Source organism: Myiozetetes cayanensis, unplaced genomic scaffold (genome assembly GCF_022539395.1).
Source record: "Myiozetetes cayanensis isolate MyiCay16 unplaced genomic scaffold, myiCay2020 scf5-8, whole genome shotgun sequence".
Taxonomy (NCBI): Eukaryota; Metazoa; Chordata; class Aves; order Passeriformes; family Tyrannidae; genus Myiozetetes; species Myiozetetes cayanensis.
In genome coordinates, this window is record NW_026087742.1 from 19,497,476 (window position 1) to 19,741,545 (window position 244,070).

The 244,070-nt window shown below is 37.2% G+C and overlaps 2 protein-coding genes across 16 annotated transcripts; one reads left to right on the plus strand and one right to left on the minus strand.

Moving 5' to 3' along the window:
* The first annotated feature begins 78,601 nt into the window (after positions 1–78,601).
* ABI3BP (ABI family member 3 binding protein) lies at positions 78,602–217,056 on the plus strand. 11 transcript variants are annotated; one of them, XM_050332356.1, is made up of 59 exons: positions 78,602–78,768; positions 100,767–100,946; positions 107,198–107,266; positions 108,724–108,856; positions 118,035–118,216; positions 121,462–121,523; positions 126,428–126,479; positions 126,829–126,891; positions 127,936–128,031; positions 130,463–130,540; positions 135,177–135,257; positions 136,563–136,637; positions 139,775–139,840; positions 143,088–143,156; positions 143,743–143,802; positions 144,177–144,242; positions 144,814–144,870; positions 145,882–145,956; positions 147,884–147,949; positions 148,472–148,546; positions 153,494–153,559; positions 153,973–154,035; positions 155,068–155,127; positions 155,501–155,566; positions 156,599–156,673; positions 157,693–157,767; positions 158,714–158,788; positions 159,615–159,692; positions 160,243–160,317; positions 161,555–161,620; positions 162,811–162,888; positions 165,997–166,065; positions 166,717–166,764; positions 167,254–167,328; positions 168,919–168,966; positions 169,465–169,539; positions 170,862–170,909; positions 171,749–171,823; positions 172,649–172,723; positions 173,981–174,055; positions 174,696–174,770; positions 176,997–177,071; positions 177,736–177,810; positions 178,285–178,359; positions 179,988–180,062; positions 180,591–180,665; positions 181,772–181,837; positions 182,139–182,213; positions 186,052–186,147; positions 187,921–188,031; positions 190,698–190,781; positions 192,174–192,242; positions 193,382–193,594; positions 196,943–197,054; positions 207,165–207,244; positions 208,714–208,743; positions 209,731–209,892; positions 213,664–213,777; positions 215,803–217,056. In XM_050332356.1, the coding sequence occupies exons 1-59, from the start codon at positions 78,690–78,692 to the stop codon at positions 215,916–215,918; spliced, it is 4,827 nt and encodes a 1,608-aa protein (XP_050188313.1). In that variant the 5' UTR covers positions 78,602–78,689; the 3' UTR covers positions 215,919–217,056. The 11 variants fall into 11 exon arrangements, with proteins under 11 accessions (XP_050188313.1, XP_050188314.1, XP_050188318.1 ...); XM_050332357.1 differs by lacking the exons at positions 144,814–144,870; positions 147,884–147,949; positions 148,472–148,546; XM_050332361.1 differs by lacking the exons at positions 144,814–144,870; positions 147,884–147,949; positions 148,472–148,546; ... (3 more) ...; positions 155,501–155,566; positions 156,599–156,673.
* Positions 217,057–218,036: 980 nt separating this feature from the next.
* Positions 218,037–241,228, minus strand: TFG (trafficking from ER to golgi regulator). Of its 5 annotated transcripts, none has more exons than XM_050332368.1 (9): positions 241,063–241,228; positions 238,341–238,444; positions 236,508–236,716; positions 229,514–229,597; positions 228,471–228,617; positions 226,806–226,973; positions 225,116–225,256; positions 221,261–221,350; positions 218,037–218,812 (listed from the first exon to the last, which is right to left on the minus strand). In XM_050332368.1, the coding sequence occupies exons 3-9, from the start codon at positions 236,689–236,691 to the stop codon at positions 218,457–218,459; spliced, it is 1,170 nt and encodes a 389-aa protein (XP_050188325.1). In that variant the 5' UTR covers positions 236,692–236,716; positions 238,341–238,444; positions 241,063–241,228; the 3' UTR covers positions 218,037–218,456. The 5 variants fall into 5 exon arrangements, with proteins under 5 accessions (XP_050188325.1, XP_050188327.1, XP_050188326.1 ...); XM_050332370.1 differs by having other exon boundaries at positions 218,037–218,809; positions 241,063–241,202; XM_050332369.1 differs by lacking the exon at positions 241,063–241,228 and adding an exon at positions 239,508–239,650.
* Between the last annotated feature and the right edge of the window lie 2,842 nt (positions 241,229–244,070).

The following is a 244,070-nucleotide window of genomic DNA, read 5'->3' on the forward strand; positions in this document are numbered from 1 at the left end:
TTTCCCAAAAGGCAGAGAAATGCTCTTACAGCTCACTGAGAACTCATCACTGGTCCATCTGCACATTGCAAAGACTGTAAACTCTTAGAAGCCTTGTGGTCCACGTAGGAGCATATATCACCACAACCATCATCATAACCATGGCTGCAGGAACATTATTCTGGGCAAAGCCTAAACCCAGATTTCAGACCTAGGTGCTAATCAGTTGATTTACTTTTGTAGTAACATACAAGGAAAACTGCCTCTAATTGTGTAACCAGCAAGCTTCCTTACTGTCGGGGAAAGACTCTGAGCCTCTGGAACTACCCATGCAACAAAAGAGCCCTCATCAAAGCTCAGGTGGAGCCTACAGGCAAACCAGGTCACTCAGGTGTTCAGTACCGGCCACCCTAAAAACTGTGGGTAACACAGGTGCCATTGCAGAGGCTCATGAACCTGCATACTTTGCACCTTCTCCCTGTACCCACCTGGGCACTTCTGCTGCCAGGGTGTCGTGGTTAGAGGCCACACAGCTTTGTGCTCAGCTGAAGCAGGGAGCCCAAGCCAGCAGAAAGCCCCAGTCATAACAAGCATTTGGGCTATATCATATGAACTGGCTGCCCACCTGGCTTCATCAGTGCCAGTGCTGGCACAGGGGCAAGGAATACAGTCTGAGTACAAGGGATGGTGGGACTCCTGTGTTTGGCAGCAATCTATGTGTTTATGTTTCATAGTCAACATAAGTCATAGTGAGTACTTTGTACCCCACCAACAGACTACACAGCTTTTTGTAGGAACACTACTACTCTCTAGCCATTGGCTTCCTCAGTATTTTACAATATTCCCTTTCAGCCCTCTCAGTGGGATTCCTTCTAATACCTCAAACTATCAGAATATCTGAGGAAAACAGACTCCCAAATCCAGCATTCTCTTCTTCAATAGAGAGAAAGGAAAGTGCAAGGGAGAGAATACTTTCTCATACCCACGTTCACATACAGTTTGAAGCTGGGATGTCCTCTTTCTTAGTTATTTAAGAAAAAGCTGGAAGGACTGCAAAATCTTTTTGTTCATTAATGACTCAAAAATAAGGATACAAGTGTGTCTAGACTTCACATGTCTAGACACAGACATCTCTTACATGTCCAGTTAACTCCCCAGGTGTGGAGGGGAGAATAAAAAAAATAAGTAAAATAAAACACTAAATTAATTTTTTTTTAAATGACACACAACTATTGCAACAGACTGCAGTGCTGTTAGATGCACCAGAATACACTCGGAATAAAAAGGCGTGTGTGCTAAGAGTGTATTCTCTATATCTCATCATTTTCCCTCCCCCAGTATCTCATTTAGTCTCCAATTCTTTGTACTCTCCTTTAATTATCTCAAGTTCTCCCACTCCTTAGCTGCATTTCTTATAGTTTGAGGTCAAATCTTTCATTTTCTCCTTTCATAAAGTGTAACATGAGTCTTGCACACTGAATGTCACCTGATTTTCTCATGTCCTATCTCAGGTGTCTCAACTTTAAACAACACTTTCAACATCATGAGCTCATAATTGAAAAGAAGGATTAAAATGTGTTTGTCTTGCTATTCACCTGTAATAAGAGAAGCTGCCTGAAACTGCATCTTCTTCTGAAGGAGGCATCTTCACCTTGCATACAAAGACACTTAACAAGATCCACTGATCTGATAATGAACTTAGAAAAGCTGGACAACAAATGAGAAGCTGTATTCCTGCATTTAATCGCACAGTGGCTCTGGAGGGGTTGCTCAGATTTCGGACTCACTCCCACCTGGAGTCCTCAAACCCAGCTTTCTAAAATGGGACACCTTAATTTAACTTCCACAGAGAGAAATGTGATGGCCATTCTTGAAGGCACCTGACAGCAATACCTGTTGACAGGAACATGTATGTGTACTTCATCCTTGTCCTCATCTGCACCCCTGATTCAGCTGACCACACAAAACTAGCATATTGCTTCAGCCTTCACCATCTGTCCTCATCCTCTTTTGGCAATTCTGGCTTACCTTCTGTACATGACTACCATGATATAGATAAGCCTCACTTACACGAAACCGGGTTTACAAAGCATAGTGTACCTGTGTAATACGCATACAAAACCATAACTTTGTACACACAGCAAGTTTGCATTGCCCTTTTCTCTGAAACAGAGACAAAAATCAGGACCAAAGGGAATAATGTTTTTGAGACTTAATGCACACACACACATATGATGCTGGAATTTTCCTCAGTAGCTCACATTCTTGATTCTATTGGGTCCAAAAGGGCCTTCTTCCCTCAAAAGTCGTATCTACACACATTACTCAAATACGATATTCACAAACTGTTCACAGAGGGAATAATTAGGTTTTGATTAATCTTTTGTCAACTTCTGTATCCTGACCTGAGTTTCATCCTTTTTCCAGACCGTTCTGTCATGGTCTTAAATACAACACAGTTTAAAATAATCTAGTATTCTTCTGTAGAGATACCATACTTGTAACACTGACCCCAGTATGTTTGTCTGTCTGTCTCTCTCCTCTCTGGCCTGTGCCCACTATTTCTTTCCTTGGAATACCTATTAAATCCGATCTCCCTCATCAGTTTGATTCTTTTTTCCAGCCCCATCACCACTGGCTTTCTATACTCACACATTTCTTTAGAGCTATTCAGTGTAGTAATATTTAGGTAGTTACCCTAACTAGTAGCTTCAGTGACACTTCACTGATCTGCCACCCTCATAAGTTTGAGAGCTCTATCAGGACTCATCCTCTGCCTCCAGGAACATACTAACCTCCTCTTCCATTATGCTGCCTCACCGTACTGCCACCCCACCCACTTTGTGCCACCATCCCTTGCTGTCCCATTGTCTGCACTGCCTCCAGTGGAAAGCTATTCTTCACAACTATCTGTAGAGATTTCCCTGTCTTTGAAACACTTTGAAACACTTAATCATGATTTGCCACCCCAACTCCACAGACACGCTTCTCCAGTAGGAAATCTGCCCAACAGATGTATCCAATTAGTGCTGCTAATTTACAAAACCCCACCAACCCAAACTTAGCAAGAACTAATAAAAGGAAATAACACAGAGAAATATATCCCATTCCCAGTTTTTTATACAGCTATAAACACACCATTCTCATACTCTGAAATTATGTCTGGCCTCATACATTTAGTTTGCAGAATCATGTTAATTCTCCTCAGCTCTGGGCCACAGTGCTCACTGTCACAGGCTTTCTATGTTATGTTGTGTTACGTTATGTTATGTTATGTTATGTTATGTTAAGTTACTAAATATCTGGAAGTCTGGAGCACCTGGTTCAGCTTGCTTAGATGCTTGGTAGAAAACCAATTCTAATCTGTGCACCTGTTTCCCAATCTATTAATTGTTGTCCTCTAATAATTAGACAGGGATAATGTTAGTGCATCATGTGGGTGCTGAAGAAGGCAAGTAAGCCCTCGAGAAGGGTTCACATAGAAGTTGTACAAATGTATTGCAGTAAAAGAGCAAAATTAAAACCCAGCCAGAGCCATAAATCTGCCCAACAATAAACATAAAAGCAAAGCAGTGAAACACCTCAAACTATAATTGTGGAGAACAAATAAAGAAAGATGAAAGATCCTACCAGCTACTAAACATGTATTACCTATCCTTCAAGTTACATCTAGAAAATGTGCTTATATTGTTCACCTTGTGTCTCATTAACCTCAATGTCAGGGTCTAGCAAGCTGTCAGGTGGCATAACTAATAATTGTTGTTTTAAATTAAAACTGTATGCTGAACTACCAGCACCAAGGGCTCATTAGAAACAATAAAGGAGAAAACCTGGCCAAACTTCTCTTCAATTTTCATTTATCCTTTAAGGACAATCAATAGAGCAGATGGTCTATCATTCCTGAACAGCTTCTGACTAAAGAGAGCTGATCCATTTATTTAAGAGTCTTATCTCCTGTCAGTTCTGTCTTTGGCAAATAATAAGGTTTCCCCTTATTACAAGAATGCTTTCCCGATAGGCCTGGAAAAATTTAAGCTTTCCTGTCAGTCAGATGAGCCCCTTTATCCCATTTGGCAACAAACCAAAACGTCTGTAAAAATAGGCTGCCATCTGACTAAGCAACTGGGAGACTGAAAGACACATGCTGGAATGCAACCAACCTGAATATTAGTTAATCAGCTGATGCTTTTCCAGCAACATATTCTGGCTGCTCGTAAAGCATAGGAGACTTCTTTCGATAGTGTACTTAGAAACAATCAAAAAAAAAAAAAAGAGTGAGCATTTGCTTTGTTTTCTTTGGTGTGGGTTTTATGAGTTCTCTGTCAAAAGTTTGTGCTATTTTCTTTTCACCTTTTGTACTTCTCTCACCCCTTTCACTTTTTGGGGCAGAAGGGAAAGATAGCTGACTCAAAAGCAAACATAGTTCAGAAGGCCTAAAAGACTTCTATGCAAAGATTATTTGATGTAACACATAGCAGTCTGACAGTTTGGCATAGAGGAGTGAGCATTTTTGGCTATTTGGAAGGCAACGGACCAATATGGATTTGTGAGAGTGAAGTATTTCATGGTACTGTGATAGTATATTACTAGATTGTCTGGAAGACATTCCATGGAACACTAGAAGACTAGGTGAGCAATTAATTCAACTCATCTCCAGAAAACTACCATGTTTTTATAGTATCCCAGAGAAATGTGAATTCTAGTGGAAAACATAATGCGTCTCAGTCCTCTGCTGAAGTTTTTGAGGAGAGAAAGGCATATCAAAGATGTAACTACAATTAGTTTAGGGAAAGTTCCCGCTTTCTACTAAACTCCACAACAGAAAATATTCTGACTGGAATTGCACATCACTGACTGATCCTTTGAATGCTTCTGGAAGGCATTTTGCAATAGAGAAAAGCTAAATTACTTGGCACAAGCTATTTGCCACCATGCAGGAGTTTTGTTTTCATGGTCACTTTTTAAAAACCAACAATAAAATCCTTTTGCAAACGAAACGGTAGCAAACAGCTTGATGCAAACAAAATGATAGCAAACAGCTTAATACAAACAATAAATGTAAATTCTCCCTATTCTGCCTGGTCTGCATGTAATTTTAGTGGATAGTGAATGCTTCACATCTTGCAGAGAATATGTCCTTAGATCCCAGAGCAGACAGGCAAATTTCAAACTTTGGATCCTTTTAAATATGGTAATTAGTTCTTGATCTTGAATTTTTTAAATTTGGTACCAAAAAAGGAGTCTTCTGAGAATCAAATTTTGCTACTGGAAAGCCTGTAAAGAGAAAATTTTATATATTATATGTATAAATATAAATGTACATATTAAAAAGGAAGAGATGTTTAGATCACAGCAAAAACGGGAGCTCCTCATTTCTTCAAATGATACTGCAATCTGTCAGGAGGAAGGTCAATGTAGGATTATTGTAGTATATACTTTCTATTAGCTGGGGGCCTCCTGCTCACCCATATGCTGTCTTTTTTTTTAAGTGCAGAAAGGACTATTCATCCCAGTCAGGGAGCTGCATGCAGTCAAACTAAATTACTGCCTTTGTGCTGACAGGGATCAAATGAACATTTGGGGTCAAAAAAACCTGCAGCCACTAAGCTAATTACACCAGTGGGTGAGTGTGCGGGGGAGGAGAGATGGGAGTTGGCTTGCTGGACTTGAACAAGTGATGTGAGGAAACCTGCACAAGTGGTGCAGAGTTTATTGTGATGGCAAGAGTTTATTGTAATGTAAATGCTGGCATCAGAACTTGAGTCATAACTTTCTCCTAGCCCAGAAAAATAAGAAATGTGAGCTGTTGACTGTAACATGTTCTCAGCTCTCAGCAGCATGAGTAAAAAGAGCATGCTCTATTGCCAATTTTTCTTCCTTTTTCTTTTAGCACTTATTTCTGGGGTGTGTGGTTTCCAGTACCTGTTTTTGGGTATTTTTTTTCCATCAGCTATCAAAGCTGCACTCATCAGTATGCTTTGAGAGGCAGCTGAGAGGGGAGAGGAAAGTGGGTGTCTGATGGCCATACAAGTAATAACCATTTAGAGTGTTTTATCCCGTTCAAGCAAATCCAAGCTTCTAGTCCAGACTGGTCCCCAGCCTTTTACCTCTCAGTCTGAGTGACCATCAGTGACTGGACAAAAAGGTGTATTGCAAGGAACTCTCCCTGTAGTCAGACTGAGTTGTTTTGTGATGTGCTACAGATTTTCATAAACGAAACTGAAGTTCAGTAATGTCCTCTACAGTAGCAATGTATAAGCTTCTGATTAATTAATATCCAGCTTAAAAAAATACATCCATTGGTAAACTTGCCATTATTTCAGAAGGATGTGTTTGAAGCAATCAGTACTTGAAGTAATGCCTTATTGACCCATAGATCTGCTTCCCATGACAATTGAAAGGCTTATTTACTTTCCATGAAGTTCTACCTGGCTGTTGGTCATGTTGGGCCAACATCACAACAGAAATAGGATTTAGTTCCTACATCATTACATAGAAATGAACTCACTGCTCCACATTCTCATTCTGGTAACAATTATGATTTTTCTGGCAGCCAAATTGTTCATGTAACTGGTGAACACACACAAATAACAATAATAATAAAACAAAAAAAAATTCTAAACAAACGAAACCAAACAAAACCCCAAAACAAAACCAAAAGCCCCAAAACATAAAAACAAGCAACCAAGAAATCTTGCTCTCACATTCCTCTTAAAAGAATAAGAAATCTTATTTTGGCAAAGGATTCCATTACAGACTTTTTTGTCCCTTAGAGATGACTCCCTCCTTTAAGCTTCCCCACTTCTATTGATCCAAGACATTTTTATGAGTCTCAAATTGTATTTTTACATATTCAACCCTGAGAAAATAATTTCTGTTCACTGGACTATTCACTATGCCTGTACTGCACAACAAATCCCAATGCAGAAACACCTCATCTGGCCCTTCTGGACAAAGAGGGGTTGTATCATGACAGCTCCTACTCAAGTGCAGAGACAGTACAGAGCTGCAGACCAGCAAGCTGTACCACCTTGGGTTTGCTAACAGTGTACTGACACAGTGATAATGCATCCAGCTCCAAAATGGGTGCATTCCTTGCCAGGAAGGCACACTGTGCCCCCATAGCACAGTACTCAAGCACTCAAAACCTCTGGCTCAACTTGCTGAGTTATCTGTTGTACCCACAGCTAAAAGCCAGTGGCAACACAGCACTGGAAAGAACAGAAACCTCCTGGTTCAGGCCTAAATCTAATCCCAGGATTAGGGATTAAAAGCACAGGCTTTAAGGGCAAAAGCAAAACAATCTGTTTCAGTGAGTGAAAACCTCATGTGAAGAACAGACAAACCAATGCTGGTTGTTGCCACCTGAAGGTAGTACAGTACTGGGAAATTTCTTCGGACAGTATCCAGTTCCATACAGGGACTAAGACTTCAGAAATACTTGTCACACAGCATATGTAAGAGAGAGATGAAGTCCCACTGCTCCTACCTCTCAAAGACTCATCTCTTTTTGCTTGAAGTAAAATCAAAAAAACACCACTACTCTCACTATCTTCTCTCTGTTTCCAAGACTAAGTGGGTTAAAAGCCTTTTCTGCAAATTCTTTTCCAGCCTTTACTGATTCAGCTTTTGTCTTTGCAAGCTCAGAGTTCTAACATCTCCCACAATAAGATGAAGAACATTTTCTTCATTCTCACTGAGTTTAATTTTGCTATAGTAGTTAAAATAAAAAAAAAAAAATTCAGCACATACTTCAGCATGCAGTACCTTTTCTTTCTACAGTTTCTTGAAGAGAATTAAGCCCAACTAAATGTAGCATTTTTGACAGCCTATAAAACATGTTACCACAAACATGTTCTCCCCATAAAAGAAAGCATCTTTACCATCTCCCGTTTTTGCCCCTTAAAATAAGCTGACTTACCAATCACTCACTTTGCCTGCATTCAAGAAAATGTTCTCCGTGTGTTGGTACAGACACTGCACGAATCAAACTTCTTTTGGTAAAATAACCAAAAATCACAAGAACACCCAACAAATCCAAATCCAACAAACAGAATTTCAGGGAATCCTTGCTTTGATTTCAGTGAAGTTTTTCAGTGAGTAAGACTCAACTTAACTGCAAGCTAGTTAAGGACAATGTTGGACAACTTGCAAGTACAGAATCAAGAAACACTTTTCACATTACTGTATGAAAGTCAGTTGTGCATCCTATATATTTCAAAAGAGAGATTCAGGCAACATGTAAACAGAACAGGAGCACAAACCACTAACTTTAATGTAAGTCAAAAGGTTTACAGTGTTGCTTTACCACAGTATTATCAGATAGATGTGGTGCTAATGCAACATGCTTTAGAAGTTTTGAGCTGACAAAATCCTAAATGAACTGTGACTATTCAGTAGTAGTCCCTCACCCAGCAGTGACATTTCTAGTGAGCGATATCATTAGAAAATCTTGAGCAGGAAACCCCTGCATTACTCTTTATAGCCTGACAACTCAAGACAAGTCTTTTAAACTTGGGTTTTCTCTCCTAATTAAAGATTAAAAGAAGAAAGCCTGGAGTGAGAAGCAATTCGGGATTATGATAATAATGTATGCATGAATTGCTGCCCTGCTATTGTATCACTGGCTATGAGTTTGCTCCTGGCACAATTTCTGTTCCCTTACTGCTTGCCTTCTCATCATGTTGTCTATGGAGCAGCAGCACACGTGCAAAAAATATTTGCCTTTTGGTTTACCTGGTCCTCTCTACTAATTTATGGTCACAAAAGTCACATCCAATACTGGAACTTTCTGTAAATTATCTCTGCTAGGTTTGTGATTGTGCTCGTTTTCATTCTGCTGTAGAAGAGTCACACCTTTGATTTGAGCTAGGAATAGAATCATGGAATATCTTAGGTTGGAAGGAATGCATTAGGATCGTTGAGTCCAACTCGCTCCTCCTCACAGGACTACCTAAAACTAAACCATATGACTAAAAGCTCCAGCCAGGCACTCCTTGAACTCTGACAGGCTTGGTGTCCGTGACCTCTTCCCTGGGGAGCCCGTTCCAGCGACTGGCCACCCTCTCCACGAGGAACCTTTTCCTAATGCCCAGTCCAGCCTGTGTGCTGGAGACGCTTAAACCCATACCCCATTACTGCTGGTTCACTTATTTCTCCAGCAGAATCATTATGCACTCAAAGCTGGGTCACCAGCGCGGTGCCCTCGGAATCAGAGGCATAGACACAGGTGTGCCTGGAATGGTGCCCGCGAGGGGAGCCAAGCAGCTGCCACATCCCCCATCCAAGCGCTGGAATGGGCCGCCCACCGGGATACGCCGTCCCGGGAGCTCGGGGCCGCCCGGTGCTGCCGCGCTGAGGCCGCCAGAGGGAGCCAGAGGCTCAGGCGTCGGGTCCGGGCTGGGCACCACGGCCAGGCCCGCACCTCCTGCGCGATGTAGGTGATACTGGCGATAATCACACCTTAACTGCCTGTTAACACACCTTTTAATAAGTCTTCCTACATGATTGTATGTAAATGCTATTTCTGCGCCCGGGATGGGGCAACCCCGCATGTTCGTACAGACTGGAGAATGAGACCCTGGAAAGGGACCTGGGAGTCCAGGTCAACAGCAAGCTGAATATGAGTCAGCAGTGCCCTGGCAGCCAGGAGGGCCAACTATGTCCTGGGGGGCATCAGGCAAAGCATCACCAGCCAGCCAATGGAGGGAGGGGATTGTCCCACTCTGCTCGAGTCCTGAGTGCAGTTTTGGGCACCACAATATAAGAAAGATATTAAGCCACTAGAGAGTGTCCAAAGGAGGGCAGTGAAGATGGTGAAGGGCCTTGAGGGGAAGCCGTGTGAGGAGCAGCTGAGGCCAGTTGGTCTGTTCAGCCTGGAGGAGAGGGTACTGAGGGGAGACCTCACTGCAGTTACAACTTCCTCGTGAGGGGAGGAGGAGAGGCAGGCACTGATCTCTTCTCTCTGGTGACCACTGACAGGACCAGAAGGAACAGCCCGAAACTGTGTCAGAAGAGGTTTAGGGTTGGATTTATCTTCTTTAGAAAGAGGTTCTTCGCCAAGAGGGTGGTTGGGTGCTGGAAGAGGCTCCCCAGAGAAACGGTCAGAGCACCAGGCCTGATGGAGTTCAAGAAGCATTTGGATGATATTCTTGGGCACATGATGTGACTCTTGGGAATGGGTGCAGAGCCAGGAGTTGTGTTCGATGATCTTTGTGGGTCCCTTCCAACTCAACACGTTCTGTGATTCTGCGATTTGACTGGTATTTATTTAATTTCCTATGAAATCAGGCTTCCATAGGAATTCAAGAATCAACACATTGAACTCCCTAATGCCTAAGGTGTAGCATTGGACTCACAGCAGCAAAATCTCAGCCCTCACTGCACTGCTCCTTGAGAAGGAGAGAACAACTGCTCTCTGCAGTAAAATACCCTGCATTCATAAGCTCTTTTGGTTAAAATAAAACTTAAGTTCATAAAATATCCCATTCTCAGACCCATGTAATGGTCATATCCTCATAACACAAGAGGTAAAGGTTTAACATGAAATTGAATTCATCTTCATGTCACTCAGTTTTATAAATATTTTCTACATTCCATCTCAGTTGTATCCTGTGAATGTATCATCCAAGCTGTCAGAGCAAAGAGAAGCAGTAACACCAGTAAAGGAAAGTTATATCTTTGTATCAACTAATCTGATCCTGCTTAAGCTCTCGTATTTAAGATACTATTTTTCAGTCCAGTTTTAAGAACTTTTCTTACAAACAGGTGAACCAGAAGTAATAACTGACATGTGCTGGAAAAAAAAAAAGGATGACTCAGAACCACACAAATGTCAGAAAACCATCAGGCAGTTCTGATCCCACCAAGAGTCTTTTGTGACTTTACTTGAAGAAACAGCTGCATTATGATGGCTGGATACAACTCCACACAATGCTATGGGTCTAGATCTTTTAGTAGTTCTTTGCACTATGTCTGTTTTGGAAATGCTGTCACTTAAGGGTATGTCTTCCATACTTAACACTCATTTTGTGTGTTAAAGATGTGTATAAAAACCCTAACCATATCAGTTCAGTGCCACTTAACCAGGAATTTATAATAGGGAGGGAAGGGTGCTCCAAGATTAACATCTATTGAAACTGAAGGAGGCAGAGCAGAAATTTGCCTTGCATATACTAGGAAGAGGAGTTATTTAAGTTCAAACCTTGGACTTTATGTCCAGCAAATCATGCATTTGTAGGCGTGTGCTGTAAGCCAGCATCACCCCAGAGTGGCTGTGTGTCCCGAGATACTGTGCCCTGCTTCTCAGAAGAGTGTGCTAGCTGAGGCTCATCTCTGCATTGCATGGTTTCAGCCCAGGGCTGGCCAGCAGCCACCTGGCAGCAGGCACAGGCGAGAGCACGCTTGTGTCTGCCTGCTAAATACCATGCAAATGACCCCTTACTTTACGGTTCTGGTATGAAAGGGAATACACTGTCCAAGAACACACAGTGAAAAGAATATGGCTACACAGTAAAAATAAAAAGAAGATAGGAAGAGGATTCAAGAGAGCCAATGCACATCAGCTGAACTGCATTCGTGCTGGTGGACTGAAGGGAATATAGATCAGAGTACATTTTATCCTACTTTTACGTTGCCTAATATTAGGAAAAACTCATTGATTTTTTATAAAATTGCTATCAGAATGAGACCTAACCTCTATATAAACTGCAACTAATTGCCTGTAGCACCTGTACTTGACCAGAATTTAGAGCCTTAGATACCTAAACTGTGAGTGATGGTGTTTGAGAGCTCACTAAAGCCATGCACATGCCTAGCATGCTGGCAGGTCGCTAGAATATGATTGGTATTCTGTACTCCATGGAAAATATCAACTCCATTAGCATGCATACAGCTCAGCTTCAGATGTAAACACACTTGCATTTCATTAGCTGTTCACTAGCTAAGAGTAAGGCAAAAGCCAAACTGCCATGGATTGTGTTTAACACTTTATTTCATTAGTCTGTGTTACTAACCACTCATACTTTCCACAGGTATGAAGAATGTAAATGGCAACTGCGTTAAAAACTGTGCAGAGTCAGCTTGCAGCAATTAGTAATATTATCTCATTTTGAAAATACAAGCAGTTTAGTCTTTGGCTTTTCATCGTCAGAAAGTTTGCTTCAGGTCTTAAGAACCTTGAAAGCCTCCAACTTTCTCTTCCCCTCTGCAACACCTCCCCACCACTTTCCTTTAACACCCAAATCAGATCCAGCCAAGCCCCCACCCCCACACACACACAAAATAAGAGTTTCTTTTCTGAACAGGAAACTGATGGTATTTTCCAGATTTTACAAGACTAGTTGTATTTTTCAGACTGGTCAGGGATAGGGAAGAAAGCCAAGTGAACAATAAGGAGATGACAATACAGCTTTTCTTTCCTTGGTTGAGGATTTTATATGAGAGATATTCCTCTTTTCCTCCATGAGAAAAAAGTTACGAACACATTTTAATTTCACTCAGGCACAGATATTCTCATAGAGAAATGCTCTAACTGATGTTGTGAATTACCAGTCAGGGATTACCTCACGTGTTTGGCCAACGAGGACAGTTTACTAAATTGCCAGTCCTCTGTCCAACAGTTATTCCCTTGCCTAGTTCAGGCTACAGCCTTGAGATCCCTATTGCATATTCCCTCCTTACTCTGAAGAGTCTGTGCTGGCTCTTTAGAGACACCCTGGATGCCTTGAGTCAAGGTTGCCATCCTTACTGAAAGTACTGCCACAGTTACTGCGGGGACTGTTCGGCTTTCCTGGCTGCAGCTGCCAATCACCCCAGGAGAAGGGACTTATTACAACATTGCTTGTTTCTCTTCTTCTGCAAAGATAAAGCAGTAGGATACACATCACTGTGTTGTAACTATCCCAGTGCTGGACTGAGGGAGGTCTGTACCACCCAAAATTATTCAACAAAAGAGGAACAAACTTACGTATGTTGACAAGGGCCAAGTCAGATACAAAAACCAAGAACCAGCCAACTGTTGTGAAAAAAGAAATAATCCAATATGCAGATAAAACCTCTCAACAAATAGCTCACTTTCATAGGAACTGCTGGTGAGGCAGGTGAGCAGAGGGCCGTCTTACACTCCCTAACATAATACAACTGTCTCAGAGTTTGAGTGTATTGCCTGTATCGAAGAGTAGAAAGACTGAGGAATTAGGCTCTTTGAATAATATGGTATTTCTCTTCATCTCATGTCTAGCTATTGTATATTGGCTGAGACAGCAGTTTTGCATGACTGTATTTACTGGTTTTCGGAATATTTTAAGATTTATGGGCTAACAGTATATTCTCTACATTCCAAAACAAGTATATCAAAGCAACACAGGTAAGGTCAAGTAGCAACTATTTCTTGCTATTCTAAAGACACTAGCTTGTTCAAACAGCACAGATAAGTTTATTAAACGTGTACTTTAGTATACTAACTCAACATTATGTCCAACTGCTGTGGATAAAGTGTTCCTGTATGAATAGTTATAAACCTCTTCCAGTGCAACACATTCAGCCTGGCAAGATGCAGTGGGCATCAGTGTACATATGAACTGGAAAATTTCCACCTATTTTATAGCAGCAGCCAGGCTCTTTCTCAGAAATTGATTTTTTTCTATGTCGTTTGCTCAGGAGGAATGGGACTTACTAAACACAGAACTCACTGTTCAAAACTGATAAATTCAACAACTAAAACATCTAAAACTCTGTTGTCAGTTTGGTCCTCATGCTTCTGTACAATAATAGCATTTGGACAAATCTGGGAAGGGTAAGTGAGGACACATTCTATTTTGATTAAAACTGTGAAAAGGTACTATACTGTTTATAATGCACCTATCACAGTGGTATCTGAATACTAAGAACTTTAGCAGGCAGACTTTAAAAGCAAATAAACAGAAAGGATAATTTACATTCCTTTCTTAGGTATGCCCTTTGGATGTATTACTTTTTTCCCCTCTCCTACAGATGTTAAGAAAGCAACTGCAGAGAAATCTCAATTATTGCAATACTCCAGGATAATAAGCTTTCTGTGAGGTTTCTTCTGCTCAAATGCAGTTCTCACTGATCATAGTGGTTTATGTGTAATGAGCTCCAGATCTTTCACCCCCACATTGGGAAACAGAGAAAGATAGCAATTTCTGATCTCAGTATTTAGGTCATTCTCTTCCTTGTTGATAGGAAATGAAATGTGAACTACAGAATTTAAATTTAGTTTACATTAAAGTTCTTGGGGTTGTGGCTTTGAGAGGGAAGAACTATTGTTTAATAAGTGATGTAGCCAATCAAACCAAAAAAACTATATTATATTTTGGTTGGTGTTTTAAAAAATTAATAAAATCCTGTCTGGTCTGAACAGGATCCTTTTCTTTTCTAAGCTATAATAGCATTTTGGAAGTCAAACTGCTTTCTGATCAACATACCACACCAACTGGAGCCAAAGAAGTACAGAGATGGGCTATTTAATCTGGAATCTTTGCCATCAATGGCTAGCACGAAGAAATCACCAGAAGATGTTGGGGGTGGACCAGAAGAGGCCTACAGAGAGTGGAGAGAGATGCAAAAGAGCTACAAAGAAGGCTCAGAAGAAGAGATCTCTATCGAAGTCTCCTAGTAACTGTAGCTGCGCAGAACTGCTTGGGACCCAGCTACAAGGCCACAGCCTTGCAGCTTCTGCAGATCCCCATGTCTCTGCCCCCAGGACAATCCTTCCATTCTTCCCTAAGCTCTCCCTTCCTCCTGCGTGACCAGACATATTCCACGCAGCCTATCCCTCCAAGTTCACTTATCACTGGCTCTCGGGATTCGAGGTTCCCCAGCAAGAAACCCCCCTCTGTTCCTGAACCTTCTGTATCCCCCTGTATATAAACTGCCTTCTGGTTTTAATAAACACCATTTTGTGGGTCACAACTCCGTGTGTCCCATCTCCCATATAAGATGTGCCACTGGGTCTGTTGTGGGACCAAACCCCACCCGCGATAAGAAGACAATAGAAATCTCACATTTCAGAGATCAAATCTGGGCAATATTCCAGCAAAATTTGGACCTAACAGTAAAAATCAGCAAACCCCTCGTAAATGTAGACACAGACCTCTGGTTACTCTTTGTCCTAAACAGATCATCACTATGTCAAAAAAATTAAAAATGTAGCTTCAGAAGTACATTCACAGCTGTACAAGTATAAGGCAGCTGCTATGTAGAGTAAGGATATACTTTATTTATTTCTGCCTGATAAAAGGGAAGGACTACTGAGAACAACCTTCTATTATATCATTCCATAAGTCTGACAGCAAACATGATTATTGTCCCCAAAGTAATATATTGCTGTAATAACTTCCCCTTAGTTTCTGTGAGCACACTTAAAGAAAACCCATCTCCATCTACATAGCTGTGTTACACTCAATGTTAAGATGGCTAATATCTTAGCACGACTAGTTTTGGTTTTATTAGTTGGAAGTGTCAAACAGTGTGTCTGTCTTAGGAAATTACACAAGGGATAACATCTGCTAGTATTGCTGTTCCAGTAAGAGTCATGGCGAGTCCAGCTCAGATGTATAAAAAAGTAACTCAGGACCAAGTTCATGCTTTGCACTAAAGCTTACTGGAATCCTTAAGGCAATACTCAAAATTGTGAAAACTAAGTTATGGCTAGAAAATTTTTCTGTTGGAATTGTATCAATCACCAATGCAACAACAACTGAATACACACTTTTGTTTCACAAAGGTCCAAAACTCAACCATGTGCATACTTAAAAGTCTCTATGGTGAAGCTGAAACCCAGTCCACAAACAGTAACAGCAAGACTTAGAAGGTGTCTGGCACTCCAAGTCAAACAGCTAATAAGCTGAGTTCATGCTTATCAGTGTTGCCTACTTTGCTGCTCTCTGATTTCCCTCCAGCATTGCAAACTCACACTGTCCTAAGCCTAGTCTACTTTTAAAAGTTTCACTAGCATAGCTATTAGGTGCACTTTCTACAGTAGAAATATAACCATGTTTATATCACTGTATTTTTATGATAGTTCATCTCTGATAAGAGGAAGCAGAAACTTAAAAAAAAATAAATTAAACACAAGAAGCAGCTAGAAAGTGCTATGAAAACAAAGACAAGCAACCTGGGTATGATTATAGAATGGGAGCAAGCAGAAGGACACTAATAAAAGGCTGATGACGTCAAACAGGTCCCCAGAAATTGTTTTTAAAGCTACGTATTTCAGTAATATAAGCATAAAAAGACTCACATCTCTCAGAGTCTGCAAAATGGGTGTTCTAATAACTAGGACAAAATAACAAAAACCTGGAGAAAATAGTCTGTGCTGCTGAAATAGTAAGGCTGTATCAGAACAGAAAGGACTGACAGTGTTTAAATGTCAATTAGACAAAATTTTGGCTTTCAATCCAAATTAATTAAGTAATCGCTCCCCCCTCACAAAGAAAAGAGATGTCACAACCAGTGGGACTAGGTATTTAAAAGGATAAATATGTGACAAATTTCTGCAGGCCAGACACTATTGGTTTAGATATCCAGTAGCCAGCTATGAGGACGAAAAAAAAGTAATTCTTAGATGAGGTCGTGGGGAAAGGCTTTTACTAAAGAAAAATACCTTGACTGTGAAGGTGAATGACAGGTAGAATGACAGCATAGATTCTCAACAGTAATCGGAGAGGTTGCGGATGAAAGACCTCAGGTTTTACACGTCTCTGCAGCCCGTGCATGAGGTGCTAACAAAGTAATGGGGTATGATTTCAGTAGTGACAAGGACAGTCTCTAGTCTAAAGGTATATCTATGAATTGTCAACAGAGGAGAAAGCTAAATTTGTACTGGAAAGTGAGACTAATTGGAGAAAAATACTCCGATGGAAGAGTAATAAGATACGCAGAAATTCATACAGCACAGTCACGTAAGCCAAGAGAATGACTTGTGACATTTCAGGAACACTATGCTGACAGTATTAAAAATAAAAGGTAGAGCAAGGAGAAGAGTCAAGCACCACTTTTTAATTTTGACTTGAGAAACACCATAGGAAAGTTTCCAAGATTTGTTTCAGGAACACTAAGGGAAGACAACACCTTGGCACAAGCAGTCACAACCAGTGGTGCTGGATACACAAAAAGACAGAAGATAAATTACTGCAGGCCAGATGACATAGCCCTATAGAGCCAACCATGGCATTCAGAAATAGCTGGTTCATAGGAGGATATTCCATATTCAGTTTCCTATCCAAAGAGACTTCATGCACAAGTCACTGTTTATATCTGAGTGAAAAGGCATTTGCTGTCTTGAAAAATATTCATCAACTCTGCATATTCTCGAGAAGGCAAACTTTTGATAAGCACATATTGGCAGACCTCAAAAGAATTCAAGTTGTTTTGAAGGGAATGCAAGGAAGGAAAACAAAGAACTAATTCCTGTTAAAGTAGTGAGAAAAGAAAACAGAAAATATTCTGCAAGAGCCACAAAGGACAGAGAGCAGTCAAGAGGCAGACTTTCAGAACACAGAAAAGTACCAAAAAGAAGAGGTGCAGATAGCACAAGAAAGATTCAAGAGTAAGTGAACAAAATCAGCCATGTGTCAAAACTGGGGATGAACAATGGATCCAATGATAGAAGAGATTCCATAGTAGCTTTTTGGGGTATAAAGCACTATGTAAACAGACAGCAGAAATCAGACATGAAGTCATCAGGAATTTGATACTATAAACTGCAAATAATCCTGTCATTCTATTCACCAACTTCTTCGACAAAAAAAACCAAAAAAGGCAAAATCCCCCAAAATGTCTGCCTCAAAATGAACTCACAAGTTGGCTGAGGATCCAGAAGGAAATATGGACATGAGAGAATTTAAGTGAAAACCTCACAAAGTAGATGACCATTTACACTACAAGGTTTATTGTCAAAAGACAAATACCATTGGATCAGACACTTTCAAAACAATTTTTCTTTCTGAGAAGTTTTTAGTTTGACAAAACAAAATAATAATCACACTGTCCAACATTTTGTCATTTGAGAAAACTGATTTTCCACTAAAAGAGGTTTAGCATTTTTTACTCAGCAGCAATAAAAATTTAAGCCTCCTTTTTTTGTAAAACCAGAAGATCTGCTTCAGTCTAATGGCAATATTAACCCAATTATTTGTTGTGTTTTTTTCACTCAACATCTCATATTAACATTGCTGTATAAAAACAGATACCTAGGCCAAAAGAAGTAACAAAAGACACCTACAGGAAACAGATGGCAACAGGAACAAATACACATGAAACCCAATAAATTTGTTAATTCTTATAGAACAATTCAGGACCAGAAAGAAATCTGAAAATTGAAAATGTGTAAGTTATAAACAAAAATCAGACATACCCCAAAGAGTTGGAATACATCTTTACCACATTGAAAAAGAAGTTGTATTTAGTATAATTATTATGAATTGAAATGTATGAACCTAAAAAATTACATACCACAAGCTGTTTAGCAGGTTAATAATCCTAAATTTGAGGCAAAAAACCCACTCCATATTTAAGTTTCACCAAAATGCAACCATAGTTTTCTTCTAAGGAAGCCCTGATACTCTTTGAAGAGGTAAAATAAACCCCTTGTTAGGAGGAGATACTGAAATAAAATTCTCAACACTAAAAAGTAACCCTTAAACTGGGAAAACAAAAGCAACAACAAAATATCTGAATAAGTATAAAGCTTAAAATGATCATGTTTATAAATTATCTGGCTGTTCAAATTCAGAACACAGTATCAATGCATTTCACAGACTCATTCACATGAAGCCTTGATGGCTTTCTATGTGCTGTTTAATGCTTTGTTTTACATCCAACTAAGTGCTGTGCACTGTATTTATAGAGACACATTAGGAGTGATTTGTGTAGGGCAGCACCTACTCACTCAGGACAGATGGGAAAGAGCAGGGAAGATGGAGATACCTGTGAGATGTGTATGATGCATTTGATAGAATGAGTTAACAGCATCAAGCGGTGCTTGCTCTTTTGTTACTCATACAGAACCCATTGTGAAGAATCATTTGTATAGTATTTCTCTGTACTACTGCTGGTTCTATAAACTCAATACAGATTTAGTAGCAAGCATCACAGGCGTGCTGAAAAGTATATCCATGTTGTTTTAATTTATTTTGCACTTTCTTTGAGGTAACAAGTGAACACTCACTGGATTGGAAAGGAAAATTAAGAGACATGTGAAAGGAAATTCCAAGTTGCCCATTGCAACCAATCTCACCACACACACACTTCAGAGAAGCTGCTATGAAGAGCAGAGCCCTGAATCCTCTCATCCAAGCAAAGGTTTTAAAAATCTTAGGGTCTCATCTTTGTCTTACACATTTTTAGAGAACCTACTAAGGAATTAACCACTAAAGCGCTAAACCACATGGCTAAGGGAGTAAAGAAGATTCTGGTCTTTCAGTCTACCAAAAAGTTGTACACTTGCCTTCCTCCTGTACTGCTAATAAGATTGAGGGAAAAACTTTGTTTGTATTTAGGTTCTATCTGTGTCAGAAAGAAAACAAATATCAGGCCCCAATTAGTTCTCCATCTTCCAGTCTCCTCATAGCCCTGACAATGCCAGGAAGATACTGCCTTCATGCAGCTGCCAGAGACTTTCTCAAGAAATAGATAAAAGCTGTCTGCTGACCTCATTGGAAGTCCACAGCCAACTGCAGTTGCCACTGGCTTAGGATCAATCCTAAACTGCATGCTGCCTCTGAAACAGTTTGCCACCAGACTGGTAACAGAAGCTCCCAACCAGGAGGAAGGTGAGACCACCTTCCAGAGCTGCCTTTCAATCTGCCCACCACAATACTGATTTTCTTTCACCATGATACTATCAGACTTAGTCCAACGGGATTTATTCAACTTGTCATTAGTTACGGAAATGAAGCTCCACAGCTCACACTGCACAGCACCTGTGAAAAGAAGAGATCTCCGTACTGAAACACAGTCCCTCTGTACAGTCTATATCCACTTCTCAAAGTTTCCACTTGCTTGTTTGACAACCTCCGGAGCTTATGAATGCATAATTTAATGGCTACAGTTACAGATGAAACAATTCATTGTTTGTGAGGACAATTGGGTGTTTTAGGAAGATAAGGGCTGGTATTAGTCAGAGCTGGCATCGCCTGCGAATGTTTGGCAACCCATCTGCTATTTCTTGCTTCCTTCTCCCCAAGTAAAACATTGAGGGGGTTTTGCTAAGATGGTTGGAACAATATTCTGGAATGCATTACTCTTCCCTGCTTAATGGCTTTTTTTTTTTTTTTTTTTAACTGGAACAGTTTACAAGTGGATATATATTATTTTGTAACTCTCAGGCCTAGAATTGCAGCAAAGGACCTTGAAAGTCAAACTGTGATCCTTTTTAGTAGTTTCACAGAAAGAAATCTGCAACTTGAACTTACCTAACAATAATAAAAGTGGAAACACATGCCCACAGTCTCCAGTAAGAAATTACTAAGAGAAACACCTTTGTCAGGAAAACTATGACTCCACCCCACATGCATATCAAGCCTTTGCACGTCCAATATGAATGCTAATTGTCATTCACCTGGCTGTGCACACATGCAAATACTCTGTCAACATACATGATTTTACAGCTTATCTGGCTTTGAAATCCAACTCAGTTTAATACATAAAAATGCAAGCCTGTTACACTCTATTACCTGGTAAGTAAAATTGCAGCATGTATCAGGACTAATTCTGGAGCGCTTTGATCATCCACAAGGCAAAAAAGGTTATTCCTTAAAGAGCACTACTTGCTATTTCTGAAATAAATTTTTGATTTATTAAACAATTAGTTTAAACTCTGTGCACCTACACTGATCCCAAACACCTCTGTAATACCTGAAGCTGTTATTCCTGGTCAATTTTAAAGGAACCAAAAGGAAATACCATAGATTCCTAAAGGTACTAATGACCGAGTATCTGATAGTATTGAGTTTCAAAGTCAATTAAGACACCATTATGTCCTTTCCGTAGAATTATTCTTAAGAACAGGTGCAGAAAGTTACAATGTAGACTTTAGAGGTATGCACCACAAGCAGTTAATATCAAGTTGTATAAGAAAACCCTTGCAATAGAGGTTATGTAATTCCTTTCAAACAGGCAGATATCAAGTGAAACCAATTTTCTTCCATGAGACAAAGGAGGAAATGACTGTGGCTTCTAATATTGGATAAAGCTGTCCTGAACACATCAGAAAAATCCCTTGGTATCAGTAGATCACATCATATTTTTTTTCTCTATTCAGCACCATTCCTGTGCACAGCCATACATTTTTCTGTTACCCTCTCATGGAAATGGGACCAAGGGTCTACAGGCTGGTGTCTGTTCCTGGCCAACTCAAGATATTTTGGATGCTTAAGCATCCTCTTGAGGACATTTTAGTTTGCAAACAGCTTTTCCATAGCTATATTTTCACTGAAGAAAGTAAACAGACGGCCTCCGCAAAGGTTTCAAATAACAACTCCAATACTGAGGTTTTGTTTCAGAATCTTAGATTTTTCAGCACGATGACTTTGGTAAGATGCGTCAACTTACAACTGGTCTCAACAGTCAGCCCAGAGAAATGGGGCATTGCTCTCCTTATTCAGGGAGTCCAGAATGGACTCAATGGATTCAGGATTCTACTCTCAGTCTTCTGTACAATTCCAAGTCTAGATGTAAGAGAGTGTCGGTGTTTACCTGACTTCAGGCTTGAAATAGTTTTTCAAGTAAGCCTGAAGAGAACTAAGTTACAGTATTACTCATATACATAAGTATGCCTCAAATAAATTTTCTAATTAATTTCCTATGTGGCTGTTAGACTGATTAGTAGAAACTTTTTATTGAAACCATGTTTCTAAGCCTACGCTTGAGAGTATTTTTTTCTGCTGCAAGAGATAAAAGTCTTATAGATGCTAATATAAATGCTGAAACTGAAACTGGCTTTTAAATGTGTCAGCTGGCTTTCCAGATTGAATTCCAAGCAGCCAACGCTTTCACAAGAACAGCCTTTTCTGTCAACAAAGCTATTTCCATAAAATTGCTTTTAATAAGTAAGAAAAAGACAATCAAAATCCCCTCTGAATTAGGCTGACCCAGTTTACACATGTTGAATGATTTGGTCTTTGCTCTATGTAGCCAGAAATAATTTTTTCATTCAGGGTCATCTCTGCATAGTTCATCACCTAACAAACTGCAACATCCCTCTGCTCACATCCTACAACCTTTTTGCAAAGACAATTATACTGAAATAACACTTTTTATAACATTTTTAAGCTTACATTACATACTTTTAAATGCTGCCAGAAAGTTGTTAAGCAGAGAAAGATTATTAACAGAAAAATTAATATATTAACAATTTCTGCAAATCTTTGCAAAACATTCACAACATATTGGCTGAGATATGTCACTGGATAGCCCAAGTACTATCAGTTGGAAAGAATACTTAGTTGTCATAAAGAGTGACTGAACCATCCTTTACTCTTAACTATGAACGTAAAATAAAATACTTTCACTGAATTACTAGGTTTTCAGATAACATTTGACTGAATAACAAAGGGCAGTGCTAAGCCTTCTACACCTCACATGTGTTGTAGGCACATGTTTGTTGGCTGAGATGCATTAAGACATATATTACCAACCCCAGCTCCTCGTTATTAGACTCCCACTCCATTTCACTACCCTCTCAAATCTGCTGAGTGAACGACTTGTCAGATGTCTCTTTAACTCATCATGGGCAAACCAAATTCTTCAGCCAATGTAGAAAGAATGAATTAGGATATCTGTCCACAGCCTGAAACTTCAAACAGACTCCCAGCAACAGAAGAAAACCAAATGTCTGAAGCTGCCATTGTCCCTGAGCATCAGCCTTAACAGGTTAATGGTGGGTCATAGATCTGCTGCTAAATTGTCACAGTTTTCAGCCTAACACAGGAAGATAAACTATTCACATCTGGCAGTGATTGCTAGAGCAAGCATTTCAGAGCCAGCCATCTTTCAGCTGTCTGATTTTAACTCACTTCTGACAGTCTGTCTGATCCTGAGTCATATAATGATGGTATTATCATAATATAAAATGAACTTTCCTAAATCGTATAGTTAAAACACATGTATTGGATACCAGTCTTTGTAACTAGACCTACATTTGACAATATATTTGGTTTGGGCACAAAAATTTCACTGGCTTAAAACAAGGACTTAAAACATCCTAATTATGATGGCTTTCTCAGACACTGGGGAGAACTTAAATCAGCACTAAGGCAAATACTTAGTCTTCCAAATTTATCGCCATCATCCTGTCTTCTAATGAAAGTACTTTCTGCCACTTTCTGTGAACAACTTGTCAGGGCAAACGAACACAAGGGGCTGTAGCAGAGGAAACTGAAGTTGAAAGGACAACACAAATGCAGTGTACAAACTCTCAATGGGTTCAATAAATCCTGCAGATGTTGGAATCACCATTACTTCCAAAATCCTGCCAGTACGGCATTTGCTTGCTTCCTTTCCTGTTGTGCCTGCCACTGAGTACAAGAGTACAGCTGCTCAGAAGACACAGGGTTTGCTTTTCTTTAAAGCTGTACCAGATGGGATGCTCATTTACCAGTGTTGTCCAAAATAATAAGGTTCAGTGCAAGATGGTTTTCCAGATATGTGCATGGCCAAATCTTCTTTTCCTTCCTCTACTCTTCTGTTGTAACTAAGCTAAATTTTACAAAAACCACTGATTAGTACACTATTTTTGAATAGATTTCTGAAGGTCAACTAATTGCAGGTTCTGATTTTATTTTCTTTATGAACTAGTGAACTGTCACCATAGAGAAATCTACAGTATTTAAATACATTTTTATTACAAAAAGTGTTTGGCCTTTATGGTTCCACTAAAAATTTATTTAAAGAGTGTCTACCAGGGTCAGTAGATGTAAAAATGTTGCTAAAAAGTTTTCCCTTCTGGTATTCACAACATTTTTTGCTGTATATCCAAAAAGCCCTCCAATTTATTAATTAAAGTGTTGAGTAGATGGAATCAGATTAATCTTGTGTAAATAATCTTTCCATAAACAAACATTAGCACTGCCAGTTGCATTTTTCAGATTGTTGTGGATATCAGAACCGAAAATACTTCCATAAACAGATGCAAACTATTTATTAGTTATTTGCCCTAGGATTTATAGTTTGCTATGGAAGAGCTAACCATAAATATGTAAGCAGTCCTGACTGATACTTGTAGAGAGTAGTACTGTGTATAAATACACTGACAGAGAAAAGAAGTAAATCAGAGAGACATTGTTAAAAAAATTGCAATCCATGCCAGCAATGGTTTCTAATTATAATAGAATAGATAGTTAAACAAACCTTTTCTTGACCCTATATTAATTCAGCACTTACTCACTAGTTGTAAATCATACAAACTAAAAAATAATTTTCCCATTCTGGCCCAGGTACAAGGAAGGTCTCCCTGGTATCAAAAGTACTACGTGGTAAACTCACAATGCAGCTTGGCAAGCACTTTGGGAGTACCCAATTAACTATCATCCATCTTGTCATGGTCTGACAGGTAGTAGCATGCTGTGAAAAGCTTAGGTCATTCTGCAGATTTCAATTCCTTGACTTGCTATGGGATTTAAAATCAGCTGCATCAAACATTGCCATGATAACTGATTTATATATTTTAGATGAAGTAATAATTGAATGACTTTCCAAGTATAGGTCTCTAAACCTGGAATTGGGGAAAGTGACTCAAAGCTTCTCTTATAGGCTGAGGCAGACAGAAGTAGAACATATCAGAACTAGATGTGTTATGGAAGTATATGAGGCAAAAGTCAAAGGGATTCAAAAGCAGAGATGTTCCCCGTTGTGTCACTTCCTCCCTCACTATCCATCTACCAAAGTAGATATGCATAAGTATTAGTTTTTCAAATGATTCTCTGGATTTATCTGCTCAGAAGGAGTCTTGAAGATTGTTTTAGCTGCTGAATAGGGAGTCATTACCACTGCTGCTCTTGCAACCTCCAAACGTGTTCCAGCAGCCTGTGCTCTAGAGCACACAGCCTCTGGTATCTACTGCCCCTGTGCAACACTCATGTACTACTTATTATCTGGCTACAGATATTGTAACCTGCAAAATCTAAGAGTTAACAAAATGTATTTCTCTAATTCCCAAGTTCTCATTATTAGCACAAAACCTAAATTAGGTAATATTCTAATACAAGCTCCATTAACTACAGTTTGCCACTCATAGAGCAACAGTCATTTTCCTTCTTAGTTCCTCCCTTTAAAATTCTCCTTCCCTCTTAACAGAGCATGTTCTCTGTTCATAACTGAATGCAATAGATGGATGTCCAATAGACAGAAAAGATAATTTCTATTGTCGAGCATAGAAGAAACAAAACAAAAAAACCTACAAAAATGGTCTGTGGACAGATTGAAACCATCTTTGCAGAATTCTGGAAAAAACACACACATGTTAAATGGATATTGAGAAGTAGTTACTACATTTAATATAAACAGTAGTATTGCTTTCATGCACTTTTTTTTTAAAAAAAAGTACATTAGCTCATATATTGGAATTGACTGAGATTTTTTATAAGCACTGTGCTGTCTGGTGCTTCTCTGACAAATAGGGCATATGTCTTTAATTTGCCTGTTTTGCTGTTCAGCTGTGATATAAGTATATGGAACTCGGGTTGCACAAAGTAGTTTGACAGTCCAAATATCTGGAACACAATCTGATTATTTTTCTTTTTATAGAAAAGTGCTTTATTCTTTTACAGCCTGACGGTGTGCTTTGCCCAAGCATTCCTGGGGTCAAAGGATCATTTTTAGGTATACACATTATTGCCTTTTTTTTTATTTTTTTTTTTTACTAATTTTTCTTGCTCTTTCATTTGCCATGAGTTTCTTTCTCAACCCATTTTGTAGCAGGTTCAGTGATTCCTTGTTTTTGCATCCTCATTTGTTTCTCATCATTTCCATTTCTTTCTAACAGCTGTTTTTTCCTCTGAATCAGACTGAGAGTCCACGTCACAGTGGCGTGATGCAGAGACACCCTATGAAAGCTCTCTGGGTGGCTGACATATCTGAAAATCTTGTTTTGGTACTACACAGCAAATGATTATGACCTTATAAGAGAGGAGTACAAGTACTTTTGTTTTCATATGCACTCTGAGCTTCTATTTTAGAGATCTAAAGATTTAGTGAAGGATTAAAACTGTGTACACAATCTCTGTAGTTCCGTGGATGTCTGAGCAATGTTTTAAAGCCAGAGAGTACCATATTCTTGATTCTGTCAGATGGCCTTAAAAGACAAGTCCCCCCACCTCTAACTCAAATTCCTTATCATTAAAATCATACTTACAGAAGCACCTACCCCCGTGCTATTGAAAATATTTATCTTGTACCAATATTTTATCTTAAGACCTTGCAGTAAATAAGTCTTTACACTGTGGACTGATACACGAATTTAAATTTCTGGAAGTTACTATTTGGCTTGGAAATATGATCAGTTTGTATACAGTTAACATGTTCTTTGTATTTCCAGCTGCTATAAGAATCTAAATGAGCCTTCACAGATATTAGCTTGGAATCTTAAACGATATACTCAGTTAGTTAAAACTGAAAATTGGCTTTGCACACAACATATTTCAGTTTTTGGAAAGCTCCTACTTTCTCCTTATTCCCAAAAGGAGAAAGCTATTTTATAAGAGAGCATGAGGAGAGAGCGGTATAAATTATTTTCTAATTTCTTCTGTCAAACTACTCACAGTGACCATGTGGAAAAGCTATTTAAGAAAAAATTGCACCGCAACTAAAATGTGAGAAAAATTTGTTGTGAACTAAACAACACGGTACAAGAATTCAAAGCACATGTGTATATATGTATAGTAAGTATATTAACATTTTCTTAGGTCAGTATGGTTTAGTTTCTTTCCATCTGACTGTGGTTCCTTTGTGCTTGCCATGTTTTACTTGCATATTTACAGGGCTGTCAAAGAAACTGAGAAAAAGTTTACTCAGCTATTAGACAAGCCTGCAAAACCCAAGTTCTATGGCACATCAAGCTGCAAGCCATGTACACTGAAGTGTGATGAATACACATCATAGCATTTCCCACCTTCTCTAAAAATCACAGGTGTGTCTGACCAGCCCATTTCAAACATGGCAAGGAATTAAGACAGTTATATTTCATTATCTCTTTCATTAAAGGAAGTGCATAAAGTAAAAGCACACTCAAATTATTGGCAACACTGAAGGCGAGGGAAACGACACCAAAGTGGTAACAAGAATTTTATTACTCTCTCTGACAACTAGAATATGTTGATATCCAGCATGTGAAGACTAAAAGATACCCAAGATAAATACTTAGCTGATGTAATTTATATTTAGCTTAGCTGAGATATCTCATAGCTTTAGCTCAAGAAAATTGACATAAACCTAAATAAACTTTGAACTCAACTGTAAACTAAGAATTACATCACTTTAGGTGATTGGGAATTTAACTAATAATCCAGTGCCAATCTGAAAAGGAAGCAAATCTTAATTTCAAGAATGATTTGATTTCAGTAATTCTGAACAGATTTTATATTAATTTATCTAATTTCTAAACCAGACATTTATGAGAATTATTTTCAGTTGACTTAAGAATACTTATTCCTGGGAGATGACTTTGTTACATACAACTAGATTTCTTGAAGCTTTATAACTCTTTTTTATTTTCAAAATTAAAGCTCTAAAAGAGTAATAGTGATGTCTAACACCACTTTAGTTTTTCTTTCTTATTTTAGGTAAGGATATAGATCCAAAAATAATGAGAGATACTAAAGATAATCACCTGAAGCAGTCATTGCACCAACTGTATGTGTAGTTCCCTCAAAACAAGGTAAATCTTTACATGCATGGTCTTCACCTTATGATATCCTAAATACCAAGACCTGCATTCTGACTCTTGGACCTTAAGCTGACAGAGTAAGAGCTTAAGATGACAAAAGATATAAAAAAGCCCTAGACCTAAGTATTTTTATTTTTTTAAATAAATTTAATATCAACATGCAAGTTTTCAAGGAAAATTTTTAACCATAATTGTCCTTATAAGTCTTTAAAGATAGCTGCCTGTCTCCAATGATACCAAATGAGCTTTTGTCTTTTATCATTTTGGACTGAGTTTTCAAGCATTCTCATTATATAGCACAGGGATATGTTGCCAGAATATTTGAAACTGGTTTTCTTAGAATTCCAGAGAAGGTCATTCATTGCTGGACTAGTTAAGCCACTTAAGCTATTTTTTATTTGTGGCATATTTTAATTGCTTGCCTCCATTTGGAGATTCATTTTAGTATGCACAGGAAAAAGTTTAGAGAAATACCAAATTGGTTATTTGAGGTCATATACAATGAACCAGTCTTTGCAGACATCTGCAAGCTCCCCATGGTGTTGGTGTGTAGTTTTGATTCACAGCTGAAAAACTTTATAACAATAATTCAAACAAACTGACTACAGCTCCCTCATAATAAAACTAAAATGTATTTCATTAACCATAAATAATCTGCAATTTGCAAATTTGTATGTTCCTTCCTCCTCTAAGTCTAAGTATTAAGATTTGGGCAATCTATAGCAGGTTTTGAAGCCTCCAATGGCCTCCAGGGCTGGGCCTACCCCCTCCTGGGTTAAAACCGAAGGCTGAGGGTTACCCAGGTCCTGAAGGGTTTCCTTCCATAGGCTTGCAGGGGACACTTGCACTATGGATCTTCTTCCACAGGGTTACAGGGGATAATGGTTTAAGAGTTCACCCCTGTTTCCCTATGGAGGTCCCTCCCCATGGGAGAACAGTCCTTGATTGACTTCTCGGCATGGGTCCAGTCTGGATCCCTTACTCGGATCCCAATATCCCACCTGAGCCATTTTCTGCTCCAGCGTAGAGTTCTCTCTAGCACCAGCAGCACGGATCCCACACATGGATCCCAACATCCCTACCTGAACCGTTTTTGTGTTCCAGCGTAGGTTCTAATACCACGTCAGGGTCATAAATCTTCAACAGCAGCAGCATGGATCTCTCACTGAGATCCCAAGCTTATCTGAGCCGTCTCGCTCCAGCATAAGCATCGATCCCTTCGAGGGTCACAAAGTCTTTAACAGGACTCTGCCTCATCTGAGCCGCTTTTACTCCAGCATAAGGCTTTCTCTCTGTTAAAGTCACAAATCTCTGGTGCATTCACAAGCTCCTCTGTGAGCCGCACGGGGGGTCTCTTCACCCCAACAAATTTTACAGGTGGCAGGGTTTTATTTTTCAGTCTTTACCCTGCTGAAGGGAGGGAGAGCGAAAGGGAGAAAAAGCAGCTCTCCCCCTTCGAACTTTTCTTCTCTCTCCTGTTGCAGCTTCAGCTGCCAGCTTTGACCTTGAAAATTCTGTTATCTCATGGCTGGAATTCTTCTGCAGCGGTTTCTCGTCTAAGCAGTTCATCTTTTAAACTTTTTTTTCTTCACTCTCTCACAAGAGAGAAGAGAGGCTTCAGTACTGCACCTGCCCCCTGGCCCAAGCCGGGAGGAGAGGACCTTGGCCCTCCTCGGGCCCACTACGCCTCTCCTACATGGCTGCTGCTCCTAATTTCAACTGCGCCACAACCTTCTCTTCCGTTTTCTTAAAGATGTAATTAGCAAAGGCGTCACTGAACTTTTTGATTGGTTTTTTGTCCGGAAATCACCTGGACAAAACCATCCTCAGCCCCAGGGACGGGCTGGTGGGCAAAACCACGACAGTGAGTTTGGCTTGGAAGTGTACTAGGAGTCTAAAAACTAATGAAGTCAGGAAGAATTGAAAATAATTTATTTCCTAATTATATTGGGAATTTAAATAATAACCTAGTGCCAATCTTAAAAGGAAGCAAATCTTAATTTCATGAACGATTTGATTTCAGTAATTCTGAACAGATTTTATATTAATTTATCTAATTTCTAAACCAGACATTTATGAGAATTATTTTCAGTTGACTAAGAATACTTATTCCTGGGAGATGACTTTGTTACATACAACTAGATTTCTTGAAGCTTTATAACTCTTTTTTATTTTCAAAATTAAAGCTCTAACAGAGTAATAGTGATGTCTAACACCAGTTTAGTTTTTCTTTCTTATTTTAGGTAAGGATATAGATCCAAAAATAATGAGAGATACTAAAGATAATCATCTGAAGCAGTCATTGCACCAACTGTATGTGTAGTTCCCTCAAAACAAGGTAAATCTTTACATGCATGGTCTTCACCTTATGATATCCGAAATACCAAGACCTGCATTCTGACTCTTGGACCTTAAGCTGACAGAGTAAGAGCTTAAGATGACAAAAGATATAAAAAAGCCCTAAACCTAAGTAGTTTTATTTTTTAAATAAATTTACTATCAACATGCAAGTTTTCAAGGAAAATTTTTAACCATAATTGTCCTTATAAGTCTTTAAAGATAGCTGCCTGTCTCCAATGATACCAAATGAGCTTTTGTCTTTTATCATTTTGGACTGAGTTTTCAAGCATTCTCATTATATAGCACAGGGATATGTTGCCAGAATATTTGAAACTGGTTTTCTTAGAATCCCAGAGAAGGTCATTCATTGCTGGACTAGTTAAGCCACTTAAGCTATTTTTTATTTGTGGCATATTTTAATTGCTTGCATCCATTTGAAGATTCATTTTAGTATGCACAGGAAAAAGTTTAGAGAAATACCAAATTGGTTATTTGAGGTCATATACAATGAATCAGTCTTTGCACACATCTGCAAGCTCCCCATGGTGTTGGTGTGTAGTTTTGATTCACAGCTGAAAAACTTTATAATAATAATTCAAACAAACTGACTACAGCTCCCTCATAATAAAACTAAAATGTAAATTTCATTACCTTTTCTGCCCTAAAATGTATTTCATTAACCATAAATAATCTGCAATTTGCAAATTTGTATGTTCCTTCCTCCTCTAAGTCTAAGTATTAAGATTTGGGCAATCTATAGCAGGTTTTGAAGCCTCCAATAAAGCTTGGGTTTTTTGACTATTAATACTAAATCTCATTTAAAGGTTGCAGTGATATTATGGTACTGTAGTAAACTCCAACTTAGTTGTTAAAATACCATGCATATGCAAAATTTAACACTTGGCAGGTAAGTAGTATTTAAGGAGTATTCCTTCTATTCTGAAGATCACCAACGACATTCAGTTCTGTACTTCTGTGGACAAAAATATGTATATTAAGCACAATGAGGCTAATTATAGTTGATATTCTATAGGCAGAAAAGTTATCAAGTTTGCATCATAAAAGTTTGGGCCTTCAAAGAGCTGCAAAATCAGAATGTAACTTAATACATGCAACAGTGAAGGCTTCTGCTCTTACACTGGACCAGACACCAAGCCAGTTGGGAACAAATATAGCTGAAACAGATAGTAATAAGAAACCCCACACATTCAAGAATATAAGTGATCTACAGCTCAGGTAGGATAGCAATATTAGAAAGTAAAACTGAAAAAAGTGTTCTGATTTTTAAAAGTGCCAATGTGCTATTCACTTCTACTTTAACTTCTTGGAAAGCGTGGCTGGCTTTCAAGAATTCTGGCTGGACCTTTTCCTGAGTGTAGTGCTAATCTCAGCATGGCAACTCTCCTGTGCATTCCTTTTTCATGGGTCAGAAGCATCTTGTTACTATATAATAGGATAGCAACATAAAGCCAGGAAATTCATAACTTTTTACTGGGTAAGGTAATAATTCCGAGCAAAGCACTGATACAGTAATCTGGGGGCATGGAAATACCAAACTGATCCTAGAAAATAATCATTGATTTGTGCCTGGAGTTTGTTTGGCAGAGACTCATACCACGTGGGATGCTGAATAGAATTTCCTGTAGTTTACAGCCTCTCAGTGGTAATTAGATCAAACTATCTTTAGACACTGCCAGTGGAGCTTTTAAATGCACTGGGAAGAATTTCTATAGAACACCACAAGCCTTTCACCTTACTTCTCCAGTACCCAAATAAAATCTTGATTACTTCCATATGATCCTATTTTTCATTACAGAAATCTTACTTAAAATGATTTTACATATTGTGAATTGTCATAAAGTTTTGTTGGAGAGACCATTAAACCACTGCAGAAGCTGCTAGAATAAAACAGATTTTAACATAAAACTTAGATATCTATTATCCGAATATACTTCCAGCAAAATTATTTTTTAGACATTTATTTTTTAAATACATAGAATATTCTAAGAAATATGAAGAGGAATAAAACACACTATATTAATATATAGAGCCAGAACAACATGCTCTTTACTCTCTAGATTTTGTAAAGAATATACTGCTCATTCCTAAACCTCCCCAATTACACTTAAAACCTTATAGCTCTAGAATAAATAAAAAGGTAAAAACTACTTCAGGCATGCTGGTGACCTGCATGAAAATTGAAAGTTAGATTCTCTAAACACTGTCTATATCAATAAATTCAACTTTTTAAAATACCACCTTTTTAGGCATTCAAGCAAAGATCTTGCCTTCCAATTAAGATTTATAATCTATTATCATTCAGTAATAACTTATTTTAAAAGACTTTTGTAAAAGTTTCAATTGAACATGAATTTTATAAAATGAATAAATATTTTACAGGCAGGCTTTAGAAAACCAGCATTCAGGAAAAAAAAAGTTTTAAAAAAAATACAGGTTTTTTTCTTCGGATGTATAATGGGAATATGCCTTTACATTTCAACCACCAAAGCACATACATGCATTCAAATTTAAAATACAGCCTGAAACACCTTAAAAAGAAAATATATTTCTCAAGTAGGTTATGACAAAGGAACTCTCCTATCGTATGGCACAGAGGACTCATCTTCCAAAATCTTACTCTTCACAATGCTTAGTGACCTCTCCTGAACTCATTTTTCTTTCTCCTTTCTCCAACCATACTCTAACAGTACAATAAGCCTCCCTCTATCCCTACCTGTTTTTACTTCTTTTTAATCTTCTTTCTTCCTTCACCTCTCATACAGAGTGGTTGGGTTTTCCAAATCCCCTAGGCTCTGCTCCAGCCTGAGCAGCAGCAGATCTCAAACCCAGACTGGTTTCCATTCACAAGGAACATAATGGAAATTAACTTTGCTCCTAAAATATGCAGAGAGCAGCAACTACTGGGATTAAGAGCAGTTTAGCTTCAGTACCGTTGAAAGCAGAAAAAAAAAAGCATTTCACAGTAAAGGAATTTCAGAAAGTTACACATAAATGACACTTAGCTATATGGAACAAAAACAAGCAGGTTCAGAATTTCTCAAGCATACTGTAAGTACTTGCAATTTTTGAAAACATTTTTCTATTAGAGTTATTAAATGAACAAAAAATTACACCTCTAGCTATATATTATAACATACAGAACATAAAAAAACAAAACCACCCCACCATTTCCCAAGCTGAGTGCTGAGTCTATTCTCACCTTCTCCTACAAAAGAAACAAACACTTGGAAACCCTCAGATAATCCTGAAAACAGTGAAACATTGTATTACACAATGGAAAAAGCAAGATTACTCACCTAAAGACAAACAACCAGCACCTACGTTCCCTATGCAGCCACCAGTGCTCCATGGCCTCGTTCTTCCCACAATGCTGTAGCACAGCCACCCTGCAACACTACAATCCCTGCTTCCTGCCTCCTGGGAAGCAAGTCCTTCTCATTTTCAGTTCCCTTCCCTCTCCACACGGTGCCTAAAGAATACCAGTGACAATAGTTGCAGCTTGACACAGTCATACACATCTCAAACCAAACACAGTCTGTCACAGTAATTAAACTGGGCAGTCTCTTCCTATGCTTGACAATGATTTCCATGAAAGAATTTTTCCCGATATCTAATCTGTAACCTCCCTTGGGGAAACTTGAGGTCATTTCCTCTTGTCCTGTCTCTTGTTACCTGGGAGAAGAGATTGACCCCCACCTCACTAGAACCTCCTTTCAGGTGGGGATAATCTCTGGCCTCTCCCCCATCAAGGGTGTGAGAGGAGCCACTGCCATCGTGGCTCCCAATTGACATATGTTGACATACCAGTATATGAAGCATGACAATGCTGGTTTATGTGAAATTGTCTTTAATCTTGGTAGAGAGTTGTTTTGAAGAAAAGACAAGCTGGTGCTGTAATTTTTTATTTAAATTTTTTTTTTTTTTAAATGGCCAAACAAAGTCAGCCAGAGTGACTGCAAACTTCTGTGTTCAGATACTCTGGGAAGAAACAAAGCCCTAGAAGGTCACTGAATGGATGGTTTTTCTTGTAGGTTCTGAGTAAACTTCACTGGAAAAAGCAGGGGGACTGTGCCTGAACCTCTGGTACAGAGTTGAATAATGCTTCACAGGGGTTTGGCTCAGGTCCTGTGAGAGCATCCAGACTTCATGTGTGTTGCCCTAATAAAGAAAGCACATTTATGTTATTCAGTTTGCACTAGAAATCCTATTTAAAATAAGGTCACTGGCATACTAGCAGTCCCAGTGTGCTTATGGACCAGGGGAGAGGGGTGAAAGAGTTATAGGATCCTCCTTTTCAGTCTGTGTGAGGCTAAACCCTCAAGATCTGTGAAGATTTACTGTAAAAAAATTACAAAGTTAAAAATTGAATAGACTGAAGTCTTTTATTCATTTCCTAAATGTTATAAACTTCTAGGTGACGTGAAACTAGTGGATAAAATACAGGGTTTGAAAGGTATCTAAAACCTCTCTACATTAGTGATTGAATTTAGGGAGAAATTGGTTCAGTGTCTATGTTCCATAATGCCATGAAATTCCATAGCTTTTTGTCACCTTTGGATTGCAAAAGTTCCTAATCCTTAGCAGGGAAGGAGTGGATTTTGTGGAGAGATGATAAATTACAGAGCACAGTAAAACTTCTTTTTTCTTTAGTGTAAATAAGAGAAACTGGCATAAGGCTTAACTCAGAAGTGTAGACTGACTTTCTATACATAATTACATAATTACATAAAGAAATTCTAGAGTGTAGAAATCTCTCTATCTTTTCCCTTTAACAGGCTGCATAGGCATATATCTCATATTATTACCCAAATGTCCATAGCTGGTGCCAGGTAACAGCCCTAAAAAGATGCTGATAAAGGCACAGTTGTAGCATAGCTGTGATGACTTTTTAATGCTACCATTTAGTGTGGCTTTCTGTGTGAGGCAGATTTTCAAAAGTAACACTGCTATTGGTGCAATTGATTTAAATCAACTCAGAATGAGAAGTGTCAACTAATAGTAGTTTCAGGACCTGACTGAATCTGTTATACCTTTTTGAAAATGTTAAGCCTTGAACTTGGCTTTTGACTTGTACTACCAGTCACTGATTTTGACAAGAATATTTGTATGTGGATAAAGCTTCTCTTTATTCTCAACAATGTTGAAAAAGCCTTGTTGAGAACTGCTTCAGAGTTTTTTCTCTTTTTCCAGAGTATTTTATGTCGTGCCTCTGCATCACACTCAGCAATGACATAAACAAAAGATGCCTATATGATGTCTCATTATTAATTGTTGGTAAAGGTTATTTCCAAGTGTATTTTATGAAGTTAGTTATGAAGGCAATGTTTACTGGAACATGCTGGACTTTGCTTCTTAAAACTGCAAAGATAATAAATTGGAGGGAGTGACCAGAAGAGCATCAGTGCAGAACTGCATACTTCTAAAGGGGCTTCTGCAAGAGAGATTGATCTGGTTAGAAGGTTCATCAGCTGTCATAATTTTAATGAACAGTAGAAAAAATTGTTAAAATATTTAAGATTATTTTCTACAGTGTTTAGCTGGTTGCCTCACTATGCTCTGAGTTTTCACAGTGCTTCTGACATAAGCCTGTATGATTTTGCTGTTTTCTTCCTCATGCCAGTTCTGTATGACCTGGCTTACATTTCTATTACAAATTATTTGCTTCAAAGCCACTAAGCACAGTACAGAATGTGAAATCTTAAGTTGCTTTTCTTATGCATGTCCCAATAAACTATTTTCTTCATAAGCATAGTGAATACTAATAATATATAGCTATTTAGGGGGCTGGGGTGAGACCAAAATAGCAGTGTTCTTCATAAAGTTTCTTGCTTGAATCCTTTTTAGACAAAGAGTTATCTGTGTGTGCCTGTTGGTAATTCTAACATAGACATACATCCGTGCTTCAGGTTACAATTTTTTCTGATGAGAATAAAATTAATTAATGACTGCATGTGGGGATTGCAATGTTTATAAAGAGTCTATAAAAATCTCTATTATATTAGTGGTTTAGTATATCATATCAGTATAGAAATCTGTATTTGCTTGGCCTCAAAAACGTTGTCTGGGAAAAACTGTAAAATTAAACTGTAAATACAAAATTTGATTTTTCTATACTGTGTTTCCTGGAATATGGGATGAAAGAAATATCATAGAAAAGAAAAGCAAAAATATAAACTGAATGTATGATGAAACTTAAAAGAATTCAAAGGCTTTGGCAGGAAAAGCAAGAGAGATTCTGGGTTCTGCTATTCTGACTAGCAAAGGGAATAAATCTGCAGAATGTGCTGTCCTTTCATATTTGCATACAGTTCTTTTAAGGAAACTTGATAGAACTACTGCACTCAGTGGTATGTGTCGTCTGTATGGTAGAGTATGACAGAAGTTTATTCAGCTTATCTTGATAATGTGTTGTCTCAAATATATCATATCACTAAGCTGTTTTGTGCCTCCTTCTTCACAGGACATTTGAGTTACGGTTTCCAAAGCTGACCATTTCACCAGTTTTGTTTATAGGGTTGTATTTCTCTTCTCATTTAATCCTACTTCAAAGACACCTCTGTTTTTCTTAGTATCATACAGGCTTGTGATTCTATATCTAGGAATATCAGCTTGCAAAGCAGTTTTGTTTGGGTTTGTTGAATCATTGAATGACGTCATCTAGGATTATGTGTTTTTGTTAGTTTTCCATGGTTTCTATTAAAGAACAGCATGAACAGCTGAAGGGGTCACCGCCCTGCCCATTTTCTGGAAAATGTTCTTTATGTAGAAAGGATGACTAATGGGGGTAAGAGCCATGCCTGAACTGCTGCAATTTAGTTTTAGGTGTGTGAAAATTTTGCTTTACTGCAAAACAGCTGCTGTTTGTTGGTTTAGGCATTGCTATGTGTTCTACCCATCTCTTCCTCCATTTATGACTCTACACTGGACTCAACGTCCTCAGAGATGTTGAGTTTTCCCAATATGCTGTTGAGTCTAAAAAGGGGTACTGAATGACCACGATCTACAGTGTTCTCACTTAGAATTATGTATTTATTTATAAAGGTGCACATACCACTTTTGTTAAGAAGAAATTTTGTGTTTGTTTATTTTCCCTCTTGGTTTGTGTTTAGCCTTTTTGCGACACTCTTGGGAATTTATTTTGTCATGTGGAAAACAGAGTGTTCCTGAGTAACAAGTGAGCTCACTGTTAGAACAGCCTTGAGTACCTAATAAAGTTGACAACTGTGATGAAAGTTTTGCAGTACATACAATAATTCTGTAAAACAACTCTGTTTAAATAAAATACTTACTCAAAAGTTGATTAACAAATAAACCTGGACTCATGCAATTAAATCTAGGTTGCTCTTTACTTTCAGAGTTGTTCTGTGTGATGGCTTCTGGCCAGTGTTAGTGCAACCATAATGAATACAAAGTGTGCAATTGGATTTGAGGAGACATATTTCCTAAATTAGAAAAAAAGAGGTATTTTTATATCAAATTGCTTATAAATACACACTGAGGACTATCAATTACCGAAGAAGTCATAGTGGATACAATTGTTAATTTTAATTTGTAAATAGGCTAAACCCTCAAGCCTCTAGCTTGGAATATTTCAAAAGACTGTTTAAAGCAAACACTATAAATGCATTTTACTTTGGTAGTTTGGGTAGTTGAGCTATTAAATACATTGATGCAATAGCTAGTTTTTAACAAAATATCACTGATCAAATGTTTGAAATAATGAGCACTTAATTCTGAGTCCTATCTGCCATTTCCACATTGGAATATTAGAAGCACTGGATCAAATGTTGTCTATTGATAGTTGTTAGCTTTTGTTCATGGAGATTAGCATTGGTAACTGTAGGTAAAAATCTGTGGGACCACTAAACCATTTGATAAATTCCATTCAACTTCCAGTAAATAGTGATAAATTTCACTTTTGTCTCAAGTTGCATTTAATCTGCTTATCAGGAAAAAAAAATACAGTAACTTAAGTGCACTTTCTTGTTCCAGAAAGATGACAGTCCAGATATTTCATTACTGTTCGCAGTTGTGAAAATGGGCTGAAAGTTAATGAATAAACTTCCAAGGCTTTGTTTTCCTATTTATTGGCAAAATATAACCTAAGACCAGCTATGTAATCTGTGGGAAATAGACCATTCTGCCAGAGACATGCAAGTGATAAATGATAGCTTGGACATGGCTTTACTTTAACAGCTTGTTTTGTGTTAATACCACTTATTACTATTATTTGTACTCTGTAAAATTGGGCCACTTCTGCCCCTCAACCCTTTTGCATATAGATGCTGAATTATATAGTAGTTTATGCTAGAAGTGGCCTTAGTGAAGCCATCTGATTCAACCTCTCATTCAAACCATGGTCAATTTAGTTTGTTCAGGATTGTATCTAGTGGCATGATATGACAGATTGTCTGGTAGCTTCCTCTACAGAAATACTATAAAATGTTGCTGGGGCAGTTAAATAATATTGCAAGAATTTTCTATATGGATCAGAGCTTGTGTAAGTATAGAAACAGATCTTCTAGAAGCTCCTCTAAATAATTCTTCACATTCTATATTTTAATATTGTTGTCTTCCAGAGACAGAATTCAGGGCAGGAAGGAGTCTAGTGTCCCAGGCCTCTGGCCACTATCAACTTTCTAATGCCTCTGGTATTTTAATGGTGCTCAGTAGCTATATAGGACCTACTAATACAGGACCACATGTTTGATGAGAGAGAAAGGAGAGAAAGTGCAACATACACACACACACATATATAACAAGTTTCATATTTGTTAGGAAACGCTTGAAAATTGTTTTTCTTTCTCAGTCTAGGGACCGTCTAATTCAACTCCACTTGCAAGCTCAAACTAAGATCTTGCTATTTTCACTCTCCTTGAAAAGAACTTTTGACTAGGGGATAGGGGGAGAGAATGACTCTGGAGAAAAGGGTGGGGCTTTCTGTTTCACACAGAGAACAAGAGAGAAGTGGTATGTCCTTGTATTTCCCCTGAAAATAATCAAAGCTGGGTCCTCTTCTGGGCTGTTTATGTGTTAGAGTAAGAAAAAGAACAATGGGTCTCTTCTGGGAAAGGAATTGTCTTCCTTCCAGAATATTAGGTTTGCTAAAGGAGTGAAGGGTCTAATTCATATCTTTTAACTTGATCTAAGGAACTTCAGGCTAGAGCAATTGCTCCTAACATCTAGGGGAAGTCCTTCCTTTAATTTTTGGATTTGTTCTGGTTTTGTTTCGCTTTTGCCCCATCCCTTCCAAATTTCAGAATGTAATGTGAATAAAACCTTCCATGCAAGTCAGGGATAGAGTTGTGGAATAGAAAGGGCTTTTAATATTTGTAAGAAAAAAAAACCCTAGAAGTGTAGGAAGGAGCTATATGCTGCTGAATATAGAATTCCATGTGTTCTTTACATTTTTGTTGGAACTGTAAGGTACCTGGTGATAGTTTGTTTTTAGGTGACAAACACAACTGGAACATTTCAGGATTGAAAGTAAAGATAAAATTATGTGTGTGAAATATACATACTCAGTATACACTGATATTCATTACTCAGCATATACAGGCTGTTGCCTGGTTTTATGTTCTGAGAATATACTAATTACATGAAATCTTAGTTTTAATAAATACCTATTTTAAACATTTATTTTCTTCCTTCCATTTTGTCTCAGGCAACTATGACATTCGTTACATACCAATATCTTTATCCATCTTTACATAAGCAATCTATTTCTTGCTCGGCTCACTAAGGAAAAAAAGGTAACTGTTAATAAAATCTCTACAGCACAGGTGAAGAGGGTGAATACAGAAGCCAAAAATAGGAAATATGGCTGGAATAGCTTTAATGTACATCCTGAATCATAAGTAGTAATGATTCTGCAAGAAGGAAAATTTCTTGAATTTATATACTGTGGTTTGAAATGGGAGTATTGATGTTTCAAATATCATTAGACAGAATTAAACCTAAAGTCTGAGAAACACACCTTTAGATCCAAGATCAATGATGTTTTCTCATTGTCATATATTGCACGAGCTGTGGCTGCCAAGAGTTCCATCTATTTTAAAAAGTTAAGCTGAAATGAGATTGGATACTAGGAAAAATTGCTTCAGAGGGAGTGTTACCAAGCACTGGAACAGGCTGCCCGGGAACATGATGGAGTCACCAACCTGGAGGCATTTAAAAGATGTAGATGTGGCACTTGGGGACATGGTTTAGTGGTGGAATTGGCAGTGTTCAATTAATGGTTGAACTCAAAGGTGTTTTCTGTAAGTGACTCTGTAATCCTCTGAATACTCTACTGTAATTGCAGGACTGTTTTGCAGCTGGATAAAGTACGACACTGGGGCTTCATAAGTCATGGTTCCCTTAATGTGATCAGCTGTTGAAGGGCTGCTTCTAAACATACAGTATAGACTGATTCTTGCAGTTTCTGCAGCCAGTGTTTCAGCAAGTTTTCTATATGAAAAATTCTGAAGTCTATACTAAATATATATTTTCCCAGTGTAGAGGATGTGAGAGCTATTTCTACAGATCTTTGTTCTTAGTATAGAGGAACATTAAGGGCTCTGAGGTGATTAAAACTAAATTCAATCTCTGTTTATAGTACAGATCTCCTGAACTAATAGAAATCTTGTCAAATTGAGCCTTTTGTACTTATGTGTGCTGGGTTTGAAGCCAAGCAAAACTCATCAAGCCTGGTGTGTTCTTCTGACCTCCTCAGGTCATAGAAAATTACTGTATAGTACTTGTTAGTGACAGTATAATAAGTCTGAGGATGAATATGGTGGAAAAAAAACCTTACTGTTTGTAAAATTATATGGTTACAGAGCATTTAGCATCTCTAACTGGTAGAATGTCTCTTTATAGAAACTTGCTGCTCCAGGAAACTTAGCAAAGGGAAATAATTTTTATAAAGAATAGGGAAAATTAATTTTTTAATTGGGCAACAACTCAAGTTTTGCTGCAATTTTTTTTTTTTTTAAGTGACTGGAATGTGGGAGAGTGCTGGCCTTGTTTTTCAGTTGGCAAGAGTCACTGAAGACTGTTGTGTGTTAAGCCAGGATTTGACTGATATTCAGTGAAAGGAGGTGGCTTCTTGATTGACAGTTTTCATATTTAATTTTGTAGTTATTGTTGTTTACTTGTAATTTTTGTCTATCCTATATCCTCTACTGTCAGTTTTCAGCCTCAGTACTTCACTGTCATAACTGCTTTGCATTTAGTTCTTCCTCTCCAACTAACAGCATTTACTTTCTTTACTCCCAACTTACTAAATAGCCCTCTATTAGGAAACGCTTGACTATGTGCCTTCAAAAATAAGATTTGCCTTTTATTTTAAAAGATTATTATTAATACATTCCACCCCTGTGTTGTAGGTTAATCTCTGGTTAACAGAAGAAAAATAAAACGTCAGTTACCTTAGGTAAAGATATACTTGTATATTTTCAAGTGTTCTTGCAATGGTTAGCAGTTCAGTGTATAGCGAAGAAATATTTCCTATAAAATTAAATATAATAGATGAAAGTGACTACATAAAGTTGTATACATTGTTTAAATACTGGATATGTAGCGTGGGGACCAAGAAGCAGGAGCAACATTGTGTGGATTGGTAACTGGAGGATGTGCTGGCTTTTCAGAGTGGATCACTGCTCAGATGTTTTTCATCTGTGAGACTGATTTTCAAACCCTTAGCCCATTTTTCCATCCTTAATTGGCTTGACTGGCCTTAAATCATTTGGGCAGCTGATGAAAATGTACCATCAGAAAGAGTCAGCATGAACTCACAGTGAAAGTTATAGATTATGGTTATTACATTTAGCGTGCTGAGACATTCAGCAACTGTGCCCCAAAGAACTAAACTGAATGTTGTCAGTGATGTAGGACTGCATAGTTAAGTAATTGCTGTAACTGGAACTGACTCACTTGGGCTAGAACTCACAGATTTTAGCCTTGTAAAAGTCCTGTCTTTTACAGATTAAAACCTGTAGTAGAAATTTTGATATTATGATCATTAGCATGGAGGAAAAAACACAAAAAACAATAAACCAAACCAGGCAAGTCTGCTACATGAAATGCCTTTTGGCTAGTAAAGCTCTCTGGTGTGGGCTCTCATCTTTCCATCATTTGTGATAGTTTTCAGGTGAAGAGCAAGTGCATATCTTGTTATTGTGTCATGAAGCTGATGATTTACTCAGTTTCTTGGGGCACCAGAATAGGAATTGCAATGTCTCAACCAGCTTCCCACTTAACCCTTTTGCTTGTTCAAACTGAAAATTTTTAATGGGCTTGTCAGAGGAGAAAATTTGTTCTTGGCCTTTTTACACTGTCTCTGCCAAGAGGGGAAAACATTATTCAGTGGGGAATGGAAGAGCTCTGACCTACTTAGCCTCTTCCTTTGGATGGTTTTGCTTACCCTTTCATGTGTTTTGATCTTGGAGCTTGAATCTTCTCTATTGTATTATTCTTCAGCCTGAAACTCAGAAGAAGAACTTTATTATTAACAAGATAACACTGTGGGTCCTCTTCTCTTAGTACATTAAGTTATCTGAAGGTATGTGACCTAGAGGGAAGGTCTCTGAGGGTGAGTAAAATGTTGTTTCTTTTACCTGTTTAGTCCTTAATTTTTCTGGGACCAGCAAGTTAGGAAATGTTGTACCATCTTGGGAGCAATCCGCAGAAATTTGTTATGTTCACTGAAACTTACTGTAATACTGTATTTGTTCATGGTAGGATTTGAAGGTGCACTGGTGCAAAACTAACTTTGACAGAGATAGCTGAGGATGCTGAAGGCAGTAATTTGTTAATGTTCCTATTATGTCTGCTGCAACATAAATTCTAGTCATAAACTATTCACAGAAGTATTCAGTGATGAATAGAAAACAAGTAATCATTATGTGCGAGGAGTTGTGTTATAAGAGATAATTACTTATGTTCATCCCATTATTGCAGACATGGACAAGAGATGAGATGAATAATTTGCATATGTGTGTCCATTTTCATCCTCTTTAAAAGGGAGTAGACATAACTAGCCAGAAACCAGCTGGACAGACTCTATTCTCATGTTTGAGATGTCTGATCTAGATTTTCTTATTGTTATAAAGAAACATCTTTGTCCTGTATCTTTTGGTTACTTAAGTAAGTATTCCATTTGGATGTTGGAAGAAGGAAAAAAGAATAAGCTCATTTACTAGAAAATCTGAATTTCCCATAAGAAGACAGACAATAGCCTGAATTTGTGCTGAATATCAGAATTATTAGTTGAATCTCAGCTGCTATGCCCAGTTTTATGTCTATGCATAAACACAGAAAATCTCCTTTTATATGCTATGTGGTCTCTGCTCAGAGTATTGCACTGCATTTATTTTGGTGATCTGAAACAGCCAACTGAATCTAATATTGTTATCAATATGGTGACTGATTAGTTTAAAAAGTTCTAGGAATGAAAGGTTTCCCAGAGAAAGCTGCAACTTTTTTTTATTGAAGTTGGCTGTGGAATTCAGGGGTACAGCTCTGACTAATTGATTGCTTGCAAATTTTTAATTTCTTTTTCTTTAGATATGTCTTATAAAAATAAACAGAGTAGTGAGAATGTTTAGAACAGAGTCATAGAAACATATAATAGTTTGGGTTGGAAGGGACCTTTAAAGGTCAACTGGTCTGACCCCCCTGCAATGAGCAATAGCAACAGTTTGTTTTTTCCTTTCTTAATGGGACACAGTTTGGAGTACTTGGGCTCAGGATTTTAAAAATGAAATAATTTTTGGCAGAGCTAAAAAATGTCAGTCATTTGTGTACGAATTAGACTTAGGAGTGTCTGCTCTTTGATGATGGCAGATGGCCCCTCTGCTTTCCTGTCCTATTAAGACCAATAAATGCATCATTTTTGCATTGTGTGTCTATATACTCCCCAAGTTGTTTGTTTTCAACTCAATAATTGCTCAGAAGTACATGTCTTGGCATCCTGAATGATACATGGAACTTTCAATGGATAATCATTTACTCTTTGCTGTAGTTCCTGGCAATTAAAAGAAAGGGATTTTGATTGTTTGTTAGGAATGTGTTATTCTAAATCTGACATGTAGTTTAAACTGGTATGGTATAAACGTGCTTAAGCTTTGGCCTTTGTCTGGTTTTAGGATTTTGAGGTGTTTTTTTGTTTGTTTGTTTGTTTTCTTTTGCAGTCCCTCTTTTTTTCTCTGTACTCCCCATCTCTACCCTCTCCCCATCCCTACTGTCTCCCCACCAGGTTTGTAATTTGAGCAGATATTTCTTCACCAGTCTCACAGCTATGTCTATAGAGGCAGTTGTTCTCTACAGAGAAAAAGACCAGTCAAATTTAATGGAAAATTTTATAAATTTATTAACTCATCTCACAATGTATCTTGAAAATTAATTTTAGGAAACATCTCCAGAATGCTTCAAAAAGTTTCCAAATTGAAGCAAACAAAATCAGAGTTTAGAGACTTTTGGGGTACTTTTGAAAAGAGTAGGAGTTTTTTTACTTCTAACAGGCTTCAGAATTGCTACCATGCAGCTGTGAAACCAAGTGTGTTTATGCTGTCTAGTGACACATGAGGGAAGCAGGTGTGATCTCCAACGCAATAACCATTTTTGATCAGTGGCTACTATGGTTCCAGCATAAAATCACTGTGCAGTGTGATAGACTACAGTGCTTTCTCTAGAACTTTAAGAATTCTATAACATTTTTCTTCTTTCCCCCACCCCCCCTTTTTGTAGTGTGTAAAAAGTTGTATATTTAGCCACTCTTAGACCCATTCCTACCCCTCTACTGTACTTTCTCTACTGGTCCATCAAGAAATTAATTAAAAATGCTAGCAAGAAGCCAAGATAAAGGCTTAACCTCTAGCTTCTAGCCTATATTCAAGCAGAACACAGTGATATTTGAGACTGGCATGGCATAAGGTTACGTTGCTGGTGTAGTTGTCTCCTCAGTTATTCATCAGGGAGAAATTGGAGACTGCTAGATGTCATTGCTGAAAACCAATCAGTGATGTTTCAGGATGATTTTTGGTATGCTTTCTTGGGTGAAATTTGAAAGATGATCACTTACATTTATTAGTAGCAACGTGATAAGGTCAGTGAAGGCAATTACAAGGAACTAAAAACTATCAATCACAGAACTGTCTGAATGCCTTCTTTAAATAATACTTCAGACAACACTACAATACATTAATTTAAAGTGCTAAAGGTGGTATATAATAGTTCACAGATGACTCTGAAAATGGAAGAATTGATCCAGCATGGCTTGCAGGAAGGTTTTTTAAGGGCAGCATTACAATATTTTCAGTGCTGTCTAGGACGCTTCCCACATTTGGCACTTAGCTATGAGGCAGAGCCAGCAGCAGCGATTCAACTGATGGAAATCTTTGAAAAGATGATCACGATTCTACTTTTTCTGTCATCCTGCTTCATTAACTGAATTAACACAGAAACAATTGTGCAAATGCAGCTGTTGCTACACTTAAGATGATGTAACATGCTTTCTTCAAGAGTATGGCACAATGGCAGACCACAGCAAGAGCTCTCTGGCTACCTTGGATACATTTTCAATGTCTGCAGCATGTTTCCAGAACCTTTAAATGACAAGTAGTGCCTGAAAAAATCACTTCAACAGAAATCTAACATATTGACATACTTAGGACATTATGAATTTTTGATGTGGATATGTGCATGATGATGGGAGGATCCGGTTCTGTTGTTCTAGTGATTATTTAGAGTTTAGATTTATATTTTGCTTTGTAACATCTGTAGAAATGGTAAAACTAACGTTGTGAGCTGCTGAGAAAACAAATCTTGCCCTGATAACTTGTTGAGTTTTCTATTTTTATTTTTAAAATACAATATGCTAAAAAAAAAAAAAAAGCTGTAAGGGTTAGTAACAGGAGAGATTAGGAACACCAAGGCACCCTACTTGTTTCTATGCTGTTCTAAAAGCTCCTTCAGCTTATCTGTTGACATATGATGTGGCCAATTCAGATGAGAAAATTTGTGCCAAATACAGAGAACATCTGTTCTCTGGGAAGTAATTTTTGTACAAATATAGTAGAGTTGATTAATATAATGTTTTTGGCATGTCCCAGTTGTTGATTGGGAAGATAGTAAAAGAGCCAAGTCATCTTAAAATTCTTCTTAATGCTTTTGCTCATCATCATTGTTTCTGAGAATATCCTGCCTATTGGCATCCTCATGCTTTTAACACGCTCGAGCTGAATTTACCAGCTGCTATCTCCTGTGAAAAGGGATTTGAACATCAAAAACCTAACAGCATTGATACCTTTCACCTAAAGATAGTGTATGATGTCTGGGGCAAAATATAAACTGTGGTGAGAAAGGACTCAGTGTTCTTCGTCCTTTCCTTATTTAATAATCATTAGTTAAATTTACTGCAAATTTACTCTATGCCAACATTTGGATTCCCTTTTAACCAAACAAAAAAGGCTGTAAAGCAATATATTGCTGTCATCTGAGTTACATGGCGACAAAGCTGCAAGTAAAGAAAGTTCATTTTCTTAATGACTTCTGTCCAGGATTTAGAAGTACCAAAAGAATGAAGGAGGAAAAAATGGTAGGAGCAAAAATTAGCTTTTGCCTCTTCCAGTTGAGAGTTGGTGCCTTTGGCTGGATTCAAGTAGTAAAGTTGAACTCAGAGAAAAGTTATTCTTTTATAGAGTCTGCATGTTATTTCAGTCTGGTTTTTTGAGGGTGAATTTTGGAATGCTTTACTTTACCTCAAGAAGCCCTAATCATTGATCCATGGCTGTCCTTTAATATTTTTGGCTGTAATATACGAAGAATAGAATTGGGACCATACTGTGGCAAAGAAAATTATGGATGTTGACACTAAAAAAAAGCCACATGAAAATGATACATTTGTCATCCTTTGCAGATTGCAGTTTTTAATGTGCTGCTCCAGAAGGAGTAAGCGGTGACATATTTTTTTAATTTCCCAACTTGCTTTCAAATCGTTTCAAAACCATCATGCTTTTAGGTAATAACTCAATTTTGAGTGAAATTATAGTGTGGTGATATACAGTGATTTGGAAATACTGTGACAGGAGAAAGATTTGGTGGCAGTGGGATTTATGCATATAGATAATATTTTTCTATTTTTGGATAATACCATTGTCACCACAGCCACTTCCTTTAAGAACTGATTGAACTGATGAAGTTTTTCCTTTTATGTTTGTTTTTCCTCTTTTAATTTTAAGATATGTCTTTGAGATTTGTTTCAAAGCTACAAGATCATGTGATTATAAAAGTGATCCTAAAATAACTTAGAGGTCTTATTTCTTTTGGGAATGTCTCAAGGTTCCAAGGTTTGAAGGCTGATTCTTACTGCTGTAAGCTTCGTTCTCTTGACATGCTGAACTGATAGAAAAAAGTCCTGAAGGAATCAGTTGTGGCCTTAAGAAAGATGAGAGATAGCCTAAAGTGGAATGTCTGACTGCTGACTTACTGGCTCACCACCTAATGGCAAGCTTTTCCTCTGCTTCTCTCATGTGTTGTTCTCTTCTAAGCTGTTTTTATAGTAGCTGGTTTACTCCCCAGATAGGACTGTCCTAGTTAACTCCTCTGACACAGTCTGGTATGATGCCAGCAATGGTCAAAACTTCTAGAGCCTTTAAGACCTCAAGGACTTTACCCTCTGAGAGACTTACAGGCTAATCTTACTAATGTAGTAATCCTTTTTTTCCTCTTTGACATGTTGGATTGTATATTGTCTTTGTGTGCAAATGTTTGTGCCCTGGTTTTTAGACAATATTAAAATAACTTAATCAACAGTTTATTCACACATTACTAACTACATTTTAATGAGAGAAAATCAGTTGTGATGAATAGATACAGAGAGTGCATTAATTGAAGAGTACAGAAACGTGCATAGAAGCAACATCTGTAAATGAAAGACTGGACTAAATTAATATCCTGGCTTATATATGGTGAATTTTCATAAATTATTAACATTTGCTTTACTACATCAGGCTGAAATCCCATTTGGCTTTGTAATAGCACTTAACATACATGTAACCCTCTGCAAATACCAATTCATATATAAAACTGCCTTCTTATGCTTTTTTCATAGTCTGTGTCATGTCTGCTTCCATCAGTTCCATTCCCAGTGGGCAGCTGTCCAAACTGCAGAAATAAGTACTGCTAATGGTGTTGATATTTTTGTTGGCAGCTTTTGCTAAATAATCAAGAGCTGAATTGGTTCAGCATTAAACTTGGCATTAAACAGGTAGTACTGTAATCAGACATTCTGGAAGAGCTTGTATGAAACTCTGAATGTGTTCTTTCCGTATCAACTTCTCTGCTGTACCTTCTCATGTGTAGCTTCATGCACATCTATCTTGCAAATGCCATATTCAGCAAAACATATTAATGGAAAAAGAAGCTAATCCATGTCCTCTGACAGATTCCACCGGTAATCTAAAAGTCCTGCATTGTGAAAAAGTCAATAGACCTTTTAAAAGAAGCATGTGGCCAAGGATTGAAACATGGCAGTGCTTGATCTAACTGTAGGTTAGTTATTTAAGTATATTGCTTATTGTTTTATATCTGCCATCAAGTCGATCAAACCACACTTTTTTTGTATTCTGGGAATTATTTTAATCCTGAATAGGGGAACATGAAGAAATTGTGATTATTTTTGTGGGAAATTGTGAAAACAAACAAACGAACTCCTTTGGAAAGTCGTGAAACTCTCTTTTGGCACAGTGGCGTGTTTTGATTTTTAGTTTGTTGTGTTTTTCTGGGTTTTGGTTTTTTGGTTTGGTTTGGATAGGTTTTGTTAAGTCTGGATTGCTGGTTAAAAACTCATGTTTAAATGCTTTCCTTCTGCTCATTTTCCTGCAGGGTGATATGAGTCAAGCAAGGTATTTCACCTCTCTGATTCTATGATAAGTGAAATCTCCAATATAAAACTGTAAAGTGTATTTGACTGTGTCTACAGACTTACAGTTTATTACTTGTAGAAAAAATATGTAGCTAGCATTTGTAAGTTCCTCTATAGGAAGTGAAATAACCAGTTTGTGTAACAAATAATTTAAAATTTAGAAGTGAACTGAATTATGAGTACTGGCAGATTGTGATAGGTGACACAGACCATCTTTTTCTCTCCTCTTTGATAATTATTTTGTTTACTTGCATACTGATCAGGGTAGCTTATGTAGCTACAGTGCTGCTGAACAGATGAATCTCAGTCACAAGATGAGTAGACTGTGTATTGTTTTCCCTTTGCACCGCCCCAGATTTTGAGGAGGGTGCCAACAAGCTGTTACAGATTTTGGTGTGTAGACCAATTGGTTTTAGTACTTAGATTGGAGCAGCAAGTCATTTTGGGATATGCTTATAGTGTTAATTAATAAACATGGCCTATAAGAATAAAAGTTCTGTAAAATACTATGAAAAAAAAATGTATTGCTCCCTTAGCTTTGTTCTTTCTTACAGATCATGTCATGCAAAACCACATAATAATGAGAACAATAATATGCTTTTAATTCCAGACTAGGTTAAGGTGATTGTTGTTCATATCTATATTCATATCTATCATATTTTACCAGTCATTGTATTGATGCATGACAGACCCTAATGCAAAAGAAAGGTTAATTAAATTTTTCTCATGGAATTTCTACTGAGCTGATTTGTTGTTTGACTAAGTAAAGTTTTTATCTTAATTCCAAAAAGGGAGATGGATGTATGTCTTCTCTTTAATTGATTCAAACAACAGATGATATAATTCTGTTTTGATATAATGTTGAGTTTCACATTTGCATTGCTTATCAGTCTGAAACTTCTGTGATCCTCATTTTTATCAGTATCTGGTTTTGTTGAGATTAGTCTGTTTTTTCTTTCTGCTTAATTTGACTTTGGGGCGAGCCTGCCTTTTGATCTGCTTTGCTGTTATTTCATGCACCAGTTCTAACTTTTGGGGTTTTTGGACAGTGCTGTCCACTGTAGTAAGGCTTCACGTTATGATTATAAACACCATTTGTTAATGACAAAGCCATTTTGTGTAATAAGCTTAAATGTTCTGAAATGAAACCTGGTGTTGATTCATCTGCTTAGATTGCATGTATACTGGTCCATTTGTTGAGGAAAAAATGTAGTGGTTATTTGTAGCACTAGTAGACATTCTTTGCAATTAGAGGACTATACATTTTTTTTAATTCTTATTTTTATTTAATTTTATGCTCTAGGTCTTCAATAATTCATTTCCTTTAAAAATGTTGTGGATATAAACCACAGCTATTGTCACTCTGACTAACACAGCTTTCTCTATTTTACTACTTTGATGTCCTGCAACAACTTGTCTTTTGTGTCTTCCTTCTTAGTGTCAGACTACTACTTCAATAATGGATGCTTCATTAAAACAGATGTCTCTCAGTGTAAAATGACTTGCACTGGTTTCTTGTCCACATTCATCTCTGAGTTTAGCATCTGGTTTGCAGTTGCTGAGAAAGAACCAGGAGCCACAGATTACATTTTGTTCTGGGTATCAACCACCTTTTACATTAGAAGTAATATGGCCTTTAGGTTATTAGGCTTAGTTACCTGGAAGATTGAGTCTATAAAAACATCACTGTTCAGTAGATCATTACTGTTCTATATTCCTTTTGTCACAGTCTCTTAGTAGATCTTTACTATTCCCCTTGTCACAGTGTAATATGTTGCTTCTTAGAAACTTACAGCTAGAACTTCTTCAGCAAGGAGTGGAGAACTTTTATAATAATCTGAAAATTATGATGTTTCTTGATGTCTAGGTTCTTCCAGACACTGCGTAAAGCCAGGGTTCCCCAGTAAGCAATACCAGATACCACTGCCATAACCCCTCAACTGTACTAATTCAGTCTAAAATGTGTGTAAAAATGCAAATATTTCAACTGAATGTATCAGGAAATTAGAAATATCAATAATCTTGACACTTATGATGCTCAATAAGAAGGAAAGTTCATAAAATTTAAGAGAATTCAAAATTTGAGGGTGACATTTTCATGATTTCCTGTAACTGTTTTTTCCAACTGTATAGGAAGCCTGCTTATGTGAGTATTTGCTGCCAGAATAATTAGCTGTCATGAAATAGATGGTCTATAAAATGTAAGGTATGTAAACAATATTTAGCAGTAATTTATATACAGAATTGACTTGTCATCGGTAGTTTGATCAGTTTAAGATTATGCATGTGAAATCTGTACTGATTCACTATGTATTCTCTTGAATCAAATCTCCTTTAGGCAATTAAGAGGACTTTCATATAAAATTTCAGATAGGGTATAGTGTAAGATGATGGTAGGCATCTTTGAGATTTACTTTACTCTTGTATCTGATTGCTGTATAGATGAGCAGTTTTCAAATGCTATCTTCATGATTCATGAATGAGTTAAAGTACGATCATAAAGTGAGATATTTTTGATGAGCTCATAGTCTCAACCCAATTCAAAATTGCTTCCATTTGTGATCTACTTTTGGCAAGCGTTCTTGTCACTACCCCCAAGTGCTCTCATCCCTAGCCCTAAGTAACATTTTCTCTGCATATAAATAATAAATTGTGATGTCTTTAGAAAGTTCTCTGCCATTTATATCAAGCATGTTTTATTCAAAAGCCAAAACCGAGTATAGTGTGGTCTTTTTGTTACTCATACTAGTTGCTAGCCTGGTTATTCTTCTTCATTTGGGGATCAAAGAATTTGTTCCTTTTATGTTTTCCTTCTCTAAAGACTTTCACATGCAGATAACAGTAGACAACAGTAGGCTCTGTATTCTATTTAAGTTTCCATCACTGCTTTTTTGTGAGTGTCTCATAGAAAATACTGCTACTATTAAAGCTACTTTCTGCTATCTCTTCTCTGATATGTAGTACTCTAGTTTTGTTATGCAGAATTTCTCAGGAATATTTAAAATTTGCTTTTCTATTAAGAATGTGCATTTTTTTAAAATTGAAATTACTTCCGAGAAAGGATGGCATAGATAAATTAATTAACTTCAAAAATGTAAGGAATAATTTATAGCTATGCATGTTTATATTCCACAAATAACTGTGAATGCTTTTTTAGTTTTCTAATGAAAATTTATCAGTATAATTTTTGCTTTAAATTGTTGCTTTTGTTGTTTTCTAGTTTAGGTAACTGATACACTCAAAGATTTCTTTAAAGCTTTCTTTGGATTAGATGTTGCTTCCCAAACCCAAAAAAACAAAAGTAAAACCCCCACTTTATGTAGCATTACAGGGTATGAAAACAGTCATCATCTTTTTGTTTGTGTCCCCTAAACTCACAGCTTTGAGTCTCACAATCATATTTTTATTTCTAGATGTTGGCTGCATTTTTCATCTGAACCTTTCCTACTGTATTTGATACTAATGGTGTTCAGCTTTACCTTATGTATTTAAATTTGTAATCACGGTAGTGTAACTCCTGTTTTTCATGCTTCTTGCATTCTGGTTTAATTCAGTATTTTTTCAGTCATTAGAAATAGGCAAGACAAAAAAACTTCTTAGTAAATGTGCTCTTTTAAAAAAGATGGTTTAGAAGTTCACGTGGGTGTTGGCTTTTCTGGGATTAGTATTTTGGCGTGCTCTGAGGGGAAATGGTGTTTGAGGAAGTTGTGAGCCTTTGAACGCAGTGTACTCTGTCAGCAGGGGTGTGGTCTGTGAGACACACATTGCACGTGCCTCTGGGAATTTGTGGTTTCTCCATTTGTAGTAATAGTTCTTTGTTCAATTGCACATTCTCCTAACTGTGAACCAAAGTGGTGCTGGCTGAAGAGTAATGAATGGAGAGTTAGTGTAGGGCTTGGCCAGCAGAGATGGTTGGGATCCTGTTCTCAGCTGGGTTTGTGTGGTCTGATTTAAGGAAAAACTGTGAATGGCATTTTTCAAAATATGTTCAAATTGATTTTAGAAGAGCTGACACACTGTGTTGTGGTTGGGAGTTGCAAAGAAGCTCAGGTTAGTACCAAGACTTTAATTACTCTGTGTCCAATTGAGTGTTGTGTTGGATGATATGCCCTCTCCTTGTCCTCCTAGGCAGGTATTGTCTAGGTCATCTTTCTGACTTCTTTCTGAAATAACCTTTTCAGCACATATTTGCAGATTGATCAAAAACATAATACTTCATATTGTCAGGGGATGATAGCAAGGAAATGATGTTATGACTTGAATAAACAATTTTTTTTTTAAATTTGTGGTTTCTTCATTGCCATCACCCTGTTTTTCACAACAGAAGGACAGAAAAAGGCTATTCAAAAACACTGCAGCTGAGGACAACATGTCTAAGAATAGAAGGTCTATGTTTTTGTTAATAGGCCCTTACTACACTTTCAGTCACCAGACATTTCTGCCACTGGCATGGTTAACACTTTGCCTGGTTTGGTAACCTCGAAGTGGCTTAACTCAAGACAGTTTCACCTGCTTTGTGAATACCAGAGGTTTTCATTCCCAAGCCTATTATGTTACTACCAGCAAATCATCTTACAATTCAGTTTATTCTTTTGGTTCCTAGGTTTGTAATTTGTTCTTGTGTTAGCCTGAATGTACTACATGCTGAAGGGTGCCTATTTCATATTTTGCCTGTATCCTCCTCTTACCCTAATAAATAGATTAAATAATCCTTAAGAATGTTCAGAACTGACATATAATATTGTTTATGATTCTTTCATTGTCTCAGGACTGCACCAGTTCTACTTCACTGATGTGTGGCTAGAAGATTTCACTCTAGTTGATAGAAAAATTAAAGAGATTGTGTCTACCAAAAATCGACCACTTGCAAAGCTGTCAGTTGCTTTTCCTTGTTGTGAACAACTTAAACATCTTATCAACTTAGAAAGAGAAGTATGTAAATGTACTGAGTACTCAGTAGTTTTAAGTGGAAGACTAGTTTCTGAAAGAGTCCTCTCTACATTACAGAGACCAACACAAGTCCACCCTTTGCCACCCCAGAGACACCCTTAAATGAAATCCCTTTTGTTTGTCTGGCTCTGTGGTTTTTCTTGTAACGCACCTGTCCATGTTCTAGACAGTGCCACAGCCAGGCAAAAATGTAAACTATTTATAGGAATTCAGGATGCTGCTGACACTCACTACCATTTTATTTAAAGGCAAAAAACTATCAACATCCTTGAAAAATATGATGGGAGAAGTTGGGGGGAAGCATTTTGTTTCTTTTGGATTTTGGCAGCACTCATCCACTTAAAATATTCAGGTCAGAAGTTACAAGTAATATGTTTCTAATGAGGAAACATTTTCTTTATAAGAGGAAATCATTACTGCATGTGACCAAAATAAAGAAATTCTAACAGAAAACTTGAAAGCAGAAATAGAGATACAGATATATTCTGTTAACTAAGCACCTTGTTTTGTCCTGCCATCTCTTTAGGAAGTGACTTCAAATATTGTAAATTTTACCCTGGATCTGGGCCTGACTTTGGATTTGTTTTTTTGTTGCTGAGGAGCATATTTATTCAAAGAACAGTTGGGTTAGGAAAATTGTTGGACTTCTGAAACCTTGTAAAAATGGAAAAAGTATAAATAACTGAAAAACTGCTCAGTCTAATTCAGCAAAATGTGACATTAACCAGTATTCTTTTGCCAGTAAAAGCTATGTCCACATTAGGACATTTTGGAACTATATCTAGGCTAAATAATGTGCCTCTGAGTCTCTACCACTGCAGAAAGAACAGCTTTTGTATTTTCTCCTTTAGTTGTGCTGCTGGAGGAAGACAGTGAAAAAGATTAAGTATAAAATCTAAAAAATTCAGCTGAAGAAACAGTCAGTTGTGCTTTATGTAGAAAATACACTGTGGTATCACAAATGGATCTGGATGAGCTTTCTAGCACCTCCTGTTTGCCTCAGGCTGATTAAACGACCAGGCAATTGTCCAAGCATAGCAGGCTTGGTAACTCTGCCTAGAGTTGAACGGGGAGAGGTAAACAATGAAATTTTTACTCTGGAAAGTGCTTGGTCTCTGCCAAAAGGTTCTTTCCTTCCCCATGTGGAAGTTGTGTAGCAATGGAATTACATTGTCAGGGTTTTAATCTCTGAATTGGAGGATTATTCTAGCAATTGAACCTTCTGGGTTCAGGACTGAAGCTGTGGGTACTGTAAGGAAATGTTATTGGAGTTTATAGCTTTCTGCTAACAGCACTGGTGTGAAAAGCTTTTTGCACAATCCACTGTGATTTGTAGGACATGCTAGCAGCCACAGTGTGATGAGGAAAATTACCTGTGATCATGCTACCTGTATTTAAAGAGAGAATAACCATGTGCAACTAGATACAATTAGCATTAATAATTCAAACTAAATAAGAAAAAAAAATCAAACAATATCCTTGTCATCAAATTGTTGTCATATATATATCTATATCTATGTGGTTAAGTGCACATCGATACTGTGGACAAAACTGTGGAAGCTAAGAAAAACTAAAGGAAGGGAAACCCTACTGATGCAAACCTGCAGCTGGAGGGAAATAAGTTTTCCCCAGGAAAGTAGTTATTAGTGCACCTATTTTTTACATGTATAGTTATGCTTGGATAAATTATTATATTTATTTAGGATTTTTAAACATGCATCATCATTCTTGTACATAGTATCTTTCCAGAATAATGTAATTTTCTGAATAAGCATGTAAACTATGCATATTAAAGTAGTAGCCAATTTTTTTGCCAAATGTGGTTCCCCTGTGGTTTAACTTCTGCCTGAACATTTTGACTTTGACAGAGTACCGGGACTAAAGAGCTTCCCACTTAATTTTAGTTGCTCAGGGTGTTTCTACAGACATCTTCATGTGAAAACTTTCTCTAGGTCGGTTTGGATATGTAGCTCCCCCTCAAAAGAGCTGAATCCAGCACTCTTCAGGATGTGAATGTTACAGCATGGAAATGGCACTGATTTACAGAACTGCTACTACCTGTGCAGAGAGCAGAATAGAAGTTGTGGTGCTTTGAATTAATGATGCATTTGGCTCAGCTGCCGCAGACTTTTAATGCAATATTTCTAATATCAAGCCCTCTATATCACATGAACCATACCAGTAATATTTCAAAAGCAAAATACATTTTCCCTGTACAAAAAAAGATGTAAATAGATGGCGATAATGCTGAATATATGATAAGCTATTTTGCTTCTGTCATATGTGTTACTCTAGAAATATGAAAGCCAAGGAATTGCTGGGGTTTGTGATTAAACAATCATCATAAAAACAAACCAACAGATCCCTAAACTGGTGGACAGAAGGAGACAAACTGGCTTCTGTGAACCTGCTTTACTCAGAGATCAGAAAAATTTACTCACCACAGAGTTTCCCAAATTTGTCATGCAAGTTTATTAAAACAAAATCAATTAACATCTTCTCCATATTATTTGAAGACTTTGGGTTCCTATCGTACTTTTTTTGTAAATACTTGTAGTTAGCCACCTTAGAAGTAAATTCTGAAGGAAAAAAACTCTTTCATATCTCTACTTCCTCAAAAGAACCCCAATATTCCAAGACAGATTCACTAGCCTTCGTGCCCACTTTTTTTCAAGTTCTTTATCATCAACTTCCCTTTTTTACTGTCTTTTTCTTTGTTCTCTGTGCAAATCTTTGCATGGGCTAAAGTCTTGTAGCACATCAGAGTTGCAGTCCATAAAACACAGTGAAAATGTGGTACCTTGTCAATGACCAGCTCATTTTCAGCATTTTCTTTAAGAATTGAAGATTTCTGTAGCTTTGACGAAGTTTTATTCAATATGTGGGAAACTATTTGAATGTTATTCAGATATGAGTCTTTGTGATGTTAATTTATTCTCCCTTTCACCATATTTTTTCTCTCTGAGTTTTAAGTCTGATAGAGAATACAATTTTTAGATTGAATCTCAGTAAACTGCTTGGGTCTTACTCAATGGCAAGAAGAAGTTTGATGTTAGACTAAAGAGGATTTGGTTGTAACAGTCAGATAAGCATGCAACAATGTCAGCAAAACAAAGCGAATTTTCTTTTCTCACCCTCCTCTTTCCTGTCAGGCTTCATCAGTGTTATTTTAGTCTGTGTAATGAAGATCGTTTTGGTCTTTGAACTTTAAAAGTGAATTGCCTGAACCTTTCAAGTAAACCAGCATGGCCAGACTTTCCAACTACTTTTGTTGACTCTTTCAGGATTCATTAGGAATGACATTATCCAGTGTTCTTCCCCTGATTTTCATCTGTCTTCCTTTACTTGCCAAAGTGGAGGGAGTATCAGAGTTATCTGCTAGGAAAAAAAAAAGTCTATTTGAGCACAATATACAGGGTTTTTTTCCAATTCTCATCTTCTAGGCAGTGGAGCTTTAAGTCATTCCTTTGAGTCAAGAAGATACACAGATTGTCCAAAATGTATTTCTCTTGCTTTTGACATCTCTCTTGGCACTTAATGATGATGTTGATTCTAACTGTTGGGTATTATCATAGTGCATGAGTAAGTCGCAGGTTAAAGGATTGTGCAAGTAAATAAAAGTCTGATGTTTAGCCCTAAGTATGTTCATAAAAAATAGAATTGCTAAAATAATTTCCAGTAAGCTAAAATTGCCTGACTTTTACTGTTGCAATGCCAAATTAATTCAGCCTAAAATAAGAAAAAAGACCACATGTAAAGACATGACCATCTGAAAAAAATTCTTGTGGCCTAATCCTCTATGATCATAACTAAGACAATGATATCTACTAGTAGACTGACAAAATAATTCTCTTGTGATAATAGAGCACTCATTGGAAGTTAAAGAAAATGTAAAATTTATTTTAAAATATAATTTATATAACATAATACCAAAATAAATGTTCTTGAGCTTGTTTGGGGATCACTTTACTTTGTGACCGTGTAACAAAAAGTTTTTGTGGGTGGTGCTACTTATTGAACCTGTTTTTATGTATGGAGGACTGACTGCTATTCTTGTATTCTGTTAGAAGAGGAGAGAATCTTTCTGTAATTCCAACCTAGGAAAACACTCCTTCCTTTCCTTCTATATATGTGGCATATTTAAAACTGGTTAGAAAATAGATCTCTTATTAGAAATTTATCTATTTAATGAGGAGGAGAAGGGACTTATAAGAGGAGAAGGGACTGATGAAGCTGGAATGAACAATTAAAACCACAGCATTTCTGTGTAGTTTTCAGAAAAAGATCTCTAAATATTTTAAATGTTTTTTTAATTATTATTATTGTTTTGGCAGTCTGTGGGGCAAGGCTTAAAATGGTAAGAACCATCTAGTCTCTTTTCTTCTTTTTGGTATTCTGCCACCAGAGAGATGGGCAGTGAGAGTGATATTATGGACTGGTGACAGTTTCTGATGCGAAATGTATCAGCAAATCAGTTGGAGAATTCTTAACCAACTGTTAATACTGTGTCTCAGAGAAATGGGATCATGCTAGTGTGTCTAGCACAGTGTTTTAACAGGACAAATTCTCCCTTTGGCAACTGGGAGAATCTAGTGCTGATGGTTCAGCAGAGGCTCTGTTGAAAATATGTGGGAATCCCTGCACGTGTCCTACACTATCCAGGGAGTTATTAGCAGGCAGTTTCTTCCTCTTGAGCTTGTAAAATGTACAGATTGGTTTTTTTGGTCAGGGGAGGGTACTGCCAAGAAGTTTCTTTTGACTAATCCCTAGTCATTTAGCCAAAAATACGGTAAGCATTATTCAGTTTCAAAATCCACTGTATTTCACGTTAACAAAACAATGTGTTTAAGATGATGAATGAACTTGTTCTAACAGCCTCACCATGGGTATTTTCTTAGACTAAGCAAGAAATGGATGAAAGGATATGTAGCCAAGAGATGTCTTTCTCTTTATCCACAGATTGTTTCTGTCTGCAAGTGAAGGCAACTGTTTCAGGGAGCAGGAAAGAGTGTGGGAATATATTGAAGCTTCCCTGCATTTTTCAAATCCACTGTATTATTCAAATATTGCCTCAAAGTTCACATCAGCTCGTGTTTATACTACCATATCAAAAATACTTATTTTCTCAGTTCTTTTGGAGTTTTTTCTTAGTTCTCCTGTTACTTTTAGGTTCTTGTGTCTTGGGTTTTTCAGTGTTCATTGGCATATGTTCTATTTTCCTGCCATTGAGTCTGTATTTGCTCCCTTCAGAGAGCAAGCCATGCAGGACAATTTAGCTTTTTTGTAATAAAGTCCCTATTTAGTTACCTGTCCATTTACCTAAGTAAAGAGATGTATTATCCTATCATCTCTGTGTACACAGGAAATTGCACTCTACATATATGCATTCTTTTGTTAATGTGCAAAAATATTTTCATTTATATTGGGTATTGTCAATCGCTTTCCAAATTTAAATTTCACTTGCTCATAATGTTGTGCTATCCTCTTACTATGCTTCAAAATTTCTTGTTGAGAAGCATGCATTTCATCTAAGGCCACAGATTAGATGTGATTTCCCATATTTTATAATTATTATTATTGTTATTTTGTCATGATTGCATGGCCTCAGGGTGAATAAAACTGTTAGTCAAAAATCCTAGTCAGGCATGTATTTAATGAAGTATAAAAAATAAATTATGTGTTCTGTGAAGGGAAAGTTTGTAGTTTTTGTAAACATTCAGTAATGTGTTAGAAAAAATGAAAATATAGCAGTAATATTTGCAAATAATAATATGAAAACCGGTATTCACCTCTGGTTAGGCTATCTTGTGTGTTATATAAACCATACTCAATGATGTAGCTAGTTTGGGAGTCTTGCAAAATATAGTGGACCATCTTAAACACAAGTCATATGCTGATTCTTTTGGCTGATTCTGCTCAAAAAACTTTTTTTTTTTTTTTTTTCCTCTTCTTCTTCTGATAATTAGTTTAAGAAACTATTGGGTGTGGGGGTTCATCACACAAGTCTGCTGAATGACGCTAGAAAAGCTTGAAAAGCTGAGTTGAGCCTATCCCTGGGGATGCATAAGCCTTTTGCCTTCCTCATTTTTGCTTCTGCTTGTCACAGGCACAACCTTTTCTAAAGAAAAGATTCAGAGGCATGATTAACATTGCAATGTTTTCTGCAGAAGCAACCATAGCATATGATCTGATGTCTCACAAGGTACTGGAAAAGATTGAAGGGGAAGCATAAACTGCTTGGATCTGCATGTGTCAAATTAATCTGTGTTTATTAAATAAAAAATGTTATTTTTCTGAATTAGGTTTTGGTTTTGACCTGTACTAAGCATTTAAGAAGGACAAAATATCCCTGTCCCCAGTGTGATTTTATTTCTGGGTTAAAAGTGATTTATTTACTTACAAGGCAAACCCACACTGAAGGGTGAAATTAGCTTAGTTGAAGTTCATTCAAGAGGCATTTTGGTCATATACATTTCATATATATAACTTGAAGTTATTGTATGCTAATAAAAATGGATTTTACTTCTGAATAAGTGGCATTAGTTTTACTGTCACTAGAAAGACTTCTTCCCAACCTTGCATTTTATATGTGGATTTTTCTTCTATTAAATATAGGTGGTTCTTGCTGGTGTTTTGAAACAAAGCAATGATGATAGCACTTTATTTTCAGAGAACTTAGTTGTCTGTCTTCACTTTAGTAAGTACCCAGGTCTTATAAAAGTCTTCAATATTTGCCATTTGTTCTTCTCCATATTCAGATGTAAAGTTCCCTACAAAAAAAACCTGACAGCCACAGCTGCTATGTACCTATACCTTAGTTTTCCTACTAAGCAACTGCTTTCTGTTGGTTTTGACGCCAAGAAACATGAGTTATTTTTCTACTGATGTTACATTTCTTACTGCTAGATAGGTTTGTCCAAGGAGTTGGTTGTTGCTGTACAACTGCATAATAGACTGGTGGTGTTGCTGTTCCCATAAGGTTTCTAGCAATAGTTTTTACTGAACTCAAAGTACCCAGGTTCAGAGCATATTTGACTAATTCACATAGGTTACTTGCACTTAAGTATCCCAAGGCTTTTAAAAATTGTTAGATAACAGATTACTTTCATAATTCCTTTTAAAGATACCTGCATTGAATAATACTTTGCAACAAAGAGGTCGTGTCCTAATCTTTGCTTGCTTCCTGGAATTCTTCACAAAGCCTTAATTTTTTATGTCTTGGGCTCTGTTGATTCTCTACTCCCCATGGAATTTTTGTGGGTCTCATTTTTTTGCCTTGCAAAGGTTCACTACTCTTGTTGATAAAAGTATCACCATTTCTTTTACTCTCTGAAGCTTGTTTTTTGTGTTGTGGACACACAAATTTGATATATGATTTTTATTTTGGAGGCTTCAAGAACTAAAAGGATAAAGTAGTTGTGTTTAAATGTAAATCTCACTTCTGATCATTTCCAGGGAGTTGTTGTTCAAAATAAGGAAGATCTTGTTCCTTGATAAGTGATAGATTCATTTATGAGTTATTGGTAGCTATCATATTTTTTTCTTCCTTTTCAGACTTGGTAATTCTTCTTTGAGTGTAATTTTTATATGGGATTTTGCAAAATTTGCAAGATGTATAGTATTTGAGAAGGTTTGGTGAAGCTGTCCAGTAATTTTCCCTCTTCCCTCTACTTTAGCACTTTTTCAGCCCATATGAACTGCTAATATCCATGACGTTCCCTGACAGGCAGTTCCAGAGATCAAACACACGCTGCATAAAAAGCTATGGCGCTATTTTGGAAAAAAAGACAGCAAAGGTCGTCTTGTTGTCATGTAACATGTTACATGTCAATGTAGCTGTTTGGAAAGAAGCAGTAAGAATGCTTACAAGTAGAAGATTTAAGATAGTCATTCTAGCTCATGAATGAAGTATCCAAGACCTTTCAAAGTGGTGTTCTATTCTTAAAAGCCAGGAGTTCTTTCAGCTGATGATCCTTCTGTTGCTGTGTGTCCCCTTGGCCATTACCCAGTTCTTCAGTCCTTCAGATTCAGCTGGTTTTGATTCATGTGGGAAAGATATGGCCATTCAAAAAGAGGCTTTTTAGAGTCTCCTCTTTGATTCTTGTCACTTAAATATCCATTCAAGGACGGCCTATCTTACACCAGTGTTTCAAGTTCCTTGACAGCCGTAATGAAGGAACTGTTGAAAGGTGTCTGGAAATAAAAGTATTCATTAACCACATCTCCATTACCCACAACTCATCTTCTTCAAAGCCTTCTGATCTCATAGTAATGCATTGTCTGTGCCTTATTACTGTCCCTTATGATTTTTCATTACAGAATCCAGGCTTGTAGTTTCATTACAGAACTACAGACTTGTAGTTCCCTGGAGGTTTTCTGAGTTCAGATACTCCGGCAGTTTTGGCTACATACCATAAATAATAGTTCAGCCTTTTCATCCTTAGATCATTTTAGAGCTCTTGGGTGAATACGGTCCTCTTTTACTGATTTCTTATATTTCATTTTGTTACATTCTTTAATGAGCCCCTACTAAAAGGGCTGCTGTTTGGGAGTCTCCAGTGAAAACCAATTCAAAGACATCATTCATCTTTGCTGTATCTTCTCTAAGTGTACCTTGTGTTTTTATCATCAGTTGGCCCCACCATACTCTTCTGGCAGGCTTCCTACTCTTCATGAGTTTGAAGAAATCTATTACAAGTTCTGCCTTCACTTTTAATCTGGTCTTCAAAATCTTTATTGGCCTGTCCCACTGTGGGGTTTTTTATAGCTGAATCTGATAGATTTTTGTACTTTCAGAGTTTTTTGTTGTTGTTTTGGTGTTTGATTTTTTTTTCTTGTTTGGTTGCTTGTTTTTTGTTTGATGTGTGTGTTTCTGTTTGGTTGTTTTGGGGTGTTTTTTTTCCCTTTGGGACATGATCTGAATGTTTTGCAATATGTCCCCTTGTTTCTAATACTTTATTTACTGTATGGTTTACGAATGTAGCTTTCTTTTGCGAGGCAGTATACATGGATCCCATACTTCTCAGTACAGTATGCTTAAATAGCTATCACTTTGCATATACATCTCTCAGCCTGCATCAGTGCTGTAGGAGTGCTGAACAAGGTATGTCATTGCTGCTGTTACACAGAAGCTGCTCACCTGTAAGTTTTAAAATAACCTTATCTGAGACCTTGAAATTGGTGTTCTGATTTTAAATGTTCCTTACTTTAGTAACATGTCACTAGCTTGTGACGTGAGATTATACTGGTCTTATTATCTCTGGAATAGTTTAACATGGACACAGAAGGCTTCTTTCTGGTTTCAGAACTCTCAGGATTCTTTTAAGTCCCAATCTGAATTTGCTGAGATATTTCTTTTTCATATATTTTTTTCTTAGAGCAGCTTGTAGTCTTCTTCTGCAGTACCAAATTGCTGACTAGAAGCAAGTGTTAATACTTAAAATGTTTGCATTATAAAATTATGGATTGTTGGGCAGTAAATTGCTTAAAGTTCCACATGATTATCCCCCATGACTTACTATTGATGGGGTTCTTATGCATGGATTTTGGAGATACTGAGCATCAGTTTTGAAATTAGGAAGCCCTTATGAAGCTTGAAATTGTCTCAGTCAAAGAAAAAAACACTGTTCTCAAAACTTATTAATAGTGACTTGCAGCGCAACAGCTGATGTCATAATGGGTGTGTATAAACAAATTGCTCGTTTCCTGGCAAATATTCTGATATCACTGTCTTGCCTTCTTTGCTGTCAGATTTCCTCAAGACGGTTACAGATTTTTATTCTTTTTGTTTTAAAAATTCTCCTTCCATTTTGATTCCTGTAAGGAGCCTCCTGTAAGAGTCATGTGCCTGTATAATCTCATACAAGTGTTTCTGGCAATTGTCTAGCCTAGTCATAATATGTATTGGATTTCAGGACTGGTGTGCAGAAAGTCTATAAACAAAATCACTGTTGTTATGGGTAATCGTATGGTCTCTAAGACAACAAGAGACTATTTTGTCCTGTAGTCTTACCTCTTGCCTATCGCAAATCATTTTCAGTTTTCAGTAAAAGCACAAAAAGGCAATGGTACAGCTTGTGTGTGACCTTTCTTGTCTGGATACAAATGCTGCAGTAATTATATAAAAATTTAAATTTTTTTAGATTGCCTTTAGTGCAAGTTTTTCAGTGGCAGGGTCTTGTCCAGGTACTGTTTGAATCCCAAATGGTGGTCTTTTTTCTTCCTTTTTTTTTTTTTTTTTTTTTCCTCTTTCTTTGCACCAAAGAGCAGAGTGTAGGTGTAGGTTGATCTGGACACCAAGGAGAACTCCACTGCTTCCACTTTCCTTCATATGGTACTTGTTCAAGATATTTGATCCAGAAGTGGTCTGGTTTTTTTCCCTGACATGATGGATTTCGTCTATGTGCACAGTAAGACTGTGTATAAGCCCTGCACCATCAAAAACAGGTTCTGGAAATACTCTGTGGCTAGCAGACCCATTCACACAGTCCTCTTTGGTTACCTGAGCCTGTGTGCAGCGTCAGTCTGTAAATTAGACTGGGCCCAGTCCTGCTCTTGGTCACTACTTTTTCATTAGTATCTCCCTTTGGTGTGAGAATGGTTTTTGATCAGCTGTAAAACTTGTCCATCTCTTGGGAGCTATGGTTACTGCTTGATGAGTTCATTAGCTTGGACTTGGAAGAGGCTGTGCACAAGGGAGCCTGAGCTGGTGAGCTGTCCTGACAGGTAGCCAACAGCCTGTGATTGATCATGTCTCCCTGAAACTCTACATGTGGCTAGGCAGCACTTGAGGCAAACTGTTCCTGCCTCCCATTGGAATCCCAGACCATCCTGTTTCTTAATTAATGTTTGCAGCCTGCTCTGAATAGCAAAAAGGAGTTAGAAGTAACATCTCAGATAATAAAGACAGACTCTATTGATCTCTGGTGTGTATCCTGTTCCCTCTTTCTTGATACCTGTGACTACAGTGTGATGTTTCTCCTATATTGGTTTTTGTGAGACTTGCGCTATTTTTTTTTATTGCAAACATACATTTTCTTTCTAGTTGTCTCAATATGCTTCCATTAGGAACTTATAAAGAAAATCTTAAGATAAAGCTAATAAGGATTTGACCAAAACATTATCATGATATTCTTTATTACAGTAGTGTCTTTCTCCATATCTGGAGCTTTTCTGTGTAACTAATTCTAATAACATTTTAATAACATTAATACTATTAAATGCTTCTGAAAATGAGGTTTAAGCTATCTTTTAAGTTAAGATCTTTGATAAGAGAGCAGAAGAGGCTGGAAGAGGTTGCTGGATTCTCATGACTTCATGTATCTGTGTATTTATACATAAAGAGGACAGGGGTAATGCTGATAACATAATGGCCAGGAACACAATGAAACCAATGATACAATCATGCCCAGATTGAAAGGAGAGCGGGAGCAAACAAGTCTTAACCTCAGTGGAAGAAAATTGGGTTAAGGAACACTGAAACTGAGTGTATGCAAGTCCGTGGAGCCTTACAGAAGGAATCCATGAATGCTGAGCAAGCTGGCTGATGAAGATGCAAGACAGTTCCTGAATATAATTGAAAGGTCCTGGTGACTAGGAGTGATTCACACTGATCAGAAGAGAGCAAGTGTCACTTTTTCGAGAAAGGCAAAAGGAAGATCTGGAGGCCAGTCAGCTTCCTCTAAGTCCTCAAGAAGGTGCTGGAGGAACTGATCTTGGAAACAATTTCCAAATGCATGACTATTGTTAAGAGTAGTCAGCATGGATTTATGACAGGGAAATCATGCTTAACCAGCCTGATGGTCTTCTACAATGATCTGACCAACTTGGTAGAGGAGGGAAGAGTCGTAGATGTTTACCTCAACTTTAGTAAGGCTTTGGGCACTGTCTCCAGTGAAATTCTAATAGGCAGACTTGACAAATTGAGGGTTAGATAAGTGGATAGTGAGGTGGATTGAGAACTGGCTGAACATCTGTGAATTTACAGCATCTGGCCTTGAGTGTCTTAAATAATGTGCTTTCCCTATATTGTATTAGAGACAAGAATGAAAAGGAGTGTATTCAGAGGGGAATAGTTCCTTTGCAAAAGCCTTAGTTGTTTCAAAGCCAGAACTGCATGTATTTTGACAGTTCTTCACTGGATGAGGGCAGAAGGAATTAAATGTTATATTCTAAACCAGGGAAATCTTGGTTGCAATTTGTTTGGGTCATTTTGACTTTTTGCAAACTACAAGGTCAATGTTCAAAAATGTTTAGTTTGATGATTTTAAGTATTATTTTACAGAAATCCAGCTACTGTATTAAATTTCTTCATCATAGTGTTAAAAGGAAGATAACAAAAGTTTCACAATGGGACAGAAAGGTGATTGCCCTAATGTCAAAAAAGCAGAGCAAGCATAAAATTTATGCTGCAAATAGAGCATGTAAGGGACACACTTGTGACTAAACGGAATTTTCCTGTATTTTAGAAGAGAAAAAGGTAAGATGAATGAAAAAGAAAGATTGACTTAGGGCTCACATAACCAGGTGGATATATTTATAATCATCACTTGAAAGATTGTGTTATGAAGATCTCAAGGCGATTGTTTCATGCACATTTTTGTGTACTGATTACAATATTTATCCAGCTATGTACTGTCCTGCAGGAGAGAACCCTGGCCTATGTCTGAAGTTACTTTTGACTTCACTCTTTCAGTCAGCGTTATAGAAGATAAAAGCTTTCTCTTTTTCTGTCTCCCCAGCCCCAACCCCTTCCCCCCATGAGCCTGATGATGCATTGAGTAACAGTTGGCAGCTTTGTTAGTTGTTTTGAAAGCTAGAAAAACCCTTGTTGTACCTCAGAGACTAAATGCTGTTTGTGAAATAAGTGATGTTGTATGATTTGTCAGATTATTGGCTGCTTTCTCACATGCTCTTTTGGAAAATCCCTATAGTCCTCATGCATTTCTTCCCTTCCCCCACCTTCAGACTACAAAAGATACCTCCAGTTTTTCAATTGTCATGTTGCTTGAAGAGGTTTTGTCTTTTAGCATCCAAATACTGTTCCCAGAGGACCATCTAGAAATTGTTCACCCTGACTCATGTGAAACTGAGCTAAATCTCTTCTGATCAAAAGAGTTTAAAACTGTTTTTCTGAGAAAATAATGTCTGACACTGTAATTTCCATTTGAAAACAGCTAACATCTGTGGAAAGTGCATAACCAATGCCTGAGGAATTTCTTCGAATTAAGTCCACGTCGTGTTTGACTTTTTTCACTTCTCCTATAGAAGAGGAGGGAAGGCAGGGAGTGAGGGGGGAGAAACCCCTGACCTAAGGCTGAGCTGATTTTGGTTTCTGCATACCCTGATAGTATCGAGAATTTGTCTTTCTCCCTTTCTGCTGTTTTTCTCTATTTTTGGGGCCACTCTACACTTGCAGCACTTGTTCCCTTGTCACTGGTTCACTGTGGGTGAGCCAACATCTTGAATACTGAGTTAAGAATTAGTCTGTTCAGTAACTCCATGTTTGTACTGCTCACATGATACAATTCACACTGCGGGATTTTCCCCTTAGCTGCTTTTACTGGTAATTGCCAGCTGTATTTTCAGGGAGGTGGCAGAACAGAACATTTTGCTGTTACAGAAAAAGGCTTGTTACAAGATGTATACCTGTGTGTAATAAATCAAAAGATTTATCTCCATCTACTCAATGATTCCAGTAGTCAGGACCGGGCTGTAATTTGGTACAGTAGCAAAACTGATGTGCATTATGTTATTCCGTAATATGCGTATACCATTCCTGGAGTTCTGTTTGCTTACTTCTGAGAGCCTTTGATGCCCTTTTATGCTCCAAATTTTCTAAACCAAATCTCCTGGTATTATCAGGGTTGTTATAAATTATACAGGGGAATGCAAGCTATTTAGCTGTTCTGATACTATCCAAAGGCTAGACACATCCCACTAGGAATTTGAAGTTTTGAGTACTTTCCTCAGTTGGCTAGGGAAACCTTCACCCACAGGGAAGCACATACACTGTTTTATTGATTAGTGATTTCAGTATGTAATGAGAATGGGATCCATTCTGTTTGGCCAAACCATAACTTCCTTGAATACCTCTTAGTTTGCACATCTGTTTTTTCTTTTTCTCATCAAATTAAGCTAATAAAAGGTACTGTAATTCTTTTCTGCCTTTAAAGTCTTAAGATTTTTCTTCCCAAGTGGTATTCTTTTCTTTCTAAGTTTTGATGGTTCATTTTATGTCAGACTCAAAGGAGAAAATATCCTCTGTTTCTTAATTTATTTATTTTCTTAAAGCTCCCCTTTGCAAAAACATGTTTAACATCTGCTTAAGAATGGCATATGAGATACCTATGAAATTAGAAATATATTCTGATATGTTGCTATGAACGAAAGGAGGTTTAGATCCATTTGAGGACCATTACTGCTCCTGATCTGGAACAAGCAGCTTCTTAGCTAAGATTGAGAGATTCATTTTCTCACAGTACGCCAGTAAGTATCTTTTATCTAAAATAAAAAGGGAAATTTTTTTTCCTGTCCAGTGGAGAGGGTATAGCAAGGTATTAGCAATGCTAAACGGAAGGAAAAGAAAGCACTTGAATTAATCTAACCCCCAAATTAGCTCCATGTTTTCCCTTCCTTTTAATTATGAGATTAAAATTGAAAATCAATGCAATAGTGAGTAGACATATGTTAATATTTTTTACATATGTCTTCCACTAGTATTCCTTGTCGTTGCATACTTTATGTGCTCTTTCATTGGTGTAGCATATACAGAGCTTACTTAAAGGCTTGTATTTTTTATATTAGCTGATGTAAATGTATTAATATTTTTATTTGGAACAAACACAATTGGGCATCTATGAAGGTTCCAAATTTCTCATTCTTTTGCTAGGGGATAATCGTATATGCAGTTGTTATGGGACTTCTTGTACCTTGGCAATGAGGACTTTATGCTGTTGTGTACTAGTCATCCGGAACACTTGGGTTTACAGTGTTCTGTATTTTTTTTTAATTTGAGAGCAGTTCAGGGTCCTTAGCAAACACCTCTGTGGTGAACTGATAGTGACTGCAGACAGGTGTCAACACAGTAAAATGTACACAATGCTCAGAGCTTTCATTTATCTGCAGTGATACCAGGGATGAATGGCTTGAAAGAGGAAGTCTCTTCTCTTGGAGAGTATCCTTAAGACTGATGAAAACTGGCAAAATACTGTTACTGAACTTGTAAAGTACTTCTCTAGTGAATAAACAGGAATTCATAGTTGAGGGTCATCTGGCACTTTGGGCTTAATTCAGGAATGCTTCAAAACTGTTTTACTCTGTCCTGACAACCTCTCTCATATGAAACTACAGAAACAGTGATTTTGAGAGAAAAGGTTTTGAAATGAGCCCTAAGTCTGGGTGTGTATTTCTGTGTGTTTACTTCTGTTTGGCATAACAGAAACACAGTTGCTGATATTTGCTAAATAGTAGTATCAACTGTTACAAAAATGCCCCATCTTTGCGCAAAAAGACATTTCCAAAATGTACTATTACAACCCGCTCTACTCCAGACAGCGTCCACATCTTTGTAGCAGTTCAGAGCTCTTACAGACTCTCTGAGCTCTTCAAAACTTGCACTTTGGATACTTTATCTATATTCCTTGAAAGTTTTTCAAGATGCTGAGGCACAAGCAGGTTCAAGGTGTTGTACATATCTTCACAAAACAAAATACATTTTTATATGAAAAAAAAGTCTTGCAAGCTTTTAAACAAGCAAACAATTCAGAATACAGTTTCCATGCAATTCATATTAGGAGACAGTTCCCATACTCTAGGTCTCCCAAATACTACAGATTTTTAAAGGAAAATTGTTAAAATTGGGTTTCTTCGAGGCTTTTGATGTTATAACATTCTTGCATTGTACAATCTAATGTGGTACCATTTCATTTAGGGTACCAGAGGCTGCTGAATTTCTTTAACTGTGAAATAGTATTTTAAATTTAGGAATTAAAGAAAAGATCGTGTTCTCCAAAGCAATATTTATTTTCATTTTAGGAATTACACTGGTGTCCTTTTTGCATATATATATTCATACTTCACTTGAGATCATGAGAATGCCTTGAAAGAGAACCTCCTGATCATCCCCCCCCTTAATTTTGCTGATGTCATGAGGATGTTTTGGATAGCACAAACTGGACTATTTTCAGACGGAACTGAATTAGAAGGTAAGGTCCACATGTGCATGTAGCCCCCTGGTAGCCACTGCTGGCCATTTGGTCCATGGGACCAGGTTAAGACAACAGTCAACAGACATTTGAGAGCTACCTGGTGGAAATGTACGGTTGCTGTTCATTTTTGAAGTGAAACATAACGCCTTTCCTCTGCACATAATGTGGTTTGTTATTACGTAGATTTTAATATTTCAGAGTTGTTTTGATTAGATTTACAGTTGTTAAATACTTGCTTCAAGAATGTCACACAAATAATTTTGTTCTAAAGGCAGAACATCTGCCTTTAGAGTTTTTTATTTAAGCCTGGGTTTAGTTTGCTTCAAATAAATTTCACACGCACTGTTACTTTCATTTTCATATAATGTAATTTCCTTTTTTCTGTCACTGGATACAGAGGATAATTACAACAACTAAACATGAATTATACATTAAGATGTACATTACAAATTCTTTTTAACAATTATGCTGTGTATTTTGGAATCATGTGGTTCTGTTTATCATTAGCTGCCTTTTTCAACTTGGAATGAAGTGTATAGTTTATAGTGTTTTTTATGTGTTCAAATTCTGTGCACAGTAGTGACAAGCAATGACACTTGAACGTTATTCACAGTATTCAGAGTTAGATAAGTCTGCCGATGTCAATTGTAAACTAATATAGCCAAATTCAGCCAAAAAGTTTCTGGAAGATGTGTTTTAGGCCAAAATGACTCATAAGGAGAGAGGAACAAACATGAATTATTTCCCTCCTGTCTTTGCAGGCATTCATCAAATCTCTGCATCCTAGCCAGAGAAATAATTTTCTTATGCCAAGAAAATAATATCTTTTAATAAAACTAAGAATCTGGTTGTCTTTCTCCATGTAACTTTGAGATTACTTTCCTGCTCTTCCTAAAAGTTGACAGTGTTTTGCTTTTATTATTTGCTCTAGTTCTTGTAGGGCTTCCCCTGGCTTTCTGTCAGAACGTTTGAATGATTGCCTTAGAGAAAGGGAGGAGAGAGGGAAATAAGCACAGCTTAAGGCTGCACCTGCTGTCCCTGGAGTGGGCCAGATTCGGTGGTGAGTTGCATTTAATTCAGTGCCCCAATGAGGCAAAACTTAATCTTTACTTTTTAATTTTTTTTTTTTTTTCTGTGATGAATTGAGCTGACAGCCATGGAGTGAATAGATTTTTCTATTTTAAGCAAAAGAGCACAGGCAATAGCCTCATACTCTTTTGTGCATTGCCTTGATAGAAGGCAGTTTGGTCTCCATCTCCGTTCTGTCCTTGGAGCTTATGCTGGGAGCAAAAAAAACCCCACGAATAGAACTTGTAGATTTTGGTATTTTATCTGCTTGCAGCGTGTGGACACACCGGCTGTTGCACACCGCCCGGAGGAGCAGTTTGATTAGCAGCAGCGTGTCCCAGCTAGTTTGCCTCTTTGAAACTCGCGGGTTACTTCGTGTAGGGCAGCATCTCGTCCTCCTCCCGATGCTCCGGTGTGCCTGCCGGCCTCCACAGCTGCTCCGCGGGCCTTCGCTGGCCGGCACCTTGGTGCCGAACGTGGCAGATCCGTGAGCTGTGCAGCAGAGCGGCGTTTGTCGCTGTCCCCATCCCCGCTCCCGGCTGTCCCCATCCCCGCTCCCGGCTGTCCCCATCCCTGCTCCCGGCTCTCCCGCGCCGTCCCTGTCGCTCCGCCGGGCCGAGCCGCCCGCGGTCGTGTCGCGGCCGCGCCCTGGCGGCGGGAGGTGGGATCGCAGGCAGGGAGTCCACGGGGGAACGGGAAAACTGATTCGGGACCAGCTCAGGAACGAGCCAGAGCTGGGGGCCTAAGGCACAGAAAAGTCGTGGGCGTATTGAGAAATGAAGAAGCATATTGTACCTCTTTGAGGAGGAAGTCATAAGTGCTTGCCTAGGATGTGACTGAGCAATGACAAAGCAGCAGCATTCTTTAGGGCATAGCAGTTTGTCCTGTGGCAATAATCGGAAATAAACTAAATCTGTGTCAGATGTATGATATGACATGTGATATGTGGTATTTATTCCTGTACAAACCCACTATAGTATAACTTGGCAAACATCAGAGCAGTCAATCATTAGCTCTGTAAATCATTATTATGATATAAATGCGACATAATAGATTGTATATGTATATAAATATAATTTCATAAGTATATTTATGCATTATCTATTATAATATACATAAATGCATATATTTAAAATACAAATATATAAATAAATCAATATTAACTTCAGAGGAAGGTGCTTCTGCTGGTCTGAGATGGACAGACATCTCTTCTTCAGTGCAGAATAACCAATGGCATCAACATTCGTATTCTAGACTTCAAAAGAGATGTTTTGTATCCTATCCTAGTGTATTGTTGTAGACTCCAGGCTTCACGTCTGAGTTCTCTAATCTGGACTGTGATCTTACATTATCTTCACAAATCCAAACATACTGTGGAGAGAGAACGGAAGAGACAAGGAAGGGCTGATTTCTGCAGTGGAAGATTGTAATGTAGTATGGAAAGATGGAGACTAGGTACTACGTGGATAGGAAACCCTTCTCTCAAAGGAATCTAAGAGAACTGGTGCTTAAAGTATTTGTTCACATTTTATGCATACTTAAAATAATTAAATTATAGCTGAGAATACTTTAGGCTATACAAAATTCATTCTAGTCCCATGAAAATGAATATATATTAAGATATTCTTGATTCATGTAATTACTCTGTTGGGGACTCAATATTGTCAAATGCCCTTCTGTATTTTCCTCTTTGCTTCTGCCTGAATTTCAGCTGAGTCAGATTCTGTTAAAGCAGACAGTGTTGAGTATTTAGAGATATGCTGGCAGGAAAGGCATAGACAGGACATGTTTGAAAGGAATGTTTTAGAGTAATCCAGTAATAGAGAGGCTGTATTTGTGTTAATTATCTGAAGTGGCACAAATGCATTGATAATAGAGAAGATGAAGGTAGTTTTCTTCACGGACAGCAGGCAGATTTACTTCTGTTAAGATGTAACAGCGAAGGAGAATCCTTCAGGTGATGAACTGTTCAAATAAATATTAAATGCATTGAGTATTTGCTCAAGGAAGCTCCATTTCTTGAGAGTGGTTTCAAATAGAAATTATATTGAGATTGGGGCTGGCATTCAGAGGGACCTAGTCAGAATCTAGGAATGGGCTGACAGGAACCTCATGAAATTTAACAACTGCAAAGTACTCAATCTGGATGAGAGTAACCAGGCTGCAATGATACAGCCTGGGGAGGAGGCCTGATGAAAAGGACTTAGGGATCTTGGTGGGGAGAAAGCTGCACAGGAGACAGCAGTGGGTCCTGGTAGCAAGGCAGGTCAACAGTATCCTGGGCTGTATGAACAGGAACATGGCCCAGGAGACTGAGGGAAGTAACTGCCCCCCACTAATCACCACTTCTCTGGTGGTGGTAATTCTCTAGTGGTTCTCTAGATACCATCCAGTGTTGGCCTCTCACTCCACCCCAAAATATGGGACAGACTTCAATAATCTAGACCAAGTCTAGTGAAGGTCAAGCAATATGGTCAGGGTCTGGAGCACAAACTGAGGAAATGGGACTTGCTCAGTCAGGAGAAGAGAACCTAACAGCTTGAGGGACCCCAACAGCAGCCCTTACAGTGCTTCTCAGGACGTTGCCAAAAAGATGTAGCTAGGCTCCTCACACTGCTGCATAGTGGGAGTGTGGGAGAAAATGGGCACAAGCTGAAAAAAGGGAGGTTTAGACTGGTTATAAGAGGAAAAATTTTTTTCCCCATGAGGATGAGCAGGCATCATAACGGGAGCCTATGCAGACTGAGCAGATTCCTTCCCTGGAGTCATTAAAAACCTGTTAAGAAATTTTAAAAGGTAAAGTAAACCCCAAATAACATCATACCAAATCTTGAGATCGGGCAGGAGTGGCTGAGCTGAAAACCTTAAATCACATAAGTTCTCCATATGGCAGGTCATGATGTTGTCGAAACTGCGGGAGTGTACTGGGTTATTTTCATCACAAAGGGAACAATAAGTCAATAATTAATAGAGAAGTTAAATAAATGCTTTTCTTACTTCACTCCATGTCATGCAGAACTTTGGTGAAATACAATGCCTGTTAGTAAAGATGAGTCACTGTTAGAAATTACAAGTATCAAACAGTTGAGTGCTTAAACAGTTTGATAAACTATGCAAAAAATGTCACAAGAACCAGCTGTTTTGTCCATCCCTTTTCACTGAATTTCTTCCTTTTTCTGTCTCTGATCCCATTAATTTGGAGATCTGGAACTCAGTTTGGGATAGGGATGGCTAGAATGCCCTGACCTTGTAATTTTTATGCTATTAAATGGATATATCTTACCTTTGAATAATAGATTAACATGTGACCCTGTATTTTTGATGGCATAAGCATTCAACTGTTTGCTCATCAAAATGACATTGGGGTATTAGGAAAGAAGTAATTACAGACTCTCAGAAAGTAGATGCAGGATTTTCTTTTTCCTTCTTTTTCTTTTTTAAGCAACACATCTGAAAGAATGTTCTTTGGCATCTCTTTTTTCCTGAAGGCCTTTAGAGGAGTTCCCATGACATTTACAAGAAAAAGAGTCCAATAACTGAGTCACACACAGGAGAATGAAAATTGTAATTAATATTTATATAGCATATTTTATGACACTTCTCAAATAATTGACAAGAACTGGTAAAATGTATAGCATCAACCAGCAATGCTGTGGAAAAAAAAAAACCTGCCCAAGTGAACTGCAAGTCCTTACTCCTGGAGAGCTCCACACAACATTATTACGCTTTTCAAAGGGAAGATAGGATTTGGTTTTTTAAGGTTATGCTTTGCACACTCTGCTTTAAATTAGAACAGCAAGGAGTTGAGTCACCTTGGCTTTTGCTTGTGAAAATAATCAGGAATGATAGGTGAATTGGGACTAAGCCCAAATCTCAACAAAAACATATTCATATTTGGAATCAAAATGCAAAATCCCGTCTCCTGCTCTTCCTTTCTCCTTCCCCACAACTTTTTCTTTTTATTCCCTTGCTCTTGCTTTCACTGTACTTTCTGGCCTGGGAACTATTAAAATAGAACTAGAAAAGCTCTGTTCTGCTCCCAGACTAGCTGTGGTACTATATTGTTGAAATCTTCAGTTTTGAGACGTACCCCAGAGAGAATCAGTTGAAGTTGAGGTAAGCAAGTAAACTTTTTGAGTACTTGACTTTGTTACCTAACCATTAATTTGGTGCTGAAGAGGAGTCACTGGGAGATCAGGTGTTTTGTCTTTCCCTGAACAAATTTGATCTGTTTGAGACTTGTCATTACTGCATTTGGCTCATTCTTTCCGCCTTCTGTGCTAAAGGGATAACACAAAACTGTCATTAACTGAATCTTTGTTTAATATTTTCCTTCTGAGGGGCCAAAGAGTGGGTAATGTAGTTCCAGGTTTGTATGGATGAGAGGAATCTGAGGAACATACTGGTATGGATAACTTCTGTGAACTGAAATGAAATTCTGTCTCTGTTTAAATGGATACTGTCAACCAACCCTCTAACAAGAGGAGAAATTGGGTACTTGAACAGCATTCTGGATACATCCAGTAGTGCAGGATAGTGTTTGAAGTTCCAGGAGCTCCCTTTTTCCGTGTTTCAGTTTGCACAGCAGTACTCAACATCCATCGAATGGCAAGAGAATTTAGGAAAAAGGAAAGCAGAGGCTGATGTGTTTATTCATTTCCCATGTAACAGAGGTTTCCTAGCGAAAGGTTAGTCCTGTAAGAAAGGAAGTGGACAAAATCACTGATCGTCTATGGATCTTCTATGGATGATGCAGATGCAGGGAGTATATTGGAAAACTGTAGGAGAATATTATATTACTGAATTTTGGACTCTTGGCATATATTTAACTGAAAGTTACACTTTCATCTGCTTATCAAACCATAATTGTCCTTGGTGAAGTGTGTCCTTGGTAAGACTGATGGAAATTCATCTTGATGTGTTTTTGAACTCTGGGTTGAGAAGAACTATGGTCTACCAGAATTATCAGAGGAATAGGGATGTGGATAGCCTGCCAGGGTTTCAAGGAGAAGGTTAAATGTCTATACAGAGTACCTAAGCAGGGCAGACATGGTCAGATAATGCACAGGAGCAGAGAAGCAAGTGGTTGTGAAAGCAGGGACGGCAGCATATTTGTCTATGAGAGACATTGTTAGGTAGCCAAATGACTCATAGGTTTCACAGAGATTTTTCTGAATAGAAGTTGGCCTTTGTGTGTCTTGTTGAAAGGTGTCGTGTGATCTTTTAAAGGAAAGGGAATTTGCCATAAGATAAACCAGGAGAGTCCAGTTTACATTAATACAAAAGACAGCTCTGTGTGACCAAGGAGGAATTTTTCCTATTACTTCTCCTGAGAGACTACTCCATCAAATGCTTGATTCCTTGTTTTTAATTTTGAAGAGAAAAAATAGAATATGACTTCTGGGGTTTCTTTAGAAAACAGTATTTCAACTGGAAAAAAAAGAAGAATGGCACATTTTCTCTCTGCATCGATTTTTCTGTCATTTGAAGCTCTTTTGGTGTGGTGTTTTGGAAGATTCCTGTCCAACTGCATGGCTTTTAGACATCTTTTCATGTCATCTAAGTGGTACTTCTTTCATTTACCTGTTCAGAGTGTTCACAATCAGGATCTGAGTCGTCCCAAAGATCTTTGAGGTAATAGTGTTTAGGGATTTTTTGGGGATCCGTCTATAATACTGACTTTCAAATTGTTATTCCCAGATTTGAGCTGGTGAATAATAATAATAATAAAAGGTTTCCCTATGTCAGAATTGAGAGGGTGTGATGAGGCTGGGACACATTTCCATTGTCAAACTGTTTTTATTATAACCGTGTGCTGTCCGTATTGATTAGAAGAGCTTGAAACTCCTCGGGTTTGTCTCTAAGACCATTACTGTTACTTCTGCTGTGAAGTTCTTCCTGAATTATGGCATATGTGGGGTCTTTTTAAATGCAGGATTAATCTGTTTTTTAAGAAATGCTCCTGTATGCTTTAATATATTATATTTTTATTTTAAACTACTCTGTTTCTACCCAGCCCAGGTATGAATGCTGTGATTTACCCTGTTTATAGAATACTATGAAAGTAGAATGACATCAGGTCCAGACAACTGGGGAGTGGGAACAGACCAAGCTTACTGAAGAACTTTACATATTGTAAAGTTCTAGGTATGTTTGATTTTGGTTGTTGACTAGTTTTTTTATTTTGTTGGTTTTTTTTTGTTAGGGTTTTTTTTATTTTATTTTGGGTTTTGGGGGGGCTTTTCTGTGTTTGTTTAGGGTTTTTCTTGTTCGGTTTTTGGGTGTTTTTGTTTGTTTGTTTGTTTTTTTTTTTTTTAGGGAGAGAGATGTATCACTACTTACTTGAATAGATTTTATCTCTTTGGGAAGTTTTGCAGATATTGGGACTAAATTCTTCCCTATTCAGTTGTGACCATTTTTTTTTCTGTTTCACCCTTTCTTTCCCATCTTCTCACTTGTGAGTGGAAACAAATGCTGTGCTTAGTTGGCTTATTATAAACATGGAATGAAATAACTTTTAATAGAAAAATGGAATTTCTTTTTCGTTTAAAGTTATGTAACTGTTGAGAGGATCTAGCCCCTGGAAAGAGATGCATAGCCTGATTATTTTCAATGTGCATTGTGTCCATTGACTCACCAGACATGTATGGAAGGGGAAATTATAAAGTATTTTTAGATTGCCAAAGCCAGATACAAGTGAAAAAAATGACATTTAGATTTTTCAAATCCAGTTCTTTTGTTGAATAAATATTTACCCTACCTGTTTATAATGCCATGTCAAATTAAACTAGTATTTATTTTGCCTGGATGAATGCCATATCTAGCTTGAATTAACCTGAAGCAAAATGTTGACATTGCAAAAACACTGAGTTCAATAAAGCAAACAGTTTTCTGAGTACTGCAAATGCTATTTTTGCAGTTTAAGTCCAGGTTTCTTGGATAAAACAGTGAAAACATATCTCAGATCAGTTTTCCATTAATAGAAAGTTTGATATTCCTGGTTTTATTTGCATGGAATGTAAGTAATAAAATGGTAATTTCTTGCTCTTAGTGGTGGAAAAGACCTTGTAACAAACCCCAGAAGACTATTGTAGAGGGAGCCTGGTAATATTTTTATTTTTTTTAACACTGATTCTCCTTTTGCAGTGGGAGTGAATGATGTCATCCTGTCTCCTCCCACTGTGTAAACTAAGCTTGTGTCAAAGTGTTGCTGCCTCTTGTCACAGAGAGAACAGTTCACTTAAATGCAGCTGCAGTATTTTTGTGTGATACCTGTCAGAATCATTCCCAGTGCGAGGTTGGGTTTGTGACCATGATGTCAAGATTTGTCTGTCTTCTTTTCTGTGGATATATTGCACTAAACCTGGGAAATGCTCAGAAATTGCCAAGAGGCAAGTAGCTATGACAACTTTCTGGGGTTTTGTTTGTTTTTTTGTTGTGGGGCTTTGGGGTTTTTGGTGCTTGTGTTTTGCTATGGAAATTCACTTTCAACATGTCAGGAATGATTAAAAATAATGGAAGAGATAAAAGAAGGTCAGTCAAAAGGGCAAAGTCCAGGTACAAGAGAGCAACTTTAAAGCTCTTGAATAAAATAAGCTCAAAAGTTTTCATGGTATCTTGTGACTCTGGTGAGAAGTACAATGAAACAAATTTACTGTATTTAATGATTTTGTAATTATTTAGACAGCATTGTGCAGGTCTGCTGTTTAAGATTTTAAAGAAAATGTTACTTAGAAGCACCCTGTGTCGCTGGCTGAAGATTTCAATTCGGTCTTTGAAAGAACTTGTATACTTTCCCTTTATATCCATCTTTAGCAATTCAGCAGGACTTGACTGCAGTAGGTCAGATTGTATGCATTTTGAAGGAGAGAAATATGACTGATTAGAATTTCTACAAGAAGCAAAAGCCCTCCAGACCTGTGTGAATATTTGTTTAACTTTCCCTTTCTCCTGGAGTCTGGAAGTACAGTAGATTTGCAAAGCTGGCAGCGATCTCTTCTCTTCCTTGCTAACGTGACACATGTAACACTGGCATTTTACTAGTATTTTATTACTTACTGCATGAATAACAGTCCCAGCATAAAATTAAGGGAATATTTCTATCTGGATTGTAAATCACTTTGTAGTACCTTGGCATGGAAGCAGCAATTTCACAACTGTTTCTGTACTGCACGTATTGCTCTCACTTTGTGGAAGTGCTTGTCTGAGTCCACCGTGCTTTGTAATGCATTTTACATCTGCATTCTCCTGCAGCCAGTGACATTTAGATAGGAAGCTGTGATTTAGTTCCCTAGGAGAATGTTTATCAAAGAATAAGCACTTTGGGAGCTTCCTAGAAGATTCCCTTTCATAGATGGGGAACTTAAAAGTCTTTCGGGGAGTAGAGTTGATTTTTCACCCCCCATCCCTCCTCAAGAGATTTTTTTTTTTTTCCCCTGTTTTTTTTTTTCCCCTTGTGATGATGTTCTTTTGGAAGTAACTTTCTTGTAAACTCATCTTCCAGAGTCAGTGTGGTGTTTTCTGCATAATGCTAATAGTGGGGCTGTGAGTAAGGTAGATGTGCAGTTCAAGTCAAGCAGACCGTAAGACTTAAATTTTATCAAAAAAATGACCTTTTAGTAAACTACTGTAGTGGTTTTCATAAGAGAGAAAAATTAAATTGAGCAGAGTTGAATCTTGTATGTATTGCTTACATTGAGGGAGGGAACTTTTCCAGTCCTTGTCTTTTTTTAAATGGTTTCCCTGGACTTTCTGCTCACTACTGTAGAATAGTGGACTCTAAGTTTATGTTAACTGTGAAATTCAGACAAGGCTTCTAATCCACTGCAAGATTAACTGTGGCATGCATTTTTTTCTGTCCTAAAATAACATTGCAGAAGTGAAGTTCTGTTTGCCAAATGCGTAAAGCTGCAGGTGGAAAGTTCATTTCTTTTCAATGAAACAGCTTTTTTAGGATTCTTCCATTGCAGTATTAATACATCAGTCTAATTCTTTTGTTTGTAGCTGTCTCTCTGGTTGCTATTTAATAGGACTGCATAGAAAAAGTCCTATATAGAAAGAGTGTATTAGTACTTAGCTGTTATCTGGAAATGGTCAAAGGATTGTCTTCTACAACACTGTCTTGTTTGATAGGGAGTACAGACTTTTTTCATAAGCAAAGTGTACATTTGGATTTTAAAGCATTTTAAAAAGGAAGATATGTAGTGGTAGTATTCTTTTAAGAGGGCTACTCTGCATTGCTAAGCAAGCTTAAATTCCAGTGAACTGTGCTCTTTAAGTCACCAAGGATGTGACTGAGGCTTTCAGATCACTCTTGCTCTCTGGGGAACAGTGGAATCAATTTTGTAGCTTGGGGAAAAAAATCTAGCCAAACTCACCTTCTGGTGGTGCAGATACTCACGTGAACAGCTTATCAAAGTAAATCTTGCCCCTCTTACTTGAGCTTTGGAATTCTGGAGCTCAAGTCTTCTTTCCATGGGAGGTGAAACACACTGACCCCTGGTCTCACGGGCTGGGATTTCCATTCAGTGATACAAGGTGGAAGGAACATCTTGCCTCCTGCAGCTGCAGAGGAACAGAGCCAGTACACCCTTTGGATGTCAGTGACTTCCAGAGCTGTCTGAGAGATTGTGTGCAAATATGCTGTTCAGGAGGTGAATACAAATCACTCCATTTTCTCATATATTTTTATACTTTTACATCCACAAATTTGTGTTTAACTGGGGTGAAAAAGAAAATGTTATTGCTCTTCTCAAAAGAGTATTCTTGATTAAGAAATTTTTTCTTTAATTATTTTGACTTAAAAAATTAAGGCACTGTTGGAGAAGTAATTTGGAAGCATTACAATCATGACTCAAGGAGTCAACATCAGCAAAAGACCAGTTAAATTTTCCAGTGGAAACTTTGCACTGCTTCTGTGTATCCTGTATTATGATAATTTTGTCTTTCTAGAAAATAAGGCCTCTACTTGCATCTGGTCCTAGCATAGTTCCCTACGTGCAGGTGAACACCCTTTCTGTTGCTGTTCCTTGTCACATTTACTGCAGCAAATGACATGTGACGAGGCAGTTATAAGCTGTGTCATAATTCAGACTCTTTCTACATTAAGATTTTGCAGACGTAAGTACAGGCAACATAATTGGAAAGGGAAGGTTGGTGGGTATTGTGTTTTAATGTGGAGGCAATGCTTGCTTTTTTTACAATTATGTTGGTGTTTCATATGAGGGATCAGCTGCTGAGAAAATTCTGTAGTCCATGCCTGTGAATAGTGTGTGAGGGGTCACAGACGCAGCAGAGATGATGGCACAGTTAGGGTTAGTCTTTCATGCAGTATTTGAGCCACTGTCCCTTCCACTTTGTCTAGCTTCTAAAGTTTTCTATTTCATCAGAAAGAACGATTGGATATTTTTCACTTATTTTGGTCTCTTCCCTTATGCCACTATGTCAGTGCCATCCAACATATAATTCTTCAGTTCAACACTGTTGTACTTGAAATATTTTTAATGATGGGTGGAAACAGTTGCAATGCATAGGTGTAAGAGTTATAACTTGTCCTACTTTCTCTAATTCTTACAGTTCTCCAGCCCATTCTTAAAGAAAGCAGAGTTGTCTCTCTAGACAGGAATTTCATACAGACGAAAAGTTTTGTCTTTAGAGTTCTAGTAATCCTGAATCTGAGAGAGAGATGAGAAAGCAAAGCCTCAGAACCAAGAATAAACAAGTTACAGGATACAGTCCACAAGATTATACAGCCTTGTAAACCGTGTTTTACTGGCATCTTTCCAGCTGGAGCTGATACAAATGTTGAAGGCAACAGTTGTGGAACAAATTCCTAGTGTTTGGTAAAAACGCATTTCATGTTTTTGATTTTGTCACTTGACTTTCCAGCTACAACACAGATGTGAATGGAAATGTGCTTTTCCACTATACCCTTTGTTTCCAATAGCTTTGTGTATCTTCATGTTCTCTCTTGCTTTGTTAGAGCTGAAAAGAATTTGGGGTCAATCCCTCCTTATAAACTTACGGTTTTATAAAATTTTTAAAAGGAAGATTCTGAATGTTTTTCTGGTTTGTTTTGGTTTTGGGGTTTTTAATCCATGTTTCTGACCACTGTGGTTTTCCTACTATTTGAATTAGTCATCAGGTACAGTGGAATTTAGGTCCATCCTTGTTGTACTCTCCAGGACTCAGGCTTGGCCTGTTCTGCTTTCCAGGAAGGTGCCTGGAAACCTTAATTCACCTTCCTTCTGGTTGCTATCTTCTTAGGGAAAGGAGTAAAGACTTGACATTCCTTAGGGCACCATGTAGAAAAGTCTGATTTACAGACTCACGTAGGGAAAACCAGATCCAAAACTTTCTTGGATCTGCAGTTGTCAACTATGGGGGTAGGCAGGAAAAGTAATAGTTTTACTTTGAGGATTTGTTTCTCTGTTTGGTAAGTATTGAATATGTTTGATCTAATATTGTAGATAGCTACTAGCTAATATTTGTATTTAAAGTTATTATAACTGACACCCCTCAGAGAGTGAGTGCTGTATTTACAGTATAGTTCCAAACTAACTGTTGACATTTGTGAGAGGAAAGGGCTCATTTTATTCATAGCTGAATCTGCTGGCTGTGCTATGTTACGTAATACATCTTACTAACCAGAGGATAAACTCAGCAGGTGTTTTTGTTTACTGCTGTCAAGAAGTTAAAACAATGCTGAGTTGTTTCATTGTACCACAGTTACTATACTGCAACAGCCAAACCTAAAATTTTTGCGCTGCCCTCTCCCCTCCCCACATCAGCACCCCTTTTGGTAGCTGTAGGATGGCAGGGCAGAAACTGCAGGACAGGGATAAGTCTCCTGAAGCTTGAGGTTTTTTTAAACATGCAATGAAGCTGGTATATCAAAATATCACAAAAGGAGTGCTATGACATGTGGTTTATATGTTTGTTTTTCCCCATGGTTTATAAAATGTCTTTCTGGGAACTATTTTTCAAAATGCACAGGGCATTAACCTTTAAGGAACATTCTTAGGAAGGAGGGTCAGTTTGAACTAAACTATTGAGCTTCATTTTTTTTAGTGTCTGGAAAAGAGAAGTGAAAGATTAATGTGTTTTTTGTTAAATACTTTTCTTATGTTTAATGGCACATAAGTGACAAGATCTATGAGAATTTTAAAGGAATCCTTCATCTGTTGTAGTAGAGTGGCTAAGGTTTTCAGTCAGCAGATATGGATATGTCATGGCAACTTTGGCTCATTCTTCACTGAAAATGAAAACAGCCCATCAGACTGTTGCTATTATAGCAGTTCATTTAATCAAATTTATCTTATCATGCAGACAGTTGCTTCCTAGGCTTGCACAAAAACATATCAAAACCCAATATTGAGTGTCAGCCTTCCAAGTTCAAAGATAATCTGTAACACCAGAATTCCATTTTTATATTGGCACAGGCAGTGGTGCAACACTGTGATGATACATATTGGGTGGATTCTGTCAGGATTAAATTCCATAGCATATGATCGCCTCCAAAATGATCTCATTGCTGGGTAATCTGTATAACCTTCCTCCTCTTCATTTTAATTTTAATGTTCCCAACTATCTCTCTCTGAATATTTTTTCATCCCTGCTTTATATAATCTTTTGTATCTAGATATTCCAGCAGGACAAGATACATAATTCACCTGAGGGGAGAGACTAAATCCTGCTGCTGTTCTTTGGCCAGACCTACAGTATATGGATAGTACAGTCTGTGTATCTATTGACTGATGACACAGTGAATGGACAATGGGTTTAAGGCTTCTTTGGTGTATTTGGACTTACTAGGTGTGTACTACACATTGCATGTGCAAACAGAAAGCTCTGTCTGCTCCAGGGGGAAAAAATGGCTAGCAGTGACCTGCCGTAGTCAGAAGTGTTCATACAGCTCCTAGTGGATTTCTTTTCCTTGGGGAAATTCAAGTGCAGACTTGAAATTGTTTGTAAGCAAGATAAATTTGTTGCTGTGCAGCACTTTTGACTACTGCTTTTCACAGGAGATGGTTGGAATCTTACTTGCTAGCATGGTAAATTTTGGTGAGAAGAGAAGCAGATATTAGTGTTTTGGAAAGGCTACAGCCTAAAATAGGTGACATTAACAAAACAGCCCCCTCTGTAGTATCTTCCCAAGTGGAAGAGGACAGCTGGAAATAGGTCAGATACCACTCAGACTTGCCTGACAGGCCTTAATTCAAATGCCCTTATTTAAATATTGGGTTTTCTACAATACAGGACAACATGTATGTAATGCAAGTTTGCTTTACGAAATATGTATTTGTCTTATTTTGCTGTGAGAATAGTGGTCATGAAGATGACTACTGGCAGCATCATGAATCAAACCTTGTGTGTGGGCAAGGCCTGAGCCAACTTTCCCAGCACAGCCATCCCTCAAAACACACCAATCATATGCCATTATACTCTGGCTCTAATTAACTCTAAGTCTCTCACTGGAGTAAACTTGCGTGTGTGATACCAAGGTGAAGAAAGAACAGGTCAAGTTTTGAACCACCAACTGAATTTCTACTGTTGATGAAGTTACAATTAGAACCATGGTCACCAGAATTGAATATTTTTGCGTTCATCACTCAATCGAAGTGATGTCATCAAAGTGTGCAGATATCCAGGCAAGGTTACGTAAGGATGGTCCCATCAAGAATATCAGCACAGAGTTTTCACCACTTCAGAGTTGCTGAATAAAATGCTGCTAAAGAGTTGAGGCACTAGCTATGTTGATTCTAGACATAAAGGCAAGGAGGTAGGGAATACTTTCTTATTAGAGGAAAGGTGCTCTTCTCCCAGTCTGGAGGGGAGCATTTGCTGCACTTGTTCAGACGCTGGTAGACAAAATCTAACCCCTGTTTTGCAAAATCCTTTAGAGTTGTTGTTGAGGTCCATCACTCTGTAGTAATTTAATATTATTTGGAGTGTTTTCTGGAAGAAAAATACAGGAGGCAAGTGAACCCAACATTTTTTCTTTGGGTAATTGTAGCCATGGCTTTTATGTAAATCCTGTTTACCTTGAACATGTATGTCAAGACATTAGGGCTCCATGTGAATAAATCCACTTTGATAAAATTCAGCTTAATTAAGTGACTAAACCTCTGTATGTGATCTTATTTTTATTTTTGTGTGTATGTGTGTGTGTGTGTGTGGTGTACTAACACTAGGGTGTCACTGTACTTAATAAGAAATTGTAATTCTGTACTCCTATTCAAGCTGAAGAGTCAGTGGCAAAAGAGAGTCTCAAAGTATCAGGGAATTTCTTTTGTAGGGTTCTTTCTGCATTTTTACATAGTTCTAAGCTTTCTCATTATTCTTGAAATCTGCTCAGGAAAAGCACAATTCAACAGAATGGTAAAGGATCGTAATATTCTTTCCTATCACCAGCAGTTGTGGCATTAGTTTATGAATCTATAAATGGCCACAGAGTGCTTGATATGAGTTTACATAATTAATACCTTGGGAACCTGGCCAATTTTAGAGGTCTAACAGGGATGAGGGATAACATTATTTTTAAACTTGCATTTGGAAAAATCTCTTCTTCTTTTGTCATCTGCTTGCAATATCTGCTTTATATTAATTATTCACTTTAATTTTTCTTTCTATGATGTAAAAGTCTGGAGTAATTTTAGAACACATAAAATTGTCAAAAATATGTAAGCTTGAAATATCCCAAAGGTTGTTTTCTGACTCTGAAGTGAAAACATTTTTTGGCAGTTTAGATTCCCTCATTACCATGGTTCAAGCCTATACATGAACAAGAAAAATGCAAAACTTTCAGACCTTATCACTTTTGTTTTTAAATCCCAGTATGTCTGTACAACATGCACAAGCATATGCTGAAAATAAAGGAATGGATGTAATACTCTGAAAGTTGTAAGGAATTGAGCTTTGGGTTACAAATAATAGGAAGAAAGCTCTACTGTCTGACCTGAACATTTTGGCAGAGTTCCATTACCTCTGGCTCACACAAACACTGAAGTAGCTGGATTAAATGGCAGGCAGAGTTTTTATTTATAGCACAGTGTACACTGGAGCAGAGCTTGTTAGGGGAATAGCTGCAGTCAGGCTTAAGAACCATTAATTCTCTTAGTTTGATGAAGGGCTGACTCAGGTAAAAGTGATGGGGTTGCATGTTCAGCTCAAATCAGTAGGCCTTCCTCCTTTGTCACAAAGCTTATTAACAGCTTTTTACTGTTGTGAACACTACCATGAAATTGCTCCACCGTGGTAGCTCATTATTAGTTACCTTACTGAGGAGCACCAGCTTTTAGGTGTGATGTGACAAGCACAAATGCTACATCTCTTCAGCATGTCTTCCTATTTTTTGTTTTAGTTCTGAGGAACACAAAATCTGGCAATTCTAGTAAAATTCTAATAAAACTGTCTCCTTGCATGTGTTGACTATTCAGTGCTCCTTAGCTGATAAATCTGTTCTGACTTGGTACTGATGTTTATCAAGTCTGTATAACCATAATAAATTGGATATTTTTAAAGAAGTTAAACACTAATTATGTATTTTTTGAGCTAAAGAACTTCTGAATTGTTGACACATCTGGGGATTTTTGCTCCAGTTGAAGATCTCTGCTTAGACTAAACTTGCATACAAGTAAGCAGGTCATGAGTGTGATTTCACATGGACTCCCTAGCATGCTGAGGCATGCTCATCCACACAAACAAAATCATTTGGGGATTGCATAAAAATTTTTTGTTTTAATCTTCCAGGCTTTTTCAATTCCCTGTACTCTCACAATTTTAGTAACATGGTCTAACAGCAGTTGATAAAGGCATTAGTATACATTGTTTATATGCAGCAATGAATTCTTAGAAAGCAAAGTTTTTCAGTAATGCAACAGATGTTTATTGTGTTCCCTTTCCACTAAGAGATACTTGCAGAAATTAGCAAGGGACATCATATGCTATTAGTATATTTATTTGAAGGCAATGTCAGGTTGTTCTTAGCATGAAGGATGAAGAAAAATTACAGCTGCTGCAGGGAATAGATACTCTTATTTATGCCCTGTTTCAGTGTTGAAACTTCAGGCACTGTGAATAATTTTTTACCATGACCTGCCCTTTTTGGATTTTTTTCCAGTAATTTATTTTGTAGTATTGAAACACTTGTCAGTTGTCAAACAATTCTGGCACAGGAAAGACCACCTCATTTTAAAACTCTGAAGTCGTGGAGCAATATTTATGTACTTAATATATTCTTAAGTCAGAGAACATTCCTTGGGAATTAATGTAATTTACTGCACACTGAGTTACAAGATCAGTAATGAGAGAGACATAACTTCCTACATACTGTAAATTCTCCATGAGGAATTGGATATGTGCCTGAGTGAAGTACAAGTAAAAATGCAAAGTCAGACATACAAAGATTACTTAGCTGATGGTTTTGTGCATAGAAGTACATGCCCCTAACCTACCCCAAAATTATCATAAGCTTTCCTTTCGTGTATCCTTTATTGGCATCTTTTTTCAATAAAACACAAGTTGGAAAATTTATATTAAAAAAAAAGTAAATTTGGACATAAATGTGTTGGAAATAGAGATTACTCCCCGCTGTTTTCTTTCATCCATGTAGATGGAAGGAAAAGGGGTGAATACAGAGTAGGTGATGTAATGAATAAAGAATTTGGAAATATAGTCAGAGAACATAAACTCTATTTTGTCTGCCATATCCTGGGTAGGAAGGGAAATAAGAGGGAGAAAAGATGAAATATCTTTTTAGTAGCAAAAATAAGTGTTTATCTTATCTTAATACTCCCTTAATCATACACATAGCTTTATTTTACCTGTTGTATAGTTGCTATGTTTGTTTTCAATTTTTTTCCTCTAATCCATTGGTTTGCAACCATTTACTTTGCACTTTAGTTTTTCTAAGATGAGTCACATGCTCACAGGTTGTTCATATTGCTGAAAAAGAATTTCTATCAAATTTTCGAATTTGATAATACATTCTAAAATCCTGACATTTATTTTACTAGTACTTTTTTTAATTAAAGATATACTGGGAATCTGTTGTTTCTTTCTTCAGCTATGTTTCAACTGCAGAATCTTTCCTTTGATCTCAGCAAACTCAGAATGTGGAACAATATAGAAGATAAAAAGGATCACCTCTGATTTTTTTTAATAAGAAACCAGGTCATCAGTCTTGAGATCCGTCTCATTTAATGGTGCAAGATGAGAAACATTTTCCAGCTGGAAAAACTATGTGCAGTTGGAATCAATCCTTATAGGACTGGGCTGTATCCAGCAAGTGTCATAGACATGTGTGAGAGTGTTCAGTTTTGAGATCAGGAACAGAAGTGAAACCACTTTATTGTTCTTTTGGAAACATAGAGCAATTTTTTTTTAATTTAAATGTTGGGGGTTTTTTTGTGTCTATAACTTTCTGAACTGTAAGAGAATAACCAGCTAAGAGCTTTGCTGATAGACTTGTATGCATTGACAAGCCACAACTGCAGTTCTCAAAGCACAACATAATGTCTCATTTCACTACTGCTTTTGTTAACTGATGAAGTTTGCTTACGCTTTCTGAATTGAGAATTTTTTATACAACAGCACCTAAGAATTCTTATGTATGCTTCAGATATTTAATTGCTTTATCAACTGTCTGCCTCTGAAGAGTGGGAAATTTACTCCAAAGTTGACACACAGAATGTTGCAAGCACCATTGCCAAATGCCAATCCACAGCTATTAATCTTTGCACTGTTTGAAGTCCTGTATGTCTTGGGTGTTATTTTGAGCATAGAACTCAAATACTTTGTGTGTTCATGTGATGGTTGCACAACTGGGAGTGGAAAACCATTGTGACATCAGAGAAAGGATAATACCATTCCATTTACATCTTTTAATGCAAATTATTTTAAAGGTTTCTGTTTCAACTATACACAGGGTAATGGGGGATTTAGAAATAGAATTTTAACTATTTCTGAATGAGTGCCTCTATCTAGTTTTTCTTCCTTCAGATTGAAAGCAGATCATTATGGACAACTCACCTGCTTCTGTTTGCTCAACCCAAGTTCTTTCCCAAAGCACAAAGCATTTTCCTGCATTAAAATGAGTTTAGGAATTACACTGTATATTGCTAAAGAACCAGAAAGAGTATCAAAGAGGACTCTGGACTTTTAACCACCACTTCTTTGAGCCAAGTTTTCCATCTACCCTGTAATGTATGTCTCCAGTGTACATTTCTCCAGTTTGACAAGAAGAATACCTGTAGAAATTATGTCAAAGTTGAAGTAAATTGCACTCACCCTTTTCCCCTGGTATGCAATGCCAGTAATCAGATACTGTCTTCATATCCTATTTTTCTCTAAGCTGGATGACTCCTACTTATTCAGGCTTTTTTCCTGGGAAACATGCTCTGTGCCTCTAGTCATTAAGTCTGGTTTTTTTCTAGGTTTTTATCAAGTTGGACTATTTTATAGTGCTCTCTGCACTGGCTTATGAGATAAGAGACTAGACACTCAGGTTTCAAATTTATTCTGTTAGTATAGCCTGTGAAGCTGTCTAAATACTACTATCTTTAAGCAGTTTTGTCCTTAAAAATAATAACAGTTTCTGAATCAGAGAAGTAGTTAAAACAATCTTAGCTATGAAAATGTCTAAGCCAACTTTACAGGATACTGAGCTCAAGACTTCTAATTGCTTGGAGTATGGCAAGTAAGGTAATACTTGTCAGAGAAGGAGGATTTCAGTATTACCTATTTTGTTCTACAAATACAGATATACATGGAAACATCAACTTATTATTGCTTGGGTTTTTAAAATATTAATTCAAAGCTGCCTTATTCTAAACCAGTAGAAAGGATACTTTTTTACCATCGGTTATTTCATATTCTTCCTTTAAATCCAACTCCTCCCAAGTATTTCAAAAGACCTGCAGATGAGTAAGTCACACAGAGAAATAAAAAATTAAATTATTTATTACGATGTAATAGATAGTGATCTCATGTAAGGAACAGACTTCAAAATGGCTGTTGCAGTATTAGTACCTCACTTCAGTCTGGGTACACATTAACCCATGTAGCAGATTCTCTGTGAATGTTAAAGAATGTTATGAATGTTAACATCCTGGATTATAAAGTATAGTATCTTCACTCCTCTCACAGAAGCAAATGCAGTTGCAGTTCCAGGTAGTGTCTTTCATTATGCCTTTGATTTTTGATTCTTCAAAAACTGCATTGATATTTGTAGATGAAAAGTGGATTAAGGAAGTGGTGGTGCAAAACACTGCCTGTCATTGAACAGGTAATGGCAGTAATAATGCCCTGCCTGCCCATGAATGTGTTTTTAAGAAACTTGTTGCATTAAGGTCTGTGGCCTTAAGTAATGATCACTTCAATCTAATTTGTGGGCAGAACTCAACCAACAGCATATGAATTCCTCATCTCCTCAAGTTCTTAGTTTTTTTTTTTGAGCTCTCCCTATTGAGGAGCTGATGTTAAAAAAATTCCATGGTTTTATTCAACTGATCAGCTCTAAAATATGACTGCCTTATATGCATCCATGTCCAAATATCACATTTGTCGCTTATTGTCTGCATCGGCTGATGCTCTTTGAAGGCTTATAGAAGTCAGACCTAGAAAACTTGGGAGACTCTTCTTGCTCACCACAGTCTTCTGCATGCCTTTGTTGAATACCTCTATGCAGAATCTGTCAGGTTCTTTGGCCAGGACACAGTTTTTTTCATAGCCCAGCCTGGGTGGAGTTGCCTTGGACTTGTTTCCTTGGACAGGAGAAGGAGCCAGCATTGGAAAGACCAGTCACTGTCTCATCAGCTCTGTCCAGGTGAAGTTACATCAGCCCAGAAAAATACATGCCAGGCCAGTCTGGAAAAAACAACAACAAACAATTAGCTCTAAGAGAAAGGCCAGGGCACAAGGCCCTGGGGGACTTAATGACATCAGAACCAAATTAAATTTTATCTTACTGCAAATAAGTGATCCATAGTCTAAACTGAAATAAGTGTTTCAGGTTGTTTCACTAACAAGGAGTTTTCTTCTGGACAAATAATGTCCTTTTAAGTTAGTGTGCTGTTTATTTGAAAAGTAATACCTGTCAAAAATTATTCAGTTTGAAGGAGTTTCAGAAGGAATTATGCATTGAAAATAACACATGGTCTTTATTCTCTCCCTATCCTTCAACACGTTGAATTGTTCAATGTTGAAATTTATTTAAACTAAATTTTTGCCTTTAAACACAGATGAGTTTACAGACTGGGCACACAAAGGAGCTGAACTTCCTAAGATTTTCTCACAGGGGGAGCCAGGGTCAGGTTGTTTGAAGTCACTCCAGAGAAGTTTTCGGAAGTTTGACTCCTGTTCCATTTTCCATCAGAGTTGCAAGCTTTATTTTCAAACAACAGTTTTCTTGCTTGTTTTCAATTCTGTTTGCTAATTTAACAAATAATAGAAAATGAGATGCAGAGTGAAAGCTGGGATTGGGGGTTGGACTGCAGTGGGATCACAAGTTCAAATCCAGGCTCCTTTAAACTTTGCACCCTAATAATAAGTATAGTTACTCTAATAAGTCCAGTAAAACCTAATTTTAAACCAACATGTTTAAGGAGACTTGTGAGGGAGATAGTGATAAAGGTAGAAGTGGAACTTCAAAGAAGTACTTGAATGACCTGAGAACAAGTGAAAAAGATGGCAGCATATGAGTAACAAATTTCTTTTGGTACATTGATTTATGTAGACATGTGGAAGCTGGAACTGATGATAACTACACCTTTACTTCTGCATTGGTCTAACTTTTCCTTAGGTAATAATGAGATACAAGCTTATTAACTCAATTCTGAGCTGTAGTAATCACTGGAGAGGAATTGGCAGAGGAAGTTTTAAAATCAGTGTAGCTTTGTAATACAAACACTCTAACCATTTTCTCTGAGAAGTATCTATTTTGTTTATATCATTTAAGAGCAGCATATTTCTGATTAGCATTAATAAAACTAAATATGCATTGCAAATAAAAGAAAATGTGTCAGTAATTTTGAAAGAGTGCTGTGAGAAAGGGCACAGGAAGGGAAGGGGTTGATCCTGAGCCCTCACAGGACATCTCTTCCTATGGATGTCTTGGTGAGTCACTGCCTTCAGCTGAACACCTGTATTGAGTGATTTCCCTACTGGACATTTCAGATCCTTTAGTAGTGAATTTCTACCATAATTTAATTACAATTTATGCTATTTTATTTGCTGTGCGCATTCTGGTGAGAATGTTGATGCACCTAAAAAAGGTACCATAGTTGAAATAAAAGTATTTTGAAGGTGTAGACAAGAAGGAATTTATTTTAATATCTCTTGAATGCATCTTTATTCTGAGCTGGGCAAGTAGTGAAGTCAGAATTCCAAGAGATTGCTCTTGAAGCACAAGACAACTGATGGCAAAATTTCCAGCTGGCAGCTCCAGGTCATTAAATGTAATATCTGTAAAGAATAACTGGACCAAGTGTTTGCATTGTGGTTGTACTGTCTGAAAAGATTTCTTTCAGCATCAAGAGAAGCTGCTGAGGGTTATATGAAAGTAAGATTTTTTTTTTTTTTTTTAAATTTTCTATTTTGGCCTTGAATTTAGCTTGCTACAACTTGTTCTAGTGTATTTTCCAGTGAGACTTGATGGAAATTCTGTATTCTCTGTTAGCTGACATAAGGTGTCTTCCTCTTTAACATATAGATTCTCATCAGAGGCATCCAACTTGTACTACACATCAGAAATTAGATGGAATTTAGGTTGTCTGGGTCTTTCTTTGGTGATGCCTTTTCTTCTCTTTTAAATTACTGCTACTTATAGGACAGGTTCTTCTTACCATGCTATCGCATCTACTCTCAGTTACACTGGGAGTGGAAAAGAGATGCTAACTTCACAACTTTAATAAGGTGGAATCAATTCCTAGTTTTTGGTTATAATAAGTATCCCCCTTCATAATAACAAGTTTTATTAACCCAATCTATCAAGCACCATATTCAAAATAAGGAAAATCTACCATTTCTGTACTAAACAGTGTCATTTAGGTGAAAAAAATTAGCATTTGAATTGATAGTTTGGGGGCAGAGAAACTCAGGTTAAGAAGTGTGCTAAGACTTGAGCAGGAATTGTACTGCTGAAACTTTTCTGGCTGCTCATCCCTAGATATGTGCCAATGGATCTCGGTGTAATAAATGTTGGTCCATAGGTAAGAGTAAGCATGCTTTTGTTCATCTTTTTTTTTGGAAGCTGCCTGAGCAAAGACATCCTGCAAGCTGAAAGCTTATGAATTAGGTCTTTGCAGATAGACATGCATGTTTGTGTTTTGCAAGTTGACTGTATGTTTGTATGTTGGCAGCCTATTTTTCTATTTATATATCCATTATTTGAAATAATATTAGGCTTATGTACAGAGTGTAGGCATAATAATACTTAGAAAAAATATTTATTTGAGGAACTTCCCATGCAAATGACAAAACCATATGCAATGTTTTTAGCTCATCCTCCCTTAATTAAGTATCCTTTGTTGCCCTTTTTAAATGGCACCTCTTTTCATCATTGAGAGTATTCATTAATGGGAATTTTTTAGCTAAGAGAGTTGGTGTTTTATGTAATCTGTGATGAGAAACATGATCTGACATCGTCCTACCTGACTGGAGGATTCAAAGACAGATTTTCTGCAGAAGTGCACAGTAATATGATAAGAGGCACTGGGCACAAATTGAAACATGGGAAATTCCAGTTGGATATTAGGATTTTTTTTTTTTTTTTTTTAAACAAAAGTATGCGAAATACTGGAACAGGTTATCCCAGAGATATTATGGAATCTATGTCCTCAGAGATGCTCAAGACTCAGCTGGATGCAGCCTTGAGCAACCTGATCTGATGAGGTCTGCTTTGAGCAGGGGTTGAACTAGATGACTTAAAGAGGTCCCTTCCACCCTAAATTATTCCATGCTTTTGTGGCTGTGGCTGTCTTCGAAGTGTGTCTTGTTTATTCTACTACATAGAAACGGAACTATTTTTGAATGTTTCCCATTTTAAGCTGTATTTGGTTTTGAGCCAACCAACCAATATTTCTCCACGTTTTGGAGCCAAAATAAACACAAAAATGTAAAATAGAAGACAATAAAAGTTACACAGTGTTAGATTATCATTGAAACCTTGCCTGGTGGTACTATGGCACCAGATTTGGAAAAGTCAAAGCACTGCTGTGAGTGATTTGGATAAGTGAAGTGGTGCTTACAAATAGATGGTGTTAATATATTTTCATAAGGCACGCTTCATTTGTCTAGCACTCTGGGAGGCAGTGCTGGGTCTTGCTTTCATGCCCTCTAAAATCTTTGAAACGGTGAAAAACAAACTCAATGTAAGGCCAAAGGAATTCTGGCGACAAAGCCAAATTTGCTGTAATACAATACAGCTGTATTCACCCTCTAGTTTTGTAGGGCAGAGTTCGAGGGTTGTCACTCCACGCATAAAAAAAAATAAAAATGGGGCTGTATTTGATCACAAGAGACTGTACACACTGAAAGTGCAGCAGACTGGCAGTGTGAGTGAAAGTAACATTTCACCCCAGCGTTGCTTTTGCTGAGCCTTCAGTGAGAGTTCAAAATGTAAGATACCAAAGTGAATTTATTTCAAAATGAAAAAATTTCAAAACAAAAACCGGTTACTTTATTTAATTTATATTTCATTCTTGAAGTTTCTTATATCAACACCCCAGGATTAGTTCTAGATGTGTTAATTACTAATTAATAATCTATCAGCTAGCTACTGACTTACTTTCTCAAGATGGAGAAAGAAATAGAGTGTTCTTCAGCTGAAGATACTCCATTTGACAAGGCCAGGATATATTTTGCAGTTCAGGTAGAAACAGAAGAGAGACAGTTAATTCTTGTTCCAGTCATCCCATCACCCATGTTCTCTTGTGTTCCTTGAAACAGGAATATGATACCAGCTGACAATTTTAACTAATTCTACATCTATTGTTACCAACAATAATGTAACAATAGTGGGCCATAGGACACCAAATTTCAAAACCTTTAATTCTTTGTTAATGAAACAAAGTTCTTTTGTTCTTTTATTCCTTTTGGGAAGCAAAGTCATGGTTTTATTTGGTTTTATAAGTTGGAAAAACCACTGCTCCCAATTATTGAACAGATACTGCTTTAATGCAACTAGCCCAATGAACTACTTCTGTGTATTGCCTTACTTTTCTCCAGTTATTAAATAGCAAAGAATTATATAAATCTATTTTTAGTAGATACTATTTGGCCTTTGCAGACTGCTTTGCAGTGGTAGTTTCTTAGGGGGATGTTAGACTTGAATCAGAAGGCTTTGACTGAACTTTCGTTGTGAAAGTAGAAAATTGGAATTCTTTGTTTGTCTTGTAGCTAAACATGAACTAGCCGGTAGGAATAAGAGATGGTAGCAAGTGCTTAGGAATTCTTCCTTCTCTTCCTTTACTATTCCATGATTAATTAAAGTGGTGGTAACAGAAAAGAAGATAGTTGATGTAATCAATGGTAGGTTCAAAGCTTGAACAGCAATTGTCCAGCTCTATGTTTTGCATATTAATTTCTGTAGCTGCTCTCACATTTTAAAGAAGTGAATTTTAATTAGGTAACTGAGAGTTAATTTTTTTTTAAGTTTCAATATTTGTTTGCTTTTGGCTCTTGTTGTCTATGCATTCCAACTAGCCAAACTATGGTGCTCGCAGCTGGATTCCTCAGACTAGTTGTAGCTGTTCTCTTCTTTCTGAAGAGTTGTTGGTGGCTGGTTCCTTTATGATGCAGCTGATTTATCAAGCTGTCTTTAACAGTTACAGGCAAAGAGTCCTTTCCTTAGAGTGATTTTGGCAGTCAACTAACTTTTGTTGAAGAGAACGCTTGCAGATCAATGTGGAATTTCTGCTGGCAAACACAGAGGGAAAGAGTGTTTTGCAGAGGTAAATATGGGTCCTAGAATATTCCATTTGGAGATGGCCTAAATGTAAAAGAATTATACTACAAATGCAAGTATTTAAGACCAGATGCCAAAAGCTGATACAAATGAATGGAATTAGAGAGCATCTTGTTTATCATTCACCTCTTTCATCAAGAAGAGGTGGAGAAGAAATGTATTCTGAAATCATAGTACGACAGTTATTTTTCTCAAAATCAAGGACATTCCTTTCATAGTATCATAACTTTCAAATTCCTGTGACTTCCTTTGTCCAGTTAATCATGTTTAATGGATGTTTACCTGAGTGGTGGCTAAGACAGGCATATTATGCAGAAGGAGAATGCTTTCCCTGTTAGTTGTTCAAAATGCTGTGAGATCAACACAAGTGAAATCTATTTTGCTAATGTGCTCCTGAGAACATTAGCATTTTTTACTGCAGGGGGAAACATTGTGACAGAGGCTGAGGAAAAGGGTAAAGTACTCAGGGCCTTCTTTGCCTCGCTTTTTCATAGTTCTTGGAGTACCCAGTCCCCTAAAGTGGAAGTCAGGAATGGGGAACATAACGAAGCTCCTCTAATCCAAGGGGGAATGTTAAGTGACATGTTACATCACTTAGACACACACAGGTCTGTGGGGCTGGATGGGATCTACCCAAGGGAGCTGGCAGGGGTACACACTGAACCACTTTCAGTCCTTTACCAGCAGTCCTGACAAACTGGGGAGATCTCAATTGACTGAAAGTTAGCAAACGTGGTGTCCATCTACAAGAATGGCTGGAAGGAGAATCTGGGGAACTACAGGACTGACCTCCTGTGCCGGGGAAGGTCATGGAGCATGTACAGAACAACCAGGGTTTTCAGCCCAGTCAGCAAGGGTTTATGAAGGTCACATCCTGCTTGACTAACTTGATCTCCTCTTATGATAAGGTGACTCACTTCCTGGAGGAGGGAAAGTCTGTGGAATTTGTCTAGCTTTCAACAAGGCCAAATGCTGTGCCCTGCGCTTGGGTCACAACAATCCAAAGCTGCCTGGTGGAAAAGGAGCTGGGGATCTGGGCAACAACCAGCTGGACATGAGCTGTGCCCAGGTGGCCAAGAAGGCCAATAACATCCTGACTTGGATCAGAAATTGTGTGGTCAGTAGGTCCAGTGAAGGGATCATTCTCCTGTACTCAGCACCAGTGAGGCTACACTTCAAATTCTATATTAAGTTTTGGGCACCTCACTGCAAGGAAGACATAGAGATGCTGGAGTGTGTCAAGAGAAGGGCCACAAAGCTGGTGAAGGGTCTGGAGCACAATTCTCTTGAGGAGAGGCTGAGGGAGCTGGAGTTGTTTAGCCTGGAAAAAAAGGAGGCTCAGGGCAAACCTTATTGCTCTCAAATACCTGAAAGGAGGGTGTAGTGGGGCAGTGGTCTGTCTCTTCTCCCAGGTAACAAGTGATAGGACAGAGAGAAATGGACTCAAGTTGTGCCAGGGGAGGTTTGAATTGGATATTAGGAAAAATATTTTCACCAAAAGGGTTACCAGTCATTGGAATTGACTGCCCAGGAAAGGAGTTGAGTCACCATCCAGGGAGATGTAGATATGTAGGTTCCAGAAGGCATGTAGATGTGGCACCTGGGGATCTGGACCAGTGGTGGACTTGAAAGTGCTAGGTTTGGGTTGGACTCAATCTTAAAGGTCTTTTCCAGCCCACATGATTTTATGAGTATGTGATTTTTTTTTTTTTTTTCCTAAATGCTATGGGGACTCTGCAGTGTGTGTGTTGCCATCCAGGCCATCACTGAAAGGATCCTATACTTAAAAGTGAACTAAGGGAAAAAGACCTATCCTGTCAAGACAAGGTGCTGAAGACAAAGATTTATTTTTTTAAAATTTTAGGTTCATCTCCTTTCATTCTGGTCTGCCTTATTCTCTATTTTTCAAAATACATTATTCCTGTTTATTTTTTGCTAGAACTGGCTTTGAGTTTAAAAGCTCTCTTGGTGGTTTTGATATGCTAGCCATACAGAAAAGATCTAAGGGATCGCATCTCAAAGCTATTGTTGTTTTGGGATCCTATTTAGACTTTCTAGTTTTGGAAACCTCACTGAGAGTTTTAAGGCTTAAACCAAACCAAGACCACTTGTCACTATAACTGACTGCTTATGAATAAACCATGGTATCTATCAAACCGGAATCAAACCCAGTTGAATTAAATCTTAAATTAGAATTAGGCCTTCAAACTGATGTAAAGTATAACTGAGAGATACATAGATACAACTGTGTGTTAAAAAAAAAAAAAAAAAAAAAAGAAAGTTGAAACTACTGTAAATTTAAAACTAAAATAGATCTTCATTTTTTAAAATCTAATTTTGAGACAGATTAAGAACTTTAATATATTGTATTATAGTAATCAAATTACCATATTTGAATCAAGCACTGTGAGTCTTTGTCCTTAGACATGAATATTTCATAGAGGCCAGGAGGCCATCCTTTCATTCATACTTAGATCTCCAAAGGTAGATTAGAGTTTTACAGACTACATAATTTAAACACATGTAGCTTACTGTCCGTCAGAAGTAATAATCTTAAACTTTGTTGCTACTTTTTACTAAGTGTCTTCATGAAGCTCATTAGAGGGGTTTGAAGTCAGTTGGCTTTTCTTCCTGGTTTGTGTTGTTTGGAGCCTTGTTGATATTCAGACTTGCACACCCGCAGCAATTTTGTGTACTGAAAAATAAAACAAGGAAGTACATCATTTAGGTAAGGAAGCAACTGCCACTCTTTTCCCTGTGATGGTATTGTACAACTGAAAATGTCACAGGACTGAGTTTTCTAGAGGCCTTGCAGTCTTCTGGAACCTGGCAGAGCTGCCTCTGGAAAATTGTGACGGTTTCCTGGCTGAATGCTTTTGTTTGATGAGTCTTTAGATAAAGGAAGGGAGGCACATGGTTCCCATCAGTTTTACTTGTATGCTTCTTTCTATAAAGGGAAGAGGCATAAAGTGTTTGGCTTAAGGCTTTACATTCTGTGTGCAGACAACTGCAGATGCTCAAATCACCTACTAAATCATCTTCACGAATTGGGGATTTTGGCCTCCTGGCAACTCTAGTCATTAAAATTTCTCTAAAAAGTAAAGGACAGTAGGTTGGGGTGATATATGTGCTTGTTTAGAGAAACTTTAAATATCAGTCTGCAATTACTGAGAGGGGGAGTAAAAGGAAGAAAGGAAGAGAGTTAGAGGGAGGGAGGGAGGAAGGGAAAGAAAGAAAAAAAGAAAAAAGAGAGAGAAAGAAAGAGAGAGAGAAAGAAAGAAGGGAAGAAAGTAAGTTAGTCTAGGATTGCTCTATCTTGTCATTCCATAATATATTCTATATCTCATATATAACGTGACTTCAGGATTTAGTTCCTGAAGTAGAGTAATTGTGTGCAAAGTTCTGGTTTTTTCTAAGTTAATTTCAGCCTTTGTGATTGGACAGATGCCTGAAAATATGTTGGGATTAAAAGTCTACATTTTGAGAATGAGAAGAGAAATAATAACCCAATGTGTACTAGTCTAGTGCTGGTGTCATAAGTCTGGGGAAAATCCAACAGTTCAACAGTTCTGGAAATAAGATAGGCCTAACAGTGACAAGGGAATACTAAAATTGTACGTACCAAGGAAGGAAAAGCCAATCCTGCCTCATCACACCAAGAAGAAGACAAAACACCAACTTATAGCTGAAAAAGTTATTCTGTTGTGAAGTCATTCCATGTTGCTACAATTCAAATCTTTTTAGAGGGATATACAAGATGTTTCTTACTTTATGTGCTATGTGCTGTTCCCCTGGAAAGAATAAAACTGAATGTTTAAAACAAGTTTCTTTGTAATTTTGAGAAAAGCATATATGTTAGTTAGGTGTCCTGGTGTAATTCCAAATAGAAAATTACATTTCCAGCCCAACATCGGGAAAAAAAAAAAAAAAAAAAGTAAAAAGTTGCAATAGTTTTATTTGAATCTAGTTACTATTTATCCTGTACCCTAATTGTGCAGTGTGATTAACTGATTAACTTAATGTTAAAATTTTGTATTTTCTACTAATAAGTGGGGGAAAAAAAGAGAAAAACTTGTAGTTTTTCTCCTGTGGGTCCTATAGATGGCCAATGCTACTATAACTCTCACATTTAAAGGAAAAAATACCAGTTACTTCATGCACTTTTTTACTACTGCAGTTGTAGGTGTTACAATAATGATAATGCTAAACTAGTGGAAAAACAGTCGTGTTGGCAAACACAATTTCCCCTGACTACATTTTTTAAATATGCTGGGTTTCCAGGAGACTTCACCTTTAAGAAATTGTTCAGTTGCTTGCTGCTAGCAAATGAAACAGCCCTATATTGTTATATTGTCATATTCCATTACTCAATATATGATTGTAAGATAACACATGCTGATCCCCTCTTTTTTACTCTTTGCCCAGTGAAAAGGCAGAGTCTGAAGGTTCAGATCAATGCAACAGATGACACCGTTTGCATGAGATATCTTCGACCAAGTCAAAACACCAAACTACAAGGTTTTGTCCTGGGTTATGGAAGCAACTTCTTTTCTAATCAGTACATTCCTTTGCCTTCAGAAGGAAAAAACTATGTAACAGAACTTGGTAAGACATATTTTGTTTGCATGCTTTATGGGAATTATGCATGAATTATGGGAAGAGTGAGGATAATATGAAACTTTGGGTTTCCTAAATTTTGCTTTTGTTGCGTTGTTACTTGGGTTTCTTTGCGTTTGTTTAAGGTTGCCTTGAAGAATTTCAGGTGAAAGTAGAATTAGGAGATACTTCAAGGAGAAAAAATATTTTTTGTTGTTTGGGAAAGTTTGCTACTGGGATTTGTTTTGAGGATTTTCGTTGTACTACGAGATTGTACTAAGTTGACCACATCACAGATCAAATGGAATGGTTTGCCTAAAATTTCAGGTACAAGTAGAATACAAGGGAGATATGCAAATTTTTAACAAATAATGCAAGAAGTAGTGAAACAATCTTGAGAACTGAGTGGTTGATTCCCTTTGACAGAAACATTTGTATAAAAATTACGTCTTTTCTGGCAGGGATCTACTCCAGTTCTACATGTTATAGAATAACCTGTAGCTCCTATGTCAGAAGTTACTGATGGAATTCCATGAGATGTTTCATGGAAGAGATTAAACCATGTCAAGAATGTTATATTCTGTTTCCTGGAACAGGGAGAAAGAATAAATAATTTAAAAATGGACACACCAGGGTTTGACCTTTTGAGAAATCTGTTTAATCTCTAAGGATTTTCCTGTTGCTTTCTCTAAGCCTGAATTGAATCTGGGTTACTCCCATCATTGTAATGCTGGTGATCTTGGTGTCAAATAAGGGGGAAAAAGGGACACATAAGCACAGAAGTAATAATTGCCATTTTTTGATGAGGTCAGTTAAGGCCATTGAGGGTGTCTGCTCCAGGCTGAAAACTGCAGAATAAAATATGAAAAAAATAAGATGCTAGACACAGAATAATGAAGTTATTAGACACCTTGATTAGGCCACTGTGGCGAAGGTTGACTTTCCTTTTCATGAGTTGTTACTCCTGGAATCTCTCTGTAATTCTATCACCAGTCCAGTGTTTGACTTCATAACCATCACTTAAACTGTGCCTGTCTTATCTGATTTATCCCACATGTTTTGAATCAGTTCACTAAGAATGATGTCCAGGATTTCCTGTAGTATACAAAAATATATATATATATATATATACACACAGGTGTGTATATATATATATGTACATATATATACAAACAGATATATATATTAGGCATAATAATTCCTGTGTAACTGTATTGCAGGAGTAGTGAGGATTAATATTTTTTAGGTACTCTGAGATCTTTGGAAAGAGGAAAAAGGACTGAATGTACCATCACATGCACTGCCTATCTACTAGCAGCTTTAATACCTCATGTTTTGCAAAACTGAAAGCAGAAAGCTCAGCATCACCTGGAACTTAAGGGATTTTGGTATTTCATAACCTTAACATTAATAACTAATACCTGGAAACTGGAGGCACCTTTCTTTAGCTCTACAGCACATCAGAGCACCAGCCACGTGCATATTCATTAAAGCCTATCATTAAGCACTCACAATCTTGAAACAGTGAACACAGAAAATGAGAAACCCCACAATGCACACAGCCTGTAAGAAAATGATAATTTTTCCTTTTGAAGAAAGAGTATAAATCTACACAGCAGAAAGAAGTGACTTACAGACATTTCCTTGATTTAGCTCTCCATCCCTGGTTTTGTTAACAGAACAACATAATTGGTATTCTCTTTGGAATAATTGTCCTCAGTTGGAACTGGAATATGGGAGATGAACCAAGGCATAACTTTTTTTTTTTTTTAAATAATGACACAATATACACATTAATACCTATTTCTAAGGCCCAAGAATTCTGTATTTCCAACCCAGTCAATTTTGATTAAGCTAAAATTTATTGCCGGGTTTTCTACTGGGTCACACACCTCTTATGATCCTGTTAACAAGAAACTTGAAGTCAGAGGATTTATTAATTTATGAAGTTATGTATGTATATAGGTGCATATATTTTAAGAGAAATTAATAAGACCGTCATATTTCCGAGTGTTTTCAAGAGAGCTATGTGGCTTTGTAGAAAGTGTGACATTCACCTACATTTCATCCATTAAAACATTCAGCACTCACTACAATGATTTTTACCTTAAAATATTTGTTTTTCTTTTGCCAGTTATGTGGTAAACAAGGCAACAATTGTGTAACAGTATCCATGTATTGGGATCTGCCTGCAGAGGGCGTGTACAAAGAGAAAAGGATTCTACTTGATTTCCTGAACTTTTAATGAATTGACACTGGCCTGCAACAAACTCTTGAGCAGCTTCATGCATTGGTAGATAGCTTAATTTGAATCACAAGTGAAGGGTAAATGACAATGATGAGGCAGCATCAAAGTTTGTTTCAAAGAAGTTTGTGTTTTTATCAGGATACCAGATGTGTTCTGCACTGTGTGTACTTTATGAGCTTACATCACAGTAAACAACATTATTATTAGTCATGGAAGCTATTCAGACAGTGTCAAAAGATATCCAAATGTAAATTCAGCTAGGCTAATGAGAAGGTAAAGAGACCCATCCAAAAGTTCTGGGCTTGACTTAGACCTTTATCTAAATTTGTTCAGTCTGCCTAACTCATAAAGAAGGAGTATTTACCTGAGGAATTTGTGTTAATTTGTTGTAGTTTGGCTAGAAAGATTGCAAGCCAACCTTCTAGCCATAACTGATACTGTTGAAGTAACCCCAAATATTGGGTGTAGATATTGAAATTTTGTAAGAATGAACAGTAATTACTTAACAGAGTGAACAAAATTAAAACCAACTCAGAGTTGGGCAGTGCTTTGGCTTTTCCTTTTTTAAACAAGATTTTGCAGTGTAAGAGGAGAATGTATTGGTAATCATGCTTTATAACAGCCATAATAAGTGACGTGTGAATTTTGCCTATATGTATATAGGAGAAAATGGTAGTACCCCTTTGAACACATTTTAAAAAGTATAATTCAGGGATCTGTGTTAGAGCAGTCCTTAGCTATAAGACCTTGTTATGCAGTTTCTTATATCTGATCAATTACCAGAAAAGTGCACATGTATTAGCAACACGCTTTCCAAAATGCCAAATCATGTGAAAATTAATTCAACATTATGTTGCTTCCTGACAACTTCCCAAAAAACCAAATTCTCATTGCTAATGTTAGCTGACCCTAGTACAATGGAGGATCTGGAGGAGGTCAGCAGCTGGCCCTGCTTCTAAACAAGTGGATTGACCAGAAGCAGGTTCATTCATGCCAACCTCTTTGTCCCACCTCTCTGTCTTTTCCCATGCGTGATACACTGCGACACTTTCAATCCTCCCCTTTGTCCACCTTTGGTCTTTGCCTCTGACAACATCCTGTAGTAAATCTTTATCAATCCTTAAATGCATATTAAGGAATTGCAGCCTGAAGCTAAAACAATACTTTGTTTTGATTTCTGAATTCCCTGGCCCATGAATTCTAATGACACATTTGTAATATTTTATTTTAAAATTTATTTTGAATTCACCAGTCAGTTCATTCTTATGCTGTTTTGCCTCCAGCTGCATTTCTGTATTGGCAGAACCCTGAACTGAATAATATGCCTGAACAAAACCAGAATTTGTAGTGCTTGTTACATGCCTGCTGCCAGTGATTTGATAGCCTAGCTCATGGCATGTGGTAGGAAGTGTTCTCCTGTATAAGTCTGATTATGTCACTGGCACATATTTTTGTGAGAATATGGTTGTCTTCATAACCTGTTCAGGTGGATAATAAAAGCTATTTTCTTTTAGTAATTTTATTTATTAATATAACAGAATCTTAGTCAGTTTTTTCTTTAACAATGGCACTAAGGTGCTGGTTTGCTTCTGTGAAACTTTGCAGTCTTTGAAATGTTTCTTCCGTGGGAAATCATAGGCCTACCTGTACATGTATTGTGCGTGTCTTTTGGACCATCTGGATGAAAAGAGATCTGAGAAATTGAAGGAATTAAGAAAACTATTTCATCTAACTAAGTGATGACAGCTCATCAAGCTGTAGTAGTCTTGATGTTTAAAGGTTAAAACAAAGTGACTGAACGTTTCTGCCTAATATTTGTGAGAATTGAGAGGAAAAGCTGTAAAATATGTACCTAACACATATGCATGTCTCTACTGTATGTATTGAATGCTATGGATAGAAATACTATTGCTTTACAAATACTAATCTCTTAGGTGTATTCTTAGGTATTCTTCCCTTCTGCTTCAGAAATCATTTGGTTAGGTGTATGTGCCTGCAGGAGTGCTGTGCTTTGGTTCAAACTGGCATTGCTTTGTTCTGCTGTGGACATTTAAACTTGAAAGAACAGTTTTACTGATGTACTGGTGCCTCTGAATGGAATGGTTGAAACAACCCGTGTTTGGGGAAATATATCACTGAGAATTAGGCTTGGACTTGTTGGCTAGCACTTCTCTGATACATCTGGGCATTTTCCTATAGTCCTTTATGGCTAAAGAATTGAAGGTGGTCACTTTTTGGGCATTATTTCTGATCTGAAAGGAGCTCTTCGCCAAGATATTTGTCATTCTAGCTTTAATAAAGCTAGAGAGTAATTGGTTCAAACAAGTAAACTTATTAAGTTAGTCTTATAGTAACAACCCTCTAAGAATGTGTTAGGATTCAAGGAGCCACTGCTCTATAGCAGCACTCTCTCAACATCTAGTCTTAGTCCATTTTCCTAAATCATCCCTTTTATAGATTGTATTACAGTTAGAAGAGCCATTTTTCTATGAAATAAGGGTGTGTTTTATTTTTTATCATGACAACTTTTGTTAAATCCACCAAAAAAAAAATAAAAAGCTTAATGAGCAGCACATAACACAAAATATTTCCACAGAGAGCACTTTGTTACAGAACAAAAACACCTGTTAGAACTAATGATTCCAAAAAAAAAGCCAGGTTTTGTATCTTTGAGATGTGCAGGGAGACATTTTCAGTCTTTGTTTATTACCATGTTTTGTCTAGCAGTTAATCTATATCCATGCTGCTACACATGTCATTTCAGATTTCAGCCAGAATTAATTTTTCCGGTTATGGAGCAGGGCAAAACTAACTCTTCCAAACCACTTGGATAACTTTCTTTCACAATCTTTGGAAATTTTGCTGAAAAAACTACAATTTTTTAGAGCTTTGAAGACTGACTTTGTAGTTCATGAGCTTTCAAGGTGATGCTTGAAACTTGTTGAATATTTGTGAGAGTTATAACAGCATCACAAGTGGTCATGAACGCCCAGAAGAAAACTGTGATTAAAGTAAGGGGAAATTGAAATATTTTTAAATGTCACTTATTTCAAGTTTGAGGTCTCAGTACAAAAAATATCGATATAATCACACAGATTCCAGAACTTTTTTTTTTGTAAATGAAGATGTATTTGTACTTAGGCATTGCTCTTTTTTTAACTAACTTTTTTGCCCATACTGCTTGGAGCAGCGGTTTTCAATGCTTATCTTAATTACTGAGTGTGGTTGAAACCATTTAAAAATGGTAATTAAACAATTAAAGTTCACTCATAATGTGGGTTTCCAGTGATTTAGATCCATAGAGTCAGTGAAGTTAAGTTAGAGTGGTTTTCCCCACGCTGGCACAGGCTTTTCAGTAGCACAGCAGGCTTTTGGTTTTTTCAGTACTGCTGTTCTTTTCTCTCTCCTTACAGAAATCTGGGTGTAAGAGAAAATTGAATGAGTGGTTCTGTTTAATTGGTAGAATTCAAGCAGTCTGTTACACTGAAATATGCAGGAAATTCAGTCTCTCATTTATAGATACAGATTTAGATTAATGTATCTAAACTAGAATAAGAATTTCACATAGAGTAATACTTTCTATAAAAAATATAGCTAATATAATTTTGATTCTTATATGGTGAACCTAATTCAGCCCATGGATATCATCTCTGGAAGCTCCTGTAACAACTTCTCTCATGTTGCAGCTTGGTGAGAATAGAGCTTGGTTTTAAACAATTAAGAAGGGCAGAAATCTCTGACATCTCATTTGAAGAATAAGGGAAAATCTTATTTCTGAAGAGGAGTCCCACAAATTAAATTCACCACCTCAAAATTGTTTTAATCAAATCATTTATTATTTTTAAACTCCATAAATCTTAAAGAAAACATGCCTAAAGATCACAAGGATTGGATAATGTGTCAAGCATTCACTGAATATTTGACTTTTTCTTATTAATTATAGGTTAATATATTAATCCCTGTTTCAAATAAATAGTACATCTGTACTAATTGCTTTTGTTTTCATTTACAGATGCAGAGCCACGGTATTTGGTTTCAGTAAGACCAGCACGTGTTTCAAATAACAAGAAATCTTGTTCAGGTATTTTAACATTTCTGCATCTTTTTTTTTTTTTTTCTGAAGTATTTGAAAGAAGGCAGAATCTTTATTTAACTTTAATATGAAGACGACTTTCAGAATCACTGGACTGTTGCAAAAAATAAACTGATGCCCGGTCTCTGGAAACACTCAAGGTCAGGCTGTGAGAAATCTGATCCAGTTATAGATGTCCCTGATCATTTCAGGGGACTTGGACTTTTAAAAGGACCTTTACAAAAGGGCCTTTAAAGGTCACTTCCAACCTAAACTATTCTCGGATCTTTATATGATTGGTTTTCTAATTCCTGGTAACTGCTTGGGATTAATTTCTTCTTGGTTTTGGGCAGACATAAAACTGTATATCTGGAAAGATTTTGGGTAGTGATTTACCTTTCAGATGCAACATACATATATATATGTATTAAAACCCACAAAACCAAAAAATGTCCAATGCACATTTGCTCAGTATTAATTTTTGTATCTACAGTCTACCCTGATAACAGGATTCAAAAGGCATGAGAAGAAAGTTAATCAGATCTGTTTCACGACAGTGAGAAATAGCACCATTAGATCAGTGGCTTACAAACGTTCAGACAGTGTGTTGTCACCCTTACGTTTTGAGGGGGTAAAGATCCTTTAGATTTTTGATGTAATGTGATGTAAATAATATAGCAATTTCTCTTAATTAATCATCTTCCAAACACCAGAGATTTTCCTTGGGTTCATAGCAGTCCATAAACTATGGGTTCAGAAGAGTTCCTCCAGGTCATTTGTTCATTTCCATATTTTATCTTTCAAACTTTCTTTAAATAAAGTTTGTCCTTTGCACAAGAGTCGTGTTCCTTCATTTGGAGCAAAGCTAAATTGAAGGATCATGAAATAGCTGTACATTTTCAATATAGTGGGTAGTTAAAAGAGAAGAATTCCCCAGATGCAGATGCTGACTCTGAGTTGCCTACAGCTAAAGGCAGAAGAACTTTTATATCTTTTATTTTATTCTTGATGAAGAACACTGTGGAAAGTATCAATTATCCATGGACATATTTGCAGTGTTACTAAGAAATCCGCCAAGAAGTTACTATTTCTGCCACATTCAAAGAGAGACTTCCTGATATCCCGAACTCTGTGTCACACCTTCTGTGATACAGGCCAAGACAGCCAGAGCCTTGAATTTAATCTATATATAGCTTATTCTTATACTAAGCACACCCAAATCACCAATTGCTCCTTTTCAAAAACTAGATTTAAGTGGAATGAATGTATGCCTGAAAAAAGAGATCAGACACTGTCTCTGCCCATTTTGTATATCATACATTAGAAATGGTGACTGTGAAAAAAAGAGAACTGTTGCACCTCAAGCTTAGAAGGGAAGTAGGTCTTAATTTACTTTACTATCCAACTGCAAAGCCTTCCCCTTATGTAATGGAGAGAGGAACTAACTTCATATATTTCGTATGTAGGTCGGACCAAGACACAAAAGCCTCTGCAGCTGGTAGTTGGCACTCTCACCCCAACCTCTGTGTTTCTCTCTTGGGGCATCCTAGTCAACCCTCAGCATGACTGGACAGCAACAAGTAACTGTGCTAGTGACAGGTAACATAACAGAAAAACCTTTTCATTTATTACTCTCTTGATTTAACTCAGTGTAGCTCTCTGCTGTGCCTAAAATAAGTTTTAAAGTGGAAATTAAAATGTTGGGAGCAATAGTTCTGAATGTGAAGTAAGTTTTCTCACTTACTCATTTGATGCTTTGAAAGTCTTTATTTGTCTTGAGCAAAAATTTAGTGAGAAGTCTACATGCTGAAGTAAAAATCTTGCTATTTCACAGTACATCCTTTGTTCTTAAACCAACTACCTTGACTCTACCTTCAACTGTATCTTAGTCAATTGAAAGAAACTTTGTTAAATCATAGAAAATATTTTTTTAAGTTGGCTGAATAAAAGTAAAAGAATTCTTTTGTTGTGCCATGATAGGGGAATGATGCCTTGTTTTTTAACGCTGTTTGATTTTTGTTTCCTACATTTGATCTTATCACTAAAACTACTTTCCTTATATTGATATAGTACAACCTTTTGTTAATATTCTGTTGGAAGTAAAATAAGATCTCTTCTCCTGTAACATATTTGGTTTGCTGCAATTATTTAATGGGTGATACAGTAGGTGGGGAGCTTAGAAAGACTCACCAAGTAGCAGTTTCAAGAAAAGTCACAGTGCGAGGGAGCTTCTCAATAAAGTGTAACCTTACATTTTAGGCAACTCTTGGCAGCTTAATAAAATTCATCTTTGCAATTATTTAAATTGTTAATGCACATGTTTTCCCTGCTTTGTCATTTTGGTGTTCTCTTTGTACTCTTCCTTTTATGACAGAAGACGTTTTTTGCCTTCATTTACATAGTGTGAAGCTCCATGTTACTCAGCAATTTTTGTAAAACAATGCATTTGTAAAACCATACTTTTTTTCATTATTCAGAATATTTTTTCCCTGTCTAATATTTTTCTAATTTAGATTTGAAATTTGCTGTCTAATTTAGATTTGAATCTGCTTACTTTGGTGTTCGTAATAGAACTCCCATTGATGCCATTAAACTGGATGTCAAACATACATTATGTAAAAAACCCCACCCCATGTAACCACTATGACCTTTTTCTTAATTCTCAAAAGTTTTGGAATAAACCTTTTCAACCTTCAAAAATTTCTTCTGAACAAATTAGAATCTTCATCACCAACCAGAATTTCAAACACTTTTGAAGAAAATAATGTTTATTAGGAAATTTCCATGAATGTAATTTGATTGGACTTTTTTTTTTTTTTTTTAGTAGAAGTAAAAGTTGGTTTAGGCTTATATTTTGCTCTTTCACTGAAGAAAGAAGCAAATATTTTCCTCCTGTGAGAAATCGAAGAAATGAGCTGATCATGGAGTACCCTTTAAAGTTTTCTGTGCACATAATGATTTTAACACCAATTTTACCAGGGAATTTATCTTCTTTATGTGCTGTGTCAGCACCAAAGTTACAGCACCCATTGTGCAGTGGGAAGGAAGAACACCATCCGGTACTAATCCACCTGGAAATTAAAGGCATATGGTATCCACCACAATGCCTTCATCAGCTTTGGGTTTTCTCCTCAGTAGCTGAATTTTCTTATTGGACATTCATTGACTCAAAGTTTGAACAAACTCTTTAACACAGTATGGAATGTTTTTCAGTTGGTCCAGTGTGCTAATGATGTCTTGTTATGTTTAGAATATATTCTGTATGTTTGCTACTCGAGTCTAAGACAGCTGGTTTTTGTCATATCTTTATGTCAAGAAATGGTGTGCTGTTTTTTAGTTAAGTGTTGCTTAGTTCAGTCAACTGATTCCTCTCAGGAATTACTTTTAATGTGCCCTTCATGTTGTTGAAATATTGTCAGGCTGTACTAAAGTACAGTATGTATTTCCCTTTTGTCCACATAAAATGACTTCCCTATATGAGTTGTATCATTTGTTTGAATATCTCCCTGCATTTCAACTCTAAAGATACACTGACCCTCAGGAGTAGCTAGTTTAAAAACACAGAAATCAAGTTACAAACGATCATGTCAAAGTATGGGTATATACCTATTCTGCCATCAAACAGAGCAATAAATTTAATGAAGAAAAAAAAGTCACTTAAGTGGTGCTCCTATTTTGTTTACCTTTACCAGACCAAACTGCTTGTGATTTGTATAAATGATGTTAACAGTTTTCCATGTGACCATGGTGTGGATATCTGTAATTCCTGGAGACCCATACATATTTCCAGTCAGCGTATATAAGAAAACCTATTAATTTATGATGATAATTTGAATGGTAGTTGATAATGTACGATAAGAAAAAATAGGAAGTAGCCCACACTTAGCAAGTTAGCATTGTGTTAAAAGTACAAGGCTTAAAGAGCGGGTAACGGATTCATCAACATTTCTGTCTATTGCAGGGGAATTCTACTCACTTACTTGATCCTTTTTCTTCTGGTGTGTTCTTACTGTGACGTGTTTCTATGTAGTATTAATCATTCTCAAAATTGCTGTTAGTGACTAAGCTCTAATCTTTGACATTGGCAGTGTGTGGAAGTTAGGACCTCCTAACTCAATTCTGTCAATATCCCACCATGTTTTAGGTTTGTAACTCTGTATGTCTTGAAACGGAATCACTATTCTTGGCCTCAGATTTTACCACCCCTGGGTGGACATTAGGCTTTTGTACAAATGTTGCATAATATAAGTTATTTGAATGTGTTACTGACTCAGAAGATGAAAACCACATGGAATAGCACAGATCTGCTGGCCAAGATTTTCTCTGGTGCGAGTCTGATCTCAGTGGGATATTCCTTAGAAGATCTGGTTTTGTAAGCAAATGAGTATTGAATAAGAAGTGCAATGCTCTAAAAGAGCATTGGTATCTTTTACTGCTTCAGTGAAATTCTTACTTGCTTCTTGAAGGCACATAGTGGTCTTCTGAAATTACAAAGTCCTTTTTAAGAAACTCCAGTGAAGAAAAGGTTCTTGTGACATTTTTCAACGAACCATTCTTGCTTAACTTTCTAGAGATTAAGGTCATAAACCAATAGAGTGCTACGTATTTCCTTCAAGATAACCACCAAATGCTAATTCCTTGATGAAGCAAACGTATTCACTGCCATTTTTGTGGACCAAAGTTCTTTGAAAGGTCAACATTTTTAAGCCTCATTGAAGTGACTCTTATCTCTGATCAGAACCTGATGAAGTGACTATCTCTGGTCAGAGCCTTAGCACTAGAACAAAAAAATAAAACCAAATAAAAAGACCTAAACCAAAAAACTCAAGTGATTAGCTCTGTGTAACTGATGAAATGTACAGGACACCAGAAAGATTCCACTATGTGGAGTTACCTTCTCAACATCCTCTGTTTTCTTGCACCAGCATGGAACTGTTGATGAGGGAGGATGGGAAAGTCATGATAACCTTCTGCACAACCATGTTCAGTTCCTCTTTTTATCGTTTCCAAGAAAGTAGAGACTTGTTTCCTCTCTGCCTCTCTATGTCCAAACAAACATTGGTGGACAGAGCTGTCACTGTAAATATACTGGGGCTATCTTTCACTGCCCTTTTAGGTCTGAAAAAGTGAGACTACTCCATAGATTCTTCCTTTTTTTGCATTTGCTCTGATTAGAACAACTCTGAAGATCTCAAAATGAAGCTGGGGGTCAAAAAGATGGACTTTGACTTTCAGTTGTTTAGGAAGGAAAGTCAGAGGAAGAAACAGAAAATGTTATTTTTCCTGTTAGACAAAAGCAAGATGTATAGATACAGCAAAATATAGTATTCTATTGAGTGGATTGTATAGAAAAACAAACATGCTTTCAGGCATATGAAAAATAAAAACTTAAAACCTGAAATCATTTAAGTTAAAAACTTTAACAAATTCACACAGACATTGTTTAAATTTGTTTGCCCTTGATTTAAATGTCCTAATGTTGTACTTGCAAGTGGTGCATATTTTGTGTTTTATTTAGTTTGTATGTGATGCTTTAAAAAAAAGGAAAGGAAAATAGTGAGCAAAAAACAAAGAAGAATCCATAGTTAGTCTGTGTAGTATACATTGTATAGTACATAGAAGTGGGGTTTTTAAAACCCTAAATTCAGAAACGTATGTACCTATCTCCTTCTGTTTCTATCTACAAGCCTCTCACTGTGCAGCTGCCAACTTAATCATACTTTGTGTCACCCAAACTGTATTTTAAACTTAAAAGAATTTCTTAAGGAAAACATACAGCAGCAAATGCACTTCTTGAGTTTCAGATGCTCTTCAGCTACTGCTGTGGGAGCATAAGCTAAAGGCTTGTCTTCACATGGAATGATTCATTACTCTTCAGCCTCTCATTCTTCAGAGCTCTCACTCTTCAGTTTCTTTCAGTCATTTTACTAAAAAGTTTACATGAAGAAAATTAATGTTAGTGATCATGTAAAATTGAAAACTAAATTAGAAAGTACTTTGCAAACTTAATGTAATTTTTTCCATCTTTTTATATATGTCTGTGTCTGTTACTTTAAAGTAAACTTGGCAATAAAAAAGGAAATAATATAATCAACTCCATGTGCCAATTTGTGAAACACTCTCTATCTGAAAAATCATAGTTCAAACCATTTCTTTTATTACCTTTTAGCACTAAATGGATGTTGTGCTTGTAATGAAGTGTAACAATAAACAAATAAATGAATATATATTTTTATTATTAATCTTCTTTTTAAAAGTCTGATTACATTGCTATGCACAAAAATGAAATGAGTCTTATAATCTTTTGTCTCTGGCAACATGAAATCACAGAGCCGGAATGTTCTTATATCTCCAAGGCTTAATTGTTTGTTTAGTGTTACGTTTGACTAAAATAGTCATGATTAAATTGTTTGGAGTTTTGGTTGGGATCTAGTTCCAAATAAACCCATGATATTTATACAAACTGACCTACTCTGGAAATCTCATAAAACCATCTGCCTTATAAGATTTCCAGTATCTAATTGTTTGTGCCTGAATACTTGATTGTGCGAGCATTTTCTGGGAATCTGACTGAAAAGAGATTTGGTTAAACATTGGAAAAATAGCACTGGAAGTCTCAGTGAGACGGGAGTCATTCATAGTGATAGGCACAAAAAATAATGTTTTGCCTGTCCATCTTAGAATTTTACTTCTTTTAGCAACAAACAAGATTTGCTTAGTTTCAAAAGCAAAAGTCCTGTGTGCTGCTTCTTTAAAGCTCTCACTGTATTTTGATTTCTTGTGTAATGAAGAAGCTATCTCTAAGCAGAGCACTGCCTTGCATTGTAGAGTTTTAAAAAACTAACTATGTGAGCTGAACATAGAAGAGAAACATCCTTCTGTGTTGGGCTGAGAGTCTTACCTCAGCTTTGCAGGCAGAGTAATCACTACAGTGGTTGGCTTATGGAGTATTATGGTAATTTGTGGCTTCCTTTAAATAATGAAATTGGTCTTACTTTATTTCTGCTATCACATTTTATGTGCACCTTATGGGGAGACAAGAAAAGTCAGAAAAGATAAAGTCAGTAAAAGATATAGCTCGTTAATGTAGGCAGAGTTTCAAGAAAGCAGACATAAAACATATCATGTTGTCGCACAAGTACATATGGAGAGAGGCAGTCTTGGTAAATGTAACCTCTTTATTCCTTTACTATGGTGGGTTCAATTTCTTGTTTGGGGTTGTTTGGTTTTGTTGTTGGTGGGTTTTTTTTTTTTCCATTATTACAGGAATTATTCTGGGTGGATCAGTATACCTCACCTGCTTAGGACAGCTTTTAAGTTGTTGGAGCTTATTATACTTTCAGTTGTCTAGTAAAACCAGAGAAGGTAAAATTTCTCTACAGTCCCCATGGTGGTTTGATGGGAGGTATCTTCTAATAAGTGAAGCATTGCCTGTCAGGGGGAGAGGCATAGGTGCTAATTTTTATGGAGCTGAACAAAAGAGCTCTAATGTTTTATAGAGTGCTAGCTGGAAAAGAAATGAAGGGAACCCTGCAATCTTTTGATTAGCATTTATTATAAATGGAAATGCAGGAGTTATTCAATAAACATTGTTCCAATAAAATGTACCCTTTTCATATCCCCAAACAAACAAAGAATCAACATTAAATATTAAATTATGTGTTGTTAGGTTTTTGTACCTGCTGAGAATCCAGATTAAAATAAATTCTTACCAAGTGTAACTGAGTGTGCCACCTCCCAGCTGGAATATCTAACTAGTATTCACAGCTGTGAATAGCATTCCTAGGACTGTTCCAAAGTTAGTTTGATATTAGCTGTTATTGAGATTGACTGTTACTTTGATATTAGCTATTAGGACCTTGCAGTATGCAATCAGTTTTCATATTCTTACCCTACAGAGATAACAGGAAGTGTTCTGTCTGAGAAACAGGTACTGTGTTTCCCCTTCTATGTGACAGTGACATTCAGCCTGCCTTCTATCATTTTGGAGGGGAGAATCTACGGAGATGTCTTACTGAGTGTTTGCAGTTCAGGAGAAAGTTTTGCAGCTTCTGACAGGCCAGCTGTGCATGTATGTCACTGCCACAAGGGGATAGATACTGATCTATACGAGTGATGACTGGGTGTCATTGCTTTCTCATGTCTTTGGTTATATGTGTTGAGTGTATTTCTTACGAAATGAAGGCTTGAAAAAGGGAGAAATTAAAACTATAACGAAATTCAATGGGTGAAGTGTTCTCAGGCAGGCACTGAAATTGCGTTTTACTTGGCTGTTTGTTGCTCTGGTTTAATAATAAGTTGTTGTTCTTTTATGACAAAACTTGGCATTTCTGGATTTGTACTCTGTAAACAAATCATTGCATTTCCCAATAGTGCATGTTGTATACAATTTGGATATTTTTGATGGTCAAATGATCGTGACTTGCAAGTTGTTAAATGGAACTTCACTTTTGTTGTTTTTATTGAAATGGTTGAGGAAATTCTGTCATCACAGTCAGTGTTTTTAGTACGCACTATGGCAAGTTTTCACTGAAATAATTATATGCCTGGTGAAGTTCTGGCAGACTGGGAAATCTTGGAGTTGTGAGACTATTTCTTCTATGCTATATGTTTCTCTTTCTAATGGCATAGTTTGACACAACTGTGAAAATCTTCTTTTCAGAAGTTTTCTTCCTTAGAAGCAAGTGGGAACAGCCAATTAAAATCCTGTTGATTATGAACAAGTTTTTAGTGGGTTTTTTGGTCATCATTTCTGATGCAGCTATTCATTTGGGCTGTTCAATAACTGAACTGAATTGACATACTCTTTTTTTTTTTCCCATCACATTCAATCACTTTATTTGTATCTCATGGAACTGAAACAGGTAGGCTAAAAATATACGGATGAAGAAGAAGAAAACAAATGAAAATTCTTCTTTCAGGTATGGTGGGAAGAAGGTGGCTATTTCTTGAGTTTCACCTTTTGATCATAGATCTATCTATATTTATTCCAAATCCCTTACCATAAAAGTGTATGGGGTCCAACAAGATACATTTATGTTGAAGGTTGGATTTGCTTATTATTGCTATATCCTTGACAGGGAGTTCAAGTAAGCTTTTGCTATCTGTAAATGTCTGAGTGACTACACATGAATAGAGTGAGAGGATAAAGGAGAAGAAATTTTTCTTATTTTAATGTTGTCAATAGTTTCTTGCTAAAAATGTTCTTTGCCAGTTTAACTGATAATTAGATCTGTTGCTTGACATATGAAATTTGCATAGATCACAGCCCACAGAAGTAAGGAGCAGATTATTCCTTAGTAGCCCAGGAATTTATATGAGAGAGAATATTCACTACTTGTCTTTTTTTTTTTCTTTTCCTTTCCTTTTGAAGTTTTTAGGTTATACTCTGCTTGCTTTGAGCACAGAGTAGTACAGCTAATGAAGAATTACATGAGCCAACACAAATACTGATTTTGTAACCTGGCAAAGTACCTGAATGGGCTGAATTGTACACAAGAATCTATATTTTTGGTGCCAAGAAAAAAATTTGACAGTTATAAGATAAAATACATAAATAGAGTGAATCATTGTGTATGCAAATATTTTCCATGACTGACACTTGCCTTGTCTTAGGTTGTGTTTTAATTATGAAATAGGAATTTCTTTGTACTTAACATATTTCACGTGTTCTTTAAATTTGAAAGGGCTCTTCTGTAAATTTGGCAAAGGCAGGTTTGTGCATTGTCTGCATTATATTTGGTCCACCAAGTAATTTTATTCTGGACCTTTGATACATTTTCAGTTGATTAAAGAACATTTTTGGTGGTTTCTTTCTCACAATCTTAAGTTGCTCTGTTAAAGTGTGGTAAAACACAATTGGGTGAAATTCATTATTTTTAAGATGATGTAAATGTGAAATGGATATGAGCAGTGGATGTGCATTATTTATGTTATGTGTAACAATCTTTGGTAATACTTGGATTAGAAAGTTGCCTAGTATCTCTGAGATTTGATTTTACAAAACCAGAAATCTCCAATCCATTCTGGTAGTGATTCAGCATGTATGTTGAAAATGAGACTATGGTAGGCTAGGGAGTTCTTGTGCTGAAACTCTCACCGTTTCCATTGCATTCTTATATTGTTTAGCATTGCAGTCATACTTTTTCAGGGTGGTGCTGCTTGATAGAATTGGGCAATTTCTGTAGAAATGGTTTTTAATTTCATTGTCTGTTAGCATTCATCACTTATTGATTTAAACTGTTAAAATTAATGTCTTGGTTTGTTTTCTTGTTTGAAGTGTGGGCAATGCATAATGGGATCACTGAATGAGGAATGTGTTATACAAATACCAGCTATTAGTAGTATTCTCTTGAGAATGTTTTTGGACTAGTTTTGAGGGAACACCTTTCACTGGGTTGATATAGAAGATTCTGAGAAGCTGGTTGAGTCGTAGACACATGATTCTACTGACTAGTTCTGGCATATGTCAGAATTACAGGAACTACTTGCAAAATGAGATTGCAGTTTGTGGTTAGAACCTCAGTCACAGGGCTGTTTGTGAAGAGGAGACTGTTCTTTTGCCCTTCTTGCAATGTCCTGGTCTGTGTGCTGGATTGTATATACATGAAATATATGCTGGCTTTTCTGATATTTGATGACCAAAAAGGACCAGAAAGAACAAGAACAATAGAACAGTGGTGTGTGGAAGTTGTTTTATTAACTCCTCACAAAAATGGTTGTAGTGAGTTTCTTTGTGTAGATTTTTCTCTTTTCTTTTTTTTCTTTTCTCAACCAGGTTCTATACAGTTCGCTACAGAGAAAAGGGTAAAGACAAGAAATGGGTTTTTCAGCTCTGCCCAGTTACAGAGACTGTGATTGACAATTTGAAACCAAACACACAGTATGAATTCGGAGTTAAAGACAACGTAGAGGATAGCATTTGGAGCAAGACTTTCAATCATAAGACAGTTCTCTCTAGTAAGTATTTGACAATAATTAATCATATGGCTACTCAGTTTGACAGTATTTTTTCCTCTATTGTAGTATTAGTTAGAGTAAGACTACTGATCAGTTTTCTCTTGTTTAAATGCTATCCCTTATGCCCCTAACAAAATATTTTAGGAATTGGTGAAACTAGAAATATTTTCTGTTTGAAAAACTGCCACCTACTTTTCTGAAAGGTGTTCTCTTATCATTGCAAATAGAGGATCTGCTTCAGGCTGGTAGAACTCTAACAGTGATTAGTTCAGATACACATAAAGTGTTGAGTATGTGTATTTATACTTCTGACTGTATTCTAAGGTTTTCCCTTGGGCTGTGAATAATAAGATGATCAACTAATCAGCTAATCCATCAATCATCATCCAACTAATCCACTTAATTTCTCCCATCAACTAATCTGAGTTGATTGAAATTGTTATCCTTGTTTGAATCTCCTTTTATGCCTGCATTTATGTTGAAGCTGGTAGAAAGCTAGACAGGGCCTGTCCTATCCAACATGCATCACAATGGGCCCTTTATGACTCTGCTAGAAAATTAAATTTGAAGCTAATTTTTAGTCATGGAATTACGTGAACTGTGTTTGAAGCATGCACTGTCATGTATGCTTTTGTGTGGGTTTTCACAGAGGCAGTGTGTTACATCACTGGCTGTTCTGTCAGTCATATTTGAAGCTTTTTCTCTAAAGTCCCGAGACAGTGTGGGCAAAGGGATACCAAATTCAGTCTTGAAAAGCACATGTATTGTTCAAAGAATCACTTATATCATTAGAGGAAATAGGCATCAGCAGAGTCTTCCTCTTCTAATGAGAGGAAGAGAATACTTAACAGCTATTGTCCAATTTAATTTATTTTCCACAAGCACAGATATTTCTTAACATGGTGTTGGTCAGAAGATGCTGCAAACTCCTATGCTTAGTATTTTTAGCCTAACACAAACTGTTAAGAGCAGGAATTCTCATACAAGAGCCTTATTCATATAATATTTCCAGCTGATATTATTTTTGGACCTCAGTTTCAAGTTACACAGCTTGATATACTTGAGGATGAGGGAGGTGAGCAGTATGGTGTCTAATAACACTGCATACTCCCTAAAACAGAACTTTACTGGCCTTCATTATAAAGTACAAAGCCTTCACTTTAAAGTACCTCCCCAGTGTCCATAGAGTCATTTCAGCAGTCCAGAATAATGCCATTGTTATACCATGAGCTTAAAGGGGAGAATGGTGGTAGCCTTTTCCTATACTTGCCTTACAAAAAGAAACTGCTTCTCAGCCTTAAAAATGGCTTACTAATCTGCTGGTTTTTCTATATTTCAAACATCTCAAAGTCATCCATAGAGTGAGTACTGAAATATGTTTGAGTACTTAAAATAGGAAGAAATGAAGAGTGCATAGTGTTTATAGTTTAATACTGTGTTCAAGAGTGGTGAAAACATTCACAGGAATCACCAAATTTTCTCCTTGTATATAACCTATTTCTAAATGCTATTTATCACAGTAATTTTAAATTTTTAATAGGCCAGGAGAACCATTCTTCTGGGTTTATGGAGACAGATTGATTTTGGTTGAGAGATACTTTCTTGTAAGAGTTCATATTCCATTTAGATGAGATTTCTTTTTCCTGGAATGTAAACTTGTGTATGCAGTGGATGCTTCTGCAGCATCTAAATCCAGGGAGCCTGTGATTACCCTGCATGTCTGCATTCTGGTCTACTGATAAAGTATCTTCAATTCAGAAAGTTGTCAGCACGTTTCAGATTCAAGCCTTTCATGGCTTAGTGAGTTTATAGTAGATAGATACACAAAATATGGGCAGTGAACAGAGAGTATGTATTTATTATAAATTTATAACTAACTATGTGAATAGGAGTTTACCAATCAGCACAAATGACCACTTCTTTTCTCTTTTAATCTCCTGTCTTGCAGTAACTCAGTGTCTTCTCATATAGGAGAAGCATCTCAACCTCAACCAAACATCCTTCACTGTAAATTTACTTTCCTCACTGAAGAAATATATAAATTATCATAAACTGAAACTTCTTTTAGATATTCTTGTATTTGTTGAATCCACAGGCCAAAAGTTGGGAGGAACTGGGATGCAAATCTGTTTTTAATTCATGATTTGAGAAGACATAAAAGGCATGGCAAATATTCAGTATTTGTTTAACCAACATTTCTCAAAAGAGATGAAAGTAGCTTATTTTTGACCATCTTAACGTGATTTTCTCATGACATCAGTGTGAAACTTCTGTCAGTTTTCCTTTGTCTTTAGTCCAGTAGTAGGTCCTGTTCTTTTAAACTATGGATTACTTTGAAAGATTTTTTTTCCAACTTAAATATATCTTAATTGATATTTCTTTAAAGTTGAATTGTTTTTTCTATTGCTTATCTGTTTTGGATGGAATTGTGAACAAATATGTCAGACAACCTGTAGCTTTACTCTTGTTTGCACACCTGTTGCTACAAAGGGAGCAGAAAAATGTAAATGTCGAAGATATAGACAAAATTTGAAGCATCGTGCTAGATTAGAGGAGGTGCTGAGCAGGACTGTTTTTCATCTGTACTTAACAGCTACATCACAAGAAGCTTTTAATACTAAGAAACTAAGAGGAAAAGCCTAAGAGAAAACTTTCAGGGTTTAAATCTGTGGGTTACTTTGTTCATATGCTGAGATAAACGAAACCATGTCAGATCCAAAGAAAAGTGATATATCTGCTCTCTATTGCCAGTGCTAAATGTGTATTTTTTTAGAAGAGCACACTTAAAAGCATACTTGATACTGGAGACCTTAAAACAAGCTGCTCTTAGTAAGTCCTAGTACTAACCTGACAGATGGGATGCAGAAATTCCTCTTTCAAGTTTGTTCCTTGCATATGAGTCTTGTGGTTATGTTAATTTTAATAAGGAATCCTCTTAAGCACCTCTGGCTTACTAAGGAGTAGTAAGTCCCAAAGACCACTTCAGCTCTCTTGTAGAACAAGAAGAATACATTTCCTTTCCTTGCTGTCAAAATGTGAAGAGAAGGCTTTGCAGTTATATTAATTGATCTGAAGAAACAGGACAAAATGAAATTGTTCTATGGTGTGTTTTTATATGAGCTTGTAGTTAAGCTCCCTAACTTTCCTAGCTATTGAAACAGGTGAATAAACTTGGGTTATTTTGCTTTGGACCAAAAAAAAAAAAATGTAATTCTGTGTCTTTATTTATCTTTGTGTCAAAACAGATAAAAAAGTAAATGGGCAATTCCAGAATATGTACAAGTTGGTACCCAATTCCCAAACACAGGTATGCAAAACAGTCTTATTTTTTATACCACATTTGTGATTTGTATGATCAAAAATTTTTTCTTCTCTGTTAAATTAAGAAACACATTATCAAGGCCACAAATTGCCAATACAGAAAAGCAATCTGTAAATCTAAGACCTGATAACTGTATGGAGAAGTGTTTATATATGTGGATTAACAAAATGACTGAGAATGGTAGCTGAGATGATTATCTATTAATAATTATATACTTATTCCAAATTAACGAAGGTACAGCTGATGGTTTCTGTGTGTGGATTCTAAACTTAAAATTTGCTTATCTCTTTGTACTAGTCAGGTTTGTCAACCTGTGATATTTGTTGTGATAACCTGGTGCTGTGGTTTTATAGAGTAATCTTGTATTTTCTCAGATCTTCTAAAACATTGTTCATTCTTTTAAATTCACTGGTAGTTCTCATATGTGAGGAAAGTGTTTACAGAACTAGAGGAAGCTGGAAGGTACAATTTAATTTGCCTATCAAGATTGCTAGACACTTCATTAAATCTTTGCATGTGGCAAGGTAGAATTTTTCTGTTTCATCAAAACATTTGATGATTTTTATACATAAATAAATAAAAAATCTGGCATTTGACATAAATGCTAGCCAGCAAGCTTGGGTGGATTCATAAGTTCATGCATTCACATACACAGACACTTTTTGCTTCCAAAAGCTGAAGGAGAAATGAAGGCTCTCTAGATTGAACCTGTTACTAGACTATTTTTTTAATACAGTGAAAAATTGGCCTTTTTTTTCATAACTTTTGAGTATTGCCTGTTCTACTATGAAATTAAATAGTTTCTTCATATTTGCTTTCTTTAATTTTTCATCAAAGGGCACGTTTCAGCATCTAATTTTCTGGAGGTTGCTTTGTTTTGTTTCCATTCTTCACAATTCTCTTCTTTCTCAGATTTTCCAGGAGTTTTCATGGTAGGAAATGTTAATATATGGTTTCTCATTGTCTATTCTTCATATTTTACAATGTCGTAAATTGTCTGTGATTTTCAGACATGGAATTCCTTCAGGAATTAAACCACAATTCATTATACACAGTTTCTTCGATGAATAATTAGATATGAGTAGAATCACAGAATCATCAAAGTTGGAAAACACCTTTAAGATTCTCAATTCCAACTGTCTACCCAGCACCACCACCATTTTTACTATTAAACCATCTCCTCAAGTGCCAAATCCACACATTTTTTGAACACTTCCAGTGATGATGACTCCACCACTCCTCCGTGTAGTCTGTTCCAATGCTTGACAACCCTTTCTGTGAAAAAGAATTTCCCTACTGTCTAATCTAAACCTCCCTGATGCCACTTGAGGGCCATTTACAATCATTTAGGACAGTAATGCTTCAATTACTGCATTAAATATGGAGTTAGAGCAGCATAATGCTTAGGTTATTGGAAATATAGTCATGTCTTGCGTTCAAGAGAAAATGTTTTATTTCTGAGTAATATGGATGCAGATGGTTAGATATTCAGGAAGGTGACATCTCATTATGTCGATGGAAGAAAACTTTACTGCTCTTCCAGTTGGTCCCATAGGGGTCTTTAAAGTTACACAGGACAGCCCAAGACCAGGTAATTGAATCTGGCATATGGAGTGCAAGCTGAGTTCCTTTGCTTCTCTTAGCAAACTCTCTGTGCCAGGACCCTGACTGTTATCCTGCTTCTGTGGAAGCAGGGATTCTATTTATGCAGAAGTCTTGAGAAAGTGAGCTAAACCAGTTTTCCAAATATTTGCACAGCTTAAGCAAGAACAGAGGACTAGAGCCAACATCTCGTCTTTTTACTCAGTTTCACAGGGCTTAGCTCCAGAGCAGAACTGCTTTATCACCCTCCACAGAAACATCACGAAAACATTCCATAGATTATTCTGAAAAGTCTTCTATCATTCTCACTGTAGTGGTGGAAAAAGCCATAAAACTAAGGCTGGGAAGCAGAGAGTGGCCCGCTCTCAAGTGTGTATTATTACCTCAGTTTCCAGAGCATTAGGTGGGGTATGTTTCAGTGGTGAAAAGACAGAATGGGTGTTATTTAGGCCAAGCTTTGTTTGTGCCTTATTTTGCTCCAAAGACACAACTGACTCATATCAGCATGGTCCTAACTCTTCTCTGTGAGGACATTTTTAAAGGCTGTTTATTAAAGTAACATTACTGATCCATCTAGTCATTCTGCCCTTTCAACATTGGTCACACATCAGCTTGTGTTTCTTTTGGCAGTTTCATTCTTGAAGTTTGTCTAAGCTCCTGGGGCTGTGTGAGCTACAACTAATGGGAGAGCAGAAGAAAAGGAGAGCTCTAGAGATGGTCATTCTTCTTCCCTTCATAAACAATGGGTGGTGGTAGGGCAGAGAGAACGCAGTAAAAATTTATTTCCTCCTCTGTCTGATTAGGTTCCTGTAGTTTCATAATATCAGTCTGAAAGGCGGGGTCCTCCTCAATTTTTCCAGACAAAAAGGACTCCTAGCTTCTACCATTTGTTAAACTGCAGAAGAAAATATTCCCACTCTTCCAAAACTTATTCAATCTGTGTTGAGCATGATCCTTCCCTGAGGAATCTCTTACATGAATGCCAGTTAGTTGTGGCTTTTTGAAGTACTGGAATGTAACAGAGAAAGAAAGAATAAGTATCTCTTCAAATAATGTTGCCATGTGTCACTTCACAGAACATTTGAGATTTGCAGTCCTTTATGCAATATGCCACATGTATATGGTCAGAACTTAAGATGTCTGACTTGTAGTATAATTTACATGTCTAATTGTCCTCCGAAATGCCTTAGGAATAATTTATTTGCCATCTTCTTTCGTGATGGTAACAATCATTTTAGTAGCTAGTGTTCCTAATACAGATAGGCTTTATATTCCCTGTCTGAAAAACAGGGTTGATAGTGCCATTCCTACAGATGATGGGCTGATGTTTCCAAATTAATTTGTCCAAGTAATAAATTTTGCTAGACATATAAATATCTCAATTAGTCACCTCTTGAAGACTGAGAAGAAAGCTTTGGCAATGTGGTGGTAGATTTCAAGTGCAGCACTTACCAATTCATGCAGGTGAACAGTATAACTATAGCAGCTGGGGAACATGGATTTCATGTCAAGGATTCCTTCTTGAGTGCAAAACTAAATTTTGAATGTATTTAAATGTCTTTGGCATTTTTATATTGCTGTCATTACAGTCATTCATTATTATTCAAAAAAGAAAGAATGCTCTTGTCGATACAAGAACCTTTTAGTGATAAGAATTATGATTAGAAGTTCCGCAGTGGAGTTACACTAGTTCCCACTACAAATTCAAAACCATTTATTTGATTGTAAGGCTTCTGATGAGAAATACAATCAAACTAACACCTTCTTATGATAAATACATTCATCCCATTTGTTAGTCACATGATGAGCAGAGCTATTTCAGAAGCTGCTCATCTGCAACACAATTTTTTTACTAGAAGACAAAATAGAAATGTAAAAATAATTAATAAAAAAGGAAAAACATAAGCAATAAAAAAGGAAGAGTCTCTTCCACTCATCATTAATGATAATGATTGAAACTTCCACTTAATTTAAGACCATGTTCATGCCAATGCAAAACTGGTATTAGGTAGCAGAAAGTAATGGTTTTTATAGAATAAGTAACCTCCATCCATTTCCCTAAGGAATGGCCCATCTTACTTGTGGAGATTGGCCTTCCTCCAGCTTCTTAGACGTTGGTATGTGTTTAATGTGTACCCAACAACTGTTTTTAAAGCTTTTCAAAATTATTTAGAACAGAACAAAAATAGCTATCCTTAGGTAAATAATTAACATTTGTCATCAAATGCTGAATTTTTATGAAAGTATTCTTTCATATGAAGTAGACCAGATATCATAAAGTGCAAAATGAACATTTACTGATTCTGACTTAGGCAGTATACATTTAACATGGAAAGGTGATTGTCTGAGTTATTTTCTTTCTTGCAACTCATATATAACTGAAAAAATTTTCTTTAATGTATTTAGCATTTTTATATTGCTGGCATTACAGTCTACATCATCTCATCACTTGATCACATTATTAAGCTTTCAGAAGTTGTTCCTAGTACTTACATATGATCATGAATACTAATTTATAATCTTTAATATCGGTGGTTTTCTTTCTTTTAATAAATGTGGGGTCCATTCACATGTTCCTTACTTTTGTGCTATCAGTATAATTGAAAGTATTCACACTTTGGCAGGAGGTAATCTGGGTCAAAGAAAAGTGAACAGCACAATAGTCCAAGTATTTAGCAAATAAAAAAAAAAAGTAAGAAGCACATGGGTGACTGACCACATGTACTTTGGAAACAATTTCACCAAAGAAAATTACTCTGAATTAATCTACTTTAAGCAGACTATGCACCCAAGAGTGCTGATAGTTTACAAATGAGCACCTGGTTCTGGGATAGTTTTTGTTCCAAACAGAGTATTCTTGAGAATATATTCGTATCCTGTGACCAAATTTGTAATTGCATCTGTTTCAGATGTTTTGCTGTAGTTAAATTTCAGCTCTTCTTAGCTTTCTGGACTACTCCCCAGTGAGTGCTCAAGAGATTCTTAAGAGAAAAAAGGGTTGGGGATTCCTAAGCTGTCAAATACTGTGTTTTTATAAAGCAAAACATCTCAAGCTGAAAGAAGGAGATCAAAATGCAGTATTACCACACTAGCCTGTGGGAACTGAAGCAATAGTGTAACCATCACTGACTAGGGCCAGAGCCATATCCAGTGTTAACTTGGGACAGGCGCGGTATTGGATTAGAGCCCTCTGTTTTTATTACTCAGAAAGTTCAATTACTATCATGGCAGTTATCCCAAGACTTTTTTTTTTTTCTTTTTCCTTTTTTTTTTTTCTCTTCTCTCAGCTTATACTGAGTGATAATAAGAAGTTGGTCCCTGTCACAATAATCAAACAAGGTAAGTTTTCTTTAATTTATTCGTATACTCTGCAAGACTAACTTGAGATGAATGTCAGGGTAATGAGATGGTCTGCAGCTGGCCCTGTAATAACATAAGCATAGAATTTTTCACCAAAATTGATATGTCAAAGGAAAGAGGTGCACAATTAAGAGACAGGGTAGAAGAAACACAGTTTGCAGTCTCTTAAACAGAAAATGAATACAGAAAAGATTATGATGGTGTCTTCATCTGCAAATATTAAGTTGATGGAAGGTTTTAAGAATGCTGAGGCTTGTTTCAGTTGTGGTTTTGTTTCTTGTTTTGGGTTTTTTAAAATTAGCTTCATATACCTGTGTTGTCTCCACAGTTATTCAAAATCGGACGCAGTCAAAAACCCCAGATAGTTCTTCTCTCCCAGGAGCAATATTAGGTGACTATAAGAATTTTTATTATTTTTCTTAACGCCTGGTTGAAAATTAGAACTTGTTTGAAATGCTTTTCATTTTCTTGACCTTGATAGTTCTTTCCTTGCATACCAAAGGGTATTTTGCAGCTGGTTCAGACATCATTTGTTACATTTAATGGTGGTACAGATGGTTCAAGAGTGTTATAGCTTAAATGAAATCGAATAATTGCATTGTCATTGTATTTAAAACAGTGTTATTGTTTAAGCCAAGTTCTTTCATACTTCAAGTGAAATTCTGTGGCAAAGATCTTGTTGAGATGAGAGATTGTTCTTACTAGGCTTTTAAGGTAGCATGATAATGTACCATCTACAGAGGCAAACCTGTACCGATGCATTAGACTATAGTGATCTTGCAATTAGAACTTGATATCAGATCTTGGGGCATAACCCTCCAAGCCACTCAGTTTCATGTTTTATTTTCTTTTGGACCTATGAGAATACACAATATGAGTTTAGAATGTAAAAGCAAGAGAAAAGTCTATCATATAGTGCTCAGTGTAGTGAACTACTGGTCTACCTGAAGTAGACATGAAAGTCTCACTGCATCATGCAGCTTTGGAACAATTTATTCCAGGATTCAGGAGGGTTATTAACCCTTTATATATGGGAATATTTTCTATAACTGCATAACTTTGCCTTAAGTTTGCTTTGTGTTTCAATGTATTGATAAGAAACCAACATACTTACTAATCCAGTTTAGTGTTGAGTCTTCTTGGCACACAAGACAGAATGTCCCAGCAGTTGTGATGCTGTGTACTTCAGGGTTGTATGTATGAGTATTGAGTTGTTTTTAACTCTGATTAATCATGAAATAGTGATAATACAGTGAGAGATGTAAAGGGAAAATAGCACCAAATGGGCGTGATAATTACTGAATAGAACCAACTCGTTTCCCAGATACTCAGATTAGATTCCCAGTGGTTCAGTAGTAGTTACTCACATATCTTAGAGGGCAGACTGTGTGGTTTTGTCTCTTTTGGAATTAATGGTATGCATCTTTCTTTGTAGTGCACCTTATTGTTCCAGGCCTCAATGAAAGTCAGCAGAAACTTACTCCTCTCCTTACAATAGATGGCTTATCTCCAGCATCCAGGAAAAATCTGGGTAAGCAGAAATGAGCTAAACTTTTATTTTTTTATCTATGTGAACAGTGTAGTGATGTAAGTCCATGTAAGCAGAAAAGTCCTTTATTCCTATTTTGCTTTCTTTTATCTATTTTATGTTTAATAATTAGCTTGGACTTCAATGGATTCATAGAAATTCACTTAATTTAAAATATGTGCACAGGTTTTTTTAAGGTATTTCAAGAAAAAATTCTTATCTATTATCTGTAATGAAATCCATTAAAAATGACAGCCAGAAATTAGAGCTCTTCAGTACAGGTTTCACGGGTATCTTGTGAACACGCTGGAAACCCGGAGGAAGAACATTAATTGGGGTTTTCATTTAGCATTATCATCCATGAATAGCATAATTGTGGAAAATAAAACTATATTTAAAAACCTTAACAATGCCCAAGTACATCTTCTACAGATCCCTTGAGTAGAGTTCTGGAGCTGATGACTCTTGGCTTGACGAGTCTTAATACTTAATTTGAACTTCAAATAACTGGATCAGATTTTTTTCCTCTCTTATTTCTGCCTTGTTTAATTTACTTTGTCACTCCATTGTAGGCCATGGCACATTGTAAGCATGGCTTTATTTGTAGGGGGAAACAGCAGAGCTTGTTTCTGTTAAGATATTGAGCACATGTAAGGGTTTAACTGCACAGTAGAATAATATTTTAATGTGTTTGAGTAAGAATATGTTTCTATTGAGGCTGAATTGCTTTAAAATTAGTGTTATCAGCATTTGACACACAAATATTTTTAGCATCATCCGTGGTTACTGAAAATTCAACCTAAGTGTGAAAACATAATTACAGTATTTATATTATAGAGGATTAAGAGTTTTTAATTATGCTAATAACAATCACACATTAACTTGATGACTAATATTTTCTTTTAATACCAAGCATGGAAAACAAGCTCTTTATCATTACTACCTTGATGTTAACATGTAGATAATGTACAGGTAACAAATTCAGTAGAACATATTTTCATATTTCATCCATTTTTCATAACACTTTTAGAAAACCATGTTTTAATACCTCTGGTACCAGTTTTGGACTGCAGTATCTAGAACTTCTACATTTTTTTTCATTTTCTACCAGTAAAATTGTATATTTCTGCAGGAAACTTATGCTTTTTTTTACAGATAGGTCAAAAATTGCAGAATGTGACTGTGAGCAAAAGCTGAGGAAAAAGACAGAGGTAGCTTCAGTTGTCCTAGAGACGTCTGACTTGCTCATCTGGCTGAGTGTAGAATTGGACTTCTAAATTTGAATGCCCTCTGTTTGAAATTTCTAGCTGGTTTGATGCCAGTTTGGAGCCACTCTTCATAGCAGGTTGCACAAACACCTTTGCGAAAGTAACCAGGGCGGACAAGCGATGCTTTGTTATGTTCTGCTTACCAAAGAACATGAAGTACATGGGTGTTCACACAAGGGACTCCTGAATTTCAAAGGACTGCAAACCAGGGAAGAGTCGTTGTAAAAAGCCAAGGAAAAAATACTCTGAGAAATAATATAAAGATATAAAGTAACTGCCAAAAAGTCGTGTTGTCTTAATCTATACGGGTATCTTTCAGTGGTGCCCGAGAATGGTGTATGTCTGCAATAAAAAGCTGTAAAGCTTATGCTATGTGTGAAGTCATGGCTAATTCTGATTTGCTGACTTACTGAAACTATTTTAATTCTGTATTAATTAGAAAAATCAAAATAACGCATCAAAAAATTTTTAAAAAATGAATTCTCTAATGTTTTTTCTTTCTTTTAAGTTAGTCAAAAACCTTACAGTTTGGAGGGTTTGGGTTGTTTTGTTGTTTGTTTTAATATTAGTAGTCCAGGAAAAAATATTTTTTTAAATAAAATCAAAATTAATTAATTTGATTAAATAATTTTCCCTGTATCCACTACTGAAATATCTTTATATCTGTTGGAATAGAAGGCTATTGTCATACCACTGTAATTGTTAGAGGTAATATCAAGGAAAATAAGGTTATATAGTATGACAATTCCATTTCATTTGAAAATGTATTAGACTGTTCTTGTATAGCACTTAAAACTACATTGCATCTTTTAATTTTGAAAAACATTTTTGCTGTTAATGCCCAAATGCTAGACAAATGAAAAACACTGGAAACCATTTTGCACTCTGAAAGTAGAGGTGCATAAGGCATTAAATCCTTTCTGTGAATTTTATTTTTAGAGTATTTTTTAATGAACAAAGCAAAACCAGAAATGCATGTGCTTACCATAACTAGATAGATGCTTGTACTGGTTGTGCAGTGGACATTCATTGGTTCCTAAAGATATTCAGCTTTCCACATTTATGTTAGCTTACCTTGTCAGACTGAAGTGGGACAGAAATAAATCTGTGGTAGAAGATAGCAGATACATGTTTGCATTTACTCTCTAATGTTTTTGTCCTTTTAGCTAAGAATGAAACTGGAGTTTGGCCTGCGGAATCCAAAACACCAGAACTTCAAGAGATCTCCCCACAGTCCCTTCCAGGTAATGAAAATTCTACTTTTAGAAACTCTGTGTAATATCTTTGGCAAATACATAAACTAAAATTAAATCCATCTTTGTGTTTCTTAATCTGCAGTTAAAGTCAGTAGTTGGAAAATAGGAGGATAGTGTAGCTGAACTGGTAACAATGAGCTATTGAATTGGACAAAAATCTGAATCTAAATTTGGAGGAAAGTTTCAGATGATACAATCATCAGGTTTACAAAACCCCTTAGAATTAAAATTGTGGGATGCTTCACACTGAAATTGTGAAAAATGGCAAAAAGAGTTTTCTTGTGATGCACCTTGACATTCTGACTTCAATGAAATATGTGAAGAAGAAAACCAGGGATAAGAACGTGATTGTGCAAAATGGATGTATGAGGTTAAGATGTAACAGTCACAGTAACAAGCTTTTTTTCAAAGGTGCAGAGGAGGACAGCATGATGTTCCATTTAAGTTCAGTTTTGAACACATTAATCTTAACCACACACTCTCTCTCGACTTATTGGTCCTATTGGTGTCAATGGGACCTGTTCACACATGAGGGAAAAGAATATAACATTTGATCCTAGACTCATGTCCGAGATTATGTATCTGTGAAATATATATTATTTTTTATATTTGTAAGACTGAAATTTGTTGTCTACTCATGGCTGAAAAAATGTCACTTATTTAAAAGGGCATAGTCAGATGCAGATTCTTTTAACTGTTCAAAAACATAAAGTGAAATTATAAATATTGCAAGATTTACTGCCTGTATTTGTTTAGGAAACAAGCTAGTGTAACACAGACAGTCGAGTTCATGAATTTATATGACAAGTAAAGTATTATATTTTAACATTTCCGGTCTGAGTGGAAAAAAAGATTGGAAAGAATTAGTCAGAGTCAAATAATGAAGATTAACTTTACACCCACTTGATGGACCCAAATTTCAGAATTGTTTAAGAAGGCATAGACCTATCTTCATTTGCTGTAGTCTGGCTCTTGTCCTATAACTGAGTCTGAAGTCTTGATTCTGCTGTCAGAAAAGAGTCAGCTTCTACCAACTTCTTTGCTGAAAGGGAGAAAGAACACTTGAACAGTAGCAAGACTGAAAAATTTTAAAAACGTTTTAAAACCCTCAAGGAATCTTTGTTTGCTAGGTTGGTTGGTTTGGTTTGGTTTACATTTTGAGGTCTCTTATGGAATTAAATTTTGCCCTTATTTTAGTAAATTATTTACCTTGTGTAAGTAACTGTAGAACAGTCAATCCTCAAGTATATTTTCCAGAATTTTGCCATTTTGTGAAAGTGAGAACTGAATGCATAAATTTATATAATTAGCTCTCCATCAGAATCCTAGCCCTCAAGCTTGCATTCATCTAATCAAAATATATAATTCCTTATCATAGAATGTAGTGGGTAATCAGCTAAACGGTGTGAAATGTGGCACCTGGGAAGGAGAGAATTAGTTCATTCTATTTCCTTTCCTTTGTGTTCTATATTATCTACTGGCATGTACTAATTCTAACCATAAACATTATCATCTCAAGATTTAGAATTGTATGTTTATGAAGTTGGATGATGTGTTGTATTATACATGGTAATAATTGGCAAGTACTGTCTTTTTTTCTGTAAGAATTTAGTAACTATTTATTACAATTAAACACGTTCTTACTGCTGTCACACCAATAGTTATTTACTAAAATCTTTAGAATAATTTTCATCTTCCATTTCATGCTTCCTTTGTGGGTTTGTTTCCATGTCTTTTTTTCCCATGACCATTCCTTTCCAGTTATTATTTGTTGTTCTCAGTACCAGTGCCTCATGTTAAAATAAGAGTGTGTCACACTACTAACGTTAAAGAACGTATTCATTATGGTTACAGTATTTCAGTTAAAGAGGAAAAAAAAAAGTCAGGAAACAGGGAAATGAAAATGAATCCTTTAAAAGAAAAATGTTCTTTGAGTATAATTCTGTCTTGCTATGGCATATGCAAAAATAACTTGAATACTTAACCATTTGAGCCAGACTTTCATGAGTAACTTAAGCAAGAGATCTGAGCCCCAGACTGTTGCAAGAGTTGCATTTGAGAGATAGTGTAATATATAAGCATAATTAATTGAGTTTAGCAATAGGATCTACCTAATTATATTACATTCACATATCATTATTTGAAAATCATACTGGATTCTTTGAGTAAGCCATAGTAATTATTTGCTATGGAAGGTTTAAGGACTGATGCCAGAAGTGGCAACAGAAGACTGATTTAAAAGGAACTCAGTGCTGTAGCAGCTGTTGTGTCATCAGCCATGCTAGAAGGAAGAAAGGGAGCTTGAAGTATCTCAGCAATCAGGCTGTCTGAAGGCTGTTCTTGCATTGCCCTGTGTCTTTAGCAAAGGGTGTGTTTTGTGATGTGACACAGTTTTAGTAATTTTTTTTAATGTATTTGTCAACTAGGCATTCCGTCATTTTCTTAATTTCAAGCCTCCCCTCCCTTGGCATGCACTTCATGGAAAGACTGTTAGTAAGCTCTTTCATTCCTTGTTTTTGCCAGGCTTGCTATGATATTTTCCACTCAGGATTAATTTATTCTTAATGCAGCAGCACAAATTCATAGTGCTTTTTTTTTTTCTTCAACTTTGAAATGTCTAATGTGTCTCAAACAACTGCTACATTTTTTCTTCCCATTTAATGCAGTGTGAGTCTTTTTATTAAGTTCATGGGCAAACTGGAGCCTACCAACACTTAGAATTATAAGCACTTTTGTCAGGGATATGGAAGAACTAGTTTAAAAAAAAAAAAAAAAAGGAGTGATGTCAGAGTAAATATAGTTTAAGAAACGTTGTTGTAGTGCATTCTTGCTGTATTCTATGTTGTCATAGAAAGGTAACTTATCTTGCTTGATTGTGTTAACACTTTACTTTGTAGATACTCTTGAACCAGTACATTAACCCTCGTTTACCTGGTGCCCTGGAAAAGTCAGAGGCATTTTTCTTTTCTCTAACTTAGCTTTCAGAGCCTAAACTCTCTACTTCCTGTATCTTTTTCCACAAAAAATATCTGCTCTTGTTTCTTGTCATGCCTACAGTGTTCTGTGCAAAACTGAGGAGAGCTTTGGTTTTTCTGTCCCAGTTCTAGGCGTGCTTTATCTTGTTTAGCTTGTTCAGATAATTTAGATGACAAGACATGGTTCATATGAGCGTAAACCATCTGACCTCCAAAAATAAAGCCAAAGCATCATAAGTTCTGTATTTTCTTTTGGTGTGGAACTGTTTGGGCTTTTTTCATGATTACACCTCAGCAATGAGAAATGTTAACTTCTGAAGTACTTCTGAGGTATGGGTTTGTTAGTTGTTGCTTCAGTGTCTCTTATGGGTGAATTTTCTCCCGCAGGTTTCATAGAGATAAATTGCTTCAACTTCTCTGTAGAATGAAATCCTCCTTTCACTGATGACAGTAATAGCACTGTAACTGACTTTTAGAAGTGGAATGAGGTCCTAATAAGGCAGCATCTGTAAAGATTTCAGATTTTGTGGCACTGAAAACTACTGTACTCCAAACTAGAAAATAGTATAATTGTTGTAACTGTATTTAGAATGTGGAAAACAGCATGTTTTTTAAGGAAATGAAATAAGAAACTTATAAACCTTCATGGAGGCATGTTCAGTAGATTATGGAAAAAGCATGGAGACCATGCTGGATAAACAAAAGCAACTGTCTTCTACTGTACCTCAAAAGAAAGTGATCTTTTATTAAACTGAATGAATACTAAAACCAATGCTTTATTGATGCTGATACCGATATTAAAGATCTCTTCTAAGAACCAACGTGTACTAAAGAGTGTGCAATTTGCTCTGTGGAAGGAAATAATGCTCTTGTCACATTCAGGGGTGAGATCTTGCCATTCTGTGTTCTGTATCCACGAGCTTTGTCATTTTGTGATCTGAGATGACCAGCTGTGTGTACTGTATCACTGACTAAATGCCAATGGGATGCCCAGCAAGATGAAAGGAAAGAAGTGATCTTGACTTACTTACCATTGGAATTAATTATGTGAAATTCTGGAAGAGTACAGTTATGCACTAATATATTAAAACATGACCAGTGGTTCAGTTTAGGTCCATTAGGCTGTTTAATAAACTGCCCATGCTTTACTCTGAAGCTGTAGAATTAGAAGAATGAATGGAAATCAAAACTCACTATATTACTACTAGAAAAATGAGAGAGATGGGGTATTATAGGTGAATATTTATTCTTTTCCTAATAATTTTTATATTAGGAGGATTAAAAAATATCAGAATAATGGGAAATTTTTGTAAGTGTACTTTGTGATGTGATGGATCTCATTTATAATGTATATCATAATGAATTTGGGAGGCTGTAACAGAAGTACAGTGTGAGCTTCTGATCTTAACTTCGCTCTTTGTGATTCACATTTTCCTTTGTTTATATAAAACTATAACAAAATAAATTCAAAATATCATACAGACACAACTAAAAACAAAAGTAAATATTAATAATGATGGAATCGAGCAACTGTAGAAATTACTTTAATCAGGTGACATAAAATGGTGTAAGGAAAGCAGTGGGTTTTGGGCAGTAGATAAAGAAAAGTGTAGAGGGATTCTAAATTAAATGAAGCTTCTTTCTTCTAGCTCAGGCTGAGAAAACACATGGACCTGAGGAATATAAATCAACGCCTAAACCCAAATTGGTGCAAACTCAAAACATACCGGGTAACTAATTTTGCTGCTTTTTACCTTCTTTGTTCACTAGATGCTTTTTTTCTACCTCCAGCAGAATTTTTCTACTACTTGCTGCATCCTCTATTGATGGGCTTCAAAGGAAGTACTAATTAAAAAATTCTGGTTCCTTTTGTGTTTCCAGTGATTCACACCGGAATAAAATATAAAGCAGGATACGTCTAGCTCTGGCTGAACTGTGTCTTTCACAGATTTTACTGGGTGATTCAATTCTATTTTTCAAATTAATGCTTTCTGTCCATGTGATATGCACGGTTAACATAACATAAAACTTCCATCTGTAAAATTTATCCTCAGTGATAGAATTGAAATAACTACCTCTTTGATTTTCTTCTGGTGACAGGTTTCTTTAGGTAACATCAACATGTATAAGGACTGTTTTATATTACATGTGATGTGATATAATTGTATTTGCCTTCAAGGAAGGAAAAACTCTACTGATTTTTTCATTTTTTTGTCTCAATGTTATACTGTTAGTTTTGTGATTTAGAGCAGTATCTATTTATTTCTGGCATTCAGAATTCTAAATTCCTTAATGTTGATTTTATTGTTTGTACTTTAAAATCCAACCCATGCAAAATTATGAAGACAAATCTAAACTTGGAAGTGCATTTATTTATTTTTTTTTTTAAACTTTGGTTAGATTTTTCTAAAGTACAGGTGACCTACATACAGGAAGATGTATTATAAAGAGAAGGATCAGGAACACTTGCAGGACTGAAATACAGATCTTCCCATGAAGAGGACTGCTAATGCTTTTCAATAAATATATTTTTATGTAATCCTGCTGATTCATGTTAGTGTCCTACTCTCAATTTTGTCTTTTTCCATTTACAGTTGCAAGGAGGTTTTCAGAACTTACTGAAAATAAACCCTCAATCTAATTTTTATTTAAGCTTTTAAGCAGCTTTTCTTAACCATACTCAACTTTCCTTGGTTTTGCCATGCTTTAAAAGATCAAAATATGAAACTTAATCAAGATGGATCACTGATTAATTTCAAACTAGGTGGTCATAATCACTGATACATGTTCATTATCAAATGCCTGTGATTGATGGATCTTTGTATTACAGTTAGGGGAAAAGTGGTATCTTTCATATTCCACATACCTTTTTAAGTGACAAATTCATATGTTTTTTTCCTAGGTTGGAACAACTTCTTTTTTTATTGAATATCATTGTTTTCAGGAGTGGGTGGTTTATAAGCCAAGTATAGATCCATGCTGGGTCTTGTAGTATTCTTAATCAAATAAAATGTTGGTTATTTCTTTCATCATAGCTTCTAATGAAATACAGCTACTTCCTTCTGGATCCAGAATCTCTGATGCTCCAAAAACTCCATTGACAGAACATGGTAATTACTTTCCTTGTAGATATGACTAAACATTAGTGAAAAATTATCTTCACAAAACTTACAAATTCCTTCTTTCATTCTAAGCCTGGTTTTGCTTTATTGCTGTGACAGATTAATGTTTTATTTAAGACAAACAATGAGAAGCTCATGAGGATATATGGGCTAACTTTTATCTACAGGATAAAACTTATGTAAAACTGTCTAACTTACACTTAGTTTTGTTATTTTCTTGAAAGAGCCCAATAAGCTTCTGAGAGTGACTGTATTAAACAGTTGGAGTGCTGTTCCAGCCAACACCAGTTCTGTGGGTTTCCATGTATTTTGCAAATACTTGTATGCCTGATTAAAATACTGCCATAATTTTAGATGTTGTTGTTTTGGTTTAAGTATTCATAAATTAGATTCATTAGTTGTTTGGTAATGAACTTTAGGATGCTTTGGAAGGCCTGATATTTAAGAAAGTATGGTGCTACTCACATTTTCGAAATAGTTTTACCTGTGTTAGGGTCAAAATATTGTGGTCAAAATCTTATGGGCAAAGAGGAAGCACACCATTCCTTTCTTTTTTTAATATTATATATTATATATATGCACACTTTTACAGGTATGTTTGTATAGACATATATATTTAAATATATGAATATCACATATATGTGTATAACGCTAATAATTTATTTTTAGTGTAATGGAAATTTTAATGGTCTGTCTCTTTTTCTTTCTTTCTTCTGCTGAGAGACATCTTAGATCTGAATTCACCATATATAGGGAGCCATTTGTGTATGTTAGATACTATTTCTGTGTTCTTGTTGTTACCCCTAAAGTTAATTTTGTCCAACTCCAAGTGTGCAGTTTTTACAACTGACCATTGCTGAGCTGTTTATGGCATGAGATCTCCAGTGCCAAGCCTAGTCCCCATCTCTTATTATTTAACCTCTACTCTTCTATATCATAACCCGTGTCTTCCTTTCTCAAGACCTCTGTTTTCATAACAGGTTTGTGTAGCCAAATCTACCCAAACAGTTGCTTGTTGTTGCTTTCTGTATTAACAGCTATTACACCAGTTACCTGTAGTGTCCTTTAATCAAATTAATCAGATTAATTTATATTTCACTAAGCATTAGTCAAGAAGTTACTGTAGAATAGCGCTGGCTTATTTAGATAACATACTTTTGCATACTGTGGTCTGGCAAATTTAAAAGTATTTTCCAGAAACATCTCTTAGTTCTTGAAATGCATATTTGAAACAGAGTCTCAAGACCATGAATACAATCTTCACAATTTGTTCTTAATTTGACAGATTTTTTTGACAGCTCTTTTCCAGATATGTTTGAGGGGATGGGGATAGACATTTATTTTTACTGGAGTGAAAGACATTCGGTTAAATCCAGTTAGAGGCAGCACTGGAAAGAGAGAAACACGATGATTTAATAACCTCTTTGCTATAAACATAGCTGAAAACCTGAAAAGGTGATCCTGAAATGGGATGTGAAGTACCTTTGCTTTATACTGGGGAATAATAACCCAATCCTGTGTTTGTCTCAGTGGTAAAGGTAGAATAATAACAACAGAGGCAAAGTACATGTTTCATTCAAGTATTTATTCTGTTTTTGTTCTGATGTCTTCCATTAGTTTCACTTAACAAAAGTGGGAGTTCATTTTGTGAGGCTGGTCCCAGTCACTGGGTCAGCTGGAGTATCTCTGAAGTGAGTGCTGAACTCAAAGATATTCTGTGAGAGTGAGGGGGTGGTTATACAGGAGGTTTCTCTGCACTGTGCCTCTGTAAGCCTTGATCACCTACTGTTATAAAATCAGCAAAGAAAGCAAAATTTAATTTATGAAGTTCAAGTGCCTGTGACCTATATTCTGCCCTAGTTCCTCTGGAGACTTTTTTTTCTTTATTTTTTCTATCTTGATTGTGCTAGAGGGAGACATCTCCTTTGTTTTATAAACTTTTCATGTGGTCAGCATATTTTGAGTTCAAATGTTTCTGAAAAGATAGCTTTGTTAACATGCCTTCAATACTCTGATACCTTTGAGAAATTTCTCATAGTTCTTACTAGATGTACATGGATCAATGGAAACTTTTGGCCAAAAGCTGTGAATCATATGGCTTTTGGTATTATTTTCTTAACCAGAAATGTAGAACAGAGTGGTTCCAGTTGCAAAACTACAATGATCATCTGGTCCAACTGCTGAGTCCAGCTATATCAGGATAGTAACCTGGAATTACAATTGCTAATGTAAATGGGAAAGTAGATCCAACATATTAAATAAAATTCTGTTCACTTCTTGGCATATATTCCTATGGCCTACATTGGAAATGACCACACACCTACTTATTTCAATGTTTTTTCAAACTCAAGAATTCAGAGAAGTTTAAATTTTAAATTAAGGTATGACTTCTTTTCAAAAAAACTCAACTTGATAACCACTTAAAAATAAAGCTGGAAATTTTCTCTTTCAAATACATTATAACCTAAATGGGCATAAGTGACTGGTGCAGATGAGTTTACTGGAAAGAGTAATACTTACTGGCCAGTACACACTGAATAGGATCTGTTTCTTAGAAGCAGGACAGTAGAGCAAAACCTGCACATGGTGGAAACCTCTTCACAATGGCTTTTAGATAAGAATGCCCAACTCCATTCTGATTCCCTATTTTGATTAAAGCACACTTCAGGTTATCCATACTTCAAAATTAAATAAACAGAACTTCTTTGTAATAGTCTTCACTACAAATAACAGATAAAAGGTGCTGTTTACTAACGTTTCACAATTGTTTCACTAACTTCATTGTGCTACTCTTTCCTTATCTTTTCTCATTACAAGGCCTTTAAAAAAAGTTGTACGTAATGTAATAGTGACCACTTTGTACAGACCTGCAAGTGCTGTGAATATTAAAGGTATTGTGTTTGGGTTGTAGCTGCCTTGCTGTGAATAAGAACCACTTAAGTAATAGGGATTTAGCTTGATTAGATAATATATGCTAAAATATGAATGGGGTAAAAATAGAATAAAGAGACCTTCAAACCAAACAAAACCTTGCTAGTTACAGTGGGTGAAATTACATTTTGTATCATCTGCAAGGGGAGTGTCTGTCTTGGAATGATAAAAATTCTTTTCATGTTTGCTCTTAGCTACTCAGAGTCCAGCCTTGAAACCCATAACTCCACCTTCTGCAGAAGCCAGAGAGATGGAAATGGGTAATGAGCAGATTAGTTTTATGATTTTTTTTGCCCCCGTTATCTTAGTGTCACATAGATCTGCAAATGGTAATCTTAAGATCTGCTTTAGAATCTTGTCTACCAACACTCACAGTGAGCTGCTTATTCACTATTCCTGTGTCTGCGTAACCAGCTGAAAAACTTATTTGTTATTGGCTACAAAACTGCTTAAAGAAAGTGTTGTCATATCTTGTCAATACCTTATTTCTTTCTGTAGAGCTGCAGCTCTTACCTAAGAAAATTTAATATGGTAGAATTCCTTGCTGGTAAGAGTTCTCTCAGGCATGTGGAACTTGCATTTCATGGCCAGAAAACTGTATTGCCAGAAGTCATCTCCTGTTGTCATGGCAGTTGTCTCACGTCTCGTTTTAGGCCGTCAGCCACCTTGCTTAGCTTTGCTTTAGCATCATCTGGAATTGCACAGCCTTCACTAAGCTATTCAGAACTAGTCCATCAAGTCTCAGCATTTTAAGCTCAGATTCTTTTTTCAGCTTTTGAGGAAAAACAGCCTGTTTCTTCAGCATCCAAACCATCTGGTACCATAGAAGTGCAATCAACCAGATCCAGTAATGGTTTCTCATGAGGTTAATCCTCCTGACACTTAGGAATTTTTAGAGGAGACATAGTGCCTCTCATTCAATAGTTTGTTCAGTTTGACATAAATGAAGAATAACTGTAGGTATGAAAGTACTGCATCAAAATAGCAGATTCTTTAATGAAATTTTATTTGAAATACTAAACTAGTAGTTCAGAGGTTTTTCCATATTTGGCAACAGCATGTAATTCTCAGTTTCAAAATTACATTGGACTTACAGTAAATACCAAGTTTAAATAGGCATGTCTGCACCTGAGATTCATAAGTGGAATATCCTGATTTGTTGAAGTATTCAGAGTTGCAGGAGATGAATGGAAACTGCAGAAGTTCCAACATATTTTGAAACTGTAGCTCTTTTTTAGCCTTTCTGTGTAAACACAGACATAATTCTAAGAGCCCAGATTTCAAAAATAGCACTATAAAAACATATCATTGAAGATTCAGACACTGTCTTGGTACTGAGAAAATTTCTATTATTTGTTTTTCTTAGGTTATAGATGTTATTTACTTGGGGCAACTGACAGTTATCCAAAAGAAGGACAAAAATAAGATGAGAGCTAGCTGGAAAGATTTCATTTCATTAGCATGCCAGTAATGTAATGCCTGATGCATATGTTTTTTGAATAAATTAACATTGAAGGAAATCCATTACTGAGGGGCAAACTGATTGCAACTCTCCACTGTTACACGTCTGACAAAAGACAGTTTACATGTTTCATTTGGTACAGTTCTTGTTTTGTCATCCTCTTTCCTTCTTAACTTTCAGCACCACTATATCTTCTTTTCTGATCCTAGGAGCTCTAAACAAAAATTTCATGCAGTCCCAGTTTGCTACATTTTGTTTATAATTTGTTCTCCTATTTTGAGTAGTCTTGTATTTCTCCTTTTTAACTCTATAGTTCAACTTTTTTGTGTGATTCAGAGAACAATTTGGTCATTAATTGCGTTACGTATCTGTTCAATAATGCATATTCTTGGAAATAATTTTCAAGTCACAATTGGTTATTGTACATTTCAGACTCTACCTTTCTGTGGAACATAATGCTTTAAATATTACCCAGAGGTTTTGTCAACTTATAAAAGAATACCATCCTGTTTCAGGATGTTTCTTGTCACTTCAAAACAATACAGGAGGATTTTTGCTTTTATTTTCGAGGTTCACATGACTTTCTTCATGTTATTTCTACTTCCCAAACTTTTACATCTTCAGAAATACCAGGCACTGGTATATTATATTAATATTATTTCAGAAGCATACCCATTTGATTGGTTGGTGCTGAAAAGTTTATTACTGTTTCCATGTTGACGATTTCAGACAGCTATTGCATACTGCTTGCCTTGGGTGTCGCCCTATGTTTTATTTTTTCAAATTCCGTATCAGCATCCTCATTCCTGAGACCAGACAAACACAGGTTTATAGAAAGACTGTAACTAGCTTAAAGAATAATGCAGTGTTGATCAAATAGGTGTGTTAAGAAAAGATTTAAATTTTGCAAGACTTTAGACTGTTAAAGTTAAATGAAATATGATAATTTTTAGGGACAAGATTTCTTTTTCTTTCTTTCTTTCTTTCTTTCTTTCTTTCTTTCTTTCTTTCTTTCTTTCTTTCTTTCTTTCTTTCTTTCTTTCTTTCTTTCTTTCTCTCTTTCTTTCTCTCTTTCTTTCTTTCTTTCTCTCTTTCTTTCTCTTTCTTTCTTTCTTTCTTTCTTTCTTTCTTTCTTTCTTTCTTTCTTTCTTTCTTTCTTTCTTTCTCTCTTTCTTTCTTTCTCTCTTTCTCTCTTTCTCTGTTTCCCTCTTTCTTTCTCTCTTTCTTTCTCTCTTTCTTTCTCTCTTTCTTTCTTTCTCTCTTTCTCTCTTTCTTTCTTTCTCTCTTTCTTTCTTTCTCTCTTTCTCTCTTTCTCTCTTTGTTTCTCTCTTTCTTTCTTTTCCTCTTTCCCTCTTTCTCTCTCTTTCTTTCTGTCAGTTTTTCAATGTCCATAAACATTTTACTGTGAGTTTTCCTATGTATTGTCTTAAAATAAGAAAGTCGAGACAACTCAGGCCAGAATTTTCTAACAGAGCTATACTTTGAGTTATAGCTTTGGAGATAGTTGTTTTTCCTGTAGTCTTTGGTATGTGAGGATGCCTAAGTTTTTTAAGCACTGCTTGAGCATGAACAAGTTAAGAGGTGAGGGCAATGGGGAAGGAGTAGAAAGAGGTGAAGGGGGAAGGAAAGCAGTTTGTTGCCCAAGTCTTCTTCAACCAATGCAGCCATAGTCTGCTAAATTCTCTGCTGAATAATCTACTGGTTCTTGGCACACCAGTACAGTTCAGGTTTATATTGGCGGGCCCACTGACTGTTTTCTGGATTAAAAGGTGTTTTCTTACTACCTGCCATTCATAATGTGCTAAGATTATTAAGCAGTAATAAGAATTCTCATTAGTATGAATAATTAGGTGACCTGGTTTCCACATCAACTTCTACACCAGCCCACCAGTCCATGAGACAGAGTAATGTGAGCTGATTTGCACGCAATATTCTCTGTGCTTCCATTTTAACAAAGCAACATTTGTCTGCTGAGTCCTGTGCTGTCCAAGTAGCTCTGAGGCAATTTTAAGCCTTTTAACACAAGGTTATCTTTTCAAATTTAGGTGAAAGGAAGACTCTTCCTTCAAGATTCACAACATTTGGCATACCAGAAATGCCACCAATCTCATCTGGTAATGACATCTCTCTTCATTGTAGTTCTCCTGACATATAGGCAGTCTCTCAAAAGACACATTTGCTTTGCCAAATGGAGGTCTTAGAAATTCTGTCTTGTTCTGTATGGAAGTGTAACAGAAGTGAGAAATCAGTTGTATCTGCTGCAACGTTCGAGAAATTTGAAAAAAAATATTGGAATGAAGGATTTTGTTGCTTATTGGGAAAAGTTAGATCAGATCTTGAATTCTAACTACAAAGATGTGATTCTTAGTTCCCATGTTACTGATGCAGTTACTATTAGCAATTAAATGCATGCAATTACATCTTTCAAGGAAATGTAAGGAGTGGTTTGGCAAATTAGGCACTTAGGCATTTTTATGCTGGTGGAGGGCCATTTAGTTACTGAGGTTCAAGGATTTTGTGATATTGCAACCACAACAAGACAGTTGACTCCATGTTTAATCACTAAGTCACAAGGTAATGCCAGGAAAAAGCATGTGTGGCCCTAAATGCAGATATCTGGGGACTGTGAACTGATGCTGCTTGTACTGCTGTGGCAAGGCTGAGTGGATCTCTCAAGATCATTTCCATGTCTGACCGTAGCACCCAAGAGACCAGACCTGGAACCGACCTCGTCTGCTTCACCAGTAGCCACCAGGATGGGTAAATAGCCAGCTATTCCCTTCCTTCCCTTTGGCAATGCTTTTCTTTGCAGAGATGAGCCTGTTCAGATGTGCTGATGTCCTGAGAAGTGGGGTCAATGCTGTGCTTGGTCCTTCATGGCTCCGTATTAGAAATTGTTCCATTTGTGAGCTTTCTGCGGCCTTTTTTGGGGTTCCACTTCTAGGTTTATTCTGACACCTTGGGCTACCTGTGCCAACTGAAAGACAGCATCGTGCTGCTGCAGAGAGTGATGCTGTGACATGGGAGCCTGGCCCAAGCAGGGCCATGTCTCCTTTTCTGTAGCTCTGTCTTGATATGACCCTGCAACAGCAGCGTGTCCGAGGACTGAAGGTGGTTTTTGTGTTTGATCTTAGCTACTCGAAGACCAAGGCTGAAGTCCACCACTCCTTCCTCCCTGGCAACCAAGCAAACTGTGATGGGTAACTAGCAAACCCCCTCTTCTTTCATTGTCTTCCATCTCCCTTGCTCCCCATCACGCCTCTTACCCCACACCACCTGCCATCCTTCTCATCTTCCATGGACAACAAGAAGACTTGTTGGTGCAGCTTGGCTTGCTGAAGCACTCGCCACACTGGTTCTGCAATTCTGTTGTTTGATCCCACGCTTTTTCCATTGCTGACAAGTATTTTCTGCAGGAAGCATGTGACGTCTTGCAGAGAGACCACGTGAATGCACCTTGCCTTCAGCTCCATCCCCCTGCTTCTTTGTGTTTTGGGAGCTGGTCTTACCTTCTCTGTTCAAATCTGACAGCGTTTTTCAGAGACAAATCCCCTTGGGGCTGGCACAAGAGGACAGCACAACAGTTCAGCCACCCTCCAGGGAGTCCTGGTCCAAGGGTGCAGCTGTTTGCTGCTTCATCACTGAGTTTCAAAGTGGCTCGTTGTCTTCTACCTGTGGCTTTACACTGCCATCACCTGGGCATGGGAATGCTCTGCTCTGCTGCTGCTTTTGAGGTCATGTTAGAGGTTTATGCTCAGTGCCTCTTTTCAGCTTTTGGTGAATCATGGCACGTTTCTTCAAGGTTCAAGACACCAGCAGCCTTTGATGGTAATGATATTTCTTGTAGGTCTGCTAATGATACAAGATGGGAATTGTCCCAAGGGATCTTACTGTGCTTTTAGTCAAACTTACTTCTCTTGGGGCCTACACTGGGGTCAAGTGGAAGTGTAGAGTTGTAAAGGACATGTATGAAAAACCATATTTGCTTCAGTCATTTGATACAGCACTTGGCAACAATAGGTGGAGATGCTTTTGGCGACAGTTTCCTTCACACTGGCATGTGTGCAAGACGAGTCCTGTGTCCTGGCATTAGTTTGTGCCCCATGAGGTAACAAAGCATTATATGAGCAGACTGGTAAACCTAAAATCTGAAGCTGAGTCCAAGTTAAAAGTGGAATGAACAATATGAAGTACCTTGGTACTTTTGTCTGTAGCAGTCTTGCTTAGCTGAGATATGTCATGCACTTCATGGTCTTTTCCAGGGAAGTTACATTCATTACCTTCCTTTACTTAAAGTAATTTTCTTAGCTTTCTTGTTTTTACAGTGGAGAAATTAGATACTTGTAATTCTGACAAAGCATACAAATTTGGCTGGACTGAGAATATTCCTTTCTCTTTCCATGCCTAGTGATGTCTTGGTCACTTTTTATGTTCTTTTATTTTTGCTAATTTTTTTGATTGGATTTTTTTCTGTTTCTTCATTTCATAAATTTGCTTCCTCTTCTCTTTGCCCATTTTTTTGCACTTTTTCAGGTTGTGGTTTTTTTTTTTGCATTCCTACTAACCTTATGGGAATTTTTTCCCATTTAACTTGTCATCCCATTGAAATTTTTGCATCATGTTTATGTGTTTTTATACTTCTTTGCATATTAACCTTTCTTTTAAAAATTCTGCTCATTTTGCAGAATACGTTTTTATGGTTTTTTCAGTTCTTTATTTATTATTTCTGTTCCTTATTTTATTATTCATACTCTAAACCATCAAGTTCACTGTTGCAGGTGATACCATGGTGTGATGGTTCATATATTTTTTAAATAATAGCCACAATTTTTCTTCCAGCCTCCCATGACTTTCTTCATGTTACTTCCACTCCCCAAACTTCTGCATCTGCAAAAATGTCAGATCGAGAGACTGGTAAATTGCATTTATTTTATTTCCTATCCTTGATTTTTCTTGGTGTACAAGTGCTACTATTCTGGTGTTTGTTGTTTGTCCCATTTTTAATGTTGCCTCCAGTGGTGTTTCATTTGGTCGTTAAGGCTTCATGTTATTTGTAATAACTGTGAGTGTCCAGCAGTTTTGGCCTCAAGTAAGTGATCCTGATTCCATCTGGCTATTTCAGGACAGTATCATGTTACTGAAGGGTTGTGATGGGGACTGTGGGGCAGAATTTAGCACTTGAAAGGAAACTGTCAGGCTTTGATGAATTTTGGGTTGTCAGCATAACAGTTATCCTTTGAGGAGGGAATGGTTTTTCTTTAGCTAGTATGCACTTTTTAAAGAGATTTGTTGTTTGAACATTGGTTTCCTATTATAACTTTTTTAAGTAGTCTCTAATATTCAAAAGACTGCTGCAGTACAGCATTTTGGTGTTAAAAGTTATTTTTACAGATACTTCTGCTAATAATTTATCATTTCTGCCCATGTATTTATGAAGAATATGGGGTTTTAGGCACAATATATACATTTGTATTAGGGTATGAGATTTTTCTTAGAGTACAGTAATAAAAATAGTAGACAGTTGCTATGAGGTTCTCATCTGTGTTTCTGCTCATGCTAGCATGATTTAAGCAAGTGATATTTTATAATATCAGTGTATCAAACATCATTCTCTTTCCAGGGACCAACCAAGTGAAATTGGGTAAACGAGCATGAACATATTTTGTCATCTGGAGATCAGTTTATTACAATACACATACACTATTCATGTTTTCTCTAGTCTTATTAGTTAAGATTTGGTCCATGTTCTTTTAGTTTCTCTTTACAGATGAACGTAGCAAACCTTAGCTTTTATCTATTGCAGAATTCACAGTGAACACAAACACGATGCAGCTGTGCTAATACTCCATGGGTGGTGCTGACAGTTATCCTGCCTCTGCATGAATGCCATATTTTTGTTTCCTTTTGAAGTTGAGAACTCCATTTATCCAAGGTCATTTCAGTCAAACCAAACTATCTTCATTAGATAGAAAAGTTTTAGCAGTTAGTCAGGCATGACTTTACTGTTCTCTGTGGTATTATTCTTGCCAAACTACTACAGAATTTCTCTCTTGATGTAAAGAATTGGGCTACTTAGATTTCTTATTACTTGACCTTCAACTTCAATCACCCATGAGTGTTTTTAGCATCAAGAACACCCACTCTTCAGTTTTTCATATAACACTATAGAGATAGAGCTTGTTTCTTTAGTGCTGGCTGCATAGTATCTGTTTGTATTGGAAAAGGTGGTCTTAGGGATCTAATAGAATCTGATTTTTTGTGTGTGTTTTTTCATTAAAATGTAGTCACAAAAACATAAAGATAATTTTTAAGCCATTTTCTGCCAAAGGATGATCTGTTTCAATAATGCTGTTTCTGTAGTAGTATCTTTGTGGCAGTTGGAGGGAAAATGTGATCTCTGGGCAAAATACGAATTCGTAGACCGTGTTCAGGAAAGAGTTTTGTTACCACCTGTGTGAAAATGGTCTGCATGCTGTATCAAAATAACATTGGGCTTTTGCAGCTCTTTCTTTAGAAGACTTATCTGAAACACCCAAACTAAAGTGTAAAGGAGAAGGGGCTTGCTGTCAGCTGTTGCTATTGGATAGAATTTTAAAATCAGAAGCAGAGAGCTGGTCTTGTAGTAAATGTGTCAGAATTAGATGTTATGTATCAAAAAAAAAACCAAAACAAACCATAAGACAAAGAATGGCGTAGGCTACCACAAATATCAATTAGAAGTGTGTATTCAAGAAATCTAAAATAAATTTAGATCTATCAGACATACTAAGGGCCAAAAATCACCTTATCTAAAGACTGATTTCACTTATTGTTTCAAGATTGTTTTCATATTTGACCTTAGCTACCCAGGGACCAAGCCTGAAATTCACTTCTCATCCCTCCACGGAAACCAGAGGAAGCATGATTGGTAAACAGCATATCATTCCATTAGCTTTTTTAGCCCTTGCCATCACTTCCATTGGCTGTGGACAATGCTAAGATTCATTCAGACATGTTGCTTTGAAGACTATTTGATGCTAGGCTTTCCCTCCACCCCCACTCCCACCCCTGCTCAACCCGGCCATTTCTGCTTAATCAAAGGTGAAAAATAATTTACCACACCAATTGAATAACAGTCTACAAAAAAACCTCTGATAGCTTATGTTGCCTTTAATTTTCTTCTGGTAGCTGCAATTTTCTTTCAAAGAATAGGTACTTTAAAACAAAGGCCAGTGAGAAGAATACCTAGCATGAGCTACTTGGAATTAGCCCTACTTCATTTCACACCAGCTTCAGTGTTAACGTAACACCTCATTTCACAGCTGATCTTTGCAGCTGCTTCCAAATTGCTTGATCTCACATCAGTGTCATCTTGAACTGCTCACCAGCTACTGTCCAAATACTGCAGCTCTGAAGTCAGTTCTCATTTTAACTCCAGATTTTCTTTCAGCTTTGGATGAAAATCAGCACATTTCTTCAACATCTGAAACATCAGGCATTCCAGAAATGCCATCGGCTGTACCTGGTAATACTTGAAAAATGTGATTTTAAATAGAACTTCCCACAGAGATTTCTTCAAACATTTGGTATATTGGTAATTCAGTCAAGCGTGATTGAAAATATCTTCAGAACAAATATAATTAATTTGTTCTCTCAAATACCAGACTTAGGAAATTTAGGAAACTTTGTGTGATGCTTTAAAACAGTAAATACTCTCCTCTAATTTTGGTCTGCATTCCTGATATATTTACAAACCTGTATTGCTGTGCTTGAAGTAATAGGCATGTCTTATTACATACAGTAGTGTTTGCTTTTTAAGTTGCAATACCATAGATGGGTAAGAGTGAAAGCTAATGAAAATATTGTCTAAACCTCCTAATGAAATGATTTTAGTGGTTGCAAGTGTTGAGTAAGTCCCATAGAAATAAAATCAATAGCAATGAACAGATAGGGTTCAAAATAGTGGAGAATAGACCCTTAAATACTTCACTTGAATATATTTAAAGCTGTTATTTAAGTTGGACATTTTGCTGCAGGTACTGGGAGACAGCGTAGGCCCAAGACTAACAAAAACAAAAGCATGCTAATGAGATGTGTTGCTACATTGCTTAAATACAGCTTTTGAAATAAATGGCACAACACTGTAATTAAAGAAAATATTTGCAACAAATTAATCTTGACATGATGCTTCTGTGGTAGATGTGATGCTTTCAAACACCTGTTGTACCAGACTGCAGTAAAATTAAACTGTTAGATGATGGTTTTTTACTGACATTTAAATTACTTACACCTAGAAATATATAATAATCCGAAGTATATAGTTTTCCTTTTCTTCCTTCCCAACATTTGTTCTTTAGGGTTCTTCTACTGCCTCGATTCATAAAATAAGCTAACTTACCGATGCCTTACAAAATGACACTGAACAAATGCAGTTTTATCAATGCTCAAAGTTCTGTTTGGTTTACTGTCCCTGCAAGAAGAAATATTTCATTTCCTTTCAATAATGACAATTTCATCCAAAGCCTATTTCAAGTTGTTGCCAAAACTCCCTTGCAGCAAAAAGTGGACTAAATGGGTATTTGACAGCAAATTTTTAGTAGCTGTCCAGCTGCCTGTAATTTCAGGTTAATAAACATTCTTAAAAACAAGAAATTGAGATGTGTTAGGTTTTATACATTTATTCTTCAGGAATATTAATCAGTATTTATCATTAATGTGTCTTCCATACTGAGCAATAACTTATAATCAAGTGCCTTAACAGCAAGTTTCAGTAATGGTTTTCCATATATTGATATAATAGCAAATTCAAGATCAATTCTTTATTCTCTTTCCTTTGTCTATAAAGAAAGTTATACTGCACTCTATTCAAACTAGGGGGATCAATTTCTCAACAATTACAGTGTTTCAGAGAAGGGAAAAAATCACGCCTAATCTAGTCTGGAATTCAACATAAACATTTCCATGTTTAAGTCCCAGATTTGAAGAACAGTTAAAAATGTGACTAAATATGAAAATAATGCTTAATTAACATATTCTAGCCTTGAGATGGGGAACACTAGCATGTACAGCTGTTTGTACTTAAACACTTCCTTTGAATAACGTAAGGAATTCTGGTCTTTAGTTTTGCATGTTTGTGTTGGGGAGGGGAGGAAGGGAAAGAGAAGAGGATGAATAGAAGGTTCTTTCAATTTAAAAAAGTGAAGTCCAGCCACACTATGAGATTACTGCAGTGAAATACTTGCTTACATGTTATATTCCCTGGAGTAGTCTCCTACTTATCCTCATGTTTTCTTTTAAAAACCTATTGCTTAGTTGGTCACTTGCTAATTAGTTGTTTTTAGTAAATGTTTACTTGCCAAAGTTCTTCAAGACATTTTGGACTCAACTTTGTTTCTTGAGGACTGATTAATGACTTCATGTTTATTGTGCTCTATGGAGCCACACAGCCCAAAAATCCAATGTGGTTATTCAGGTAATGAACAATACTTTCAATCTAGACTTACTTTTTCCTTTTAAAACCACAATGTTACCACTCTTGCAGAGTCTGCCTGTTTAAGGGTAATTTTCATGTCTGATTGAGCTGTTTTAGTTTTCATCACATTGCCACTTGCTTCCTTTTTTCTGCTGTGAACACATTTGCTTCTAACTCTAAATGGCAAGCCAGTTAAAGAAGTTTTGTATCAATCACTTCTTGATCAGCAGCTAGAAACCGTTTTTGGTACATAGTGTAAAAGGACTGATCTTTTGCACCAGCTTGTAAGAATTTCATTTTTCTGCTGGTGTAATTTATACTCCAGAAAGTGTAAAAGGAGAAGATCCTTAGAAGTTCTGTCTACCATCAGCTATTGAATCCTCTTGTGACCATATGGGGCCACATATCTTTCTTTTTATTCACATAATACAGAAAGGACTTTTAAGCATCCAGTATTTTGTTTGTGTTTGCAATTACGTCATCTTGAACACCACAACTTGTGTGTTTGCTATCCCAGCAGCAGTCAGATTCCTCAACATTTTAAATCCAGATTTTCTCTTCAGCTCTTAATAAAACACAGATAGTTTCACAATTCAGGTCTAAAGCATCTGGAGTCACGGAAATACCATCAGCCCAGTCTGGTACTGACATTTCTTGCGAACTGAGTGTTCTTGAATTATCAAGAGTCCCCAGTGTGCTTCTGGTGAAATGTTGGTTTGCTTTCCTTTACCTTGGGGATAAGAACAATTGCAAGATAAAAATTTTGCATCAGGTACTTTAATTTAAGGCAATATATATGATGTTTAAAATGCTGGATTATGACTTTTTTCCAAATTCTTAGTTCACTTTTGCAGTACTAATTCGTAGTATTACCCATAATTGCCATTGACCAACTATGTATTACTTGATGTAATAGAATTTTACAGTGAAACACTGTGAGGCTCATAATCAAACTTCAACTTCTCCACTATGTGCAGAGTATCCTGATACAGATAGCTACTGTATTGTTTGAAGTTATACCATTTTTAATGTTATCTTTTTGTTATTACAAGAAGTGAATTTCTGTGGTTATTGGTGACATCTTCCTGATCAGTTACAATGGTGTAGGAAGTTCTCTTTGTAAATTTATCTTCTATTGACTGTTCCTGTTCAGTTTTGGTTTTAAAACAGCTTAAAAGTTGTTCAAGTTGTAAATTCTGAAGTTTTGTAGAATATTCAAGTATATTTCTAGTGGAGGAGGACTTTCTAGCTATGCTGTAGTGAAAAGAATCTTATTACGGAGATCAAAGATAGCACAGCGAGAATTGTAAACCCAAGTTTATGGATTTTTTACATACCTTGAGACTTGATTGTCCAGATATGTCTAGGAGAAAAAAGAAATACATTTTTTTATTTGGGTAGATAAAAGGTTTGTCAGCTTTCTGCGTGTTTCCTAAAGAATCAAACCAGTTTCTTTAATATTTTTTTCCTCTGTAGGAGAAATTTAGTGCTGAACACAGGAACTCTCATTTTCTTCTGTAGGTCTGAGTCTTGTTTTCTACTGCAGACCTCTACAGATGTTTGTAAAGGTTCTGTAGTATTCCCCTGAACACTGACAGCTGAGTACTGCTTTTTTATGTTTGCCATCTTAACTACTGTGTTAAACACTTCTTCAAATCAGTGCTAGCAAAGGTGCAAGCTTTGGCTAGGTAATTCAGAACACATATTTGTTATTCCCATTTTTCAGCAAACAAAACGAAGAGGGAGAGGATGGTAAATAGCACAGAGCCACAGAGAAGAGTGTATTAAAATGCATCTTTGAAAGGGAGAAATTTCTGAAACTCTTTCAATCCATCCCCTGCCAATCTACCCTACAAACCTTGGATTCATTTTTGAAGGATTTAATTTGCTAAGGCTGTAGGAGTCTAATAAGAACAAGAATTCCATGTTTGTAATTTTCTCTTTTTTTGTTCCATCAAATTTCCACTCTTGTCCTTTTACTGTAAGGTCTTGCAAGTGTGATGGCAATTTCAAAATTTTGATTCTGCTTTCTGAGGTAACCTGTTTGACCTATCACCTGCTTCAGTTAAGAATTTGCTGTATTCTTTTATGAGAAACTCTGTATTTTTCAATAATATATTCTTATACAAGAAAAGGGATTTTTATTATGATCTTTATTATGATATTTTATTATTATCTTTATTATGATTTTTATTATGATCACTGTTGTTATTTACATATCTATTCACTAATAACTGGAAATAAATGTGACTTTTCTTTTAGCTCATACTTGTCTTACAGTGTAGATATGAAATTCTCTCTGTTTGAAGTACTTCATACCACTTCAGGATGAAAACTTGTAAACTCCTGTAAATTGAGGAGCTGCTCTTCTATTAGAGATTCTTACAGATTTTTGTTAAGAAAGCATAAGTTTTTTTTTTCTTCTACCAGTTGGCTTAACTCTTGAAGGAAATTCTTATTAAGTTCACCTGTATACATTTTTCAGCAGAGAAGCTACTGTTCCCCCCCCTTTTTTTTTTTTTCCAGGCATATATTTTTTTGGACTCAAAGTTCAGATTTTTAAGTGTGATGAATGAACAGGGCTAGTTAATTCGTTTTCAGGTCAAATATAAGATGGTCATTGCCAAAACTTGACAGTATCTTCCATGCAAGTTCTGGCTACATGTTCATTGACTACTTCTCAATTTATAGTTTGAATATATTTGTTTGCTGCCTGAAAATGGATTTTGGAGTCTGTCAATTACTGCTGTTAAAAGGCAGCTCTGGAGCATTATGACTGCCATTAGTGTGCAATAGGAATAGTGTTTAGCTAGTGGTTGGGTCTGTTTTTGGTAATACAGGGTGACAAAAAAACAGATGTATGATTTATTTGGTAGAAGGAGTATACCTGAAAAACCACAGTTTTAATAATTATTTGTTTGGATGTGATTAAAGCAATGCTTTCATATGCATAGAGAGATTGCCATAACATCTCAATATAGTTTCCATCTCTAATCTTAGCTCTCCCAAGACCAGTCCTGGAGCCCACATCTTTTCCTTTCCTGAAAACCACAAGGACAGTGAAGGGTAAACAGTGATTCCATCGTAATTGCTCTCACTTAGCAATACTTAAACATGAAAAACTGTATTTTAGAATTCAGTCAAAACATTTCAATTATTTTTCCTGGTAGTGGCAATGCCAAATATGTCAGCAAGATGCTCAGTCATTTATATAATATATATGGAGGTACTTAATTTTTAATCTTTTCAATCACTCTTCATAATTCGGCTTAGTTCACTAGAAGATGAACTGTCTGTGTTCTACAGACTAACTCAACTAAGCCACCCACATTTAAAATAATCCTGTAATGAATGCAAATAGTTATGCCAAAAAAACCCCTGAATATAGACTTGACTCACCTAAAACTCTGTACTGGCACTGCTTTGAAAAAAAATGTTTGTCTCTGTTTTCTGAAGGCAGTTTTCTGATTTAATCTTAGTTACTCAGAGACCAAAGCTGAAACCAACTTCTCCTTACTTTGCAAGCCAAGGAACAGTGGAGGGTAAATATTTTATTTTCATTTGTTTGCTTTTCCTGTGCCATCATCACATCACTTTCATCTGTTTTGAGCAATACCTAGGTTTGTTAACACTTTAAAACATTTGCCATACTAATGATAATTATGATTTTTGAACCTATGGTTTTTTCCATGACTTGAGAAATCAGTTTTGAAGGGATTGGTGACAAAAAGAATTTGTCATAAAATTCCTGTGTGTCTCTAGGTGAAGATTTTATCTTGAAAATTCTTTATAGAACTAAATGTTCCAATATGGCAGAAACATAATTTTACTTTCTCTTACTGATGTGGTGTAAGTGCCTTATGGATTCCTTAGATTACATAAATTACTTTTTCTTTTTTCGATGAGCACTCAAGTTCAAGTTTGAAGAATAGGCATGTTAATTGTTGGCTCAGGTACTAACTGTAAAGAAAAATGGGAATTATCATATATCACGGGAAATGGAGAGACCTTTCATGGGAATGGCGGGGTCTTCTGTAGTCTGTTGTATGTCAAAAGAGTAATAGTAGTGAAAACAGAAAATACACATTTTCAAAAATTATTGAACTTTTCAGAAGGAATGGAGTTATGACTGAATATTGATAGTATAATGTGATGTTTATCCCTTTGTACTAGAATAGTTATTAATTATTATTTAGTATTTGCAGTTTCTTGCATTGGAGACATGTCCAGAACATGTCATGTTGAATTTCTAATTCTAAGATGAGTCGTGGCTCCGTTGTTCTCTCTGCAATTATGGTTGTTTCAAGGAAATGTAAAAGTGATTTGGCGAATTAGGCACTTAGGCATTTTATGCTGGTGGAGGGCCATTTAGTTACTGAGGTTCAAGAAGTTTTGTGATATCACAACCACAAGACAGATGACTCCATGTTTGATCACCGAATCACAAGGTAATGCAAGGAAAAATCATGTATGGCCCTAAAGACAGATGTCTGAGGCCTGTGAACTGATGCTGCTTGTACTGCTGTGGCAAGGCTGAGTGGATCTCTCAAGATCATTTCCATGTCTGACCGTAGCACCCAAGAGACCAGACCTGGAACCGACCTCGTCTGCTTCACCAGTAGCCACCAGGATGGGTAAATAACCAGTTATTCCCTTCCTTCCTTTGGCAATGCTTTTCTTTGCAGCAATGAGCCTGTTCAGATGTGCTGATGTCCTGAGAAGTGGGGTCAATGCTGTGCTTGGTCCTTCATGGCTCCATATTACAAATTGTTCCATTTGTGAGCTTTCTGCGGCCTTTTTTGGGGTTCCACTTCTAGGTTTATTCTGACACCTTGGGCTGCCTGTGCCAACTGAAAGACAGCATCGTGCTGCTGCAGAGAGTGATGCTGTGATATGGGAGCCTGGCCCAAGCAGGGCCATGTCTCCTTTTCTGTAGCTCTGTCTTGATATGACCCTGCAACAGCAGCCTGTCCGAGGACTGAAGGTGGTTTTTGTGTTTGATCTTAGCTACTCGAAGACCAAGGCTGAAGTCCACCACTCCTTCCTCCCTGGCAACCAAGCAAACTGTGATGGGTAACTAGCAAACCCCTCTTCTTTCATTGTCTTCCATCTCCCTTGCTCCCCATCACGCCTCTCACCCCACACCACCTGCCATCCTTCTCATCTTCCATGGACAACAAGAAGACTTGTTGGTGTAGCTTGGCTTGCTGAAGCACTCGCCACACTGGTTCTGCAATTCTGTTGTTTGATCCCACGCTTTTTCCATTGCTGACAAGTATTTTCTGCAGGAAGCATGTGACGTCTTGCAGAGAGACCACGTGAATGCACCTTGCCTTCAGCTCCATCCCCCTGCTTCTTTGTGTTTTGGGAGCTGGTCTTGCCTTCTCTGTTCCAATCTGACAGCATTTTTCAGAGACAAATCCCCTTGGGGCTGGCACAAGAGGACAGCACAGCAGTTCAGCCACCCTCCAGGGAGTCCTGGTCCAAGGGTGCAGCTGTTTGCTGCTTCATCACTGAGTTTCAAAGTGGCTCGTTGTCTTCTACCTGTGGCTTTACACTGCCATCACCTGGGCATGGGAATGCTCTGCTCTGCTGCTGCTTTTGAGGTCATGTTAGAGGTTTATGCTCAGTGCCTCTTTTCAGCTTTTGGTGAATCATGGCACGTTTCTTCAAGGTTCAAGACACCAGCAGCCTTTGGTGGTAATGATATTTTTTGTAGGTCTGCTAATGATGCAAGATGGGAATTGTCCCAAGGGATCTTACTGTGCTTTTAGTCAAACTTATTTCTCTTGGGGCCTACACTGGGGTCAAGTGGAAGTGTAGGATGAAAGAGCCATACGTTACTTCAATCACTGGATATGGCACTTTTCCATTTCTTGTAAACTGATATGTTCTTCATATTTCTTGTAACTGCTTCTTCATCTTTTGCATCACCAGTGCATCTTCACACATTTACATTAGAAAATCCATTGCATGTGCTTTTGAAATTTTTTTCCTGTGTCAAGTCTCCAGTTTCTTAGTAACATGTTGAAACCTGTTCAGTCTATATGTTTCAGATGGTGCCAAAAAGAATGTTCTGGTTTAGTTGTGATTTTTTCTTTCCAGCTTCACTGGACTCTAATCATATTACTTTCCTGTCCCAAACATCTGCATCTGCAGAAATATCAAAAAAAGATACTGGTAAATCATATTTATGATACTTCCATCACTTGCTATTTGGTTTTGCATCAAGGATGTTACAGTTAGAGGCTGTTCCCTCTGATTGCTTGGTGTTGTCTGAAGTGGAATTTTGTCTACAATGTCTGATAGTTAGGCTCTATAATTACATAGTGATATTCTGTGGCATAGGATCAAATAAAAAGTAAACCACAGCAATTAATATTGTTTTCTGTTGGTTTAATCTGTTGAATATAAGGACCAATTATCAGTTATAAAGATATATTCTTGCCTGCAGCATTTTACTACAAGGGATTTTCAGTTAGCTGCATAGTACAGATTATTCTTCAGTTTTCTCTGGTTCTAAACATTTTTTTCAAGTTATATTGTTATTTCACCTTTGAACTTTTCTTACTGGGGTCATGGGTATTCAAGATTGAATTTGTATTCATAGCAAGAGATGAGAAGGAGAATTCTCCTAAACCTGGAAGTCAGTGTTTCAGCAGTATTGTTTTGGATTTGCTGCTTCACTGTATGGCTCTGTCAGAAAAAATTGTGTTAATTTATATTATGTCAATTAGATAAAATACCACAATAAAATGACAAATTGCATGACATATTAAAATCTGTAACTCAAAATACTGACATCTGGTATATAGAAACAAGCAAAGCTTTGGCAATAGAAATACCTGGTTGCAGAAATTCGTATTTGATTTTATTTAAAGTATGCAGATCTCTTTGTGCAGGTGAATTCAAAAGCACAGGTTTTTTCTGTTACATATGCAATTGACTCCTGTTGATGTCTGCTTTTGGGGGCACTGCAGTTTCTGTCAGGGTGTGTCTTTTAGATGCATGTGACATCTTCAAAACTTTGAGGTTTTGTTCCTCTCTTTCCAAGTTGGAAATCTTGTGAAAATATTGTAGTAGTGTTGGCATCTTGCAAAGCAACGTAAAACAATCTTACTTTTTCTGATTTCTGCACCCTGCCTTCCTAAGTCTGCATCATGGGAATCTGTCTCAGGACTATTTACATTTTTCTGCAGCTACAAGTTCAGCTGACCTGGAAAAATCTATGCCTTCACTTTCCAGAACACCTCAAGTGTTAACAACAACTACGGGTAACAGTAATGCATTAGCTTCTGAAATGTTATTAATCCTAGATATTTTGGTCATTTTCCATATTGTCTTCTGCTTGAGTCATGATCGTTAGTGTAGACAGACAAAGTTCCCCTTTTCACATGACAGCTCCTCCTTTACTGCCGAGGAACTCAGTTGATAGTATTTGTGATCTCACATTTGTTGCTCAAAAAGCTACTAGGGCTATTTTGGGATATACTTACACAAAGTAATCTTGACTTAATACTACTGCTATTACTACTACTACTAATGACTAAATTTTAATAAGAATCTTTAAATTACTTGTTTTTTTCTCACAAGCTTAATTGTTATTCACTTAGATAGAACACACATTTATATACTATATATTGTTTTGCCAGCATGGGAAGCTTCTTTCTTACTATTTTTTACTGTTCAGGGACTTTTTTTAACTTTACCTTACCCTTGTTTTTCATGTGCATATGTGTACATAGATTATATGACGTTAAAATTCATTAACAAAGTACTGCCAGAAAATAAAGCACTGAAAAGGATTAAGGCAGTCCTTTTTTTCCCACAGAAATATGTTTGTAGCACTTTTCAGTTTTTGTAGTTTATATTTTTTTTTCTACCTTTTTTGGAGTTTTTTATCTTTATAACTATGGTGTTAGAAGTTCTTTTATCTTCATGTTTTCTGGGCTGCTTTAAAATACGTGGGCCGTAGTATCTAAAGCAATATGAGCTTTAGTTGACTGACACTTTAGTTTTAGCTCTCATTTTAACAACGAGCTTCAGCTCACACTCTGAACCAGCACTGCTCCATTGCTGAGGTGATGCATGTTTATGGTGGGTGGACCTTTGCATTGCAAATTAGGTATAGCCTATAACATTTTTTGCTGTTCTTCTGTAACAAAAAAAGCTATGTGTAGAATTAATAATCAGAGATTATTGTGACCTGTTTTTTTATAGCTTTCGGTGGTATTCAGCCTGTTCTTTCAAGCCCTGTGACACCTAGTAAGCCTGAAATAGCAGGTCCTGGACCAGGTACAATCTCCACCTAGCTCTTAATTCAACAGCTCAAACCATGCTCTAAAACTCACTGAAATGAGTACACTGATACCACTTTTGGTGCACATTTGGATCAGTCCCTAACACCCAAACTTTGAATTTATGTTCCTGCTAATGTTTTAAATTAGTGCCTTCTCACAATTACAATGCATATGACAACTCACAGTCACATGAGTCTCTTTCAGTATTTTGAAAAATATGCCACGTAGATAATTGAGAAACAGCATTTGCATATAGTTCTGATGAAAACACTGTGAGGTGAGTTGTAGGCTGCATTTTGTTGTTGTAGCCTTGTTTAAAAGATTAAGGATAGTGTATCCTTAACAGGATGAAATTGGTTAACAGTTATAGACACTTGGTGCTTTTGGATTGAAAACATGGTTGGATCAGCTGTTGGCTTTCTTCTCCAAATGTTGTATGTCTGACTAATTGATTGTTTAACATGTCTTCTTCAGTAAATTCCTGCATTTTACACAATATCACCTCCCTTAAGTATTGGACCAAACCTCAAAATGTTCAAAAGCTCTACTTAAAATCTTACTCAGCAGTGGCTGAGATCCAGAGCAGTTGCAATGAAGGCAGGAGGAAATAAACATCCAGAATTTCTGCACTTCAAAAATGTGCCAATTTATGGTGACTGAAACTCTGTGCAGCTCTGAATTTGTCCCTAATGGATGCTTAACTGTCCAAGCATTAGTTAAATATTTGTTGCTCTTGTAAAAACAAATTTGTTTTTGCTTATGAAAGAAGAGTTTCTTCCATTAGCTCTTTGGTCTCTTATGACTGTCATAATTTCTTCCAGCAGCAACAAGTGAATCCATTCTGGAATCTTTCACACCTAAAACTTCTCGTCCTTTTCAATGGCCAAGGGTAACATTAGGTAATGTTGTTTTCACCCAGTGAAAAACTCTGTGTTTGTTTTGAGCACTTCGTCCCATTTGAATGCACTTCTTCTAGCATATCCTCTCACATGCATAAACATTCTTTTTCCTGGTTAGAGAGTCTTGTCCTTCCATTTTCATTAGACTGATTATTCTTGACATATCTGTGTATGAGAACATAGTTCTGGATGGTTTTACTGTTTCAGAGAAGTAAAACTTGCCTCTTGCATGACAAAAACACCATCATCCTCTCATGAGTGTTCTATCTCTTTTCCTTCCATTGCACACGCATGTGCTGATTGTGTCTGATTGTAAAGCTTTCAAAATGGAAATTTTAATTGTTTTGGAGTCACATAATCTTATTTCTGATCAATGCACAGCATTTCAGTATCATCTCCATTCCACACTTTAAAATCCTGTTTCATCAACTGGCTTTGACATTCCATACTAAGTTGTCTTTTCTTCAATATAAACTTATGACATGTGCTGTTTGTTATGGGAAATGCTCTTTAAACAATTTTTGATTGCAAACTGAGCTCTTTCTTTCAGCTCCAAAAGAAATACCACTTATTCCTTCTAAACTGAAACCATCTGCTACCCCAGAAGTACAGCATGTGAAACCTGGTAATTGTGTGCACCGTTTTTATAAGTTGGTATGCAGAGAGATACATTCACTAAAAATATCTAAGCAAAACTTCCTAAAAAGGATAGGAGCTATGCAATACATAAGCATCCTGATTAGCTCATCATTCTAAAATTGGTCATTTGATGTTACCTAACATAAGGAATGAGAGTTAAACTCATCAGTTTTATGCATTTGGGTCCAGTGATAAAAACATAAACAAATTCTCTAGTGCTGCAACCTTTCTGGAGGACTGGAATGAAAAAAATTCTTCTGGGTGGCACGAGGGTGTTTTAATATCCCTTGTATGAGCAATATGTGTTATTATTATTTCTATAATCTCCCTTGTTAATCCCCATCTCCCACAGACATACTATGGCAAAGACAACACCTTTGCTAGTCCAAATAGTTTGAAAGTAAAGTACTGCTCATATGATCAGTAATCCTTCTGTAGAGAACCCAATGGAAAGCATTGCCATTTTAGTGGAAACAGGAGATCTTTCTCAAAATAGAAGAAGAACTTTCATACATACATGAAATTCATTCTTTGACCATGGGATAATTGTCATGGTGTCATGTCCTTTTTCCTTTTATGCTTTTTGTTCAAAAAAGCAGATATCTACTAATTTTCTTCTTATTTGGGATTAAGGGAAATTATTTTGCCTCCTTTAGTGATTCAGGTACTGGACCAATAAATGTTACAGTGTGGATTACTAGAGGCCTAAAATGTTTCTGTTCTGTCTTATAAACAGACAAGTCAGTAAAAAGCAGGAGCTGTCTTTGTTGTCTTACACCTGTCTTACAGTTTACTGCAGGTACTCATTTAACACTTCAGAAAGAATTTGGCATTTAGAAGTTTCTTCTTTTACGTGGATTCTCTGGTATTTGTCATGGACCACATTCTTTTCTTCAGTCAAATACCTCATCCATCTTTTCTCACTGTTCTCCTGTAATGTAAATTTATTTGCTAATTGAATCAAATAACAGATTAAAATGTCCTGAGAACATAAATATGGGGAAGGAACCTTAGAAACAGACTCACACATAGCCACAAGCATAGAGTGTGCAACGTCATAGGAAACAAAACTAAAAGGCATGTATGGTGTTATGCATAAGAGTAAGGCTTGTCTAGACTATTTAAAGAACGACTTCCCTGAACTATTGGAATTATAACCCTTTTGGCTTACTGCTGATACATCTACTGATTGGTTCCATTACACTCGAATTTTTCTTTTCTAGCTCCTAAACCACCACTTTTGGAGCCTAAAACTTCTCAGACTGTTGAACAATCAAAAGCAACACTAGGTAATACATGTTTCTGTAGCTGTTGGTCCTCCTTCTTTGCAGTCCAAGCCAGCATCTACTCTACTACTTCATCTCATAGCTTGTACTGTATTTAATCCATTTCTCTGAAAGAGGAAAACATTAGGAGATAAACATTCTGAAATGTTTTTCTAAGCTCAGGAGAAAAAGAAACCCTTTTTTTCCCCATACAGTTTCACTAGTTCTATGGTACAGTAAAATTTTGGGAATCAAAATTGTGTTCCATTTTATTGGGAGTTTTTCTACACCAACACTCTTTACCCTCAGAAAATAATCCTGAACCCCTTGAAAATACAATAGAAAAGCCAAGTGCAAGGGTAATATCATGGGTGCTAATCCTAGAACACTCAGTGAAGGATTCCTGTGGCACTAGGTGAACATGTTAATTCTGCTGTTTTATAAATCCTTCTGAATGTCATTTTGGCTTGAAAACCAGCCCTCAGTCACTTCATGTCTCACTGTAAATGTCAAACACTTTTCCACTGTGTCTATTGCTATGAAACAGTCTCAGAGCCCTGAGTTTTGAAGATGGACAAAATGACTGCCTATACTGCCCGAAAATGACGTTAAAGTTCATCCAAGGTCAGACTAACAGTCAGATTAGCGAATTATAGTTCCAGCCCAAGCATTTTCAGGGGGGAAAAGGTCTCTAGGACTGGTTGTTCTTAATTTTTACCATGCTACTTCTATTCTATTAACAGAATTCAATGACTACAGTTATGAAGAAATTCCAGTTTTTATTATTGATTCCATGTTGTTCAAGATGCCTGCCAGTAATTTTTTTACAGTGCTGAAAATTGAGGACATTTTTGCATATTTTGTTTATTTATGTCTTCTGAGGGCTTTCAATTTACCTGGAATTCAAAAGGATAAACAGCACTATACCTCTTAGGTATCTTGCAATAATGAATTTGCTAACTAAATGAGAGGAACATTAGAATCTGATTGCAAGCTACAATTACATGTTTTAAATTTAACTACTTACTTTTGCAGTGAAGAACAAGCAGGGATTTTGCTGGGGTGGTGAAGGCTTAGGAAGATTTTTGAGAAACCTTCTTGGTCTATCTGATTTTACCATTTGCTCTTCTTCCCAGTAGCCATTTGTTGCCTCATCTCATTTTTATGTGATACAGTGGGAAGGATAAACTTATAATCCAGTATATTTTTTTCAGCTCCTAAAGAAGCAAAACTCACACCTGCATCTAAACCTAGACCATCTGGCAGACCTAAAAAGCCACGAACTAAACCTGGTAACTAACTTCCATAGCCATCATTTGTTATAGTTTATCACTTAAGTACTGCATTTTAGCTTAAATTTATTCTTTGTGAAGTTTGGCACTTAATCATTGAATCCAAGAAGATTAAAAAAAAAAAAAACAGCAAAGCAAGAACACTTTTAACTTTTGTCTCCCAAATCACCAGCTCACACAGCCCGGCATTGAAACAAGTTATTTTCCTGCTTTTCATTTCAAAATCACAACTTTCCCAACTTAGTTCAACATAGGGTCTGGAACATACAAATTTGCTGATGGTTGTAGCATCTTACATAGAATAGCAGGATTTGTATTGATTCAGTGATCATTAATGCATATGTTGACTTAACTGAAACTGTGGAAATAAGAGTGGAATTCTGTTCTGGAATTCACTGAAGGCATATTTTATGATCTCAAATAGCACCTTCACATTGGGATTGAATTTGGTCTATGATGTATGGCAGAGAATAAAATACACCTGGGATTTTCTGGACCTGGAGAATAAGTAAATACAGTTACAAAAATATTTCTAGTGTTACATGGTTTATAATGAAGTTAAAAAGCTTAAAATTGCACAATTGTTTATTGTAAGAATGTATTACTTAATGCTGGAAGAGATCAGACAATTTTATTAAATTCTTTCCAGATTCCCTGAAAATTATTTTTTTCTCATAAAACGAAATTACTCTCTTCAGACCAAATTATTCCCTGTGAAGCTTGTTAACTGAATGGTACTTATGACTTGGAACTGTCTCAAAGTAGTGTGCATAATTAGCTTTTCATGCTGATTACAGCTGGTACATAATTTTTAGTGTAGGAAATCCAGTATTGTATTACAAGAATAATTACTTTTGTCTCTGCTACAGATGCCTGTGTCTGAATATAGATCTGAATCGGGCATGTTGTTTTTTGAAACAGCAAGAGAAAAAAAAGCAACTCATTTGGAAACTGTTGCATGAAATTGTTTTACACCTTTGGGCTGAAAAGATCAAGATTTTATACTGATCTTTCCACACTAAATAGCTATAGAGCAAGTTTCTATATGACTACCAAAAAAGTGTCATGATTCTGCATTTGTACTCATGCCTCTTCCTTGTCCTTTCCCTGTTAGTGCTTTCAGTCAGGTGGAATCCTAATGCACACTTTTTAATCATGATAAAACTTGTAAGAATTTTCCTGTAAGTAGGTATTTGTGAAATTGGCATGTATTCTGAAGCGACAAGTGATTATATTCTTGTTCAGACAATATTATTTGAGGCATAAATACGCATGGGGAGAACCTGACTTTTGGGTGGGTGGCAAAATGATCAAAGAGCAGGATGTTCCAGCTCACTTCAGAGTTCAGCTTAAATTAGAAATTTGTGTCATGACACTGGTTGTCACCTTTCCTTAAGAGTGAATCAAAGTAATGAAGAATATGTGACAAATTTATATTTGATATAGGATTTACTAATGACCCACTTCGGGTCAAACAGAGATCCAGAAAGTTAATTTTGACTCTCATTGTTGATACGACTTCTGTGCAATTTGTGATTTTCAGTGGAGAAAAAGACTTCATTTAAAAACCCCCAAACACAGAAACAATTTTCAATCCTTCCAAACAACAAACTATACATTCTAGTGAAAGTTCACAGCTCCATTCTTTTTTTTTTTATATTTGGGTAATTGAATTTATTACCTGAATGAAAAAAAGGCTTTGTTTCTAATGTGATCACGCCCAGCCACTGTTATCACCTGTACTATTGTTAGCATGAACACTCCATTTTCTCCATTTTTCAGAGCAGGAAATTATAATGAATTTTCTACCATGCACCCAACTGCACTGCAACATTTTTCTTCCAGAAAAGTTTTTCAGTATCTCCAGGAATTGAGATTCCACAACCTCTCTGGTCAAATACTTTACTTAAATTATTTGTCCTGAAGAAATTTTAGTATATTGCTTTCTTAGAGTAGTGGTAATAGTATCAAATACATCAACCATTAACTATTCAAAAATGTCAGCAAATAAATGAGGGAAAAATTAAAATTCTGAAATAATTCATTCTTTTAAATTTAAACGCAGTCCTCCCAGATATAATCCCCTCACCACAAACCTTCATGAAGTGAAATAGAGAATTTTAAATTAATTAAGTAATTTTGTATTAAACTGACAGTGTCCTGGAATTGTTAGGTCTCAGGTTTTATTGTATTTTAATGTAATTTCCTTGAAATAAGTGTACTTTTGAGTCTTCAAATGCTTGTGAATTTTATCATGACAAGTCATGATAAAATCACCAGTATGTCCAAAATAGTTTTAGGCACATCGTAAAATATTCACCTATCACTTTTTCTTTCCTAATTATAATATGTGCTGGGTATAGGTAATAGAAGATGGGCTGAGAAGAGTCAAAGCAGAGTAAACAAAGTTTGAAGGTTTGGATAAGCACAGAGATTACTTAATGACCATAGATGTATTTAGGAATGAAAATGGACTCCATTTGTAAAGCCATGCTAATACTAAACAATTCTACCAACTTTGTCTTCAAAGATCTTTATATTTTTCAGAATCTTTGGAGTTCATCCCTTTCAAACCTAATTAAGTACTGCAGATAGAGACAGGAAGCTTGTTAACTTGGTTATCTAATGTACTGTGGCACTAGTTAATCTATTGGGATCTTCAGCCTTGCCTTCTGTGGCTTTACAGTTATTTTCATCTGAAGTCTTCCACATCTAACCTTTGCATCACTATGGAAGACAATCAGGAAAATTAATAGAAATATTTATGAAAGAAAAAGGATTTCCCTGCCACTGTTTCTTTTTAGTGGCCTACAGTCATAAAGAGGAGGGAAAAAAAACCTCAGTAAAACAGGAAGATGACGATATAGAGAGCTCCTCTGCTGTTGTGTTCCTGTTAGTGTAAATGAACTTTTTAATTTTTAAAAGCCCCAAAAACAACACAGGGTAGTTACGAGCATTGGGTAAATTTATAATTTACTCAGTGTTTCTGAATAGTTAGGAGGAGGTGGAATTTTAACTGGGAAGCAAGAGCAGCTGAGCCATGCCAGCAGCTGAAAAATAGATATAGATGCACCTATATTTCTCTCAAGAAAATTCTCTTTATTCCAGCAGCAACCATTCCAGTGTCAGTCACTACTAGGAGTCCCTACACATATGAACGTCCAAAGACCGCAGAGGGTAATGATTATGAGTCATCTTTAGTCGTTCTTCTTTTCACTGGTCTAATAATATGTGCAGATGAAAGCACCATTCCCTGTAGGCTTCCTGCTTATTCATAGGTGGTCCAAACCCAAACAAATGGAAGTATAATCTTGGTGCTTTATTACTTCTCCATGTTTCTAGCATGGAGATGTCTTCTAAGAGGTAGTATCAAAAGCACCAGTTGCAATCAGAGTTTTGTTTCTTGTGAAGTCCATTTTTAAAATCAGTAGATGTAGTGAGTATGGGCTATAAGAAAGGTTCTGTCTTTATGTGTGTGTGCCTGTTGTTTATTGCTTTACTTTGGAGACTCCTGACATTTTTGTATATCAAGAGTCCTTCTCTGGGTTAAGCTCCGTGACCTCATCTCTTGTTTGTTGTAAGATTTACTGATTTCTATCCACATGCTTTCGCTTCTGCTGCTGTCAAGTTTGCCCAATTATATATTTCTTACTTAACCTGTATTATTAGGAACTTTAATATTCCGTGGTTTTAAAAAATAACAGTTAGTTTGAAGATCCACATTACTGTGGTGTTGTATTAGCACCTGCTTTTATACTTACCGGTGCAGTAATTTTAGGTTTTCGGAGTATATTCCACACTTACTTTGTCACACTGTTTCTGTTGCAGTCGTGGATCCTTTTACACTTAGAATTGAACCACCAAGGCCAACGATAGGTAATGATGTTTCCTTGGCCAGCTGTCATGTCTGCTTTTTTCCATCCCAGAAAGCATCACTGAAGTTAATCACCTTGTGTCTTAGGATTGTTTCATTTAACTTCATTTTTCTTCAAGGGAATTCTCTTGCTTGGCATCCACAACTTATTGCTCTCTTCACAGCTGGAATGTCACCTGGTTTTTAAGAAAATTATTCTGGCAGTTCTGAACCACCTTTCTCATAATTATGCTTGTTTGTGCTTGTTCCAGTTTTTATTAAAACAAAACAAAAAACCAACAAACAACTAAGCTTCAAAAATTACTAAAATTACGCTTTCCTGCTTAGATTGTTGTAAATACATGGAGAGTATTACCTGACTTTCCCACTTCCTACAAAGAGACTTCTCAGTTGCAGGTGTGAGGTTTCTGTGCTTGTGCGTTCACCTGGTATCAGATTTGTTAAATTGCTGTGCAATTTAACCAACTTATTACCCACATTTTCTCTTCCAGCTCCAAGGGAGACTCAGCGTGTTCCTTCTAAACCTAAAACTTCACCCAAACCTCATATCCCACAAGCCAAGGATGGTAAAGTGCTTTGTGATTATTTCTAATTCAGTTTATGTTGGATTGAAATGTATTTCTGAGCAGCTGTTTAGTTACCTGAGCCAGTTAAAACATACTGGGGTTCTGTTCTGCTGCACTCAGCAATTTATTTGCAGTTTATTTGCTAGGTATTTTTCATCATGCAAAAGAATAAATCTCTGTTACTTCAGGGCAAGAGGATGAGAATAATTTTGCAACAGTCAGATTAACTGTGCTAACCAAAGCAAATACCAAGCAGTTACAGTATGCACTGTGGCTACTTGGGTGGTACAATTATTTCCCACACCCACTTTGCATTGTTAGAATAAATATGTTATGCTTTCTTTTAAAGTAACAATTACTTAATTTCATGACATTATTATTTTCTGCATGAGAGAGTAAATGGCCCAGTACATAGTTAGTATTTGTTTATAAATATGTATTGGCATTAATGATCATTTAATCTGTATTCCAAAATACCGGATTTTTATGTCATTAAATGTGAGTGCAGATGAATTCAGTAGTAGAAAGGAAAAATTACTTTCTGTCCCCTACTATTCAGTTTGTAACATCAGCAGAAAATTGCAAGGGTATCAAATATTAACATATGTTATCTTTTGGTAAATGTGAAAAATTTAATGATAATGAATTCAATGAAGATCTTTAAATTGTAGACATGAGGTAATATTTTTTTAAATCTGGTTTTATCTATTAGATGTGATTATCTCATGTAGAAAACAAAAGCAACAAAATCCTTGTCCTCTCATAATTTTTTAATCATGACAGATGATTATAAAACATTGTTTCCAAATTATAACTTAAAATGCAGCTTCTATGAACTCAGCTTTTACTTCTGTGGCCATTTCTCATTATTATGGTAGTCTGGCCTTCTCAAATATGATTAATGGTTTTGTCATACAAACGTTACAAGCTTGTACTGTTCTGTGTTTAAAAAACCAAAACAATACAAAAACCACAACAACTTACTGTTTCTTCAAGAATCTGTAATGTGTAGAACCTTTTCTACACCATCATCCACTTATCTTGTGATTGTCTTAAAAGATCAAAAGAATTTTCTTTGTTTGATTGTAACCCATAAAGAAAAATTGACACAGAGAGGGATACCAACAATTTCACATCCTTATGGCTCCTAAACACACAGTTTTATTTTAGATCCACACTAGTTTAGAGCTGAATAATGTGATTGTGCAACACAATACACGATGGTGCTCTTTAATAATATGGCATCCAGTAAACAAGCAAGTAGTCTGTGGTTCCAACTCTATATATAAACTGCATTTGAAATACACCTCAAAAGGAAGAGATTTATGTCTCTAGAAAACCGTATTTGAAAAACATTTTTTGGATAAGATTTTTTGATATCTCATTGAAGACCATGGGGCAACAAAGCTCGCCTTATCTTGCAGATTACACTGCTTTCTCAGAAACTTCTTTAAAGGTAACTGTTTCTGTATGAGGCAGTATACGTAGTATAACATTCCAAAAGCAGTTACTAGTCAAGTAATACTAATTGGAAGCGGAGTTATTGTCTTTAATTTTCAAAATGTCTTCTATGTTTTGTTTCCAATACAGTCCTGGAATCCATAACATTTAGAACTGAGCAACTAAAACCAACAATAGGTAACAGTTTTACCCAGAGGGTGAATCACTTGGGAGCCATCACATTCAGCTTTTCTCACAGTGTACGCTGAGCATCACAAGTGTATCTTCATTGCACTCCACTGCCATAATTTTTTGCTATTAAATTTCATCCTGTAAGGGTCTTTTTTGATGATTTTACACTAACAATTCATAATCATCTTTTCTGGGCTTTTTCCCCACACAGATGTGTTCTGTAAAGTGGACAGAAGCACCACAATCTACCTTTGACTACTTGTCTCTGTACTCAGATCCTATCATGTGCTGCTTCACCTTTTGTATTGGTCCATCCATAGTGGCCTTGTTTTGTGTTATCCTGTTACAGAGGTTCTCCATCAACACTCTTTTTTCATGTACCAAGCTTTCATATTTCTCCATTACTCAAGTTTTTTTGTTTCCAGAGGGTCCCAATGGCTTATATTCTTATTTAATATTATGTCTTCTGTCAGTATCAGTTCTTGAAATTATTTCTTTTTTCAGTTCCCAAAGAACCACAGCATGTTCCTTCCAAAGCCCGAACATCACCAAGCTCAGAGATGTCACAAACAAAAGATGGTAAGTACATTGTTTCTTTACCTTATTGTACTGATATGTGTGTCTTATGAAACCTACTGTGATCAGCGGAGCTTCAGATTTATATGTAACCCTTGGGCATATATTCCTTGTGTGATAAAACTGTGGAATTTATAAGAAACCTAGTAAGTTTAAAATCTCTGTCTACAGTTCTTTGTTACGTTTAAAGTCACTGCAATAGTGGGCATTTTCTGTGCAATTCTCAGTTAAAATAGGTCTTTTCTGTGTGAATTTGCTTGTATTTTGGTGAAAGTGAAAAGGAGGGGTGTCATTTTATTTAGTTAAGGATGGAGAAAGTAAGTCATACAGCTTGTACTAGCTGTTGCATGAGGCACTGTAGAGGGTTGACTCTAGCTGGCAACTAAGCACACACTAGCCACTCGCTCATTCCACCTCACAGTGGTTTGGGGGAGAGAATCAGAGGAGCAGAAGTGAGAAAAAAAATTGTAACTCAAGATAAAGACAGTTTAACAATCGAAGGATAAAAAAATTGGGGGTAGGGGGGAAGCGGAAACCAAGTGAAAACTTGGTGGAAACCACCCACCACATCCCACTAGGAGATCAGTGCCAATATAGGAGCAGTGGGTCCTTAGGAAACTTAGGAAAGTTTTGTTGCTAAGCATGACATTATAGGAGGGGCAGCATCCCTTTGGTCAGTTTGGTTCAGCAGTCCTGGATGTGTTTCCTCCTGGCATCTTGCCCACCCCAACCTACTTGCTTGGGGGCAGAGTTAAAAACAGAGAACTCCTTGATGCTGTAACAAGCCATAATCAGCAATAGCTAAAACACTGGTACGTTATGAACACTTTCTTGGTCACAAATCTAAAACAGGGTGCCACAGGGGCTGCTGTGAAGAAAATAGACTCTATCCCACCCAGACCCACTATGGGTATCTGAAGTATATGCAGTATTAGATGGTATTGCTGAAAAAAATGGGCAGAGAAATTACAACTTGGGTTCCTTTTCCCCCAGTAAGTCTGCAGCTATTGTTAGGAAAAAATAACCCTCTTGAAATAAATTAGGAAAGTGTACAAAGATGAAGGTGAAAAAACACCCACAATCTCTTTGTGGCTTCTTCAAAAGCTTCAGATTTATACTTGGAATCTGTTCTGTAGTAGAGCTATTGCCTTGAACTGGAGGCAATTCTGAGCAGCATAATGCTCTGAAGTGTTGAATTTGAGGGAGAAGTGACCATCTGTCATCAGCTGTAGCGGGGATGGTATGGTTATTTTGGAGGCAGTGATTGTAACAGTTTGATTGTTCCTGGTAATACTTGTTTTTGTTGTTTTATTTTGCTAATACAGTTCTGGAACCAATTAAGTTTAGAACTGAGAAACCGAAGTCAACAATAGGTAATGACACTTTCTTGACTGAGTAGTCATATTTTCTTTCTTCTTCAGCACAAATCATTAAGAGTAGACCTACAAAAACTTGTCACCTTTCCTTGCATGTTCCTTAATAATTTAGCAGTCAAGGTTCTCTCTCACTTTTTTTATTTTCTGCACAATAATTGAGGAAATCCCTTGTTCCTTTCAAGTAGTTATGCACAGAACATAGGGCAATTTTCTTCAATATTTAATGATAAGAGGCAGAAGAACAGGACCCTAACTTATATGTCCTCAGTCATACTGTAGATGAGGCATGGTTTCCATTGGTCATATGGTTTGGGCAGGCAGAGCTGCAAGGTGCAAGCTTGCTTTCTCTGCTTCCCTTTCCCCTCTAGTGTATGAAATGAAATTCAGTCTGTCATAGAGGACTTAAAAAAATAATTCTGTTTCACTCGAACCTCAGCTTCAGTGATCTTGGGACATATGGTTGCTTGAGGCAGATCCATTTGACTAAGGCATTTTTATCACTTGAATCTGGTACTGTGAATCACTCCAGGACAATCTCCATTACACAGCAGTGATGTCTTTGCATTTGAGGCTACTTGTTTTGTTTTCTTCTTCTTTTATTTTTTAAGTCCTCTTAAACTGAATTCTATCACAAGCTCAGTTGATGTTTTGTCACATAAGATTATTTCTTTTTTCTGTAATCTGATTTTGTTCAAAAAATCTCTCTTTTGCACCACTTTCATAAGAACACCTTTGGTTGAAATCTTTGTTTTGTTTTTATTGACTGTTATGGGTGGTAGTTGACACTGATACCTTGGAAAACTTCAATCATGTTTAACCCAGTTTCTTTCTTTCAGCTCCTAAAGATACACGTCCAGGGCCTTCCAGACCTAAAACTTCACCCAGTCCACGTATTCCTCCAACTAGAGCAAGTAAGCTTATCAATATTTTGCCCTTTAGTGCATGAAAGTTTCATCAGTTTGAAAATTTTCAAAATTGAGGAGTTCTCTGAGGGTACATGGGTACTTACTGAATAGGCTGTGTTCCACTGTCATAATCACATTTTATGTATATAGCTGTGGTGGAACAAGATAATCAGCTATATATTTATACATGTCAATAACATAAAATGATAGATACATGTGGGTCAACATTCACCTTGAACCCTTGCCCTTAGAAAAATCTGTATCCTAATTTTCACAGCGTGACAGAAGTATACGTTACTCAATAGTAGTTACTCAATTACAAGTGTAAAATTACTTTCCCACTCCCAAAACTTTGGAAATAGTTCTGTCTGTCTGAAAATTAATGGTAAGTTTCCATGTTTCTTCTGCTTTGATTGCTTTGCTGCAGAATTTTTTTGATGCAAAGTTGATTTAAATGAGCAGTAGATTTTTGGAATATGAAACACTTGAGAAGCACAATTAGGGGAAGTATTAGAACTACTGCAATTTTCTCTGCAGGAATTTCTGTTCAAAACTGCTGAGAGGAGTGGAGAGTGAATCTGACACTGCACTATAAAACTCACTTTAGTCTTTGCACTGACAAAATATTCATTGCATTGACAGGAGATCTCTTTGTGATTATTTTCAAATGACAGAAGTAATTTCTAAAAATTTCTTAGTAGAAAATTAATCTCCTGTCAGGAAAAATCCAAAGACATATGATGAACAACAAGTTCAAAACTTTGCGCATCTTCACAGCTCCAAGAATTGTCATCCTCAATAACTTATTCGAAACTTTTCTCTCCTTCACAGGTCCAAAAGAAAGTCGACGAGTCACTTCCAAGCCCAGGGCATCACCAAGCCCAGATGTACCACACACAAAAGCTGGTAAATACATTGTTGCTTTGTTGTGCTTAAATATTCAGGGTTTCTTTTGGGTTGTCCTTCCTCAGTGAATCAAGTGTTGATTAGCATCTCTTCATATTACAAATACATTTTCTAATGATTATTATATAGGTGTTTAAAGGAAGATAGAGCTGATTTCTAATTTTTAATGCCTGAGTTTTGGTGAGTTGTCTATGCTTTTCAGCCACATGACAGCTATCACTGATGAATAATCTGTGTAGCAGGATGAACAACATACAAACGTTATAAGAAAAAGTTGGAAGAAGTTGCATCTCTTTTGTGCCCATCAAAAGGTGCTTAGAGAAAAAACATATTCAAGGGCCTTCATGTATGACCCTAAAAATATCTGTAACTCAAACCACTCATATGTTTGTGTGACCTGGTAATAGAATTTGACCCTTAAAATATACTTAATAGAGACTTAAATACTCGTGAACAGCCAAACCTCTGTAACTCCTAATGGTTCTGATAGTATCAGTTAAATATTATTTTGAGTGACTGTATATTCACTAATTTCACAAACAAATAATTTATCAGAAAAAAAATGTGTTCCAAATTGACAATAAATCAGTCATGTAAGAGGGAGTATTTTTACCCTTTTGCTCATACTTTCCCTTTATTCTGTGTATCATCTTGTTTTTTGTGAAGTTTTGGCACCTAGTATATTTACAGTTGAACAACAAAAGACAACAACAGGTAAATTAAGCTGGTCATGATTATTTCTTCCCTGCTCCTTGGACCAATGTTTACACATCATTAGTCTGTTTTTCACATCATCTCTTTGTGGTTTTGATTTTATTTTCTTTTGTACTTATTGAACTTTTACTCTGTTCCAGTTATTGAAAGATTTCTAGCTGTTGTTTTATTGTCTTCACTGAAAATTGCTTTCCCTGTCACACACACTGTAATTCCTTTGATGCTTGTAGGAGACAAGCATGCCATGGGTATTGCAGTTATGAGCTTTGAGATACAGGTGGAAACATTTCCACTGTAGCTGTCTGTGCTCTTTCAGTTTTTGTTGCTTGACACCAGATTTGCTCACTTGATCAATTTTCCACCCATGTTTTCATTCATGATTTTCTTTTCTCTTTAAATTCCTGTATGTATATGCACTTGATTTTTCAGTCTCTTATGCAGGGATTGTTTTTGTTAGCAAGCATGACACATGCAGTACCTGTGAATGAAATCTGTCTAATTTCTAAAAAGTGTAAATACCTAAAACAGACTTTTTTTTTCCAGCTCCTAAAGCACCACAATATATTCCCTTTAAACCTAGAGCAACTCCCATCCCAGATGCTCCACGCAGGAAGCCTGGTAAATTAGCTGGTCTTTTGTCAAGGTTGATAATTGAGCAACTGCTTTGAGGGTGGGCAGTGGGGGGAGTTGTGATCAGTGCATTTGCTGTTATCTAGGCATCATTCTAGCTTAAGAAACCTCTACAGTGCAATTAAGTTCTACCACTGATGGCAACTTCAGCAGTTCAAGGGTTTTTTTAATCTTATACAGATACTACCAGAAGAAGTAGCAGTGACATATATACCTTAATCAAGGATAAAGTTATCCACAGCTTTTATCTGAGCAACACACTTCAATAGTTTGCACCATATTTTTGAAGCTCTTATGAAAGAAACCTTCTAATGTTGTTGCATTGCTTTTCCTTTATATACACATTTCTGTCCAGATTAGACTGAGGATACCCTTCAGTTATATTTTGATTAGGTGACTCCCTATCAATACATCTGACTGATCTATGATGACCAGTGATTTCACTGAAGGGTGAATTGTTTAATATTAAACTATTGTTTAATAGCCATAAATTTCTAAGGGTAAATGCCCATTGCTGTTCCCTTTCCTGGTGTATACAGTATAGTGCTGAAAGGTTTTTTAGGGAGGTGGGAGGCAAAGGGAGATTCTCTTCATTATTCAGATAATTTATTGACATTTTTCCCAACAGAAATCTTTCCAACTTTTGATGAACCAGATACTACTATGATTCCTCGTATTCCTGAAAGAACAAGGGCAACATTGGGTAACTGTGTATTTCATAAATAATTATTTTTCATTCTTTCTAGAGCAGATCGTCTTAAAGAGAACTCATTACATTTCATTAAAAACTAATAATGAAATTTTGCTCTGCTTCTAGATGCTTACTTGCTTTTGGGTCTTGATAAGGGTAATAACCCATGAGCCCATTTACTTTCAAAGGTTTTTCTGCCTCATCTTCTAGCCCTTCTAGTCAGGATGATTCAATTCCTCCACATGTTATCTATTTTCCAATAAAAGGGGACTTTATTTAAAGGGAGGTAGCAACTCTTCTAACTTCTTCATCTGAAATATGGATAGTCGTTCTAAAATACTCTTCTTCTTCACTTCTGTTGTTGTTTAATCGCAGCCAGCAGCTAAGCACCTCCCCAACCACCTGCTCATTCCTCCAACAGCAGGATCAGGGAGAGAACTGGAAAGATAAAAGTTAGAAGACTCGTGGGTTGAGATAAAGACAGTTTAACAGGGGAAACAAAAACCACACACACAAGCAAAATAAACCAAAGAATTAATTCATTCCCTGCTTCCCATGGGTAGGCAGGTGTTCAGCCATCTCCAGGAGAGCAGGGCCTCATCACATATAAGAGCTACTTGGGAAGACAAACACCATCATTCCAAACTTCCCCTTCCTCCTTCATACCCCCAGCTTTAGATACTAAGCATGATGTCATATGAGCCTGGAATATCAAGAACTGTTTGGGTGATACTCTCAGGCACATGGTGTGACTCTCCTGTGTGGGGCTAAGGGTTGGACTTGATGATCCTTGGAGTCCCTTGTGAGCATATTCTGTGATTCTGGGATCCCCTTGGCCAGTTTGGGTCACCTGTCCTGTCTGTGTCCCTCCCAACCTCCCATGCACCCCTAGTCTCCTTGCCAGTGTGGCAATACAGAGAGAAAATGCCTTGGCTCTGTGGAAGCCCTGCTCAACAGCAACAAAAACATCTCTATATTATCAACCCCGTGTTCAGCACAAATCCAAAACACAGCCCCACACCAACCACTGTGAAGAAAATTAACTCTTCCCCAGCTGAAACCAGCACAACTCCTCATAGTATAATTTTACAGAAGAAAATTATAAGCTATCAACTATAGCATAAAGTATACAGACCAGCTATGTGACCCTCTAAATCCAATACTAGTTCTAAAACCACCGTCTCTGCTAACTTCTAGTCAATCCATGTTGGGAAAACTTGCTTAAATATATGAAACATTGTCTGACTATTCTTTCTTCTTAACTGAATTTCATATGTGGACCAATTAAGGGTCACTTAATCCAAACAGTATTGGGCAGTGGTAGTATTGCTTGAGCAATTTTTGCTAATAATCAGTTCTCTGTCTCCAGTTTCAGGCAGACATTGACCCTGATTTTGTGAAAATGAAATGATACCATTAATGAAATATTAATAGTTATTTAATAATCTTAAAATTCTGGGTTTTTTTTCTTTTTGAGGAATGGGAAAGTAGAAATGCTTTTCATCATGTCTCTAGTTTAATATATATTCCCTGTGTGCATTGACACTTAGGTTAGTATTCAGTCAATATCTCTTTATAGAGCTGTATGAAGTATGTGCCCTGTTGTACACATCTGGGGCTACCTGGTGCATTATTTGTATGCAGAAAATCAATTCTTCAGAACAAGGGGGATGAGGAAACCACAGGCTAAGGCATTTGGGACCTCTAATGTTAGCATGGATCATAGACTAGCAAGGGCTAAGATGACTTTTTTCAGTAAATGATTCCTACGTTGTTTTTTTTTTACAAGAATTTTTAACTGAAGAGTGTGAAGATAACAACATTAAATCATACCCACATAAGAGCAAAAAGGTTAATTTATAAATCAAGTTTGATACAAAGGGCACACTGAAAAATAGAGCCTGTCCTCAGATACTCATGTATGGGAGATGAGGAAGAGGTAGACTACTACTGTCTGGTTTGTCCCATTACTTTACAGTGTGATGTTCATGACTATATTCTTCACTTCTTGATGCAAAACTAGAAATTAGTATATATAATTTTTTAGAAGCGTCCTTGCGTAAGTGGCCGTTTAACTTGTTTTCCTTTCTTTGCAGGAATTCCAACTGATTGATTTTCAGCTTTACCCTTGCATAATTTGCCTTATTACAGATCAGATTGTATTTATGTTCCTTGTGTGCTTTGAAAGCAGTGTGTTTTTTCAATTGTTGCTCTGGGTGCTGTTTGTTTTTATTTCAGTTCCAACTGAAAAACAGTTCATTCATACCAAACCAAAAACAACTGAAAAACCGAGAGTGCCACACACCAAACCTGGTAATGGAGTCATTCTTTTAATTTTGTCTGCTTGAGTTTAATCATTCTTTCCCTTGGCCTCAGGCTTTGTGCTTCTTAACAGAATTATTCATAGCCAGTTTTTTACTGAAGCAGATGCATTACACTTAAGATAATCAAACCAAAGTATGTCAAAACTACACTAAAAATAATAGCAAGATATGTAATATAAAATATAAAATAAAAAATGTTTTCCCTCCTTTCTATTACACATAGCAAATGATGACTAGAATGTAGTGATGTGGGTATTGACAATTTTCAGTGTCTAGATAGACTGAGTTCTCTCTGATTATTTCCTGGTAATCAGGGATGCTTCTCTGTGACCACTTTTTTTCTTTTCATAAAATGCAACAGAATTCCTTTGTAACATGCTTGTACAGTTAGCAACTTACATTGTGCTCTATACGAAACAAAAGTACCTTTAAAATTAGTTACAAGGGGCTACGTGGCTTCCCATTTTTGTTGTTAAGAGAATGTATAGTAGAAGTTAATAGAAAGATAACTATATCTGTCAGCAGTTGATTTTCAAGATATTCTGTTACTCCCTAGCTTAGGGCATTTTGCAAGTTTTAGAAATAGTGTAAATGCTACTTTGTTTCTATTACAGATAAATATTCTAAGATTCTTCACATTCTCTCTTTAACAGCAATACATCAGACAACTCCACAGCCAATTATTACAAAATCTCCTACTACCACTGGGCATTCAAAGGCAACAATGGGTAAATAAATTTTCTTAAAGTTAAGATGCAGGTATTTCTCAATTTTTCAATTGAGGAATATCGAGAGAACACAGATGGGTATTTATATAACACAGTTTCACTATCCTTCATTCTGCTACCACATGCATGTACCTTAGTATAGAGGATTCTCATTTCTATTTTAGACATAAAGCAAAAATAGCCTACAGCTTATGTTTGGTCAAAAATCTGTATTTTTCAGATCTCCAACTAAATTCAATGCCTAATTTTTCTTTTAGACCAAGAACTTTAGCCACTAACTCAACTTATCCTACAGCACACTGCTGGGACTTTTCTGTGTTTTGGATAGTCATTTTGTTTCAGGTTCCAGAAAGCCATGGAATTGTTATTGTCTTTTTTTCAGGCATTTGAGGCATGCATTTTCTGTGGGCTAAATATGGCATTGGATCATGACTCCTGAAGAACACAATAATAATCTTTTTCCTTTTCTTTCAGCTCCAAAAGAAACACTGCTCATTCCTTCCAAACCCAAAACATCTGTCTGGCCAGAAGTACCACAAACTAAACCTGGTAATTTACAGTTTGTAACTTTAGAAGTGTTGTTGTGGCACTGCCTTAGTTACATTTTCGGCTGTCCTTGAGTAGTCCAGTCATGGGACATGCATAAGAAGTAGACAGAAACTGGTATCGTAGTTCATCTGAGAGTATGTTAATAAATTATATGAAACTCAATGCCCAAGAATTGCATCAGTTTCCATGGAGAGCAGCTGGATGGCCTTAGCAGCCATTAAAAATGCGAGGAATTCAATTAATTTTAATAAAAATATACTTCTGTGGTTACATTCACAAAGTTCTTTTCTTTTGGGTGATTTTAGTACCCTAAATACATTTGATTCAGTTTCTCAATCGCTTTTGAAAGTCGGGTTGCAGAATCTCAACTAAGTCCAAGATAGTTAGATGCTAAGAGTACAAGTCTCTTCAGCACACTGACTTCTTGCAGCAACCTCAGTAGATTCAGGGATGCACAGTTACAGTGAAGGATGGTGATACCTCAGCTTTACCCTGGGTGTGAAGTATTTCAATAAAAATTGCTAAGTAGGAGGGTTATAGGAGAAAAATGCAGTTAGGGGAGGAGTCACAACACGGTTATAAGAAAGAGCAGCTCCTAATCTTTCTTCATCTCTGGTCTAACAATTGAACTGATAATATTTTAATTCAAGGCAAATCACTGTAATGAATTATTTTGTAATTTTACACACACACAGACTTTTTCCCCTTAGACTTATACTTTTTTTTTTCATAACCAAAAAAGAATTTAAGCAGAGACCCTATTCATTCAAGAACTATATATATATATATATGCCTATATACTATATATACATATATATTACTGTGACCATCAAACTGAACAGTTCACAAAAAATTTGTTTTCTAAATGCCTTATTTTGAAAGACTATTAAGTAACCAAGTCAGATTTCAAGTCTCGGTTGAATAAAAGCTATTTCCAATCATGTCATAATTAACAAGTGCCATCTTTTGGGACCACTACAAAGTCAGTTTTAGGGAAAGAATTTTAGAAGACAGAATTTAGAGTTTTATTTTTTGCCTTTTAAGGTTTAAATCATTATAATTGTGTATGTGCAAAACAAACTACTGTTAGGAAAAACAATAAAAATGTTTACTGCTAACCAAAAATGGCACTATTTAGCCACTGTTCTTTATGTTAGTAAGTAGGTTATTTTCCAGCTTCCATATTTTAACCTTATTTCTGAAAGACAAAGAGACACGTTGTGCGTGTCTCTGCCTGCCAGTCTGTCCTTTTCATTCAGTAATTTAGATATCTTTCAGTAAATTCAATCAAATTTGAATGAGGTCTGAAAGATACTACGAGCTTTTAGAAATTTTTTATGGAAGTGTAAGTTAATATACTAAGCAGAAAAAAGACCAAAGACTGTCAGAACTCCACCTTTAGGGCATTTGTTCTGAAGTTAGTGGGGGCCCAGCAGAAAAGTTGCACTGTCTGGTTGTCAGCATGAAAATACATCCAGACTAATCAGAACATGTTTCTGTCTCATATCTGTTAAAATTGTCTTAGCAGATGTGTCGATAGGTTTTTAGGAAACAATGGAGACAGATCCTTTGTGAAATCCAACTTCTTTAATTTCCCTTCTCACAGAACAATGGTTTATTTTTTATAGCTCCAAGGGCAACACACCTGGGATCAATTAACCTTGTAACAGTTCATGTTCTTGATGGGTCCAAAATACCTTTGGGTAATGAGAATATTATGTCAGTTTATTTTTCTTAAAACTTTACTTTCTCTGCCTTTGCTATGTAGCTAAACTTACACTTTAATCAACAGAAATACCTCAATGTATCTTTATATCATTTGTTCATTTATTTCATTTTTATTTCATTTCATTTTATATCATTGTTCATTTGTTAGTTACATTCCAGTGCATGTACAAAATATTGCTGGTTTTAATTTTCCAGGCATTTTCTTCTTCATGAAATCTTTTCTAGAAACAGTACTTCATGTACAAGACTGAGGAGTCATGTAAAAAGGCATTGCCTGATTATCTTTTTCTGATTTTTGTCTGACTTACTAATGATATGTATCTTCCTAGTCTTGAAAAGTCTTTTTCCCATATAAAAGCATGATTTTCGGTCATGTTTCTAGCACTGACTCTTTTTGTTTATGATCTGCACAAAGATAGTTTGAATTTCCTTTCCACCTGTGATTTCTTATGTTTAAAAGGAAATAATTTGCACTTGGTAAGCAGTAATATCTCCATTTTCAGTTCCCAATGAAACATACCACATTTCACCCAAGCCCAAAATTGCTCAAGCAACTGAAATTCCATGGTTCGATACAGGTAATTTTTAAGATTTTCTTAAATTGTTGTATTGAGAGTCTGTAAATCTGTAAATGTTCAGTAAATCTGAAGTAAAATCAGTACTGTTTAATGGTCAGTTCATTATTACCTTTAAAACCGTTTCAAATACATAACATGAAAATTTATTTTCCCCCTTATCAAATATTTTTATTGCTTTGAAAATTGGGTTTAATCAGTATTGCATCAAACATGATATGAAGCTTTTAGACACTATGATGTATAGTGCTGCGAACATAGATGTAACTAACTTCCACCTTATAAAATCTAACTCTGTAAAGCTTTTCCCAAATCCAAAAGTCAAAACTGAGTAATATGTTCTGTGCTGCATAAGTATTTTCTCTGATGCTTCAGAGAGCCTGGATTAAGAGTTATGGATAGAATGGTTATTAGATTTGAATATCAAATAGCCAGCTCTATTTATTTAAAAAGATCACTTACAGAGGTTGACAACTGTGCAGAAGACAACAGTGACTCCTGCTTATGCTTTCAGCTTTCAGTGTGATTCACACAGATACCATAACAACTACCATATCAAAATTATTTTGCAAGTGAAAGGCAACAGTAAGAAAAGGTTGAAGGCTTCTGATTTCAACCTTGATGATGACACTGTGCTTCAGCTGCCTTACACAGCGTCTGCAATGAATGCTTCTGGTTGTTTTCTCAGCAATAATTCACTGTTTCATGGTTTAATCTAAGTATTTGGTTTGGGTGATTCCAGTGCGGTGTTTTATTTTGAGGATTTTTGTTTGTTTGTTTTTTACAGAACCTAATTAAATGTCTTAAGGCCATGGATACCTTGCAGAGCTAACTCTGTATCCATATACAGTTGGGTAACTGGCTGTAAATATTTTATATCTTTTCCTAAACCTAAACATGAATGTAACTGGTCAGACTGCATGACAGAGTCATCTGACCACTGAAGAAACTAGCATTTTCAACATGCATTTTGGATTGGAACCCATAGAACTCTCATATGTCCATTTTGCTGTATCACGTTGGTGCATGGACCTTTTTTCTGGCAAACTGCACTGCACTATCAGTGTTCTTTTACACGTAGCATTTAAGCAGAACCTTATTTCTTTTAGCACCTCATAAAACACGTCTCACTTCCGCAAGACCAAAGCCATCGGATAAATCACAGACCAGACCTGGTAATAATTGTTTATTCAATCTGGGATGGGGAGGAGATTAATTAATTAATTAATTTCACATATTATCTGTGGAATTTTAAGTGTTGTTGGGAGAAAAAAAGGGTATTTTTTTAATCAATTAATAAGTCTAGAGGTAAAGCCTCTCCAAATCAGAAACCAAAACTGCGTGTGTCATCACAGCAGGTGTTACTTTTTCTTCTCTCGTGTGGAATTGTTGGCATCACACAGAAGCCTGTTGGGTATTCTTCTCATAGAACTTTTTTTTCTTCTTTCCCTTTTTTCTTTTTTAACTCTCTCACAGTTTTTAGTAAAACCACACTAGCACCAGCCAGAACAAAAGCACCTGGACTGCCACAGTGGATTATGCCAACAACAGGTAGAGCTGTGTTTTTTGGAGTTTAACTTATCAGGAAAAGACATGAATGTGAACTCCTCAAATCCTCTTGAGCCCTGCAAAACATTTCATTGTGTTTTATTACAGAATTTAATTCCTCAGAGTACCATGTGGAATTGCTGCTACTGATCATGTTATAGAATTCCTGAGAGTCATCATGAAATAATATTGACAGTCTATGTGAACTTGCAGATAGATTATGTGGCTACTGTTTACTAATGTTTTCTAGATGTTAGGTCCAGGATAATTACTGGAAAACACTGTTGAAAAGGGTCACCCAGCTGTCTGAGTCCAAATCAGGAGGCTTGGTAGGAAAGCCTTAAAGCCAGATATCTTGCTAGCTGCTATCTATGCTTGTGGTGTGTTCACACCAGACCAGTTCATACTCAGACCAAGCAGTATTTGAACTGTGGAGTATTCAGTATTGAATATTTCAGCATCAAAGAATTCCAAACTGATGGATGATAGAGGACGGGGAGAACTTCAATTTACGTGTCCTTACACACACAGATGACATACATCCCTAACCATAAAGATTTATTAAAAATATGCTTTTGGTTGGGGGAAAAATTGTTTGTCCTTTTTCAGTTGTACCTGATTTTTCAATCCAATCAAAATAATGTTGTCAGTGCTAACTCATAAAGAATCCGTAATTTTTTATTTAATAAAGCATTAATTTATTACATCGATACAAGCACTGTTGGTTTTTTAATACAACCATTGGTTAATTTTGGGATTATTCATCAACAAAGAAAGTTTAAAATACTACATAATATGAGTCAATAAATAAATAAATATAATACACATATTTAGAGTAAACTTTTGGCTGTTCACCCACTACTGACAGTGTTACTGTCCCATACCATTGTTTTTTGCTAGCTAGATTAGGACAACCTGAATGATATTCCATCTATTCTAAACACTTTTGTCCATTTAATGTTTCTCTCTGTATCTTTGGCAATTTCATACCTGTTGCTGACCACAGAATGACATTAACTACTCTTTCCCATACATAATTTTGAGAAGCCCACCACATTTTCAGAAATGGTAAAAACTCAGAAGAGATGGTTGTATATTTAAATTGAATTAAACTTAGCCTGTTTAGAGTGTGGCCTACTCTTCTGTATTACACACAGAGTGAATGCTTTCATTAGACTTATGTGCTCTTTGACCTTTCATAGTCCTTCTGGGCAATGAAATGAGCCCATCACATTCCAGGACATCAGAGCCAGTTACAGTATTAAATGACCAATGTCAGTAGCTGTGGGTCAGAAAGCTTTGTTCTTTCCTTGAGTTGGAAATCTTCTTATAAATGAGCTTTCTGATGTCTGATTTCTGAAAAAGAATGCACACACAGGTCTCCAGGAGTGATCACTATGAAATGATGCACAAATATACAATTATGTTAAACTGTATATTAAGCTTTTCTCTTCTCCTGCATAGTGGTGAACTTGGCAGGGGTATTTGTAGGTTATAAAAAAAGACCAAAAAAATGAAGGCATGCTGAGCAAATCAGTAGTCTAAATATAATAGTGAGCATTTAAATTGTTACATGTAGTTTATTGTGCTTAATGCTGGTTTAGGTGCTAAAGCACTCTTTTAAGCAATCTTATTCTAAATGCTCTTCTTGGTGTGCCCACCAGCTGTCATCATTTCCTTGTATTTGTGGTAGTGCCCATTGCACAATTGTAGAAGGGCTATAGCTTCCTTGTGGTAGATGATGTCAAAAGTCATCATAAGACTACTCCTTACTGTGCATGCTATATGTACTCACTGGAAAATAAATACTTCTTTTAGAATTCTTCTGCAAAATGATACTTCCAGTAATATTTTCCATTGCCAAGTTACATAACTCTTTTTTTCTCTAAGTCAAAGAAATATCCTGAAGATGTCATAACATTTTAAGGTATCCTGAGGATTTTTGGATCTGAGAAAGTTAATTTCTTCATGATGAAAATCTTATTTTCTATGGTTAGTTTATCAAAATACTTAACTTTTGATCTAAGCTGATCAGCCTCCTTAATTGTAAGGAAAAATATGTTTTCAGGTTTACCTTTAGACATTTCATCATTTATTCTTTCTCTGAAGAAGAGCACATTTACTGAAGAGCCATGGTTACTCTGTTGTTTAAACACTAAGTTTAGCTTCTAATTCCTTGCTGGACTGGCATTGCTGTTGACTGTACTCCATTCCTTCTTCCTGACTGGGCTCATTAGCCTCAGTGCAAAGATGTTTCACCCCATGGAGAGTCTGCTTGGAAGCTGCAGGCTCCAGATGATAAGCAGTGGAATTTGTTTTTCCAGCATCAGCACACGGGATTGGGGCTGGTTTCCTGGCAGGCCTTTCAGTCTCCTGGCTAGCTGTAGTGCCAGGTGGTAAACTTGACTGTGGAAAAGAGGCAGAGATTACCTCCTCATGACTAGCATTCACTTCAGGGTTTTTGCCAAATTTTAGCCGTTTTCTCTAGAATATAATTTTATTCAGATGATTTTTCATACTTATCTTAGTGTACGTAACTTAGTTTACTGAGTTGTTTTTTAATTTATACCTAAGCTTTCAAAAGCTGCTCCTGATCTATTGAACTTCCTGAAAAATGTCAGCAAACAACTTTTAAACAGCATTTCCATTTTCCTTGTGAAACAGACAGATACTTGCTTTTCTTTATAATACCCATTATTTTTGTGTTTTATTTTCTTTTTATTTTTTAAACTACTGGTATATCACCAAGTTCTAGAGGAATTCCAGTATAAAGGTATTTTCAGTTTTGTTTTATCAAGAGCACTTCTCTTAAAATGATCCACTCCTCTGACGGTATTCCTGCTATTAAAGACACAGGGGTTAGTTTCACGTTGTCTCCCACACTTCCACACCTCATAAATATTTTCAGTAATTGAAAAATTATCTGCTTCATAACATTAAAATAGTAGTGTAATGTCATAACAAATTGAGAACCATGTTATAAACCCATCAAATCTTTGGTTGAAGTCATTAAATTTTGTTCGAGTAGGGTTGGAATTTGATAATTAATGTAAGACTGATATTTTTTAATATATTAAATTTCACAGGTTTTTCATTACATCATGAGTAAGACTGTGGGGGGGTCCCCACAAACACGGTGAAGTTGCAATGCATCTTCTCACTGTACTATATATACAGTTTTTGTAAAGCAAATATACTTATTTTGTATAGAGAAAGCATATTAACTTAACATGTCTGGCTGTACTATAAATACCAGCATGTGAAACAGTTGTTCTGTACCAGGAGTTGTGTTGATCTTTTTAATGCCACTTACTTTAGTTTTTTTTAAATGTGTTTATATAACTTTTAAGTAGGACTTTCTCTTATATACAAACTGAATTCTATGTATACTTTGCCTCCTGTACTCCAAATATGGTACATGTTTGCTCTACCATTTGATATGGAGGATGACCAAAGGTCTTACTATGGGGAGAAGAAGAACTTTGCCCTTTGCAAGAACCAATGGACTTTTTATTCCATATACTGAAAAGCTAGAATGTTCTTGGTACTCATCATTTCACATATCATCTTGGTTTAACTGATCTGTTACCTCTCCATCTTATTAATTCTCTCTTTCCAAATACACTTTTTTAAATTGCAGACTTTCTAGAAACAGAATACTTCCTACTTACTTGAATAAGAAGATAATGGATTTCATTTAGTTATCACTAAAAATATAGGTGGGCTGTACATCCTGGTTTTGCACTTAACATTAACTAGAGTTTGAATATATAAAATATATAAGTATTCCATGACTTGGTGCTGCACTGTAGAGACTTATTCCATTTCCTTTGTTTCACAGATGATGTGTACATACCTGAGGATATTACCGGGCAAGTTGCTGTGGATGTAAAAAAACCTTGGGAATATATTGATACCTGGGAAAAGCCTATTTCTGGTAAGGTTAATGAAAGTAGAAAACATAGAAAATTGTAAGTGTTATGAAAAATAAAAACATTGCCTTTTCTATACAAAAAAGCACCTCCACTAAGAAGAGCAAATAATCCTTAATCATCCTTATCAATACACCTCCTCATGGTTTCAGGATGTTACTAAAAGTGATAAAAATAAAAATATTTCATGGTCACTATTTATTCACTAACTTATTCCATATGCTAAAAATTATCATTACCAGTGTTGTAGATTCAACTGTGACACATACACCAAATGTGATGGTTTGGCTTGCATGTAACTGTTGTGGTTGTGTTGTTCAGAAAATATGATAGAAACCACTTGGCAAGTCAATACTTGCACATTTTTACCCCATAAATATCTCAGACAATCCCATTCCCTAAATACGGGCTGGAGGAAAAGTAATGATGAATACCACCATGTAGTGGTATCTAGGGTATGACGACTTACACATGCAAAACTTTATCTCTTTTCAGTTCTTTAGGCATAATTTTTTCATCTCCATCTGGGGATTAGGAATAAATGTGAAACGTACAAATGTTATTTTCAAAACCATTACATCTTCCTGAATTAGACAGAGCACTATTTCCTGTCTTGATCTGAGGGATTACCAAAAAAAAAAAGAAAAAACATGTTCTATAAGTGGCTGCAACAGTGCAAAAGGAAAAGGGAACAGAGAAAGATGGAGGTATTCCTGTTTGCATATTGTAATATTTCTGAAAATGCCCTCCCAAATGAGTCTTTGGATCTGCTCCCTTCTCGCCCACAGTCACTCTATTTATAGGCTAAACTAAGGTTTCATACATAGGGCCTGAGGTACTTTGTGTAGCCAGTAATTCAGTGTCAGGCAACTTGCATATTTATTGACATTGGCAGCATTATAAGAATTTTATTACTCTTGAGGATTTTCCCCTCTTAGGTACAACAAGTCTTTTGTTACACGAATATGTTGCACATATCTCCTGTTTTTTTCTTAAGGAAAGAAGGGCAAAGGTGAATAGTGGAAGAAAAATCTTTTCCTTTGCCTTTCCTTTGCATAATAAAATCCCTCATAATTGGCTGGAAAATACAGTAAAGTGATTTGTAAGTATGAACTAAAGGCTCTCTTTTTACACCTCACTGTCAAACAATCTCACCAGATAAAATTAATAGATACTGGCTAGAACTGCACGTTGAAATTACCAACTTGGGTGCTTCAGAAATTTCTACCATGGTAACTGTTTTTAGACCTGTCTGTGCATGAAATGACAGTGATGTTTTTCATTTTTCACTTGAACAGCACAGGATAAAGTTTTCCCAATGATAATTTCCCTTTCACTACATCTTTTGCTTTAAGCTGAGGGTGACTAGTTCTATCAATTAGAAAATACAAGAGATCACAAATTTTGTGAGTAGGACACTGAATGTGTTTCCAAGTACACTGAGGTGGTGTTTATTGTGTGAAGACATATCCTTTTGGATGCCAAAAAATTACTGTTGACAGAAATGAGTAACTACACTGAAACACTTGTACAAAATCCCAGAGGAGCTACATATTTTTAGAATAAGCTTGGTTTAAAATTTCATGGCACACACTTCTCAAAGAATTTAAGACTGAAAAGACAACTCATTTCAGCTCCTAACATCACCTCTCCACTTTTGATAATAAATAATAAATGAAACATTTTTTAAGAAGTCAGAATGTAACTTGTAACAGGTTCCTGATTTTATGGAATTTGAGGCTAAATAATTAATAACACTGTCTTGTAATGTCATTCAGTAACTACATCGCCTGGCCCTCAGCACCCTCCTATACCTCCTGCCAAGCCTACACAAATGAGAAGAAAACCTCTGCCTCCAAACACCGTGACTGGTAAACCAGGGATTCCAGGTATCTCAGCCTTTTCAACATAAATATTTTATTGTGTGCAAGATAATACTGACTATCAAGGTACAGGAGAATTTTACAGTATAGATTTCTTTAATCTGTGAGATCTCTAGAAACTAGTATTTTGGAACACACAGGTCTTTTGCATTCTGACATAAATTCTACTTTTTTGTGGGTTTTTTCCCAACCTGCTTATGTCAAAATCATCCTTAATAAGGGAGCTGAAAGCAAAATATCACAGTCCAAATTATCCTTTAAGAAGATCGACCTTATGAGTATTTCATGTCTACTAATAGCATTCGTAGCTACTTCATGTGCATGTTGGATGGGAGATATTGAATATTATACACCCAACTGGTTATTTGTTAAGAAATTCTGTCACATATATATGGCATATCCATTAACCACTGCAAATAATGAGCTAATAGTCACCCAGAGAACTAACTGTACTGAGAGGTAGAGCGAGCTGAGTTATTTCATGTGTGCAGAGTTTAGTTTGATTATTGTACTAAAGTATTCCAACTTGTCAGTACCCATATAAGAGCACATAGAAACGTTCATGTTTCCTATTTTATTTTCATTTCACCCTGAAACTGATATTCAGTATCCACATACATGTTTTTCTGTGGATTCTTTGTAAGCATCCTTAAGCTAACTTTTTTCTGAGTAGTCAGAAACTGTCATCTCCTTATGCTTAGCATCATGACAAGGGCTTTCCTCTTCATATTGGTCTCTGTCATTCCCTGGAAATACAAAGGTCTTGGCTGTACTGTATTTACTGTTGTCTTTTATGGTTTGTTTCATTTGGGACTTTGTGTCCTATTAAGGCACTAAAGACCTAAATAATTCTTTAGTATTTTGTGCAGCAGCAGAGTAACAAGAATCTCCAAGCTAAAAGCAGAGACAAGATTGAAATGTTGTGTCTATCCTTGCTGTTGATCTGATGGTGTTTCCTTAGTAATAGCTACAACAAAATATAAGACATTCTCAGTCTTGAGCTGCAGCATAAAAAATGTTGACCTGATATGTTTTCTTTTGCTTGTAATGGGGGTCTATACTAATTTTCTCCACTAAGTACCTAATTAATTTACCAGTGATATGAAATTTCACCCTTTTTCCTTACACTGGAGGCCAGGCTATGCGGTAGTCAGCAGTTACCATGCCTTCATAGGCTTTCAAGATGGAATAAATCAGTTAGATGATCTGCTTCTTCCTTGTGGAGCCAGTAGCAGATTTTCCTTCTTCTGTGTTTCCTAGTGTTTTATCCAGCTTAGTTTTAAACATTATAATTCAGTTTCTCCTGGTTCCCTGGAGAGACAGTTCCACTGTAGTAACAGGAAAAATTTGCCTCAATGTTCTTCTCGGATTTTCCCTGTCAGAATTCTGTCCTCATTAACATTGTCATTAATTCCTTACTTGCATCTTTCTAACTCAAGCAGTGGATAAATATTATGGAAAGGTTTCTGTACAGACCTTAAAAGTCTCCTGAATGGAATAAAAGGAAACAAGAGAGTTCCGAAACCTTTGTGAAACTGGACTCCAGTGACAATATTTCAAATTCAACTTTATTAAGGAAATTAGTGGAAAGTAGGGATTTTTGTTATTTTAAACTTCGTTCACCAGAGTTTAAAGAAGAGTTCTGGCTTCAGTCACCATGTTCTTCTGTGGTATATATGCACATTATGTAGTTCCTGACTTTTCAGGGTTGAGATTTCCAGTCATGTCATGGTTATCTGGGAGTATCTGTATGTTTTGTGAATTTAGTTCTTGTCTTTTACAGCTATTTTGAAAGAAATCAAGACATCCTTTACTTGTTTGTAAACTTCTACTTGATTGTTTGCCTCTTAGAAACCTATTTTCTTTAGCAGGTGGTAACAACTGAGGAGTAAAAGTAATGAAAGAACTATATAATTCTGGGAGATAATATTGCTTCTGTCAGTTAGTTTCTGCCCAGATTTATGACCCCTAGTCCAGAAATGAGTTCAGAAAGAAAACTTTTTCCTTTGGGTACATAGTGTTATAAATGTTGAAAATGTTCGACTTGGTTGCATTTTCCTTATTTTCATTTGAAATGCATCTTAATTTCATTTAGTGGAAACTCCAGTACCTCTCAGTGGTTAAACTCTTAATGCAGACCACAGTTAAGGACTTGGTGTTTATTGTTCATGTTCCAGCCTTGCTAATTTATGTACTATATTGAGAGCAGAAATGAAAGGATCTTACACGCATTTGAGGGATGAATCCAAGTTTCAGTTGCTAACTTCAGGTGTTGTTATGTCTCACAACTCATGAAGAAATGCGCTCTTTTATTTAAGAAAAGAAATGTCAGTGCTGGTCACTTTGCATCCTTTTACCAGTCTGTGTAGAGTGGTTCTGTGCATTAAACCAGGTAATATTCTATCTGACTGAAGTCCTCTAAAATAATCTCAAAGTAACAAAGAATTTTGTTACTGGGTTTCAGGATTAGGTTATATCTGCAATAAGCACAATTCGGAACTTCCGTAAATCCAACTGGAAACTGTTGTATAAATGTTGAGGTCTCAACGAAAGTACTTGTTGCATGAAGCAGTTGTCACAAATCTCCGTTCCCTTAGAAAATCATAAAACTGTTTCTCTCTTTTAAATATTGAATGCCTTGTTGCAACCAATCCCTCCATCTGTCATTATAGCTAAGCCTGCTGGACCAACACTGCCTGTGAGGACAGGAACGTCATATAGGACACCAACAGCTTTTGCAACTCCAGAGTATTATGGTAAGCATATTACAAACAGTTCTGGTTTCTTTTTTTCTTTTTTTTTCCCCTTTTTTTTTTTTAATTAACATTAAGGTTTCCATTTTTCTTTTGCTTCCCTTCCCTATATTATATTGATGCATTAGGTATTTAATATAAGAAGCATTCAGTCTGGGGTAATTCTGATTCCTTTTATGCCACTTAGCAACTTTTTTAATTTGACTGAGCTCATCTAGCTGTTTTCTGATACACATTTTGGTAACTGAGAATATGACAGCCCTTCCATTTCCTATAAATCCATACATGCTTAGTAGGCTTTAAATACTATTCAGTGGCAATTAAGTCTGTGCAGGGAGTAGATAAGGCACTTCTTTTCCTGAAAATTTCTTTTTGCACAGGAGATAAATTCAAACTATTACTTGACAGTAACTGATTTGTGCTCATCATGGATGTGATATCCTCCTAAGTATCTGATTAAGTTGCCACCATTTAAATAGAAAAAAAAAGGTAATAGGGCAAACATAGTGGTTAATTGGTAAATTTGCCCTTTGTAAAAGTGGGAGTTGATTACAAGTCCAAACCTAAGTGTCTTCAAAGTGGCATCCAGTAATGGATTTGGAGGAGGATATGGTTAGAATTTTTGAGTCCAAATATGCAGCTCTAAGTGTATTGTCATGAATTATGCTGTTTATGGATTTATAGTAATACTGAAATTCTTGTCTCCTTATAATGATCATGAACTCACTGTGACCCTTAGTGCTCAGTAAAGCAAGTTGGATGCTAGATTGATTTATTTATAAATGCTCATTGTGAACATATCGTGCCTTGTCCGCTGAGGCCCGTTATAGTATTTGCATCTAAAAGAAGATTCTGTTCAGTGTAATGGCTAATTAATACAACACTGTTGTCAGGAATCCTGACTGCTTTAGCACATTTTAATTCACCAGTGCATCTGCCTTCAATTTCCTTCAAATTTTGTGGAAGTTGTACACTCTGGAGACAGAGTTTGTGATTCCCTTGTTACTATTTTTAGAGAAGTTAATGTGCCAATGTAATAGTGCTATATATTCTAGGGAGATGAAACAAGCTCCAAGCTAAACAGCAAGTACAGTGCAAAAAAAATCCTTTTAAAAGGTCTAAAAACCATTTTACATTTACTGCATGAACTGAATCCAGCAGCAGTCATGAAGTCTGTCATTTTGATTATGGCTGTGTTTATAGTAGCAGGTAAGTACGAGATTTACTCGGCACCACAGCCAAAATGGAGTCACTAAAATGAAACATGGCAGCAAAGGTCTACCATGGAAGACCTTTATCGTGATTTAAAATGCCAAAGGAACTGTGAAGTGCTGCAGTTCTAACACTGAAACTTTGAATTAATTGCAAATTATATTATAACTGTGTTTCCCACAGTTGATGCAACTGTCTTCAGCTCGAGTCCTACATCAGAAACAGATTCTTCAGGAAAACCAAGGTACCAAGGTAGGATATTAATAGATGTGATATTTTTATTTGGGGGAATATATGAAGATGGACCTATCTTGCATCAAAATTATTTTGTTTGGTTATTCAAAGGCCAAAATTTTATTTGATTCCGTGTCACTTCAGTGGCAGATGAAAGAGCTTTAACACAAACCATCAGCATTTTCTTGACTAAATTTTACTCCACTTTCTTCCCTGTTGCCACCTCCTACAATTTTGTTCACAAACTTGCTGTGGCTCTTCATTTGGGCTTACAAGTGTGCTTGGAGAGGTATTTTCCAAATACCAGTGCACCTTGCCATATGGGATATCTATCCATCATATATCCCTCACCTATTTTCCAGTCTGTAGTCAAGTTAGTGCTGTTGCAATAATCTAGAGAGTTCAGCAGGGTGAGATAAAAGGAAGAAGTGCTTTTGTATGAAAATATTTTTCAGGGTTTTTCTCTTGTTCTGGTTAGAGACACTAAATTTCTGAAGACACCCTCTTTCTTGAGAGAGCTTATTGTTTACATGCAATAAATGTTATAATCTTAGAACTAGAGAGTTTCTCTTCAGTAATCTTTCTAATTTTGATGCAGAGTACAAGACATTTGCGTCAGAAAGTTTGTTCCAAAATTTGGTGCTGTACCACTGAAAATGGTTAAGATTTTGACAGTCGCTTTAGAAACTCCCAAGTTTCATGAAGCGAGTTTAATGAGTTTGGACTAAACTTGTTAATCCTTCTGGTGAAACAAAGTGTACATTTTTGTATTAACATACTTCACAAAAGCTGCAGGTGGAATTACAGTGTCATTTCACTATAGAAGAAATATAGTTAATAGTCCTATTTTGTGATTTTAATTCTTCTAAGCAGTATTATCAAGGTATTATCACTGGCTGATACCTTCAAAGTGGTATTTCCTCAGTGGTGCCAATGAGAGGGGACTGAAGGCAATGACTGCAGATCTAACAACAATAAATAACATTTTTCAAAATGCAGCTTAATATTGAATATATGGGTTTTATTCTGAAACATTCGTGCTTGACTTGTGCAGACTTTTACTTGGTGCCCTGAGGTGGATGTTGTGAACTAGGTGAAATGGCGCTGACATTTTGCAAAAACACTCTTGAATGACAACTCTTTCCTACTGCTCTTAGCTCCCCATGTCAAGTACATGAAGAAAGATGATGATGTGCCTTGCTCTATCACAAGCTCTCTTGAACATTTTCCTCAAGAAGAAGCTGGAAGCAAGGAAGAACCCACTCGTCCTCCACAAAATCCTCCAACCAATCTCACGGTGGTGACGGTTGAGGGCTGTCCAACCTTTGTCATACTGGACTGGGAAAAACCAGACAATGACACTGTTACTGGTTGGTTTGATTTCTTTCCTTCATTGTATGATAGTACAGTATTTCCAGTTTAATTTACTTTTTTGGCATTTAGAAAATACTTTAATCCCAGAGGATTGAAGGACCTCGATGCTTTTATTTTGTGCTGTTGTGAACTCCAGGATGAGAAAATGCTACTAAATTAGAACAAGATTTTCAAAACTAGATCATTGGTGTCAGTGATGACACAAAGAGATATTTAAGTATGACTCTATTTCCTCTAACTTCTGGCTTTCTGTACAGGATCTGGTAAGATCTAGTCAAGAAGTTCCAACAATGCAACAGCACTCTATTATATAGATGCACACACATAATGCAGACATCTTGCTTGGCTGGCAGATGTTGTTTAACAGTGGGCCAGACACAATCAAACCTTACATCCATCTAATAAGTCAGTAGAAATTTGTCAGCATAATACTTGCAGTACCAACCACAGGGTAAATAAGCTCTCTATGCTGAAAGAATCTGGTCTTTTTTTATTTCTAAGGGAAGGGTTTTGTATTGAGTATTAATGCATGTGAGTCATGCAGGAATCACTGCGTAGGCAGGTAAACATGCAAGATGGACATTCCTAATTTTTCTGTCGTCTTTTGTATTCAATATTCAAAAAAGTGAGCACTGAAGTTAGTTAATAACTCAGTTAATGAACTCATCCAAGGACACTTTCTGAATTCAAAAGAAGGCATTGAGTCCCATTTTCTGAAAACAGTGATTGCTTCATATTGGCACCAGTATGACATTACTTGTTTAGACAGACTTAAATCAATTTTTCTGTCATCTCTTTTTATTTTTGTATATTATACATGTTTTTCCAATCATATAATTTGGGCATCACTTTTTTTTTTTTTAAAGAAATACACTGTTTCAGATAGAACTGTGAAAACAGAAAACATAATTTGTTGTGCCTTTTTTTAAAACTTTTTAAAAGGTTACTTTGCTTAACCTTAGCTGGGTACAAGGGGTTTCACTGAGTATGCTTAAAAACAAAACTGTGCTTCAGTAATGGAAAGGTCTGACAAATAATAACCAAAACAGTGATCAATCTCACCTCCTTGTTTTCGTAAAGGCTGTAAATGTCAGGAACCAAGACCATTTTGCTCATTCTCTGTTACTCCTGTTGTGTTACCACAGAAATGTAGGGCGGTTTGTTGCCTTGTGCACTGAGTAACAAGCAGGTACTGGATGTGCTCAGCAGTTCTTTTTATGTGTGTGCTCATTCCCATTTTCACTGCATTTTCTTTTCTAACTTAAATGAGTTAAAAAAGTCCAAATCACACACTGACTTGGGGTTGGCAGAAGTTACTTATTCATTCACTATCTGGATGTATCTAAGGCAGTGGATATCCAACATCTCTCCCACGCTTCCTGATAAATATAATTTCTCTAATGAGGTTTAATCAGGACAAATAAGTGCTTTTGCATGTTTGTTTTGTTTTTTCTCCATGGTTCACTCAGCCCTTGGTGGCCAGATAGGAAAATGTCTTGTTTCCAAAGAGGAAACGATAGAGAGGAAACAGTTATGCTTTAGACCAATATATACTAATTATCAATGCTAATATTATTGCATTGGGGTCACACTTGAGCAAATGATCTAAAGTAAAAGTACTCCTCTTACCTTCTCCCCACCCCTCTCTTTTCTGAGACACCCATTCCTGCAGTTCCATAAGTTTGATTTTAGAAGGCAGAGGTTGGTTTGTTGCTGTTCATGGGTGATTGGTGGAGTGGAGAGGACTTCTGGAAATGGAAATTTTGGAATCTTCGTTATTGGCATTGATTCCTTTCTTCAGGCTGACCTTCTGACATGCATGTTGCTCTGTTTATGCTCTAAAGAACTGAGTCTATTGGAAGGTAAAGAGAGAAAGGTGTTCTGTTTTCAGGAGGTGTCCCTTTGGAAACTGCAGTAAACCTAAAATTCACACATACATACATATATGCATGTATATAATTGCTTAGATTGAATTGCTGGAGTTTAGAAACTTTGAATTTTAGAACATAATTTTTTAGGGCTGCTGTGCACTTCCACTTAAGTGTAATTTACTGCAGTGGGTTTGATAGCTGATTTTTGCATAAAAGAATGCAAAGGAAACCATGGTTGCACAACTGAGTTCAAAATTGGGTCAATTTGTGCGTGTATGCTCATTTATATATACATCTTCTACATTTATTAGGAGTGAGGATCTGAAAGTCCAGCAGCAATTAGGACAGCCTTTCCTTTTAAAAACTGAATCCTACGGCAGGTGTTTTGTCTTTCTGTGATGACAATAAATGGGTCTCCTTGCATTACGAAAAAATTTAATAAAATAAAAAAAAAACATACATCTTGTTAGCATTTAGTTAAAAACAAGAAAATTATTAGTATAGTTAGTTAAAAGAAAAGGGAAAGGAAGTAGCTTTCTAGAGGTTTTATAGCTTTTCATAGGTGGCCTCTGTCACCATGGTATAGTACCTATTTTATTCGTTGTTTTGTAGACCTAAATGCTCATTGCAAATGTTCTTTGAAAACATTCTCTTTTGGTAGCTTAGAAATAGCAAAGTTGCATGTGACATCAGAGAGAGGTTTCAGAAAGGGAAAAGGAAGGGGCTGATGAGGTTTGACTTTCTTTTCAAAGAGAGGAAAATTAACATTATACTCAATGTTTTTCTTAGAAGAGGTTGTTATAAATTGGGACAGAAGTTTTCTGCTAGACAAACTATGTCTTGGACTGAGCTGGGATTGAAAAGGTATCTTCTTCCCAAACATCTGTTGTTAATTCCCTGCTCAGTGAATGGTTTGTGCCTAATGATACATCTCACTGAGATGAAAAGAAAGCATCTAAATACAGAAATCATATAAATACAGAAATAAATTTATGCAAAATTATTTCATTCTAAACTAGCAGATTCCATAAGTGCACAAATCCAAGTTAGTTGGGCAGTTTCCTTTGGAAATCTTAAAAAGATACGTCTTATTTTAAGGTAATAAGGTTTAAGAATTTAGAAACTTCACTTTGAACTTTGATACAGTTTCATTCAAACTGCAGAATGCTTATACTTACTTGTGTTTGGAATTTTGTCAGGAGTGTACCATTGGGTAGAGATGAGATTTTGAGTATCCTCTATCCCATAACTGAATTATGAGAAAGAATGAGAGGCTGGGCACACAACAATCTGGAACTGAATCTATCTTTCCTTATAATTTTAGCATAATAATGTCCAGGCAGGTACACACAAGTTGTTCTTACAAACTATTAGACAGCAAGAGTGGAAATCAGATGATAAAAGAGAGAACAGTCAAGAAGCTCTAGTAAGAGATGTTACTTAAACAAATTTTTCTTTACTGTAATTTTCCAGAGTATGAGGTTGTGTCAACTGAAAATGGAGGAAGTGATGGTGAAAAGGAGAAATCAATTATCACTACAAATCAAACCCATTCTACTGTGGAGAACCTAAAACCTGACACAAGGTAATTAAATAACATAATTTTTTAAGTTAATGCAACAAACTTAGACTGTTATCTGTGTGCCACTTCAAATGAAAATACATGTGTATGTAAGACCTGATTGGTTTTACTGCTGATAGGAAAAAAAGGATGGAATGGTTTTGCTTTCTTTTAAGTTAACAGATAAGACAGATAAGAGGAATCTTTAGGAAATTTCCAAGAGTATTTGTGGTCTGGACAAACTGCTGAAGTGACCTGTTGTAGCAGAAAGACTAATAGTCAAGTATAAGGAAATGACCATGGAGAGGAAAAACACATTTGTCCTGTATATGTTTTTTTCTTATAGCGCCTGAAAACAGCTGGCAAATTTCAAATGGGTCAGTGAATTGCAGCTGATTGCATGCCTCTCAAGCAACTAGTCAAATTAAGCATTATCATTCTTCAAATACCATATCTCAAAAAAAAAAAAAATCTTCTTTTTGTGGTAAAATTCAAAGCAGGGAAGAAAACCACTTGCCTTTTGTTGCATTGTTTATTGATTGTGCCAGAAAGTTAATGAATGACACGATGGGGTTTTTCCCGTAAGACTATCCGTTTGGCTTTGGTAAGCGGATGTTTCTGTTTCAGATAAACTGCCTTTTTTCTATTATTATCCATAAATTGGTAACACAGCACAAAATTCTGCAAAGAACCCATGTTGAACCTCTATTTTTAGGCTATGTTTGGTGTAATCTGGGGTGTTGGTTCTTAGCTCATGTACTTGTGACCAGCAGCTCCCGGGAGAAGAAATGAGGAACTATTGCAGAAAGTAGAGGGCAGTGGAAAAGAATTGGAAAAATAAAAGGTTAAGAGAAATTGTGATACCCCAAAAGAGCTTCTTTGAGAGACTCCAAAAGATGGGTTCATAAGATGGGCTAGAATTGCTGTGTTTTGCTTCTGGAATGTCTCTGCTATTTCTTAAAGGTACGTGGTTGTAGAAAGAGTGAACTGCAGTGATGTTGTTCTGTCTTATTAAGAGGCAATTAGGGTATATGGCTTGGGCACCAAGCATTGCTTTTCTCAAGCAAAACAATGTATTTCTGCAGTAGTGACTAAGAAAGGCAGTAGGTGCTGCCTGTGCTGCTTGTGTTTTCATTTCAGTTCTGCTTCGAAATAATACAGTTGCATCTTTGAAAAGAACTCTGTGTTATTAAGCAGATTCTCTTTTATTACACACTCAAACTCTTTGTGTCACATATGGTGGCAGAGTTGGGATGGATTTGGTTAAGTGTAGAAAAGACATGGAAGCAAAGAAAAGCCCTTGATGCTGAGAGCAATGTCCAGATGGCCGTAAGAGAAAAGCTTTTTAGGTTGCTCTTTATTCAGAAAGGAAGCAAAATGGAGGTAGGCAGAAAGGTCATAAGGAAGGCAGGAGCTGTGCAGAGGCAGATAAGATAGTTTTAATTATTTACAATTCTGTCAACCCTGTGAGAAGATTTTTCAGGTTGTGGTAAGCAAGAGCAGACCAAAGACCACGGAGTACAGCTGTCTTTTGGAGTGTGGATTTTGTTACAAGGAGCTGGATAGGAAATCACTAGTGACTGATGGAGGCTGACTTAAGAAATAAAGGGATAACTTTTTCTAGAGAGGGAGTGGCTAATGTTCCCCAGCCTCAAAAGGGAAAGACAGTGAAAGTATTTCTGGATTCAGGAGGCCATTGCATAGAATCGAAAACCTTTGATATAAATCACAGTGACGCGTGTCCCTCAAGTCTCACTGGATGTAAGGATATAAAATCCTCAGAGTGGCTCTGTTCAATTCAACTCCCATCCCAAGCAAAATGCATATTTCCTAATTCTGAGGACACCTTGAGAGCTTTGGCAGAAGCACAAAGAGCTACTGTTACCATTTGAATTCAGGCTCTCTGGCACACTAAATTCAGGGAAAATAAGAAAGTGCTTAAGACAGCTGGCATCACATGGATAGCACCAGTTCTGCAAGAAATGTCATGTGTCCCCTGTCTATCAGGATATGATTGCTCACTAGTTGAAGAAAATGGACCTGTAGACAAAACTGACAGAAAAGAGGAGGAAGAAAGATAATTAAACACAGCTTAATAAATTAATTATCAGAGTCCCCGAAATGTCTACAAATTCATTGAGTAATACATTAAGATTGGGAAGTAGACTTTTCCATAACTAGCCTTAAAGGAAAGAGCTGTCTACAAGGTGGAGCTGGAAAAGAAACTTGGAAGAGAAATAGAAATCCCTCTTGCAAGTGATCAACATTTACAAAACCAGCAGCAAGTATATGGAAAGAGAGATGCTCAGTAGAAAACTGTGGATTAACTGGGGAGAACCTCTTGGCCTTAAAACACTTTGGAGAAACTCAATTTGAGAGCTGTTTTTTCCAGCTTTTCTGAAGCTGTGTAAATCCTTTGTGCTGCTCTGAAGGCTCAGTATATTCAGAGCTGAAGAGAGTTCAGGACAGACCTGAACCAGACAGACCTAAACGAAGAGTTCCTAAAAAGGAATAAATATGTTTGTGAACATGGTATCTCAGTCTTCGAGGATAAATTTAAACCAGAAAGACCCTATAGCAGCAAGTCAATCCAAGCCTGTCATTCTGCAGATGTACATTCTTGGAGAGCCGTACGTGACGAAAGTCTGCAGTCACAATGGCCAAGGTCCATCATCCTGTTCAGGTAAATCAGATAGGATATGTTAGTGCCTGGCCCAGAAACCAACATTTAAGTTAATTGTCCACATCCAGCAGGAGGGAAGCAAGGCAACTTTTCAGCGTGAAGGAGGCAGAACAAGCAGCAGGGAAAAAATGGATGTGTCAGAGCCTGCCAGGTCCTGCTGTTTGTTTGCTTTTCTCTTCTGCATTCTTCGTTCAAATAGGTCATTCTGCTACACCTCTGGGAAGCTCTGCAGCAAGACAGACACCCTTCTTCGTTGGAGCTGGCCCTTTGACAAGGCAGCTTTTAAAGATTAGGAGCTAATGGCCAGACTTTGAATATTTCAGGAATTTGGACAGTGTTAGGAAGGCAACAGTGAGAGACTCTTACAGTCTCTCATCAAACTTGCGTGTGTGACTGCAGCTGTCAGTAAATCCAAATATAGAAGTTAAATGGGATGAGGATTACAACGTAGTATTCTCTGTGTTCATTTAACTGTCTGAAAAGTGACCAGATCCAGAAAAAATGCACTGGCTGTAAAAGAAGTTCTGACTTTGTTATCAAGTATTTAGTTTTTACAGACTCACACAATGGTAATATGGAAACGAAAATGGACTTTCATAGACACACAACAACTTGTGAAGGTTACTTTTAAAAAAATGAAGTTGTATACATTATGGCAGTTTGTCATCTTTCTGTCATATATGCCAGCTTTATGTGTTCTCAGTGACTGGACTGCAAGACATTGAGATGAAAGTAAAATAGTGATCTGAAAAGCTTTCTAACTGTGAGGACATAAACCTTTAAGTAAATGTGGGGCACAATCAACTCCTTTCCAATGCAGCTGACTGATTATTTCAAAAAGAAAGGCTCCTGTAAAATGTAATTTTGTTGGAGCACTGAGATCCATGTTTTTTTCCGTTTTCCCACAGTAAGGCACACCTGACAGTTGACAACACCACATTAATTTAGAGAATTTTTCTTTATAGGATGAATATGTTCTCCTCTTTTTCAGCTACAAAATTATTCAGTTGGTCAGAGTTCTTGAAACTGGTACTCTCCCTAAGCTGCTGTCTGGGTTCAGTCTAGTTTCTCTGTTTAATTTCATCAGATAATTTTGACTTTATACTGTAGTTAGCTTTTGCTACTCTTTACATTATTTTCAAGATTTTTTTAGTAGATCCAGGTCACATTACACTCAGCCCCCTTTTCGGTATCACACTAAAACAAACCAGATTTTCTGAGGTTTTTAACATTTTTATTCTTCAATTAGTGAAATGAGTGAAACAGCCAAATTCCATTTATTCTTCTTTCTCCTAGTTAGTTTGAACCAAGTACTGAGCCACTGAGTTTTTACTCTGTTGTTCAAGCAGTGACTGTAACTACTGTACTTGCTGATAAACCCTGAGCCTAAAGTAACTTTGAAGTAAGCCCTGTCATGAAAAGGGCCTGGACCATATCACCTTCATAGATGTCTTCCAACATAAATTATTGTAAGATTGTATCTTAGGGGTAATTTCTGATCTTGAAAATCTCAGTTTCCTCCAGTTTCTTTAATGCAGGCTGAGGTGGCTTAGTATGTTAATGCAAATGTCACTCCTTTCTTAGCAAAGTAAAATGAGATAAATGAACGCACTAGTATGAACTGATAATATTTCATCTTCCACATGGAAATTCTGCAATTTTTTTGCTGAGGAAACTCTCACAGGGATTTTTTGAGAAATGTACAGTTTATTCTCCTTGGAAAACTGTCAAACTACAAGACTGATCGTTTGGTCAAAGTAATTACAGTCCCTCTCCAAAGCAGTCACTTGAGGAGTGAGACCTGTAATATTCCATCTAACTTGTCATACAGTTGTCTTGTTTTTGAATTTCCTCACAAGACTGCTCACGCTGGAACTCCTAGTTTCATTGGCATACCCAGGACTCGGTGCTCTTTCTTTGTTTTACATTAAAACTGCCCTTAAAAAGAAAGTACTGCAATAACTTCTATGATAATAGTGCAGCCAATACATGAGCCATATATGTGGCCCATAGATAAGGTCATTATCCACAATTCCCAGGATCTCCCTCCTTGAGCTGCTTGTTTGTAACAAACCTTGAGAGGCCTGAGATAGAAATGGGCTTACTGTGGTTTTTGTTGTCTTCACTCCATCTCCTCTGCATTCTCTTCTTTGTAAATAGTCACTTCACCAACCTGCAAGTTTTTGTTTCATGGACCCTTTTCCTAGCCTAGAATATTAAATGCAGCTGTTATTTTTTGTTTTTCTTCCAATTTCATTTTTGCCACTTCCAAGGGAATTTTAAGGTTTGGGTTTTTGGTTTTTGTTTTGTTTCAGGGTTGTGGGATTTTTGGTTTTTTTGGGTTTTTTTCTACCAGCTTTGGCATTTTCTAATTCCTTTAAAATTCATTTATTTTTTTAAGTCTTCTAGTCATCTGATGTACTATCATTTTGAGGTGTTTTGTTATTTCTGATGGTTTCTCTGCCAAAATATGTAGTTCTTAGTTCTGTATCCCTGCCCTATCTTGAAATATTTTGTTTTAGAAGGTGTGCATTTTCTCGTTCATTCTGGTGGTTTGTTTAAGGGCAAATAAGTTCATAGCACAGACCATAGCATCCAGGAAGTTTTACAGAACTAATTTCTATATAAGCAGTCAAAAAGGAGTCTGAATATTGCTAAAAAGAGTTCTCATGCACGTTTGTGATGGCAGCAACTGGAAGGTAATAAAGAAAAATACTGAGACTGCAGTCAGAGATGTGCCAAACACCTCTGGGGAAGTTCAAGTAGCCAGTAGAGGATTTGTCCACCAGCCTGTTGGTGTAGATTTTTAATAGAAAAAGAGTGTTAATAAGAAACAGAAAGCCTGTGATGTTTGTATTCCACAGCTTTGTAGAACTTCTCTTTAGGTACTGATCCTTGCCTCGTTAAGTAATTTGGTGATTTGAAATATACTTTTTTCCTTTTTAAAAACATTTTGAGTGGTCTCTCTTGGATTTTTCGGTTAGATTGTGTCCCAAGGCAAAGTGTATGCCCAGTCTTGATCGCTTGGAGAATATACATAACAGGAAATGTTTAAAAAGATTAAAAAATAAAGTAAATCCAAGCTCCCCAGAAAAACAAAACCAGAAACCAACCATCCAACCAAAACTGGGAAGTAAACATGAAATGTGCAGAATATATGTATGATCTGAACTGTTTTATAATGTGTCTTACAAAAGTTATGAAACAAAAAAGAGAAAGTTACTGCAATTTACTCAAAGGCCATACCAAATAAGTCTTCAACCCTCTGCTGAATTAGCTTGAAGTATGAATAATGCATACCCACGTGGTTATGCTGTTATCACCATTATCTAATATTGGTTTGTATTGCAGTTAGCACCCAAAATGTGCTAATCACATAGAAGAAGAAACAAAAATTCTGCCAATGCAGAGAGCTTAGTTATTGCTAACAGCAAGGGTCAAGAGATGTCAACTACAGTGAAAGCTGCAATGCAGAAAGTGGCAGAGAAATGCTGCAGGTTTTTGTACTCTTTATTAAAAAACAACAGATTTTTGTACTAAACTGCTGTAGATGTCAGAGTTCATGGGTATTTCCCATTTCTCTCAGCCTTTCTTCCAACTTGAATAAGAGAAAGACTCCTCAAACAAGCCCAGCACTTCTTTCTTTCTTTTTTTTTCATTCCTGTCTCATTTGCTATGTCAGGTCATACTGCTATCTAAGCACACCTTGCAGAGGCAGAGAAGCTCTAAACAGAAAGGTAGTCCTGCATGATTGTCATCTAACACCAGCATCTCCCCAGCAACCGACCTGAAGTCCCACAGCTATACTCAGCTGCTCTACTTCTATTACGGTGAAAATCTGTTTTCACCTATTTTCAGTTCTGCAATCTTAAATCTTCTCTTTTTGCATGATTGGAAAAAATGCAGAGCAGATGCATCTTGCCAAAGTTCCATGTGGTATAGCGATTTCCTATGGTGGAAAAATACACTCCACATGGTAACTACTGTAAGTCAAGTCCATTTAATCTACACAGGGACTTTTATTGTCTTACACAGTTTGGGAGGATTTGGGAGGCCTGGTCTCCAAAGTCTGTAGGAGGTGTGATACATTAGATTGCTGCTTATAGAGGGTAGCAGAGTTTTTGGTATAATAGGCAAGCAGATATAAAGAGGGAATACAAATTCCAGTTTCTCATTAATAAGTCTAGCTAAGAGCTAGACATGGGATAATCATTCTGTAGCTTTCCTATTTAATTTTATTAATTTTGCCATAGTTCTTGAACCCCTAAGTATTTTTTGCTCTCTCTTGTGGTTTGTATAGGAGTGTATAAGACTGCAGACAGTACCCTTTTTTCACCATTTTATTTTTCAGATCTTTCACCTGACACAAAAAAAGGGAGACTTTAAACAATTTTCTATTAAGAGAGCCATGGCATGACTTTAAAATTATGGTTAGATATGTACACTCCATCATTTCATTATCTCAGTCTAACTTTCCCTTTCTCTCACTTCCAATTTTCAGTCAACTTGTTACTTCTCTTCATCTCCAAAAGCAGTTATTTGTTATTCTTGTACTGTTGAAGCCCCTGATCTTGTTTTAGGATTAAAACTGGCAGAGGGAAGGAGCCTGTGATGCTTGTAAAAACATATACCACAGAACTATAAAATTGTATATATTTTAGTTTTAAAAATTTCCTCTTTAACATTATTAATAGAACACTTCCTTAATTGACTCAGCTACACTTTGGACATTTCTTTATTATTTTCCTTTTCTTCAATTTTCTTTATATGCTTACATGAGCTGAAATCTCTATGTGTAGATTTGAGTTCTTTATTGCAATCTTGCCAAAATTTTCCCATCTGTGGTCTAGTCTTTTGCAGACAAACTAGTGATCCCTAAACCACAATTTGAAAAACACTCCTTGGAAAATGATCTTCAATTCTTGTTTTTGTCTTTTTCTGGAGTTAGAGAATTGATGGGTCCAAGCTCATCAACTGAAGTTTTTTGGGAACAGGACTGATTCCTATGAAGAATGTTGCCTGATGCAGCCAAAGTAGGGCATATCAGCTCCTGAGAACAATATATTTGTTCAAAAATGAGCAATTTACATACAAAGGGACAGAATCAGATTATTGTCATTCATAATGTCAAACTGCCCACAAAGCAACAGAACATGCCATCTTGATGATCATAATTATGATAATAGCTCTAGATCAGGTGCTCCTGTTGTGAAGGAAATAGGAAAACTTCTTTGGGGTCTTCTGTCTCTGGGTGTGGTTTAATGCATACATTTTCCAAAATGTCTCTTCTAGCTATTACTTTGAAATACAAAACATATTAGCAAATCTTTGTTTATGCTTCAGTGATTCTTCAGAAGGAATCTTCAGCTGCTCTGCTACAGCTTTTTCTAATACAGCCTTACCTACCAGATAAGAATACTTCTTGACCAAAAAAGTTGCTGTACCACATGCCCAATGTGAATATTAACTCCTCAGGTCCAATTCTTAAAAGCATGTCTTTGTTTAAACGATTTGAAGATGCTAATGAAGAAGATTTATAAAGTTAGTAAATTGAGTATTTGTTTAATATCTCCTTCCTGCAGTAGAGTAATATGAATAGCTCGAGGTGGTCTTGCAGCACGTTTGAATAAATGTCAAGATTATTCTAAATAGACTCTTTTAAACTCAAAACAAGACTGTGGCTTTCTTAGAAATATCCATCACTTCCACAATGCATCTGTTCAGCTTACCAGTCTTTGTAAGTATTTTCCTTAAAAAGAAAAGAAAACCCTAGAAATAAAGGCAACTGCTTAAGTAAGCAATTTTAAATTTAAATATTGTCTTAGAAGTACTGTGGATGGAAAACAGTTCCTTGGTAGTGCATGAATAGTCCACTGAGGTTAATTAGTGAACTGCTCAGGTATTGCAGGAGCCAAGAAGCAATGAGAGGTAATCCAAAGTTTGGATTGAATTATTCTTATGGGGACTTGCAAATGGAATTTACAAATTTCCAACTGTGCAGAGTGTGGTATGGGGTTGTTTTTTTTCCTTAGAAAATCACTGTTTGGAAACAATTCCAGCAATACATTACAATGCTGTTATAGTCACAAGCTACCAAAATTATCATGCATAAGTGATCCTTGGCGAGTCAAGAGCTGGATATTTAATTGCCCACTTCTGGGACTCTCATTTTGCTCTGTGTCTAGTCTCTGAGTTAGGGTCCATTTTCCAGTCCTCCGGTCCTTTAGACTCATGTCCGGTGGATGCCTTTAGCTGATGAGAAGACACTCTGTTAGCAGAGACTCACCATGCAAGCGCTCGGAGCGTGCGAGAGGCCTCTCTGTACGTGGCACTTACAGCTCGTGGGGAAGGCGTGGAGCTGGTGCTGTTGATTGGGTGCACACACACCACTCATCAGGGTGCCTTGGCACGGAGGACATGCAGCTTCTCTGGTACAGAGCAGTGACAAATTCCCAGGTGCTGCCAGCCTGGAGCCAGGAGAGCTGAGAGGTGCCTTGCTGGGATAGCTCTGCCTTTGATGTAAGATCTTCACTGTGTCCGGTGCCCATTCTTATAACCTTCCTTCCTGCCTCATCTGCCTGGTGTCTTCTGAGTAACATGTTTAGGTTTGCAGCATGCAATAGCTGTTGACCTAGAGCTTCTGACCAAAAGAGTGTATTTCAGCTGGGCTGCAGAGTTAGAAACCACTTTGTCTTGCCTGTCTATCACTGTTAATCAAATATTGAGAGGTGGAAAAGGCTTAAGAAGAGGAGTCTGACTTGGATTTTTTTCTTTCATCTTGTTCTGTTTTCATAGCACTCTGTTTGGTGGCAACACAGCAGTGATGAAAAGAGATCATGAAATAACTACAGTACAGACTGGTGGTGTGCAATTTTATTATAAAAACATACAAAAGAGACTCTATGCAATATCTTGACATTGCTTCATATATTTACTATTAACATATATTTCAACAATTGGATCTTGGCCTTGGCTGAGCTCCTGTCCTGGAAGACATGCCCAGTGTTTCACTACTGGTCCTGTCTGTCACTGTCAACGGGCCTGAGAGGCACTGAATTGGAGGTTTGTGTTCTTAAGAAGCAAAATAAATAGCAATGAGCTTTACTCAGTCTCTGTTTATCAGGTTGCTTCAGACCTCATCTGAACTTGCTCCTTTTGCCAGAACTGAAACTGCTGTGTGAGTGGAGACAGACTTAAACCAGTGGTGCATTAAATCAAATATTAATAGTATGCGTGCAAAGAATTATCAAAAGGACTGGTTAATTATATGTTCAGAGAAGTCTTATGCAGTTAGAACAAAAAACATCTTGGTGTTTTCAGGGCAAGAATTGAGGTCTTGTTGTTCTTCTCCAGAAGGCAAGCAACACCAGGTGTGTGCTACTTGCTTGCTCCAGACTCTGGAAGTATTCATTGGTTTGCAAAATTTTCATCTCTTCTATTTTATTCCCCAGTTATGAATTCCACGTGAAACCAAGAAACCCTCTTGGTGAAGGTCCAAGCAGCAATGTTGTGTCATTCAGTACTGAATCAGGTAAGAACTTCCAAAGATCAGACCATCATTTACAGTGGCTTTAGTATCCATGTGTATGGGATGTATGAACAGGGTCTCTTGTTTCATTTTATGTATTTGGTCTTGTTCTTTGCTATCTCCTGATTGGCTTTTTACAACTGAGCAACGTAGTACTGGGAGGTCAGCCTGGGATCATGACTGTACTGTGTGAGGATGTAAGATGGCCAGACTGCAAGAGAAAAAAAGAGAGGAAAACAGACAGTTTGTCTGGTGTTCACTACAATGAAAATAACTTCATTGTTAGAGAGGACTCAGTCATCTAAGATTTATATTCTTGATCTTTTTGCATTATCAAGCTCATTAATGGCTTCTAGATGGGGAACATAAGGTTTCTTTTTGGGCTGGTGTGTTCGTAGTCACTTTTGCTACCTGCTCAATAAGGCTGCTCTATAACAGCGATGTCATTTGGCTGAAGTAAGGATTGAGAAATAGCAGTTGGGAAAAGTCAGTGTCCCAGTAGTCCCCTTCCATCCTGTTTACTCTTCTGTGAAACTATTACAGAGGTGTATGCAAGCCTGTTTTGGACATTGGTTGGTTCCCAAGTCAAGTCATATCTGACTCAGAGGTGATAATTAGAGTATTCCTTTGCTTTCCCTACTCTTATTCCCCTGAGGCTAATATGGCTGACTTGATGACTTTGTGCGAGTAAGATACCATCTTTTGTGTAGAAGTGTTTATTTCTTGATGGTACTTAAGGTCCATAAAAAACACCAAATGGATTTAGCCTTTTTAAGAGGAATTTCTCCATCTGTGTTTTGAGCCAGGTGTAATAGTATAATAGTCCTCATCTAGTGCTGTCACTGATGGATAAGAGTTTTGGCTGAGCAAGAAATTACTCAGGGAGTAGTTCAGACCATGCCACACATATTTAAAAACTCTGAATACACTCTTTGTAATCCTAGATTGTTAAAACTGAAAAAAAAAAATGTTTATGCCAAGTGCAGTTTTCATGAATGACAAGGCTTATGTTCTGTCTCCTATTTAGCTTGGACAAATTAGGCATTCAGTTTTATTTTTTCTTAATTGCACACACCATTTCTCCCATATTGGGCCAAGATTTTTGTGGCAAGTATTACAGATGTGTCCTTTTTATTATTTAAGTTTTGAAATTGAAATTTTAATAAGATGCAGTACAAATGGTTTTTGCTGGTTACAGGTTTAGACTTTTGTTTTTACTAGAACTCTGTTTGGCTGGTGTTGTCCCATGAATAAAATTTTTAAAAGCTCATTGATACTGGAGTTTCACATAAGAAATATATTTCTTTTAATTTAATTTAATGCAAAAGTTAACTTTGCTTCCAAAACTCGTCCTGTTTCACAAATTACAGCTTATGTCAGCTGTAAAAAATCACTTACCTATGCTTTTCCATTGAAATATTGGGAACGTTCATTTTACAGTGTCTGATTGAATGTTTGTTTTCTTCCCCCAGCGGACCCAAGAGTGAGCGAGCCAATTTCAAGTAAGCCTCTTTTATATGTGGCTGATCAAGACTTTTTTCAGAAATGAGATAGCATAATTTTGTGAGGGGGGTGGCCGTATTGCCCCAGTTAAATGAGTTACGGAATCAAACAGCATTCACACATGGTTTCACTCCTTCCACGCACACGCCTGGTAAGGAATTCATGCCAGGCTGCTTGTTTACCTGAGCGGAACACAATCAGCGTGATGTGGAGCTCTCATGGCAGCTGGGATGGCTTCAAACCAATGTACACAAATGAGCCAAGGACAGTCTCATATTTTCGCAGCCTTGTCATTAAAAGCAAAGAAAGCTCTGTAAAATGAATAAGTTGCTCCATGCTTTTTAAGTGAGTTAACAGAGCACAACTCAGAGGATTCTATTTATCTGTCATTGTCTTTTAGAAAAATTTCCTGCTTCAGAAGGCTTGATCTAGCTCTGCTTAGATCCTACAAGACTCTTGCTGTCTTTGGTGGGAGGTGGACTGAGCTTTTGAAGAAGAACTGAGATCACTCAAGCAAATTGGGCTGCTTTTGGCATTTGTAATGGACATCACTTTGACAAGCACTGAGACACCATTTCTTTCCACATAATTAATGACATATAATTTTTATGTGTATTTTTGTTAAATCATATACAGCTTGCTTCAGGTTCACTGTCTGGGCTTAAATGCACTGAAAAATGATGACTGTATCATGCACTCTGTAATTGAGAGTTGTGTCAACACACAGACATTGTCCCCCTAGCAAGGTGCCAGAATGAGCTTATTCCAAACTGGCACTAACTACGTAAGAGCAGGAGGAGTTCACTGCATTAATCATAACTACACTCCTTGGTGCTTCCCTGAAATATTTTTCCTGTTTAAAATGCAGGTGTCATGATACATTCTGCTTCATCAAGGTTCCTAATTCTAGTTATTCAAACATATTTTTTGTGCATAACTTTGTATGCAGCATCGTACTTCAGCCTCTTTTTTTTCCTCTCCTGCAGTGGGAAAAGATGCTATTTGGACTGAAATTCCTTTCAATTCAGACTCATATTCAGAATGCAAAGGCAAACAGTATGTCAAGAGGACTTGGTATAAGAAGTTTGTAGGTGTGCAGCTGTGCAATTCTTTGAGATACAAAATATACCTCAGTGATTCACTCACAGGTAAGAGACGTTCAAATCAGTGTTGTTCACATTACATACCCTTGAACGATATCATGGTCCCGGAACTAAAAGGTTTAACAAGATGAGCTCTGCTGAAGTGTGATCAGATATGTTTAACTTAGTGCATAGACAGATTAATCATAAACAGGAATCTGCTTGTGCTCAATAATCATTGATGTGTTTGATTTTAAGTACCTGTTGGTATACTGAGGATCATCCAAAAAAATTGATAAAGATCAGAGATGATAGTATATGTTGTAAAAGTGCCAAATTTGTATTTAAAGGGTAGCCTGAATAATTCTTAATTAGAGGATCAGGGCTTAATTTTAGACCAGGATTAGACTCAGTTATTCCCATCCCTTTTGGTAAACAGGAGGGTACTTCATTACTTGGAGACTTATAAATACATGACTTCAGTTCAAGTCAACAGGTTTTACTCACCTGCTTTGACATTTTTTGTTATCACATTCCCAACTTTTGCTTATGATCTTTCTCCCCCACATTTTTATTTCTCCTTATGTTACGTTCTATTATTAAGACCAGCCTCCTGACCTTATCTTCTCAAGTTTTGTTTAGTGTCTTAAGGTCAATAGAGTGTGATGTATTTAAGACCTGAATCAAGTCACACATGCTGTGTGTATGCTGGGGGAGCAGCCTGTAAAAAGCATTTTTTTAGTTAGCTGATAGGCACATCTTTATGACTAATGAAGATTGTACAAGCTCTATTTACTGTATTTAGAAATATATTAACTTCTTATAATCCATCCCAAGCTTCTGGCTTTCTTCTGTATGAGGTCTTTTATCACAGACAGCTCTATGACAATGGCATTAGCATGGCATCCAGAGCACAATGACTATCATACAACCATGTATGGGAAATGCCTTTTGAGTGAAATTTAGGCAAGCATGCTCAACACATTGGATCAAACAAACTAGGAGATGCTGTGGCTGAAAGAATCCTCATATCCTAAATTTGCCCCATCTCAGAGCTCAGCACCTCACAGGAGTAGGGCTCTGGTCTCTTTGTGTAGGAATATGGAAATAAAAGAGGAGGGAGGGGAGTGTAAAGCAGCTCTTGTTGATGTAATTTTAAGCTTCCCTGCCTTGCACTTGGAACTGTTCTCCAATGAGCAGACAAGGAAGCCTTGTCATTAACAGTAAGTACAATACCTCATATGTAAATAATATCTTAGCAATTATAGGAATAAAAGAGACTATATTGAACAGAGGTATCATTCATTCAACTGTTGCTGTACTAATCAGCTGTGATCAAATGACAAGCACTGGCAATGAGGCATGATGTATCCCAAAACCAGCCAGTAGAGGAAATAGCAGTGCTAATCTAGCAGGACAAGACTTCAGCCCTAAATCAAGTGAATTAACACTGCAGTGAAAGCTACTCCAATCTTAAAAGCAAAGTTTAGTATCAGGAGCCCATTTTCCTATTTTCATTAGATTGTTTTTGTTCTTGCTGGAAGGGTAGCGGTTTAACCTCGCTGGAGAAAGATGAGACAGACACACTGTATTCATTATATTTGCAAAGCCTGGTTCTTGCACTTGAATTGTTACAACCAGTGCTGACCAGTTGTCACAATATTTAAAAGAAGTGAAATATTTATGCAGAAGGAAAGCTGCTTTCCCCCCATTTGCTAAGCGAGGCCTCTATGTGCGAGTGAGAAATTTTCCCCTTTGAAGCCAAACTGTTCTGATGTGTTTCATTGTCTCACCTCGCCTCATCCTGCCCCCGGGGCCAGAGGAAGTGTTCTTGCAAGCACCAGCCAGCTGGGTGATGTGTGCCAGCAGTGAAGGGCTGTGCTGAGGTCCGAGTTCCACTGCACGCTGAAAATACCTTCCAAAGCTTTGCTGTTGAAGCAGGGGAATTACCCTGAAATTTGGGTGCATTGTACAAACACTGTTGTATGAGGCAGCTGACAAATTTATCTTTGCGTGCTGGTTTTTAGCATGAATTTACACCTTCAGTGCTGCAGAATTCGTAATGTATAAAACAAAGATCTAACATTTTTGAGACCACCCATACAGTAACACTAGGGGAAAAAATTTGCTTTATGCTCGAACTGCTATCCCCAAAACAGAAGAACAGTAATTTCTTAGCTAAATATTTTTAAGTGTATTCTTTTATAATGAAAATAATTGGGCAGTAAGAATGTTATAGTCACTGAGAATGCTGCTAATTTATGTATAGCAATTGTTTGAGTTATGCATAGGTTAAGCTCTGGGTCAGAAGAGTATGTGTGTATCTGAAAGTTACTGTTCTGGTGTTAGCCATAAAAATATCTAGTCTCTTATGAAGAAAAACTGATCTCTGTTACACCTGCCAGGACTGTTCTATAAACCAGCATCTACTGCTGACCTCATTTAACAGTCCTCCAGAGCAGTCACTGTAGGCATTCCAGAAAAGCAGGCCACCTAAAAATAAGTATTTATTGAGAGGAGGAAAAAAATAAATTCTATGTGTGACCTTCAACAGCCATGGAAAAAAAATGCCTTTCTGGGCAGCCTGAGTGTTCTTAATTTCAGACCAAAAACTGCTGAGAGGAACTCCCTCTGATCAGTTCTCCTATGGAAAAAAACATGTCTGCAGCCAAAGCTAGATAGTAATAAATAATTTTGTAAAGCTAGAGAAGAACCGCACGCACAGAGGCCATCAACTGGAGGTGAGAAATTTTGGCAAAGTGTTGCTCAGGTCACAAAAACATGAGAAAGAGTTTATGGGTAGGCTGTGCTTTAATTAATTGCACTTTGGAAGCAGTATTATAAGCCATCTCACCATCTCTGAAATGGCCAGGCTGGCACAGATTCAAGGCTACAGGACACCCGGTATCTAATGAGTAACTGGACTTTCTGCCTAGCTCATACCAGAGTGCTGAGCCTATTTCTAAATGCTCTCACCTTTCCTTTCAACCTCACGACCAAAGGCTGAACATATTAAGTGCTGTGAAACGAGTTTAGAAAGAATGGTAAGTTTATCTGCAAATGTTTCCGGCCAAGGCTTGGAAAGAGAACGTAGCATGCTCTCCTCCATCTTCTGAACTGATTTTTACTAATGTCTTGCAAATCAAATCAGTAAGTAAAAACATCTGTCAAAACACCTTCACTGTGACTCCTTTTGTTAATAGGATAAGCACAACCCATAACGTCAGCACACACTGCCTGGGGCACTTGAGACCTTGTTTTCTACTCATTTGAGTCAAGCGTCCTGTTAAACAATCCTGCAAACAAATACACCGGCACACTTCATGCTCTGGATAAGCAGTTACTGTTCAAGGTCATCCATATGTTAAAGGATATCACTTGCACATACATGTTGTAAAAATACACTGATTTATAGAACAGGCCTCAGCTATGTTAGGGGGTGGTCTATAAAAACATCTTCGAAGGTACTGGGGACTTCCTGACAGGGCACCAGACCTGCCTTCCATTCAAGTCACTAGCAAAACTCACCTCATTTTTGAAACAATTAGGGTGAGCTTCTAGGTAGTAATTGAATTTCCCTTATTGTATGAAATGTAAGGAGGGGGAAAAAATTACATCCAGGCATAATTTTGGCCAGGAGTGGGGCATTTTTGTCAATAGCCATGAGCACTGTACTTGGAACCTGCAAATCATTTTCAAATTACAGCTACAGGTCCTGAGAGGAAAGGAATCATAGCGTTCACCTTGGCTTCCCCACAGAGGAAAGAGCACAGTTCATCGCCTCTGGTGGTTTTTGGAAATAGCCCTCACTAAACTTTGCTCCTTCTTTGCTTTCAGGAAAATTTTATAACATAGGAGACCAGAGGGGCCATGGAGAAGATCACTGCCAATTTGTAGACTCATTCTTAGATGGAAGGACAGGACAGCAAGAAGATCTACCCGTCAAAGATGGTAATTCCTTATGCCTGTCTCATTAGCAAACCTCAGCAATTCCTCTGTTTCTTTTCCTTGCCAGTGGATTGGATACCCACTGCTGGGGTGGGTGATGGAAAGGAACTGCTGTCTTTGCAAGCAGAAGAGGGTCAAGACATTTTTCAAGATGAATGATGACTTATTAAGATGGTGATAATTCAGGTTCTCTTAGGTAGTAAACAGCCTCTCTCTTATTTAAAACATTCCAGCAGATTATTCACAGTTGGTATTACATATTTAAACCCAACCACAAACTTGAGTTTGCAGAGAGGCATAAAGTGTTGTGTTCAAACTAGCAAGGTTGATTTAAAGAGCAGTAAATCGTCAGTTGGGCATTAAACAGCTTTGTTTGGTGCTGACAAGAAGCTGAAAAGTTATTACTGGAAAATATAATTCATGCTGCAGTAGTTCTGTGTGTACTGGTTTTAACTGGGTGCCCAAAACTCCAGTCTAGTCTAAGTGGACATGGGAGTAGATGTCCTAAACACAGCTGTGACCTGCCCAGCTATTTTTCACACATTGCTGAGGTCGAAGAGTAAGAAATTTGTACTTGTGTCAGCTGAACTCCTGCCTTGCTGCTTGGCAGCAGTGCCCGTGCGAGGTGTTCTGTTCCCTTGCGGGGTAAGAACACAGGCTGTGCTGGTACGCGCGTGCTGAGCGTGTCATGGAATATTTTACTGAGGAAAACAGCAGAATGGTTTTCAGTCCAACATCAGCGTGTTGACCAAACCTTCCCATGCCTCAGTTATAAAACACCCTACAGAAGTCCAGAAATGCGTCGAGGTAGGTGTGGGAGATGAATGTGAAGTTCCTAAATCTTTCACAAGGTTTTCCAAAAAAAGGGTAGGCGAACGATCTGAAAGGTGTTTGTTTGGCTATGTGTTTTTTCAAGAGAGGGTCTCGCTTTTCCTTTCCCAGTGTTTCCCATTTGTAAAGGTATTTTCTTTGTGTAAGAGATGGTCTCAATCCAATTTGACATCATTGCCAGAACACCAAGACTCTCAGTTATACCAGATTTACATTTTTAAAGATTTTATAATTTAAAAAACCTTTTATGTAACAAGCTTGCTACCTCAGCTTAGAAGACTTAAAGCCAATTTGATTTCAGGAACTGGATTTAATTGAGTTCATGAGCTACACTCATTTTTAGGCAAAAACAAACAACAAAACAAGCAAACAAAAGAACACTCCACCTTTTCTGTAGTTTATTTTTCTAGTAAATGAACTGAACAGAGGAAAGGACAGACCAACTGCCCATTGCTGCTCGCTTTCTTCTTGGCTGCAGCAAGTTGAGTTCTGAATTAACTACATATATGTGACCTGAAGTACAGTGAGGGAATCGTGGCTGATGTTGTGTATCAACTGCAGAACAATATTTTGTGTGTGCCTGCATGACTGTGTGCAGACATGCCTGCTTTACCCACACATACACTTCTGATGATCACATTGGATTCAGCCCTAATTGCTCACTTTAATTTGTAACTTAATGTTGTTTGAAAGGGAAGCACGTGTGCTGTCAAAGGTAACAGACTGAAAGCAGGAGGTACAATCTTTTGCTTGGGGATGTGGAGATAGTGTGAAATATCCCCAGGGGCTGAGTTTTATTGAAGTTCACTGCAGTGTCAGGGCTGCTGCAGTGGAGACTATTTAACCATTGTGACTTTGCAACGTGTTCAGAGACCCTGTCATAGGCAGAGGGGGACAGAGGGGCACTGGCCAGCACTATCCACGGGTGGGTGCTGGCATCTCAAGGCAAGGCAGCTTTTCACCTCTCCCACTCAGGGCTGCCACCATCCCACGCACTTCTACCTTGAGCTGGGTGGACAAATTCCAGAGACCTAACGGATGTAGGGGCAGCAAACAGCCCTGCTTGTGGCAGACACTGATAACAGCTTAGCAACTATTTCAGATGCTAACTGAACTGTACGCAGATTTCACAGGGAGATCAAAGCATGGTACAGTCCTGAGGGCTTCATGCAAACTAAGCTCTGTTCTCTGTTGCAGGATTTTTCAGGGCAGTTCGTCAGGAACCTGTCAAATTTGGAAAAATAGGTGGGGAGACTCAAATTAACTACGTCCGCTGGTACGAGTGTGGCACATCAATCCCTGGGAAGTGGTAGATGCGACGTGAAGTTGGTGAAGAGGCCCAGCATGTGCCACCCATGCCCCACTGCCCAGCGCAGGCTCGAGGACGGCAATGCTTACGGTGTGCCTGGCACTTCAGTGCCTACTCATGTGCCAGGGTTTATACAAGTCTAATGCCAATACTGCATTCATTGTGTAATAGCGTAGGCTGCTTACTGTAGTTATCCAGTTTTACAAATTTGTTTTTAGATTAAAAACACAAACAGGCTAGGGACATGTTGTAGGATAATGTATAGGGAAGCTGGCTCCCTATTCTTGAGGTATGGTTTATATAGTATTTTAAAAGATATGGTGTGTCTATTATTTATCGTGATGTTGTAATAAATGTTTAAGGCACAGATATGGCAGAGTTGGTCACGGAATGCAATGTATGTTAGTTTTTAAATATTCCCTGGTCTTCTTGTAATGCAAGTGCCATAAGCTACCTGTCCAGATCCATCTGTAATGTCTCCCAGTCATAAATTATAGAAAAGATCCTATAATTTTTAATATCCTGCAGCCAGTAAACTTGAAGCACTTTCTCCTTACATGTAGTTTATACTCCTGCCAAAATACCGAGGTAGGTTGCTATATGTGCAGTTTTAAATTATCAAATTAGTGGTTTGGGTTTTTTTCTATGTTTGTTTTCAAATGCTTCGACTCCAGCAAAAGCCATGTTTGGCCTGTCATTATGGAGTTAGAGCTGTGCCCACGAGCGTGGCGGTGGCTGGCGGGTGGGTTTGGTTTTCTCTGATTAAAGTGGACAGGTACATACGTACATGGAATGAAACAATGAAGCTTGGCTTCCACGGCTCCGGCTTTGCATAAAAATGTAGTCTTCAGACACTGAGACTTACTGGTTCAAAAGCCAAATGTATGTACCATGCAGGGGAACTTGGAAAGACAAATGAGAGGAAAAAAAAATAAGCTAGTTATAACACCATGATCAGGTTTATTTTATTTAAGAAGAAAAATTGTGGTCTGAAACATTTTTCATTGGGGACGAAGGGGAAATAATGATAACTGAACTTTAAAACTGCTTTACAGTTACTTTGATTAAAACCTCTCCCAAAGCTACTTGTTGTACTGCTTGAACATTTATGAACTAAATAAAGAGATGTAGGTTTTTTTAAAGGTGTTATTCATTACCTTACTAATGTATTGAAGAAATATGAACAGGAACACCCAGATATATATAGTAGTCATTTATAGAAAATACCTTATAAAGTACATTGCAGGTACACTGTACTCCTAATAAAATATTTTTTAATCAAGTGTTTTTCTCAAGTGTTTTACATGAAAACAGGGATTAGTTTCTGTAGCAAATGCAACAGAAATGTTCTGTTATTCAGAGCAAACATGTGTTAGATCTGAGGAGAGAAGAAAAAGGAGGTACAGCCACAGCTTACCAGGTAGCATGGCTTGATGTGGGCACAGCACTATTTAAGGATTCTGAAAGCAGGATTATTTTCACTCCATTTCCTAATTTGTCTTTAGAAGAGTTCAAGCAGCTTGCTCCAGTTCATTTTTTATTCCCTACTTAGTTTTACATATTCCTAGAATCTGCAAGATGGAAAATATTAACTGGAGAATGATTTGCCCTCTGCTGTAATATGGTCTATTGAATTTGTTACAGACCTTGATCTGCTTTTTCTTGGCTCAGAATTGAGTCACTAGGATCGCACTCCCAAATTCTTCTGGGTGGCAAAGAATCTGTGGAAAGTAGTTTCTTTTAAATAAGAGTTCTTTTTTAAAGATACACATTTGGCTTGAATGTTCAAGTAATAAACCAATTCTCCCCCAGCCCTGTTAAAGTGAAATTGATAAGAGGCTGTAAGATTTTATGGATTGGTTCCTATTCAGTTGATCAAAGGGTTACTTGGCAATTAACAGCAGGCAGGACAAATCCACCTACCGCTGTGAAACTTCGGTGAGTGCCTTTTCTACTCACAGCACTTCTCCATTTCCATACCTAGAAATCTGCCCCTCCTCCTACAAACCCGAGCACCGCCGATCTGTACTGATGAGTCCGTATACCCAGCATGCACAAAAGACTTAATAGAGGTTTCTTGTCGAGTATTACCTAAATTCTAAAATGAAGATCAGGCACTTGATAGTTTCAGGGGTTTTATTAGTTCTTCCATGTGAGCATTACAATTTATAATACATCATATCTAGTTTTACCTCCAGAATGAATCTAATTTAGTACATCATGGTATTAGTAAAAACAAGCCCAGTAAGTGGGCTAAACTTTTCAACTAGCATCTTCATATCCTTCAGACAAGGCAAGCTAGAATGTCAATCACTTTACAGACATTTAAGTAGTGTTTCCCAAAAACCACCCAGCCCCAAATTAAACTAGGAAGCGGATACAATTTAAAGCAGGAAAGATTTGGTCATTTCCCTTCCCCCAGAAGATTTTAATTAACAGCTATAGTTTCGCCTCATTACAGTTTTGGAATCTCAATTAAAAATCCTGGAGTCTGTTGGGATGGAATCGCACCTGTCACTCTCCCGCCTGCAGGGGCCCCTCCTTACCGGTAGCCGGGTCCGGGCTGGGTGTAGCCCTGGGGGCCGAAGGGCGGGCGGGTGCGGGCGTAGGGGTTGGGCCCGCTGGGCGGGGGGGTCATGGTGCTGCCGGGCGGGGGGGTGAAGCCGGGCCGCGGCTGGAAGGTGCCCGGCGCCGCCTGGGAGCCGCTGTAGGCGGCGGGCTGGGAGGCCTGCGTGGTGTAGGGCTGCGCGGGGTAGCTGCCCGCGGGGTACTGCGGCGCCTGCTGCGCCGGCAGCTGCTGCGGCTGCCCCGGGAAGGCGGCGGGGGCCGGGGCCGCCTGGCTGTAGGCCGGGAACTGCTGCGCTTGCTGCGACGGGGGCTGCTGCTGGCTGTAGCCTGCTGGAAAGGCAGAGAGCAAGGTGAGGTGAGAGGCAGCAAAGAACCGTGGGTGCCTGCAGAAAGGCTTTTTTTTTTTTAATGTTTACAGTGACAAACGCAAAACAATGCAGTAAGCAGAGAAAACACAAACCAAGAGCGAACTGCAAGTTGTCCTGCCTTTCACACATAAGCACATGGCCTGGGTTTTGGTGCACTACCGTGGCAGCATGGCACATTGACAACAGTTAGGATAAAATAGTGACTGACAGAAAACAAAACAAACAAACAAACAAAAAACCAACCAAAAAACCACAAATAGTCTTTCACTTCATATCACATGAAAAATAAAAGTCTTCACCAGCAAGTAAGGCAAAATACAACCTTTTTCCCAAATAAAACCTCCAAATTACTGTCATGAAAATACTCTCACTGTTTAATATAAGTCATGCCTCTGGTTAAATCATAGGTGTTTTCAGTTCTTTAGCGTTAAATATGGAAAGATTGTGCAGAACAGAACACTTTAGTGCAAAACTTCAATTTAAACATGTCACAAACTTGATTTTTCTGTATAAAACCATCTTCCAAAAGGAATTTCTCTTCTTGAAAACTTGAAAATGGCACAAAGTCCTTTTATGAAGAAATAGCTACTTTTATCCATCATGAAACACACCTGCAGCTACTTGCAATGAAACCTCTCCAGTGACTGGAATCCTGTCAGCATTAAACACCAGACACACAAATTATTAAAAGTGCACAGCCCTAAACAGAAAGAGTAAGGGTAAGAATGCACTGGAGTAAACTCACCTTGAAACTGGGATCAAAATTTAGTCATGAGATAGACAAACCTCGGAAGGGTCCACTTTTACTACCATGTATAAATAGCCACACTGTTGCCTAGTACATCTACAAGAGTGGGAAGAGATCTTGCTCCTGGGAGACATGAGTTTGAAAAGAGACAATACTCACAGGAACAAAAGCAAAACAAAAAAAATCCTATGACTCAACATCTTCGAAAGCTGCTGCCACTAGGTCCTCAAAAAAAAGACTGTTTCTGACAGATTAGGTTGGTTGTGAAAGTATTTATGAGAAACAATGGCACACCAATCAGTTTTTGGTGGAGTTTCATTCTTACTTGATGATGTTGGTTTCAATGTAGAACTCACATTGCACTACAGCTTTCACAGGAACATCTCCAGTAAAATAATGGATTAGATGATCAGAAAGCAGACCAGAACTCATTTTCTTTGCCTCACTCAGTTTTTAAGCCTAAAGAAAATCAGATAGACTCTTCTACTTCCAACAGGGTTGTTACTTCTTCTGAAATTAGACTTCAGCAAGTCTGTCACTGTCTAATTATAAATGTGGTGAGAAATCTGCAGAGAACAAGATACCCTTTAGAGACCAAAACCAACCAGCACACAGTGCACAGGAACAAGGGCTGAGGCACAAACCTTTAGTTCAAGTGTTCTAAAGTTCTAATCCAAACTAAACATCTTCGTAAACTCTGCAAATATTCTCATCTATATAAAAATTGATGCACTCCCACTGTATATCTTGTGCACCATGAAAAGGTCACACTGGCTCTGAGTCACTTAATGAGAGTCTTTTGTTTAATTTAAGGAAGATTTTTAAAACAAGAAATGATAAATGCTTTGTATCATTTTCTAGAAGTACTAAGCAACATGCGATTTGTTATGGAACCTGCTCTTACACGTTCATCCCTGTACTTCATCTGGATTGTGATTCATACTACGCTTTATTAAATGCCAGCTGCTTCTAAAGGAAGTAACTGAAAGTTCTTCAGAAGTCCAGTTTATTTTGGACATACAGTTGTTCAAGTATCACTGCACAAAAACCACACTGAAATATTCTTTTGTTAAATGTCTACTGGCACCTTCACCTGAGGTATCAGCAAAATCAACAGCCAAAAAAACCTATCACCTCAAAGTTTCTGTGATATTTACAGTATTTATAATAGCCAGGGATTTTATTAAATGACAACTACGGTGTTCACACCACTAAATTTTGTACATGGAGATCATTCTAGATGAAGAAATAGAGGCCATCTTTAGATACCTCCAGTATTTAAGGAAGCTGAATTGGAGTGTTTTAGTCACTTACTTGCTAGAATCCCATGACTGCAGAAGTTAATCCTGAAGGCTGCTCATACTTCAGGTAATTCCTTTTGCCTGCCCATCCAATAAGGCATTCTGCTGACTGATATTGAAGTCTGTTTCTGGTCACCATCAAGCAGCACTGAGACACCAGAGCTCTGACTACTTATCAACAACAGATGCCTACAGAGTTCTCTCACTGGTCATTTCTGAATTGTGCTACTTCCCATAAGGAACACAAGCACCTGGGCAGCTCAGTCCCTGACCTGCCCCTCAGGGTCAGGAACCAAAACTCAAAGGCTCAGGACTGCAGGGAGGTTCTGCAGCCAAACTGCTGTTCGAGAGAGCTGCTTACCTGGGTACTGCACGCCGTACTGCTGCTGGGGCTGAGCCTGCGGCTGCTGGGCAGGGTAGCCAGGCTGTTGGTACTGCTGATACATCTGACCTATGGATTAAAAACGTATTTAATTGAAGCCCACGACCCTACCTGTATTATAAACACACAGCCAACATCCTGACAGTTCAAACTCAGAGAAATAGACCCTCTCACAACACGTAAAAACCTTTTTTAGGAAACCTCAACACAGTGAAGTTTGAATGTGTGTTCTACCTGATTTCCAACTGAAACCAAAGTACAGATTTTAGTTTCTGAACTATACCATTCTGAAGATTAAATGATGTTTGTCTATCTCCCACAGAATAAAGAGTTCTAATTTGGTATGTGAGGCTTACTAGTTCACATTTTCAGAGGATGCCAGGAGCTGTGCACCTTAGTTAACACTACTCCAGTGGGTAACTCACAAGGAATCTTTAAACATCTTTGTAACTACTCCAGAACTTACACCGTAAATTCAAAAGTTAAACACGTCCTCAGATTGTCTGTTTATATTAGGTTTTTAAGGCCATTTCTGCAACAAAGTACTGTAAGCAGAGTGGTACATTATTTATGCTGACCACATTTTCCAGATAAGTCAGCCATCTCTCAGCATCGCCAAGTTTTTTTAAGAGACCCAGGGGTATACACCCGAAGGAAAAATAAAACCATACATTCTTAATCTTGGGTAGTCCAAGGCAATGCTTATTTTTCCTAAATTCACTGTTTTCAATTTCTTGGCCAGAAGAGGTAGAATATTTGCTTAGACAGTCTATGGGCCCTGCTTAAGCTTTATGCTTCTGCTGTTTTTCAATTTAGTAACAGGCACAGTCAACGAACAAAACCAATTAACTGCCAAAACTAAAGCTCAGCTGAACTGGAGCAGACATGGAAACTTTACTATTATAAAGTGTTACTGTACTATTATTCATTCTGCGAAGATCAACAAACTGTATAAACAGACCACAAACTCCATTTTCTGAGCCACACCAAGACAAAAACAAGTCTGCTCCAAGTCCTCAGAGACCCCCGTGCACACTGCTTTAAAGTAATTCCTTATTTCTTCTTTTATCTCCATTTTTTGCAGCTGAAAGGAACAGTATTTTACCTTCACACTAAGGTGTTCATAATCCTTTATATTGGTGCAGGCACTCAAAATATTATTTGGTATGCAAATCTTGCGGGACGAGGAGAGTGCTAAACACAAGGTCTGTTTCTCAAACTCAGTTGTTATGGGCAAGTTCTGGGAGAACAACAAGCAGGCTGCCTGTCTTGGGATAATTACCTGCAGGCTAACACAGAGACCACACTGGCACCTGCTGGAAAGTCCAGGTAAAGCCATATGAGAGAAACGGCAAGGAGTTTTACCAAGCTTTCTGGGAAGGCTTGCTGTCTTCACCAGGGTTGAAGCATTAGTGAGGAACAGAGAGGTGTTCCAACGTCGTTCATGAAAACATTCTTAATTTACAGCCATGACTGCAGTAAGGGATCCTACGGGTCCTCAAATACACAGAGTTTTCCCCCTCACTGGATTTTTACTCTGAAAACTAGATGAGCTACAGCATCGGTGTCTGGTTTTGTACTTAGCAGTGCTATTGCAGTCAAGGATCTGCCAGCACTTACCATTGTTCCTGTGCACTGAAAAAGACATTTTAGCCTGACGCAGAAAGAAGACCATTTATGTATATTCACACAACAGTCTTTTCCCTAGAAGATCATGAAATTATGTGAATGAGATTTTTACATGTATTTTCAGCAAAGATTAAAAAGGTGTCCGCATCTGTACATAATTGATTCTCATGTGTTTTCAGAGACTGAATATAGTGGTAGAAAAGCATTGGCAAGCTACAAGAGACGGTGCTGTACTGAAATGTCTTTTTGTACTGATTGAATTCAAACTAGTGAATGCTTAAAATTTAGCAAGGGAGGCAAGCCCTTCAGTAGTATCAGCACACAAAACTGAGGTGGTGACTTGGTATTCACAAATAACAACCTAGTAACCACTCATAATCATCACAGCATCATTTATTGGCAAAGAATGCCATTAAAAAATAATCCCTGATATGACTGACACATGACTGGCATCACCAGTTTAGTTATATCTTCAAAATACTGAGAAGGTATGTGGCGGAAGCACAGCTCAGGGTGTTTTGTTTTTTTAAGCAGTGAACAAATAATTTAAAACTAGTTTCAAAACTAATTTATAACAAGAACCTGCTCAGCACGAGCAGTGCCATTTATGTGAGCCAATGATGCTGAAAACCTAACCATCAAAACCTACCCAAAGTTCTGGCTGGACAACAGTTCAGCAGGGACAGCATAAGCCCCCAAATTTCCACTGGTATCTTACAATACACAGAGTAAAGAAAATATAATCAGTACTTAAAATATTTCAGCAGCAATAATAAAAACTACATAAACTATAGACCAAAACCTTTATAACTAGTACTGTTGCACTTTTATGTGAAAAAAAAAAAAAAAAGGACTTAGGCCAAGGTGTAACACAGTTCAGTGTCTAAAAAGTGAAAAAAACCACTATACTTTTCCTTAATCCAAGTTTAGAAAAATCACTACATCTACTCTGATACATGAGCCTTCTTCTTCTTTCCCAAGTAAGATGAGTTTTATGGAAACAAGTTCTTTTCCCCTTTCCTGGTATCTGCAGCCATGCAGGATTCCAATCTAATGCTGCTAGTGCTTTTAAGTGTTTCACTTCTTTGTAACTCCCACACATAAATGCCAAACACCTATATCCTTAAGCTACAAAGATGTCTCTTGCTATGTTAAAACACTTGACTAATTCTTAGGGAAATAAGCAAAATAAAAAAAAGCTGGAAGAAGCAAAAGAAGTGTTCAGTAAGCTCCACTGCAACCAACATTATTCATGCCTGCTTAAATATCATACATAACTACCAGTTGCTCAAATACTCTGCTCAATCAAAATACTACTTTTGCCCTTCAGATGAGACAATCCAAGTGATGTGGATACTGTGAGTACCCTCTCACACGTGTCTCAGCATTATGTCAGTACAGAAGGCAGCAGAAGGCTGGAACTTGTGCCTACACTAGCACAGAAACTTCAAGTTATTCTTCATATAGAGGAAGAAATACCAAAGCAAGTTATTCCATGGACAATTAAATCCAGAACTGTGCAGGTCTGAAGGCTCAGTGCTCTTAGAAAATAGCAATGAAAAAAAAGATGCCCAAATGTAGCAAACCTCTGAATAGGTTAATTTTGAGAAGTCAATTAGCACGTAAAAGGGTGTAGTGCAAACAAACGTGAATACCAGAGTTAAGACCTTGGGCTTTAAAGGAGAACCAGCTGAGGCTGAGTTACACAGGAACTACCATGCATGTAAGATAGTTTCAAGGTTTAACCTGACTAGCACCAAGCAACACATAAAAAAGAAGCAATAAAATAACAGCTCCATTCTGTTAGGTAGAAACGATGAGGAAACAACATTTTTAATTCATAGTAGACAAGTCAACAAAGAGCTGAGTGAGAGCTCGACACAGCAACACACAGTGTGTGATACAAACCAACATCGTGAGACAGCTTTAAAGCACTGAGTATGTAAATCTGCCTCACAGTAAAGTGAGCACACATGCAAGTAGAAAACATTATCATGAAAATTCTGGACATCTTACACCACCCGCCCTTTCAAATAGAGCCACTGCTCCATCTGCTGTTTCTCCATCGAACAGCACGTGAGCACAGAAGCTCTGCCTGCCAGCACACATGGATCTGCAGTTTGGTATCGACTGTGGGTCTACTAAATGAAGTCAGAATCAGACACCGCCATTCACCCCTAAACAACAGCAAAGCGGGTTGCCTACCTTCCACCTGCCCCGTCTGTGGCTGCGTGCCGGGGTACGGGGGCTGCTGTGCCTGCACACCAGGTGGGTGGGCTGCAGAGGAGGAGGAAGCGATGCTGTCCGGCGTTCCTGATCGTTCTTCTGCAGGAGCACTGGGTGGGCCTACAGGAGCAAGAACAAGATACAGTATGTGAAATTAAGAGAGTTTGACTAAGAAAGTCTAATAGAAGACCACTTGCAATGTTTTCAACATTTTTTCCAGTTATCTGTAGATTTATTTCTGAGTGTCATAACTAAGCTAAAATTAAGTATATATTTGCACATCTAAACTTTCCTTTGAAAATATTTGTGGGAGAAATTTTTCACCTGTCTCTAGGTCACTCAGATTTCATCCTTCCAAGGAAATTGACTCATTTGTGAGATAAAACCCTTCATGACAACATTTTTTTTACAGCTTCAAGCATTAACCCTGCACACGTACACTGAAGACTCACTATGTTTGGACAGAACATGCACTTACGTACCTATTCTTTCTCATCTGGAGCAAAGGTGAAAGGCTGCATGAAACTATTCAAATGCATTAGTGTTTTACTGTGAATCACATGGGCCGGGCAACAAAATGTTTTACCAACAGTCCTGTGTCATGTGAGCAGAAAACCTCCGAAGAAGGTGCTAATCACACTCCCAGACAGGATATGGCAAGCTTCAGTCTAAAAGCAACTGTCTGCTTTGCTAATTCAGAAAATATTCCAGCTGGCACCAGTACGAAAACAGGGAATTCAGATTTTCTCTATGTTAGTGAGAAGTTCTGAAACGTGCATGTGAACAAGTATAATACACTACAATTTAATGCAAAATATTTTCTCAGAAACAAGGGAGCTTAAACCTGGATCTTTCCAGCTCTTAACTATCTGAATGCTGTCAGACACTACTTTCAAACACATGCTTAAAGTTAAGCACAAGTATTAGAATTGCTGCCAAATCACTCACAATTTTAAGAATGTTATATTTACACAATATAAATATGCATCCAACCAGCCGTTAATAGTGTTTTCATGTTACCCTCATTAGGGAGGAAATTAATCAAATCTGTCTACTTCAGGATTTGCCTACATAACTGTAGGATTATAGCTTTAGAAATGGGATTCTTATATCATGCTTAAATGGTCCTCTGTGGAGTTCTTTGTACATTCAAAGCATGGTCAAGTCAGTTCACTCCATCAGAAGAATTATGGAGACACAAATAATGAAGTATCACTGACCAAAGCATTAACTGACATAGACAAAACCATTCCTTAAAAAATTAGATCAAATTATCTGTTCGTTGTACTCCATATTCTATTGCTTACTTGTTCTGATAGCCTATTGAAAGTTTTTAAGTACCATCAAACTTTTATCTGATCTGTGAAATAACCATGCTGTGACAATACCAAAAACGTGCCATGGAAGAAGAAACCACTCAAACAAATTTTAAGCCATTTTCTACTCCAAGGTAAAACACAGTGCTAAGAACATCACGATTTCAACATTCAGTATACAAAAGTTAGCAATCACAGTTACAACACCTTAACACAGCAAGTTTTAGAATTCTGAAAAGAAGTAGTGAACAAAGCTTAATACGTCCAAAGTACAAATGCTCTGTTACAAATCAAACTTTGAGTCCTTGATTATGAACAGGTGGAGGTTTTCTCTTCATAAGTTGTATCCTTACCTGACACCTGGTCATCTGTCAGGCCAAACGCTGACATGACGTTCTTGCTGATCTCATCCTGGTTCTTCAGGGGGTCAAAGGCAGACATGCTCGCTGCTATAACTTGAGTGGATGGCTTCACATTAGCGTCAGCAGCAGCAGCCTTTTCTTCCCTACCATCTACAGCATCTACAAAACAAAATGCACAGTTATGAGTGCTAAAGAACTGAAACACCACTCTACATATAAACTGCACTGCAGCAACTTTACGACTGTAGAGTTGGGAGGGAGGTTAAATGTTGTAACTGCTGAAATGCTCAGGTCAGGGTAACAGTGATGGGCCACTGATGTACCTGAATCGGTGATGAATCACAAATCACAAAGTTTCATGGCACAGTTACTTAAAGATACACTAATGCTGTGGAGCATCAGTATCATATATCACTTGGTCTGAAACTCAAAGGCACAAGGCTCCTGCTTCAAACAAATCGTTCTGATACAACTTGCTTACAAAGAATTCAAAATTAAGAAACAGGACAGGTTCCAGTTTATTACAATGGTTTTTATCAAATGCAGTTTCTGCTTTGTGCTCTACCCTTCTCCATTAATTGTTCCTGATGGGTGAAGTTCGTATCACTGCAATTATACATGTATCTGAATCACTCAGAAATGCCATACCTAACAGAACGCTGTATTTTCTGTTAAAAACCAACAAGTGCAGATAGGATACAGACTGGCTAGTTTTGTTTACACTGTAAGATCACCACACTAACCTACTTCCAGACAGTTTATAACCAGAATCCATGGTATTCCATCAAAATTAGTAATTGCATATAATTGAAGAATAGGGCTGGACTTTTTTTAAACAACAAAACCAGTAAAACTTTGAAGTGTAAAATACAAAAGCAGCATTTCCTAAAAGGAAGGCTGATGTTATTGCTGCACCTCTTTACTCAGAGCACTGTGCTCCATGACTTTGTGTCATTATTTTCTGTGTTCAACTTACCCAAAACCTGTAGTTAAGCACACAGAAGTATAATGTTTACAGTAGAACAGCCCTAAGCTAGGAGATCAATACCTCAAAACTGAGGTTAAGAATTTACCATTCTGCCCTCCCCAATAATCCTTTCCCACTCCTACCTGCACCCTTCGTGCTGCTTACCCTGAGACAGCTCTGATGCTGGTCTGAGCTCAAAATGTGTGGATTCAATTTCCTAACCTGGCAAAAAAAGTGGATATAATTTTTGCTCAATTCACTTTCTACTGTTTTAGTGAATCAAACTTGCTTAGCAACACAAGATAAGCACCAGAGCTAGCCCAAAGTAAGCAGGGGGACTACTCAACTGGGAGCAAGAACTCTTCAGCAACAACAAACTATTAATTCAGCTAAAAGACTTTTTGAGACATTGTTGTGCTTTACATGTGTTAGTTAACAGCATTTTTATAAACTGCAACAAAACTTTGGACCCTGAAGTTTTATTCCTAAGTTAGTTTAGAGCTTTAGTCCAGATAACTTGAATGAAAATTCTGCCTCTGAAACAACTGAAGCATTAAAAATTAAATTCTGAGCCATCAAGCAACAATTAAAAATGATTTTAAACAGTATTCAAGCCTCCATTTTTCACTTTGTTAAACAGCACACAGCTCTGCAGATCAAATCAAACAATTCTTTGCCAGGCTTCCTACCACTTTCAGGCAGACTAGTGGAAAGCCCTGGTTCCGCTGGCGGTTCTAAACAGTCCAGTAAACGATTGACTTTATTGCGAAGTTCTATCAGCTCTCGGCGCAGGTATTTCACCTGATTAGATTCTAGAGGTCTTGGTTGTCCGTTCACTGCAAAACAGCAATTAGATGAACTTAAGACTGCAAGTAACATTTTGACATCCAGTTGAAAATTGAAAAAAAAAAAAGGAAAGAAAGAAATTCCAACTTCTACTTGCTTGTAGCATCATCATCCTTTGTGGAGTTTAAAGTGACAAAGTTTAGTCAACGCAGACTGAACCCATTCTAGAGCTTACTGTTCTGTTCATATAATCTCAGTTCAGCAAAATCCACAGTACCAGAGCAAAGTTCACAGCAAATTTCTATGTTGTTTACTCATTTCCGTGAATATACTAATACAATAATACAGTGGTTGTGAAAAGCTGTCCCTTTAGAACTACTGCAGCATACACAACACTGATGCAATTCATGAATAAGGTCAGAGTCCAAGTTAAAGGTGGTTGCTATTCCTTGGAAATATGTGCTAAGTTACCTGTAGTAGCTCGAAAATAAGGAACTATTTTATGCAAAGGCCAAAGGATAAATGTTAAAATCTATTCAATTTTAAGCAATTAATGTGAGTTTTTGGCAGTGTACTAGTAACACTGAGAGACAATCATCACCTTCAAATTTTTGTGCTGTGAAGAAAACTCCACAAATGCTGGAAAGTGGAAGATAACACTAAGGAAAAAACATTGAGCACATGTATATGTATGTATGCCGAATACTTTGAGTAATTTTATTAAAAGAAATAGTTTCAGTTTCCATATATTCACACATCTCATGAAAAATAGCAAGAGAAAATAGATATAATGTATTAATTCAGTGTTTTTAACTTACTGATTGCATTTGTTTCACCCCCTGAGGTGACAAATTGGCAGTTTTTTGTACCTTACAGTGAAGCTCACTGCCTGAATTTTAATACACATTATTGGAGAAAAAAAGAAAAATACATCTTCTGTACTTACCAAACAATGTCAGCTTAAGTATCCTACTGCATTGAATTGCAAAGGAAAGATCTGAGCTATCAAAAATTGTTATAAGATCTCCATCTGAAAAACATAAGAAAAAAATAAAAAAGTTATATCAAAATAAAAAAAGTTAAATTAAAATCAAAGCCTATGACTACTGAACTTCACACTAGGACATAAGTGTTCCTTCACTACTCAAAAATAATTGTGCAGGGAAATCCTGCACAGAAGGGAAAACGGAAGCACAATCAGCTTCAAACGGCAGCATTCTGACACTATCCCTTTGCAAGTTCTACACAGGTCATGCTTTCATGTTTACATACAGGATGCAACATAAGAGTTCACAAAGTCCAGGAAGAATGATGCTGCCAGTCAGAAGTTATATGCATACTCCAAGTGGCTCCAAAACTGTGCTGTTCATGAACAGACAGGAGACTCATAGATGGCACAAGCTGATCTCAAATCAATTTTTAAAAAACAAGACACACAAACAAGGGAAAATTTCAAGTGACGCTTCCTCAGCTTACTCTAAGAATAAGGAGGTGCAAGATTATTTTTCAACAAGAGAATGATAATAAAGTTCCCATGCAAAGTGAATAATAAATATACCTACCAGCTTTAACACACAAATAGCAATAAAGATGTCAGAGTAGTCAGAAGAAAACTTTTCTCTCCAACAGGAATTTGACACAGTTCTTAGGCATTAATTTCTTGCATGTCAGATTTCAGAGGAACTCCCACCCCGAAGCATCCTAATGAATCTGCACACTGCCATCAGTCACAGGAACTATATTAGAACTGTATGGCATCATTTATTCTTAAAATACAAAGGGTTCTGCACAAAGCACTGAACACTCTTAATCCTATTAATACTCAAAAGAGATACCAAGTTCCCACTAAGTCTGGTCTCTCACAATTTTTAATCTGAGTCAAGACAACTCACATTAACATCTTTGCTTACTCAACAAAATCACAAATAAGACTATTCTCTTTGGCAGGACAGATTTTCTGCTGTTTTAACACATTTAACAGATTAATAGCTTAAATGAGCCCAAACTAAGCACTGCAAAGGAAAGAGTGGGAGTGCGTTATCAGGAAAACGTGTACTGGCAGAAGGGATAGCAGGATAGCAGGATCACTTCCTCCCAGAACAGTCTGATGACGGGAACTGAGTGAAGTTCATCTTGTGCAGTTTCACCCTGAAAAGCAACAGCCTTACACAAGTGACACAAAGATTGGAACAAAGCTGAATCCAGGCTACCAAAGTTCCTCTCCAAAACACTGTTACAAGGAGGCTCTGTGGACAGACACAGAAATATGCTTTTCATTACAGATTACTGCCTAAAAACCCTGAATGTGCATAAATTCCTTATGCACTGGTGACAAAGGGCAAACTGAACACAACTTATGGTTAAAGTTTTCAAATATATTAATGCTTCAGTATGAATAGCCATAAAATACATGACAGCATGTAGAAAACAGCTCAAAATTTTAAAAACTACATATTCTAATTTTTTCATACCTGACTACAAGTAACACCTCTCCAATGGAAGGTTTTCTCAACTATAGTACTATTAATAACACCTAACAATGCCTGTCAGTCTTCAAAGAAGTTGCTTTCTAACAAACAAAATTACAAATACTAATAAATTGATGGCATGTAAGATAATTTGCAAGTTTTCCTGAAAGAAATATTGCTGTCTCCAAAGGTTTTTTTCATATCCTATGTCCTGTTTATGCTTTCAGAATCTCAAAAGACATCAGTCGATCGCAGTATCAGTCATGGATTCTCTGAGTAGACACTGGAAAGCCTCCAGAAATGAAGGCTCCAAAACCCCACTAGGCAACCTGCTCCAGTGACACACTGCCCTCCTGGTCAAAACTCACACTCAGCCTCTCAAACTGCAGTTTATGGCTGCTGCCATCTGCTGTATGAAAATGGTTCAGATTCAATGGTCTCTGCAACTCCCATTCAGCTGGAGGTTGCTGTTAGCTCTGCCCTCGGTCTCCTCTTCAGCACAGCCAACAAGCCCAGCTCCCTCCCGTGCTCCCTGAAGGCCTCCTGTCCTCAAACCCCTCACTGTCCTCACCACACCCTGCCAGACCCTTTCCAGCTCTTCCAAGTCTTTCTGTCCTGAGGTGCAGGCAGCAAAACAGAGCACAGACTTCCTGGTGCAGCCTCACCAGTGCCAGGAAGGGGAGGATCACAGTGTCCCTGTTTGCCACTGTGATCCATAACAAGACTTAGACAACCAGACCCCAAATTTTCATAAACAGATTTTTTTCTTTGGCACTAAAGGAGGGTGAGGTGTGTGTTCCCTCCAGCTCAAACACTTCCTCCAGCTTTTAAGTGATAGCAAAATCCACTGGTGTCTTAACACAAAGCCTTCCTATTCCTTATTCTCCTGGTAACACACTAAATGATAATTACTTCTCTTGGCAATCCACAACATTGGCAGACCATCCTATGATGTTTGTCTGTCATATCAGGCAATGCTCAGATTCACTGCCTGAACAAAGATGCATGTTCAAAACAGCCTATCTGCATAGTGAAATGAAAATGTTCATCAAAACACATGGTTTACATGGATTAATGTCACCCAAAAGAATTGGGATCATTCCATCTTATTCTCCCTCACCTACTTTAACCTTTGTGTCAAAAGGCATTAATAATGATGATTAAATTTTCTATTTTAAATTGTTAACAGAAAAAAAAGGCTGAGAAGCACAAGTACAGAATCTTGTTAGATGCATAAAATCAGTTCTATGATTCCTGTTGACAGCTACTGACAGTTATAATCCAAGTAAAGCATATGCTAGGATTCAGAGGGTATATGCCAAGCCATAGAGGTCTGACAATTGAAGTACATTAGATTTAGCAAATAAACTTTTCATCTTAAGGAATGTCAATGAAGCTTAATTCCTGTTACCATAACATAGATAGAATTACACAATGTTTATTTTCTATTGGAAAGTAAAACAGACTTTCCTTTATTTTCTCTAGCCTTGTTATTTCAAGAACTTACCTTTCCTGTTTTTACAAGGGACATAGCTTTCCCTCTCTACAATTTCCCATGTATGCTAAATATTCCCTGCTATGCCAGTTATATATTTTTTTATCTTTCATATAAACTAGTGACTCCTGTAACTAACCATTGGACTGCAAAGTGTTTTAGCATTATTCTGCATCACCATGATGAATTCCAATTTTTATCACGTTAGAAATTAGAAAAAATTGGAAATGTTTAAGACATTAGAAATCTGCCTCATTCCTTGGCCCTGCCAGATATCCTTCCTTATCTACTATGGTTTTTTATCTACTGGCTTTACCTACCCCTATATTTATTTATTTATTCCGTTTAAAAAAAAAAAACTGTATCAAATATAGTTTCCTCCATTCTGATAAATTTACCAAAGGCAGATATTACTGACTAAGCACACCACCTTGAATAAATCCAGCAGGAGTTAATAAACCATTATTGGCTCTGACACAAAGACACCAACTTCTACTATAAAGTAATGAAGAACAGGAGCAAAAAGGCCAACCTCCACATTACACGGTCCAGTTTTAAACTGAGGCATAACTTCAAAAAAAGGAGTAAAGTTTCTATTGTTGGCTCTACAGTGGCTTTTTTAGCATATGTAACTCAATAACATGGTGTGCTTAAGATGCAATTTTACTCTGATTCATACATATTCACTTCTGGCAGTCCTCATCAGTTTGTCAGGGGTTGAGGTTTTTCTGCTGACATTGGGGTTTACTACATGTTCAAGAACTTTAAGTAGGACACGAAAACTGTTTCACATCTAAGAGAGCAATTTTCTTAGCTTAGGAGTTTGAAGGACACCCAGTTTAAATATAAAACTTAACTTCACAAGGCAGTATTCAAACTGAAACTTCTTTTGTCTGGTGCATCATATAACCTAAATATGACTTAGGAATATGCATCTGACTAATTCAGTCCACAAATCCAGAGGCAGCAGGATTGAGTTTAAAGGTTCCTAGCTTCTCCAATTACATAAAAAGTACATATATATACACACATATAGATTCGGAAAAAAACCCAAAATGTATTAGATTCAAGAATCGTGAAACTTTGATGAAGATATTAAGCCACTGCATTTTGTAGAAATTTTAAGCAGAAAATCCCATATCCAGGCCTGGAGATCACTAGCCTCACATGTTACAGCAAAAAGAAACAAAGCCAGGAGGGGCAGATGAAGCATTCTTCTGAATGCTCAAAGAGTGTGCACATTAACACTGAGAAGACACAGATGGAGGCTGTAGAAATTGTGGAAATCCTTAAGGTATCTCTTCATAACAGATGCAGACAAGTGTTTCTCCAGGTCTGGAGGGATAGACAATAAAACCGAAATAGCTAAAATGTATATATTCCAATCCATCTAATGACTGAAAGATTTAAAGTAGAATCTTAGCTTAGTTGAAACAAAGTCAAGAATACCACCATTTTTATATGACAAGTAAACTGAAGCCCTGTTCTGCTAACCTCTTCCTGGATCATTTGCAACTTCCTCTTACATTCGCAACATTTATATGTTTTTAGCAGTGATAATTAGCTAGGATGACATAAACTGAAGTTTCACATCACAGAGGAGTAGTAGTACATTCTGTGTGGTGGGCTGACCCTTGCTGGATTCAGATAGCCAGCAGAGTCACTCTTCACTTCCTTCTGTAAGTGGACAGGGGAGAGAAAATATAGTGAAGGGACAAGATATGAGATAAAGACAGGAAGAGATCCCAAGTCGATTACCATCACAGGTAAAACAGACTCAACTTGGGGAAATTAACTGAATTAATTACCAGTCAAAACCAGAGCAGGATAATAAGAAGTAAAACACCTTCCCCCAACCCCCCTTCCTTCCTGGGCTCTATCTCTTCCCCTGCAAGCAGCACAGGGAGATGGGAATGAAGGTTACAGTGTCTATCACTGCTCGGGGGAGTCCTTCCCCTGGTCCAGTGTGAGATCCCTCCCAAAGGAGACAGTCCTCCACAAACTTCTCCTATGAGTCCATACCATGGCCAACAGCTCTTCATGAACTGCTGCAGCATGAGTTGCTTTTCCACAGGGTACAGTCCTTCAAGAACAGCCTGCTCCAACATGGGTTCCCCACAGGTTCCCAAGTCCTACCAGGAAAAGTTGCTCTAGCATGGGTTTCTCTCTCCTGCCAGGAGCCTGTTCCATCACGGCCTTCCCACAGATTCCCAGCTTCCTTTCAGGCATCTACCTGCTCTGGAGTGGGTCTCCTCCATGGGCTACAGGTGGGTCTCTGCACCTCTGCAGACCTCCATGGGCTGCAGGGGCACAGCTGCTCCACCATGGTCTGCACCACGGGCTGCAGGGGAATCTCTGCTCCAAGGCCTGGAATACCTCCTACCCCTCCTTCTGCACTGACCTTGGTGTCTGCAGAGTTGTTCCTCGCACATAATCTCACTCCACTCTTCTCTGGCTCCAATTACATTTGCACGATAACAGTTTTTTTCCTTCTTAAATATATTATCACAGAGGCATTACTATCATTCCTGACTGGCTCAGCCTTGGCCAGTGGCATGTCCCTCCTGGAGCTGGCTTCCAACAGAAGCCACCTCTGTAGCCCTCCCACTACCAAAACCTGGCCATGCAAACCCAATACAATTCTGAGACAAAGAAAGCTAAAATTAAAAGCAGGAAGTCTCTAGACAGTGAAAGACAACCCAAGAATGAAACCATAATTGCTGTCTCCATCATACACCATTACCTTATTCAAAATAAGACAGAGAAAGTAGCATACACAAAAAAACCCAGAGGACTACACTTAAAGGACAGGTGAGAATGCAAAAAAAGGGACTAGAAACTTTAACCTAATGAAAAAGCATCCATCAATCTCCTTTCATCTTTCTCATTCCAGAAAGAAAAAAACAATTATATGATAAGAGGAAAAACAAAGCCACCACAAATCCACTGAGCTCCCTCCCACTAGAGATTAAGACACAAAATATTAGCCCTTCACTGCTTATCAATTTTGATAAGCAGCGTCTCAAAAGCTTCATGAACCTGAAAAAACTGTCTCAGGGTCATTCAAAGTGAAATTTTACTGCCTAGATATGTGAACAAAAGTTATTTGACATTTAAGGTACCACATACCACTAGATTCCTAGTGCCATCAAGAAAACTGAACCTGAATGCTTCAGTAACACAGCACTTTTGACTACGCAACAGCATAATTTCAGCCTTGATCTACGAGATTTTGGATTTTATCACTTCATTCCGAGTTTCATTTTATGAACACTATCCCTCTATCCCAAATTAAGTAATTTACCCATGCCTCACAATGACATTCAAAGAGGAAAAACCCTCCAAGTACAACTGTCTCTCTATTCACCTCAAAGAGGGCCCTTTTCGTTCTGTGGAAGCTCTTCTCTCTCAAGGTCATGCTTGCTCAACGCTAATGAACAATGTTTTCTTTGAAACAACCAATGTCCAACAGATTCAAATGGTCAGAGGAAAGATTACTTTTAATACTCATTTCAGGTTGAATTAAAACTTTTTTCTAATCTTTACTGATGGAGGAAAACATAATCAAGAATTACTATCAAACAGATCAAGTTTCTGAAGTCTTATAAGAGCTTGCATTAGGTCATACCTATTTATTCTTTAATCATCTTCAAACCCACTCAAAAATAAAAAATGGTTAAATGAGTGAACAGAAGAGAAACGTGCAACAGCATCAACTTCCCACAACAGCACAAGATGAACTTTCAGAGAGAAAAATGGAGGAAATATTTCAGAAAAGAAATAGGGAAAACGCTGTTAAAGCAGCATAACAAGGGATACAGTTTCCACTGCCTGATTAAAAAGATTTCATAAGAAATCACTTGCCTTTGCCCATGATACTGGACAGTTCTGAAAGGTGAATTTCAAAGTTTCTGTCCACAGATAAATCATATCAGAGCAACTGTAATTAAACCTCAACAGCAGTAACTAAACCTTACCTTCATCTTTATATTTTATTGTGACTTCATCATTGCTCAGAAGTTTTCCTCTAAAAACTCTCTGCATCATTAGCACCAATTCATCGTAGGTGATATCTTCATTATGAATAGGGATTCTCCTAATATCTTCCCCAAGCTGAGCTTTGATGATCAGCTTCCCACTTAAGTCCAGCTGCCCATTCATGGTGGATTCTTTATCGCCTGCTGACCTGTTAGCAACAAAACATTACAAACATTTCAGAAAACTAAACTGCTAGTTATTTAGATATATCTGATGACAGTTCTGAAGCTTTATATTATCACCTTAATTGATTATTTTTACATGTCCTGTAAAACTATGGTAATGAATAAAGGGTTTTTTCTTCTATTTCATTAAAGAAAAGACTGCCAGAACAAATATCTTATTTCAAAGATTATAGGTTGGAAGGTGGCTTTACTAAGGGGATGAAGCTGAATCATGTATTATTTCTTGAACAAATAAATGAAGGGCTAAACATTTGGTTTATCATATGGATGATCAGAACTCACTGAGGGTTTCTCTTTAGAAAGGAAGACACACAATTTTTCATTTTTAAAGATTTTGACCAAGATATTTTAACCAAGATTTTAGACTTTTCAAAGGTGCTCAACAGACCACACATTAACTACTCATTGGGCTTGACTCATGGTCAGAACAGTCGGTTACTCTCAGTGTTTTAAGAGGTAGACAACTGCTCTAACCTAAACGAAGTGCAACAAAGCCATCCTGTGTCCCAGCAACACACGGCATATACTTCAGAGCTACATCTTTAACACTTTGGACAAGACAATTTAAAAATTGTCACTTTGCATGAGGCATCTCTCATTTAAAAACACGGAGGTCTTACATTTAAAAACCAGAAACTACAGCGAAGTTATGAGAAGAGGAATAAAAAAAAAAAAAAAAAGGAGATCCAGTTAGTCAAATGTCCCCTCCTTGCTTCACTGTTCTGGACAGGGCCAAAATAACAGATCTGGAATGAGGAGCAATTAAAGAAGTAGTTATCTTAACATCTGAAGTGCAGTTACTGAAGATGTTCAAAAGTAAACAGCCCTATACATCAAAATTATGATTTCTAAAGCCACATATAGGCAAGGTTGGCTGTTTATTCTCTTGTGTAAAAAGAATTCTTATTAAAGATATCCAGGTATTTCTTCCTTAATTTGCAGGATGTTACAACACAGTGTCTTATAAGAAAAATGAATTTGGCTTTGGTCAGTCTATTTTTAAAGTACTGCATTGAAAATTAATTCTCTCCTACCAGAGAAACATGACACTCAGCTAAAGCCTTTAATTCATAACTCTTTGATGCACCTATATACATATATACATATTTAACTCTACTATTTCAATGGCAATGTTTTGATACTATCTCTAGATTGCAATTAAATTTCTAGGGATTTTGGTAATTAACTTAACATAAAGCAAAGATTTCATGCAAATCCCTTTGTTTAGCCCCAAAAACTCACTCTCTCATCACACCTAACAGGAGGTAGGTGGATACAGTCTAATTGCAGAGAAGGGAGACCTGCAGTTAACACAGACACGTTGCTGCTGAGGCACTATGATGAAAAAGTGAAGTTTATAATACTGTTGATGCTCACTAATGCATTATTCATGTTTTGCAACATGGGAGTCTTGACTGCAGGCACATCAACCCAGTCTAATTAACTTTAAATTAGTTTTAAAAGCACAGAGTTTTGCACAAGTTGGTTGGTTGCTGGGATTTTTTAAGTTAAGTATTAAAAGATAAAACAGTATTGATCCATAGGTTTCCTTTCACCTCCTTCCCAAAAACAGATGTTTATCACTACCTTGTGTGTCTTACTGATGCTGGATATTGGACAGATTTTCCACCTCACTTCAGGACAGAGTTAGGATAAGCCGCCATGCACTATCAGTGCCAGAAAACAGTAAGCTGCATTGGAAAAAAAGACATGTAGAGTCACACTTTCTTAAAATGATACAACTCACATCAATCTTTCACTTTAGAACATCTTAAAAAATATACCAAACTAAAAAAAGTCCTTGTTTTATCCATAGTGTAACAATCTGATCTACACTTTTGCGTATTGCAGAATTTGAAGTTCAGCCAAAACAAATCTTGAACAAGGGTTTTAATTTCACAATAGAAGTAAATTTTTTTCTAGATTTTGTTAACTGCAAGTAGGAATTCCCAACAGTAATGTGTTCCTTTCCAGGACACTGCTCTTCCCCAACAGTCTCCATCCCTGTGTATGGCATCCATCTTAAAGACAAGGGTTAAGTTAAAGAAAATAAACTTTGACTGATTAAACAGTACAAAACCTGAGAAGTCCATCTTTGAGTTTAAGGGCCCAGGCCTCTGTGGCACTAAGCAGAGTGTCTGCAAAGACAGACTGGACAGCACTATGAAAGACTACCAAGAGGAAAGAAGTAGTAATGCCACTTTCCCACAGGAAGAGCCACCAAACTGGACAAGAAGGAAATGCATCAGAAATGTACAACCACTTAAAAATATAATCTGCCCTCAATTCTGCTTAAGACTGTGCTTTTTGTGCTGGAAAGCCTACATCATTTTTATGCAGCCCACCTGTTTATTACAGAAGTGCTTAATGCCCAGAGCTCCAAGACAGTGATTTAGTGTATACAGACCAGTCCCGGGGAACATCACTGGCTCCTCCCTCCCACCCCATGGGTGTACCCTACTCAGCACTCTTCTCTTTCTCTCTTGCCCACACAGCCAATTTCAAGTATCCATAAGCTGATTTTTAGAGGATTCGCTGCTAAGCAGAGAGAAAAAGTAAGTTCCTCTCATCCACATAGAACTGGGCTTTCCAGCTCTCTTCTTTCAGCTCAACTGGAAGCAAGCTGGAACAGAGAGGCACAAGACATCCAGGGCAGAGGTAGACAGCGAGCAAACCCCAGAGAACATGCACAGCCCCTCTCTGTTTCTCAAAGGCTGGCAGCTGCTCACCTCACCCTGGGTATGAAATGCTCACCTCTGAAAAGAGTTGTACCTGCTCCGGACAGGGAGGAGATAAGACTGTTGTGACGTACTAAGCATGTGGACAGGAAGAGGCTACTTTTCTGATGCCTCACTCACGCTTTATGAAATGACTAATACATGAAGACAGTGCCCTTTTCATCTCAGACTTGCTACAGCTCCAGGTAAGTTTACTGTAATGGACAAATACGGGACACAGACATTGCATTAAACATCAGAGCTGGACACCGGTTTTGCTTCTTCAGCATTACAGTGTAAGCTACTTAGAAACTGTCAACAGTAAGAACTGAATCTCATCTGTAACTCCTGAAGATACACGTTTTGGTGGACACACCTGAGCTCCTGTAGCCTTTCAAGAGATTGAATACATCATTTGTATCTTTGTGCAGGAAAATGAGCTGCACATGCCTTATTTACCAGCCTTACTCACAGAAATCTGCTATCAACAACTATGAAAAGGTGGCAGGAAAGCATTTAACTGCACTTTTTTTTTGTCCAGCTGTTCTCCATTCTGCTTGAAGGTGTCCAGGTTTTAAGAGACTGATTCTAAATACCTCAGCTGCTTGCAGTTGTTACAGAAAACTGTGAAATGTTCAAATTACTGAATTACACAGCACTCAAGCTTTTTCTCCTCACTGTGACACAGCTGAATGGATGACTCCATTGAGGGAGTTTTTCAGTGAAGACATCCAGAATGCACACTAATGAGCTTTTTAACAGAATCAGTCAGTGTCTACTTTCCGGGGGAGGGGGATCAACAAACTAAAAAACGTTTTGTCTTCACGTTTAAGATTCAGGATTGCTTTCCGTAAGAATCACACTGACATCTTTCTAACCTTCCTGGTGTACCAGAGTAGAGTTTTTGTCCCCTCCTGGCTCACTTTCTATTCACATCGTGCACGAATCGAGCCTGTGCATGTGGACAGGGACTGTCCAATCTAAGGCAGTCCCTCCAGGATCCCCTCTAAAACCAGCATGTCATCACCACGTTGCATTTCACTACCCTTTTAGCACAGCAGCAGAGAAAAACAATCTTGCCTAGGCAAGGGAAGGACAAGCATTCCTGCTCTGCTTGAAAAAACAGGGGCAAGGCACAGAAGCAGGGACAAGCAACACTGCCTCCCAAACCCCATTCGAGAGAGACACGAGAGTTTTCCCGAGGCAGCGCGGGGGGGTGAGGCGGGGGAGCAGAAAGGAGAAGAGCTCTTTTCGTGTTTCTGCAGTTCCCAAAAGGGGAGGATAAATCACAGCCATTCCCTGCCGGGCAACGAGGAAGCGGCGGCTCCCCCGGCCCGCTGGGGCGCGGAGGAGTCGGAGGGATCGCGGGCTGCCCGGGCCGCCCGGGCCGCGGGGCGGGTCCCGCCGCCCTCAGCCGCGGCCGGGGGCGCGCGAGGGGTCTCCCGGCCCCTCCGCCAGGGGCCGCCTCGCCCCCGGCCCCCGGGAACGATGGCGGGGGGCGGGCTCGCCCCCAGCCCGCGGCCGCCGTCAGTCCGTCCCTCCCTCCGCTGCTCCCGCCGCCCCCACACACGGGGGCATCCCCGCTCTCTTACCGTGGCCTCTCCGCGGTGCCGCCCTTGGAACGCCCCGCGCAGCACCGTCCGAACCCGGGCCCGGCCGCGGCCGCCACCGCCGCCCGTACGTGGCAGGGCAGAGGGAAGGGGCCGGAGCCACGGCCGGGCCTGCGCGAGCCACGCGCCTGCGCACTCCGCCGCGCGGGACCCGCCCCTTCCCCTCCGGCCAACATGGCGGCCCCCGAGCAATATGGTGGCTCGCGTGGGTTCGCACCGTGTCACCTCAGCGCCGCCTCGGCGCCAACCCTGGGCGGGTTCCCTCCAACAGAGGGGTTGTTTCGAAATACCAGCCTTGGGCCCTCGTAGGCTGGCGGTGCTGAAAGGCAAAACGAGCCGTAAAACCACCCTCACACAGGCGTCTGTTTATCCTTGAATAGTCACTTCCAGGCCTTCGCTACTATTCACACGCACCCTCATTCATTGCATTCGGGGCTTGTCCGCCTAAGGGAGAAAAACATGAATCTGAGCCCCGAGTTTTGTCCGTCAGAGGTGCAGGAATGGAACCCTAAGGTGGCTCTCGGAGCGCTGTTGGAGCTGGACATGCTGTAATTCTGGGATACTTGAGATTTCTGCTGCCTTTCTTCATTTATCATGCTAGTACAAGTGACAAAAGTGCCTATGCAGAGCTAACTAAAGCAGAACTGTGGAGCTAGCTAAAGATGGCTCTGAAAAGACACCTTTTCCTTCAGTGTCTTGAAAAGGCTTCCAAATGCTAATTTCTGCTTGGACAAGAAAAGTGTCGGAGTTGTTTGACTTTTGTTGTATTTGTCCTTGCTGAGAGCTTTATATTTTCTTAGAGGAATATCCCAACTTGCAGTAAGCAGGTGTTACTCATATTGAAATGGAGGTGAAAAAAGATGAACAAGATACACGTTTTTTATTCTAAACTTTTTAATGAGGAGGAGAGGCATAGTTCAGTAAGCTTCTTTGCTAACTATTAGAAAATATTTAGATATCATTTTGGCATTTTGAAATAAAAGTCTTTGCTTTTAAATATATATATAAAAAATAGGAAATATCTGGAAAATTAGAATTTTCAGTCCATTATATTTTTTGCTGCTCACATTTCATACCTTTGTACTGATGATTCAGTCTTCCTCCAATCCATTTCTTTATCAAAGCAATGTTTCCTAAGTGTTAAGAAGAAAATTCATGATCCTTAAAGCTCACGTATCACAAATACCAAAGTTCACTACAATATGAAGATAAATATATTCCACGTGTAGATAAGTGCTGAACTATTGTTTCTGTAACAATTAAGCGTATAACCTGAAAAAGATCATTTTACTTCATTCTACTTCTGAAATTAGGATTCCCTGGATGAAAAAAAAAAAAAAAAGCCATAAAATACGTAATTTCCTGGTACTTTTTGTGCTGAAAACGTTTTATATTAGGTAAGACATGCTCAGTGTAGGCTGTAACAGCATTTTATTAACATCTGAATTACTTATATATGGGATATTTCACTTAATTAGTAAAAAAGTCAATACTTTTCCAATTCAATGCTTCAAATTCTTCTTGTGGTTTTTTGCTTGTTTTTCAAGATAATATGGAGAAAATATTAGGTTTTTAAAAGAGCCATGTTCAAAATTTAATGGAATGTGCTTTAGAGAATATTTTTGTTTGTGGGGAAAAATATCAATTCTTAGAAAACATTATCCTTCATGGAAGGAGCCATCCTCACAGTACCTAGCTGTATTTTACAGCACAATCAAATACCATCCTTCCTAAACCACAGAAATTTTAATACCTTTCTTCAATGAAATTGAAGGACTTGGCAAAAGCAAGCATTATAAACCTGATTTACAAATAAAAAGCAATGCCCAGAGAAACATAAACTTCCTGTCAAAAAAAAAAAAAAGGCATTAATTACCTTTCCTAGATAACTTTCAATAACCTTTTCTGCTTTTTATGGAGCAGTAGTGGTGAACTTCAGCCTCATATCTGATGTGACTATTGTTTCTGGAGGCTCGTTAGTGCCAGAGAACACTTATTTTCTGCCTCAGAGAGAGAGCACAGATTTCTAAGAAATGGGTAACTTTTCAGGACTGATGAAACACTTCTATGAAGATATTCAGAAAGTCTCATGTATGATTCCCAAAATGTTCAGACATCACATTTGATCACACCCACGACCCTCTCTGGAGCAGCTTGGAAGTTTTCAAAATACATGGCATTCATGTTCAAAAAACATAAAAGTGGGAGGTAAATCTGACCACACTTCTTAAACCAGATTATTTAAAACTCAAGATGGTGTTCTTGTTTTATTAAAACCAGTGGTGACAAAACATGTAAATGTGTTACTATATTTGTTCAGAGAACAGAATAAAGAAATACAGTTTCTAAAAACTGCCTTTCTAAATTTCTCGGGCTTTTTCTCACACAGGAGGGAATGGGATGAGAATGGGATGTCTAACTCTTGTTAGACAAGAGCCCCCTAGAGTGGGGCCTGACCGCTTTGCTCAGAATCACAAAGAGGGAAGAGCTGCTTGTACTTTGCACGCCTGTTATGCTCGAGTCAGTGTATGCTTCCTTCCACCCAAGTACTCTCCTCTTCCCTTATTCCTCACTTCAGCATCCAGAAACTCTTCTCCCCTCTTCCTTTGTCATTGCTTTCAGCCTTTTTGTACTGAATGATGGTAATAAAAGGTGGTCACAGAAGGGGGAGGGTTTATATTTACTCATAACCTAAGCTTAAAAGCCTAGGTCAAAGAACCCCTCTTCCAAGCTCCCCATAAAGCCCAAGGGCAGAGACACAGAGAGAAAGGTGCAGGCCAAAGTCAGTTCAGAGTGGGATGTGCTACCTGAAGCACTCCAGGTGCTATTCTGGGAACACCTATCTGCTTCTGAAAGGAAACACACTTCCTAGAGCAGCCTAATGCTGGGAATAGGATCTTTCTTAAATATTTATAAAGAGTTTCTTTCCTAGACTGTTTCTTCAAGCATTTGACTTATTTTTTTGCCATTTTCTGATATGAAAACAGAAT

Bases quoted from the DNA above. Each gene is read 5' to 3' on its own strand.
- TFG (XM_050332368.1), bottom strand. From the start codon at position 236,691: ATGAATGGGCAGCTGGACTTAAGTGGGAAGCTGATCATCAAAGCTCAG. The intron at 228,618-229,513 runs GTAAGTACAGAA...GCTGTTTTGCAG, and splicing joins ACTTAAGCTGACATTGTTTG to TGAACGGACAACCAAGACCT. The intron at 225,257-226,805 runs GTAAGGATACAA...TTGCTCCTGTAG, and splicing joins GACAGATGACCAGGTGTCAG to GCCCACCCAGTGCTCCTGCA.
- ABI3BP (XM_050332356.1), top strand. From the start codon at position 78,690: ATGATGTCAAGATTTGTCTGTCTTCTTTTCTGTGGATATATTGCACTA. The intron at 107,267-108,723 runs GTATTTTAACAT...TTTCGTATGTAG, and splicing joins TAACAAGAAATCTTGTTCAG to GTCGGACCAAGACACAAAAG. The intron at 180,063-180,590 runs GTAATGAGAATA...CTCCATTTTCAG, and splicing joins TGGGTCCAAAATACCTTTGG to TTCCCAATGAAACATACCAC.